Raw genomic sequence first — 277,136 nt, 5'->3', positions numbered from 1 at the left:
AATGCTAACCTGTGCTTATGCGATTACTAACAACGAAAGGTAGAGTGTTAAACCTTCTTGTTTATATTTTTAATATTAAACACCTGGCCATTTTTGATATGTGTGTATTTTGTATTTTGAATATTGTTCTGTTATTCTGCTTTGTCTACTGTCATTACTTCTTGTCTTGTGTCGCATACTGTTAACACAATATACTCGTTTTAACCCTGCTACTCTCGTTTCCTTCAATTGGTTATGGGCCCAGAGTCACAAAAATAAAACGAAGAAACAGTGCTAAAAATTAAAAAAAGTGCTATGAGTTTAAACATCTCATCGGCGAAACAAGCATCGTCGGCACCAATGGCAACGTCAACGTCATCAGGCTCTCCAAGTTTTACGAAACTCAACGGCAAGAACTTCAGCACGTGGATATTCAGTCTAGAGTGCATGCTCATCGATCTCGACCTTTGGGACGTCTCCTCAAAACCCATCGAGACGTCAGACCCAATCGTGAAGAAGAAGGATGCAAAAGCACGAGCGAAGATCTGCCTCGCCTGCGACGAATCGGTTTACCCGATCATCAGGTCAGCCACATCAGCGTATGAAACCCTAGAATCTTTAAAGAAAGCCTACGCTGACCACGGCTTGACAAGACGCCTTAGCCTAATCAAGAAATTGTTAGCACTGAAGTTCGACGGTAACATGCAACAATATGTCAACATATGCTAGCGACACAGCAAGAGCTGCAAGGAATCGGAGCCGCAGTTGAAGACGAGTTCCTTGCTATTATAATGCTGGCGGGACTCCAGAGTCGTTCAAGCCACTCGTCGTCACACTGGAGCACGCGAACATCAAGCTTACATCGGAGAATGTGGTGACAGCTCTTCTCAGGAAGGCCTTAGAGCTGAACCCACACATCCAGTACCCAAGGACCTGACTACACCGCGCTACACGTCAAGCCATCTAATAAATTATTTTGTAAAAATTGTAAAAAGTTAGGGCACGTAGTTCGCAGTGTAAGAGCATCAAAATTAACAAAAACAAGAATGTTTCGGCGTCAAATCATTCAATACATCCGAATTCACACTTTCATCTTGTTTTGCTAATATTCCTCCCACAGGTCAACAAGACTGGTTCATTGATTCTGGCGCAACTTCCCATATGAGTAACAGGAGCGAATGGTTTTCTGATCTATCATCCCATACGATCCCTATTACAGTTGCGAATAAAGAACAATTACTGAGTCATGGTAAAGGTACTGTAAATATGAATATATCTCCTAGTGTAAGTAAAATAAGCGATGTTTTATATATTCCTGGCCTAGCTACCAATTTGCTTTCTGTTAGCGAATTAAATCAAAATGGTTTCGATGTTTTGTTTACATCGAAAGGCGCGAGTATTTTCCCTAGCGGAGGTTGTCAAGTGACAACTAATGTCATTGCCACAGGCTCAAACCATAAAGGCATGTACAAACTAGATGTAAGTTCGAGTACCGCCTTGCTTACCAATAGTAAAGAGTCTGCTATGTTGTGGCATAGACGCCTTGGCCATATCAATGTCAAATGTTTAAACATTTTAAAAAATAAAAACGTTGGCATAGACTACGCAGGTAGTTTGAACGAAACTTGTGTTCCATGTTTACAAGGTAAACTTTCCAAGAGACCTTTCCCGAACTCTACTAGTAAGTCGAGTTGCGTATTGCAGCTTATTCATTCGGACTTATGTGGTCCTATGAGTACGCACTCGTGGGCGGAGCCCTTTACTTACTAACATTTACAGACGACTTTAGTCGCAAAACTTTTGGATATCTTTTAAAAACAAAAGACGAAGTTTTTAGTAAATTTGTAGAGTTTAAGCATTTAGTAGAGAATCAAACAGGGCATAGGATCAAGATTCTACGTTCGGACAACGGCCGTGAATACGTTAATCACGGGCTGTCAACCTTCTTAAAGGAGAACGGAATTATTCATCAGACCACAATTCCGTATACCCCTGAGCAGAATGGAATTTCAGAGCGCGCGAACCGATCCATAATGGAGAAAGCCAGATCTATGCTTCAGGACTCGCAGTTACAAAGGCATATTGGGGAGAAGCTGTCAACACAGCTATTTACTTAAAAAATCGTACGCCTACTCAAGCTCTTAAGAATCAGATTCCAGAAGAGATATGGACTGGCACGAAAGTTAACCTGTCTCATCTGAGAGTCTTCGGCTGCCAAGCTCACGTTCTCGTACCCAAAGAAAAACGTACGAAACTTGACGCAAAGACGCAAACGTGCATCTTCGTTGGTTACGCAACCGAGAGCAAAGGTTATCGACTCGTCAATCCCAAAATCCTCGAGTAATAATAATTGCAAGAGATGTTGTCTTCATTGAAGAAAAACCTTCACAGCAGTCCAATCAAAATTCACCTCAATCGACATGCCAGAATCCCAGCAAAAATCAACTCAAGTCCAAATACCGATCTTCGAAGAGCCAGTACCACCAATAAATGTTCATGCGCAGCCTGACATCCAGACACCACCTGTGTCATTACAGCTCGAACCGAACCTGTGCAAGTAGAACCTCAACCTGTTCCTGAACCTGAACCAGAAGCCATACAACCAGACCAAGCACCAGAACGGAGATACCCGTCAAGAGACAGGCATCCTCCTGCGCGGTATGTTTGTACAGTGCATATGACTTCAGAGGAACCTGAAACATATAAAGAGGTCACAGAGCATCCGCAAAAGGATCAATGGTTTGAAGCCATGCAGGCTGAATATAATTCATTAATGAAACATGGGACATGGACATTAGTGGACAGACCCAAAGATCGCAAGACCACAAAGTGCAAGTGGGTCTTCAAACTTAAAAAGGACACAAGCGGACAAGTTGTGAAATACAAAGCACGGCTTGTAGCCAAAGGATTCACACAAGTTGAAGGAGTTGACTACGGCGAACCTTCTCGCCAGTTGCAAGACTGTCTTCAGTGCGGATTTTGATGGCATTCGCAGTTGAATTAAATTGCCAAATTGACCACTTGGATGTGGAAACGGCATTTTTAAATGGTGATTTAGAGGAGGAAATTTACATGGAGCAACCTGAAGGCTTCTCAACTGACCCTAAACATAAAGTTTGTCTACTTAAAAAGTCTCTTTATGGCTTGAAACAAGCGCCACGTCAATGGAATAAAAAGGTATGCGACGCAATGTCCGCCTTATCATTGACACAAGCCACGAGTGAACACTGTCTCTACTACAGACGAGACGGAAACGACATACTAGTCGTAGCAGTATTCGTCGACGATTTTTTTCATACTGTGCAACAATGACCGGCTTAAAGCCGAGTTTAAAAACGGATTAAAACGTTTTTTACAGTAAAGACTTAGGTCCTCTCAAGGACTGTCTAGGTATGAGAGTCATCCAAAAGAATGGTTCACTTACTCTAGACCAAACAACTTATATCGATAAATTAATCGATAAATATAATATGCATGACGCTATATCCGTTACTACACCTATGGAACCTGGACTTAAACTTAACTTACCAGAGAAGGAAGATGAAGTTGAAGTGCCTTATCGGGAACTTATCGGCTCGTTAATGTACGTTTCGATTGGTACGAGACCCGACATTGCTCATACGGTCTCGTATCTATCACAATTCAACGCACATTACGGGGGGTACACTGGAAAGCCGCTAAGAGGGTCCTTCGTTACCTCAAAGGTACCAAAGACCTCAAACTACACTTCACTAAAGGCCAGAACTACCCAGTAGGTTACGTAGACGCAGACTATGGGAGCAACGTATTAGATAGGCGATCCTTTACCGGTTACTTATTCCTCATGAGTGGAGCACCTGTCTCCTGGGAAGCGCGAAAACAGCGCACTGTCGCGCTATCTACCACAGAGGCAGAGTACATGGCTCTCGCAGAAGCCTGCAAGGAAGCCATTTACTTAAAGTCACTCATATCGGAAGTATTCGCCATCACTCATCCCATAATCATACACACAGACAATCAAAGTTCCATTAAACTTGCACACAATAACACTTATCACGCACGCACAAACATATCGACATCAAACACCACTTCATACGAGACACACTGACACACCACGACCTACATCTCAAATACATTCATACGAATGACATGATCGCCGATATTCTTACTAAACCTTTGGCAAAGCTCAAGCACTGCAAGTGCGCCAATCAGTTAGGTTTAAGTTAGATTAGGCTTTCATAGTAGGTTTATTATTTTTGTGTGTACAGTTAGTCTTAAGTAGGTGTAATATATTGTATATATAGGGTGTTATTTTTCTTATGTTTGTGTTAGTGTTAAGTTAGTGTATAGTTTAGATTTTTGATATGTCTACTTGTATATATTGTATATATACAGGGTGTTTATATTACGGGGGGTGTTAAACCTTCTTGTTTATATTTTTAATATTAAACACCCTGGCCATTTTTGATATGTGTGTATTTTGTATTTTGAATATTGTTCTGTTATTCTGCTTTGTCTACTGTCATTACTTCTGTCTTGTGTCGCATACTGTTAACACAATATACTCGTTTTTACCCTGCTACTCTCGTTTACTTCAATTGTAAGTATAGAATAAAGTTTTCAGTCAATGTTTCATCATACTAAAATATTTTGATGATCTAACTTAGTTAGTTGATAAAATGAACCAACAAAATAACAAATAACACTACAAAATATTTACATATGTATGTAAAACAGTTGAGTTGGAGTTACATAATATACCTATTATTTATTTGTGACTTTACTTTAAGTGAATTGTGCCTACTTAATTAGGACAGGTCAAAGTATTTGAAACCGAGTTATTATTTTATGTATATATTGCGGTTTCTTCGAAATATAATAATGGCATAAACTTCCGGTGAGTTGAGCCTGATCCCAAGCGGGCTATATACCTACTGCCGACTAACAAAGCGCTAACTCAACGCATAGAGCACAAGGCTACAACTCAAACGAACTATATGACGACCCGGTACACTCACAATAATTTATGGCAAAGATCTAAAACTAAAAGCAAACGAGGCCTTTAAATAGTGTCAGTTGATTGTGCAAATATTATGTTGGTTCAGGCGTCGCGGCTGGGATAGGCTCGGGGCGTTTTTTTTATTATTTGTCACAAACCGGGAACTCCAACGGAAGAATGTAAAAACTTTGGGGTTGTTTACATAACCCAGAGTAAGGCTGTTTGTTGCCACGATAAATGTTATAAGCTCGCGAAAATTTAAGTGCGTAAAAATAAGTTTAGAAGATAAAGCACTTCAACCACCAGATATCTAAGAAAATAATTGTAAGAGAGAGACGCGTATGTGACAGTGATAATAGGTAATTGATGTGTAATGTCTGGTGGTTGACCACATGACGTCAGGTCTGGGTGGGTCGGCGGTGTCCGGTAGCACGCGTGGTCAGCATCGCACGTGAGAACTGGACCTTTATTGAATGAAAGCTGCTACAATAACAATATTTAATACCTGCATTCATTTCTGAGATGCGGCGTGGTGAATGACCTGCCCCATAATAGGTGTCTGATTTACCGCTGCAAGTTAGACTTGATGCAATTCTACATTTATAGTTATGCAATTAGTAAAGCTCTCAATGTTTTTTTAAACTTATCTCTCTGTACGTTATATTTATTCCCGGACCATTTACTATACTTGATTTTTGCAAACTGAAACGTTTAATAGTGTTCATATTTGAATCTACGAGTATACATGTTCACTCAAAACATGGATCTCACTGCGTGCTTATTAAAAAAATGTCCTGTAGCGGTACTTCATCTTGCAGTATTTTGCAAATTTAATTAGTTGAAGAATACTGTACTAATTATTACTTGAACAATATTGTTTTACATTTTCCTTTCCAGGTTATACCTACATTGTTTACTACAATAATAAGGAAAATTCCATTAAGTTTGCTACCTTAGGCACATAATAAACTTTTAAACAAAATAAGATCCACATAACACTTACTTAATAATAATGTACAATCGCGGAACAAAAAAGTTAGTCAGTTTTCGAATTTTTCAATTTAACACTTTGCAAGTACATGTTAGCTTTCTAAGCTATACGTAGGTATAACATGCCAGACTGTTACGTAAACAAATATGATTAACTGTTTGACAACAGGGCTATAACTTAGTCAACTCAATATTCCTCGTTTGTAAATAGTTGAGCTAAAAAATCTTTCTATTGTTTTAACCTGCCATTATGCTGTGATAAACAAAGTGATAAAACCTATTCGCTAACGACCCTTAAAACTAAATGCTAGCTCATCCGGTCAATATTATCAAGCAAAAGTACGAGTAATATGACGAACTTTTCATTCCGCGGCTGTAAGTTGTTGATGATACTTTTTATTTAACGTCTTCCATAATTGGGTACTTTCAAAACAAATCATTCATTATTTCCCAATTTCCCTGGTCTTGAAAACTTTTCAAGAATATCGTATCCAATGCTTATATTAGAAATAAAATTGAGAAGCAAACGTTTCTCTAGCCGCCCTTATGACAAGGCCTCGATACGATAACGCTAAATGCAAACAAAACCGCTAGCCTGCCTGCCCGCTACCTGAATAATAAAAATAATCTATTTACATAGCGACATAATAATTCAAGACCTCTGCGCTAGGGAGCTAAAATGAGGTTATTATGGCAGTCATTTAACGAAGATCTCTGTGGGAAGAGTAGATGATAGCTCTCAATGAGTAATGTCTAAAAGTGGCTCTACCGTTCATACGGTAGAGCCACTTTATGATGATCCTTGTATCGGTCACAGGAAAAACTGCATACTATCCAAATCTGCAACACTGCAATGACTTGTCACTTATGATACCATAAGCATTAGTATTTTACGATAGATTTTCCCTTATCCCCTACATGGAACAAAACTTAGTTTAGTTATCGCACCACCAGCGGGTTCACACGCGTAATCAGTTAGATTCGTAAGTAGAACTGAAATTTTGGGATCTCGCAAAAATTCTCGAGGGAATTCCCGAAACATAAATCGTGGATTTAAATAACGTTGCAAAAAAAACACCCACGTCTAATTGGGTACCTTAAGTAGTATTGACAGCTGTCAATTGTCAAATATTGCCGTACAACGACACATACGTACATACACACCTACACACACGTACATTTTAATCAAACAGACCAACGCACAAAACCTATTATTCTCACGAAACGTGTGGTTTGCCGAAATAAACATTCAATTTAATTTTACATGAAAACGGAAAGTGAAAATAAATATCGATCTACAAGAGTGAGCTACATTATAAGTTTACTATCGATTAAAAATATGATATGGACGCACATACTCTCACAAACTTTCGCTTTATAAAATTAGTAGAATTTATCTATTCCCTTAAAAAATTTTTTTTTCATCTTCGTGCAGACGTGCTTGCCATTTTACTGTCGTTACTGATAGTAATATTTATGCGTGCCCATTGTTCTGCTTGACCTAGGGCCAGGCAATCAGAGTGCGATAATCGCCACAGTGGTTTGTATTTTTTTTTGATTTCAGACGAATTGTATGACATTTTCTCTCCATTGTAGTACCGGGTGGTTTCAATAAGCTTTAGTCATGTCATCAACAAAAGCTTCAGGAAAATAATGAGCATCAATCAGCTTATATAAGTGTTAACTATTTGTGTATGGCTGTCGTAACGCCGCGCGACGCGAGCGCGACCTCAGCGCCGGCCGCGCTCGCGCCGGCGCTCGCTTGTTTGCCCGGGCCCCGCGCCGCACCCTCGCTCTCCTACACTTTTTCCTATATCCACACTTTTTGTTCTCATCTGGCTTTATCGCGCCATTTTACACGTTTTAAGAGCTCTTGGATCGTTTCAAAATTTGTACTCTTTATTTTTTGTCCGCGTCGAGTGACGGGTTGAGTGTCTCGAAATGATTTATTTGAATAGGCACTTAACGTTTCGGTGTGGATCCTTGGCTATGATGCGCAAATAATGCTCAATTTATAAGACAAACTGGCTAGTTCTCAATCCCTTACACCTCTGTCTCTATGGGTTTAAAATTCGTGTTAGCTTTACGAATCCTTTATTTGTGTAAAACTTAATGATGAGATAACGCTTAATCACTTCCTTGTAATATGTATAGTATAGTCTCTTGGGATGACGAAACATCAATGTATGACGGAGGCAGGGATAGTTCCGGGTAATTTGACCAGCCGATATTGTGTCCGGGGTGACAGGAGTTCTAGATGGATGGTCGTACGGGCGCGGGCCACGTGTGCTGCGGGCCACTCGCCACCACCTAGTATTGTCTTGTGCTGTCTTCTGCGGGCGACACTGTTCTGCACTGAGCATTGCGTTTAGAACACGAAACTCATTTAACGTGGTTACCGCGCACTGATGCGGGCTGGAATAACTTTAATTTTTATACTTGAGAATTCTTAATTACCTATACCTACCATCACTCTAGCATTACTTATTTAGCAGCAAGTTGAGTAATAAAACATTTAAATTTTAAACACAGCGTAAAACGTATCACAATTGCTATAATTTTATGGACTTGCTTCAAAGAACTCATGACGATTGGTACAGTCAACGTCATAAATAAGTGATAATTTCTGTACCTTGTCGCTTTCAGTCGTTACACAATTTCGTATGGCTTTTCAAACATGACGTTAAAGTGACAAGGTACAAAAGTGATCACTTATTAATGACGTTGACTGTACCTACTAACATGAGACTAGTACTTAGTTTAGTTACATTAAATATCCGGGTTTCCATGTTCTCGTTTCCTTATATGGTGCGCCGTGCGACAACCGTTACGGTTTATCTTTTCTAAATAAGCAATTACGCGACACATCTGTCTACTAGTAATACATTTCATTGCTTTGATTTTAATTAGTCATATGATGATTATATAACACAATTTAATTGCTTATTTTTTAACTGGGTAAAATGAACTATATTTACTTTATTCACTAACTAGCTGTTGCTTACAACTTTGTTTGCGTAAGTAGGTACCGCAGAAATTTTGCACGTGCCCGGGATAAAATATAGCTTTCCATAGGTGAAAGGTTTTTTATAATTTATCCATTATTAACTAACACAAGCAAATATTTTTTAGTTTAGATTACATAGGGCTGCTGAATCGTAACTACGAGTCTTCATACTTAGCTCACTCTGATAAAGAAGTGAAAATTGGGTGTTTCATGCATTACCCTAATATGTACCTATAATGCTTTAGCTAGGTAAAACTTTTGGGGGGTGAATATCAAATGTAGACATTAGTTGAATGTGTATTCGTTATCAGCTTCGGTACGGTACAAGGCCCCCTTGTGTTGGTGCAACGGTAGCGCGCCGTCACCATACGGCCATACGGTAATGAATGCAAACGGGTCGAGGGCGCGGGCGCGGGCGCGGGACGGGGGGCGGGAGCGATAAGGCGCAGGCGCAACATAGGGCACTTCCGAGACGTTCCAAGCCATTAGCCTCACCGACTGCGTTCCACTTTACTACCTACTGGTAGTTCAGACTAGTTTCACTCGACTCAATGCCGATTCCTTTAGCACCTTTATAAGAGCAACGAAAACATATTTTTTACTCAGGTTACCCTGCTGACCTATTGGATCGAAGATACATAATTGGTAATATTTACTAAGTTTTAATACACGTTATCAAGCTTAATTTGTTTTCATAGACTGGTGTGATAAATATTAAGGTTAGAAAACAAGAAAGAGATTAAGCAAAACTAGGCCCACTGCAAATCGCCTCGATAACAGAACCTCACTTACCTACTATAAATAACTAGCTGTGCCCGTAACGTAGTTTGCGTCCCGTGGGAATTTAAACATTTCTCGAATCAAAATCATCATCATCATAGCCTAAACATGTCCCATTGCTTAGCAAAGGCCTATTTTCTCCTCTCTGAATGAGAGGGCTTGGGCCATAAGGCGCGTTGGGCGTTAGGATAAAAGGTAGCCTTTTATAATCAGAACTTTCTATTGGTAAGCTAATACCTATTAAGAATCAGTTCAGTATTTTTAGAGAATTGCACACACTAGAGAACTCCTACAAACAAATTATTTTATTTTAATCGATTATGACATTTTATAAAAGTCCTAACGAACAAGCTGTCTGCACGATGTCTCTTTATAAATGGTTCCATTTTTGTGTTCAGGGGCGGCGGTGGCAGTGTGTACGCACGGTGTCCGTACACCACCAGTTCCCCCTACTTCGGCAACGGAGCAGAGCTCTCAGCGCAGCCGCAAATCTGGAACTCCAGTGCAGGTAAATATCCCATACTCATTTTTCTCAATGTAGCACTATGCGACCGAAAAATATTTGCAATGCATTTTCTTTATTTTTCTACTGCTAAGCGAATAATCCATACGCTATTATATCCTATAAGTAATAGACAATGCGATGCGATTGAAATTGTGCGTGTACCTACTACTAGTAACAGAAAAAGGTTTATACTTCATTGAAACTTGGCTCATAGTTGTTCAATTTGTAGCCTGACCCTTGAGTTGTTTATAGGCGGTTCACCCAGCTACGGCGGCTCGAGTGGAAGCGCGACAGGCGTGGTGATTTCTGAAGAATACGGCGAGAGCCCAGGTGGGGGCTCCGGTGCCGGCGGCGGGTCGCCCGGCGCCGGCGGCGGCGGCGGCTCCTTGCCGGCCTTCAACACCCGCTTTGGCGGTCCCTACGGTTGTGCTACTTCTCGACCATCCACTGTCTACGGACCGTCCACGTTGCCCAGCAACGCCTATGTCCAGGTAGTTAACTATTTCTAAACACCTCAATGGTCAATTAAACAATGTTTTTCTTATGTTGTTTCAAATATGAAAACCATTTTTCTTTAAGTTGTTTAAAAGTAACAGTATTTTTAAGTGACCTCTCCGTGACTTATGTTTTTGACATATTCATTCGAAGGAAAATTTACATAAATTTTTTATAACGATACTTTTCGTGGACTTCCAGGAGGTCTGGCTGGACGGCAGTCGGCGCGGTCCATTCTCGACCAACCTTTCAGCAAGTAAGTGATCTTGCAAATTTTGTTAAGGTTAAACTAAAATGTACCTACCTATTATGTAGTAAAAGTTTGATGCAATTAAGATGCCAATCTACTTTCATGATGCGTCAACAATATTGTGAGGTTACAAAAATATCAACTTTGTATAGATACTTACCTACTTTAAAATGAAAACAATACCAAAATTTAAATAAGAAGTAGGTTTTGCTAAAACTCAAAACATAAAGTGCACTTTTATATACATACTTGTACTTTACTACATATATATATTAAAAACACGTAATTCGAGTAATCGAAGCTTTTCTGTTTTAATTAGCTATTGACATACCTGCTCGTATAATCACCACACTCAATATACTCATTTTCGATACTAAATACCTTATACTCGATTATTTTTGCATTAGTATCTACCAGTACAAGTATAACTGTCGTATACTTGCTTACCGAATACAGTAAAACTAATCCCTAAATAAACATACTTACTTAGTTAATGTACCTATGTACTCCAAATTAATTAATTAGTTATAATACTTACTTAACTGGGTATTTGAGTTAAGTATATATTTAAAAAGTCGTTAATTTACACATCAGTATGTTCATCCATCAATAGATCGATGCTCAGCTCTCATTTACTAAAGCTCTAAAAAAATAAGGCATTGTTATTTTAAAATTTATCTGTGAGTGATAAAATAGTCATATTTATGGTGGTCCCAGGCAGGAAATACGAGATGGCCGTGTGCGCGCCGGGATGCGCGTCGGTCGTACAATATACTATACCACACTAATACACTATACTTAGTACATCATTGCATATGAGTATTGGTATTATTTTTTGCCGCGGGTGAGGCGGTTATCGCGATAACCCCAGTCGACTGTCAAAACTATAAAATACTCGTCTCTAAATAACTCCGGGGATGGATTGTCATTGTGATAAACAAAAATGCGATAAGGCTAGTGGCGAGGATTGTTTTTTTTTTCATAATTAAAATATTTTCGTTTTTGTGTTTTGGGCCTAAACTAAAAGAATTATGGACTACAGTAAAGTAGGTATTGTCTACAATTTAATTCTTGAATAATCTAGAAATCCTACCTTTATGTAAGGGAAGTGTTAAAACGAAATATTTTACTGCATACATATTCCTAGAAATAACTGCAAACTGCAGACCAAGGTGTCGAGAAGACATAAAAACAGAGCGTTGTAATAACACATTTTAGCAGTACTACGGTGGGCACTTACTTAATACTTAATAATATAACACGGAACTCAATCACCCTAAACCCCAATTTTATGAGCAAGAAAGGTGGCTTATGTATACAGCATACTCCAAAGCAAGAAATCACACTTGACATTTTTTATTCACATTAAACTTTTGACGACTGCCACTTAAACCTTCTTCAATCTTCGAAAGTGATACTTTTTAAATTTAATGTCAGTTTTCTGAACTAAAATGAAGGAAGTAATAGTTTTTTTTTTAAAGTTTCAACATTATGCTAAGGGTGAGCTTCTTTTCAGACAGAGAAAAAGTGTGCAGAATCAAGCAATCAAATTATCTCATTTCAAGGGGAACGGGATGAAGTATGAATTTAAACTAAAGTACCCGGGCGACAGATCTTTGATCGCGCTAAAACTCGGTAAAACGCGTTTTCCCAGAGATATGACCAAGCTAGATTGATTTTTCATCCCCGATATATATATACTACAAGAATTGCTCGTTTTTTAACCCGTCGAACGCCCTGCGCGCCACAGTGGCGCGTATCTAAGTACCTACCTACTCGTAATTAGTCAATTTTTGTTAGTAGTTTCGACACCCTTTAACATAGGGTACTAGTCCAAAATTACCCAAAAAAGTCGTTGGTCGCGCGATGGCTTACAGGTATAAGAATATAATAAGTAAGTATATATATACACAAGAGTTGCTCGTTTAAAGGTATTTAAGATATAGTTGTAAAATCCTGCAAGGCCCTGCTTCGCATCAATAAAAGTGCACCTTAAATACCTATTCAGTTCTAGGTTGATATGCACATTCATATGAGTTTAAAATAATGTTTGAGCTAGTATGTGCCACATCGGTCTAGTTATTTCGATAATTTAAGTAAGTAGAGTAATTTCATAGTCGTCCAAAATGTAAACAAAGTATTGTTGGTAAATCGTATCGGACAAGTGACGGACGAGTCGCGTGTTTGCGTAGGTCCCGACAAAAAACAATGTCTCCTTTTAAAATAAAGTCGTTCCCTTTTAAGCGCATTAAAATCGCATTCCGTAAATGGTATCGGATAAGGCACGTGCCGCGCGCAAACATTGGGTCGCGTCCGGCCGAGCGAGCGGCCGCTGTGTCGCTGTAAACAAAGCAGCCACGGCGAAAACAAACTAGCACACGATACACTTCGTCTCTCCGCATATTTGCCTACCAACACCGAAATGTCACGAATGTTGCCTTGTACTTCTTATCAGCAAGTAATGGGACCCTAGCTAGTTAGATTACTCACAATAACTTTTTTGGGATTTTCGGAAGCGAAACTCCATTAATTGCGCTTAGTGCATAGTTGGGGCATGACGCAATGCGCACGCGCCTCCTTCTGGCCGACGATGCACATCGCTTGTTCTGTAGGTACCTACTCGACAACACCTTTGTTCTACCTCACGTAGCTACACATGTAAAGTAAAATGCAACACGCGCGACCAGCAGGAACAGATGCAATTATTGTTTAACATATTCCTTAGAGTATTAGACTATTAACTAGGTTTTAATAGCTTGGCAAATTTCTAGGTTGTAAGAAATTTAATGTACCGACAGCTTTGTTTTCCTGAAAAACAGGAATTAGTATAACAATAGGGTGTGACACATATACCGACCAAATCTGGAGAGCATCAATATTGGGAAGTGACAACATGATGATCAGCGCGGCCGCGACACGCACATGGCCTGGGTTCCCATTACAACACTCAATAACATAATACGCCTAATGACAACCACGTTGGTCCAGCGCTCAACGGCCGGCGTTATTATGAGTAATCGGAAACGCCAGAACCCATTCCAGTTAAAATCTCTGCGACCAGTGTTCGGTGCTTTGCACTCGTGTAATTGAATCTCAGCAGTTAGCTATTAAAAGTATTCTGTTCTGAAATAAAGCAATGAATGAGAAATAAGAAAAACAGTATGAGTAAGAATAATAAAACAGCATGTTATAGTTACTGTTAAAATTATTAGTACGAGTATTTAAAGTAACTATATTCAAATGACACCATTGTTGATTCCCTAAGCTATAGATAGGGTGTAGCCTCACAATATTGTATACATTCATAATACAACCGTTGGTAGAAATACTCAGGGAATAAAGGTGATATCTGAACATGTTCTTACACCCATGACAGTAGGGTTGTTTTTTTAATATTCTTTGGTTTCTTACCGATGCGATAATTTTATGGTGACGGTGTCAATCAAAGTGCATTACAACTAAAATGTAAAGGGAATAGCATAAGATGCTGTTGAAACCTAAAGGTGTAGAAGCGAGAGTCACGCGCGCGCACGTTGAGGCAGGCGCGGCCTTGGCGCGACGTGCCGGGAGCGCGCGCCGCCGCCGCACGTGCGCGCGACCCGCCACTCAGCACTTTTGTGTCGATCAATGAATCAATTGAGGCAAACAAAGAGTCATTGCCAAGGACGATAAAGTTCGACGCTCTGAGCGTTTTATACATATAAGCAACTTTCATCAACTCAACACTCTCCGAATGTTCACTGACGTAATGATATAAACCTCCCAAAGCATACTGTTGATATCTTCATGATAGCCATTCATTTAACTGAATACTTTACAATGTTTCAAAATGGACGCTCGGCTGATGTGGATAAAGTAATAATCAAGTGCGCTGTGAGGGAGATTGGTGTGTGGTGAGCTAACGTACGGTGTGTTGGCGCAGTCGAGATGGCAGAGTTTTTCACGGAGGGGCGCGAGTGCGTGAACTGCGGCGCCATCGACACGCCGCTCTGGCGGCGAGACGGCACCGGCCACTACCTCTGCAATGCTTGCGGCCTCTACAACAAGATGAACGGCATGAACCGGCCGCTCAAGCAGCCCCGCCGGCTGGTACGTCAGCGGCACGCGGCGCACGCCATGGCCGCACCCGCCAACGACGTACGCAGACATTCCTCCGCTCGACACTGTTAACACTCGCCCCCCGCGCCACCCCCACACCGCTACCCCCACGCCCGCGAGAAATCCGCGCCCCGTCGAGCGTCCACATCCCCAGCTCGTAGTGACAGTTGTGTTAGTTGCAGTGGCCGCGGACGGGACCCCGCCGGGCGCGGATTTCTACAAAGGCTTCCTGTATAACGGCGTCGCGTCGCCGCATGCGCACCCTATGCCCGCGCCCGCGCCGCTCTGTGCGTCGTCGCACGCCGTCTCCACCCCCTCTGACTACAAAACGAAGAAAGGGGTACGTCCGCCCCCGATGTAGATCCGTCCTCACACAAATCCAATCCCGCGTCTGCATGCGCTTTTACTAACTAAAAACCATTGCTAATTCTTAACCGATCACGCTTCTCTTCGTATCATCATACACGTAAATATTTTGATATCTAACAATATAATGGGAAAAGTTACTTGAATTAAAAAAATACAATTTAACGTGCAGTTTGGTAGGATAAGAACAATAATAGCATATAGTTCCATGTGTGCTAACAGATGGGAACGAAGCGGCCAGGCATGTCGTGCACTAACTGCCACACGACGATGACGTCGCTGTGGCGGCGCAACGCACACGGGGAGACTGTGTGCAACGCCTGCGGCCTGTACTACAAATTGCACAGCATCAACCGCCCCTTGGCTATGAAGAAGGATTCTATTCAGGTAATTTAAGACCTTATTTAAGCTTCGGGTAGTTAGTGTGACCCTGGACGGATAGTGCAGAAGCACTTGATTAAAACCAGCCAAGTCCGTGTCGTATCACGTGCAGTGTAGGTTTCCGCTTGCGGTCAATAATTAAATTTTGATCGATTATTACTCGTTAATTAATAAAGCCAACTAAGTAAATTGTGATAGTTTTCCTTTTAGGGGGCTTAGCAGGCTAAGGAAGGACATGTGGCCCCTGTGAGGAATAGTTGAATTGGTAAATTTCAATTGTTTGTCGCCTCATAACTAGTAATCACTATCTTTACAGAGATAATGTCAAAAATTTATTTACGTATATTTTTTTTCAAGTTCGTTTTTCTCCTAATCCATAGCAGCTAAAGCATCGAAACCAAATCACAGCTACGTACTTTGAATGGGAGTACCCGACAATTTTATGAATATTTTACACGTCAAAAATAAAAAAAACTACAATTTATTTTTTGACAGCACTTTCTAACAAGTTTTTTGAAGGTACTATGAGAAAAAAACATATAAATTGCAAATAGTATTAGCTACTACTACCTATACGAAATAGTATTTTATACAAGAGTTGTATAATAGGGGTCAAAAAAGGTGAGTGGCGTGAGTTAGGTACGAATGTTACGATGTGAGCGTAGTGAACAGAACGCAGCTTTTATGTACTTACCTATTTATACAACGTTGCATACAATACTTTTTCTACTACCAAATACTTATTAGGTAAATAAAATACAAAATTAGAGAAAAAAGTAAACTTAAACTTTTTCATACTTTTGTATAAAGTAAGACAAATGTAAGTAAATGTTAAACCACAACAAACGAGTGGGAAATACGAAACGTACAAAATTTGTCAAAGATAACTTTTTTTTTAATTTACGTTTACTTGCCAGTGACGATGTTAAAAATACGTATTTTGCTTAGTTAATATGTTGGCAGCCATTAATTATGTTAGGAAAGTTTTTGTTCTGTATAAAAACCTTGTGACATAAGTAACCTGTCCGAACGAACGAATTAAAAAAAGTAGTAAGTGGTTGCACTGGGGATATTACGAAATTCGAAAATCGAAGTTCGTATCGTAGCATCCCTCTCACTCTCGTATAAAATAATAATAATTAGCGTCAGCGGGACGGCTAGATGCGAACTAAGATTTACAAATTTCGTAGTAGCCTCGCAGAATCGTTTTAGGCCCAGGCCGCACTACGGCTAAACCGCCGCAGTTTTTAACCGCGTGACTGTGAAACAAGTTAACTAATGCAAGCGGCCGAACTGGCGGTTTTAAGTTTACTTGTATAAAAAGTCTCGCGGTTAAAAACCGCGGCAGTTTAGCCGTAGTGCAGCCTCGGCCTTAGCAACATTATGATACAGTGCTGTTATTAGAGCAGGCGCCAAGGGAAGTTGCGTGTGCAAAATTAGGGTACCGGATTTTGTGAATACTTTGAACTCAGAAAAGCGTGCACATTATGATTCTGAATGTTGCCAGGAGATCCGGTGCTCCATTTTTTTTATACCCATCCCTTAAAACAGCATGTAAATGGACTGAAAAAATTGCCTATCCCAAATACAGACAAAAACAACAGAATTTGTTGGGTATACAGGCGTGATGTTTGTGTGAGTGTTTTATACATATACCGAGTCAGTTGATGATAACTTTTATTTTTAATAATAATAAAAAAGTATTTCATTAAAAAATATATATTAATACAAGCTGTTTTGCTTTTCGTTGATTGTCCTTTGTTGAATGCAAGCTTTTTGTTGATTGTCCTATTATCGTCATCTAAACTACATTTCCGTGCGAAATTTCAAGTCGATGCCATTAACCGTTGAAGAGTTCCGTCCTTCAGAGACGTTCCTAGTTGGACCACCAGCATGTCACTATCCGATTATTGTATTGTTATCAGATTTACATAAAAATGCCAAATTTCAAGTCAATCCGGCTACTAGAAGTGGGTCAAATTCAACTTGCTAGAATTGACCCGCACCTTAGATGAATGATTGGTCTCGCGCGCTCGCTCGACTAGATACCGCCGGCGTACTTGTCAAATGCGGCAACAAATAGTACGCCGAATCCGGCGTCCCGAGCCCGAGGCGAGTCAGTCGCGTTGCAAACTGTGCGTAAGGCATGTACCGAATTTTTTGTTAAATTTTGGTCATAAACCGTAGAAAAAAGCCAGTTTGCGCAGTGAAACTGTTTAAAAATAATACTACAAGAAATAAGAAGGACACTGGGATCACATACCATCAGTAAATATCATATAATTTCGAAATTACAAAATAAAATAACATGAACCCTAAACGCCATTCTGTGTTGCCGCGTACACAAGAATCAAATTCCCCGTGGTTGAGACTTTAATAAATTGAATTTTATTGTTATCATCATTAAATGATGATAAATTTTAATAACTTATTTTATTTAAGTATCTAACGTAATTATTATATATACATAACCTACTTCTATATTATTTAATGTTTATCTTTGTGATATATACCTACACTGAAGGTGTATAAATTGTTACCCGACACTATTTAATTTAGGGGTGAATGTGTCTTAAAATTAAAAATGTTTTTCGTCTTCCCATTCAAAAAGCCCAATAAGCTGATTTACTTAATTTTTTTTGCCGTATTTCTACCCATTTTTCTGAAATGTTAACTTTTTACCCGACTGCCCGAAGGAGGGTTATGTTTTTCAAGCGTATGTATGTAAGTATTTATGTATGCATGTATGTATGTATATTTTGTAAAAAAAAAAATATTTTAGTCTTAATTAACCTGTACATTATATTAGGTCTAACTATAGGTGCAACGTGTTATCTTAACTACGTAAAACTTCTTAGTTGGTGACTCAGTCCATGAAATTTTAGTAATAATTTGTAAATATTGAAAGTCCTTAAATATATATATTTTTTAATTAAAAGTGAGGCCTGATCATTGATATACCTACATCATACCTACCATTTTTTAAGAAGAAATCTACGCCTAACCTATACACAAACATATTAATACATTCACTCTTAATTACTTCTTAATTTCTAAGTATTTCCCAAGATACATTTTGTAACCAGTAACTTAATAGACCACAGAATCATTTATTTTCCCAATTATTCGGGTAACAGTGGAGCAGCTGGCAACACAATTCGTCACGCACACTAGCATCCTTGCAAATTGTCTTACACCGTTCTAACGCACACTACAATATTGAGTTGCCGCATTCACGAACCTTTTGTTTTTAGGTAGCGCGGTATCTAGTCGAGCGAGCGCGAGACCAATCATTTATCTACGACCCGCTAATTTTTTTTTATTCGACTGGATGGCAAACGAAGTGGATCTCGAGATGGTAAGAGATCACCACCGCCCATAAACATCTGCAACACTATGAGTATTGCAGATGCGTTGCCAACCTAGAGATTCCTAAGATTGGGATACCTCAAGTACCAGTAATTTCACCGTCTGTCTTACTCTCCACGCCAAAACAAGATACTTTTAACGTGATCTTATAGGTCATTTAAGAAAAAAACGCTCGCAGTGCCGGTTAAATTACAATCTTAGTTTAGATTTTTAATACAAAAACTTAAAAACTCCTCAACTGATTAAGTAGAAATAAATTTTTCTAGAAAGTTTTTAATAAGTTTAACTTCCAAGATTTTTTTCATATTTTTGAACGTGCGGTTTAAATGTAAGAGGGGGGAGGGCACATTTTTTTGAACTTTCGAAGTCCCCGCTTTACTTGTGGGAGCACTTCTGTATTACATAGGTATCTATCTATCATTAGTGCAGGTGCAGGATGCAGGTGGTAGGACCTTGTGCAAGGTCTGCCCGGATTGCTACCACCATCTTGCTCGCTAATCCTGCCGTGAAGCAGCAGTGCTTGCACTGTTGTGTTTCGGCGTGGAGAGTAAGCCGGTGAAATTACTGGCACTTGAGGTATCCCATCTTAGGCCTCTAGGTTGGCAACGCATATCTGCAATACCCCTGGTGTTGCAGATGTTTATGGGCGGTGGTGATCTCTTACCATCAGGAGACCCTCTTGCTCGTTTTCCATCCAGTCGAATAAAATAAAAAATAGTATTTGCAAGAAGAGCCTCTTTTATAGTATCTTATGCCACAATTGTATAACAGGGTTCAAAAAAGGTGAGTGGCGTGAGTAAAGATGTGAGCTTTAGCGAACATCGGAAGAAAAAGACGCCACGAGCTTTTTTTGACTTATACAACGTTGCATACAATACTTTTTCTTCGTCTGGGTACTTATTAATTACCATACAAAATTAGGGAAAAAGTAAACTTTAAATGTTTTCATACTTTAGTAAAAAGTATGGCAAACGCAAAGAGAAGGTAAACAACATAAACAAGTGAGAAATATGAAAATGTCAAAATTTTCTAAGTTAAATATTGTTTTTGATTAACGTTTACTGCCTTTGACGATGTTAAAAATACGCGTAATTAAATGTTGGCAGGCTATGGATTATGTTCGGAAAGTTTTTATTCTGTATAAAAACCATTATTATAAAATATGTAACGGGCTGCACCTTAGATTGTCCGAACGTACGAATTAAGAAAAAAAAGGAAGTGGTTGCAGTATCGTTTTAGCAACATTACGATACAGTGCTGTTATGGGGAATATACAATATAAGACTTTTCCAGAATCTTGTTATGTATGCTGTTATATTACACAGATTATAGTAGTATACAAAATATTTTACCTATACGCGTATATCCTTCCATTCAAAGTACTAAGTAAATAAAGTGAACATTTAAAACAAATACTAACCCGTTTCATTATATGTTATTGCAGTCAAGGAAACGAAAACCGAAAAATAGCCTGAAGGCAGAAAGAAACTTGAAGAGTTTGACACATAATTCGCACTCTACAGCAGTGAAAATGGAAAATCTCTGTAAGTTTTTAACCATTTATTAATTACTGTATTCATCTCTTGCCCGTAATATTTTTGGACAACCTTCCAAAGCCAACCCATGCTATAGAATAGACGAGATAAAAATATCCCAATTTGCCTGTAAACGAGATAATATAATGTCTGAACACTTACTTCGTTTACGCGGTTCACAGCATGCTCGTGTTCAAAAATATTTTTGAGCATCTAGATAGCTCCTACAATATTAATGAAATATACCTTTTTCAAGATTTTATTACCACTTTAATCAACATGCATTAATGAGCCGCCAAAAAACCACTTTCTAGTGGTAAGAGTCGCCCATCTAAGCTGCGAGCTGAGACGGTTTGATGTGGTGAAAGTATAAGGATTCCTAATTGACTCACCATCATCATGATGGTGGCCTTTTGGTTATCCAATCCTGGATGTAGACCTCTTCCCTCTTATTTCACTCTTACCGATCTTATGGTGATCCTAGTTTACTAAAAAATCTTTATACATAATTGGGCGTGGGCTGAGGGTCAAGCACCCTATTTTTAGGGTTCCGTACCTCAAAAGAAAAAAACGGAACCCTTATAGGATCAATTTTTGTCCGTCTGTTTGTCTGTCTGTCAAGACCCTTTTTCTCAGGAACGCGTGGAGGTATTAAGCTGAAATTCATATTAAATACTCAGGTCTACTGTCCCTTGGAGCTGTGAAAAAAACAAACTTCTAAGCCAACGCAATCAAAAGATACAGCCTTTATGCTGCAAAATGACACTCGCAAGGGAATCAAAACCTACAGGGTACTTCCCGCGAATACAGAATCTTGTAACGTGGTACGAAGCAACGTCTTATAGCACAGATATAGGAAAAATTGGGAAAAGCATACATTTTTAGTTAGATCATAATGATAAAAATATTTTTCATTTTTTTAATAATTTGTACGGGGCCCTCGGTGCGCGAGTCCGACTCGCACTTGGCCGGTTTTTGTATGTTGTTGTAGCGGCAATACAATTATGTTTAAACATCTGCTATCTATTTACTTATTACGATTCTTGAAATACAGCCCTAGTTACTGACAGACAGTCAAACGGGTGGACGGACTATACGGTTCCGTTTATCGCCCTATAGGTACAGAACCCTAAAAACGGCAATGTTGTGTTAACAGTGGACGCTGGCGCGACGGTGGCGACGAGCGTGGGCGAGACGCGGTCGTCTCTGGCGCTGGGCTACTACGTGCAGCAGCAGATGAAGCTAGAGGAGCCGCCGCCGGCGCACGCGCACGCTGGCTCTCTCCACCACGCGCACGCGCACGCGCATCACCACCAGCTCTATGACGACGAATACCGGCGCGCCGCCGCCGAATCCGCCGACCGCCTCGATCGCCCCACAGTCGTCTCCATAGGCAGCTGAGCCGCGCTCGCACCTGCCACCACCGACGCGCCACGCGAGCCGACGGATTCGGAAAACTACGTCTTTGACTTCACTATACCATACCGCGGCGGCGACCGCTACACCGGAGACACCGTAATTTCCGCACAGTTTCCAGTAACTATCCCAAAAGAATAGTGTCGCGACAACAATTAGCTCAAATCGGAGTTCACGAGTAGGTACTTTTAGAATGTCATAATATTTTTCTATTATTATACGTATAAGTAGCGATTCGCTAATGTGTCGTAAGTAATCGTCACTCACTACGGCGGAACAAACTGATGTTAGCTGTATAAAGCGCCAAACTCTCTGCGTAAAGTAATATAATATATAAAAATTTGAGAATAATAATGTAGAATCTCAGTTAATTAAGTAAACTACTTTATTTCGTAAGTAATTTAGATAAGAGAAGTGAGCGAGTTCGACCAAAGAGTCGTAGCTAGTTGACCAAATATCCAATGTGTACAGTCAGATATAATATTTTATTTTGTAAATATGATTTCCGCGGTTGCGAAATATTCACGGACACTATAGTACAATAAGTTAGTATATGTGTAGATGGAAACATTATTACCTATACTATAAACTGTGAAATAAAAATATAATGTCCAATTTTGAAAAAATAATTTCTTTGTTTATTTAAAGTTAGGCCCTGTTTCACAACTCATGGATAAATTTTATTTGACAGATGTGTGATGCAACCTCCGTTTATTCAAACAAAACAAACAGAGACGGCATCACAGATATACTTATCTGTTACATGAAATTAATCAATGAACGGTGAAACAGGGGGGTCAATACAATCACGAGCGTTAATTTGGGATCCAGTTAAGATCGAATGGGATTTCTTCACGAAATGAATCCCAAATTAACGCTCGTGACCGTATGAGCATAGTAGTTACATCATGACGATCAGACTACCTAGAGCTATAAGGGTTGGAACACCTGAGAAGTTTCTTATTTTTATCTAGGTATATTGTTTTAAACAAGAGGCCGGTACCATTTGGCACACGATAAACAAATTAGTGATATTGTCATCATAACTCTGATCGTACCGATGATATGTAGGTATTTAAATTATTTCAGAATCCTACAATGTGCTTGTCAATTGATGTTGACTAAACCTAATTATTTCTTATTTAAAGTCAAATACTTTTCTTCAATAACTGCTCTTTTTGATATAAAGCAACCTTCAAGTCAAGGTTAGCAAAATCAAAATTAGGTCAGCTTATTGCGCGTCATATTTAGTTTTAAATCTTCGGGTTAGTATGTTTTACAAATGCGAATTTAATTGTTACCAAATATATATAAAGACTATGAGACTGTGCCCAAAGCATTCCTATCATTATTTTATTCCTTAGTAGTCGTACGCGTTAACTAATAAAGTTAGAAACCAACCCGTGTCGTCGTGTTATAAGATACTTAAACAAGTGGCGACAAGGAGGCTATTTCAAGTCTATTCATTCAATATATTTCTTATTCGTTGAGTAAATATTAAAAAGTAGCAAATTAGTAACTAGCTGTTCTTGTTAAGAATATTGTAAACTCCATGACTTTGATAATCATTCCAGAGTTTTATTTATTAAGTTGCTGTAAAAGTATAAAATGAGAATAGTTTGAGTGATGTCAGAGTAACTTGAAAATATAGATGTGCTGTGAAATGCATATAGGTACAGCGGACGGTACGTTTTTATTAACATAGCTGTAGTACGTTACTTCTAGTACCTATTGATACCCACTATATTGTTTGGATAAAAATAGCTTGTGACATATATGTACGAGCTAATAACTCGCTTGATGCTCAATAGATTTCATTCCAGATTGTCTTGTAGGTACATAAGTAAGTGTTACAAAATAACTTATGCATTAGTTGTAGTGTAGACGTTATAGTTTATCGAAATGTAAATGAAGTGTAAGGATAAAAATATAAGGCGCCCTTCATTCACCGAACAAGTTGGAGGCGTGTCTTGAACTGCGATTGCATTTTAGATACCTGCTTGATTGGCTATACACGCTAACATTGATCGTGTATCAATCTGCAAATATCTTGGTGTCATCGGTCGTGACCGGGTATCAGGGTCTTTCACTATCATTAACTCCAATATATTTACATCTGATGCCTTTCTAGATAACTCAAATCTTCACTGTTGCAGGGCCTCACGCAATGTTCCTATGTGGAGGATCATGTAACAATAATTTAAGTATTTTTATTCCTGAAAATTGACTGCATGTTAAACAAAAATAATATTACATGAAAACATGTTATAATAGATAGCTTTTAGAATTATGATTTAAAGTTAATGTAATAACGTAGTGTTCAGTGCTGGGTGCTGCTGGTGTTAAAATATATTAACCTCAAGTGCTAAGTAGGTGCTGAAGATGCCTCATCGCGCGTTTACGGTTTAGTTAAACATTACAAAAATGTACAGCGCCTGCTTCCAGCAGTTGCCAGCATAGACATATTTTATATAATATTGTACTATGTAAATATTATATTAGCAGTCAAAAGTACACTTTTAATAAATCTGATATATACATAAGCATTTGGATTTATTTTTATCATAACTCATAAACTAGCGTTGCCCTAAAATGTACATCCAGAAAAGACTAGAATTTTTACAAAAAAGTAATAACTACTTTTCCTAACGTAAGCAAACGTTCTGTTTTTGAAGAAATTAGGTACTCTCCATATGCAAAAAAAAACGAGATTTACCTACGTTTTGTACGAGTATAGTCATTTTGCGTATCATAGTGTTACTACCTAGATGCTTAGATTCCTCAATACACGTCTCAATATACGTCTAATAAACATGCGTAAAGCTATGAAAAGGAAATACCGGATAGGTGCCAATATTAAATAATTTAACCTAATTTTGATGCGTCAGTTGAGAAAAAGTTAGCTTGATGTTGATGCACAGAAATGGTATTGCCAAACAGTAAGATTGTTTACAGGCATAATTATGTAGCTTCGTGTGGAAATTTTGAAGTGTCACGAACACTGCGCGTGATTCTACCGTAGAGCAACAAACAATACGTGTACGTGCTACATACTCATGCAGCAGCAAGGCTGGCGAGCAGGGGAGCGGCGCGGCGGAGGGGCTGCTGAAACAATATGGCGCTGCGTTATCAGCGGCCATCGCGCGTCACGTGCCCGCGCCCGCGCCCGCGCGTCCCGCAGCCGTCGACGACGCCACGTTTTATTAGCTTTTCACGGAAAACATTCGACAAAAAAACAACTGATAAGATCGCGATGAGGTCGAGCGGCGCCCATCAATAATCCGTCGATGTGTCGAGCTATCAGATCCGCGCTAGGGATTAGGTGCGTGTCGCCGCTGCCCGATGACGCAAACGAACACTCCACTGCCGCACCGCACTACAGCACTGCACTAACACTGCTCGGGAACGAATGATGCCAGCAAGCCACCCCTCGCGCAGCAAGCGAGACAATGCGCCGCTTCAACAACCACTGTTAGATTGGCCTGGACTGGACATAGATATGTTAACTTTTCTCAGATAGTTTATCTTAACAATGGGTGCGCGAGCGCCGTGTGTAGTGTAATGAGGCGGGCGGTACAGATACGAGTTTTCCTAATCAAATCTGTAGGCCTCTATCTGATAATTACTTCATATCGGGGATGCTATCGCGATATCTTGGGATACAGAGATAGGCGATGCGCAACCAGCTTTAGTCTATTCAGTTAGATGCGTTTATTTGTTGCACTACAGCTACGAGTACACAGGTGCAAGGAAGTATGATATTGTAAAAAGTTTTAGTAAGCAGGATCAAAGGTCCTGATGTCGAGGGAAGCCTAAGGGCATGAAAAGGGAGGTGCAGGACGCGGCGGGGGCGACGGCCCCTACAAATATTTGCCGTTGGCGCTGTTTGCTCGCCTTATCACGTCACTCGCGAACACACCCAACGCGAAGCGGCGCGGCCGCAGTTAAGACCCCTCGCTTGCACAACGCTCCATCATCACTTATACAATTACATCGTACAAACCTATCTTTTCGTAGATGGTTGGAAAAGGTTGAAAAGGCTGCTTAGTACTTACCTACTTCACATAGGTAGGTACTTTATTCCAGGTCTTCGTCAAATGGTAATGGCTCACCAAAGATTTAAGCGTGACAGCATTAAACGTAACAACATACTTTATGCCACTTGTTTTTCAGGGTTAAGAGTAATCAATTACGAGTACCTTCATAATGGTAAATCACCACAAATATCACAGGAGGCGCATGCGGAAGGGCGCGGCGAGCTGCGCGCGCCGCGGGTTGCTACAGCTGTTCGACTAGGCTGTATCTATTAGATACGATTATCAAAAGTTTAAGATAACCGGTCTCACATTAGCACCTAGTTAAGATAAACGAGATAACGTTTTGCATGTCTAAAGAAACCTGCGATACATCTATAGGGGTCATTGCACTACCCCCATGATGTAACGAACAATGTAGGTAAGCGCGGTATATCCCGTTGTTATTCATGACCCATTTTTAGCAAACGTATAAATAAACTATCATATAACGTATTAGCTCCAATTAATACAGGTAATATCAGGTAAGGTCCTTTAATAAAAAGTTTAAAAAATTCCTAATAGATAAATGTTACTACTCGATCTCGGAATTTATGGAGGATGGTTTGTAATAAGTGACCTCTCACGTCACACAAGCGCACGATGCATTATTTGCAACAAGTGGGAAAAATGTTTCTGATCTCAAGTGATATTTGATGTTCCTTTATTAAGTTAAGTTATTGTAGGATTCATTAATTAATATAGGTACAGAAATTAGTTATTGTAAAAGAAAAGATTTTAAAATAGTAAATACATAGATAATAACAATTATAACAACAAATGCTATATATACCCTACCAGGGTTCATTTTAACTTTAAGAGCTTATGTTACATGTATGCAATATATAAATAAAATAAAATAAAATAAAGGTTAGGCGTGAAACAGTACCTAACAACGAACAAAACAATGAAATTACTGGCAAGTAGGTATGTATTGTATGTAAGTTGGTATTTTTATTCGTCATACATGTGAGTACCAAATGCAATGTTATAATGTCAAGTGGCTAACTATTCACTATTGAAGGTACTGTAACATTTTAAGATACATTTATAATGTACTACGATTAGGTACGTTAACTAAGTAAATCAATCGTACCGACGATATCACTGTATCAGTCAGTTATGGTGTGATCCCAGTGAGTTAGTATAATTATAACTAGGTATATGATTTTCTAATCCTCAGAGCATTTATCTAATGTGTAGTGTAGGGCGTTCTCCTTCAGATCTGTAAATAATCAGATTTTCTTATTCGTCAAATCCTTTCAAATAACAAGAAACTTTATTAGAAGTTAATAACTAGACAATATTAAAAGCTTTGAGACAGTCATCAGAACAAAATATGAATATTTTTATCGGCGTCCGATGTACCTACCATTCCGTTAATATGTACAAAATGGGAATATTGATAGGTACCCTATGAGCAAGCACGTAAGGCTACATGATCGTAGGGACCGGGCGCGGCGCGCGGGGAGCGCGCACACAAGCCGCGATAACGCTGATAACAAATAAATATCTAATAAGTACGCTCCGCTATCGGATCTCCAGTTATTATTACAAAATTTCCACCAAAAATGCTGAACGATAAAATACAAGCCCGACTACTTTACAGAAACAGGCACGAAAAGTTACCTTGTTCTAGTGCGAATAAATGCACGCTGTCTTTGCGTTATGTACGAGTGTCATACAAAAGTCCATATCCAATAAAAAATGTACCTACGATATAGGAAAGGATTATTTTAATTCATATTAATTTTCATAGGAAAATCAGTACCTTCATATTAAATTTAGTTCATAGAACTGTTTCGCTTCTGGTAACCAAAAAAGTACACTTACCTAAATATTTCATGAAAGACATCCAGCCAGCTACGTGTCTACGGCGGTATTTTATCTCAGTATAGCTACCTAAGTGTAGCAGTTTCAGAGAGGATACATTAATATCGTCAGTTTAAAACTTTCATATTTTTCATATATTTTGTTTCTTCCTTTAAAAGTCATCTGTCAAAATACAAAGACTGCTTTAATTACTTTTCCATTCGAAAATTAAATGGCTTTATGTTATGACGTGGTTATGGCCATATAAAAATGTCTTCGGTGTTATTAGGTTGCGATTGACGATATCAAACCGAGGAGGTGAGGACATCAAGTGTTCTGTCATCTCGCAGATATGGACATCTGCGTTGGGGCTGTCATGCTAAGCTTACAGCCATTCTACTATCCTCCGTTAACTGGTATATCTAAAATGACATTTACTGCCCCAGATATAAAGTCTTAAGGTACTTATATTTTATTGACTGTATATAATCTTGAGTTTGTATTTGAACCACTATCATACATTATTTGTTATCTGATATCAACCTCTCTTCACTTCTCGACTGACAGTGATGTTTCACGGTTCTCATGTGATTTCCCATGAAACAGAATTGTCCTGACCGTCAAGAAACACGGCGGGTAGTTTCAATGTTCGGAATCATAGTTCACGTTGTAGGTTCACGTCTGTATCCCACCCACAGGCCAAATCAACAGAAAAATTACGTAATTATTTGTTTTTAGAGTATTATTCAACTGGTTAGCAAATTATTCCTCTTGTTGTGAGCAGAAAAACGTATTCTGTCTGCCAATATGTCTCAATAGTTGGTCAATAAACATTCCTAAATAGTTCAGCAGCTAATGGCAAACTGTAATGTTCTATTTTTCTTGCAAATTAAATGTTTAGGCTTTAAGAAGAAGGCGCTTTTGTTTAATCAAATTATAGCTCTTGAAGGGTAAGCAGAATTTTTACTGTTTATTTAATTTTAGTTAACATACAGAAAATACGCAAAACTCTTACAAATACCTCAATCAGCTAATCAATTATGAAATCTTACTGAACAAGTAAGTAATTATTTTGCAGCGCAACCGTTTATTAAGCAGACTTTAGTACATTGTGTCTTAAGGGCGGTAAATAAGGAATTGCGAGAGTCTATTAGAAACCCGAAGTCAAAGACTAAGTTTTGTAGTTAAATTACAAAAATAAATATTAATAGGGGGAGGGCACTCCATACACCTAACAGAAATTGTAATATTTTTTTTACTCGCATCAACGTGTGGCACATAGTTTGATAGCTCTTTTGAAAAGATAGTAAGGTTTCTCAAAAACTTTTTTGATTAAGTGAAGATTTCCGTTAATAATCGCTCCCAGAGTAGCAAAAATTTTGTCCACGGAACCCTATCTTGGGCGTGGCTGACACGCTTTTGGCTGGTTTTTTTATTTAGCCGTTAAAGTCAACAATCAAGGCATATACCTTAATAATTCGAATATGATTAAACATTTTGAAACTCTAAATAATGTACAGAATATTTCTTGAGTTAACAATAATATAAACATTCCGTTTCCTGCAGAATGTTCTTTACCTCTGCCTCTTTAGGTATTTTATAGGAATACGTTTCTGTTTTTAACAAAATAGGAAGTTTTTTTTATTGTTTTTAAATCATGATATGAAAAATACCAAAGTTAATTTCACTAATTTTAATTACAATCATGAAAGTCTGTGTCTTTTAACTTATTTGTTTGTTACCTACCTCTTCACGTCTTAACCGCTGAACCGGTTTAGGTGAAATTCGGTATACAGACATTACAAGTTCCGGGGAAGGACATATTATAGTTTCTATCCCGGAAAATTGGATAGTTCCCCGCGGAATAGCAATAAACGGATTCTACGTGAACGGAGTCGCGGGCAACAGTTAGTTAATTGAAACTAATATTGACGTCTTCGATATTTAAATTAATAGAATTAGGTTTAGACCGTATACAAAAAAATGCATTTAATTAAATGACTCCTTAAGCGTGCATTATAAAGAGCCTATTTGCCATCTGTCCATTCCTATATTGAACAGACTGTAGTGCGGTGAAAAAAACATTCCCACTTAAAGTAAAAATAGGTACCTACCTTATTTATTATTCAGTGTACATGCCTGTTCTAAACATATGTAAATTTTAGGAACTATTTCTCAGCGTGTTTTTAAAATGTGACTGTATGAATGTATTACTGTCAAGTTATATTTTAATATAAAGTACTCGTAAAACATACCGTATTTATTTACCTACCTATTTAGACTAAGAAAATTATTTTTCATAATTTGTGGAATTAAATTTACTTCTACGTAGTTCATATTTAAACGGCGTAGGCATTAACCTCTACGCCAGTTTAAAATCACAGTTTTGTAGCACTAACAATTTCTAAGCCGAGCCACACGGACTGATGGACGAACGGACATGATGAAACTATAAGAGTTATTTATGAAAAACCTAAAAAATGAGAAATACATTTGTCAATATTTTCCTGTCGTAAGGAAAAAGTAAAGCAAAACTTGTGATATTTTCAAAACTTTTCACTTTATAATGTACCAGATACATGAAGACCGGGTATCTAGTAACTACAAAGTTGTTTTGCTTAGTCTGAGCACCTTGTCGAAGACTTATCAATGATTCAAAATTTAGTAGCAACATCAGATAAACAATATTGTGAATCATTCCATGCGGTACTTGTACCTACCTACATGAATGTTAGAGGGATGGAGTAACTACAGTTATTCTGAAATAGGTATTCGCGAAGGCGTCAAGTGCGGTAAGATAAGACAAGCCGTGTTTATGCACATACTACTCGTAGTACTGGCGATCACTTGCTTTGCAAACGTAACATCAACTATCCCTTCCAGTTCGTAACATCAGGTGCTGTGCTCAAGCTACTTAAAAATACTTTCTTTGACCCGTATCATACACCAATTGTTTTAAATTATAAACAAGGCCAATGGCAGAGAGATACTTACATAATTATAAAGAAGATTAGATTATTTATTTTTTCTGATACCTGTTTTTGTTTGCAGATACTTAACTAGTCAGTTTTGTACCTACTCTTACATATTTCGGTCAAGCATAGGTACATTAATGTCACTTTGGACGCCTTTATTCGACATTTACACTGAGAGGTCTGATTAAAATCATCTAAAATCAAAATCATTTATTCATCAAATAGGCCGCAATGGGCACTTTTACACGTCATTTTTAGGGTTCCGGAGCCAAAATGGCAAAAACGGAACCCTTATAGTTTCGTCAAGTCCGTCTGTCTGTATGTCACAGGCATTTTACTCGAAAACTACAAGATGTATATCAATGAAATTTGGAGTAGGTACAGATGTCTTGTCAAAGCCGCTATTTAGTTTTGTAGTTAAATTACAAAAATAAATATTTATAAGGGGGGGGGCACTCCATACACGTAACAGAAAAATAATCTGTAATCTATCTATCTTGTAAGTCATTTGTCCAAAAAATATGCAAAAAATATTGAAAGGTAACGCTTAATAAATACTTTCAACGAAAATTGGTTTCAACATGACCGGATATACCGTTTTTGAGTTATTGACGAAAAACTGCGCTTTTTAACAAAAGGACGTAAGTGCCGTGAAGATACACTCTTTTTCTGGTAATAGATTTTAAGACTGTAGAAAGTGTTTTAATTGTGTTATAAGGCACATAATAGTACTTGATTTTTTTCGTAAGGGCTACTGAACCGTATCTTGGGCGTGTCCGACACGCTCTTGGCCGGTTTTATTTAAACTACCAGCGCATTCGGAAAGACCATCATTGCCAAGAAGAATGCACCGCAAGAAACTTGGCAGAAAGTCATCATGTATTTTATTCCAAAATTCGATAGGCTATCAATATAGTCGAATCGAGGCCACGCAGGAATAAATAACCCGGACACGGCTAGCCCATAGGTGTATAGTATAATATAGGAATGTCTAGATAGGAATATGTGTCATACGTTGTATTGCTGAAAGCTGTCATATGACTCATCCTTAGTGTGAACCATGACAACTACACTACCTATATTTGGTAGCGTGATGTCAATAGCCATGAACAGTTGGAACGATACTGACGTAGTCCAAGACTCCTGGACTCCTCATCTCGGGCTTAGTCCACTTATAATTAAAATTGAAGTAAAGCATTATTCCATTGCAATGCAAACCATACTTTCAAAGTTATCAGAAAGTACTGTTGATATAATACCTCATTATTTTTCAATACACACAATTGTTTCAATTTACATGTTTTTCCGTTTGATCCTTTAATTTCAAAGACTACTTTTAAGATGAACTATCAGTTATTACAACGAATATACCTACTACCTTTCCATTTGGAAGATGCGTGGCCCGAGTCGATAGAGGTAAAATAACGAAGTTTTGGGTACTAATATAAAAATACAACAAACCAGTAATAAACTGCGTTGTTATTATTTAATACTGGTAAAAATACTTATTAATTTATTTTAATTTTTGTATGTTAGGATAGGTGGGTATTCCTAACGTCGCTAACTTATCACACCTACTGAGTTTTATACTAGCGCTGTTTTGCAAATTAAGGTCAGGTTTGTTCGCCTAATTTTCACACTCAAAAATGGGGTATTAAATAGATATCTAAAAGAAGTGGTTATTTACTTATAGGGATTGCTGCAGGGAACTAGAGACAAACATCGCCCCGCGATTAACATTATCGACAGCAGGTCCGTAATTAGACCGATGATCGATGTCTCAAGTAAGCCTCTAATTGATAAGATAACGGTTTGAGCGCATTACCAGGTCTGCTATCAGCAATTTTTATTGTTAAGATACATATCATAAAATTATTACTATATGTATATATAGTTAATTGTTGTAAAAATTCACCGATAAATGAAAGGAAAGCTTACCAACCGTAAATTTCGAAAGCCTAAACTGTGAGAATTGATAGGTAATCGATCGATTATAAAATGGATTCGGTCGATTTTTTTTGGATCAAACGTTACTTTGCGAATGTCTCAGCTTCAGGGGTTCCTTGCTACAAACGTGGTACGGAGAAGCATATATTTAAATTAAATGGTTTTTAAGTGGATTGTCAATAATGAGTTTTTGTTGTAAAAATTACGAGCTTTTATAGTGACTACTTTTTTGGCAGTAGGCAATATACCTACTTAATTCCATTGCATTCCATAACACATATTGTAATAAGTTTCAAGTCAATGCCATGAACCATAATTTTTAACCTTTGATGAGTTCCGTCCTGCAGAGATCATCCTGGCCGGTCCACCAGAATTTCAGTAACATATAATAATAATTTTGTCAACGAGTACCTACAAACCTACATACGTAAATATGACAATAATATCCAGTTCAATTGGATACCAGGAAGTGGTTGAAGAATGGTTTGCGGAATTGGAAACCACAATATACCTTCTTACATACAAGTTATTTAATTTCCAGACGAACGTTACCAAGTAACAAAAAGCTTGTAAGAAGATAATTACTTTGTTTTAATAAAATATGGCTCTGTGTCTAGTGGGTTTTACTACCGTACGGTGAAAAAAACAGAAAACGATTATATGATAGATAATGGTGGATGAACGACGACAGCGTGAATCCTTGTAAGAAGATATTTATGCATTTTACGTACTGACAAGAAGTCAATAACTTTTTCTTAAAATTGGAACGGGCTCAAAATACGGGCAAGATAACATCAGTAAATTTTACTAAAAAAAATGAACAATGTTCAGTGTTTATAAACTTAAATACTAGAAAGGCAATTTAATCCTATGATTCTTTCTTGAAGAAAAAATTGACAAAATCTAATGGTCTGAAATCACTCAGCCACCAGTCATAATTTATTTTCTAATGAACAAAACCTGGTGTATTATGCAGTATTTAGTGAGTACCTACTCTGAACGCCTGCATACCTGCTAAGGGTACAGTAAACGGCAGTGCGTGACCCCGTAACGACCCGATTCGAATTGCCTAAATTTTGTCATTCGCTTACACCTCTGATTCGCCATCTTCATTCGCCGTTTAAAATAGTGACTTGTCTTCTCTTGCTCCGGGTCGTCAGCTGATAATTTTCAAGCGATACTACTGGTAGACGGCTAATTTACAGATATCAGATGGAAAGGGTGACTAAAAATAGGACCTTAACTTAAAATTGGCTGATTTTTATACATATTTTTAGTTTTCGTATTGCATAGAATATGATTGATTACCTACAAAACAGTATTCAACACTGCCAAACACTTTCGGCCGGCCATAACTTTGGCTTAATTCAATTTTACTACGATTCATCATCATCATCCCATCCTATATACGTCCCACTGCAGATCACAGGCCTCCCCTCAGAATGAGAGGGCTACGATTACTACGATTATTTTTACTACGATTGTCATGCATGATTTAGGACTAATCAGAAGTGCGAAGCTTTCTCCCACATTTTTAAATGGTACGTGCAAATTTAAGGGGAAATAAAAGAAAAAAAAACAATATGTTTGGATACATTTATTCAATCTAAATGGTGATAAAACGCACGAGTTTACCGACTGCATATTTAGAACCACTTGCTAAAAAACTAGTCAGCCGAAGGTGGACTTACAAAAATATTTAGTCCTAAATGAGAGAACTACAAATAAACACTTGGAGAAAACCATGTCATTCATCTCAATTCTCAATCGGAAATGAAAATCGGAATGAGACATATATAAGTATCTACAGGACATAGTGGAAATGTTCACGTAATTAATAATCATCAAGTCTGTTGTGGAAATGGTGAATAATATCTGGCAGTCGGATAGAAATAGTTTACTAATCTAGACAAGGATCATAAGCTATGAACGATGATATGGTTGGTACAAAAGTTCTTTGGAAAACGGTAATATCAGAATAATAATTCTATATTTTGTATCCTTTGCATAAAGTGGGTATCTTTTTATAAAAAAAAAAAAAAAATTAAGTGTGCAACATACAGTAAATGATATCTCTTATATATATAACTATGAAAAGAATTACTCATGAAAACCTTTAACCATTGCTACGCGCTACGTGCTGAAAAACGTTACGGTGACGTGAGGCGGGTGCGCTCAGCCAATCACGCGCACGCACACACACTGACGCAGCCAGTGCGTCCCCCGCCGCGCGCGCCCCGACGCGCCCCTTTGTCGCCTCATCACCTCGGAAAGCTCAGCACACCTGGAAAACTGACATAGATCACAGCGCCTGAGACCAGAGCAACGCCCGCGCCGCGACCACTCGTCGACTATCTCGGATAATAGATTCGACGATTTCGTGAAGTGATAGTGATATCGGGAAGATGTGCTAGTTCCAAAGTTACACCAAAGATTTATTTAAGTTTGTAGATAATTAAAAACTGCTGTGACTGATAAAGGTAGGTGTCACATTAATTTACTCCAGATTTTTTTAGTTTTTTCCGACTAATGTTGCATTATCAGGATCACATACTAATCATCTCTATAAAAATCGTGCAGTGTTCAGTGCAATATACTTAATGTAGCCAGTAAACATTTTTATCTACATTCAGCATTGGTTTTAACCACAAGCTGGTCGAAACAGATTGGTTATTAACCAACTACATTAGAAATAATCTGAATCGGCTCTCGTTAACAAGAAATAATTAAAATTCGGTCGATAAAACAAAACATTTACTTCCTAAAAATTCTGCATACAAATAAACTCTATAAGTAAAATAACATAATATTACAGACCTGAAAATCGGAAATTATATTTTCATTGTGTTTGCCATAAAGTGGTAGAGTCGTATTAAATCACTTCACTTGTTTATTCCACACATCAATTAACATCATTTAGGTTAAGGCTTAAAATCATTATTAACGTAGGTACTTAGGTACTATCTAATTAATATCTTTGAATCATTATTTTTTAACGAACTTTATACACTAACTTATATTATTATTGACTGTTAAGCTGAATATGCGAATTTGTGTATAACATAATTTAATGAGATAATCCGTTCAAACTTAAACGTGTGACATACGGAATACTTCACTTACGCTACTTTTTAATCTTATCTTATGTTTTTATGTAGATAAATTAAAAAATACTATTATTCGGCGACTTAAGATAAAATCAAAAAGTTTCATAGCTTAAAAAAAATATTAAGTATAACCGAAGGGATAATGGCAAAAACGGAATCCTTATACCTAGTTTCGCCATGTCTGTCTGTCTATCTGTCCGTCCGTCCGCCACTTCGTCAATGACTATCGGTGTTAGAAAACTGTAATTTTTCACGTATATTATGTAGAAACTCTACCGACAAAATGGTGTACCACCCGTAGACGTAAAGTGGAGGTAAGCAATTTTATTTATCGTCTAACCTTTAGTGTAGGATATCGTTGGATGGGTCTTTTAAAATCATTGCGGAGTTATGAAGGCGATTTTTCGAAACAGTTTTAGGTAGGTACTTTTGCGAAATATTCAACTATAAAGCGCATTTTTTTTGCTAGAATTGAGCGTCCAAACTCTAAAAGCTTAACAGTTGCTTTAAATTTTTTGAAAAAAAAACATTATGGTATGGTAAAATTATAACGGCTAAGTTTTGTCGAGAATTATTAGTAGTTTAAGAGTAAATAGCAGCCAAGTCATAAAATATACCTAAGGTTAGAAAATTCCGTACAAAACACAAAATCCGATAATATATTTTGTGATGTTCATAGAATTTTTAGCAATCATACAATACTCTACTCTACATTCTTAGATATATTTAATTATTTTAATTTTTTCTCTTCAAAATATCCAGAAAAAGTATCATTTATGACCTTCAAATGTCTTTTTCAGTTTAACACGCTCTGCGAATTATCCTTAAGCTATTTGTCAAGCGAAAGTGCCTTACTGCTCAGGCTAAATTTTGTGACTCTATGCGACATTTACATGACGTTGAAAGTTTTGTGCATTTTATCGAATCAGAGGTTTTCCGTCTTTTTATTTATTATTATTAAGAATTTATATTATATTTTAATAATTTTAATAAACACAATACAAAAAAAAAAACCAGTAAAAACGGCGAGTGTCTTATTCGAAATTTCCCATAACTATCAATTGCCCTTCATCTGCATTTATCGGCTTTTAAATAAACGGGTTCTACTCGTAATGTTGTAGCGAAAAACTGATTTTATGCAAACGTAGAACCTTTTGTAGGACCAAGATATTAAAATATAATTAAAGAAAAATTTGGCTTACCTACTCTATTTAAGAACTATAAAATGTGTTTTTCCACTGTTTTAAAATAAGCAAAATGGTGGAAATCGATGTCCATGAACACCCCCGGCACTGACTAAAATAACCAAGGTATAGTATAGATTAATATTGCATCTCAACACTTTTTCGCAATATAAGAATTGCTTTGAGAGACTTGCATTTTTTGCATGTAACCTTTTCGATGGGATATTGTTTTACTTCGTGAACACTGAGTGCTCCAGCCAAACATTAATAAGATATAAATACATATATCTCGAGCTCGACACGCTGATGCGCAATAGATAGCACCCTGATGTAACCTCTATTGCTAAATACATAAATTTAAGATGGCAACTATTGGGACGACAATGAAGGGCACTCGTAAGTTTACCTAACCTAATTGCGTATAACACGCCTGTCAGATTTTGAAAGAGTTAACGAATAATGGCGCCTAATATTATTATGAACGGATTCTGAGTTTGTTTATTTTTTCTTTCTTTCAAAAAAAAAAGCCGTGGTGGCCTAGCGGTTTGACCTATCGCCTCTCAAACAGAGGGTCTTGGGTTCAAACCCCGGCTCGCACCTCTGAGTTTTTCCAAATTCATGTGCGGGATTACATTTGAAATTTACCACGAGCTTTGCGGTGAAGGAAAACATCGTGAGGAAACCTGTACAAACCTGCGAAGCAATTCAATGGTGCGTGTGAAGTTCCCAATCCGCACTGGGCCCGCGTGGGAACTATAGCCCAAGCCCTCTTGTTCTGAGAGGAGGCCTGTGCCCAGCAGTGGGACGTATATAGGCTGGGATGATCATGATGGATGATCATGATCTTTCAATGATATCATTTTAGGGCTGCTTGCACGGTCTATGTTTAAAAAAATACACCATTAATCCTAGCTATTGATGATATTTCTTCAAGTTAAATGATGATATCACAACTCAAAGTAACGTTAATTCTAACTTAAGGTTCTACATAATGCAATGCAGCGTGCTTCGTGTTACATTCGTTTAGAAAAAAGAACGCATTTTATCACGGCGATGGTGTATGGCACAAAGGCTTTACGCCATGCTGTCACCTTTTTACACCTTATTCTAAACTGAACGCGAAATATTTTAAGGGAGTAGAACCGGGCTTTTTTTTAAATACCTACATTAGACAGTCATAGAACGACGATAGCTGACTATGAAACAACTGGCAAAAATCTTAAATAAATTATAAACTACTTCATACTCTACCGAGAACGCGAACGTAACTCGCTTGATAAAAAGAATCCTTCGAGTACGTGATTGTGTTGCAAAAATCCATATACCTGTCTTTAGACAAATGAGGACTAAAAAAAACTTAAACTGAAAAGAGAAAATAGTCTTGTTAGTTTTAGAAAATAAAAGTTATGGATAGCGATATGTATACATGTATTATTTAAAAGACAGCTTAGTAACGGCGCATCAGACTGTTACTATGATGAAGCACTAATAAACAGTTGTTATCAGAAGATGTAATTCCTGGTGTGGTTATCGCTTACCATCAGTGTGTCGAGCAAACACCGAGCTCGCCATAAACTGCCGGTGCAGGCGCAGGGTTTAGCCGGGGCGGAAATACCGCGACTAAATTTATCCAAAAATACACCTTAACTCATCATGTTTTACTCTAAGTTACAAAATACAAACCCCACCTTTTAAAACCAAAAATTGTCTCTATATTAAAGGTATAGAATTTAGTTTACCCAACACGCACTTATAGTGCGCTAAGCACACAGCGCCCGGACTTTTCGTCGTCGCCTCACGCCGCAGTTGCAACGGACTTGCGACGGTTTAGAAACGAAATGTAGACTAAAAACTGATTATAAATTAAACCTCTGATTTCAAAAGATCTCTTCAAAAAATGCAACTTTATAAAAACTAAAAATAACAATGAATATTAGGTACCTACATTACAGATTATACTATCCGATTGTTATACTTGGATCTAAGTAAAGTAATAATGAAAAAATAACAAATATATATAATTTATTGAATCAGGCGTTACTTTGCGGAGGTCCATATCAATGAACTAATATAATTAAAAAAAAATAAGTCGCGGGTGACCAAATAAATTATTTTAGTTCAACAAATATATAGTTTTAATCTACTTTTGTTAAAACTTAGATAGCTAACTACTCAGCTTAAAGTCAGTGACACGTTGGTGTCAACAAGGGTCCATAGACTGCGCTGGCGCCGGTTAGCCCCGTGCTGTTTGCATTTCCGCGCCGGCGGAATATCCGGCCCTAACGCCTTTAAAGAAATTTAAACACACAAGTCGTTATGTGACGTAAAACGACTACAAATTTTAAATAACAAAAAACCTTCTTACAGTATCAGCATGGAGACCGAAGTGAATGCCGCCGGAGGTAACAACGAGAACCAACAGGAATTACAAGCTGCGGCTGAAGCTCTGCAACTAGTCAAGCACGAAGAGCGCTTAGAGCAAGACCGCGCCGCGGACAAAAACATGGGCGCTGCCTCTGAACCACCGGTCCCAAATCAGCAGGACACTCCGCAGCCTCAATCGGTAATCACTTCCCGGCGCGCCGTACGCACTATCACTGCCGCTGGCCACATCACCACCGACGATGCGGAAATCAATCCTGAAGATGGCGTTAAAGATGAGCCACCTGAACCACCACCACTAGAACATGAACAAAATGCACAAATGCACCAATATGCACCAAAGCTGGAAGAGAACGAAGCGCGAAACGTAGCTCAACAACATTATGATGAGGAAAGACTGCGCTTAGTAGAAGCAGAAACGGCTCGATACTTAGCCTTTAAACAAGAACCTTATAGGACATTGCCATCTCCAGTAACGGACAAACGCATGCAAGTACAATACGCTCGGGCCCCACAACGCCCCGCATATAGCAGCAGACCTCTGTCTTTACGTTACGGTGCACCACATCACGTCATTGTAGCTCAAGATGGCGATCCAGACGATCACGGACACGATTCTTTTCTTGGAGCTAAAGACAAACCCGAGCAATTACAATATGCACAAAACGATGATATTGGTGCGCCCGGAACCAGTGATGGCAGACAATATGGGGCAGTTCTAAGCGACCAAGTATCCGCGTCATCATCACTCGAAATGATCCAAACTACTTCTTTAAATAGCCAACAAGCAGTAGGAGTTGCGTACCAACAGGTCAAATATGAAACCAGGGGTGAAAGTGAATTAAGGCCAACAACATATGCCAGTCTGCAACCGGTGACGTCTGTACACGGAGGGTATGCATATGCAGGGCAGAGCCCACAATATGGCGGGGCTGGAGGGTACAGTGCATATGGTGGCGGGGGCAAAGAGCTGCTGACATTGTATGGGGGTGCAGCAGGCGCTGCAGCCTCAGGAACAAGAGGAGACGAGTCCCCACCTAGCCAACTTCTTTACCGGAGTGATCCTACTCTTTCATCTTCATCCCTAACGACGCGCGGAGCACATGTCGTGTATGGATCTGTTGTACCGCCATCACAGACTGTCTACGAAGCTCCAGCGAGTCCTAATTCTCAGCAGGTTCATAATTTAAAATATATTAAATTAATAAAAAGCCTCCACTTTAAAATTTAAGCAATAATGTAATTAATGTATTTTATTTCCAGGTGACTCTATATACGCATGGGAATGCTGTGCAATATAAAGTTGCCGGAGAGCACTACCTTGGCCAAGGCGGCGGCGTGGAGTACGTACCGGTTTCGGGATACGAGGGCAGCCTACTGGTAGAAGGATACGCGGCCCAGGCACAACCGTGGCCCGCTCACAACATGCTTCCTATTGACGATGGTTTTGACCCCAGTAAATACAGTTTTTCGCTACAAAAACTTTCTTACCTTACAAACGATGCGTATCACAATATACAAAATAAATGTTGTAGGTATGGCTGGCATGGGAGAAGTCAAAGAATGTGTAAACTGCGCCGCGGCAACGACTCCACTTTGGCGACGCGACGGCACTGGCCACTACCTGTGCAATGCTTGTGGCCTTTACACACGCATAAATGGCGTCAACCGACCGCCGCTCAAAGGACAGAAAGCTAAACCACAACAAGCACTGGTATTTACAATATATACAAAACGCAATAAGTGTCTATAATAACCCTTTAGGATTTTTTTAGAGCATATACCTAAATGTGTATTACTTTTTCAGCCGACGAACGGCAACAGGCGCGTTGGCGTCACCTGCGCCAACTGTCGCACCTCCAACACTACGTTGTGGCGGCGCAACAACAACGGTGAGCCCGTCTGTAATGCATGTGGCCTCTACTATAAACTACACAACGTGAGTAACAGTTACTATTTATAAGTAATGCCAATTTAGTTACCACTGCTTTTCTATTAATGACTATATTTCTGGAATGTGGCAGAATTACCCGTACCTACTGTAAAACAAAAAAATCAACTAAATTTTTCATCGGTCATCAAGGTCACTTTTTAACATCCTTATATTATACATTTACCTGTAATACAATGTAAACTAATTTTGCATTTCGATTCTTACCCACTTTAAATGGTGATTGCTTAGCCATTTCATTAATGTATAGAACTTTGCTCTAGTGGCAATTTGGTGACGATCCAAGAATCAAGTACTTATTTACTTAAGTAGTTTAGCTACCGTTAAATATTATCAAAACGAAATTTTTCACAAATCTATTCTATATTTTCGTTACCAAAAACTTACACGAGCCGCATCGTAAAAATTAAAACTGTGAACGGATTAGCAATAGTGATTAGCGGCACCGCAACTGCGCGAGAGGCTCGCATCCATTGATTACGGCGCGCGATTACGCGCCCGCTGAGCTGTGTGGCAGGTATCTAATCGGAGCCCAGTGCAGTCGCAGTTATCAGGGAACTCCTCGGCAAATATTGGGTCTGTATAAAAAAATCAAAACACAGGGTGTCATCTAATCTCGCGAGATAAAACGGGGCTACCGACTGATAGAGAATTATCATCGCACGACCACGAATATTCATAATGAGATAAATAATCTTTTATCAATTATCTCTTCGTATGTAGATACGCTTGTTTAAAGGATGATAGGACCGCGTGGCGGCAGATTGCGAGGAGTTCCCCCGTCTGGGAATGACAGTTACACTGGCGATGTCGCGTGGGTAACAGTAACGTCCACGGCTTGCGCCGTTATCTTATAATTCCTGCTAAATACGATTAGTATCAAACGCGCGATTCCAGGTGAATCGTCCACTAAGTATGAAGAAAGACGGCATCCAGACCCGCAAGCGCAAGCCGAAGAGCATGGGCGGCGGCGCGCACGGCGTGTCGCGCCCCGGGCCGGGCGCGCTCCCTGGTACGTGGCGCTAGAGTACGTACCGAGGCTGTGCGAGGGCTGCGCAGTGCTACGCCGGCCCTCGTGCCATTTGTTTGTGGCTGGTATGGTAGACATAAGTGCTTGCCGGACAGCAGGTGACGCCGTTCAAGGCACAGCAGGCGAGAGAAGTAATAATACAAAGTAACACCCTCCGATGCCTTCAAGAACTGTGTCACCTATAGCCATAAACCATTATCTAAAATGTACAAATAATATTTGGTGTAAAATCGCGTTGCTGTAATTACTTATTTGCAGTGAACTTAACTTACTTTTGAATTGTTTGTCGATTGTACGGATTTGTACTCGTAAACGGAGCGACTTATATTATTTGTCCATGATCACATTATTTGTGCACGGTGATAGTAGTAAGGCTAACGGTGGTGTGTGGTGGTCCGCAGTGGAGGCACACTCGCACAAGGTGCTGCCTCCGCTGTACGCGGCGGTGGAGGCGGGCGCGCCCTTGCTGCTGCTGCCCGCGGCGCGCCACCAGACCGACATGTGAGTACTCCCCTCTGACTTGCCCTTCCCTTTGTCTAAAACACAAACATATCATATTAACCGTCATACACATAGCCTTGCAAAAATTACTACGCTTTACTTGCGGTGTCACATCTAATGGTATTTATGGTGTGTTTGAATGCAAGGACGTTTTCTTACTCTTTGCCGATCGACCTTGCATGTATGTACTTATACACACTATCTATACGATTTCCAGTGGCATTGTGAGCAGGGCCCAGTTCAAAAGCTGGGCACTTTATCATCTTTTCTGGCTTCTTTGGAATTCGCCCATTCATTTCATTTGATACTGAGATGTGATCAGCATAACCTTGTTAAGTACCTACCTATGTATTTTCATTATCATTTAAAAAGACCTCATCTCAGCCTAAAAATACTACACTAAATTTTTCATCAGCACTACAAATCATTTAACATCAGTTCTGGCTATTTCATTGAATCACACGTGATTCACGCTATACTAAATCTACGTGTTGGTGTCCCTTACTTTACAAACTATTATGTTGGAGATTTTATACATTGCAATATTTAAGTTGCTTTCTTATGGTGTGCCATAAATATTTTCAAAATTGCTTTCTTGGGGTTGGATATGAGGCTATTTCATATCATTTTTAGGTATAAGTATTTTACAAATAATGATTCAACCGTACCTGCCATATCTGGACTGGAGGAGCCCAAACTTGGTATGTTTTGAAAGTGATTTTTATTTTCATTTAAAACAAGTGACTGAAATATAATGATGTTGATATATTTTTAGAATTTGCTTATTAAGCCCTTTCATTAGATACCACACACGATAGGTTTCATTTTTCCCATACAAAAAAAAATGACGTCATAACTCCTCTCCTTTTTTAGAGTTCCCTAGCCAAATTGGCAAAAACGGAACCCTTATAGTTTCGCAATGTCTGTCTGTCTGTCCGCGGCTTTACTCAGGGACTATCAATGCTCGAAAGCTGTAATTATAAACGAATATATATGTAAAATATGCCGACAAATTCAAAAAAAATTTTTTTCAGAGTACTTCCCATAGACAAAATATTCAACTTTAAAGTGCAAATTTTCAATAAAATCGATCGTCCGTCCCACCCCCCCTCTAAAATCTAAGGATTTCGTATTTTGTACGGAATATTCCAAGTTTAGGTATATTTTATACCTTAGGCTGCTATTTACTCTTGAACTACTAATAATTCTCAAGGAAACTTAACCATTAGAGTTTTCTTTGTAAGTTTGGTATACTTACTACCATCCTGAATTTTCTCAAAATTTTCCACCTACCGGTTTATATTGCAGAGGGCGGACGCTCGATTTTAATGAAAATTTGCACTTTAAAGTTGAATATTTTGCAAACATATCACTAAATCGAAAAATCGTTTTCACAACCTAATGGCTTTAAAAGACCTATCCAACAATACCCCACATTACAAGGTTGGATGAGATAAAAAACATTCCCACTTTACGTCTATGGGAGGTAGGTACTCTAAAAAAAATGTTTTTTTGGGTTTTTATGTACCATTTTGTCGGCATAGCTTACATATATATTCGTGCAAAATTACAGCTTTCTAGCATTGATAGTCCCTGAGCAAAGCCGCGGACGGACAGACAGACAGACATGGCGAAACTATAAGGGTTCCGTTTTTGCCATTTTGGCTACGGAACCCTAAAAAAATACAAACAAAATGATCCCACTGTCAAATAAAACAAACAACCTTCCTATTTATAAGTTATAAGGCAAAACTCGACAATAATCAAAATACAATGTTTAACGAGGCACATTACGAATAGAAGCACCGTAATATATTCGTTGAAGTAGCAGAAACAAGTGTTATTCGCATGACGACTGTATCTATTTGATTATGTCTTACGTTATCTCAAGGTTCTTGGCTAGGTAGGTTATGATGCTGTGTGTTTCACTTCACCATGTTTTTTTTACTTTTTAGGTGTCGGTGTGTATAGTTGATGTACTTACTTATGGCAACTAAGCTGTAGCTGTATAATATGATCAAGATTAATTATCATCATGTGTGTTCTTGCAGGATACCACCGTTAGAGCGATCAGCGGCAACGGGCGCACCGCACTACCGCCCGCCCTAATAACTCACCCCGTGCTCTCAACTCAACAGTCGTCAAAATCAAACGTAATGGCGTGGCCAAGGTGACCAAAAACATCTGGACAACCACTAACGCTTTTGATAATGTAGTAGTGTTTAAATGAACTTAGACTACTCCTGTAACATCAATTGTACTGACTGTACAAAGCGTACCGTTAACATCAGCGTACATTTTATTAAAATTGTAAACAAATGTTGTGACCAACCAAATACCTATTGTAACACTTAAAAATAATCCGATAAGTATCAAAGTTTATTAAAACGATGTTTTGTAAGTCAACATTGTATTTATTCAATTTTCATCGTGTTAGTTTGTTATTTTTACAAAAGAAGTTTATAAAATCGATGTGGCTTATAAGTTATTATTATTATATTTATAAGTAGGCACCTATTGCCTCGAATTACACTAAACTTGTAAATTGCTTAAAATATTTAAGTAATACTTAGTGTATTATTAATTGTTTAGTATGGAGATGAACGTCGTGTTTACTCGCGAGTATGTCGGGTGTGTGTACAGAGTTTCATCTCCTTATCAAGCTGTTGGTACATTTTCAGAGCCAATGTTGACTTTAGAGCAATGTTACAACATCTCGCAATGTTACCCAAGTTCATCGCAATAAGTTCTTCTGTCAAAAAACGATTATAATTTAATCTTTTTACTGGTGGTACAAATACTACCCAAAAGAAAATAGGAACCATTTTTTATTGGTAAAGCAAAAATAATAATAAACATATTTTCTAGGTACAACATTCCTTGCCTTAAAAATGGTTTTATTGATACAATACAAATACTTTTCATTCCATTATTCAGGAAAAACGCAAACGTATTTTTTTTTCGATGAAATTCAAATGGCCCTTCTTTTCTTTTGACTAGTATTCATTAATCCCAAAATTAATTCATTTATCCATTTCTGAGGTTACATTGTCATCAGACCTCTATATCAATAGTTGTAAAAAACTGCATGTAATAATGCTGCTGTTCTTATGAAGTCGGTCAAAATTAACTTGAAAATTTTAAGTAAAGAGACAAATGGATATAAAAAGTGAAGTAAAGCGAAGTCTGTAAATAATTAAAAATAATAATACAATTCACCTATCTATGTACAAAAACAACGTTTTGAGCAAATTTTGTTGTATCTATATGTTATTATTTATCATGTATGAGGAAAAGTGAATTCGTCTGGGGCAAAGCGAACATAGATCATTCAAACTAAGCCTATAAGTTAATTAGACAAAATTTGGACTTGGAAACTGACAGACGATTTCCGCGGTTGCTTATTTTTTGCAAAATCTTAGCCGTACACTTTAAATGTGTTCTACACTAGTAATAATAATATTTATTACTTATGTACTTGCCTTTTGATGTTGTAGAAATTCGATTATATTTTTATGTAGACTTAAGTTATTAAATATAAAACTGTGACGAATTTATCACTAGGGACTTCAATTAATTTAAGGATCAAGAGTACATAAAATATCTACATTGCATTTTCTAAATACTTTATTTTAGAGTAATAGGCCCGGCACATGATGTGTTTGTAGGTGTCTATTGTTAAGGTGTACAGATATAATATGGTAAATTATGTATACTTACAATATATAACAAAATAAGTAATATTTTGCACTTGGAATGAATAAACCTCTTGAATCGTTAGGTACGGTAAGTTTTCCTAATGTTGCCTAAGTAGGTATACCTGCTTAGATAATACATTCCTACAATACATAGCTTGTTTTTTTTTCTATCCATCATTTCCAACACCGTACAATAAATAAATCAGTCAGGCATCTGCACCACCTAAGAGGTTAGTACTAAAACAATCTAAGTACAGTCGAGGAAACTAGGTACCAGGGTGGAACATTTTCATAATCAATTTTGCTATGAGTTCTTTAGCAAATGTATGGGATGTGACATACCAGTACCTAGTAGTACAAAGGTTCTACCTTGGTACGTTATTCAGTTTTCTCGACTGTACCAACTTATCTACAGACAGATTGAAAATTACTGAAAAGTAATATAGTATACCTAATCATAAGCATTACTTAGGCACCACCAGAAATTAACCCAAGCTAGATGGATTGTTTACTCCTGAAAACTTCCACATAGCAAATTTCATCGAAATCATTAGAACTATTTCTTACCTGAAATATATCAAATAAAATAATTATTTAAAATTGCTCGTCTAAGGGATATAACAATTACAATAGGTACATGGTAAAATGTTGAACGTGATACAATATTAGAGTTTCCATCTCAGTTTAAACTGGACAATATAATATATCTATCTATATATTGCGTTAACTTATTTTTTGAAATTAGCCTTAAAAAATATAGAATGTTCATCTTTTGTTTAAATTAAATCGCGATTTCAATGTCCGCAAGCCGAAAATTTAATCAAACTAATTTTAACATATGGAGTTGTTGCATTATATTATTCAACTGAGATTGAAACACTAATTTAGTATCAAAAAAAAAACATAATTCGTATAATATATAATATTAGATTTTGATACATAATGAAATTTTTAAACGAAAAAGTAAAACCGACTCCAAAAAAATAAAAAAATAACAATAAATGGAACCGTCTACAAAACCACTGAAAATATGTTACTAGGTACCTACTAGCTCGAAGTCTGTGACTCAGCACGAGCCAGCAGGAGTGGAATGGCACCACCTCAGAAGATTGCTCTTTCGAATAAAAAAATAATTTTGAAAATCGCTCCACAATTGACTGAGTGATCGGTGAACATACATTAAAAAATATATACAAACACTAGCTTTTGCCCGCGGCTCCGCCCGCGTGGTATTCGGTTATCGCGCGTCTGTTCTCTCAGGAATTGTGCATTTTTCCGGTATAACAAGTAGCCTATGTCACTTTCGGGCCCATAAACTATCTCTATACCAAAAATCACGTCGATTCGTCGCTCCGTTACGGCGTGAAAGACGGACAAACACACAAACATACAAACACACTTTCGCATTTATAATATTAATATGGATTGGAATATAGAACCTTCTTTTTTGAAGTCGGTTAAAAACCAAAACTTACCTACACTATTTTTGATTGCAGCGCCATCAATTATTTTCTGTTGAACTATTAGTTACCACGAAACCACATAGATGGCGTTAGCAGTTTAACTCGTGAACAAGTTTAGAACGAACAAAGCAACCCCGTATGCCGACAATGTTTCGTTGTACCGATCGGGCTTAACTATATTCGAGTATTGAACTCATAATAACCTGAATAACATGAACGATCTAGCACAGTGTGGAACTTAAATATACCACTGTTTATGTAGGAAGTGGTTGCATCACTGTGTGGCTTTTTGGTTGTGTTTGGTTTATTGAGTTACATGAAGAAACGCTAGATGTCACTTACCACAGTACGTGAGATTATGCTTCTACCACAGTGTAATACGTACTTATTACACTTACTCATTTATAATGAGATTAAAAGATTTAGAATTTTAGAGGCATTTAAACTTCAGTGCTGTCGACACCCTGTAGGTACAGTCAAGGAAACTGAAATACTAACAGGTAAAATCTTTTCATAATCAATTTCGCTATGATTTATTTTAGCAAATGTATGGGATTTTAACATGACATTAGTAGCACGAAGTACTGGTACTGCTACGTGATTCCGTTTATAAGTTCTCGATTACGATTGAAAATTATCTGTCTTGGTGAAATGGATAAAATTCCCCCCTAAAGGGGTAAAATGGAGGGGTAAAGTTTGTATGGTAATTTTCTCATTTCTGGACTTAGAAGTATGACAATAGGTGTATAAGTTCTTGATTACAATTAAGAATTATCTGTGTAAGTGAACTGGATAAAATTCCCCCTGAAAGGGTAAAATGGGGGGTAAAGTACGTATGGAAATTTTCTCATTTCTGGCCTTAGAGGTATTAAAATAGGTAGGTATATAAGTTCTCGATTAAAATGAAAAATTATCTGTGTAGGTGTAATGGATAAAATTCCCCCCTAACCGGGTAAAATGGGGGGTAAAGATTGTATGGAAATTTTCTCATTTCTGGACTTAGCATTATGAAAATTGGTATACTTACAAGGTCTTGATTAAAAATAAAAATGATCTGCGTAGGCAGATAAAAAAGGAAAAAGTAGCTTTCGATTTGTTAGGGGGGAGTTTCTATGAGACTTCCTTATTTCTAGACTAAAAATAGGCTGATCACAATTTAAATTGATCCGTATGGTGTTGGCGACTTCAATAGGGGACGGGGGTTTTTCATACAAAATGTACAACTAAAATGTGGAAATTAAATTGATATTTAAAATGATGTGTGAAATTAGTTTGCAAATTATTATGCAGTAGGTGTACCTAACTTAAAAATTAGTCATCGGGTTGTGCATAATAAAATCAATAATATTAATATAAGCGTACTTTTTGTGTGGTTATCCGTACTTAATTTAAAAAATATTATGTACAGTGCAATTTCGAATATATACTTACTGTGGGTTCTAGAGTAAGATTCGTTTCTCGCCGGAAGCACACGAGAAAACTAATTTTACGCTTTGCACACAGATACAAATGTCTCAATTATAACGGGGGTTAATTAAAACATATGCCCTGATAACTAAAGTACACGCGGACAAAGTCGCGGGCAAAAGCTAGTAATAAACTAAAACGTCGATAGTCACCATTCTGTTCACTTCGCCTCGTGGCCACTCGTGGGTGGGAGATACGGTTTGACCAACATTTTGGCGAAACAAATCGAAAAATAGCTTGAATCTTGTGTATTATTTTGTCTAGTGCAAATATTTTGTAAAGTGATCATACTTTACATGGTTACGGTGATACTATCTTAAATTAATGGTGATATTTATACTTGCATAGTTGGGAAGGACTATATTTTTGCGCCGTTTGGTGTTGAGACCCTAGGGTCGTGGGGGCCAGGCGCATGCGATATCGCGAAAGAGATATCCGCGCGCCTCATTGATGTTTTAGGTGACCAGAGGGCTGGCAGCTATTTTGGGCAAAGGATTAGCCTTGCGATACAACGCGGGAATGCTGCCAGCCTTCTGGGCACAATGAACAGCGACGGCGACCTAGGAGGGATTTTTTATTTATAGGTTAGGCTAGGTTATATATTTTTTGTACATAATCATATTTTAAAATGTTTAATGTATTGTGTTTTATTGCTTATTATAGGGTATTAGGGTATTATAGTAGGGTTATTTGCTTATTGCGGTTTAGCCGTTCTGGAAACACGAATCTTGATTCTTAATGGGAATCTTAATTAAACTATCCGCGTCGCATCCGAAGGTATAGCCTCGATGCCTTGTAAACTTGCTTTGAAAGGCTCAAAAATATCTCAAATTTTAAATGTGTATGTAATAACTCAATAAATTCTCAGACTAAAGAAGAGTGTTTTGAGCTTTTGTGACTACTAATATTATAAATACCAAAGTAACTCTCTCTGTTTGTCTGTTTTCTACCTCACGGTAAAACTGGTACACCGATCGTGATAAATAGTATTCGACATGAAGGTATTTTAATTCAAAATTGAATTGACCCAACATTGCATAATTCCTTCGGGATACCTACTGATAAACGAATTATTTGCAGGCAAAACCTTAGGAAACAGCAAGTATTTAAAAAGCTTAATGGAAAGTAAGCACAATATCATTACAGGTGATTAGGTACAAAATTCCCAATTCATCCTGATAGGAGGGCTGTGCCCAGCAGTGGGCCGTAAATAGGCTGGTATGATGATGATGAGGTCCAAAATTATTAATAAGGATTACAAAGATAAGGCTAGCAACGATAAAGCGAGTCCGGACTTCGGCCGGTAGGGTCGGGAATGCGTCTGAGATCGTCCTGCTCAGACGCCATGAGCTGCAATTAATGGCACGAAATTCATTAGCAGACGCGACAGCCGGACGGACGGACGGCAGCCGCAACAATTGATATATTACACGTATACACGTATCGGGTGAATTGTTCGATCGATAAGTGGGCGTCCGCCCGTTCCGCTAGTGACCACTCGCACGCGAACAGATATCGACCTTACTTACTTTGAACCCCGTCCAAATTGGTTGAGAATAAGTTTTTGATAGGACCTTGTGCAGCAACGAAACTTAAATGGCTGTTAAACTTTAACGTAAGAAGTTTCATCAAGAAGTTTTTAAAAATCAGCTTAGAGTATTAAGTGGTTCGGTCCAAAATAGTGTGTGGTTAAATGTTGGTTGTATTGTTTCGGGTGGGGCGCCTGGTCCGCGAGGGGCTAATGTGTAAGTGTTGTCGCGGCGAGCGGCCACTAATGCGGCCGGCGCCGGCGCCGCCTAAAACAAAATCTACAACATTCCTGCGTTTAGGCTGCGAGTCTTTATTCCTTTTTTATCGGATCATGAAATAATAGAATAGGTACAAAGCAGCCGCCGAACTGGCGGGACAACGGTCGATAGCGGCCGCAGTCCATGTTACTGTTCGTCTGTAATAACTTGTAACAAAATGAGTAGGTATTTAAAACATAGGTAATTATAATCATACAAAGTAATAAAGATTAATTCTAAATATTTTCTTTGCATTAGCATAACTTAATAATCCCAAGAAGAAGGTAGATGCGAAATGCGACTACATAAATGCATCCACTCTTGAATCTTTATAAAAATAAATTATTTGCATAATACTTGTAACATCGTCTTAGCAAGTTTCGCATGAATTAGGCACGTTAATTTAGTTGGGTAGAGTAAGTACTCTTTCGTATAATAGGAATATTGTTGAATTTTGGACCATTCATCAACTTCTCGAAATGTACAAAAAGGAATCTACTTCTGCTATATTGAATACATGCTTAACTTTTGGGTATCTCTTCAATTCAATAGACGCATTTTTCCTATTATCTATTATAGTAAAATGTGATTTTAAATAGTTTATTGAATCAGACGTTACTTTGCGGACTTTAAATCAATGAACTAAAAGAATTTCCTTGCTCACCCGCGACCTTATGGTAGTTAAGCTTATGCAAAATATGCGTGTCATGTGATTTTTCTATGAGTGTCTGGTGATGTGTACTAGATATACAGTATGTAGGGGCACATAGTACTTTATAGCAAATTGGTTTATTCAGTTGTTGTGGGGTAGGGATTTGCTCATTTTCTTATATTTTTATAACATTATTACAAAATTTATTTTTCGGCTTTCGACAGAGGTAGATGTCGAAATGACGGGAAATAAAAATACTTCATCGAAAATAACTTTACTGGTTGCTGGTTATATTTGTATAGTTACCGATTTCAATGCACTGGTCTTACAAATAGTAACTACTTATACTACAGACAGGTATAACAGGTGTCCATACAGAATGGATATTTGAGATGCGGCAGGCCAAGACAAAGGGAACTGGAAACAATGGGTAGTATTTTTTAAATTTCTGTTTTTTCTTAAATATTAGTTGATCCTGAAGAATTGTTTGTTTGCCCTAGGCACTCTAGATCCTAGACCCTAGACTCTAGAATATGGTATTTCTTATTTAGAAATAGGAAAATTCGCACAAAACAAAATTTTGGACAAATTAAATACATTATGAGTAATTAACTATTTTCAATAATTTTGTTCCTAATTAAAAATGTGCTGCCTACATTTATAAATAACTGTTGTAACAAAGATCATCGTCAGTCCGTTCGGCTGTCTACCTTTAACTTTTTATGCCGATTAAAGTAGCCAACCCAATTTTCGAACAATATGTATTAATTGGTGTAACTTTTTGCACCCTTCTAACATTAAATTAGATAACATGGCTAAAATACAGAATAAAATTTATAGGTAGATACCTAATTTATAATAATAATTATATAACGCACCTCTTAAATATATTCCAGCCGGCGCTTATGGCTGTTATGATGGATATCCAAACTGCACTAAACAAACCAAAACAATTGAATGAAAGTTATGTTACTGACAATTTTCAGAATTAAACTTACATACATTTTAAGTTACATGCAAGTGCCAATTTAATAACAAAAAATTGAACTGACTAAAAACCATGGAAATAATTTTCTACCACTCTGAAGTCGGTGCCTCAGCACGAGCCAGCAGAAGTGGACCTATCCTATAGTCGCCTACCTCACCTACGCACTACTTATGATATTGGGCTTCAATCACTCCTGCTGGCTCGTGTTGAGGCACCGACTTCAGACTGGTAGAAAATTATTTTCATGGTTTTTTGTAGTTGGTTCAATTTTTAGTTATAATTTTTTTCACGCCTTTTAGTGTAAATAATCTAAGATGAAATAGGTAGTTTAATGTCAACTACTCGTCACCTTTTACAAAAGATTGCTTTTTCCAATGCAGAGACGTTCATTATTGAGAAGTCCTGGTGCTTCACCACCCATTTCATTTCATGAATTACGAGAAGCATAAAATATTGCTTAGCAACTATGTTAAGTAATTAAAATTGTACCCGTGAAATACTTTTTATTGAGTACCTAGTAACTCCGATGGTCAACTGTGGTCTTCATGATCAGTTCCACTTCACCAAATGATGATTTTCAAGAGCAAATGCAAGAGCTACTACTAGGTAAATATCATATCAAAATTACCATAGGTGTCACTACAACGTTGGAAGAATTCTCTCGATTATCTTAGGATCCAATCATCAGATCTTGATTTGGTACTTATGGGACCTAATTGGAAGCATTCCTAGACGAACGCAAAAAAAAATTCAAAACGGTTCATAAATGACGGAGTTCTGAGGTAACAAATATAAAAAATACAACCGAATTGATAACCTCCTTTTTTGAAGTCGGTTGTGCCAGAACACTTGTGATATAAATCTGTTTAAGAAATATGTACTTCGTTGAGTTTCACGGCGGAGAAAAATCCTTCACAAGCTTTAGCTTGCCCATTGGCTTGAAAAAATTGAAAGAAATCATGATAGTAGATATTTATACTGCTAGTGTGTACATGACAATGAATTTAAAAGAAAAACTATTACAGCCCTGTGGGCCAAAGCCGAATATTAGTACGGAACCCCTACACAACATTTTGTCGGTTTTTTATATACTTTGCCTTAATACTAGTATGTTGTAGCGTTGATAGGAAAGAAATGGGTTTAATTGTGTAATTTTATTCATGTTCCATCTCCGTATTAAGGACTGGGGCAATTTTTTAAAGTATAACATAATAGTGAAAATACCATATCATTCTAGTTTTAATGCAATATTTACACAGATTTTCGAATTATATACTGGGACGACTCGTACATGAAGGGTTCCGTAAACAGTTCAGTAAAAGTTTTTCTTAAAACTTGTAATATAAGTTTTTTTTGCTGACTTTACGTACTTTATGCCCTTGGTTACCAAAGTACTTGTCAAAATAAATCAAATGAGTCAAAACTCGATGCAGTCGTGTCGTTTATCACAGAGTTTCTATGGTCGCCCTCTAGCTTTATCATCAGATTAATTGACGTAGTGATATTATGCCAAACGATACTCTGCCAAAAGAAACAATATCTACGAATCGTTTTAGTGTAGGTATTCATTATTATTTAAACAGGCAGGTACTCGCCTACATAGTACTTATGTACTATTTTACGCGTACAGTCTGACGCAGGTGACAAAGACCGGGGAAGAAGATACAACCCTATTTTTAAGACACTACTTGTATTGCTTTTCAATATTACTACTTAATAATGTGCATCATCTTCTGCTACTGACTATTTTTGTCCATTGTCAAAATATATCTACTTAATTAATAAATAATCATTATGTAAATAAAAGTGGACTGAAAAACGTTGGAACGAGAATTAGGGCAAACCTTGGCTTATCGGTGATAGGTACTTGGTAATTCGGCGATACCTACTTTGTTATTACCTTATTTTTAACTAGCAAAGGTAAAATGCAAGGAATTAAATCGCTGCCAACCCGATCATAACTTTTTTATTTTTTATTCGACTGAATGGCAAACGAGCAAGTGGGTCACCTGATGGTAAGAGATTACCACCGCCCATAGACACCTGCAACACCAGGGGAATTGCAAATGCGTTGCCTACCTAGAGGCCTAAGATGGGATACCTCAAGTGCCAGTAATTTCACCGGCTGCCTTAATCTCCACGCCGAAACACAACAATGCAAGCACTGCTATTTCACGGCAGGATTAGCGAGCAAGATGGTGGTAGCAATCCGGGCGGACCTTGCACAAGGTCCTACCACCTGCAAAACTGATACTGCCATCGATTTTATAGCTTGCATTTCCTCATAGTGATATCTGTGTAAGATACAGACAAGATCTGTACAAGTCCTTTAACGATACATTTGACCCCATTTTAGAATCGAAGATATCGCTTGGTGTAACAAAAACGCCTGTAACGTATTAATAACGACATGATATTTTCAAACCGTCTCAATCAACCTTTCTTAATGATGAGGTTATTGTTGCACATGCACCTGTTTCTACTATGTTCTCGTATTAACCTACGCATTATGATTTAATTTTTAGGATCTCGAGCTTACTGTTTAATTAATTGTGTGAAGAATTATTTTTAACCAAGTGAACACCACTGAGACTAAACAAAAAATAATAGCCAAAAAAATTACCTTCTAGTAATTTTAGTGTTTGAAACAAAATACAACCTTAAAATATAATTCTACCCATGAACAAAACAAAACCATTGTCAAAGTTCAACAAAAAAACTTAAGCTTTCTTCGTAGAGCGGATTAACTCAAAAAGAGGTCAGTATCATTAACAACGAGGCTTCCCTTGTAACTAAAATATTTGGGCATAAGGAAGGAGTCAACTTAGTCAGGGGTTTTCTAATAATCCCTTTATTCCTTTGTTCGTAGCTATTGTGTATTGTTACATGTAGTGCCTACTTTGTGGTCTTTTGCGGCTTCAAACAAAAGGTCTTGAATGAGGAGTAATTTTCGGAGTCATGTAATACTGATAACGATACCTAAGCCGGGAATGTTCCCATCGAGCACCAGTTGCGAGAACTAATTAGATACTTGTTCCACAAGTGATTGTTTTTAAGCGGGTGGAAGTTGGTGACAAATTTTTATTAGGAATACGGTAACCCCGAAACTGATTGTTCTGCCTACTTGTAATAAAATTAATGCTATGCATATTGACATTACCTACTGGGATCGTCTATGTACAATTGAACTTACTACACAAACCTCTAAGTATCTAGCCATAAATGGGTAATAATCAAAAAGTGTGACCATTGCATAATAAATAGCTAGTAATTTATTTCCAGATACTCGTAGTTGCCTACAACAAGCACGCGCGCCATTTTCTTTTTAATCACTCATTGCATCCATTCCTTTATGAGTCAGAATAGTGTAGGTATCTACATCTCATTTACATGCGACAGAAATAGACTTGGTCGATCATGCTAGGCCTTCTACTATGGTTGTGCTAAATGGATTTGGTAGATGCATACGGATAACAGCACAACACAGATTCAAGTATGAAAAAAATATCAACTTGCATTACTATCCCTTAAAGCTTCCGTTATAACCGAAAACATCAAAATTACAGTCGTACCTATTAATTTTATAACACATCATTACCTTATCGTCGAGCACATTAATACCTATTACATTCATTATATTTTTGTAATATACTTTCCTAATAGTGTTATAAACAAACATGTTTAATGTCATATTAATTGATTTAAGGTAAAATATTGTTATTTTACGCTAAATATTGAAATAAAATGAAGATATCCGAATCGATCTCGGAAATTACAGTACAATAGAAATTCCGATACAGCAGAGGTACTGTCTGCAAATTAGTGTGATTTACGAGTCGTCATGGTTTATGAATATCAGAAGATATCAAATGGAAGCAGGGTAAAGAAAACTTAGGTTTCATAGTCTTCAATCCTTCAGAAAATTAGGAGTACTTAATCCTGCACGTTAGGGTAGGTACTTATTTAGTACCTACAACGTTTACGAGTCTACTGATTTTTACCAACATAGAAGATTATCAAAACAGAGAAAGGGTCAGAAAATCTGCGTTTCCAACTCCTAAACCCTACAGCTGCATTGGGAATGCTCATTACCTACTGTATGCACGGGTTCCTACTTATTTAGATAGATTCTGCAAATCAGTGAAGTTTACAAACCTGATTATTTTTATCAATTAAGAATAGACTTATACGTACGTAAACAATTTTCTGAGGTGTGGTAAAAGGCGGGGAAAACAAAGAAATAAAAAATGCAATTTTAACGGTTTTACTATCCATACGAGTTGAGTATAACATAAATATTTTGTAGATGCCAAAAACTATAAATAAATATTTTGAGTGCAAAACTTGTTTAAGATGCTATCTTCTAGTTTAAGGTGCCAAAGGTACCTACCTAGGCACCTACCGTCTCTTTGACTAGAGCTTTTATATCAGGTCAAAATTAATACGTTTTTTATCAGATGAAAATTATACGTTTGGCGTAATGGATAACTAACCTTACATAGGTAAAATTTTTATAGAGCTTGTTAAATTGATACACGTTTTAACGATAAATTGGGTTTAATAATTGCTTAAGTACCTATACTTACGGGTTTATTAACGTCTCACATTTTTACTTTGATCTGATTATAAAAGCCACAACTATTACAACTTATTTCGCTGACAAGGTGACACAAAGCTGGCCATTGGCATCTTAAACGAGAAAAGCACTGATATCTTGCTAGATCCAGATTTGCATTCTCAATATGTGTTTTTCGGTTCTTGGTTTAGTTATTAGCTTAAAGTCAGCTTAGATAAATAAACTGATGAACTAAAAAGTTTTTCTTCACTCTTTCCTACTTATTTCATTGGCTATAAACAAAATGTTTATATTATTATTGAAAAACCGACACATTATTATTTTGTTGCAAGCAACTAGTATCGTGGTTTCCTGTTTTTTATCAATTAGCAACTATTTAAAGATTATTATAATAATAAATAAATAAAATTCATATAGATAATATAAATTTCTCATGGAGATGTAAACGAAAAATTAGACAAATTTCCTGCGTATAGCTGCTTAGCTTTGTAGCGAAGGCAAACGCGAGTTCAATACCTACCTAACTAATAAATAAAACTTTCCCTGTTGGAGTACTTTTTCTATATTTTGTTAAATACCTACGAGTACATACCTATAGGTACAACTTCGTTTTACAAAGTTACACTATGTATCTAAATACTAGCTTACACTATCTTTAGTAAATCGCCAAAAATATATCTACCGTCTTCACAAAATAGATACTTACGTACTAACGCGTTCTAAACGTACATAATTTATTGACCCCATTAAAATGGGGTCAATCAATTAGGTACGGACCCCTTAGAAGTTAGAGTTGTAGTCAAAGGCCGCAGTTCCTGCTTAATTCGGTAAAAGGTAAATTATGTTATCGAATTTGGGAATCATGGGCCCCACGAAAATCTACTGTCTTCATGGCAGGCGCGAAACCGTTGGATTAATGTGAATCGTCCATTACCGTCCGGATTGATTTAGAGCAATTGCGCTACTAATTAATTAGAAAACCAATACATCCGCCTCCGCCGCGGCGGTGGGGAGCGAGGATTAATTACAGCGCCGCAGCCGCGTGTCCATAAACAAAAAGCCAGCAATAATTCCATTAAGGCCTAAAACTAACCCCGCTGTAATAAATCTGTGTGCGGCGCCCATTACTCGCGGGCGATAACGCGCCGCCCATCGCGCCGCCTGCCCTGCGCCGCGTCACGTGACGACTTCTATTCTACCTTATACCGCCAAATTGGTCCTCGCAATCCATGGAAACAACTTTTCCTATTTTCCACGGGGTACCGTTATGACAGGGAGGCCGGATGCAGCGGCTGGCCCCGCCTCGGGGCGGCGTGTGGGCGCCGCCGCGCGCCGGCCCACGCCTCTCCGCCAGTGCTCCCGTACGCTTCGGCTCAGACGCACGCGTTCGTTATCTCATCTGTGCCACTATCTCATACATTCATCTCTCCCTACTTGCTTGAGCTTACTCCAGTGATCAGCACGCGTGTGAAATTAGTGACTTTATACCTTATTGATCTGATTATCTACATTCAAGCGATCCGGAAGCAATTAGGTGAGTTTCAGAAATACCATTTTTAGGGTTCCGCATTGTACGTAACCGCAAGTATGAAAACACAAGCATATAATTATTTATCACTACGTATCATTTCAGAATTGGATAACACGAATAGTTAAAACTACGATTAAAGAATGGTAAACTTACGGCAATTTTAATTTTATTCGCATGTAGGCCTAAAGTAGTATCGCGGAAGAGGCATTGAATCCGTTATGTTTGTACCTTGGCATGGTCCATTTTTATTTATTTCTAGTAGGCAGGTATGTTTTTACTCATTGTTTCTAATTGAATGAATAGTTATACCTACGAGAAGTTTGTTTAAGCCACACTCCTGAATCAAGATCAGCATCCTTGGCGCCCACTTGGATTCGGTATCTATCAAACGGAATATTTTTGATATAACACAGTGTAACAAATTATGCTTCTATGTCTTCGCCATTTAAACCACTAACTTTCGATCTGCCTGAAAGGTCTGTCTGGTATGATAGGTATGTACATCAGCTTCCTGGGGACGGAATAATACCTATGACCAGCTAAATGCAGAAGCTTTATTTCTACGAATCTTGAAATACCTTTAGATCACTCCGTCATATAAGGACCGTTTACACACTTCCTCGTTGTTAATATAAATGTGTTGTGCTAATTTTTATAAATACATCTTACAAATTCCTTACCTACATGAGAAAAAAATTAACAATACAGTTTTTTTTTTAATATAAACAGTAATGCAACGCATTTAGTTACATAACTAATGCATTCGTGCAAGGCGAAGCAAAATGATTGTCTGACTGTAAATTATCGAATTAATTAGAGATTCCTCATTTCTTGGTGAAAAACTGCCGAGTTCAAATAGGCTCGGTGCGTAGCTTACCCGGTTTTTAACCGACTTCAAAAAAGGAGGAGGTTATCAATTCAGTTGTATTTTTTTATGTTTGTTGCCTCAGAACTCCGTCATATATGAACCGATTTGAATTTTTTTTTTGCGTTCGTTTAGAATTGTCTTCAATTAGATCCCATAAGCACCAAATCAGGATCTGATGATTGTAAGTATCTTAAGAAAATCGAGGGAACTCTTCAAACGTTGTAGGGACACCTATAGTAAATTGGATATATTTAGTAGTAACTCGTGCATTTGCTCTTGAAAATCATTCATTTGGTTAAATGGAACTGATAATGAAGACCACAGTTGACCATCGGAGTTACTAATCAATAACAAGTATTTCACGGGTTGAATTTAAATTACTTTGACACAGTTGCTAAGCAATTTATGCTCCTCGTAATACATATGGTAGGTAAAACGGGTGGTGAAGCACCAGGACTCCTCAATAATGAACGTCTCTGCATCGGAAAAAGCAATCTTTCGTAAAAGGTGACGCACAGTTGATATTAAACTATTGTATCTTAGATTATTTACACTAAAAACAGTGATAAAAAAAAATTATAACAAAAAATTGAACCGACTACAAAAACCATGAAAATAATTTTCTACCAGTCTGAAGTCAGTCGGTGCCTCAGCACGACCCAGCAGGAGTGATTACAGCCCAATATAAAGTGCTTAGGTGAGGTAGATGACTATAGGTCCACTTCTGCTGGCTCGTGCTGAGGCACCGACCGACTTCAGACTTGTAGAAAAATATTTTCATGGTTTTTTGTAGTCGGTTCAACTTTTTGTTAAAAAAAATTGTATGACAATTCTAAGGATATTTTGACGAAGTGGGTCCCACATTAACGCTCGTGGCCGTACTTACTCACTTTATCTTATAAAGTACTTAGTTAATAGGTATAGGTATTGACAACCGATTATAGTTTCACAGTACTCTGTGGATAATGTCGTTGATTGTACATAGAGTAACACTTTATTGTAACTTACATTGTAATATATTATGTACAATTGTTTATTATCCCTAAAATAAATAAATATCCGGGAATACGAGTATTTTGCACAGTACGAGTAGGTAGTATTTTATTGGCACAGTACCTAACTGACTGCCCGATATAGGCGAGGAGAGCTTTTAATTATTTTTCAAGACTACAGCTGTACCAACCTACTCTATGAAAGAAAGAAAGAAAGAAAGAAAATATTTATTCGTGACAAACACGAGAACAATGGATAAAAGAAGTAAAAAAGAGAAAAAAAAATAAGTTATGCATGTCACGAAATGGTCCCAAATCAGCAATCTGCCGGTCTTGCGAACGGCGCTGGTCTTCCTTTGAGACCATCTGGTCATCATATATTTAAAAAAAACACAATAAAACAGTGAAACCGATTCAATTTTGAGTAAAAAAAAAAAGATCCATGTATTAAAATTAGAACGACAAAAAATTACAATATCATCAATTAATGTTACCTACCCTACCAAGAAGTAGAAATAGGCATAAGCCAGTCTCCTTTACCCATTGACATCTCGATGCATGGACCTTACGGCATAGATGTCGATGCCTTTACCCTTCCGGCTCCCAACAAAATGAAAAAATAATAGTCAAGAACAAACAACCACTGAGCAAGTAAAGTAATCACTCACACACAACAACATACAATTCGCCATCACCAGGCCAGTTCGTTTCTATTATAATCTAAAATATAAAAATGCAGGCTCGATTAATGAAATGACTGGCTGCTTCTTTTGATGGTCGTTAACGTAGATATACCTATACGTACGTAAAAGTTATGTAACCATTGTACATTTTTGTTTGTCAAATACAACACTTTGTTTATATCTTACGTTGTTATTGTATTGAGCACCAACTGTCTTAATTTATATCCTTATGCCGTTGTTTAAACAACAATTTAAAATATAATCGTTACAAAGGTATTATAATATATAACTACATTTTCGAGTAGATAGTTACTGACATTATAAAAAAAATTGTAACCAAAAGTGGTACAAGCTTTCACCCGAAATTAATATTCCTATTCAACTAAAAACAAAAATTTGCCAGCTGCGCGCTAAATGGCCAACAGCTAATGAAATGACAAGTAAAAATATTTTGTTGAATTTATGTTAAAATAAATCTTCAAAGTTTAATATAATAGCACGTTATCACGCTAGTACCTACTATAGTGTTTTCGGTTATAACGACATTAAATATTCTCATAATTTTTCAATGCTATCTTTAACTTCATCTAAGCTCAAAAAGGTACAATTTAAGTACCTACCGACCAATGAACTTATTCGACCCTTAACGATCAATTTATACAAATAATATAAATATAAATTTGCTAATTTAATTACGTTTTCACAGCGCATTTATGTATATTAAATCAATGTGAAATATAACTCACAGCCTTCGATACCTATAAATTATTTTATCTTCTATTCCATTTACTTAATCAAAAATCTATAGCTTAATATAGACTTTGAAACTTCCAGTTGGTGAAAGCTATATCGGAAAACGTCCGAGTGTTCGACACGCTAACATACGCTAACGCCCAATAGATGGCACCCTGCTGTGCACCTCTATTGCTAATGACATAAAATTAAAGGTGGCCACTATTGGATCACTCGTACATACCTTATCAAATACATGTAGAGTTCGTAACTTTCTATGCAAATGAAATAGCCCTCCGTCCTATTATTTAAGTAAACGTCGTCATGACAATTAAAGGTTATAAAGGAACTTTGGAAAGCTTCGATTTCAACTTGGGCTAGTAATGTAGATTTATGATGAACTGTGAGCACATAGTGCTACGCTGTGTGTAGACTCTAGACTAGATAATCGTGGAATACTTGCCCACTCCGCTTTCAATTAAAGCAGGGTTTCATGGACCTCTTAGGTGCCCTTAGCATGTCCACCAATAAATACATTTTGATATCGTTTAATTAATTATACCTATGTACGTGTAATTAAAAAGTAATGTTAATTTAACAACCTTATCTGAAAACAGTTCGATTGTATAAACATTTGGAACTACTCAACATTCGACACAACTCAAACGTAATTTCGTACCTACTTAATTTTATAATGTGTAATCCACCCATAAAAATTAAAAATCTTTAGCTTTTGTTTTAACACTGGATTCTCTGTTAGATCATACTTACTTATTTGTCAATGTCCATCTTTTGGAAAAACGGCTTGTTATCATGCTCTTTTTAGGGCTTCGTACCCAAAGGGTGCCAGCGGAACCCTATTACTGAGACTCCGCTGTCTGTCTGTCTGTCCGTCTGTCACAGGGTTCTATCTCTTGAGCCGTAATAGCTAGGCACTTGATATTTTCACAGATTATGTATTGTGGCCGCTACAACAACAAATACTAAAAATAAAATAAAGTTAAAAATTAAAGGGGGTCGTCATACAAGAAACGCGTTTCAATCAGCGGTTTTTGGTTGCTAGGCTGCCAAGATCATGGCCGTCAGTTGCTAGGGGCAACGCGAGTGACTCTATGTTGTTTTTACATGTTAATTTGCGATTTTATAAAACCTTCGATAGTATAATAATTAATAATTGTCTCTAAGACAGTGGTTTATTTTTTGTGCAGCATTAAGACTAAATAACAATTTATAATCCACAAACCTCCGACACACGCTACACACACTTCACAAAAGCCAACTTCAATAAAGCACTCACAGCCGCTGCATTTTATGTTTTTTACACTAAAAAATGACCGCTATTATTCATACTAAGTAACACTATTTATTTGCTTACCATGTCTTACGCGCCGTTCGGCCGAATTACCGCGTTCAGCCAATTTTTTCTGCCGTGGGCGCCGGGCGGCGGCGCATGGCAAAAGTCTAAAGCGCTATTCAGCCTCCGACAGGGCGACAGCCAAAGAGGATGAGAATTTAAAATTGTTCTTTATTCAAAATACTTGCACCTAGTGCTTACATTTTGGTGATATGTTTTTATTCTTGTAATGTAATGTAACTAGTTATGTTTGTTCGGATGGAATTAATATTTCAACTTAAATTTGAAGTGGATATCTTCAACCGATTGAGCTGAAATTTTGAATGAATGTATAAATCCGATGACAATGCAATATTATTATATGACGTAGAGCTGATCTGATGATGAAGTTAGATGTTGGCCATAGAAACTCTTTAATAAAACGACACCACCGCATCGATTTTGGTCTCATTTGATTCGTCTTGACGACTACCTACTTTGGTAACCAGGGGCAAAAAGTACCGCCAACAAAAAGGTGCGGAACCCTTCATGCGCTAGTCGCTCGCACTCGCACTTGACCGATTTTTATACCTACTGACTATGATTAACTGTTGCTCTACTTTTTTTACAAGTTTTTTTTTTTAGCTTGCCCTGTTTATTTATTTTTTTGTTTGGTTCTAATCTAGGAATGTAAATTTGGTGACAATACCGTGATCTGGTAGTGATATCTTCGTGGTCCTGCCAGGATCTTCTCCGCATTAAGGAACTCCTCAATGGTGAAGAATTCAAATTTGGCACGGATACCTATGCAGTTTAGATGACAATGGAAGTACAGTCAGCAAAAAAGCTTACTTGTATTAAAAATTAAACAGTTAACAGAAACATATTTAATGTTTGTATGCTCGATCGAATTTTCAAGTTTTGTAGGCCCAACAAAGTCCTGTCCCTCCGTCCGTCCGTCCAGACGTTTCAATGGTTAATTATGTAGGACTGGTTTAGTGTTGAAAGAATCCTCAGTCATTTGGTAACATAAGTAATTTATCCATTCCATATATACGAGTACAATTACTATAATAAGATATTTGAAAGTTGTCTCATAACCTGTAGTACAAGTTTCGTACACAGCTACATAGAGACAAACGTTTTCCTTTTTTTACGGCTATGATAGGTAATGTTTGAAAGGAGACTTATGGCGTAACCAAGTGACCCGTAGGCTCTGCCGGCGCGCCGGCCGCACAGGCGCCGCAGGTCCGTGCCGTACCCGACGCTCGAGCATTTGTCATAGCTCTCACGCACATTCCACGTTGCAATTGAGTCATGCACGTGTCTTTTAAAATACACTAACGAGCAAAAATAACGTGTCACTTTTCATACATCTTTGTATGGTAAACGGTCAGTTACTTTTGCTGTTCTATGTAATTAAAAGTCTACTATTATTGAATCTATTCTTGAACTTGAATGTAGGTACCTACACAAAAACTTTTAAATTACTTGCCTTTAAACGACAAAAAGCAAGGTACCTACCTACCTTCTCTTTGACTAGAGGTTTTATATCAAAAATATCTGTTATAGGTAGTTTGGCTAGATAGTCACCGTAAACGTGACCGACAAACAACGTACATTCTAAACCACTGGAGCTAGAGATTTGAGACATATTCCCCGAGGTTCCCCTTGTTTACGCGTATTTTATTGTCATAATTTTATTTTGCATAATCTGTTTACGTATATGAGTATTTATGCCGAAACTGTTTTCGCATAACAGTTTACGAAGAATTCTCTTACGCATAACCAATGTAAGCCGAATTGGCTTTACGCATAAATTGTGAATTCCGAATATTGTTTAGGCAGAAAATTACTTACGTATAAATTAGTAACGAAGAAAGTTACTTTCGCATACTTAATGTAACTTTGTCTATGCCTAACTATGATTATTAAATAAAAGTTTTTTATTACCTAAGCTTACTAACCTAATCCAATCTACTTCTCTGGAAAGTAGTAACTAGTAGATGGTAGTATTTTTATAAAGCGGGGACATGACTATGTCAAAGCCGACGAAGCCCGGCTTCGCGGGGCTTCTAATTTTAATCTAAGGAACATAAGGTAACTTACGAACCTATCCAGATTAAACATATTACACATAACATTGTTTTGTCGATTGTATTATAGGTATAAAATTGTTATTCCGAATATTGTTACCACCAATTTTATATCTGGAAAGCAAATATTCATATGAATTTAACGACTGAGGCAAAGTCGACGGAGCTGCGCTTCGCGGAGCTCCTATTCCGCCTAGTTAAGGCGCTTCGCGCCTTGACAAAATACTAACCTAACCTATGGTTGAGCAATCACGTTACCTGGGCTTTCTTTATTGCGGAAGGCTCTGCCCCGAGCCCCCTTGGGGGGGGGGCTTCGCCCCCCACCAACCCCCCTTTACTGTTTCGCCTATCTAAGTATCAATTTTTTTTTTCAAAAACCTTAGGATTATGTTTGTTTTTTACATGCGGGGGGCATGTATTAGTTATACATTAGGTAATTTATTTTCGGAAATAGATTTGGACAGGATTTCGGCCTATCAAAATTCGGCTAAATTACATGTATGCCAAACAAGATTATGCATAATAAAATTCGGCCATGTTAATATTATGCTAAAATAAATTCGGGTAAATCATTTTTCGGTGTGTACAGAATTATGCTGAACTAAACTTCGGCAAATTTAAGATTCGGCGTAAATCAATTATGCGAAACCTGTGATGCGTAATAAGTTTTCGGACATTAAAAAGTATGCCAAATAGATGTCACCCATACCTAAGAAGAATTTTTTTAGAAATTCCCACAGGATAAAGAGCTAGTCAGTTTTTTCTTCCACACTGAAGCGAAGCGTGAAATAAAGCTAGTATTTCATATTTTACTAGGAGAACAACTCAAGTCGATTAGGTTCCCCTTAGCTTCACCTTAAAAAAATAACATACGATGACTCCTAATACCTTTTTACTGTTTTCAATTTTCATTTGTGTTGATAAAGATGTAAAAAATTAAAAATACAAGTTACAAAAGCAGTAAAGCGGGCTACTCGGACGCAGCGCTGCCGGTGTCGGTGACGTGGCGGGCACGCCGGCGCCGCAACCCAGGTACGCGCACCGTACAAATAAATAACTCTACTTTTCACAAATTATTAGGACTACACTTTTCTGAATACATTTGTTTACGTCATCATGCAGTTTTAACTCTTATAATTTTGGTTTCCCAATTAATGAAGATTCCAAAATGTAGCGAGCATTATTTAGTTCAGATTAAATTTTTGCGACTAACGACAATAATCGTGGTATGAAATAGGTAGTGTATGTAAGAATAGGTTTCTCGTGTTGCTCAAGCTTGCTGATTTGCAAGATACTTGGTGATACCTGGTAAAATCCCCGGTTAAACCTTTGAATAGAAACATGTAAAAAAATATTGTGATGTGAATTCGAAAGAACAACTAGTCTACTTAAAAATAGCAAGGGACCCACTATTGAAATCACACCAAATGGTAAAAATGTAAAAATTGTGAAATTTCGATTTTTTAATGAGGTCATTAGATTATTATATATAGACCGGTAATTTTTTATTACATATACATATAGGTAGGTAGGTACTAGTTTAGTTACGAGTATATTTCAAGTTTAATGCAAGAATTAGTTTCGAATGGTATTTTTCAGTGACGTGATTTCAAAAATTGGCTCCCAGATCATCATCTTATCAGCGAAATTCGAAAAATTACAAAATACTAAATATCCGGGTGTAGGCAATATCAGTTTTTAATTTGAAGAACCGAGGCTTAGCATAACAATAGTGCCTGGCAATACATAAAGTTTAGCAAAATATTCACTTCAATCAACTCAACTTCATCACACTTCGATGTAAGCCTGTCCAAATACTTGTTATTTTAAATTATTTGTGTTGAATTGATGCTTCTTAGAAGTTAATTAAGCATGCTCAATGTGAGTGCGTTGAAATACCTAATCATTTAACAATTGGCGCATTATAATATAAGTTTTTTTTATATCAGCGCTGTGGGCATTTAGATTGTCTCAGATGCATATGAAGGGAAGCTAAGCTACTGATACTGATTAGTTTGTCATGACCATTCAACGCTATGCTCAGACATTAATACGAGTAAAATCGTCCATTCAGTCGTATTTCTTGTCTGAACTTCGGTATAAAATTGACAGAATGCATATAGTGACAAAGGTATTAAAATGGAAAAATATCTTTGTTCTCAACTGTACCCATATATCCCAATTTTATTTTTTTGTTTGGGTAAACATAATATTATGTTGTAATCGATAAAACATTCTTGATCATGTAAAGGTTCAAAACACGACAATAAGCTTCTATCGATCAAAAATAATACGAAAACTCGTAAATCGTTAATAAAATTGTTTTATTGGTTTTTCTTTAGGCTTGAAAGCCCCTTTTTGCGAAAAATATATAAAAAGGAATATTTCATAGTTATTTTTTCATAATCTCAAAATTACACATTTTTTTCTCATTCATATATTGGTGTGGGACGGTTGTCCCTGAATATTTTTCGGCGTATGTAGTGCTTGAGTAGTAGAGCTCCTATGTAGAACTAAATAAATCGAATGCTTATAAAAAATCCACAAAGAAAATTGCGTTATTTACTACAACCGAGACGAGCTAATAGTTGTAGCGGGGACATTGTGATGGACGGTGTCAATTAGCCGACATTTTCGTAGATGTGCTTCATTAGAAAACAATAAATATCTACGGGGAGATAACATCTCACGAAGCGAGAGGTCGGGTAGCTTGAGGCGCCACTATTCCGATACGTAAATATCGAAACATCAAATACTTTTAAAAGTTTTTGCTAAAAAACGCACAAACTTTATGAGCTTAGCTAAGTTCCGGCACGAGGTGGTCTGGTCCCATATTCTTTCGTTTAGAAACATCCTGAGCAATGCTGTTCCCTTTTTATTGTTATTATTTTTTAGAGCAGAATTGCGAATTATTACAAATGTCAATTTAGGCAGGTACCATCAGCCAAATAAGTGGTCTATCAATTTTTAAACAAGTTCCTATCAAAGGAATATGTCGCTAAAGTCGAACTTTCAAGTTGACAGACACGTCTATTGGCATTATTGATTATCAACTTTAGGGTGGTAGACCACATATTTGGCTGATGGTACATATGAAATTTAGGTACGACCAGACCAAACCGCTGCTTAAAAAACGGTGACGGCACGGGATCGTAGTGACGCACCGTATGCGCGCCGTTTTTATCGCATGCTCTACACACCGCTGCTTAAAATACGGAATCGCAGTGACGCATCGTATGCGCACCGTTTTTTTTGCATGCTTTCCACACCGCTGCTTAAAATACGCAAACGGTGCGGAATCGCAGTGACGTGCCATAAACGTCACGACTTTTGTTCGGTAAAGACCTGAAGTTTACGACACGCCACTGCGATTCCGTATTTTAAGCAGCGGTGTGGAGAGCATGCGCTAAAAACGATGCGCATACGGTGCGTCACTGCGATTCCGTGGCGTCACCGTTTTTACAAGCTTTTATTTAATTTCACCTGTCCCGTTGTCTGTCTGTCTGTAGTCAAATTTTGCAATTTAAATTAGACCAACTTTCAGTAGTCATATTGACTTGAAATTTGGGTTACTTATGTAAATCGCGTGACAATACAATAATCTAGTAGTGACATCCTGGTAGTCCAGCCAGGATCGTCTCCGCAGGGTGGAACTTTTCAACGATTTATAGCATCGACTTAAAATTTGGTATGCATATGTAGTTTGGGTGATAATGCAAGTACAATCAAGAAAAAGTGCAGTCAGCAAAAAAAGCTTGCATTAAAAATGTTTTGAATGATTTGATGAAACGGTTTGGTCACACCTTTATGATTAATCATTTATTTATACAACTACATTTAAAAATCTTGAGCATAGTACCTTTACCGCTGTAAAATATTCTAGCAAAAATTTCATAATGCCTTTAAAATCTGCCAAGCCACGGGACAGCAGCTATGAAAAATTAAATGCCGCAAAAAAATCCCAGCGGTACACGGTAACGTTTATTCTACTTTACAATACTATGTAGGTAGGTACCTGGATCCGTACTTGCACAAAACTAAGTAGGTACACTTACCTTATCACTTATCTGCTTACTTTTTTCCTAAGCATTTGATGCACAGCTTTGTACACATTAAGCATTACCGAGTACCTAACTGAGATGATTTAGTAAAAGCTGAAATCATTTTGTTTATCGCTCTGATTTAGGATAAAAAATTATAAACTCGAAATATATTATTCATCTCTTCGTCTTTCTCTTATATTCTGTTCATTAGAGGTACATTCTGCAAAAATAAAATCACGTCTCATAATCATGATAATTGCTGTGCAGCAACGTCAAAGACCGACCGACACCCAAATTACTATATTATCCTGATATAATGGCAAAGTAACTGTCTGTCTGTCTGTTACATCTTCAAACTTAAACCGCTAAACCGATTTAGATGAAATTTGGTACAGACATAGTTTGAGACATAGTTTCAACAAACATATTCATAGTTTCATAGTTTGAACAAGCGAGACGGACGGATGACGTGGTTAAAGCCGCGGGTTCACGGTGGATGCAGGCCGCTGCCAACAGAAGCAACTGGTGGTCTATGGAGGAGACCTACTCGTATGTCCAACAGAGGATGTCCAGCGGCTGAGATATAAGATAGTTTTTTCTCTTGGGAAATTGCATTGTTCGCGCAGGCTAACGATAAATTAATTCGTATCAGACGAAGTCGCGGACAAAAGCTATGTATTAGTATTATTGACAAATTATCAAGGGCTCGAAATTGTATTATGTTGTAATTATAGGTACCATTCGCATAAAAATAAAAGTTATTAAAAGCTTTTTTCTTAATAATAATGGGGTATTTATCCTAAAAAAGTGGAATAAGTTCTGTAGTTTTTGCTTCTAGTTGCTATCATTTAACTATGTATATCTTCATCTAAGCTGTCACAAGTACTACCAATATTTTCTATGTTTTTTTCAGTTTAATGAAAGGTTTTTTTTTCGCTACGTAATATTCAGAATACAATAAAATCAGACGTATATTTTGACGTAATATAAAGAGTATGTAGAATTTGCCACAAACATAATTTTTAAGGTTCTGTACAGTTTATTCTCAGGGACGCGTGGATCAAGCTGAAATGAAATATCAAATACTCAGATCTGCTACGCCTTGAAGCAGTGGAACAATCAAACTTCTATCTAAGTAAACGCAATCAAAAGCTACAGTCATTAAAAAAGGTGTTTCCGTACCTACAAATTGCCGTAATCGCAAAACCTATTTTGGTATGAACTTGGTAAGAAATTTTTAATATGTCTGTCTGTCTATGTCAGTGTCCATTTCAAATGACCCCACACTGCGTAGGTAGGCTTATAAATGCGGGTTCTGGGGGGAGTTGTGTATGCAAAATTAGAGGACCGCATTCTGTGAATAGTTTTGAACCCAGAAAAGTTTGCAAATTTATGATTCTGAATGTTGCCAGGAGGTCCGGTGGTCCATTTTTTTTAATACCTGAACCCCTAAGACATCATGTAAATGAACTGAAAAAATGCTTTTAAAACATTTTAATAATTATTTTCCTAACAATATCCCATTTTTACAAGCTTTCATTTAACTTGCAATGTATGTATGTATGTCTGTATGTACAAATGTGCGGGTCAAATCTTGCAAGTTGAATTTGACCCACTTCCAGTAGCCGGATTGACTTGAAATTTGGCAAACTTATGTAAATCTGATGACAATACAATAATCGGATAGTGACATCCTGGTGGCCCAACTAGGAACGTCTCTGAAGGACGGAACTCTTCAACGGTTAATGGCATCGACCTGAAATTTCGCACGGAAATGTAGTTTAGATGACGATAAAAGGACAATCAACAAAAGTACAGTCTGCAAAAAGCTTGTATTTGAAATAAAAAACTTAATGAAATACTTTTTCTTATTATTAAAAATAAAAGTTATCAACCGACTCGGTACATATTTATGAATAAAACCTTGTAAAAATGAATATTATCACGAAATTAGTTATTAAAATGTTTTAAAAGCATTTTTTATGTCCATTTACATGATGTTTTAAGGGATGGGGTATATAAAAATGGACCACCGGATCTCCTGGCATCATTCAGAAACATAATTTGCAAGCTTTTCTGAGTTCAAAACTATTCACAGAATGCAGTCCCCTAATTTTGCACACGCAACTTCCCTTGGCGCCTGCTCTATTAGGAAACGAGCTCTGCCAACACTTGATTATCATAAATACCTGCGGTACGCGTGCCCGACTCGTACTTGGTCAGTTTTTTGTCTTTACTTCTTTAAAATAAACAAACCTCTTCTGATGATGATAGTACAAAAGAAAAAAACAGTCAAATTTTTTATACCTGTAAGTACCATAAATGATATATAATACTACTAACTCATTATTACGAAGGAGGTGGGGAATTGCCAATATTAGCGGGTTGGTGAGCGCAGGATACGATGTAAAAGTTGCCATGGAGACGCTGCTGCCATCTTCTGGTCTTACATGTAATTCCGGGCTCTCGTTTATTTATTTCTTCAATTTACTTACCTATTTAATTTGATATAAGTACTTAGGTGGTTCTGCTATTGTAGGTAAACAACTGGTCTGTAAGTTTCATATTTTTGAATGCAAGCATCTCTACATTCTAATTTAAAATGTATGTAATACTTCAGATTGTATGAACATAGACGGTCATGTTACATAAAATAGATTATACTTTTATACAAATACTTAATGTGTGATGACTGCGAAAGTAAGAACGTCCTGTCCCATATTTGTTTGTTCGTCGTTTAACTGTCTTACAACCGCTCTCAATGAAACTTCGCCAAGGATGTTTTAGATTGGCATAAAATTAAAAGTGTAATCAACCGATTTTGATGACATGAACCGGTTCTCAATAAATTATTTGGTATATGTTCACAAACTAAATACTCGCAGGTACCGTAGTGGACACAGACAAAGTAGCATAAAAAAATACTCCTTGATAAAAACTATGTAAGTAATTAATAGCCAAAGTACTTAACGAGGATAGAAAGTATATACCTACTCGTACATTTTAGTAGAAACTACGAATAAAACACGTTTTAGTTTTTTTCAATTGCAAATTTGTGTTGACAGAAAGTTGTGTTAAACATACATAATTAAATCGCGTTAAAGAATTTTACACTTATAAAATGCACTGTCATAGTGCTACCTGCGTTTGTGTATCAAAGTAAGCACCCGCCCTGCCCGCCTTCGCCCGCAAGTAATCGATACATCACATCACGGCAACCCATTAACTTTTTTGTTCGATCCGTCATCATTCAGCTAAGTACTCGTAAAATCGCCACAAAAAATGAGACGGAGAAGTTTTTGGAAATATTTCGCACTTAACGCGAGCCCCGTGACGAGAAGGCGACCCAAACGTCTTGATACGTGATCATAAATTTAGCTCAATATAATTAATACGCCTATTTATACATTACAGTAAACTAGAATATTTGCCTGTGTCACACTAAGCATGATTGCAATTGTGTGTCATAAGGCGTTAGACACAGTTAAAGTATGCATAACTATGAAATTGTAATAATATTATTTTGTAACTTGTTTTTGTGGTTTTGTGCACTTGCTCTGGATGATTCAAGGCGAGCTAAGTATTAAAACTCAATCCCACCGCACCTGATGGGAGGTGATTACGTGGCCTACAAATAAGGATGGTTTCCTCGTTAACGTCTTTTCGCCTTTGTCATGGTCATAAAGCCAAATTATAAGATTTAGGAAAAAAGAGTCATCTCTTACTGCTTATCTGTTTTCTAAAACACTTCAAAGACACAAAATATAGTCGATTGTTTACTTGTGGCCGGCGCCGTCGGAGCGCGGTTGGCTTTCGTTTATCCGTACTTAGGTTACGTTAAAATATAACATAAACATTGTTAGTATAGGTATGTGTTGTATAAGGCAATATTGTAAGTAACTGACAATTGATATATTCGTAATACAGTCGCTAAGACAAGTGTATTTCTTTCTGCGTCAATGTTGGTCTGTATGTCTGAAAGCGGCGCAATCATTATTTAACGTTTAAAAATATGTAGGTGGGCCAATCAACTATTTTACCGACACTTTGGACGTCTCCTGCGTTACCAAAATTGTCTCTGGCGTTACCAAAAAATCGTACTTCCAACAAGATATTTCACGGTTTAATAGCTTGAACTTACGTAGGATGGCATGTAGTCATCTATTAAATTACAGAAAAAAACATGTTTACTTACAAAAATCAGCATTTTTTTGAAAAATGTCGCGGACAGATTAGAGTCGGTAAAAAAGTTGATTGGCCCAGGTACTAACTGAAAATAAAATACATACGTTGTATTTTAGTTCATTAGTGTATTTTCTTTTTATTTACATGTTTTTTTTAAATTGATAAATAGTTGACCATTATTACCAAATACCTAAAAACCTCCTAAATTGAAATGCATTACGCATTATTTTTATCAAGTATCAAGGTTGAACCACGACAGTTAAGAACAAAGGTAAAAACGCGTGGCGCCTGCGCATTAGGAGCCTGGTTTATTTATAGTGGGATTATTAGGGTTGTTTTTCGTCTCTGTCTGGCTTAGCGCAGGTGAGTAGGGTGGTCCTGCTCTCCCAGACAATTAGTTGTTGGCCGGCCCCGCCCGTGCTGTCATGGATAGCTCAATATTTGTGCGGATGACAATATGTCACTTTTTGCTGCGTGGTATCCCTTGTGCAATACTATGCGTTGGCTCGTGCCTTCCGCCTTATTTATGGCATTCTTCACATTCTTGTTTAGAACCCTCAATACAATCAAATCACGACGTACTTTTTTTGATCTCGATATGCTTCTGTTGTGTTTTCTCGTTTCTTGAATACTCATTCTCAAAGACAGGCAGGTATATATCCATCCAAATCATTCCGGTTACATCTAGTTTTGTTACGGACGCTTTATCCAAAACTATCTACATTATGTTTCACATAGATAAAGACATCATCGACATTTAATTAGTGTTTCTACTGTCCTTGTAATGCGTACAATAAGAGCTTCATAGTTATACATTTTCAAAGGATCTATGAATGATTATTCTTTATACATAACGACAAATTTACCTATGCCGAGTGAGCTGGCTGACTATAAAATAGACGGGAAACAAAAAAACACAGTTTTATGAAACTCATATCATTAGGCTAAAGTTAAATATAAACTATTATCCCAAGAGGATTCCCAAAAATGACTTTCGTAGCATGAAGAACATCTGTGCAAAATATCATCGGTCTAGACTTAGGCCACTTGCGCGGTCTAGGGTTCAAAAATATTATCGTTAACCCCAGATTAGGGGTGCCCATTCCATACATTTTGACTCTACGAGTACTTTACTTAGATTAGTAGCAAACTGTGATTACGTATTTAGTCCTCTGGTCCGCGCAAGCCTGCTTTAGAGCCACTTTTATGAAATAGGGTCAATAAATTAAAACGTAAACTTGAGTTGGGAATGACAGTCCATCTAGTTTGACCCTACTTAACCCTTTGAGTAGCAGTTAACTCGAACTTGTAAACGATAATTTTTAAATCAGTAATCAGGGGTTGAAAAAAAAATAACCTGCCAAAATTGAAAACAATTTGTGTAATTAATGACATTGACAAAATTACTGGATTCAAGATCATCCTATATTAATTATTGAAGTAAAGTAGATAGTTATGGGAAATTCCCCATAAGTCATATGATATTACATCCACCTTAAGTTCAAATTCACGTCTTTATTTCTTTATGTACTTGACAATGACAATTTATCCTTACTTACTTAAAATAACAAACTGTCTGTCACCTACCTCTTCACACTTAACCACAGAACCGATTTTGATGAAATTTGGTATGGAGATACATATTTTGAGACTCGAGAAGGACAGAGTTTTTATACCGTAAAACTGTATAGTTAGCGCGGCATAGCGATAAACTAGCTACTCATAAGTAAAAGCGTAAGGCGAAAGCTAGTTACTCATAAGTTTAAAAAGTTATTTTAACAAAAATTATTACAGAAAAATAGGGTTGGTTTCATGCATCAACGTGACTGCCATCAATAACTGAATTAGAAAAAAACCGGCCAAGAGCGTGTCGGGCACGCCCAAAATAGAGTTCCGTAGCCATTACGAAAAAAATAAGTAATATTTTTCTAAGGATTTCGTATTTTGTACGGAATATTGCAAGTTTAGGTATATTTTATACCTTGGCTGCTATTTACTCTCAACTACTAATAATTCTCAAGAAAAATTAACCGTTATAGTTTTCTTTCTAAGTTTCTTCTACCATCCTGAATTTTTTCGTATTTTGCCACCCACCGGTTTAGATTTTAGAGGGGGGGACGCTCGATTTTATTGAAAATTTGCACTTTAAAGCTGAATATTTTGCAATGAAATCACTGAATCGAAAAATCGTTTTAGCAACCCCCTAAAGTTTTTAAAAGACCTATCCAACAATACCACACACTGCATAATTGGATGAGAATTTTAAACTTTGTTATTTGATTTTTTTGTAATTAGTACCAGTGTGAACTAAGGCATCGACATTATCTTGTTTTATTTTTCTTAAAATATAATCCTCAGAAACACTATTAGTAGCACAAAGGTTCCACCCTGGTAAGTCAGTTTCCTCGACTGTACGGTTACCTACACACATTTTATTTTGACATTAGTTTGAGAAAAGAAAAAAAAACTTTTAATAGCCGTTCTGAATTTTTGTTGTCTCGATTCAGTTTTGAACGCAATTTAATACTTAACTAGTGTCAAAATACAAAAGCACAATTCTGAATCTTTAATTCACAAAGAAAATTTAAGTCCCAAAATTCGAACAGTACGTATACAGACCGACATTATGTAGCAGTATACCTACTACCTGTTTACAACATACCTACAAGCCTACCTGTAATATATCCTTTCGCTTTTTGTTTCTGTTCATGGTCATGCACTTTTAACAGGTTCCCTGTCCCGGAGCAATGTGCAGCGCTCTTTTGACACGTCCCCATAGTAGGAATAATAAAGTAATGTAATATCCTCAATGTAATGTCCCCATAGTAATTTATATTGGTTATCTAAATGTGGTTCAAGAATAATAATAATCTATATCTATATATCTATCTAATGCCTTTAAACGAGCAATTTGTGTGTGTGTGTGTGTGTGTATATATATATATATATATATATATATATATATATATATATATATATATATATGTTTATGGACCAAGTGATTAATGCGGGCATTACTATTATTATTATTATATATTGGGCAGTGATCATTATTATTTAAACTTCATTATTTATCACATTGTCCGGTCATTTATGAATAATGCTACATGATCGTTGGGCAATTTGATTACAACTGATTCTTGGCTAGCTAAAGTCTGATTCATTCAATCGGAAAGTTAGGTGCGATGACGAGCGCAGCGAGGAGAAGCGTGTTAGCTTCAACTGTGACCAAAACAAGCACGAGCCGAGCGAGCGAAGCGAGCATGCCGCGGTAGCGGCCCGCGATTGCCAGAATAAAATTCTGCCAATAACTTCACAGATTTTGATAGATGCTTATAGATTCATTCATTTTTACGTAAAAATAAAATAAATATTATTTATCGAAAGAATAACTGCATCATTTACATCAAAGACCATCAGGCTCATGTGCCATGTACCAGTAAAGTCACGCATGAGGGACATGTGCCTCATGGGACAGGGAACCTGTTAAATAAAACCTTACACTCAATCAATCGTGTTTCACTACAATACATAAATAAATAGAAAAGCGATAAAAACCCTTTACGGTTATTAATCCTTATCATTTTTTTTTTCAATATGTATTTGAATTTTTATTTTTTAAGCGACTCATGAGAGAATGTCTCTAATGCAGGCATTTCGGTGACCCTGAAATATTTTGAATTTAGATTTGTTAAGAGCTTTTATACCTGCTGAGCTGGCAACGTTGCATTTTTGTTAGTTTTTCTCAATTATTCCATAAAAATTGAATGAAAATTAAAAATGTGGTCTGATAGAACTGTTCTTAATATATAAGTTAATGTGTCTACTCCAATAATTATTTTATTTTAATTTTTATGGAATAATCGCGAAGAACTAACAAAAATGCAACGTGGCCAGCTCAGCAGGTATAAACGCTCTTAAGCCAACAGTTTAGCTGATAGAGGTAGCCCCTCTTTTCTAACAAAAATTTACATAACGCTTTTAAGTTATACAACTTTGAATAGCATTTAGTCCTTACTTTCCTTCAATTTTATAAGACTTTTCCACACTATGGGATCGACGAGAAGAAAATATCTCCATTTGAGTAAGCAGTTAGAGGGCACCCTTAAAAATCATTTTTCAAGATTTCGTTTCATTATCGTTCGTGATTATTATATTATACACTTATACAAGATTACACCTTTCTAGCACTAACAGGGTCCGTAGGGGCGGTGCACCGCTACTTTACCTCCCTGGCATATACAAATAATGCATTTTACTCCCGCTGTGTGAAGCTACATCAATAGAGGTTTTAACGAATGCTTAATTACTCTATGGGATATAATTATTGACGTACATACATCTAGAGCATGAGAGGTGAAAAAAATTAACAACACTTATTCATATCCATTTGCCCATAGCGGTATGTGTGCGCACATCATTCAGCGGTACACGCAGACGCCGTTACCGCTTATCCGTTGAGATCAGCGCTATCTAATCTGGCCCTTGTAAATCGCGCGTCGCATCTGTTTCGGCATGGCCTTCTATTTTTAACAGGTCATGCCTGTCAAATTATAATACAAACTGTCTGTGAGCTTCACAAAACAACCGGCCAAGTGCGAGTCAGACTCGTGCGCCGAGGGTTTCTTACAAATTGACATGCAAGCAAAAAATTACTTTATTAACTACTTTCAAATAAATTCGTTGTGAAATAAATCAAATTGCGGATCACTGAATTTTCAACAATTAGCGATCAACGAAAAGTAAGTTACTTTAAACCACGAATTGGTAATTATTATTCGTAGACATTCAAACTCATAAATAGGTTAACGACTTAGTAATTTTGTCACTGACTCACTGTCGCTAATTTGAAACATTTATTTATGTCAGGAAGTATTAATGTGGATACTTTTCAATTAAACTACCAAATACAACCTACCACATAAGTTTTTATACTCTACGTGTTGTGTCACAATATACTTTCAAATCGTTTTACTATTTGATGACGTGAAAATTAAAGCTTGTTATTTTTCGCTTGCCTTACATTATGTCTAATTAATCTCAACCTGACAACTCTACAGTGATAGACAGACGCACAGAATAACGAAGTGAACCTATAATATAATGGTACCATTTGTCTTTTTGCGGTTCAGAACGGATTCCTAAAGATAACCAACAAGTACCTAAAACACAAAATTCTTACCTTGAAATATTTTTCTATTTCATTCAGTACGTTATGTGTATACGTGTTATTTTGTCCATAGTGTCTACATGCACTATAATGACTAACAACGAGTTATTCACTGAAAGGCGCAGAAGTTACTGGTGATACAATAGGTAATTCTTTATAAGCCTTTTATCTTTCTACATTTTAAGGCGTATGTGTGAAGAGGTCTCACTTCAAAAATCTGTCGTGAAAACGATAATGTATTAGAGTTATAAAATAGACTTATCCATGCATTGTGGCTAAATCTAGATGGCTATTGAAGGAGCTTGAACTCGCAAATTAGTGGATTTACAAAACATCGAATCAAATCGCTTAGCTAATTTTGATAACTCCATCTGTAACGTAACGAAGCACTGCAATGCTCAAGTTTTTCGATCGAAAATGAGGATATCATTTCACACGTGGGTAGGTACCTGTAATCCACTAATTCTATGAAAACGAGACAAATGTGTGCCCAACAGGATAAGCGTAAAGGTTTGACATCCACTGAAAGGAAATACAGATCTAGTGTATTTTGTCGTATACTTAAGTTCTTGCTTTCACAATAGCGTCAGTAAACTTAAGTAAGCTAGTTAAGAAATCAAAATTAATACGAACTTTTCCGATAAAATACCAAGGCAAAACATTATTCACCAAAACTGTACACTTGATACCTTATTATTAGTTTCGTGATTTTATCCGTTGAAACTTATAAGTTGGGATAACTCACATTCGCTTAGTAGATACTTGTAATTTGAAAGTGAGTAATAATAATAATGTGCCTATTTAATCGTAATGTAATAACTAAGAGCCAAAGAAGATTCCAGAATAATTATTTACGGCGATGTTTAAGGTATTTCGAGTGTCGGTTATTAGGTATACAAGCGCCGAACGTAAAGCTGCGTAGCGTATCAAATATTCGAAATGCATTGTGAATCGATGAATTTGGGGCGCCGGCGGCGCTATCGACCCGGGCAGGGCAGTGGACACACTGGTGCCTCTGTTCAGTATTGGTCTAAAAGCTGTACTGTAACTATTGAAATCTTTAAGTTTTTGTAGAACATTACATTCGTAGGTACTTGGTAAACACAACAGCAGCGTTAAAGTTGATTTTGAATTTTTCACGTAGTATTTTATGTACAGTCAAGGGCAAAGTTACAAAAATATGTATACACGACTTTATGCACTTAACATTAAGACCGTGTATACATATTTTTGCAACTTTGGCCGTGTCGATATCTTTGCCCTTTACTGTACTTAGTATTTTATTATCCCTTTTACTTATAAACTTATTAATAGAGAATCAATTCATGTTTTCTTATGATAATATAATATAAACGTGTCTCCTTACTATTATAAATTATTGTTTGAACGGTCTGTACTCGTACTATATAAAGTAAAAATTGTTTAATGAATATAGTACAATAACGTTTATGTTATTTCCAAAATAACAAAACTGCTGATTCTCGTCTAGGTCTTTAATACTCGTAGGTACGTCATCTGTAAAAAAACGGGATTCAGGAGTAAGAGCAGTGTGGCCGTAGCCTGCGCCTGAGAGGCGGCGGCGAGGTCTGTAAAGCGCCGCCGCGAAAGCCTTTTCGTGTCGCGTCCCGCGCCCCGCGCGCCCCGCGCGTCCCGCGCCTGACGGCATTAGGCCTCCGCCGCCGCCACAATTAAAACGATCCAATGAATGTGGAAGTCGACTTACCGATATTTGTTGTATCTACTTAATTTGCTTTTAATTCGTTTCGTATTATTCGAAATTATTAACGACTTTCAAACGCTGAGTACAAGTTGAAGTAGAAAGCTAATGTCGCTTTCTATGTTTTCACTGGAAACGACCAGCTTAAACAAGAACTGAAGTTCTTGTAAATATAATAGTGTAAGTTTACCAGTATACTTAAGTAAATAAACACAATAATGGATTATGAGCTTCGGCTCTGACGCACTACAGGTTACCTACTAAAACTAAAAGTATTAAAAATATTAAAGTTTTATTTTCGACAACCAGTGGTCAATGTTACTCGCCAGAGTACGGAGTCTACCTGCCTCTGAGGACCGAGCACGCGCAAAAGAACCATTTATTCGCAATATCTGAATTTACCTTGATTGAACCTTAACAACCTAACTAAACAAAAGTAATTTTAGGCTGCTGTCTCATAGTTACTATAACACATTATAACAATACATAGTTCTAACGTAAAATGTACAACAACATTATAGGTTTTCCTCTGCCTGAACTGAGTATACGCATTGTTTAATTGACATCACTAATCAATGGCTTATTTAAAATGACTAAGAGTTTTAATATCTTGCACCAACTAAAGACGTCACAATGCAAAATAATTGACTTGAAGGGAAATAATAACTAAAGACATATAAGGTAAAGTGTATCAGTTTCAGCTAACTTTTCCTTAAATCTTTTGTCGACTATTAACTTCGAAGTAACCGTCTGACGTGATTCAGATATTTAATTAGAATAACATCATACTTAAGTAAACACATTGACGTGACCCAGTTATAAAAACCGCTCCGAAAAACCTAACTCTGGAATTTTATGGATGGGATTGGATAAATTTCTTCTGAAATAATTGTTATTGTGTTAAGTACCTAAACTTAGTCACCAAATCGACAAAAAGAGAAGTTCGCATTAATATTCGCATTATGTTACCTACCTAATTACTTATACATACTAATATTACAAATGCGAAAGAGTGTTTGTATTTTTGTGTGATTGTCCGTCTTTCACGCCGTAACGGAGCGACGGATCGACGTGATTTTTGGCATAGAGATAGTTTATGGGCCCGAGAGTGACATAGGCTACTTTTTATCCCGGAAAAATGCAAAGTTCCCGAGGAGGCGCGAATAACCAATAACGCGCGGGAATACCACGCGGGCGGAGCCGCGGGCAAAAGCTAGTGTATATATAATTCTTAATTTTTTCCTTGCTCGTGTTAGGTTAGGTAATTTAAAATATATCTGATGCTATGTAATTTATCATTAGCTTTAAGAGAAGTTTCCCTGCCGGCCGCGCGGCCGTGTAGGTATTCGTTTGGGATATTGCTGTCTTTATCGCTCGTGACATAAGAGCTCGCAGCCGTCCCCCCCATGCCTTTGCATGCAACGACGTCCGTAATTTATATCGAGATAGCCTGTAGGCTTTTCAAGATTTGGGCAGTTGAATTTTGGGTTTCGTTGTCCTCATATTATACGAAAAGTATAGCACAGAAATCAATGATATTTTACAATCAAGATATTCATTATATTTTCTATGCCTATGGTTTTTTCGATTTTTGTAAAAATACTTTATTAGTCTGTAATTCTCGTGCAAAGTTGACATCTTTTTTTTGTCGACTTTTGGGCTCCTGTAATTCTGATACTTATTACACATTATATGAAAATCTGGAAAACCTCAAGCATAGATAATTACGTCTAAGTAGTCCATACTTACAAAATTTCATCTATTTCTGTTGCCTAGTTTTCAAATGTGACCGGGACTACGTTTGTACGGAGAATGGAACGAAGAGACTTCTCTTAATAGCGAAGCACTTTTTTAGTTTGATTGATGGCAAAACAATATCATCGTAGGTAGTGTCAAGTGTGTGTGTATATATTTCAATGGATTTAAGAGCAAATCGTATTTAAATGAAATATTATTAATCTGTGTCAATTTAAATGAATCAGAAACTTATTGTTGTACCTAAAGTTCGGTCATTTGCGATAAAACGGACATCTGCCTGTTGTGTTGTGACCGCAGACAAAAGTGACGCTAAAGCTATATCTGTAACTAAAAGACCGTAACTAACAAAGGATAGTGTTAGAGTCTAACAGATAGAAAATTTACACTGATTTATTATTGCGAACTAAGGGCGTAGAGAAAATTCTGTTTAGAGGGGGGCAGCGACCCTGCCCTGCCCGTACCTCGGCTGTGTACCCTCGTATCAAACGAACGAATTACCACAGCTGCACTAGGTACCTACTTACACTAATTTGTAAAAAAAAACATCTGACTTATACTTACGATGAATGCCATCAACTAAAAACATTTTTATCAATATAACCGTACTTGTGATCGTGGCCGAATGCCGAAAGCACCGCGGTGTGGCGGGTGCGCTGGCGCCCGCTGCCTGTTACAACTTACAAGCCTACTAATTGATACCCTCTTCTCTTACCCCTCGGCGAGCTCCGACTTCGACACCAAATTTTTTCGTCTGAGACTCCCGACACATCGGAAATTCTTTTATTCTGGTGACAACGAACCTGTTAATGTGTTAATCCACTTTGATCGGCTTGTTTTTCTGTTATTAATAGCTAACAAACAAAAGCGGCGAGTCCCTCTCTCGCCGGCTCATCCCGCCGCTGGTGTAAAAGGGTCCGCGTCTTGATCGGTTCCACATGAGCGCGATATAAAAATTAGGATTTTATTAATAAGTGGACTACGGCAGGCTCCGCGGTAGTCGTAGATCGCGATCCGAAGCTCATCTTAATGACTCGCCCTGCTGCCATTTAACGCTTTTATCATCACATCTCGTTTTTTGTGGTGACTCATTTGTAAAAGGATCGTTTAGCAATGGGTCAGCACCTTAGGCTCTCAGACAATAAAAGAACACACGCAATAATGTTTCAAAGAGCTTTGTGACCAAACTCAACAAGCAATGACTTTTTTGCTCAAATTGCGTTTTAGGCTGGGATGAGTTTTCACATTTTTATGAGTCACATTTGCCGTGTATACGTCGTATTATATACCTACTCATACATTTTTTTAAATTAGTACATTTGCACATTTGATCTGTCTAATCTATACTGATAGGTAACCGACTCCGAATCCGTTTCGTTGTTTCTTTGCATCCAGGTGGTATCTGGAAGTAGGTTTCTTTCACTAATTAAAAGCTGTACCTACCTACTATTCCAGTTTAATATACTGACATATTACAGCATTTATTTCCTTACATATACTAAGCGGCAAAAAATTTGGCCCTCAAATGTATGCAGAATCGGTAATTTTGTATGAAGGATGGGCCAAATTTTGTGCCGCTGAGTAGATTATCCCTTGGCCTAAGAAAAAGGAATGGTCCAAATTCGTATACCAAATAGGCATAAACAACTTGAAGTAAAAATGTAAAAATGTTGAAGTCAAAACGAGACCTTAGAATGCAAGCATTAGTATTTAGGTAAGATCACCAATGAAACAAGTGCTCGAGTAAACGCTGCAGGTTTGAATCAAGCGGAAAGCCTCCGCGCGATCGCGAATCAGTCTGCATTTTGAAGTCAAGTGCCTGCTTTCTCACAGCGGGTCCGCGGCCTCATTAATTACCTTCTACATCGAGAGCTGACAAAAAAGACTAAAAATTGTTGTCGCGGCTTAAGAGCGGCGGCGCCGGCGCCGGGCCGGGAGGGGGGGCGGCTGGGGCTGCGAGCCCACTAATGCAGGCGCCACGCGATAAGGCAACTCCCAGCTGACGTATGGGAAAGTGTCCCCACGAACCTCCAATATCTGAATCGGGCTCAGCATTACCATAATAATTCGACCGGGCCTATTTCGTATAGGTACCAACAGACGTATTTCTGTTTTTGGTCGGTATCTAATAGCATATTTATCGAATGAGGTTTTGAATATTAAAATAGTTATCGCCGAGGTCGCTTTTTCAATCTTCAACATTCGAGTACCTAAAAGCTATAGTTACGTCACAATTATGATATGTACCTACTTTTAGACGGCTACGTACCTACTTTTTTTTAATTGTAACCACCATGTTAGTAGAATGTAAGACTAAAAAATAAATTTAAAGGATACCATTTACGTTTAAATAACAAAATAAATAACGCGATAGGTGTAAGTAGGTTAGGTACATGACCAGGTCCAGTCCAGCTGACTCGTGCTGATAGCAACTACTTCAACAAGAGCAGTCGGAGGCGAAGGTACAGTCAAACAATTTGATTCCTGACCCATTGTAGAATGTTTTCACAGTAAGTTTCATAATAAATTCCCTTGTCAAGCAAATCTACTATTTTTGTTATTTTTCGCTTTTTTTAATTAATTGCATGGTATCATATCATCAAGTGCAAAGATATCGACACAGTGACACAATATGTATACACGACCTTAATGTTAAGTGCATAAAGTCGTGTATACATATTTTAACTTTGGCCGTGTCGATATCTTTGCACTTGACTGTATTTTTGGAGTTGATTATTTTTCTTATAAATTCTTAATTTTTCCACACTTAAACTCACTTTTATTATATGTATTAGCAAAAGAAGTTTAAGTGAGAAAGGTTTTTACACATCAAAGTCTTTAAATGATATTGACAAAGATTGATTTTTAGGTATTTGGCCTGTGTAAAAACTTTTGTTCACTACATTTATAGGATAGGTATACAATACACAGTCACACAGCTGCTAAGCATACAGCCATACTTGGCTGCTTTAGTACCTAAGTTGAAAATCATCGACGTGGTTGATGCGATGATGTGGCCCATGTAATACTTAGTATGACCGTCGCAACACGTCAACGTTATACAAACTACATAAATAAATTAGAATTGGAGTTACCTGTGAATTCTATTATCGTCATCCCGCAGGAATTACGCAATTTTTCAGTGATAAATTACTTCCTATACATTAAACTACGTGGGTGATTTTTTTGTTACAATTTATTTATAACGTAGACTTAGTCCTTAACCTTATCCTCGGAATGAGATAATAAGCTATAAACTTTATTTTGGCATTCTTAAAGACTATTTGTCTCAAAAAAGACAAATTAAACGAACCTAAACTCAATATGGCTGGGTAGTACAAGGCTTCGTTGACGACCTTTTGACTCCATCATCAGACCTTGAATACGACCTAGGATCAAAGTAGGTACACATCAAGACAAATCAAACAAACCTAAACTCGATATAGCTGGTTTGTTTTAGTACAGAGCTCCGTTGACCACATACTGACTCTGTCCTCAGACCCTGAATATATACCATCTATGATCAAAATACTCGTCAAGATGAATTAAACGAAACTAAACTTGATACGGCTGGGTTGTTTTAGTACAGAGCTCCGTTGGCCACCTTTTGAATCCATCATCAGACCCGGAATACCATCTAGCATCAAAGTTCTCGTCAAGACAAATTAAACGAACCTGAACTCGACGGGGTTGCGTCATTTTACTGCTGAGTTCCTATTGCCACCTTCCAGCTTCATCATCAGATCAGCTCCATGTCATAATAAAATTGCATTGTCATCCAATTTACACATGTATGCAAATTTTCAGCTTCATCGGAAATCGGTAAGTGGGTCAAATTTAACTTGCAAGATTTGACCCGCACGTACCTACATATAGATCCGTACATTAAACATACAGTGCAAGTTATAAATAAAAAATAAAAGCTTTTAATTACTTAATTACAACCTAACCAACAAAAAAGTTGGAAAACCCCTGACTTTGTCACTTCAAAGTTCAATACGAAACGAAACGAAAACGGCTAAACCAATTTTGATAAAAATATCTAAGAACCATCGCTTGAAAACCTGATTTCAAATAAAAAAAATCCACATTCAAATCGGTCCACCCGTTTAAGAGCTACGGTGTCACAGCGGTCAAACTTATAACAACCCTCTTTTTGCGTCGGGGGTTAAAAAATGATCGTGTTCATGGTGTTTCATTGAAGAACATTCCAGTGGATAAATTAGCCCTACAACGGTTTCAAAGTGCGTCAGCTGTCATGGTATGGATGGGGTGCGATAGGTATCGCCCAGAGGCCAGCTTCGAGTACCACTGCTGTTCATTAATTGCAATGGAGAGTCAAAACCAATCAAGACTACTATATTCAGAACGTGCTGCATGCAGGATCATAAGCTGGAAAATGTCCGAAAACTATACGGGAACGACTTATTATTGCTTTCAACAGGACAGTGCCCCATCTCACAAAGCTAAACGTAGGTATATTCAAGACTGGTGTCGAACAAATCTTCGTGATCCTATTAGCAATAGGAATAAGAGGAAAAAAAACATTAGTTGAAAACCCGGCTTACAGATAAATATATAAATTATTTTCTTTTTAATTTAACGTTAGTAATAGTCATATATATAAATAACTACAGCAAAATTCGAATAAAACTACTTAAATTTTTGTAGTAGGAAAGCCTACCAGGCTATAAGTAAGTACCTAGTTAGTTGTGAATTATCTGCTGCTCTAATCCAATTCACATTTTGTTTTTGATATACATAAATAAAACACTATGAAACATTACCAATATATTATATACATTGAAATACTATGAAATATAAATTTATTTTAGGCTCGTTTTTAAGTAAATATGAACGAAACCCTCAGTTACCGAATCTCACTAGCTAAGTGTTTTTTTTTTATTTATCTCCATTACTAAATTTTATTCTTCTTCGTTACGCCATTCGTACCAATAATATTAGATTATATATAACATATTATATTAGTTAATTTTTTATGGTAAATTATTATTATTATTTTGTTTATATGGGACCAACTTCGAGGAAATTTACTGAGATAAAAATTAAACAAAAAGCAGAAATAATACTAAATATTAAAAACTAAATTAAAATCTATATTAAAACCGAACGGGTTCCGTAGCCATTACGAAAAATTGGTGGCAGCTTTATTGATTTATGTAAATTGTAATTTGTTTATTTTTAAGAACCATGTACCGTTTGTGCCCAAATATACATTAAAACATCAAATAACATTTTTCTAAGGATTTCGTATTGTGTACTGAATCTTCCAAGTTTAGGTATATTTTATACCTTAGGCTGCTATTTACTCTTAAACTACTAATAATTCTCAAGCAATCTTAGCCGCTACATTAGTTATCCTTGTAAATTTGATATATTTATTACCATTCTGTTTTTTATTTTTTTTTCAAATTTTTCCACCCAACAGTTTAGATTTTAGAGGGGGAGGGACGCTCGATTTCAATTAAAATTTGCACTAAGTTCAATATTTCGCAAACAGATCACTGAATACAAAAATTGTCTTAGCAACCCCCAATGGTTTTCAAAGATCTATCCAACGACATCCCACAATATAGGGTTAGACGAGAAAAACAAATCACCCCCAATTTACGTCTATAGGAGGTACCCTAAAAATCCTTTAACTTTTTTTTATTGTACCACTTTGTCGGCGTGACTGATATGTATATTCATGTCAAATTACAGATTTCTAGTACTAACGGTCTCTGAGCTTACCCGCGGACAGACAGACGGACAGACATGGCGAAACTATAAGGGTTCCTAGTTGACTACGGAACCCTAAAAAGTGGTTTAGTTTCAGAAGGTTTTATTTAATAATAATAAATAATAATAAATATCACGGGACAATTCACACCAATTGACCTAGTCCCAAAGTAATCTTAGCAAAGCTTGTGTTATGAGTAGGTACTAAGCAACGGATAAATATAATAATACATATTTAGTTAGTAGCATTTTAGGTAGCTGCTGATATACTCGTAGTTACGACTGAATGACGTTGACGGTAGCCACGAACGCTATCGCGCCGGATCGGCGCGCCGCGCCGTGTCCGACGCGCGCGACATCTGTTTGCCGACACATTTGCATTTAAGGTAGCTGTGTACGTGTTTAACCTTAGTAAGGCGTTCGATTGTGTAGACCACGAAATATTATTACGCAGATTAGAATACTACGGTATACGGGGCTCTGTTCATTCGCTATTGTCTTCATATTTGAGTAATCGTCGTCAATATGTTGAACTTAAGCATAATGATGATAATGGAAATGAAACTATCACAAATTCAAGCGATAGCGTCATTAGACGTGGAGTTCCGCAGGGTTCTGTACTTGGTCCACTCTTATTTACTATTTTCATCAACGATCTACCAGAAAGTTTATCAGGCGGAACTCCATACTTATATGCTGATGATACCAGTATAATATTCAAATCTCAGTCATACAATTCACTACAAGAGTTGACAAAACGTAATTGGAATAATATTATGTGTAATTGGTTTGATGCAAATGGTTTAAAGTTAAATTATGATAAAAGTTTTTATATGATTTTCAGAAGAGCGGAGAGCTCTGGTGATGTTATCTTGGATTTACCAATAAATAAAACATATTCCACTCGGTTTCTGGGCATCGAGTTAGATACATACACACTTGAAATGGCATAATCACCTAGACTACATCTCCAAAAAACTCGCAAAAGCCTGTTACGCTAATATAATACTATGGCAAAAGTTGTTGATGTAAATACACTTAAAATGATTTATTTTTCATACGTAGAAAGCCTTATCAAATATGCTATTGAAGTGTGGGGAAATAGCACTAGTGTAAACAAAATACTACTTCTACAAAAAAAGTGCATTAGAATTACCTATAGAAAAATGTTTTCCTACTACACACAGACATCTATCTATTCACGAAGCACGGTATTAGTACTGTCATTGGATTGTACGTTTACCAAATTGCCAGACATGTTTATAAAAATAAAAGCTCATACAAATTGGTTGGTCAAAGTCAAAGTTACTCGTTAAGACGAAATCATTATATTACACTACCACGGTCGAATTTTGTTCTGTTCCGAAAAAGCATCAATTATATTATAGCAATTAAAGTATTTAACCACCTACCAGATAATATTAAAGAGTCTGAAGACCTGAGAGTATTCTCGAAGAATCTTAAAAGTTATTTGGCTACGAGACCCTTTTACAGTCTCGATGAGTATTTTGGTAAATTATATGACTAATTATTGCTTTTGACATTGAATGAAATATAATAATATATCTATAAAATCACTTCACTTTATTATTACTTCGTCTATTCGCTGTTTGAAAGTGTATTGTATCTATACGTTTTTCCAATCTCTCAGTGTTGTTAAAATAATTATGTATTACTTATCTTAAAATGTGACATCTTCATAGAATATTTATCAGTCTTTTGTGAAATGTTATTCTGAATTTAATTTTGAATGGTATATGCATGATTTAGGCTAACTTTTATTTTCATTGTACACAATTTTGCATGATACTTGTATCTGTTGAAAGCAAAAATAAAGAAACTGAAACTGAAACTAACATACTACGTACTACCGTACTAACTAATGTAAGAAATTAGACTTAGGACTTAAAACAACAGTGGTATGTTTACAATTTCAAACAGTAAAGATAATTATAAGGAACCGAAATTATTCTTATTATGTTTGGCCGAAAATACTTCAAAAGATAGGACATGCAAATATTTACATAGTGCTAGGTACCATCAGCCAAATAAGTGGTCTACTAATTTTTAAACAAGTTCCTATCAAATAATAAGTCGCTAAAGTCAAACTTTCAAGTTGACAAACACGTCTATATTGGCATTATTGTGTTATGACATGCAAACGATTATCAGCTTTAGGGTGGTAGACCACATATTTGGCTGATGGTACATAGTAGCGTTTGTATTCTAAAGGAACTATGCAATTTTCTGTCCTATGTCCTCCCCAAGTCAACCTATCTCCATACCTAATTTCACCTAAATAGGTTCAGCGGTTTATAAGTGTAACAGACAGACAGACAGACAGAGTTACCTTCTTAATAAGTTACCTTTATAATAAGGAATCAAAGTGTATTTCTATACAAAATCATTTAAAGCTGGGTACTATTTATTTGTAGGCACATTTTTATGCAACTGGGCCCTGCCTGGTTTACCTGTGTATAAGACGGGCTTGTGTGGAACGGATTTAAATGCGAACCCCAGGTGAAGCTTTATCAAATATGGAACATACTTACCTCAGGTTTAACTATTTTTTATCTCTAGATCGTGCAAATGATCCTTAGGCAAATAAATGAAGAGAAATTCCTAATGTGTGCGCGGGACTCCTCGAGAGACTGCGATTTCCTCTTCTTGAAATAAAATATATATACTATCCTATCCAATAAAATAAAACTACTATCCTATCTAATAAAAATATACTTATACTATACTATCGCGAATATAATCATTGCACCTGTCTAGGTGCTCAAAATTAAATATCTAAACACAACCATATTGTCAATTGAGTAAATTTATGCGTGCTACTGCAGTGCGTGTTGCTCAGTTGTTTTTGATGGTGACTGTGCATATCAAGATATCGAGGAAAAATTGTTATGCTCATAGATCTTCATATTTTGACTCTTTTTTTTTTGAAAGGAGCCGTGCGCTAATTATAAAATTACTCGGTTTACTAATTGAAACGGAACAGTTCCTGGGCTTAACTGGGGCCACCAAATGAATGCTTTTTATTGGATATATATAAGCTCAGCTGTTCGGCAAAATATGGCGACACATTAAAATAAGTTCCGTGTCGGTCGATATCTTTGCATACTGTAATACGCACAGACTTATCATTTCTCATGACCAAATTGACGAATGTGGTCATATTTCTAGCCAATGAGAAAGAGTATGTGAAAATCTGGGCATATCTAGGAGATTTTCACGGACTCCTAATACCTACGTTCTGTAAGTAGGTATTAGGTATCTTCCCACCCTTTAGGTGTGTTTATATAAGTCAATTGATTTGACACAAAAATATCTACTTACCTACCTACCTACCGCTAATTCTTTATCTACTTGGTGGTTACTGTTTAAAAAAACTAAACCTGTTACCCAGGACGTTGATTCAAATGACAATCTTATATGTAATGAATAGAATTAGTTAATGAATACCATTCCTGCGTGTATTTTACTACGTATGCGTATATTTCAGCCACCATCAAAGCATTCCCAGCGTATATTGTAGTTTTATGAGAATGAGTGGCAGCATGGCACTAGTGGATCGAAGTGGAACGTGCGGGTAGCCGGGGGACCGCGGGGGAGAGCGGGGTGCGGGGCGCGGGCGGGGCGTGGCCGGGGCGGGCACCGAAGGCTCCGTGTCGGGCAAAGCACACCCAAAACTACACCTTAGCAAAACCAACTTAAAACTTCGAATCAAGCTCTCCATCCCTAATTGTGTATTTCCACATCCTTTGTTAAAAATTGTACAATTCTAAAACGATTCCGAAATATATATTTAATTAATACAAATACTAACTCCGCAGAACTATAAATCAGCGACTCAAACGACATGTCATAAACAAATAATCTAGCAATTTAATTAACACTTACAGCCAAAGTATTCGAATGTACGTTTGTTTTAATGTGCATTTTATTGGCGCCGGCGACCGCCCAATTAGAGGGCACTCATTGTTAAAGCTTCCGAAACTTTTATGCGAGGAAACTCGTATCTACTTACTCGATAAATAATTAGATGCTTAGTTATGACTGAGAGTTCATTTACTTACCAAGCCATCTCGAGTACAATAAAATGGTTTATGACTCGTGGTTTATGTGACTTGTCTGATTCCTTTCTTTTTATTAATTAGGTACTTCAAATAGAAGGTTGTGGGTAATTAACCGAAAGATAAGCTGGCAGCTCAAGGTTTGGCTAATGGAGCCGGTGCGGTGTGAGCGGAAAAAACGGCGAGTTTGGATGCCCGCATGCGCCCGCGCAGGGCGGCGGTAATTTAATGGTGTCGGCGGCAATATTTCAGCGGTTATCTAATCGCGTGGGGCTCGCCGCACGCGCCACTACGGTTTTTGCACTAGCTGTAAACAATTATCACCCCCTTAATTACTTAATTATCCAAGCAACGTGAAATCAAAAGTGTGCCCATAGTACAGGATCCGTTGTAGGTGTCGACATGATCCGATCAAGTAACCAAGCTAAGCTAGGTACATATATCTTCTATTACTTAGTTTATTTTGTTACAAAATCGGTGAAGATACATATACTCAGCGGCACAAAATTTGGTCCACTCTACATACAAAATTACCTATTACTGCATACATTTGAGGGCCAGATTTTTTACCGCTCAGTATATATAAAAAAATTAAAATAAGCAAAACCTTGAACATATTTCTTTAAGTAACTCGTCAACGTAGTAAATTTGGATACATATTTTATTCAATAATAATAAATTTCATTTGGTTACTCAATCTGTTCAGGTGTGCTACAAGGGATGTTAGACCGCTATGCTACCTCAACTACTAAAACTTGAAATGCGACAAATATCCCTATACTACTTACCCGTAGATACATAGGTAACGTAGAAAGATAACTTACCTAAATAGTTACATAAATTACTTTTCTGTATCTATCTATGTAAACCCATGTTACGCATGATACGTCCTTCGTAAGTACCGACCTGTGGCGTTGGACCGTAACAATTTAACTCTATTCCACCAGTTTGCCTAAATTTTTACGTGGCATCAGTAATGATATGAACCGCACCTACGGCAAAGCTTCTAGTACATGACTTATACCTGCGGCGTTTTGCAGCCGAAAATATACTTTCATTCTTCGCTCACTACCGGGATACTTAACCTAACCAAAATATTCAGTCCACGCTACTGGTAGGTATCTAGTACTTATTTATTTCCTTTGTCATCGTAGGTGTAGCTGGTAGGTACCTATGGTATAAAAACCAGTCAGGGCCCAGTTGCATAACAAGTTACAAGCTAACCCCCTTATTCATAAAACTTAACAAGCCTATGTTAACTAACCAATGCTTTGTCCCTTTTTAATTTTTTTTTTTTTATTTTATTGGATGGCGAACGAGCAAGTGGGTCTCCTGATGGTAAGAGATCACCACCGCCCATAGACACCTGCAACACCAGGGGGATTGCAGATGCGTTGCCAACCTAGAGGCCTAAGATGGGATACCTCAAGTGCCAGTAATTTCACCGGCTGTCTTACTCTCCACGCCGAAACACAACAGTGCAAGCACTGCTGCTTCACGGCAGGAATAACGAGCAAGATGGTGGTAGCAATCCGGGCGGACCTTGCACAAGGTCCTACCACCTGCGAAAACCCTTTCTAACAAATACAAATGTCGAAGTGACAGATAAGGACAAACGAATTTTAGCGGCATTTTAACTAAAATAGGTTTGATTGTCGTTTATGAATAAGGGGGTAATAGTATTAGCGATTTTGTATTGAAATTCTCCAATACTATTTGCTTGTAATTTATTATGCAGTTGGGCCCTGGTAGTGCAAGACAATAAATTTTATTTTTTACCTTAAGTAAAAACTAAGTAGAAACACAGTAGTAAGAACACTTTTCAATACGTAACGCGCCCTTTTTTGTGTAGCGCAGTTCTCTGAGCTAAACCTGTCGTCGACATACACAACTCCTCTGTAATCAGTCACAAGAAGTCTTTGCCCTTAATTTACATTAGGTTTGACCTTCACCGGTGTCAGTCATGCCTTGTCGTGTTCAGTTATAACATGCATTCAAAATGAAACTGGCAAACGGAATTAATTTCAAAAAAAGTAATTTGAAGTGGTTCTGGAGGTCACATGGCTGCGAGGCTGGAGTGGCTGCACCTGCGCCACTTGACACCACATGCCAGCACCGCTATAATGTGGGAACTGCCTGTCTTGTGCGTTTTTATGACCTTTGTTATAATAATATTCCTCATGATCGTTCTATTAGCTAGTGTTAAACCGCATGACTGGCAATTTCAACGCTGTCATTAAGGTAGGTAACCACTGCGTTACGTGCGTTATTTAATGCCTAACCTCCTTATTCATTAGTGCTCGTTGAGCTTGTTTAACTAAACATTTGTTGGTTTTGCCAGAGACAAATCAAACATATATTTTCCTGTAACTGGTTTGTAACTTAAAAATATTGAAGCATAATGACTCCATTGTTATTTGTGTAAAATTATGCTTTGTCAGCGATCATTGGTGATCGTAACCTATTAATTACTCGTAGCTTAAATATAGTACATAAATGGCTACCACCTACAAGGTAGGTTATTTCAGCTAGAATTGTTGGGTTGTAGATACTTCTAGGTACTTTTTTGCTTCACCAACATCAATAACAGAATAGTAACATTTGGGATAGAATACTGACATAATTTGCCAGTTTTTAAAAAAAAACTTAAAAAAGGTACAGCCAATGTCGGATACCGTATTTGAGGGTGATCAAGTTGGACGTAGCAGATACAAAAAAAGGTACGTAAAATACCTAAAAGGAATTTTAATTGAAAGTTATTTTTACTTCACCGATATTTAACATATATTAGCTTACTCTTAGTAACACAGGCAAATTTTGATTGCGAGCGAATAACATTTCTACCTCTGCGCCATAACCACTGATTGATCATCGATATAAGATAAGCCAGATACAGGATCACGTCACCTCTACGCAGGGATGTTCATCAACTTACTGATAAAGTTTTAAACTGTACTTTTTTAATTGATAAATTTCCACTTCTTGGACTAGACTAGATTTTTGAAAACCACAACTCTACCACTTCTTTCGTGCTCTACGTTCGTAATATTTCAGATGCATCGTGAGTGTCCTTTACGAGTACATACGTCGAGCATTACGTTAAACAAACTGCCGCGATGACATTTGACAAAATAAATACTTAATGGTAACATCACCAATAAATGAACATAATTTTTCCAAAAACTGTCAAAAAACATGAATGCCCTTTATATTTGTATGTTAATACACTAGGTCACTTGTGAGTTAACTCAATTGATAAACTATTTATTTACATCGCACTTTTTATTTACTTTGACTAAAATAATATTTTAATTTTAAATGTTCGTGTTAGAGCATATTTAAGATTAATGGTGTCAAATACTCTTTTGTTACTGGTCTTAGAAATTATCTCCGATGGAATTCTCTAACATAACACCTCCCATAGTAATAATCAAACTTTACCTAAATTACTGACAAATTGTAGGTATTAGCTTATACGAGGGGCGTCTAAAAATGTATAAGCCTAAGGAAGCTCGAGGTCGTATATGCTTTCGTGGTGCTAGTCACTAGAAAAATAATTTAAAAATAAATGATTAAAAACTAAATATATCTCTTGATTGTATAAAAACGTCTCAATATATTCAACACCAAACTTCATCATGTGTAAATTTTCAACGCATCTTACGAAAATCGAGCACCAGGCTGAAATTAAGCTCCTCGCGAAAAGCGACAAACCGCCGAATTTTATTTTAAGGAAATGACTAGGTACTATTTATGGTGCCTCTGGTCCATCCAATGTCACCGTTAAAAATTGGAATTCCTTATTTAAAATAAGACGAGAGTCTATCGAAGACGACCGCCGCTCAGGGTGGCCAATATCGGTTGCGACAGGAAAAAACGTAGAAAAGGTCAAGAAATTGGTATCAGAAGATCAAAAAATTAATATGTGGCAAGTAGCTGAGAACCTAGGCATCAGGTTAGAAAGGGTCGAAGAAATCTTACATGAACATTTGCACATGAGTAAGGTCAGTGCTCGCTGGGTACCGAAAATGCTGACGACGTTTAACAAGGAGCATCGTGTTGAAACTTTACAGGCGTTTTTACACTTATGCGAAGATGATTTCGTTAAAGTGTGTTCCCTAATAATGACTGTTATGACATGGGTGACAAGCCACCGAAGAAATTTAAAGTGCAAAAATCGGCCTTCAAGCTAATGGCCACTGCGTTTTGGGATTCGGATGGAATTATTTAAATTCATTATTTAGCCAAAATCTCCACAATAAACGCACTTAATTCTTTTGATCTTTTAAAATAGGTGCGTTAAACCATAGTCGAGAAAATAAGGGGTAAACTCAGCAAAGGCATTTTGATTTTGCAAGACAACGCACGCGTTTGCACCGCATGTGTTTAGTGAGCCTTGCTCTTAAATAAATCGGCTTCGAAAACATAAACCACCCTCCAGTCCAGATTTAGTCCCTAGTGATTATTTTTTATTTAGTAATTTGAAAAAAGACCAAAGGAGAAAGCGATTTGGAAGCGACGAAGAGATGAAGGTACAGCTGTACAGGAGCATTTTGAAGTCCAAAATGAAGATTATGTTAAAAATAATTATATTATTTTAAAAATATAAAAGATGCATTTAATTAGTAGGGTGGGGCATTATATCGAAGAATAAATACAAAACATTTCTTTCAGATGTTTGTTTTTCTACCTTAGGCTTAGAACTTTTCATTTCTTACTCTTAAGTACTAACTCTACATTATTTTTATTTCGAAGAAATTTAAAACAATCTACCTAATACGTCTTCCTACCCCGGAAAAAAAAGTCAGGTAACTAAACAGATTTCTTTATAATTTCGTAACTCTACTTTAAGTCAAATAAAATTTAACGATCCTACGGCAGTTCCATATACTTTTAGAAAAGATTATAATAAATATTAAATGAGGCCCTATTTATCGCCTTTATTTTGGCAACATAACATTATTTGAATGCTGTCTATATTTTTAATACCTATATAGAAATGTGGCGGCAGCCCTGGCGGGCTAATAGTATTATTATTAGGAGTTGCATAGTGTCGGCTAAGTGGCGGCGCCTGGCGGTCGCAACAGACGCTGCGCAGAGATCTCAAGTGCGGCTAAAAGCGCCGCCGCCAGCCCCGACCTCCCCGCACATTGGCCTAGGTCGGAGTGCCTGAACTACTCTAATTTTAATCTGAAAACTGCAACGGCTTTACTAAATTCAGTTTTTAAGAAAATCAACGGAATCACTGATTTGCGTTAGCCACTGAAAAATATTTCATTATAAGCACTAAAACGTAAAGAACTAATTATGTTTGTATGTATGTAATGTACAGATGAGTTCGTAAACTTCTGAGCAAAAATATATTATGTTCAAAAATATTTGAACACAACGATAGAGTCGTGCTCACATATTTTTGATCAAATGTTTGCTCAGAAGAGGAAAAATCAGTTAAGAGTAAGAAAGATTATCGCGTGTATTTTGTTCCACAATCTATGTCGCCACTTTTCTGCTCTCCTGCTACAATAATCTCGTAATTACCAACTTTGCGTTAACCCATTTTTACAGTCTGAAACGGAGAACATTATATAGTCTGCCTCCGATGAACGGTCTTTCTGCGCTCAACCCTTCCAAATTTTTTAAAATAGTTTTAGTAGCCTGTGGTGTTGTCCCACTGCTGGACAAAGACCTCTCCCCTGGATTTTCAACTCGCCCTGGCTGCAGTTATATCTGGCCAGTCGCTAGAGAAAACGTTTAGGTCATCCGCCTTGGCCTAACGCGGCGCCGATACCCGCCGTGGAGCATCCACTAAAATGGTAACCTGTGCCCACCTCTCTGAATGCATGCGGCAAACGTGGCCGGTTCAGCCCCATTTGAGCCTCACGATAGCATAGCCTACTTCCACAATGCAAGTTTTGGACCGCAGTGTGGTATTTCGGAGTCATCCGTCCTTTTAACACCTAAAATGCTGCGTTCCGTAGCTTTGACTTGGAATTCTAAATCTTGGTCAAGGACCATGTTTTGGCATCGTAGGTTAGGATAGATAGTAGGTATACCTCTAATGTCGACGAGTTTCCGCTTGAGTAACAATGCAAGGTCACCCTTCAATAGCTCCTTCATGGTCCAGAGCTCTTCCAGGCATTGTCAATGCATGTGGGACGTGCCTATCTACTTCAACCCTACGTTTCGTTCTGGTTATAAGTACCGTTTTTGTTCAGTTTTTAATATATTTTTTTAATAATATTTATCTACAGTAAAATTAAAGTCCGGGCTCCAATCCAATACTCTTACTCTAAGCTTTACATCAAATGAATATAAGAATATAACGTGGATACCTGATATTGATAGCTATAGTTACTCTTTTGTTATGTGTAAGTGGCAGGAACCTAATGTGTACATGTGCTTCGCGTGTATCTATAGCAGTATTCGTTTGGCAATAAGCATTTAACATCGTTCACCATGAGAAACTTGTTCTACATTAACGTTAGACTTTCTGCCCGTCGTCTGTCGGTATTACCTATGCTTGGATATTTTAAACTACGCGACGGATTTTAATGTGGTCTCCATCAGTTACATAATTTTTCGCGAAAGTTTTATGATGTGTGTAAGTAGGTATTGGATATGATTATACTTTTAGATTAGAGTCATTTTTTATAAATTGTACCCGTGAAAATTCGGGGCGGGTAGCCAAGTAAAGTATAATATAAGGCATTAACAAAAACCGTTCAATCAATAACTAGTTCGCAAACGATCGGCTCGCGTTCCTATTGAATAAAAGTACATAACCTAATAGAATTACGCTCCACAAGTGAAAATTACAAAATAAAATGTAATGCATAATTTTTCGGTTCGCGGCCATAAATCGACGAGAGTGGAGTGCGCATGCGCCGCTCGCTAATGTATCGCATAAATCAGATACGTGCCACGGCGCCGGCTTGCGGACAACCCCTCCATATATCTGAACGCTAAGGCGCAACTTGCTCCAACCCCACGTTGTATCAGCTAATAACACAGAGTAGAGATGTAGGAGTGACGTCTACGGGGTATTGATTCTTAGATAGGACAGGACGGTGTTCTTAATTCAATTGGATTGTCGCATTTGTCACTAATAATAATAAAGCAGTAACTCTCTGTCAAAAGTGAGTTTTAGCACGCAGCGACGCGGAGGCCGACTAATCAAAACTAACTACATTAAATTTGCCGTTGCTTTTTGAACTAAACAGCATTGAATACCGACTTACCTGCGTTTATATCAAACTATTCATAAGTGATACTATTATTTAAATAATTTGTATTAGGTATAAGAGTTAATAGGTACCTATAATTATTTAAAACCCACCTCGATTTCTCGACTTTAAACTTCCAATGCGCCGAAACCAAATTTTTTCGTATGTTACATTTTTATGTAGGTACGTGTCATACCCCCTTAAAATATAAATCTTGTTCATTTAAATGTCGAATAAGACACTTACGGCAGTGCGAGTCACCTGGAGCTGTTGGAATGTCGTTAGGGCTCCGGTAGGAAGGGTTCCGAGATTTCAGAGGTGTTCTGTGTCAACGCGTAATGATTTACAAGCTTTCTCGTCACGTGTTGTGTCCTGGCTATGAAACAGAAACACTGAATTGTTTTAACATTGAATGATAGGCCGAAGTATCCACACAGAATGGCTTTTACAATAGATTTCGCATTGCCTACCTATCAATAATGGATGAGTAGGTATTTATGTTTAGACCGCTGAAACGCTTAATTCAAAGTCTAAGTCAAAGTCAAAATATCTTTATTCAATTTAGGCTATAACAAGCACTTATGAATGTCAAAAAAAATCTACCACCGGTTCGGAAAAACCTCTGCTGATAAGAATCCGGCAAGAAACTCAACGAGGTATATATTTTTAAACAGATTTACAATATTATTAAATGATATGTATATAAGTACATCACAAGTATTTAACACAACTTTTATTTTTAACACAGTAGGTTCGCTATTTGAAGGGATCGCTAATGCGGATCGGAATTATTTCCAAATATCCCTGTCCATAATATAATCATTAACTTTATAATACGCCTTTGATATTACCTAATGTCTTCTTGACAATAGATCTGAATTTTGTATCCGTTTCATTTATAATATTTTTTGGAATTTTATTTTAAAAACGTATGCAATTTCCCAGAAAAGACTTTTTGGTTTTAGCCAGTCTGTAAGATGGAACTTTAAGCTTCCCTGTGTTTCTAGTAGCCTTTGGCTTATCGACGTTAGTGGGAAAATCACATATGTTCTTCCTAACATACATGATTATTTCAAAAACATAAAGCGACGGCAGGGTTAGGATATCTGTTTCCTTAAAAAAAGATCTTAAAGATTCACGCGTCTTCAAATAATAAATTGCTCTAATTGCTCTCTTTTGTAAGATAAAAATTGACTCAATGTCTGCAGCTGATCCCCATAAAATAAGGCCGTACGAAATAATGCTATTAAAGTAAGCAAAATACACCAACCGTGCCGTCGCCACATCGGTTAGCTGCCGTATTTTCCAAACTGCAAAAGCAGCAGAGCTCAATTTACCCGCAATTGCTGTGACGTGAGGTCCCCACTGTAGTTTAGAATCGAGCGTTATTCCTAAAAATACTGTTGATTTTAAAATTCAATAGTTTGACCATTTAACTTTATATTAGAAACTGAATTCGAGTTAGATGAATTTATCAACGAGAATTTAATACGTTTAGTTTTCTTAGGGTTTAGTAACAAATTATTGGCAGCAAACCATGCGAATATCACGGACAGGGTTTCATTGGGCTCAATGAAGTCGGTATCTTTTCTACTAACCTTGAACAGTAAAGACGTGTCGTCAGCAAACATAACTATACCCAACTTTTGGCTTACCATATAAGTAAGGTCATTTACATAAATAAGATACAGGAATGGGGCAAGAATGGATCCTTGAGGCACTCCCATTTCGACCACAGATCCCTTCGATACCGTTCCGTTAATCGCTACCTTTTGCTTTCTTTGTGTGAGGTAAGATTTAATGAGTTAACTTCTAATTAACTTCAGTTTCGGTTGAGAAGGAAGAAAACTGTGGAAACTGGTCGTTTGAATTTATTTCACTATTGACTGAACTGGATACGTGTCAAAAATCACTTATACTTACTACGATCTGATTTTTGAATTAATTGTCATGTCTCATGAGCATGACACAACATTTAGGGGCTGTTTCACCATCCATTGATTACTGTTAACTGGCGGTTAAATGTGATGCCGTCTCTATTTGTTTTGTTCGAATAGACGGAGAGGACATCACATTTAACCGCCAGTTAACACTAATCAATGGATGGTGACACAGCCCCTAAATGTAACTATTCTGCTTAACAATTGATGGAGAAATGCAATAGGTACCAGGAGCCCATGAATATTAAAATTCAAAATGCTTCTTTTAGAGTTATGGCACTGTTCACCTAAAGTTTTCGGAAGTATCTTTTGGTTAAAGTCAGGGAGGTTCTCTTAGTAGGTAGGTAACCTTGGTTCTATCACAGCTCCATGGCGGTAACAATGTATGACATAATTATGTGTATGCGAATAGAGGCTTCTTAGCAAAACGGAAACATGTATACAGCACGTGCAAAATTCATGCAAACGCTTCTGTTATTATGATAGGTTAACATGGCCAACGGAAGACACTAGCACTTGTGATGTGTATTTGTTTCGAACACAGAAACAAACGCGCGCGACTGTCATTCGGCCATATTGACATTGAGTAATAAATTAGCTTCCAAGTAAGTCGGTTGTATCATTTGCTCCATAGCTGCATACTTCTCATTGGCGACGATTTGTGTCTTACCCGCGTGTGTGTGTTGTGTGTGTGTCTTACGTGTCTTTAAAAAATTTAAAAAAAGTCATGTCTTATTTGGGGAGCCTCAATTCTTTCGATCATAATTCCCAAGAGTGGGAGATTTTCCACAGTCGTTTGCAGCAGTTTCTTATTCTAAATAAGATTGTGGAAGCAGGGACAAAGAGTGCGCTGTTACTAACGCATTTGTCCGACGAGACATACCGACTATTGAAGAACTTGGTGCATCCGCGGGACGTTGCCGCCGTCGGATACGACGAGCTGCTAAAAGTACTCAACGAGCATTTTTCACCGAAGAGATGTACGTTTGCCGATAGATGTAAGTTTTACGAGGCGAGGCGTGACGTAGGAGAGAGCGTCGAACAGTGGGCGGCTCGGATCAGGGGATTAGCTGTTCACTGTGAGTTCGGGAGCGCGTTGGACTTGTTGCTGACGGACAAGTTCGTGCTGGGGCTGCGCGCCGGCAAGGAACGCGAACGACTGTTCGAACAGGACGCCGCCACGCTCACGCTCGCGAAGGCCATGCAGCTGGCGCAGCAGATGGAGTGCGCGCAGCAGGCGCGCGCCTCTGGAGTGGACGGGACCGTCAAGCAGGAGCCGGTGTACCGAGCGGGCAGCGAGCGCTGGGGCGCCGGCGCCGCCGCCGCCGCCGGCAACCGCGACGCCAGGCCGAGGCTCTGCTCGGTGTGCGGTATGAAGAGCCACGACGCTAGCAAGTGCCGCTACAAAACCTACCGGTGTCAAGTGTGTGGTGTAAAGGGACACCTTAAGAAAGTATGCGTTTCTAAGAAACCTGACTGCCCTGTGCATAACGTCGAAGCCGAATTTTTGGCGCCAGAGGTTAATGAGTGCGTTGATTGTAAGGATTGCGAACTTCTGAGCTTGAGGTATGTTAATTATAAACCAATATCACTTAATGTATCTGTTAATCATACGAAACTGGATATGGAACTCGACTCAGGTTCGGGTACTACTGTTATATGTGACAAATTGTACAAAAAGCATTTTGCTAGTCTGCCATTGTCGAAAAGCGATCTGAAAATGTGTCTATACAATGGCCATAAAATCATGCCATTGGGTTTTTTCTCAGCTAAAGTTGTTTATCTGAATAAACAACAAGAAATTAAAATTTACGTAATAGAAAATGGTGGACCCCCACTGTTAGGACGTGATTTTATGGCCAAGTTTAATTTGTCTATTGCTGTAGATAATAAATTTGTCGAACCAGAGCAGAACTCGAGTGAGGTATCCAAGTTATTGGCACGTTTCAGCAACTTATTTAAAGAGGAATTGGGTACATTTAATAAGTTCGAAGTCCAACTACAATTAAAAGAGAACGCGAAACCTAAGTATTTCAAGCCACGTTCAGTTCCTTTTGCCCTTAAAAATAGGGTAGAGGAAGAAATCGACAGGCTCGTTAGCTTAGGCATACTCGTGCCTGTTAATTTTTCGGAGTACGCAACGCCGATTGTACCTGTTTTAAAAGAAAACGGAAAGATTAAAATAGCCGGTGATTTTTCGGTAACATTAAACAAGGACATGGTTATCGATAAGTATCCTATGCCGCGCATAGAAGAGGTATTTGCTAAATTAGGTGGTGGGCAGAGTTATTCAAAACTGGATCTTAGCAATGCGTATAATCAGTTCGTTTTGTCTGAGAGTTCGCAGGCTCTTACGACTATCAGCACTACGAAAGGTCTATACAAATATACGCGACTTGTGTACGGACTCGCTAACGCACCGGCTATTTTCCAGCGCGCTATGGAGTCTCTGTTGCTGGGCATCGAGGGCGTCAGCTGTTGGTTGGATGACGTGTGCGTCACGGGGCCGACTGACGAGTTGCATTTAGCTCGTTTGCGTGAGGTTTTAACCAGACTTAGCGACGCAGGTTTAAGGTTGCAAAAAGAAAAATGTGTTTTCTTTAGCAGTAATGTAACCTATTTAGGTTACGTAATAAGTAAAAACGGTCTGCAAAAATGCACGAAAAAAGTCGAAGCCATTAAAGACGCGCCGACACCTACAAATGTAACTGAGGTGAGGAGGTTTCTGGGATTAGTAAATTATTACCGTAGTTTCGTACCGAACGCTTCAAGCTTATTGAGCCCCCTGCACGAATTACTACGTTCAGGGTGCGAGTGGCAGTGGGGCCGGCGGCAGCAGGACGCGTTCGAGGCGGTCAAGCGGGAGCTGTGCTCGGAGCGCGTGCTGGCGCACTTCGACCCCGCGGCGCAGCTGGTGCTGAGCGTGGACGCGGGCCCCGCCGGGCTCGGCGCGCTGCTCGCACAACGTGACCCGCACACCGGAGTTGAGCGCCCGCTCGCGTTCGCTTCGCGCTCGCTTAATTCCAGCGAACGAAACTACAGCCAGATACAAAAAGAAGCCACCGCAATTATATTTGGTGTAAAAAGGTTTCACCAGTATCTATATGGTAGGCAAGAACCTTTTATTTTAAAAACGGATCACCGACCTCTGTTGTCAATTTTCAAAAAAAATAACGGGATATCGGTTATGGCTGCGTCGCGATTGCAGCGATACGCTATCATTTTGTCGGCGTATAACTACGAGGTGCAGTATATTAGAAGCGCAGATAACATCGTGGCGGATTTCTTTTCTCGTGCACCGTTGTCAGATTCGGAAAATACAGGGGAGGATGATATGTCCTTCTTGAAATTTTTAGATGCCAATGTAGCTCCAGTAACGTTACGGAAATTAAGGGAAGCGACGGCTAATGATTCGACTTTGAAAAAAGTGATTCAGTATATGAATCAAGGGTGGCCGCGAAAAATGAATTGTCCCTCAGTCTTGCCTTATTTCCAGTGCAAGGCAGATCTGGAAGTGGAGCATGGTTGCATTTTTCGAGGTCATCGAGTAGTTGTACCGTCGGCATTTCGAAATCAGCTGCTCCAAGATTTACACTCTGGTCATTTAGGCATAGTAAAGACCAAAAGTATTGCACGAAGTAAAATGTGGTGGCCCAAAATCGATGCCGACATCGAGCGGTGGATTGGTTCATGCGCCGCATGCGTGGCCGTGCGGCCCGCGCCGCCCGTCGCCGCGCCCGCGCCTTGGCCGCAGCCTCCCGCGCCGTGGCATCGGATACATATCGACTACATGTCCATTTACCAGAAGGTGTACTTAGTTGTCATTGACGCGTATAGTAAATGGTTGGAATGTTTGTTCATGAGTAATGGCACCACCACTCGAGCGCTGATCTTGAAGTTGAAGGAACTGTTTTCTAGATATGGCATACCGCAGGTTATTGTATCAGACAATGACGTTAAAAATAAATTCAGTTGAATTTATACACTTTTGTTCAATGAATGGAATTCAATACGTCACGTCTCCCGTGTATCACGCGTGCAGTAACGGACTTGCTGAAAATGCGGTGCGCACATCTAAAAAGATGATTAAATGTATTGTAGAAACGACTGGGTCACAGGGTGAGGTCCATGACAAATTATTAGGTTTTCTGTTTGAATATCGTAATACGCCCCATTGCTCGACAGGTCAAACACCTGCGTATCTTATGATGGGTCGCAATTTGAGATCACGATTGGACCTTATTCTGCCTCAGGGTCAAAGCAAAGAAAACTGCGATGGAGCAAGTACTGTTCAGCATAAGAGTAGAATTTTTAATGTGGGAGAAAATGTCTGGGTAAAATGGTTTACTGATAGAAGGGAGACGTGGACTTTAGGTCAGATACGTAGCAAGATAGGCAACAGAATGTTCGAAATATACGCACATGACTATAAAACTGTGTGTAGGCGTCATCTCGACCAGATGATGAAATATAAAGGGATTCATTTAAGTTTAAGCAACGAGGGTGAAGGTTTTGATGGCGATATATATCTGCCACCGGCCGACGAGCCGTCATCGGTACAACCACCGGCGTTGCCGCCTCAATCCCAGGCGACGCCCGCGTCTCAGCCGTCACCACCATCGACTTCCCGAAGGTGAAACCGCTGCAGTCAGATACACTGCCTGTTGACGTTATGAGTGACGAGTACGACACAGCCCTGTCGGGGGAGGACGAGACCAGCGCTGAGCCGCGCGCGCCGGCAGCAGAGGCGGCCGCACCAGTCGCCACTGTTAGCGACGCATTGCCTTCACCGCCGCTGCCTCAGGTCGGTAGGCCTACTCTTAGACCAAGGTCCAAAAAAATAGATTATAAGGTTTAGTGTTATCATTATGTTGTGTGTGATGTTTATTTGTGTTTTTCTTGTCAGGTCTTAAAATTGACGGTGGCGAAATGATGTGTATTTGTTTCGAACACAGAAACAAACGCGCGCGACTGTCATTCGGCCATATTTACGTTGAGTAATAAATTAGCTTCCAAGTAAGTCGGTTGTATCATTTGCTCCATAGCTGCATACTTCTCAACTTGACATTCGTGATTCGAAATGTACCTACTATGTAGTAGAATTCCAAACTCTTAGGTATGTATATTATGAGGAACTAAAGTGGGTTAAAAACATGCGTACAAGATAAATAGAATAGAAAAAAAAAGATAGAGAAACCAAACTCTAGGCACTATAACACCAAACTGCGTTATTGAAAAGGGTTTTCTAAAATAAATGCTATATATGCTATCACCAATTACGGGAGCCCTTAGCTTTGTTGACGTTCAATAAAAGTCAAGGCTTACCTTTTGGAAATACAATGGCAAGGGACATATTATCCTCATAATCATAATTAACTAAAGATTTCCTAACGTAGAAGTAAGCTGTTTAACTATTTAACCCCCACAGAGCGTGCACGTAGGTACCATCAGCCAAATATATGGTCTATCACCCTAAAGTTGATAATCGTTTGCATTTCGTAAAACAATAATGCCAATAGACGTGTCTGTCAACTAGAAAGTTCGACTTTAGCGACATATTCATTTGATAGGAACTTGTTTAAAAATTGCATGATAGACCACTTATTTGGCTGATAGTATACACATAATACGGTATTTGACTATTTTGTATATGTTTTACAAATTAATACTACACAATGCCTGTTATCGAATAAAGAAAAAAATTTAAGCTACCTTTACAAATAACAAAGTTATGAGGGTTTGAAATTCAAGATTAAGCAGAGAAAGACATACTGGCATGTGACGCCACACGCCAGTACCACCATACTTGCTGCATAGAGAAAAGCGTTTGAGAAAGAGACAGGTATATAGATTTTTCAAAAATTCACTATAAATCCTATTTTCAACCGATTTAAGTTTTCTCTTCGCTAAACACTGTCTGTATATCTATATTTTCATAATAATATTAAGATGTGGAAAATTCAGGAGTTGTGAAATACCGTATTGACACAAGAACGTAATTTCGCACACACATACATATTGTATTAAAATAGATTACACAATGGAGACACATCTCATTAGGTTTTTATTTTTATTTTTAAGTATTAGTTACGGCTACCTTTGCTAAAGGGGCTGGGCTGAAAACCAACGCTAGAAATCAAAATAAAACCATGCAGCATTTGCTGAGACTAGCACCCATTGTCAAAGTCAAGATCTATTTTGTGCCTAATTATTTGCGCATTGCTTAATTATATGTGCAAAAAATGTACTGAAAGCGTTCGCGTTATAATGACAAATACTATGAGCTTTTTTTGCCGACACGCGCCGCCGCCGCAGACTCTGCCAATTTGCTCTGAGTAATTAAGAGATAAGACGTTACACCAGAACGCGTCTGAAACGTATTTCAGTTAAAATAATTACACTAGAAGCCTGTTAGCACTGGCTACTGCTAGCTGGTTGAGTGAACATTTACTTTAGGCAACCCAGACAGAGAGTCAGAGAAGCATGAGTTAGTGTCTTGGGTTGCAATAGGTTTGCAATACTATTGTTATCAACTGACGTTAATTTAGGCAGCCCGGTGGGATTCGAGTTGTTACGGAGCCACGCCACTGCTAGAGGCTTATGCCGTGCCAGGAAATGTATATCATGCTCACGTGTATCACCTGCTTTATTCTGACAGCAACAAGCAAGGCAAATGAGGGCTATTAGATAACAAACTTATAAAAATACAGCAACATCGCTGTCGACACTAGCTGTGTGGATGACTTAAGGTTGATACAGTATACTGTGAGTAAATAAACTCTTTTAGTTATAAATAACTACCAATATATCACAGTGAAAGGCAAAAATGGTTGTAGGTGCATAAATTATTCATACCTACATACCATTCCAACGTATCGGATGAGAGATCGTAAATATAGTGCGTGACAAAAATACCACGAAACTGAAAAAGAGTAAGATTAAATTACAAATTAGTATTTCGAGACATCGTTTGATAAATCTTTGAAAAAACTGGCTGAGTGCAGTATAGGGTTCCGTACCAACATGTGGCAAATTTTCAATATTACTGCTATAGTTGTGACAGTGATCTTTTTAAATTCTCCAACTATAAGTAGCTACATTATTATATTATTATAAATTATTTCAGATTTTTCAAGCCAACGCTATAGCTTGTGGTACGAGGGGGGGCTTAAATCTAACAAAAAAAATCAGCACTATAAAACTTAATATTTTGCTCACGGATCCCTAAATCGAAAATAAATCTTATAAACCCCATTTTGTTTTTGAAAACTATTCAAAGATATCCCACGCTAGGGGTTTAGACGAAAAAAATCGTCCCGGCTTAACGTGTAGAGAAAAAATTACCTGTTTTTAGCACTTTATTGACGTTGTTAACGTGTAGGTAAGTATACTCATACAAATTAACAACCTTCTTGTACTAACAGTATCCAAGCGAAGCCACGGGTAGACGGACGGACATAGCGAAACTATTAAGGGTTCCTGTAGCACTACGGAACCTTAAAATGGTGGTGAATATTAAGTAAATATGCAAATAAATTACTGAATACATATTCACGTAAAACAGATAAATTTAGTTAAGATCGCTCATATAAAGTAGATTAGGTAGATATAATGTAGCCCAGCTAATACAGGATATGAATCGACGGTTGAAAGGAAGTGTGCACCTCTTCGACTCGTGTAATAACAATTATATTGCTAACCAACTGCTTATATATACAATGTAATCGCCTATATCTGATAACGATCCGCAACAAGCTTTTTGCATAAACATAAGCAGACAAAAATATGAGCTCTTCACAGATGTGGGCCAAAGTAGGTAGAGATATGAAGAGGTGCTACTAGCTAAGCTATACTTTATCAGAATAAATGAAAGGAATATCAAGAACACAATAAGTGCATTCCAATGTATTCTCAATAAGCCAAGATCATTATTTTATTTATCGTTAGTTGTATTGTAGCTACTTGTACCTATAGTATTGAGTTTGTAAACGGGCACGCCGTGTTTACCGATTTATCCTTATATGCTATTTACCGCAAAATGCTCTTTTTTACCCTTAATTAATAGTACAACCCGATAATTTTTACCTCGTTCATACTTATCCAAGTGTTTCATGCATGAAAAGGGAAACTATAATCAAATTGTACGTAGACGAGGATTATAATTACCAATGTTTTGATATTAGGTAATGGAGTCACTGTGGCAAGCTATTTACAAGGATATTGTATGCGGTTCTTTAAAAAAAAAAATGCATTTTGAACTTTAAAACGAATACTTAAACAACCTTGGCCGAGACATGTCTATTAGAGGTGTAAAGTAAGTAAGTCAAAGAGTGCGTGCTATATCATCAGTTGCCCACACGCCGGGCCTATCTGTGCGTTGCATGCCGCGTGTATGATATGTGCACTTGTTATTGCCAAGTATAATCATACCTATGCTCTGATTTACTAAGTACTGCCGGTTCATATTACTATCGCGACTGCATTACGTTATCTGTATAACCCAAAATTTAACCAAGAGATAAGAGATGCAGACTGACTTTGGAACAGAAAACGTGACAGTAGTTTGTCGCAGCCATCAATTACTTGTATGTATCATGTTTGATATTAAGTACTTGGCTATTTTATTACCAGGAAGTTTTTTTATTAGATATTAGGCTGCTCACAGATTTTGATCAAGTAATACGAGGCAATTCTCGGCTCTTTTAAATTAAAAACGTGCCTGCATATCTTGAATTCGTTTAAAAAAATATTTATACAATAATTAAATCCGTCGCATATTTAATCGTCGCTTCTGTCAGTATCAGAAGCAAAAGAGATGAAGGTAAAAAAAAACATATTTATAGTATGCGACTACTGTTAAATAATATAAGTACCCAATATTTATGCTCTATATATACAAAATCTACAATTAACTACCCAATTCGATATGACCTCCCTATTTATGACCTCTATTATAACAACGAATAATGAACTTTTTACGTACCTAACTATAAATATTTGGTTTAATCCTATGAAATGGGAAGGAAATATGAAACGTAATCAATCATGTTGATTGTCGGTTTTTTGTTCATTGGATATTTCATGTACCTACCTACTGATATTCGTTATGAACTGAAACCGAAGCTGGAAAAGGCAATATTAAAATAAATTACCTACTAAAATAACACATCTGTATCCTGATGAATAAATAATATTGAAATTTTCATTGTTTCAGTGCGTGTCACAAAAGGATGGTAATAGGTTGACCTTTGGGAGCGTCAGCAAGAATGTTCGGCGGCAACGGCGGCGGGTACGCGGGCAGCGGCGACTGCGCCGAGGGCTATGGGCTGGGCTATGTGGCGGGCGGCGGCCGGCTGCAGCAATACGCGCACTTCGCGCCCCATCAGAACGTATGGCACCACCACCACACGCCGCACCACGATTCGTATGGTTTGTATCAACACAACATACAACGCTCTCGAAACCTCTGGCAAGATGCTACCCGCCCCAGGTGAAACAAAGAGGGGTAGGTAAGACAAAAACAATAGCCGAAATATACGAGCGAAAAATTCAACACTTCCTCTCTCTTTTACGCTCAAGCAAGCCCTTTCTTATCCAGCTTTGTCTACGGGCACTGCTAAATGTGCATATTGACTGATTTATGAATGTAATCATCCTTTTCGACACGATCTAAGTTAAAAGTATGTAAAAGACGAAATTACAATAAATTACATAAACTACATTTAGAGACTTTGCCTCCAGGGTCATACACAGAATTTTATTCGTATCTTTTCTGTCGGCATAAGAAAAATTACCGCTGATATTTATAGATTTTTTTTAAGCCCACTTAGAGCGGCTAATAAAATTTTAATCAATTTAAAGAAAACATAAAGGTACCTATGTTTATTTATAACTTCAAGTTGTAAACATTATGTCTAGACGAAAGACGAATCTTGTTTCTTATTCAGTAAATTACCCTACTGTAACATGCATAACTTAAACCATGTCGAAAAGGCTTCTAGAACGCCATTAAGCGAATTTTATAACAAAGATGGCTGCTCTTGCGATTTTATGCGAATAATACTTATAATATTGGTTAAACTTTCGTGAGACATGATATATACCTTTACAAAAAAAAAAACGATTTAGCTGACCGTCAGTTCAATCGTTTAATTTTTTAGTTTTCATAGTGCGTGTTTTTCATGTTAGACATTTACGGGATGTTTACAAACTAAACTCACGGGGATAATCTTACACAATTATCCCGGTGCGTACCTACTATATATGAGTAGTGGGTAATTTCTTAACGTTAGAAGAACAGGAAGAGTCATAGGAAAATCTCTGAGATTCGTATTGAACCAGATTACCTACATTATGCATTTACATGCTCAAAGATTCCAGTTACCTATGTCTACCCTGCACTCGTAGAATTATTTAGTGATCATTCACATCCTTTCTTTTCGCAATTTTAAGTACTCTGTTTTATTTTCCCGGTAATTAAAACCATCAAGTTATTTTTGTATTTAATATGTGTTCATAACATGTCAGAGGTTTTCATACTAAATAGTTATAAGAGTAAGATTAAGTTCACAACTATACCTAACAACGAAAAATAATTTATGAACTAAGATGGGGTTTACCCGCAGGAGGACTCGGTCCGGGTCCGGTAGACTCGGTGTACCTAGGTAGTACGCTAATAGTAACCACATCATCTTCACATCATGAATGAATTTATGAATATAATTAAGACCTTTCTTAATTCTTTATTTAGATCTTTTTTCTTTAGAAGACATGCTGCCCTTAATGATATTATCCGTCGGTCTCTTGCTACGATCAATGTGCCGGCTATTTTAGAGCCAACAGGCATATCTAGAAATGACGGCAAGAGACCGGACGGAATGTCGCTGATTCCGTGGAGTATGGGACGTGTGCTAGTGTGGGATGCAACTTGTGTTGACACACTGGCCCCGTCTCATCTCCACCGAACATCAATAAGGGCAGCAGCAGCAGCAGAAATGGCAGAAACTGCCAAAGCAGGAAAATACAGTGGTCTCGGTGCCGAATATGATTTTGTACCTTTCGGCGTCGAGACCCTTGGTCCGTGGGGCCCTGGCGCTCTGAGTCTCATCAAAGATCTATCAAAGAGACTCAGAGATACCACAGGAGACCGAAGAGCTGGCAGTTTCCTCGCTCAACGCATCAGTCTTGCGATCCAGCGGGGAAATGCTGCCAGCATCTTTGGTACCATGCCGCAGGGTCCATTTTTATATTTATTATAGTTTTAGTTTATTTAATTTTATTGTACCTAATATACCTTTTTTATAGTTGGACCTGTATTGTTCTGGAAATAAAGTAAACAAATGATTATAAATAATATTCTTAATTTGATATTTTTATTTTCGTACCTAAACCAAGTAATCTGGTGCCTTCGAATCGTATAGGTACGATTGCTTATTTATTTTTTCGTTAGGTATTAGACAATAATTGAATTAGGTCGATTGAAACTTGGACAGGAAGGTTTGGAAAATGTAAAGCTTTGAACAGACCGAAGTCTGATTAATTTAATGCTAATAAGAATAACATACCGGGCAGTAGCTGATTTGCCGAGGCGTGAATCAGAGAGATAAGCGGCTTGCGTGGCGCCCACACCGCGGCAGTGTCAGTCCGCGCCCTGACCTCTGACCGCCGAGTCGCGCTATCGGTGACCGAACCCTTCCTGCGTATCCAACGGCTTCACTAATCCAAGATGAACCCAATTATGGAATCGATTCCACTATTACATTCGAACTGGTTAAAAAATATCATAATGGCAGGTTAGTGATGGGGTACGAAATTCATTAATTCATTTATTTATTTTATCGTTATTTCATTTATTTTATCGTTATTTCATTTTTTTTATCGTCTTTAATTTTATATATTAATTTATAGAATCTTTATTTATTGAAGAGGTGTTTGCCCTGCAGGCAGCAGACTTGTCGGGGCTAAATAATACCTAACTATATATACCTTAAGCTATAATTTCCCAGTCAACCAAGCAAATCAGAATATTGCAGTTAATTAATTAATTATAATGTTATATAGAATGATGCTTAAAATTATAATTTAAATAATAAGCACATCATAATCATACTTACGTACGATTAAGGTTCTTATTTGATTCGCTTGAAAAGTTACTGTGGCCTGAAAGTGAGTGCGTTCGAGAATCAGAGAATCTGATCTAATTTATCTCTCAACCAAAAGTAAAGTTACTGGGAATTATGATTTAAGTAAATGTGATTATTGATGTTTCCTGCAGGTAGCGGAGGTGTGGGCGGCGTAGCCAGCGTGGGCGGAATGGCCGGCGGGCTGTACGGCCAAAACATGGTGATGGGCTCGTGGTGCCCGCCCTACGACGCTCTGCAACGTCCTCCTGCTTACGGTAAGATTACCATTTTTTTAGTTATTTAATACATATAAATAAAATAAGTCATTCGATATAATTATTTAATTACGACACACTAAGTGCAAGTTCTTGTACATAAAAAATGACGATTACTTTGATACCAGTGTATCAAAAAATAAGGTTGCTTTTTGAAACTTCCACCGTCGTTTGTTTCTACTGCTTTGCCTAACACTTGCAAGCTAGTCCGCTAATAACAGAATGGACAAACTATAAACCTGACTGGTATATTGTGAATAATGCACTCGTAATCATGAACGTTGGTATTCTACAGTTCTGTCTGATGTTGAGTAAGTCTCAGACCCCCAATATTAATATTAATTTTGTGGTTGCCTTATTTTATGAAAGAAAAAGAAATGAAACCAAGACGCTTACAAAAACATAACGTAAGACCTGTTTTATCTAACTTGCTGTTCATTTTGTATACCAAATATTTCATTAGAAACCTCAGAACAATATCCGCTTATCGGTTTTTTTTTGGTTTGGAATAGAATAGGTAGGTACATCTTTGAACTATTCCAATTTAACTACAATTCGTCATGAAATTAACGGTAATTCTTTATGTAAACAGTATTAAACATTCCTTTTAGTAAGTAGGTATGTGTACACCTAATCATATGTAAACATAACAAAATTCACCCTTGTCACTAATTGAAATTCTGCTTACATTCTGTGGGGAAGCACATAGTTCATAATATTTTGTTGCGGTCAGATTTGTAGCTGTAAATGAATCAATTTACGGTTTTCCCGTAATATTTTTCAATTGTTTGCTTTATTATCTACTAACCTATCCTTTATCGTTTCTGTAACTAAATTTTCTTGTAGTTTTCCCTTATACTGTTCAGATTGCCATAACATAACAATAGCTCAAATTAGTTTGCTTAGGGTTTGATGACAGACGTTCTGCATAATGTAATTCTATCATCATGTTGGTACCTATCTTATCCGGCCATTCCAACCACACAGTAACAATGTCATTATCATTAAGCCAAGTACCTACCTGCTATACAACACGATTACAATTTGATAAGACTTCCTTTATATTTCCATTACGATTGTGTTCTTTTTAAAATATCGACTGGTTTTGATTATTTAGCTTGCACTCTTCAGAAGGTTTCATGCTTGATATTCACAAAGGTATCTACCTAGACTAATGAGTACAACTATCAGAAATATTAGCATTTTTTTACTTAACATTGATATTGATAAAATTATATACCTAACAATAATTATTGAATTATTGTATTTATTAAACATAACTTTCTGACAATAACTTAAAAAGATTTAAATAAAAAAAGAACTATATACAAATGATTATTGAATTGCATTAAAGCCTAGGTACCTACCTACATAAAATCACTGATGATGAATCAGTTATAGAGTTATCAGCATTTTACTGTAAATGTGACATCAACTTTAATTATAGGTGCTTGTTATTCATTTACAAGTTCATAAACAATGAATCATAATATAATCGCTGGATATTGTTGACAGTGAAAACTACCATAGTCCACGCCTTTGTTTTTTTTTAAACTTAATTAAATATACATTTTTCCAATTAACAGAGCTATCCCATTTGTAGTGTGCAAGCCCCAATAGATTGCAGACGAAAGTCGTCTTATACTACCGTGTCCTGTACACTTTGGCGGGCGCCGCATGCTGCATGCGGCGAACGACTTACTTAGTGTACCTACCTAATTGCCGCTTAAGCGTGCAGAGGTTTATGACTGTACACCTACTTATGTATACATTAGTGGCATGCTAGATTATATGAAAACAAAATAAAAAAAACTAGAAGTTTATGCACCTAGGTCGACCTCTTTTTGGTTGGGTAAAAATATTTAAAGTAATTTACGAAGCATTCTTGATTATTTAATTTTAACGGTTCAAAACACTTACTTATCTTCACTCGACCACAGTATAACAAGTTTTCCCTACAGTAGGCCGACGCCTTTGAAGTTAAGCGATACCGCAGCCTGTATAGGTATTTACGCAAGTAAGGAAGGGTTGTCACAAATTTAAAATTTGGAAGGTAGATGTCTTTTACGAATCGGTACATATTGGTATTGCGAAATTATATAAAACAAAATGAATTAGGTGTGGCATACTTACTAGGGGTAAGAAGTATCAAAATATAAACTATTTTTGAAATAAAAACATTTTTTTCTACCAAATATACTTTCCTAGATTAGTAACCGACAAATACTTTCGGTTTCTAGACTTAACGGACTTAAAGTTCCTGTTATTGAATTTAAAAATACAAAAAATAAATAAATATTATTATATAAATAGATGAAATCTTAGTTCCTCATTAATGCGAGATGAAGATTTGCACGCACTCACAGTACATGTCGTTTGCACCATAATATATTTTATTATAAATTTAAATGTAAAAAAAAACGCGATAGCCCTATAGAAGACTTGTCCCAAGTTACTAAGAACGGCGAAGTATGCAGCTGGGGCTCCTCCCATCCGCGTCTCAGCCCTCACGTCCCGCACGATTGCTCTGTCTAGAGTCTAGACTCTAGAGATCTCCGTCGGATTACTGTAGGGAAACTTGTTATACCCTGACTCGACTAAGAATATCAAACCCTTACTCGCAAAGAACATATTCAAAATAAATGCCATTTGTTTCAAAGAACATTTAACGATTAAGTGCTACCTTTTTCACCATTAAAAAAAGAAACAAAAAAATATATTAAAAAAGTATCTTAAAATTCCGTGTTTGACAAAATTTGTGCTACGTTCGCCCGGGAGTGATAGGTTCAACAGTTTCCCTTGTAGTTATTTTTCTACGTCCGAGTTCGAATAACCTAGAAATTATTATCTATCGCACTCTAAATCACAATCCTTTTTCACTTCTTCTTCCTGTCCCACGGTACCTATAAGCGAGCGAACGAGCTTCCGCGCGTTGGATATAATACGGCCCATGGTCTTAAGAAACATAACCAGATTCATCCGGTTACTACGAGTACATAAGTACACAATACTGTATATACAGTTTATTAACAAAATAATTAAAATCAATTGTTTTTTCCTTAATTACTGGAATCTGTGCTTCCCCAGCCACATACACCAATAATCTTTTAAAGCTAAACTTTATATAAGTTATCAATAAATTAACTTTGCTTGCAATAACAAGGAAACAATTACTGAAACAAATAGTGCTTATAAAGTAGATTTTCAGTGGTTCATCATTAGACTCATTTTAGAGTATGCTAACTTAATTGTAATACTTACATTATTGAATTGTCATCAGATCAAATTTTATGTCAGTAGGTAAAACAAAGATTACGAATATTTTACACTATTTCACTTTCTAAAACCGGCCAAGAGCGAGTCGGACACGCCCATAATAGGGTTCCGTAGCCATTACGAAAAAAATAAGTAATATTTTTCTCGAGATTTCGTATTTTATACCTACGCAATCTTCGCAGTTTAGGTATATTTTATACTTTGGCTGCTATTTACTCTTAAACTACTAATAATTCTCAAGCAAACTTAGCCGTTATAGTTTTCCTTGAAAGTTTGATACAAGTTATATAAGTGATATAAGTTGGAAAGTTTGATTTGATATATTTAAAATGATTAGTTACTACCATCTTGAATTATATCAAATTTTTCCACCCACCGGTTTAGACTTTAGAGGGGGGGGGACGCTCGATTTTCATGAAAATTTGCACTTTAAAGTTAAATATTTCGCAAAGAAATCACTGAATCGAAAAATCGTCTGAGCAAACCCCTAATGGGTTTAAAGTACCTATCCAACGTTACCCCACACTATAGGGTTGGATGATAAAAGAAAATCACCCCCACTACGTCTATGGGAGGTACCCTAAAAAAATTTTTTTTAGAATTTTTTATTGTACCATTTTGTCGGCACAGGTTACACATATATCCGTGCAAAATTACAGCTTTCTAGCATTGATAGTCCCTGAGCAAAGCCGCGGACGGACAGACCGACAGACAGACATGGCGAAACTATAAGGGTTCCGTTTTTGCCATTTTGGCTCCGGAACCCTAAAAATGGCTTTGATTATTGTTTATCCAATGTGTACCGACATATTATGCATTATAAACCGCGTGGCCCTGTCGGGGGGCGCAAGTGAGATCCTCTTGACAAACAGTAACGGAAACAAAAGGGAAAAAACATGTATTATATTAGCATAAAAAAGTTTAATAAGGAATTAAGGGGGTTTGTGTTTAAATAACAATTGGCGAACAGATGGCGGACTGGAAGCGTACGAAGAAGGGCGCGAGTGTGTTAACTGCGGTGCCAATAACACCCCTCTGTGGCGGAGGGATTCGACCGGCCACTACCTCTGCAACGCCTGTGGGCTGTACCACAAGATCAACGGCGTCAACCGGCCGCTGGTGAAGCCCAGCAAGCGGCTGGTAAGTTTATCAACATGTAGTAACGCGCTCTGTTTTGAACAGGTGCGGACGCGGAACTACTGACGCGCTTCTATAAGGACGGCTCCGTGCAGAGATGGATGAGTGTGGAGGGCATGGCCAGGGGCATGAAGAAGGTGAGTCGGTGGCGTGTAGACTAGTGCATGCTCCCTCGCCGTATTCCCTCAACGACACCCAGTCACTCTAGCACGCACGCGCTATCTATCCAGTTGGTTTTTAATTATTTTGGCTTTAGCGAGTGATAGGAAACTACACGCTACCGCTCTCCCTTCCGACAACCAAAGTCGCGCTAAGATCTCGTAGGCGGGGCGGTTCTGTATGTGAACTGTACGAAATTTTTAATCTACGGTGCACTTCTCAATTTTCAAGACCTTCTGCTTTTTCAAGGAGGAAGTTAATATTTTAATCTATACATAGCTCTCATTAATTACATATTTAAATAAAAATTATTACTCGCATGAAACTTGAGACATGTTCCGAAGTATCAAGGCACGCTCCACATCACCCACGAGCTCGGCACGGCTGATAGCAAAGTGCTTCGTTTTGCACTCTCGCGATCATAAACATAAACAACACAGTTCAACACGTGCCAAGTTAATCTGCCTAAGGTCGTTCCTTTAGTCTAGTTCCCAATCTTTTTATGCCTAGGTACCGCAACTCCCACCACAGGTTATATACAAGTAGTTATTTATCAGCTTGTTCCTAGTTTACATCCTTTTGACATAGCATAAAAATTACTACGTCTTACCAATGCAGAAAAAAGACTGTGGTTAGCAAGCACATTATCATCAAGTAAATTCATAACCTAGTCCATAAAATAGAAGTTAAATTATTTGCTTAAACTAATAGTAAACATGCACCGACGCCGGCAAAGCGGGCCCAGTCAGAAGTCGTAACTTATCATTACATTAACCAACACCTAATCACAACTGGACGAATGCGATTACTGCGACGGTTAAAGATAACTGCAATGATAATGCGGCTGAGCTGGGAGCACTTTACCAGGAGACACATTCGCCGATTGCAGGACATATCAGCGTTGGATATTGAACCATGACTATGTATTAACTATCGATGAGTTATCTCGATGTTAACGACGCTTACAATGCGACGTAGAGATAACTGCGGTCGGCACACAGTGAGGATATAATCAGGTAGCGTCGCCCAATCGCAAGCGGCTCCGCCCGCGCGCCGGTATCTTAAATGCGCGGTAGCTGCATGCAGAACCATTACCGCGGCTCGCCTTGGGATATTGCTTGTGTGTAGGCGCACCTCCCTCCCTCAGCTGGTATCTTGGGTGATCAAGTGGTGATGGTTAACAAACTTAGGTAGGTATGTGTTGTACCTATCTGTCATAAACGTACCTACACGTACGGTAGTTTCTTTGTTTTCAACCGATACCTACCAGACGAAGCATAACTTCAACTTATAAGTATACAAGCTGATTTTTTGTCAACATCCAAATTATTGATAGAAAACACTATACAATTTTTCATAAACTTTTAAAATTTGAAAATTGTTACTTTGAATTTATCAAATCATGTGCTCGGTTTATATGACCAACCAAATATTCAAAATTTGATGTAAAATCAGCTTGTACATTCACTTACATTTTAGTAGGTACCTACTATGTTTAATGTTCGGACCAACGAAAGGTTAACTGAACAGAAAGGAACTTTTTACTAACCATTGGTGTTTGGGTTGATTTCATGGAGATAGAGGCCGTCCCAAATAAAATATATTTTACTAATAAATGACGATTATTAATAAAATATATTCGTTTGGCTTAACATGAACGCAGAATCAATGCAATCTAGGCCGGTAATAAGGTGCGCGAATTGTAAATAGATAATTATTTATTGCTAATTGTGCTATTTACATTCAGTCGCCCGCGGCCTGTCAAAATACAATCACAGTCACTAGATTTGAATAAGTAATACTAAACAACTTTACTGGTGGCAGCGTCCAGTATCTCGAACTTATCCCGAGGTGTGATGACCAGTAACTGCCATCCAGACCGTATACTACAAAGTGCAAAATTCGAAGTTCGTGTCATGCCGTCCCGCTGACGCAAGGTAATTTTACTTAATACGACAGTGAGAGGGACGGTACGATACTAACTTCGATTTTCGAATTTCGGAGCAGCCCCGCTGGGCCAGATTAAACATTAGACATTTGCAGGTGGTAGGACCTTGTGCAAGGTCCGCCCGGATTGCTACCACCATCTTGCTCGCTAATCCTGCCGTGAAGCAGCAGTGCTTGCACTGTTGTGTTTCGGCGTGGAGAGTAAGACAGCCGGTGAAATTACTGGCACTTGAGGTATATCCCATCTTAGGCCTCTAGGTTGGCAATGCATCTTCAATACCTGTAGTGATCTCTTACCATCAAGAGACCCACTTGCTCGCTTGCCATCCAGTAGAATAAAAAAAAGACAGAGTAGGCAATTACCCTCCACGCGCAATCAATTGATTTGACATATGAACTTGAAAAGAGCTGATCTGAGGAGCTGATGCTCTTCAAACGGCTGAAAAAGGGCCCGATAATTGCATTGCCTTGGGGAAGCAGCATGGTTAATTCGGCCCTGCTACTAGCAAATAAAGCAGTGTGAGTGAGGCATTTCTAAGGATAAGTGACGGAAAATGCGGTGATATGTGGTGAGTGTAACTTAAAGTTGCGCGTTGCAGTCTGCTGCGCGGCGGCATGGCCAGTGCTGCACCAACTGCGGCTCGCGCAACACCACGCTGTGGCGGCGCAACAACGAAGGCGAGCCAGTGTGCAACGCTTGTGGACTATACTACAAGCTACACGGAATCAACCGGTATATGACCCATTTGCTCCTGTATTTCCCTTAGACTACATGCATGCCTACAAAGCGCTAACTCTAGGCGACTTACTTAACTCCCATTTATAAGAGACTTCGAAAGTTTTACGTACTTCCCTAATAAAGGTGCTTGTGTTTTTACAAGGTTTTTACCTATTACGGCAAAAAAGTCCAAAAAATCTATTAATGAATCTAGGTAAGAACACCTTCATACTCGGCATTTATTATTCGGCTCAGCATAGGTAGATAGGTACATTATCTCCAGCCTAAATATCTGCCCCGTTGCTATGAAATAGAGTCTGATATATTAAGGGGCTGTTTCACCATCCATTATTTATCGTTAACCGACGGTTAAATGTGATGCCGTCTTCGTCTATTCGAAAAAAACAAATAGAGACGGCATCACATCTAACCGCCAGTTAACACTAATCAATGGATGGTGAAACAGCCCCTAAATAGACATAATATACGAGTCGAATAGATCCAGGCCGCTCAGAACAAGAACTGGGCAACCGGTAGTTTCCACGCCGTCCCAATGCGAATTCAGAAACTAACACCAGTGATCTGCTTCGGAGGTCTGTGCGATTTTTCTTTCCTCCGCCAATATCTAAGGTCAAACAAGAGCTGCGACCCCGGATTCGAATCCGGGCGAAGGGTTGCCAACTTTTTGTACAAGAAATACAGTATAAATTTAGGTCAGACCAATAAAATGAACAGTATTTCAGAAAAAGAAACAGAATTTAATTTTTTTAACGTTACATATTTTGTTTGAACTTTTTGCATAGTTTAACAATTTATAGTTAGATTTAAAATATTCGTTAGTCTCTTCGCAATTTAAATTAATATTGAAGTAAATAAGAAGCTCATTTTTTATTAAATCGATAGAAGCTTTATATCTGTCATCCCGCCACTTGCATTCATCACGGAAAACACTCGTTCTGTGAAGGCTGAAGTGGCAGGAATAGTAGAGTACTATGTATGAGACAATTCTACGAATGTTTTTAAATTCTTGTTAAGTGTTGACTAACAAATGACTCCATTTTTGCCCTGTATTCAAACTAAGGAAACCTTTATCCTCAGATATTTTTGTGCGTTTGCTTATTTTAGGTTTTAATATAGCTTACTTTACTTAGAATACCAGTGGTTATGAAAATAATATTTTGTATACTTTTTTTTCATTGAACAGTATAAAGTAGTAACGAGCGGAAAAAAGTTTAATAATGTTTTTAACAGTATCTATGGTTGGCAACCCTAAGCGAACACAACGTTTCCAGTAATATTAGAAACAACAGATAAGTAGGTAACAATGCTACAGATTGTGGTATTTCTTGCTCCCTACTCTCCGAAATTAAATGTAGCTTACGCAAATCAATTGGAGTAGCTTATATTTCTTTTACTATCGCAGACCACTAGCAATGAGAAAAGACGGCATTCAAACAAGAAAACGGAAGCCTAAAAAGTCTGCCAATGGTGCTAAATCCACACAAGAAGCTTCGAAGAAAGATGGACAATGTTCTCCTGGCGTAGATGGTAAGTTTCTACTTTGCACTAAACACACTATGAAGATTGTTTTATTTCCGTAAAAAACATTTACATATCTCAATGAAATTTTGTTTTGAGATTCTCGCATAGCGTTAAATAGCCTCATAAATTATGCTCAAATCATTGCTCTTCAAATTTTCAATATTTTCACTTCTAGTTTCATTACTCAGTGCTATGCAGTTTGTATTGAAGTCGCCAGATAAACAAAATTAAATCATACTCTGGAGGATTAAGTACTAGTCATCAAAAATCGTTTTAATTAACAAATAGTTTAAGATAATCATCCTTAATTTTACTGCACAATTTGCAGAAAGTAAGCCGAGCGTCTCCGAAGTACCTCTGCCTTTGACAGCATCGATGTCTAGTCACGGAGCGGTAACGAAGCCGCGCACGGAATCTCACGCGTCAGAGACGTCGCCGCACGCGCACGCACACAGCCAGAGCCACGCGCACGCGCAGTACCCATTGGGATTGCCGACCACGCCCTTCTTATCCAACCCTTCGCTCTTCAACATAAAGAGTGAACCGAACGCACCCAACAGCTATGAAGGATATGCCCACACTGGAGGCCATTATCACTCGCAGCAACATTATTTGCATGCGCTACAGGTAAAATCCAGTTTCTTACTAGGTACAGTTTATTTAGAAAAACAAATCGGAAATCAACTGAAAATCTAATCTAATATATAAAATTCTCGAGTCAAAATGTTTGTAACCAAACTCCGCTGCAACTTCATAACCGGCTTTTATGTTTTTTTTTTTGTGTAATGCTCGGTAGGTCGAGAATAGGACGTAAGCTATTTGTCACACTTCGACGCGGGCAACAGCTAGTATATACGACGTTTCTTTAAACAAGGAATACTCACCTTGTCTATACATACTGGAAGTGGGTTTGTTTGTAAAAAAACAAACATTTTCCGGTTTGTTAAAAGTGAGCGACGAAAAAATAAATTGGAACTCCCTTCAATATTTATAAACGCGGTCCATAAAAATTTACAATAAAATACCGGGAGTCATTAAAAAAGAAGCAAAAAATCATATTTATCGTAATAGGCTTAAATCACTTTTGATTAAAAAATCTTACTATTCCATTGAATAGTTTATGTATGTCTGACACAACCCTTGAATGAAACTCACGCGCGTGCATACTATACATATTATTATACCCGACACACCCCCCCAACTAGAATTATTGTCTTAATAGTTATTTAAGTAATGTTATTATTGTCTTTTAAAGTCTTTTAATTTTCAACTGACATGCTTGTATTCTTTTCTTTTTTGCGGAAAATCAAATTGATAGATATACTTTCAATGAAAATTAATTTTTTTTTGTTCGGAGTAATCAAATTGATAGATATACTTTTTAATGAAATTCAAATAATGGAGTTATACTCACAGATTACTAATATGTAGCTAGCTAGTTATACTGTTCAATCTGTTTTAACTTGACATTTATTTATTTTTTACTGACATTTTGTTTTATCATGTAACTGCTATTATTATTTCTATTTAGGTACCTGATGTGCATGAATTTTTAGTACATTGTCTTAAGGGCGGTAAATAAGGAATTACGAACGAGAGTCTATTGGAAGCCCTTTAGGGCTTTAATGAGTCGATGTTCGTAATTCTAGTACGGCCCGTGCGACATAAAATGTTTTTCATCACATTTGCGAGTAAAATATTATATTTGTAAAAGAAAAAATATAATTGTTCCAAATATTGGCGATACCTTAGGCTGCGCTCTTGGCAGCGCCGCTCTCCCCCTACCCCTACCTCAGCATGCGCTGCACAGTGCGTGCAGCACCACTAGGACTGACGGCACGACTCAAATACGAAAATTAGTACGGGCAATGACTCATTTACCGACCACGGGTTTAATGACAAGAACATTAAGGTCGAGGGTTTTATGTGGGGAGTTGCAACCAAGGTAGCGGTTTCGACACTGTTTACGAGCAAGTGTGATGAAAAGTTATAACCTACTCATGTTTTTAGTTAAGTTTGGATAAGCGCAATATACGTATGTCAATACTAATACATGTTGCTGATATTGCTATGCCCTTAAACAGGACGTAAACTAGTTTTCATACTTCTACGCGGACGGAGTGGCGGGTAAAAGCTAGTAAATATCGAAATAATCTAATGCTCGTTTGCCATCCAGTTGAATAAAAAAAACTGTCTTTTTGAAACTTCTAGGTTAGTCAAAAAGCATGTTTGCGACAAATCTTAGCAATTGAATTTAAATAATTTATTGAATGAGTTAGGCGTTAGGTACTATGCGGAGGCCCATATCAAAGCAATGAGGGCTATCGTTTTTTGTCTCACTAGATGGCGCACTGTTGCGTGAGGTTTTTAAGTATGGCTTTCAAAGTCTGTTATTACGGGCGTGAAAACAAAGTTTAGACTAAAATCATATTTAATACACCTTAAAACCGTACCATAAAAATATCGAGCTTGCCACAGTGTTCCATAGTCCCCGTTTTGTTCGGAAAAAAGGGAGGACAAAGGTTTCCGACAAAACTGTCTCAAAACACAGACATTCATTGCCCCGGAACGCATATTTGCCATAATTAATTTCAGATATTGCAAAATATTCACAAAATTATTCTAATTATAAATAAACCCGCGTAGCTCACCCAAAAACTATGAGATTTGACATTTAGGAGACCTCACGCTACACTAGCGCCTCTAGTGGCGAATTCATACGCGATAGCCCTCATTTTTTTTAGTTTATTAACTAGATTTAACTAATCCATATCCTCGAAATTCTGAGGTATGACCTGAATAGGTAGCTACTTCCGGTTAAAATATTAAAAAATAATTATTTTAATACTTAAATAACGTTTCCTTTCGTTTTCAACAGTACGGACTAGGCAATGGTGAAGAAGAAGAGGGCAGCGGGTTCCTGCACCAACGCAACGTGACCGCGCACGCCAAACTCATGGCCTCAACGTAGCGCGCCGCAGCCGCCCGCGCCCCGGGTCCGCACGCTTACCCCAATCCAAAATAGCATGAGAATACTATGTAATTTAGGTATGTCGAATTCATAAAACTCCAAGCGAATTCGTATTCGAATAGCCTAGGTCCAAAAGTTTTGCAAAACGCGACGTACTTTCCATTTACCACTGTTGATTTTCTACCGGGTTTAAACCCGCATGTTAAACCGTGCATGACGACTCAGCTAGCCGCATCGCCTTTCAAAGAAGGAAAAGCCCTAAAACTTGTACCAACGAAAGCTTTAGGACCACCTCTAATATTTATAAAAATAGTATTCTTTATGTATTTGTCTCATTATATCGCTTGAAACGCGTACTGTTTAACCTAAGTTATATAATTATCACTTATATATAATACTTTCACATTGGTTGAATTTGATACGAATTCTAACGTTGAAGCGTTGATCGCAGGTGAAAAATTAATGCAAGGTTTTGTGAATCAGTTAGTAACAGACCAGCGCAGAATGTTTTCACGGTTTACAGCTTTAGAATTGATGTTTAGAACCGATCCAAGAAGTTCTATGATTTCTCTATGCGATAAATAATTATAAAGTGTAAATAAAATCGGTTATGAGTTATTAAAGTAGGTGCCTACGAGTATAAACAAATCAACCAGTACACTTAGACCTGAAGTACAATAGTTTGATTTTAAATTAAAAAAAATTCTATTTTAACTTCTTATCTGTGAGATAAAGTAAGGTTCAAATTATTTTATTGGTATAGGAGTTGACGAGAAGCCAAGAACATCTCATCGATCCTTGAAAGAAAGGTCTTTGCAGTACCTAAGACTTTTACTAATACGACTGAATTAAGTCTTAGTGTGTATTTAGGTATACATACATATACTTATTGAGGTACTTGTCTTGTCTCTCTTAATAAGTTATTTGATGTTACGAAACTGTTCTTTAAGTACACTAATTTCACAACGCGTACTCTAACCATTTCTCTATTAATTAACTATAAGTCTAATAGGCCCTAGCAGAAAACATTTGTTTTGAAAGACTAGAATTAAATATAATTTAAGGAACAACAGCTTAGAATAGTGGATACGTATTCGATAGTCTCAGTTAAGTTAATGTCTTAATTTACCTACACCATAAATAAAGTTTAGTAGGTACTTAGTAAAATTAATAATTTTTCATAAGTATATGCTCAGCGGCACAAAATTTGGCCCACTCTCATACAAAACTACCGGTTACTGCACACATTTGAGGGCCAGATTTTTTGCTGCTCAGTATACAAGATGTTAATTAAATAACAGAAAACCCGAAAGTAGTTTGCTCCGAATCGAGAGTAGAATCGATTACACTATGTTTTAAATTCCCAAATTACCAATCCGCACTGGGCCCGCGTGGGAACTATGGCCCAAGCCCTCTTGTTCTGAGAGGAGGCCTGTGCCCAGCAGTGGGACGTATATAGGCTGGAATAATGATGATGATGTTTTAAATTAGGTTATGTTTGTGTTCATAAAACCTTTTTTTATTGTGCCCAGACTAAAAGTTCTGCAACAGGCGCCAATTAAAAATTTTAGCGAGGTTGCATACTATTTCAATAATTTAATACAGGCCGTTTTGCTGTCAATGTGTGATTTTCCTCTAAAAACGTCAAAGCGCAGTTGACAAATACAAATTAAAGATAAAGTGTAGAGTAAGAAATTAAGCAGAATTACTGACTTAGCAAAGATATACAACCAGATGGCCAGTGGTTAGAGAACCTGACTACGAAGCTTGAGGTCCCGGGTTCGATTCCCGTGTCGGGGCAGATATTTGTATGAAAAATACGAATGTTTGTTCTCGGGTCTTGGGTGTTTAATATGTATTTAAGTATGTATCTATCTATATAATTATCTTTATCCGTTGCTTAGTACCCATAACAAGCTTTGCTAAGCTTACTTTGGGACTAGGTCAATTGGTGTGAATTATTTATTATTTATATATAAAATAATGAAGGTATTCAAAAATAAATGCAATCAACTACCATCAGGAGACCCACTTGCTCGTGTGCCATCCAGTCGAATAAAAAAAAACTAACTTAAAATGAGAAAATACTTTTGGGGTATATGCCGTTTTCAGTTATTTAATTAACACCTGAAACTTTTATTAAGAAAATACGAAATATCCATAGGGCTAAAACTACTATTAAATTAAAATAACTAAAACTAAAACTTTAATTAAAAAAGAGAGGTGGGCCTCTTGGCATGGTGCCCATCACGCAGGCAGCATTCCCGCGTTGAACTGCGATTGAGATTCTTTGCGCGAGAAAGCTGCCGGCGCGAGGGTTGCCTGTTGCCTCCCTTAACCTATTGCTGAGCTCCCTGTGTAGCTCCAGCGCACCCTTACCCCAAGGACCTAGAGTCTCGACGCCGAAAGCAAAGAAATGATATTATATATATATTAACACCTTGTATATTAATTCATTTTATTCTCTTGAGACAGTTAAACAATAAAATTAATGTAATCTGCCATTCCAACTACTTTACTGTTCAGAAACAATGTGGGACTTTTTTGACTCAAGACGCTACGTTTACGCAGTAAAGTTATAATATATATGTCTATCCCTTTCGAACACGCCACTGGTGAAGATGATTTAAATGGTTTGCGTCTGCGTCATAAACTAGTGTGCCTTTATGTAACAAAAAGTCATCTAATTTCATAATTTGATATGTTACACTAAACATGTCAAATTTTCAAAGCGCATTTCTTCCAAATGGAAGATATATGTGCTACGAAAAGTTTTCAATGCATTGCGAAATTATATCCAAAAGGGTTCGTTATTTTACTATTCTGCTTTGCGATTGTACCTATCTATAAAAAAAAAGGATTTCGTACCTATTAGTTTTAGCCGAAAGTCCACACTGATTTCTTCACTAAATCTCATGTATAAGTCAAAAAATTGCGATCTGCTCGAAAACAAATTGTACTTGTGATAGTAAGTTCCAGTCGAATTCGTAAACTTGTGAGCAAAAATTTGACCAAAAATATCTGAACACGCTTCTATGTCGTTAACAATAGAGTCGTGTTCACATATTTTTGATCAAATGTTTGCTCAGAAGTTTATGAACTCGACTGTACAAGCATACTTTGGTAACCGTTTGATCTGTGACAATAACGAGACCGTGTAGGCCTTTAAGTTTTAGTTTGGAATCCCTTTTTGCAGACCATTTTTTAGGTATGCAAACTGTATCGATAATATATTCTTGTGCAAAAGCGAAGTAAGTGGTTAAACTTAATAAAAAACAGTGTTTTTTTATCTAAAGGTAAACATGAAAGTGGATGGTGAGGCGACCAACAGATGTTGAGCAGTGTCGAGCCAGCCAAACCAGTAACTACTAAAAACAAAAAAATAACTATTATTTTAAAACTTCCACTTTTGCACCCAGTATCTGTGTATGAAAAAAGACGGCGGCGTCACATTCATAATATCTTTATCCGATGAGTAAATAAAATTATATTTGACTGATATTACGTAGTTATTATATTATTTATTACGAGTGTGTTTCAACATAAATGTAGCGGCAAATAGTTCAGAAACCATTTTGTAACTTGTCTTAGCTATTATTTGGTTAAAAAATACCCCACCTTTGCATTCCAGATAGTTAAGTGAAATTAAAAAAATAAATGCCAAGAAAACATTCTTAGCTCTATTAAGGTAAATATGTAAATGTGTAATCAAATAGTTTATATCTGTGACATTTAGGGACAAAGTCAATGGAACTAGAAATATCTTTACCAAATGCAATGGTATTTATATAATTAAAAAACTTAGCTCACAATAGAGTTTGAACTAATTACGAAAAGTTGGTCCCAGTGAAATCAAATCACTGACTGGAGGAATAACACAAAGGCGTATAAAATATACAAGCTAATCTGAAGTGTAGTTAGATGACCCATGTATATAGATCATAAACTAAATATCATAGATTACATACAGTGTAAAGTTATAGTATATTTGACTGACTAGACTACTTTATTATATTTGAGACAACTTAATGTTTTAACTCAGAAACAAATGAGCTGCACCAGTATTTTAAAGTATGAAATTTGATGCTGTTTATTAGTCTCTCAGTATAAGTTTCTGAACAAAGTCAAAAAACTTGTGTTCTTTTATTTTAATCAAGGAGTTTGTAACAGTTTGCAGTTACTGACATTAAAAATGTGAAGCGGTACAGTAGTACTATTACTTGGAGTTAACACTTGACAGATGGGCGACCCTTGAGTCAATTTTCATCTTTGAGGTCATACAAATAAAATAGTTTTTACATAATCTGTAAACGTGGGTAAATCTGTAAGCTTTATTTGTATGACATCAAAGTTGAAAATTGACTGAAGGCACGCCCATCTGTCAAGAGTTAACTAGAATTAATCAAACTATAAGGAAGTTTTAGCCAACAAGGGTAATCATTGTGAATTAACTATAGTATTATTTTATAGACTGTAAGTAAAATAAATTGCATTTATTATTAGTTGTACATATACTGTTAATCTATGTTACTAGTTTTAACTAGAATTTATGAAATCTACATTTTAGTAACAAATAACAAAGGGATTTATCACAGCATTGCCGTATGTAAGTTAACTACAGAACAAAGTTGTATGTACAAAAAAATGTTCTGCTGTAAGTGATATAACTTTATAAAATATACCCTTATATGTTGGAGCACACTGAGTCTTTTATTTTCACATCAAGACTAATGCTGGCCTGCAGCCTTAGTTAGGGCATCCCCGGTGAGACGGTAGAAGCACCACTGCTCCAGCTGGGTCAGGTTGACAGCTCCTTTAGCATTGTAAAATGACCTAGCTGGATTCCATTCCAGAACATGAAAGTCGAGCCGTGAACACTTGCTATCAGTTGCTTCCTGAAATGTGGTAACAATTCATCATCTGTAAGTATGTGTGTAATTATTAAAAAATGAAATGTAACTACTTTAGTTGAGAGACTACTGTAAATGCAGGAAACCATAGCCCACAGTTTTTACCAATGAAGAAGTTTTTATGAAGGTTGGATCAGACAAATTACATTAATTAAATACATCATTATTTCTTTAACTGCTTAATCCATTTGCTGCAACCTTTTTCAGATGCTCAGATGCTGGACCAGAAGTTTATAACCATATTATCTTCTGATATACACAAGACAAAAAGCCATATCTTATACATTTTTTAAGCAAATCACAAAATGGGCTTTTCTCAAAAAAATCTTAAATGTGATTCAATCAGTTAAAATTCTGCTTAAACAAGAAATGTAAATACTTATATATTTAGATGACAGAGTTATGTGACCGATTGACTGACGGCAACATGCAGCCTGTAGGAGTCCAGTAAGAAATGCTTTTTTCAAAATTCCCACAAGAGCTAGCCAGGTTTCTATATATAATATAAATAAATAAATAATAAATATCATGGGACACTTGACACCAATTGACCTATATTAATAAAATATAAATAATAATAATAATAAACATTTATTGCCCATAGAAAATACATATTTGTGAGAACGTACATACATGCTTAGCTACATATGTGGCAAAAGGTTCAGGCTCAGCATGTGCGGTGAGGACTATGCATCACCATGCTGATTTTCAGCCTGCACCTTTACACAGCGTACACCTATGGGTATGTTTACCTTTGCAACAGCATTAAAGATTTTATCTCCAATCCCACGGCGCCTGTGGCTTTGCTTGACACACAAGTCTTCCAGCATCATAGACCGGCCCTCCCAGGTGGAAAATGTTGGGAAGTATATGGCATACCCAACAATGTCATCTGTGCCATTATTATTTTTCTCGACTGCTACTAAGCACCTAAATACAGGTGGATTGGATTCAAATCCATCTCGTTGCAGATCTAAAAGCGGAAAAATTATCTTTATTCGTGACAAATGTTTATAAAGATGTTTACTGAAACAGGAACTGTCTGCTAATCTATTTAGATTATCGCGGCGAAATAAACAAACCGGCAACTGATAGTTTTGGTCCCTCGGGCATTTTTTCGTATTCCGCCAATTCCTGGAATGTTACCATAATTTTAGTTAAAACATAGATCAAAATTGTATGTTAATTAAACAGTAAGTACTTAAATAAAATTAATAAATTCTCACTTGAATTAAAACTGCTACAGCTTCCATATCCTCTATTTTGGCCGGCCTTATTTGAATGCAATTATCCTTATATTGTCTACTCATTTTGTAGTTATAATGTTTTTATTTATTTTTGGACTACAGTCAAATATACCCTTCGATTCAGTGCCTTCGATCTTACTAATTATGAATGATGTTATACGTGCGGTTCAATTAATTTTGGGTTAGATTCCCTCACTGTTTTTGCTATGCATACATGCTGATTAGAGGTGGGTAAATCCGGATCTGAAGATTCAAAAGAGTCAGATCCTCAAGCGGATCCGAATCCCTTAATGACTTCTTGATGACTCCTTTCAAATGATCAAATCTTATTGACTCCGGAGTTACCAACTCAAAGAGTAGTATAATATACGGGGAAAAGAGAGCCCTCTCTCGTCTCATTCATGCAGACCGTTTTGAAGCGCCGTCTGCATTTCGTAACTAGTACCATTGATGTATATATCCATCCATACGTATAGCTATTAATAGTCACAGGTACTCTTTTACTTTACTGGATTTGCTTCCCAGCTCAAACCACATAAAAACTAAAAACAGGGCTGCAAAGAGAAGTGAGACCGCTTGAATTCAGTCTTCTTAAGTTTAAACCAGCCTCAATTTTCCGTTTGCAGCACTGTCTTTACTTTTTATGTGGTCTGAGCACTTGAGTTTCGATTGTAACGTAGCCATCTTGTTCCTTGTTGAGCGCGAATAGACGCCTGGCCTGACATAGAGGGTTGCTACACAAAAAATATTTGTAACGACTGAGCGGATACAATTATGTGACTTTTATATTAGAAATTACAATACGATTGTCAATTTCGAAAATAAAGTTCATTTTTGCGGTAATTATCAACGACAAAATATTTTTTAATAAATAAAATTTTGTGATCTCAAGCTTTCAGTGACATCTATCTGAAACAAACGACAACAATCTGTTTTATTTTAGGTTAGATAAAGGAGATGGCGGCGCTATCGACATGAATTAGTACGGTATAGGCGACTGTACCAACTCCGACTGGATCGAGCGGCTCGCCTCGCTCGTGATCGCCGTCACGCTCACTCACACTGACTCGCTCCGTCCACCTGCTTTCACTCTCGCTCGGCTCGGATCGGATCGGCAGGGCTACTACGAAACTCGAAGTTCGTATCGTACCGTCCCTCTCGCTCTCGTATTAAATAGTATAAGTGTCAGAGGGACCGCGCTGATACTGATAGTGAGATATAGATAGTGGTGTTAGTTAGTGTGACAGTGACGACAGTGAGTGAAGTGAAGTGATAAGGTGATAATGATAACATCACATCCAGTCAGTTCACATCACTGTCAATTTTAGTGTTGTCCACTGTCACAAAAGTATTTATCTACCTAAGTAAGTACACCACTAAAGTCTACGCCTCATTATCATGTCACAGAGGGGCTACTATGCAACTCGAAAATTTAAAAGTTCGTATTTCACCGTCCCTTTCACTCGCGTATTAAATGATATTATTATAACGTCAGTAAGACGCCAACAAACGAAGTTCGAGTAATTTTCACTTCGTAGTATAGGGCAGCAGGGCTACTACGAAACTCGAAGTTCGTGTCGTGCGGTCCCTCTGACACTTATACTGTTTAATACGAGAGCGAGAGGGAGAGGCTGGAATCGAGCGTCGAGCGACTAGTATGTGGCCGCACCTTTTCAAATTTGCAACAGAAAATCAAATGGGCTTCTATTCTGGTATCCATAGATACAACATTTTCTCGATACGCAATGTCACTGGTATGTATTTAAGCATAAATCGCACGACAATTTGATCTCGAGCGTCATAATATAGGACTTAATAAGGGCTATCGTTTTTTGTCTCACTAGATGGCGCACTGTTGCGTGAGGTTTTTAAGTATGGCTTTCAGAGTCTGTTATTACGGGCGTTAAAACAAAATTAAGATTAAAATTATATTTAAAACACCTTAAAACCGTACCATAAAAATATCCAGCAACCACAGTGTTGCTTAGTCCCGTTTTGTTCGGAAAAAAAGGGAGGACAAAAGTTTCCGAAAGACAAAACTGTCTCAAAACACAGACATTAATTGCCCAGTAACGCATAATTGCCATAATTAATTTCAGGTTATGCAAAATATTCACAAAAAAAATCTTATTATAAATAAACCCGCGTAGCTCACCCAAAAACTATGAGATTTGACATTTTGGAGACCTCACGCTACACTAGCGCCTCTAGCGGCGAATTCATTCGCGATAGCCCTCATTGATTTGTCTGTATTAAAAAAAAACATTCGTGAAAGAGATTTATCTTGCCGCCATTACTGTTTCTGAGTACTGATAGCATTTTGTTACTTTTATTTTGCTGAGTTGTTGCTAATGTTTACAAAAAATAATTTCTTTATCTGTTACAAGCACATAGTTACATCGTTGTTGAGTAGAGCTAATAGCATTAACAAAAGTTCCGATTCAGCAGAATGATGGCAGGAATATGGCGTCTGCGAAAAAAAATATGGCGTAGGATTAAAAAAATATATTTGTATTTAACAATATGGGCATAAAATGAAAGCTAATAATTAGCCCATTCGAAATATATAGGTTATAATACTTTTAATCTACTATTTTCACAGATATATCAAAAAAGTATAAAATAAAAACATTAAATTTAAAAAATCAAAAAAACCGACTGCCTAAAAAACTCAAAGGAAGAAAATAAGTCTAGTGATCTAGAACTCTGTCAAGAAGCTCATTTAAGGTTCAACAGTCGGGACCTATTCAAATCGTAACCAGCTCAAAAAATCTTGGTAATGGGTCCCGACTGTTGAACCTTAAATGAGCTTCTTGACAAGAGTTCTAGACCACTTGACTTATTTTCTTCCTTTTAGTTTTTAAGGCAGTCGGGTTTTTTGATTTTTTAAATTTACATAATGTTTTTTATTACCTATACCTACCTCGTCTTTTTAGGGTTCCGGAGCCAAAATAGCAAAAACGGAACCCTTATAGTTTCGCCATGTCTGTCTGTCTGTCCGTTCGCGGCTTTGCTCAGGGACTATCAATCCTAGAAAGCTGTAATTTCGCACGAATATAAATGTAAACTATGCCGACAAAATGGTACAATAAATTAAATCAAAAACCCGACTGCCAAAACGAAAAGGAAGAAAATAAGTCTAGTAGTCTAGAACTCATTTAAGTAGCTAATTTAAAGTTCAACAGTCGGGACCCATTACTAAGAGTTTTTGAGCGTCACGATTTAAATAGGTCCCCGACTGTTGAACTTTAAATTAGCTACTTAACTGAGTTCTAGACCACTAGACTTATTTTCTTCCTTTTAGTTTTGGCAGTCGGGTTTTCTGTTTTTTTTTATTTAATTTTTTTTTTACACTTTTTTGATATTTGTGTGAAAACGGTACATTAAAAGTAAACCCATACCCACAATAAGAAACACACCCATACCCATATTGTTACAATACAAAATATTTTTTTTTTCATTCCTCCGCCATATTTTTTTTGCAGACGCTTTATTTAAATATTATATAGCCTATGTCACTCCGACAGTTATGACGAATCCAATGATACCTCATGTTAAAATCCGTCTAGCCGTTTAGGCTGCAGCGAGGACCAAAGAAATGGACATACATACGCTCGAAAAACATAACCTTCCTTCGGTTAGTCGGGTAAAAAGGTATCCTATGTCACCCGGCGCTTAATAACGAATCGATTGAAACCTTATTTATTAAAATCGGACGAGTAGTCTTGATGCTACGGTGGAACATACGTAAATACAAACATACAACTGCTAAAATCATTACTTCTTTTGGCTTTGCCATAGTCGAATAAAAATAATACGGGGTGCAAATATGCGCTATACTTAACGCGATCGATATGTATACGATAGCTATCAAGGACAGCACCACACTAAAGGCGGCTGAGGTGAGGCGTGTGGATAGCGGGGGGAGAGGAGAAGAGGCTCCCGCTCTTTACCTCAGGGCCCGACTCCATTCAACTCGCGCTATCTGTACGTGTAAACGTATACCCTAAAGGTCAGAGTGACATAGGCACTTTTATCTCTTAAAAATGCAAAGTTCCTGAGAGAACAACGCGCGATAACCGAATAACACGCGGGCGAAGCCGCGGGCAAAAGCTAGTACTACAAATAATTCCGATCCACATTAGCGATCCCTTCGAATAGCGAACCTACTGTGTTAAATACTTGTGATGTATAGATATAATAATACTGTAAATCTGTTTAAAAAATATATACCTCGTCGAGTTTCTTGCCGGATTCTTCTCAACAGAGGTTTTTCCGAACCGGTGGTAGATTTTTTTGACATTCTCATAAGTGTTTGTTATAACCTAAATTGAATTAAGATATTTTGACTGACTTTGATACCGTAATTCGCCCCTACCTAGAAGTAGAGAAGGTAGAGAGCAGACAACATAATACATTAAAATGCCAAAGATGATTACTATTTATTTATAGTTTATAATTAAGTAATATAGTATGATACAGATTAACTTATTTGTTTTTCATATCATCATAAAGAAGAATACAAAATAATGTTTTTACACAAAACTGTTTCTATGTTTGACAGTATTTCTATTAAACATTTACTATCTAATTTATACCAAGATGAAACATACTGAAAATAATAGCAGCTAAAATTTTTTTTTGTTTTAGTGCTGTTTGTGCATTATACTAGTATTTGTCCTCCAATCTGCAAATTATTTCACGTAGTCGTGTAACGCTAAAGGCGGATACGTACTATTCAAACTCGACGCCACGCCACGTCGTCCGACGCGTTTCTTTCTGCACTTGAATATAATAAATTATTATATGAGATAATCAGACTGATTAGTACTGACATGCGTTGGATGACGCGTGCAAGCGTGGTGTGACGTCGGGTTTTAAATATACTGAGCAGCAAAAAATATGGCCCACTCTACATACAAAATTACCTATTATTGCATACGGGCCTGATTTTTTTCCGCTCAGTATAGTATTCCACACCTTAAGTCATATAATAGAAGAACCAGTTCATTTGACTGAACGTGAGTGATGGAGAGGTATTTTTTTGTTAAAAATATATCGTTCGGATCCTAAAACATTACAACGCGTTGATTGATAAATTTAATCCAAAATCCGTAATCCGTAGCGTAAAAAATGTTTTTTTTTTCAGAAAACATTTCATGACTAATATATCTTACTTACGTAAAAAGGCATTAGGTACATAGTCAAAATGATGAATACATCTAAAAAATTTACATATTGCTTCTTATGATAAAATAAGAAAAATATCGAACTAAAATAGGTACATATAAATTGTAATTAATTAGTCATTTGTTCAAAAGAAATCACTATAGTGTCATCAATACTCGTGCATGCAAAATTTCTATTTATCGTAAAATTCTTTACTGTAGTTACATTAACCACCGTTTTTAGGGTCCCTTCATGTCCGTCGGTCCGCGGCTTAGCTTGAATAATGTTAGTGTCAGAGAACTTTAATTATGCATGTGTATGTTAACCACGCCGACAAAGAGGTAAAAATAAATTTTAGAAATAATATATTTAGGGTATCCCCTACACGTAAAATGGGGATGTTTTTATTTTTCCCCTAAGCCCATAGTCTGGGATATCGCTGGATAACTTCCAAAAGCATAATATAATTCTGCTTAGACTATTTTTCGATTTAAGGATCATTTGCAAAAAATATGCTTTAAAAGTACTAATTTTTGTTTTGTTAGCGGCAAGAGCCCCCTCCCTCGCCCTTCTAACTATCACAGCCTTGTGGGCTTTACAAGTTAACGAGTAATAGTTGATTAAAACTTAATATTGAACGTTTTCCGCATATTAGTACGGAACCCGGACGGACAACGAACTAAGCGTGGCCCGACAAGCACTTGGCCAGTTATTAATAAAGAGTTCCAAAATGATTATAACAGGATTCAAAAAAGGTGAGTGGCGTGAGTTACGATGTGAGCTTTAGCGAACATCGTAAGAAAAAGACGCCACGAGCTTTTTTTGACTTACTTATACAACGTTGCATACAATACTTCGACTTGGGTACTTATTAATTAAAATACAAAATTAGAGAAAAAGTAAACTTGAAATGTTTTCATACTTTAGTAAAAAGTATCGCAACCGCAAAGAGAAGGTAAACAACAATAAACAAGTGAGAAATATGAAAACGTCAAAATATGTCTAAGTTAAATTTTGTTTTTCATTAACGTTTATTTGCCTGTGTCGATGTTAAAAATACGCATTACTTAAAATATGGTGGCAGGCTATGGATTAGTAGGTTCGGATAGTTTTTTTCTGTTTAAAAACCATAATATAAAATATGTAACTGGCACCTTAGCGTGTCCGAACGTACGAATTAAGAAAAATAAAGTAAGTGATTGCAGCAGGGCTACTACGAAACTCCAGACTCGAAGTTCGCGTCGTGCGGTCCGTCTGACACTTATACTATTTAATATGAGAGCGAGAGGGACGGTACGATACGAACTTCAATTTTTGAACTTCATAGTAGGCCCTCAGTATCGTTTTAGCAACATTACGATACAGTGCTGTTATGGGGAATAGACAATATAGACTTTTCCAGAACCTTGTTATGTATGTTGTTATATTACTGTTCGTGATTAAGTAAATCACATATTACAGTATAGGAGTAGAAAAACTTTTAAATATTCTTATTACATGTAGTGAGTTTCCTCCCCTATGACTCGTGTCATTGGAAATGTTATAAAACCACGTTTGTGAAATGTTTTTTATACCACTTCGTATCGCTAAAATGAATAAAACTATAAATTTGAAATCGAGGGACGAGGGTTTAGTTCGAGGACCTTTAGCTTATAATAAACATGATTTCAACTTTCCATTATAACGTAGTGCTGGTAGACAGGCGGGAAAAATACACCTAAATGCTTCCAGAAAAAGTTAATATAACAGCGCTAAATTGACAGAGGTACTTCTGTGCCCAAAAATAACATGCTTTTATGAATAACTAAAGTGATGAATCTCATAGCCGCGACCGCGACGAATATTCACGTTTTATGTAACCAAATTACTGGCTCGCTTTCATTAAACATTTACAAATAGTGGCAATAGTACAATCGAATCCGCGCTGTCAGTTTATACGCGAACGATCGTGGTGAATATCAACTCTACGCACACGCAGAAATACATTGCTTGTTGAACCAAAGTGAATGCTCTTATTATGTACAATTATATATAGCATAAGTATACATATTGTATTTCAACCACTGCACAGAGATTTGGTATTCAAATTCATGATTTATAATATAAAATTAGCCAGCTGCTTATGTTACTAGGGTTGCCAGACGAAACAAAATGCACAACATCAAGTTTACGTTATCGACAACTTTAGATGAAATATCTTCAGAAGTAACTCGTAGCATCGGGTTGTTCGCACAACTTTGTTTGCGTTGCATGCAAACTACCGTAACAAGGATTTTTACCGCGCACCCACAGCAGCAGCTATAAGTGCGGACTAATAGAACTAGCCCGTGACGTCTGCACCACAGCAAAATTTCTATATTTTTGGCTTACATTAGAAGTGATGACAATATACAATATAATTCTAAAATAAACCTAATACTTAGCAGCGCAAGACAGTCGAAGAGCGGCTGAGATGACTGAATGATAAATGAGATGACAAAATTCAAATAATTTTATATAGGAAATATAACTCCAAAAAATCAACGTAAAGAAAGAAGTCAGCCACAGCACTTATTATAACAACGTAGTGCCATTCAACAGTATAAAAATATAACTTCAATTAACATACATTACAGTGAATTAGAATAATTTAAAACTAGATAAAACAAATATTACTATTCACATTTCACAATCTACTACAGGCTCAGTATTTTCATAGCCATCATATCATATTCATCTATTTTGCATATTTACATGTAATATTAGATATTTTCTCTAGGCAACTTGTGCATTTAATTTATAGTAGGTAGGCAAAATGTTACAGTACCCGGCCATAAAGATTGCACATCAATTATTGGAATAAGAGTCGGCTAATTGCGGCTTCGTAGAGCGTCGTCACACACTACTTATATCAATCGTTGTACAGGTGCAGTAGAGTACAGACGCATTTAGATAAAAATATATAATAAGAGCTGTTGAAACCCTTCAACTTTAAATTGTAGGATGGCATCTCTAGGAAAGAGTTAAACCATTAGACGGTCAACCAAGCGAAATTATTTGCAATGTTTATAATTGTTTTTGTCGAGGATGACAATGTAAGTCATTATTCAGGAAGGTTCAAGAGCGAGTTGCAAATGCCACTGGAATTTTAAAGAGAACTTTGAACAATACAGGGTTGGGCAGATTAAGTGTCCTAGTTTTGTATCGGTATTTTACTTAAATATTAACGGTTTTTTTTTGAATTATTGTTTTTTTTTTTAGTATGTATTCGTCTTCATGATTTTTAGATATCAGCTTGGTATATTTTTTCTCCATAATGTTCTCAATCATGGACGCGAAACGCCAGCCAGGCCAAAACGTGGTCGAAAAAAAAAGATGAAAATCGTCCATGAGCGTATTAGGTAAAATCCAGCCCAAAGTGCAAGTAAACTAGGGAATGCAAACCGGTTAACCGGTTTACCGGTAAACCGGCATGTTTAATGGGCCGGTAAATTACCGGTAAATCAAACCTAAAACCGGTTTTTTACCGAAATAGGAATATATCAAAAATTAATTGAAATATGTCGATTTTTCATACTGCTGTCTAGAAATACTCCTTACACATATAAGTAAATTAATAATAAAACATAAATACACCCTAAAATGGCCCATAAACAGCTTAAGAACAACAAGGTGCCAGGAGAGGTCGGAATTACGTCAGAGCTTTTGAAGGCGAGTGGATTACCGGTTCTTAAAGGTTCTAGGCTTTAGAGGCCCCTAGTCCGCCAGAACCATGGAACTAGAGCGTGGTGGTGTTGTTTATCAAGAAGGGTGATAACATAGACCACATGCATACATAACATAGCGGCTAAGTCAGACAAGGAAGAATATGTATAACCTGCCGCTATGCCTAGCACTGTGGACGAAGAGAAAATTCGGTCGAAGCATGAGCGGTGCTTGAGTCTCTCCTGCGGTTCCGTAGCCTCCAGCCCTATACTAAGAAGTGCGAAATTCGAACTTCATATCTTGCCGTCCCGCTGACGCTTATATTATTTAATATGAGAGTGAGAGTGACGGTCCGATACGAACTTCGATTTCCGAACTTTGTAGTAGCCCCCAGGAACAGAGTTTGAAGGCAAATCCTTCTAAAAGAGTCGTTAGACTAGACAGGGAGATGTCATATCTCCGAAACTGTTTACTGCCGCTTTGGAAGACACCTTGAGCTTCTGGAATAGAAAGGAATAGGCATCAATGTGAACAGCGAAAACATCACTTAACTTCGGTTTGCCGACCATATCGTGGTAATGACAAAGTCGATGGAGGAACTCAGCACGAGGCTCGAAGCCCTCAACCGAGTCCCCTAACGGGTGGGCCTCAATATGAACTTGAACAAGATGAAGGTCATGTCGAATGTCAGTGTGGTGCCTGACCCTGTTATGGTTGAGAATTCAGTTCTTGAAGTTGTTGACGCAAATGTATACTTAGGACAAACCGTCCAATTAGATAAGTCCAACTTCAAGAAGGAGGTGGATCGTCGAATCCAACTAACAATAAGATGGGTAGCGTTTGGGATACTCCGCAATGTCTTTAACCAGCATATGTTGCCATTGATGACATATCGATGCGAGACTTGGTGCTTCATATTATAGGCCTTATAAATAGACTCTGGGTTACTCAGCGAGCTATGTATGGAGAGAGAGCTATGCTTGGGGTTTATCTACGGCATCGAATCAGAAATGAAAAGATACTTAGAAGAACGAGGGTCACCAAAGTACGTAGCCAAGCAAATTAGCTTGTTGAAGTGTCAATATGGGAACATATATCATGGAGAACAGATGGCCCTTGGAGCCGAAAAGTTCACGAGTAAAGACTGCGTAGTCCTGACTCGGCAAGCACAGCATAGGACGACCACCAACGTGATGGATGACCTGATTAAAGCCACGGATACACGTTGGATGCAGACCGCTTCCAACCGAAGCAACTCTAGGTCTATAGGTCTATGTGGGAGGCCTATGTCCAACAGTATAATGATGATGATGAGTTGTTGATTATTAAAAACAATTAAAATGTTAAAATAAGGGCAATTCCTTGTGTTATTTATTACACAATATGTAATTAATACCTAACTAATAAAAGAATCTTACTGGAGACCATAAATTGCAGAAGGGGAAATAAGATAGGACACTTGATATGACACGACAATTTCTTTTTGAGCCTGCTGGAAGGAAAAGTAGAAGGAAGACGAAGCAGAGGAAGACCAAGATTGACCTATTTTGACTAGGTGAAGGAGAAACTGGGTGCTGTGTCGTATCAGGAAGTCAAACAGCTGGCCGAAGACCGTGCGGAGTGGCGATTACTCCACCGACAAGAGCGTAGCTCTTAATTTAAGAAGAAGAAGAATTAATAACTAGAATTAACACTTTCTCACACACAACTTTGAGCGAGTTTAGTGTGATTTTGATCTTATTATTGTGTTGTTAGTCTTGTAACTTTTAAATTCTTAACTATTTTTCAAATTATTCTTCATTTAATTGATTAGCAGAGCATAGTCTTAGCATATTACTTAAAAATGTTAACAATTTCACAAAATTTACAAGTTTTAGAATAAATAAACCTAAAACCGGTAATTTACCGGTTAACCGGTACAGGCTTACTTTAGTCGGTAATTTACCGGTAATCAGATTTGGCCGGTAATTGCATTCCCTAAAGTAAACTCGCTAAGATTGGAAACTATCCCTACGATTAATGAATCTTATTTTACGACATGATCTTGGATTGAAGGCCTACAAAAAAACACATTAACAGTTGCCCGGAAAACAGAGTGAAAAAATGCAGGGACTTGCTAGCTTGGCTGGCATGAGGGCGATAAAATTATTTATTCCGATGAAAAGATGGTCGAATTGTAAGACAGCCAGAATCAACAAAATAACGTGTTTATGGTGTTGATGGAATGTCGCCAGAATTCGGAAATCGTCGTAAATAGCCAATTGTATTTTTCCAAAGACCGATGTGCAATCTTTATCGCTGGGGACTGTAACTCATTTAGTACTTACTAAGGGTCTATGACTGTACATTGCGAAAATATATCACTTTCTCGTTGGCAGTTAACTGTAACTAAATCCGATTAAGTGATCTACACCAGTTGTTTCGCAATCCCGGGATGAAATTAAAATTACATAGAGTAACCGATCGCTGCATTTTCAGGATATCTTACTGGAAGATAGAATTACCTAGCCACAAAGTTCTGATTGGATAAAATGATACAAATTATACCTGTTACATAAGCAACAACGAGTGACCCGGCTCTAGTGTAGCAGGCAGCGTGACCAACTCTGCCCGCTCACAGAGCAACAAAAGTCAATGTTGGTACTCCGGTCTAAGGCCGAATTCTTGGACATAGGCGTTGGTCCACGCATTGCTGGAGGATGGGAGTTTATCGGTAGAATCGTTGGTGGGTTCTTCTTTAGTGGTGGTTTCGTTGGAGTGAGTAGGGGACCGGCGGGCCTGTGCTTGGGCTTTAAGCATTTTGCTCATGGTGTTGCGGGGGGTGGGAGGAGGTCGCTCGAGCGTGCGGCCGTGGACGACGGAGACGTGCCGCTCGAGCATGTAGCGCCGCTCAAAGCGCTCCTGGCAGAAGTTGCAGCGGAAGAGGCGGCGGCGCGGCGGCGGGGGCGTCGCGGGCGTCGCTGGCGTGCTCGGCGGTGCGCCGTCCGATGAGTGGGACTTGCTGTGCGCTACCAGGTTGTACCTGCAAACGTTTATCATAAATAACTCACACCTTGAACTACAACTATATCTAAAGAAAGGACAACGACACGAGACGACGATTAGTAAACCTTTCAGATCTGGCCTGTGTAAACGTAGGTGTTACAGTCCGCGGCACAAGTATAAAAACATGCATGTAACGCATAAGCATAAGCGTTTACGCTTGTCAGTCCCGCCCGCCCCGCGCATCGCTCAGTAGGGACGCTCTTTAAGACACCTTATTTTGTGCTTCTGCGCATTAACGGACACCACTATAGTTACGTGCTGAGAGCTGTAGGTACGGTTGTATTCAAAATGTGCCGTGCTAAGTCTTAAAACAAAAAAATTAACCAACTACAAAAAACCATGAAAATAATTTGCTACTAGTCTGAAGTCGGTCGGTGCCTCAGCACGAGCCAGCAGGAGTGGACCTATAGTCATCTACCTCACCTACGCACTATATATTGGGCTTCAATCATTCCTGCTGGCTCGTGCTGAGGCACCGACCGACTTCAGACTAGAAGAAAATTATTTTCATGGTTTTTAGTAAGTCTGTTAAATTTTTTGTTATAAAATATTTTTTTCACGCTTTTTAATGTAAATAATCTAAGATACAATAGTTTAATATAAACTGCTCGTCACCTTTTACAAAAGATTGCTTTTTCCGAAGCAGAAACGTTGCGTTCATTATTGAGGAGTCCAGAGGCCGTATTGCCTAACGTCTCTGACGTTCGCGATCGCAATCAAATGACAGTTTTTGTATGCTATCTCTATCTATTTTGTATCTCTGGTGCTTCACCACCCGTTTTACCATATGCATTACGAGGAGCATAATTGCTTAGCAACTGTGTTAAAGTAATTAAAATTCAACCCGCGAAATACTTGTTATTGAGTAGTAACTCCGATGGTCAACTGTGACGCCCTTACGAATAAATAATAAGTCAGGAAGCGTAACTGCGTTAAAGAAATGGAAACTGTGTGCTAAGTGTGTCCTGCGCTAAGGTCGCATGCGCGTCATTTAATTTTGACTGACATTTATTTTGAAAGTTTAGTGATCTCACGTCAAATTTTCGAATTTTTGATTGTGAACAGCTTTAAATTATCATGCCAACGTCTGTTATGAAATAGTGCGGGAAATGTCCAGGGATCACTTTCCTCCCACTAGTAAGCAGTCGTAAAATTAGATTTATGTTAAAAAATGTTCAAATACATTATTACTTGGAAATGGTCAGTATCATGCAAAATCATGTCTGTGTTATATGGCTCACATAATGTAAATGACAGTTCCCTCACCCCTCTTCATACTTTCTTCTTTCCTGTATCGCCCAAAAAATAGGTACAAACAATCTTTGTTTTTCTGGCAGCTAAACTCAAATAAACCACCATTATTGAAAGTTTTTCGTTGATTTGTTATATTTTTTTTTCACGATTTTAGTGTGAATAATATTTTTTTTTTCATAGCTTATAAGGTGCCCACTGCAGGGTATAAGTTAAAGTGAATAATAATATAAGATACAAAAGTTAACCACCTTTTACAAAAGATTGCTTTTTCCGATGCAGAGCAGAGACGTTCATTATTGAAGACTCCTGGTGCTTCACCCGTTCCATTTCACCATATGCATTACGAGGAGCATTTATTTCTTAGCAACTGTGTTAAAGTACTTGCAATTAAACCCATGAAATACTTGTTATTGAGTAGTAACTCCGGTGGTCAACTATGGTCTTCACTTGTCTTTATCATTAGGTCCACTTCACCAATGATGATGTTCAAGAGCAAATGCACGTGTTAATACTAAATATATCGAAAATACCATAGGTGTCCCTACAATATTTGAAGAGTTCCTTCGATTTCCTTAGGATCCAATCATCCGATCCTGATTTCGTACCTATGGGAACTAATGGCAGTATTCCTGTACAAACTACTTTTTTTTTCAAATCGATTCATAAGTAAATGACGGAGTTCTGAGGTAACAACCAAAAAAATATAACCGAATTGATAACCTCCTTTTCCTTAAAAAACAAGCTGTCTTTATCAATATAACACGTCATTGAAACGTTAGATGTAAGAAGTGATCAGTCTGAACGTCAGGTTTTCATCTGACATTGCATCACGCGAGCCAACCAATCCCTGTATTCTTTCTGAATTTTAACCAATCAACAAGCACGTCTATTTGCAACCTCGAAATTGATTCGTATTTGAATCATAAGTCGTTTTGGTTTTAGGTAGGTATGGCCACTTTTTGTGTGGAATTCGTTCTGAGTTACGCTTCCTGATATTATTTGTTCGTAGACACGCCCATACAAACTGGTGTCAAACTTAAAAGAGTTTCTATGGGCGTGTACACGAAAGATCATGTCGGTATTGTTAGTCCGGTAAATAGTGTCACCCGTTTCTTAAGATATTTCACAACTCTGTTTGTCAAACAATAACGATAGGAAAGGTGATTTGATTCTCGAATATTCTACTTTTATTTTAAAATCATCCATCATACAGTTTCACTAGGGTACATATTATTTTCACATGCATTATTTCAAAAGCAAACCAACAATCAACGGACCACACTACACAATTGGCGTAGCAAACTATGTCGACACTGACGTGATGATTAGTAGAACAATATGATAACTCTTTATTGCACATAAAAAGATACAGTACATTCACAGAAAAAGTACATAGACGAATTTATCCCTAATAAAGGATCTCTTTCAGTACTAATTTAGTTAAGAGAAGACAATTTATAAATATAGGCAAACAGTCAAAATTACACAAAAAGGAACCTTAAATCAAATAAACTCGCATCGCCAACGATCTTCAGTGCATAGCTATGAATTAAAAGCTCTTTAAGCCATCTAAAATGACATCTGTAATATTGTAGTCAGGTTGTTTTTTTGGGACTGTTTTGATAACTAATTAAACTAGTGACTCTGTGACCTCGCGGTATGTCTGAATATAATATGTTCACCATGCACCCTCAAACCATCAAGCTCGGCCATTTAAAAAAAAAACGAAACCATAAAATTTATATTAATTGCTTTCAAAATTTCATGAAAACCGGTTGAGAAAGCGAGCCCGTAGAGGAGAACAAACAACCGGACAGACGTACACACATACAAGCATTTTTATCCAAGCTGAAGTGGAGAAGCTTCGCTCGCGCTTTTTGTTCATTCTGTCAACTAAATTGTCACATGTCGTAAAAAGAGTAGGCATATCAAGGTATCTGCAAGTCATTTCACTTTCTATTACCAGATGAATTTTAAAGTTATCAGAAATAACACGAAGTGTCGACACTTGAAAAAACATGAAAAATAAGGAGCACAAAAAATTTAGAAATAAGCGGTTTATTTTGCAAATCACATTAAAGTCAGGCCATTGGCAGCAAAGAGCATAGACATTGTTCTTAATGCATTCACCTCAGATACAAATTTTCAAAAAACCCAGGGGATAGAGTGAACTAGCCCACCAAAGGAATTTTACAATACGGTGAAACCGCTCGCTGCCATAAAATAATTTGGTCCCAGTTTTATTATAATTTCGCTGATTATATAATAAGGTAACGAAGACAAAAAAATACTGATATGTCTAGGATATCTCAGTCAGATCGAAGTCAAACAAATAAAAAAAAAATTATAACTTGATTTTAGTAGCAGTGCTTAGCTAAAAGATAGACAATTCGCGAAGCAATCAAGGTAAGATAAAATTTAAAATATTGTCAATTTTTAGTTTAATTTTTATTTTCTGGTTATACACAGTATCTGCCTCGTCAAGCTTCTCCTTTCAACTGACATTATGCAATCAGCTAACAACCATTAATTACACCCTTTACTTTACAAGTACGTCACGCAGACGAACCGTGTAGCTAGAAACAACAATAACAAAGAAGCGAAATTTTTTTGTTTAAAATAATCTGTGCTGCTACTAAGGCACTTCTTTCTTTTAGTAGTGTACGCAACTAAAATAGAACTCTAATTTGTTTTATATAGCAGATAAGTTGCATGTGGATACAAGAAGTAACTTGCTTATGTTTTTACTTATAATGACATGTCTGAAAATCGCTAAGCAGGGTAACAATTTCCTTGGCAAAAATTCAAATATCCATTTACATTTTCATAATACAGTAATCACATTCCGGCTAGCGCCTTATACCTGCGATGGGAGCTCTTTACCTAATGCCCGGTTCACATTATTCCAGTAAAATCGTGCCAGTAGCGATACATTGCGGGGTCACAATCCAAACGAGTTACACAAGATTGATCGAGCACCGCAGTGTCATGCTACTGGGACAATTTTACTGGAACAATGTGAACCGGGCATAAGGCATTCGATTGACTAATGAATGTGGCAGTTACCTTTCAGAGAACCGTTTCCCGCAGATGGGGCACTCGTGCCGCTTTTCCCCGCTGTGGACGCGCTTGTGCCGTTTGAGATGCGAGCGCGTCATAAGCGCCAGTCCGCACACGTCGCATGCATGAGGCTTCACGCCCGAATGAGACAACTTATGCATCTTGAAAGAGGACGTGTGGATGAACGACTTGCCGCAAAGGTCGCACTGAAATAACACAAAAGCTTAGCTTTAGATGTGGATTATGGCGGCAAAGCAAGCAACAAAGTGCCATCACAGTTTTTCGGATCAAAACCTTTACAGATACAGTGCATAATGTATTTTTATAGGGAAAAGTCAGATCACGACTGCAGTCGAAGTGACGAAGTTTCATATCCATCAACATGGAGCTTTTTTTTTTAATCAATAGGTACATTGCAATATGACCTCCTCACGAGCATGAGCTTGAGGATTATGTGATATTCATAAAAAAAAGATTACATTAAGATAATAGCACTTAATGTACTTACGCATAAACTAATTGGTCTCCATGATAATTAACGCACATTTATTTTAATTCTAACTGACATTCTCTTGTAATGATTTCTTTTTTTTTCAAAAAAATATCAATTTGCGCAGGTTTGTACAGGTTTCCTCACGATGTTTTCCTTCACCGTAAAGTTCGTGGTAAATTTCAAATGTAAGGGAGAGCCTTTGCCCAGCAGTGGGACAGAAAATAAAAATTACGCACATGAATTTCGAAAAACTCAGAGGTGCGAGCTGGGCTTTGAACCACGATCCTCTGCTTCAAAGGCGATAGGTCAAACCACTAGGCCACCACAGCTTCAATAATCAAATATTAACTATTAAATATTACCTGATAATTGGGTTTTCCAGTGTGAATATTGTTGTGTCTATGCAAAGCACCCTTGGATGGGAACAGTTTGTTGCACTCCTCGCATTTCCAATCGCTAATACCTGGGAAACACATTTTATCAGTACACCATTTTGCTCGCCTGTGATACTATCTACTATTTTACACAACTGCATAAAGAAAGAAAACAGTGTATTACTTTCACAGATTGACTTATTCATAGCCCAGTACGAAGATCAAATTAAAAATATAATATTCTCGCTTACTCACTCGCTCATAAAAATTTGGTACTTCCCATAGATCTAGAACTTTAAAACCTGGCATCAAGGTATACTAATGATTAGTTCATTTTACAGTCCTAGTTCTGACGCTTACTTATCTTGAATGTTGAGCCATGAAATGTCTAAGTAGTTCTTTAATCTGAATTGTCACCGTTAATATTAAGAGGAAATTTGGCCTATTGTTTAATTTTATATTTTGGTAGATCACACCTTCCACTTCTTTAAAATGGCATTACACCTAATGAATATTATATGATACATGTACAAACCTACTTCTAGTCATTCAAAGGGACACGAAATTCTTAAGTTAATTTCTGAGACAATAAAAAAGATGATAGCAAGATAAATAAAATTGACTAGCAGCAGATTACATGAATAGAAAAGATTGAAACAAAGCTAAAAAAAAACAGAACCTTTGTGCAGCGCAACATGAATATCGCAGGCTCGCTTGTGCTTATAGTGCGCCCCACACACTTCACAGATGTAAGGCGGCTTGGAGTCGTCATGCTTCCTCTTATGCTGCTGCAACCGAACTGAATAACAAATATTTAATTACAACACAGTTTAATACGATTTTTTTGTATTGTAATATGGTTGATGTCAAAGATATGGTTAAAGGAAAAAAAAACAGCATATTCTATCATAGTGAATACATGTAATATTAAATAAGTAACGATAATTTGCTTAAACCAGGGTTTCTCAAAGTGGGGTACGCGAACCCCTAGGGGTTCGCTATTCGACGGTAGGGGGTTCGCGACGAGGTTTACGTGATGGTGGCTGCAAGACTGGCAGGATGATTAAGATTTGTTTTTGGAGTCTTTATGTATTTTTTATTTCAACTCCAAATTTGTTACTTATTTCTTTGATATTTGTTGTTGTTTGTTTCAGTTTGTACCTATTTTCGTTGTCAAGACGATTCTTACCTATATTTGTTACCTTTTATTGAAATAAATAATATACATTATATTATCATGATGATTGAAATAAAAACTTAGTTTCTCCAACAGCCAGTTTTATTACTTTCTTTTGGGGGGGGGGGGGGGTCGCTGTCGTCTAGAAACTTTAACTGGGGTAAACTATTCACAAATGAGCATACAAAAGCAAGTTGAGGGTATTCTTAAACTAAGACAACTAGCCGGGCAATCATAACAGGTATATGGTATTGGATCTCCAGTGTGCAATGCAACACAATATTGATCATCAATCACAAAAATATTGAATAATGTCACTCTTCAGATTATGATTATGCAACTACTAAACTTTGTTATATATTATTATATAACCTACCCAATGAAGAATATTTCACATCACACTGGTCACACTGATGCATAACTTTGTCTTCTCGCCTTTTCCGTTTTTTCGATGACACAATTCTAGACCGTTTACGTGTTACTTCACTGGTGCTTTCATCATCTGGTATATAGTTGTCACTGTCCTCATCTTCATCAAAATCACCAAGTTCAATCTTGAATAGACTGTCACTAGCTGTATCAAAGCCATTGCTATAGTCAGGAGTTTGTGTTCTGTAACATACAATGAAGAAACATTTATAATAAATATTTATTTAAATAAAACTAAAGCTAATGTTGCAAGGAAACCTGCAACACATGCAAACAAATTCAATGGAGTATAAATCCGCACTGGGCCTGCATGAACTACAGCTCAAGCAATCTCATTCATGTGCCCTTCGCTGCAGTGCTTTAATTCTAGCATGTTGCGGGTGACATCTGTCAATATCACAGACTAGACTAGAGAGTGAAAGTGTCAAAACTTGAGTCTATAAAACTAAATAATAATTGAAAATCTTAATCATAATTAATGTCATCATTAATCAGACTATTATGCTAATTTCGATGAGAATATTAGTGAAATTCTGGGTTGGAATATTATTTGCCACATTTGGAGTTTGCAAGAATGTTTGTTACTTACCAATTAATAAGTACCAATTTACTTCAGATCCATTAGGTTTTATCACTACACAAGTCTCTGATGCAACGTTACATGCATATTATGTTTTTTCACTATTAATTACTTTGAATTTTATTAATTGATTATACAAATCTCATAGGTTAAGTTTGAAAAATGAAAATGAATAATAGTTTATTCAGTATCTTACTCAATTTAGCAGGTTTACAGGTTGGTGCCTCCTTTTAAGTATTAAGATACCTGTGTCAAGTTTATATCATATAACATAGTTTTTTTATGTTTAAATATTTTACGCCAGTGATATTCAGGCTACAACTGAAATATACTTCCATATATTTAGACCACAGCAACTTTTTGAGTAAAACGAAACAGTGCATCAAGTGTCACCCGCACCATGCTAGAATGAATGCAGTCAATGCATAGAGTCTTATGAGCAGTTTTTACCCATCAGTAGAATCTTCGGTTTTTACGTTTTGAAGAACAGGTGCTGGCACCAGTGTGTGAACAGTGAGCTTGTGGGCAGCTTCTGCCACGGCCCCACCGGAACCGCCTTGCTTACCGCACACATTACACTGCCAACTAAAAATAACACTTGGTACAGTCTCAGTTACATAATAAAATATTCAAGCTGTAGAACAGTGACCTTTTGAATAAATCAAAAACTAAAAATAAAAACACCCCTTTGTTAATGGCAAGTAGGTAGGTAATTTGTTTTTTAAATACATTTTTGACATTATCTCTGTGACAGTTCAAGATAGAGGGCAGAAATTTGGAGTAATTACTAGTTATGAGGCGACAAACAATTGCCATTTACCAATTCAACTATTCCTCATAGGGGCCACATGTCCTTCCTTAGCCTGCTCAACCCTTTTTAAAGTCTTGTTTACGATTTGATCAGGGGGGAGGCATTTGGGGGCCCCCCAAGACCAGTTTAATACTGATCATTGCCAATGGTTTTTTGAACACATTATAGAGGACTTAGGATATGGGTGTAGATAAAGCTCTTTGTGTGACAATGTGTGTATATTGCTAATCTTTAATTGGACCAAATGTATAGAATGAAATAAAACAATAATGAGTGAATGATCAACAAAATCATTTTCATAGTTTTCTCACAACCATATGGATGAACATACTTATCTACTTAAGAATGCATATTGCAAAAATGACCAAGCCAGATATAGTTTTCACAGTTTGTATTTTTACTAATGAAATATGCCAACTAGAGATCAGGAGCTGGACTAGCGACATTTAACAGCATTTAGACACAAATCTGGGAGCCAATTTTGTGGCACTCGGTGGGTGGGTGACCGGGAGTCGGTCTCAGGATACCCGAAGAGGTAATGAGGATTTAACTAAAGTAAGTTCAAAATAATTATTTGCAGTCACCACATACCTGTCATTATTCTCAGTGTTTCTTGGCTGACGTTTGGTTGCAGACTTAGTAACAGATTTCTTCTTTGTTTTTTCTGGTTTGCGGTGCCTCTTCTTTTTTGTGATGGCAAGAGGTTCATCCTCAGAGTCAGCTCCATTATCTCTAGCTCTAGAGTTGTAGATTTCATCAAAAACTTCAGTTTTTACAGAACTGAGCTCAATTGGTTGACGCAACTGATCAAATAGAGGATTTCTACTAATTATCTCCTCAAAAGTTTGTTTGAGCTTGATATACTCCTGTTCAGCTGCTTCTAGAACATTGATGAGTTCAAAACAAGTTTTGCACATATATTTTGGACAGTTCTCAGTCGAGGAGATGTCGACGCGTGTGAACTTATAAAGGAAATCGTGTAACGAGGCGCCGGATGCCGTGTTAGTGCTGTAAATATCGTGTCCATCGCGGCCCCTGTTCGAGCACGTCACGCACTCTTGCGGCTCCGGCTTAATACGAACCTCAATCTCCTTTTTTATATCTAATTCCACATCGATCTTACTAATAAATTCAATGGTTTCAACCTGAACGTCGGGGTTCAATGTTTCGAGCTCTGCCATCACGATTACTTTTTCGACAGATCAGTAAAAGAAGATTTTGAATTTAATACTACACACGACTACCGAAACCAGCAAAGAGAAAATAGCTTCATACTCTCACGTAAGTCTTCTAAACTGCACCCATTCACAAGTAAAAAAAAAAACAAGTAACAACCACCAAGCGAAGTTGAAAATTAATCAGTGACATATTGATGACGGGGTTGCCCTTACGATACACGTAGATTCTTGATTATTTTAGAGTGGCAACTTTTCATTTATAAAGAATATCGTCCACGCCGTCCACGTCCACCCCGTCCACCCTTCTGAATTTAGAAAAAAGGGATGAATGTCTTTTGTTTCAAATTGTACCACATTTTTCGGTATTTCAAACACAAATGGACTAAAAATACCTACATGTACATTTATTAGTGGTATTTATTATAGAAGTTAACAAAATTTTAAATAAGTTCGTTGTTTCATTTATAAACATGTACAAATATTACCGTTTCGACACAGTACAAAAAAGGAGCAGTACCATAATACAAGTAACATATATTACTTGTATTGTGACAATACACCTTCTTCATACAAACGGCTGCAGGGCTACTACGAAACGTACTATTACTTATTCTGTGACGAAACTCGAAGTCAAGAGCGCAGCCAGCGGTATCGGCAATTTTTGATAAAATATTAGTTTTTCTTTTACAAATATTCAATTTTACTCGCAAATGTGATGAAAAACATTTTATGTCTCACGGGCGGTACTAGAATTACGAACATCGACTCATTAAAGCCCTCAGTCTTCGACTTCGGGCTTCTAATATTCTCTCGTTCGTAATTCCTTATTTACCGCCCTTAAGACAAAATGTACTATAATGAAAATATTTTACCGGAGAAGTCTAAGGAGCGGGATACAACTGCATACGATCAATTCATAAAATGGAGAAACAAAAAGAAAACAAGTTCGTGTTCTAAAAATGTTTTACTGGCGTATTTTGGAGAATTGAATAAATACAAACCGTCTTCACTGTGGTTACTCTATGCTGAAAACCACACTCCAATGTAAGGATTGTATCAACATTAAAGAATATGCAAAGTTGACGGAATTTTTAAAAAGACAGTCAGGTGGATATGTGTGTAAAAAATCAAAGGACTGGAGATAACGTCGAAAAATTTATAAATGAAGCACCCGATGAAAAGTATTTCGCGACAAAGGTAACTTGATGTACTTACCTACCCTTTCCACTTGGCAACAAATATTTTGCTGTTGTGTTTTAGCGTGTACTATTAGAGGACATAAATAATCGAGGATTTATTTGATTGTCATTATATAGGTATACATTTAACATTTATTTCAGGTCGCTCTTATCTTTGGAGTCGTTGGAGCTTGTAGGAGACAAGAACTATCTGAAATAACTACCAATGACATCGAAAACCATGGTGATGGTACTGCTCATAAAAATTCCAAACACCGAAAATAAGATTCCTAGATCTTTCGTAGGTACTTAGTACATGGAAAATATTACAAAATTGTACAGAAGTACGAAAGTTTACGTACTTAATAAAAAAGGAAACAGAAACCGATTTTTTCAACAATTCAGAAACGGTAAAGGTACGGTTCAGGTTATTGGTAGAAACAAATAGCTTGGTAAAAGAAATAGCTGAATATTTAAACCTCCCAGACTCAAACTCTTACACGGGTCACACATTTCGTCGAACCTCAGCAACATTGCTCGCCGACTCCGGAGCCGACATTATGACACTAAAAAGACATGGAGGTTGGAAGTCCAGTAATTTTGCTGAAGGGTATATTGAAGACTCCTTAAACAGCAAGAAAAAAATTAATGATAATATAGCAAAATCGATCATGAAGTAGTGTGACCCAAAAACTGAGCACATCATTTGCAGACTTTGAACCAGAGCCGTGTGCGTCCACTTCGTCTACTACTGGTGAGAAACAACAATGTCCCTCGACAGCAACATTTAAGTTAGTGCCACCAGACCCGTGTTTGTCAGATACACCGAAAAATATCACAATTTCTAATAATGAAGAAAATACTTATTACTAATAATTTGTCTCAAACAATAAGACTCCTGGAAAAAAACGTTTGTCTTAATTTTACTAATTGTACAGTAACTGTAAATTTTAATAAATAAGTTTTCTCTGCCCTACAATTTTATTTATTTACTCGCAAATGTGATGAAAAACATTGTGTTTCACGGGCGGTACGGGAATTACGAACCTCGGCTCAAAAAGCCCTCAGTCTTCGACTTCGGGCTTCTACTAGACTACTAGAGCCTCGACCGTAATTCCTTACTTACCGCTCTTAATACACAATGTACTAATAAAATGCTGACTTTTAGCGAAGTCTGGCTCCAGTAGTGTTCGGGAGCGGTTGCAGTTGCTGCAGGGCTACTACGAAACTCGGAACTCGAAGTTCATGTCATGCGGCCCCTCTGACACTTATACTATTTAATAGGAGAGCGAGAAAGACGGAACGATACGAACTTCGAGTTTCGAGTTTCGTAGTAGCAGTAGCCCTGCAGGCGCGGACAACGGCCCGTCGCGACCCCAGACCCCACCCTCGCCTGCTCGCCCTCGCTCCAGCCAACAGCCAAGCTAAGCCTCCAGTCCAGAGGACAGTCAGTCTCGCACCGGCCCGCTTACGATGTACCGAACGTAGCCGCGCGGAACGCATTGCTAACATTTCCCGCCGTAAATATATATTTGAAATAACGGACTTCTTTGTGGAAGATATTGTTCAGATTGGTATAACTACCTGTGGGTATTTGTGACACAATTTGGACTTGGACACTGAAGTATTGCGTGTTTGAAAACAATAAGGTAAGCTGTGTTTCTTATGGTTATTAATTTATTTTTTTATTATTAATTTAAAATTATTTACGAATTAGTAAGTATATTTATTGTTAAACTTTATTATAGATTTAGTTAAAAACTATAGTTTTAACATTTTCTTCTCTACTTAAATATTAGACATGCAAGAGCGAATTATGTGTGCCAAAATCTATCCGTGTACCTACAAACAAATGTAAGTATTCAAATTCAATTATCCAGTTTCAGCGTACAGTCGAGTTCACTTCGAAACTTATGAGCAAAAATTTGATCAAAAATATCTGAACACGACTCTATTGTTAACGGCGTATAGGATTTTAAACTTACCCTGTGCCCCAGTGGCGAAGCGTCCATAGATCCCTATTCCCACCGGCTTGCCCAATACTTTTTACAAAATAGGACTTCAGTATTTATTCAATTCAGTATTTATGAAAAATGTAAGCGACCTTTGCTTCGGCTTTACCACGACATTATCTGACGCTACGCCACTGTGCCCCTAATACCTACTTAGCCTCAGAAAAATATAGGTATCTACTGAGCGGCAAAAAATCTGGCCCTCAGATGTATCACAGAATAAGTAATAGTACAGATGTATGCAGAAATAGGTAATTTTGTATGTAGAGTGGGCCAAATTTTGTGCCGCTGAGTATATTTTTAATAGGTATAGTCGACCAAGAAAGTGCTTTACCAATTTTAATGACAGTTCTTACTTCAGAAATAAAACATGGTTGAGTGATTTGAGTATTCAACTAGGCTGATTGTCATATTGACTTGTGTGTGAAAATAGGCTTTGACGTTTTAAGCTCTACAAATGACATTAACCTTTGGTTCGCCGTAGGTATTCACAAATTTCCGGTAAGGGTTCAGAAAGTTGGGTTAAAAAAATAGTTATTGTTAAGTACACATTACAAGTTTATATTCTATCGGAAGCCTGATAAATATCCATTATATCATAAGTATCTTATTGTCGATACCCGTTTCATTTATTTTTTACAATTTTTTAAGTAATATTCGCAGCCGAGGGGGCCCGTGACTGATCACCTTAATAGGGTGGTAAATCATTTTCTTGGTCGACTATACCGGTCTATACCTACCTAACTATCAGAATGTACTTATCAATATCACTGAATCTTTTGGACCTATTCTCATTTATCATAATTATCAATAAAGAAAACAGATCAAGTACCTACCAAATTTTTAGGGTTCCGTAATCAACTAGCAAACCTTATAGTTTCGCCATGTCTGTCCGTCTGTCTGTCCTCGGGTAAGCTCAGAGACCGTTAGTACTAGAAAGATGTAATTTGACATGAATATACATATCAGTCACGCCGACAAAGTGGTACAATAAAAATGTACAAAAAAATGTTTAGGGTACCTCCCATAGATGTAGTGGGGGTGATTTTTTTTCTCGACTAACCCTATGTTGTGGGGTATCTCGTTGGATAGGTCTTTAAAAACATTGGGGGTTTACTAAGACGATTTTTGAGATGAGATATGTCTTTCTGCGCAGCAACTATTCGAACATATAAATAATATTCTCAACGATATTATATTATGTGATGTTAATATTCTGCTTTACAAAATTATGAGAAATGATAGTATGAGAAAAAATATATGCGAAAAATAATTCGGTGATATGATGATTCTGCTCATGGTTGTTATGAGAAACGAAATTATGAGATTCGATTTTATGCAACATATTAGTGAAACCGGTGATAAACATTAGTTCGTTTTTAAAGAATATGAAAAAATAATTATTATTGGAGTAGACACATTAACTTATATGTACTTATACTTAATAAGAAGAGCTCTATCAAATAATCGAGAAAAACTAACAAAAATGCAACGTTGCCAGCTCAGGAGGTATAAACGCTCTTAAAAGATATAGGTTTATATACCTACTAGGTACGGTTTACTTTTAATTTTTACTAGTGCGTACTTGAAACTCTTCCCCCATCCCCGTCACCTCGACTAAAACCCGCTTTGTTAAATACTTAGTAAGTACCTACCTATTACGTCATAATATTAGTACATTAGGTACACTAAAATCATGACACGTTCACGTTCGAGTACGAATAAGTCGGGCTCAATTACTTATAGTATTTTTAAGGAAAACGCATAAAAAAAGCTAAAATTAATATATAAACTTGGTTTCGTCACCAATGAGGTACCTACCACACGTCTTGACAAATTGCTCTAGAGCCATGATCGTGCACCCGTAGCATAGCGTAGTAAAAAATTGCTGCACCATGACGAGCCAACGGGGAGGCCCAGTTAGGCACGCGCCAATACATGCCTAATGGATGCGGATGAGAGAGACGCTATCTTGTCTCAATTTAACATTGTAACTACCTGCAGTCTGTTCTTGGGAACAATCCAAGACCCACTTCACGAAAAAACAATTGAAAATAGAATATACCTACCACGAAATCGACATAAGTAAGTTACCTACCTATCCCTATTAATAATAGAAAATTTATATCAGTTCCATCTACCTATTAAGTACCTATTACACTGAAGTATGGCTTACTGTGCTTATAGGTACCTAGCTACTTATCTACATTTGTCTAGGCAGGGGTCGCCAAACTACGGCCCGCGGGCCAAGTCCGGCCCGCGAGCCCCTCTTATCCGGCCCACGGAAAGAAAGCGGGAGAGCCCACGATACGGACCGCGATAGGGTCCGATTTTATAAAGCTAGAAGTAACTAGTAATTAGTTTTTCACCTCAGCACCTCAAACAGGCAGTTTTTAGGCTATGAGAAATCAGTGAGCAAAATCGCATTTTGCTCACTCCGTGAGACAAAGTAACTTTTTAATTATTTTTTTTAAAGCTGAAGATAGTGTTGGGTCCACTCACGTAATTACAAATATTTGAACTTCACTTTGATCTGTCACTTTCACTTCAACACGAAAAAAGCGAGAGATAGGATCAAATGTTGTGATTACAATTTTAAATTAAATTTATGGTATTAAAAATACACCGATACCTAATAAATTACATGACAAGGAAATATTTCCAAAATGTAAATTTTCCCGCTCTTTTAATAAAGTATGCAACCTCGTTGCACGAAAGCAGCTTCTCTTGTGTTTTTTTTTATAAAAGAATTCCGTATACTGCCTCTACAGTTGGAATAAATATTTGTCAAATTGAATGAATTTGTAACAAATCTATTTGTTTATGGAACGGAACCCTTAAAAAATTTTTATAGGTTTAACAACATTTATAATACATAAGTAATACGTTTATTGTGCAACATTTTTACTGAACCAAAGATAAGGCTTTTTCAGTAGGTAAGTACCTATTAAAAAATAAGTATGACATAATTATGTTACAAAAAGTTCTAAGTTCAAATTACAATGCATGTTGAGTTATGAGATTTGTATTGTACCTACTTACTGGACACTTTTTCGTTTCGAATTCAAAACCTCTCTATTTACCGCTTTTCAACAATGTTTTCAAAGATACTTGATTACTTCAAAGGTAATCGCGACTGTTCGTATAATTTTTGAGTAATGGTTTTAAATGTGATTATTATATTTGTTTCTTAATAATCGGATTATATTTAAAAATTGTGTTTGTTTTGTAAACAGGTAGGTTTATGTGGTTTTATTCTTATGTCAAATTTAAACTATGTTCTCGCTGCTGAGGTGAAAAATTGTATACACACGAGACCAAAGTTTTTTGCATCTCGTATGTTTGAATCCCTTGCTGCTCTCAGGATCCTAACCTAGAACCACTCGCTGATGCTCGTAATTCAGTTATATAATCCTTCGCTTACTCGGGATTCAAAATCAACACTAAACAAAAAACAACTTTGCTCACTTGTTGCACAAATAACTATTATAAGACCCGCCACTGACGGTAATTGGTCATAATCATAGATAGCCACTCAACGCATAATCAACACCAAGTGCGTTCCTTATGCGTTACTAGTATCTAGGTACCCCCTGAAGACTGTCTACTTAACTAATGTACCTATTAGCCCCATGACCAGCCAAAGTCTTGGCCCGCACGAATTTACATTAAGTGCAGTGTGGCCCTTGAGTCAAAAAGTTTGAAGACCCCTGGTCTAGAGGGACCGAAAATTGAACCGAAATTTTTTAACTGTCAAGCTGCTTGACTCGAGCACATTACTTTGGCAAATTGGCACGGACAATTCACTTACAGACATGCAGCAATTATTAATATTAATTAAATGTGTCTCTAAGAAAGCGTTAGCATCTCCTTCTTATTATTATTAAAATCTGATATGAGGTAATTGTCTTCATTAGCGTGTCTCTAATAATAATTGGATACTTCGTCGCGTCGCGTTGTTTATTGAAAAACGCTTTTTAGATACTAATAAGTTATCTATAGGTAAGTTACTCAAACTCATTTAATCAATTTATGATTACCTAGATGTAACCTAGGTATCCAAATTAAAAATGAAATACGTTTGTTTGTCAAACATAGGTGAAAACAGGTGGATATAAATGACAGGTAATTTTCAGTAACACTATGTTGCGCCATAAAAGGCCATAAGGCATACGAACAATTAACAATTCATAAACTAATATTCTACAACACATAATACTAATATTCTAATTAAAATTATGTCACTAACCAAAAGTACTTAACAAACTAGGTTACCGCAACCCTAACATACTCATTGACATTGTAATAATTATTATCGTACCTAATATGTTCTTAGTTCGATGGTATCTCTCCGAAATAGCACTATACAAGTATTGAAAACTATAGTAAGTAGGTACTTCTCATCTGCAACTCGGCTACGATCAGAAGTGCCTACTTACTATAGTGACTGTGGCTTTGTATCTACATAACCTTAAGGTTACGTTACGTTAAACTCAATGTTCATCTAGATACAAAGCCACAGTCACTGACAATGTATGTACTTACCTGCAAATCTGATAGCAAAAAGAAATCAAAAAATAAACTCTTTGTTTTAAGTGCTCTGCAGCCCCGGATGTAGAGGGGGGGGGGAGGGCAAACCGGGGCGCTTGCCCCGGGCGGCAGTTTCACGGGGCCGCCAAATCCTTGAGAGAAGAAATGAAGAGAAGGAGAAAATGCTACTCATTGGCAGTTTTAACAGTTTTTCTCAAACACTGAAGGGAGGGGGCGCCACCATCAAGGTTTTGCCCCGGTTCGAAAAAATCGTAGATCCGGGGCTGGTGTTCTGTCCTATCAAACGCTTAGGCTTGGGCACAGTACCTTCCTGTATCAGGTAAAATTTCTACGGCTAAGGACTTAAATTCTGTAGCAAGCGATATTCCTAATGGGACCACCTAACCTAAATGTATCTACATGCATGAAGCACCAAGTAACAGTTGTTCCAAGCAGCGCCAACCACGACCAGCGGTGCGAAACTTGCTATGTGCCACTGGTGGTGCCAACTAAATACTACTCAGTACCTACAAGCCTTAAATATTGTGATTTAATTTAGCATGTCCTTAAACGCTTTGTGTAATTAAACGTTAAGTATGAGTCAAATGTTTGCTGTCATGAACATAATTTGTTTTACAAAATTCATGAAAAGTTTGATAACATGTACACCTACGAAGCGAGTTATGTATAGAAGAAGGTAATTTCAAACTTTTAATGGGTTTACTTCTTGGATTTGAAAAAGCTTTCATTCAATACCTATGACAGACGGGTCGGAAGATTTTGATTACGTTAATGTAGAAGGTTTATTTTTTTACAGCTTCAAGGGGCCGCAGGCAAGTATTAGGTGTTATTTTCAACTTGATACCTCCACGTGTTCCCGAGCAAAAGGTCTTGACAGACAGGCGGACAACAAAGTGATCCTATAAGGGTTCCGTTTTCCTTTTTTAGGTACAGAATACTAAAAATTCTTTTTCAGAAAAAAAATTAAATTTACGAACGCCGATAGGTACACATTACCATTCACTGCATGTGCCTACTACAAAACTGTGTGCAATAGAAGTATCTTGCACCAATTTACGTTCTGTGCCCTTAGTGTAAGTTTTCGGTTACAAAAAACGTCTCGATTGCGTTCGCGTTAAAATCTCAATTTGTATGGAAACGCGAACATCACAAACGTTCCGCTAGAGGCGCTGTTCGTGTTTCCATATAAATTGAGATTTTAACGCGAACGCGATCGAGACATATTTTGTAACCGAAAACTTACACTAAGGGTACTGTATAATCGGTCCGTTGAAAACTTAGCATCCGTGACGCCCCTCGGCGTTACCTGATCGCGGTCTCCGCTCCGCGTCCAGTCATGTGCAACAGTCGTAAGGGCAGGTTTTACTTCCCGTCCACTGCCGACAATAATGCTGTCTTTTCTTTACTGTAGTTCTGGTAGAGTTCAAAATTCCTATTAAGTAAATATTTCAGAATTGGTATCTTATCTTATACCATTATAAGTCTTAATTTAGTGTTAAGCTAATTTTAATTTACTGTCTCGGTTCGCACATTTCAGGATGACACATAAAAGGGAGGTAAATCCGACTATTATCTTATCGTCATACTAACTCAGAGCAAGTTACATCTCATGTGATCAAAGAAACCTTAGGGAGTTATAAAGCTGCGTTAGCAGGTTAGGTTAGGTAGGTAGGTAGGTAAGTATTTATAATTAAATTAACTACTTACTATTTTTTTCCATGGAAAAAGTTAATGGTAACTTTAACTAACTGCTAACGCAGCTTTAACAGGTGTGTAAACTTTTTGGTCTTCACCCTTATCATTATCACGCCCCCGCACAATAACTACTTACATTTACATAGAATCACGTTCACCTCTTATCTTTTCCCCAACTTCAGGAAAACTTACATACCCCGATCTCGCTTAATAGTCAGCAGTTTACGTTTCAAACAACGGTTTAGTAAAAGTGTATCAATTACGGCAGTCCAATCACGTCGATTTACCCGCTCTCGATAGCGGCAACGTAACGAATATTCGGAAACAATGCTGCTTCTAATGGTTTAATACATGTAAATGAATCGCGATTCGCAGCGCAAGAAAGCGAAATCAGCCTGCGATGGTTGCAGCGATTTTGATGTTTTTTTTCCGCTTTCTAAATACAGAGCCCGGTGCTATACCTCTATATGACTTAGACCAACGGCATGCGGTGCGGCTTTATGTGAACATACCCGCTTACCTAATACTGACAGAGAAGGTGCACAAAAACAAAGCGTATTCGTATCATTTAATTAACCCAGATTGATTGATTGATTGTTGGTGTTGCAGATGTTTATGGGCGGTGGTGATCTCTTACCATCAGGAGACCCACTTGCTCGTTTGCCATCCAGTCAAATAAAAAAAATAAAAAAAAACCCTTGCATCAGGTGTCCACTTCCAGCAAACTGACGTTATTCTACTGGCCGGCGAACGGGCAAAAAAAATAAAATATTTAGTAGCGAACGTACCCGCTCACCTACCTGTCCTGTCGTCAGCTTTATATGAGTAGATATTGTTTCGCTGTTGTGGTTTTTCGCAACGTGTCTATTGGATATTGACCACGCAGATGTGTTTTAAAATAGATATACTTACGTTTTATGCTGATTGCAAACTTTCGTAGTTACTCACAGTAATAGCACATGAAGCAATTTATTTGGTTTTCATTTCGGCCCGATGTCCAGCTATCGTGTATCGTATCACGCAAACTCTATTACCGTTGGTGTTCAACATTACTGCTGATCCCGTGACCTCTTATGCATCAAAATGTCCATTCTCATCTCACGCCATCTTTGTTAATCTTCCAATTTTGACCAATAATTCACGCTCTCCATGTCAGTGAAATGTACCAAGGTATATTTAGTAGGAAAAAAGAATCGTGCGTAATTACTTTTGCATGTGCGATGTGTATCTGAAAGCTTTCACCGGAGTGTGAAGAACTGCTCGTCGTAGAGAATTTACTAGATGTACAGAATACCTACTGTTAATTATACATATAACAATTGTGACAGATATCAATTGAGTAGATACCTGTCCTTGTTTTTACTAGACCGTAGCAGAAAAACTGTGTACATCTATGTAAGTACATGTCCGCGAGTGCAGTCGAAAGAAAATATTGTGAACGTTTTATTTAAACACGTAAGTAAGTAAGCGATATTTTTGTAAGTTGATCCACTTACAAGAAAAGCCTCAATGACAAACGTTATAACTTTGGCGTGACGCCGTAACTCGATTCCCGCCAGAATGCCTAAATTTTAGACGTCAGTTATGACAAGTGTATTATAGGTACTACCTCTGGGAAAAGTTGTACGTATATCACTAACCGCGAGATTTTAACGAAGACGGGCCAATCAACTATTTTACCGACACTTTGGGCGTCTCCTGCGTTACCAAAATTGTCTCTGGCGTTACCAAAAAATCGTACTTCCAACAAGATATTTCACGGTTTAATGGGTTGAACTTACGTAGGATGGCATGTATTCATGTACACCATCTATTAAATTACAGAAAAAACATGTTTACAAAAATCTGCAATTGTTTGAAAAGTGTCGCGGACAGATTAGTGTCGGTAAAAAAGTTGATTGGCCCAGACACCAAAACCAAAACCACGCTTTTCTCAGTTTGTACCCGGATTGCCTAACGAAAATGTTCAGGTATTAAACATGGTGCACGTTGTTCCAGCTCCTGCGCCCGCGCCTGCGCAGGGCTCCGTTATGCGGCTGAGGCGGTAGCGGCAGCATGGCCGCTGTAGCACTGCCCCTGGCGCTGCTGGCACTGGCCGTGCCCTCGACATACGCTCAGGGTAAACACTTTTAACACAACCATCTAGTTATGATTTAAATGGTAAACGACTGTATACACAGCGCTTTAATAGGTAGGTAGGCGGCTTGGCCCAGACGCTGCTAGCACTGTACGCACCCTCGGTATGCGACGTCTGTAGCCACTCTCAAGGTAAACATTCGCAATAGCCTCGTGGCTACATCCTTTCTTTGGGAAGGACATAAGAAATAATTATAATTGGACACTGATGGCATTTGTAAAATACATAGTGAAAAATTAGTAGGAACAGCCGGAGATTTTTTCCTCTATTTTTCCTGAACATCTTAAGCTCTAAGCAATATAATTTGAAAGTTACAAAAAATATTCCAAAAAGTACCTTTGGTAGGCAGGAGGATAAAAGATTCAGTTTGGGGAGGAGCTACAAAAATTAAGTTTCCTGGAACTGGAGAGGGCACAGAGGGTTTTAATAAAAGTCATGTATTCTAAAACACGCTTATTCCCCACTAAATGCCTATACGAACTGTGTGGCTTGCTATCGGTTAGAAAACTGTATATACTAAACGTGATTTTGAGAAGACATAAAACCACTATGTATAGGGTGAAGGGTGAATAAAGTTGAAAAAAGAAGGAGAAAAGTAAATGTTGTAACAACTCCAGTAGTGAATAGGTACTGCCTTACACAGCTACACCTCTGCTAACCTCTATAATAAAATAAATAAAGAAATTGACATTTATCCACATTTTTACCTTACATGAGTGTAAAGCTAAAATAACTAAATGGCTAAAAACAAAAACTTATGGCGACACTGAGAGCTTGATAAATAACAAAATTAATGATACACACACACTAAGAGAGAGAAAAAAAATCACACAAAACTTCTGATTATTATGTACTTACCTAAATGTTTTAAAAATTAGTATATCCACAAAGTAGATAACAAGTTACTTTTATAATAATTTAACTTTATAACTTGTTTTATTGAAAATAATAAATAACCACTAATGTAAAAACAGATACCCACTTTGGAAGAGCAGTGCCTCTTAGCACAGGCATCAGTATCACGTATACTTAAAAATACTAGCTCGAAGTCGGTGCCTCAGCACGAGCCAGCAGGAGTGGAACAATAGTCGTCTACCTCACCTACATACTATGAGTTTCAATCACTCCTGCTGGGTCGTGCTGAGTCACCGACTTCGAGCTAGTAGGTACCTATCTAGAAAAATATTTTCAAGGGTTTTGTAGTCGATTCCATTTATTGTTATTTTTTAATTTTTTTTTTTGGAGTCGGTTTTACTTTTTTGTGAAAAACTTTCTTTATTTCACACTTTTTAGTGATTTGTAGCCAAAGTACATCTCACAACGATTCCATTAAATCCAAACACGGCTCAGTTACGTTGTTTTATAACAGAGTTCCGTTGCCTACCTTGCGGCTTTAGCATCAAATCAGTTCGAAAAAATCATTAACTTAAAGCTTCTTCTTAGTCGTTAATCTAAGTTTATTAATCATGATCGTTTATAGCCGCGCGCGCAGTACTTAGCTTTGACGAGTTCCATTGGCCATCTACGGTCTTCTTCATCAGGTCCAGTTTACCAAATGATACTTTCTGAAAGTAAATGCTTATCTTATGTAATGCTAAAAATGCCAAAATCGCCATAGGTTTACCTATAATTATTGAGGTTTGCCCTCGATTTCCCTAGGATCCCATCATCAAATCTTGACTTTGTACCTTACCCTACTCCCTATACCCTTTCGAATAAAAAAATAATTTTGAAAATCGGTCCACAATTGACTGAGTAATCAGCGAACATACATAAAAAAATACAAACATTGGAACATAGAACCTCCTCCTTTTTTGAAGTCGGTTAAAAAGAGGCCACCAACCTAATGTTACAATGTAATTTTAGCAAACGAATAAACGATTTTTTATTTTTATTATTATTTGTTTTTGACTTTACGTTATCTCTCCTATTAGGAGGTAAAATATTGCACGGGCCTAAGCCAAGTGCTTTAAAATATGTACCAAACTAATTTCTAATTGTAACTGTGTATTATATAGAAAGGAATTTGCGTATTATGCGGCAAGTGTTTAAGATTACTGCTTTTTGTAAAAGATGTAAGTTTTTGTAGATTTTCTTCAGCCTGTTAATGTCCCTTTGTTGGCTTCAGTCATGCATGACGCAGGTCTTCCTCTTAAACAGAAGACAAATTGGGATTCAAAACTAACATTTTATTTTTTGGTCTGGAATGGAAATTACATTTGAAATTTACAAATAGGTGGTTAGGTTCAGCAAAACAGATGTTATATGAGCAAAGTTTCTAATTCGCAGGCAAAAAAACACTGTAGCATTTAAAAATGCAATGAAATCGTAGAAATAGAGGCAGGAGGCAATCCAATGTAAAAATTGTGTAAAGTGATAATTAACTATCGTGTACAATTTTAACGGTCAGTTACTAAATTGACAGACCAAAATAGAGCATGGTAATCAAAGTGTCCGTTTTATTGTGTTCCATTAATCGATATTATTACTTCGCGTGCTGAAGTACTTCACAAAGGTTTTTTAGCTACAACACGTTGGTGAGTGAACGGACGGCCTATAACTCGTAGTAAAATGAACTGGATTTGAATACAAGATATAGATACAAACCGACCAAGTACGAATTGGACTCGCGCACATAGGGTTCAACGCGAAGTGGCGAAGTGGATAAGAATACTTGCAGACCAAGGAACAGCTAGATACAGGCACCTATCAGTTGCTTCCAACTGCCTGCCAGATAATTTAAATGATAATAATATCTATGAATATCTAGTGTTAGCGGAGCTTTATCCGAGGCAAAATGTACGCAGTGCGGGGTCATTTTAGATTGGTTATGTTACTTACATAGACAGTCCCATTCCATGCTAATCTCGGATTAGCTAACTTTTACTACCTACCTAATATAAGTAAAGTACTTACAACATAGAAAGCAAAATGGGGATTTTCTGTGCATCTTAGTTGATTCATACAACCCAGAAGGCACAGAAGGCTAGTCAATAAAAAATAAATTGTCCATACAATTATAGTGGTAGGTCAACAACCTGCATTGCATGGCACGATGTGCAGTGCAGCTTGTAGTGGTTCATTAATGGCCTGGGCGGTGGGCAGTGCAGAATGGCTCTAACAACACGACACGCCATGTCATTTGCATAGCGTACCGACGTACCTACTGCAATAGTTCCTAAATAGGTAGGTACACAATCGCACTAGTAATTAATGTGATCAAATTGCACTATTTACGCTTTGAGTAAAAACTATCGTGAGACACAGACATATATTTGTGGCCTTATCAGCGTGAAGGGATCTTGTTTTCGGTATTGAGTAATTGATTTCCCCATAATCTACATACATTTAGCTATCGAACCTTGTAAGAAACATGCATGTAGGTTTAAAAGATATAAAAAAAAAATGTTGAACCCTATAAGCCAGAAAAGGTGATTAAAGAAAATTGAATTGAACTTATACACCCAATAAAAGTATGTTGTTGTTAGAAGTTACATAGATAACATGCTATTTGAGGAGTAGATTGTACGGGCTTTCAGGTTTCAAGTAGGTACAATTTTGTACTTGGACAACTGTTTTCCTATGTTTACCTTGCCAAAGTGCTAAAAGTAAAAAAAAAGGTTGATGGATTTTTTACTTAATTTTCTATTTATAGTACATATATGGATTTCCATTGGATTTTATCGAAGGCATAGTTATTTGTGTCACAAGGGAGCAAAATGGTGTATTTACGGCGAGGGCATACATTGAATCTAGAATTTAGCGAAGGATTCTACAATAGAATCCTGAGCGTAGTGACGGATTCTAAAGTAGAATCCTGAGCGTAATGAGGGATTCAAGTGTTAACGCCCAAGTTGAAAATAAATTTGCTCCCGAGTGGCTCATACACCTTTTCACACCGAGCATTAAGAAACTTGAAAAAAACAAATGCTAAATATTATTAAAGAACAACCAGCATCGAAAAACGGCGTGGCTTTACAATTATCAACTTCAAAAAAATGGCACTTGCAATAAAACGCTTAGAAAAACCTTGAACAGGAAAGTTGCACTTTGCTCCTTCTCGTCAGGAAGGAAAAGTTAATTTCTGAAAGAGAGGTGTGAAAAAATCATTATGCGTAATTGGACACTAAATAAGAAGTACTACGATTTGAATCAACGTTGTTTATTATATAAGAAAATACTTTAACAAAAATAACTTTGTGGTTTACAAATGTAATAAACAGTGAAAATCAACAAACGTTTATATTTACTAGCTAGCCAAATGAGATTTAATGACCTCAACAAATCTTAAAAAAGTAGTTTTTTCAGTCTCAAGATTCATTTATGTATATTTTCGAAAGGGACCTTATCGTCGGTGGTAAAATATTTTGTGATATGAAGTGATATCATTTGAAAACGACTAATAACTTACGATTAATTTTAATAGTCTTAATTTAAGAACACTGCAGTATTAAAACTCTTAGCAAAAACTTATAATTTTATCTTAACAAACAGTCCCCTTGGCATAGCCTTATGGAGTCGCAAGCAACTCAACAGCTAGTGTAATATGGCAGAGGTGCAAAAATAGAGAAGTTGCTGTGTAGGTATTATTCTGGCAGAAGCAAAGAATACGCCGGTTACAGTAGCCGCTCCATCTGTTACGTTGCCCATTGTTGCGGCCACCGGCAGGGTCGCAACTTCCTTCCATTTAAAATTGGTGCCTCCAGCCAGTTAACACTCAACGCAATAACACCAAATAACGGTGTAGGTACAACCGTGCAAATTATTGACAACCTACGGATTTCTAATAGGTAAAATATTAGTTACTAGGTTACACAGCAGGGCTACTACGAAACTCGAAGCTCGAAGTTCGTATCGTACCGTCCCTCTCGCTCTCGTATTAAATAGTACCTGTGAGTATCAGAGGGAGCGCAGATTATTCTTCTGAGGTGGTCCCATTATCACCAAGTCAAGATCTGCTGATGGGATCCTAGGGAAATCGAGGGCAAACCTCAAATTGTATAGGCACACCTATGGCGATTTTGACATTTTTAGCACTAAGATGAGCATTTACATTCAGAAAGTATCATTTGGTAACCTGGACCTGATGAAGAAGACCGTAGACGACCAATGTAACTCATCAAAGCTAAGTAATGCTCGCTCGTATATAAACGATCATGATTAATATACCTAAGCGACCAAGAAGAAGCTTTAAGTTAATGATTCTTTCGAACTGATCTGATGCTGAAGCCAGAAGGTTGGCAACGGATTACTTATAATTAATTTTAGGAAGCCAGTTCTATATTGTTTGGTGATTCAGTTTTAGTGACACATCTATTATTTTGGAACCCAATATAATTATTTGATGATCAATATTATTTCCGAGTAATTTTTAAATAATATTTAGGTAACCGTTTTAATATTATTTGGTGATTCAACGAAAACGCATTTATTAGGTGATCAATAAAATCTTAACTTTTTTTTAGTGTCTGTCGCGACAGCTAAACCTACGGCATGCACGTGCAGGTTTTTCAGGGTTCCGTAGTCAACTAGGAACCCTTATAGTTTCACCATGTCTGTCCGTCTGTCTGTCTGTCTGTCCGGGGGTAAGCTCAGAGACCGTTAGGACTGTACTAGCTGTAATTTGGCATGAATATACATAATATCAATCACGCCAACAGTGGTAAAATAAAAAAATAAAAAAAATTAGGTTAGGTTAGGTTAGGTACCTCTCATAGGCGTAAAGAGGGGGTGAATTTTTTTCTCGACTAACCCTATAATGTGATGTAACGTTGGATAGGTCTTTTAAAACTAATTGGGGGGTTGCCAGGAGAATTTTTCGATTCAGTGATCTTTTTATTAAAATCTAAACTTTTCCTGGGTGGAAAATTAAAGAAAATTCAGAATGGTAGTTAGTATATAAATTTACAAGGACAATTATAACGGCTAAGATTGCTTGAGAATAAATAGTAGTTTAAGAGTAAATAGCAGCCTAAGGTATTAAATATACCTACCTAAACTTGGAAGACTCCGTACACAATACGAAATCCTTAGAAAAATATTAGGTAAGTACTTGATTTTTTCGTAATGGCTAAGGAACCCTATCTTGAACGTGTCCGACACGCCCTTGGCTGGTTTTATTAGATGAAACTTTTAAAAGATGTGATATTTTGCTAATATGGCGCTGTTGGGCGCTATAGCTTTTATTTACATCAGAAATAATGGAACGCATCAAACCTACCTATTTAGGTAAGTACTTATTTGGCCAGTGAGTTGCCCTCGCTGTAAGTGATATGATAAAACACATACTTAGCAAAGAATTACAAAAAAAAATTGGTGCTGGTCGTAAGTAGTTTGTAAGTTACTGACACAAGTTTCCCTTCATTTAAGCGTCCATTACCTCAACGCAGTGTCTGTTAAATCAAAACGTCGGAACTACATTGTTTGCTAAACGGTCAGCATTAATGTTTTTCATAGTGTGTTTTCTGATACTTCCTTTTACCTATTATTATTATTATTTTTTGACTTTCACTTTATGTATTTGACTTACCTTCGAATTCGCGTAAATAATTATTACCTAGTTTACTTTTAAAGATGCAACCACAGAGAACTCCTTTTCCATTATTTAACAGCTTTACTGTTGTACACGGGAAAAATTTTTTTGCTCAATCTCAGAATAACGAAAAGTTAAACTACTCTATTTCGTTGTTTTAGTTTAAGTTTTATCCGTAATCGAATCCGTCAACCTTGATCAAACAAAATAAATACTTTTATAGTAACCATCACCCTGATCACCCTAAATAAAATCATTCTTAGTTTCCTAGTCAAATAAACGGTGTTCTACCAAAGTGCCCTAGCCCTAGGTTGAATTTTCATATTTCTGACTTTAAACGGATTTGAAACACGTGAGGGTTATTTTTATTATTTTTACTAAATTTAATACTTAGAAGGTTATGAAACCAGGTACCATTTAATTGAATAAATCATTTACAGAACAACTAATTAACAATTAATACGTTTTTGTTAAAAGTGTCATTTTTAATGTAAGCTTTTTTGCTGACTGTACTGCATTGTCATTCAAACTACATTTCTGTACCACAAGTCGATGCTATACGAATATACATACTTAATGTTACGGTAGGCAACGTATTTCTATTTAATCATTGATACAATAACTGAAACTGTTGAGACCATACTTTGCTGTAATTATGCAACACTTAGTCCATCGATCAGGATGGTACAAGTATAGATATTTATAGCCGATCAACGATGACTGATTCGATTACTGTACTGATCAATTTCTGGACGATGACCCTAAGTAAGTAAATAAGTTTCGAAAAATATCATGGTTTCGAATTAAACGGAAACAATTAACTATATTTATTGACGCAATCGTATCTAATTTTGCGGACATTAAAATTATCATTGATAAGATCGAATTTATTGTTTGTTGGGCCATCGGTCACACTCTCTCCGTATCAGAAGATATGCTACGGATCAAGACAATTTATACGGATAGTGTAATTGAAGACAGCCTGGCTTCATAGCGAAGTCACGCCTCATTGTTGACACTAATTGCTCTTCGAGTATATAGAGCAGAAACATTTTGTAATACGAAGGTAACAATAATTGACGCTTTGTCTTCATTTAAATCAGTGTTATTCGAAACAACTTTTATGCACTTATGGATCTTTTTTGATATTATCATGTAGCAAACGGGACTTGGCTGATGGAAAGCGAAAGGGCTCACCACGCCCCGTCTGCCACTTCAATTTACGGATTGACTATTTGCTGACGCGGTCGAGTAGATTACAACCGGAAATTATATGCTCGATCCATAATTAGCTAGAGGAAGTTTAAATGTAGTTAGATACACATTAAATTTACATACAATTACATTGCACGTTGTAGTTATCATTTAAGTACTTTTTATTAACTTTAAATGATGCGAGTACGTCGAAGTGAGATAAAAGGTTTTAAAAAATTCTAGAATTGACCTGTTAATCTAACTTACATTTACCGGATCTATGTATGAGTTGGTCAATAATACCTATACTTGTAGATTTGCATAATGCTTTAAAAATGGTCTTGGGCCGAGTGTGCAGGAAGCGAGGTGAGGCGCGGCTGTCGCCGGAATCACGCATGGCGGCCCCCGACCTGTGGACCCCATCGCCCGGCCACCACTTGCCACTTCTTACTTCACACTTCAAGTATCAAACTCAATAACACGCTGTCATATTTTGATTCATTCGTCGTTACGATTCGACTGTCGTATATCCTTGTGCTCTGTACTTAGAGGTATTCCAGATAAAAAATCTAATAAACGGAAAATGCTAGTCTTCTATATTTTTCTTTTTTTTAATAATCTATAATAATCCCCCGTCTATCCTTCGGCAGGTAAGTAAGAACTTAAAAATATTTACCTATTGTGATAATAAAAGACAAGTACCTACTTAGATGAAGATTTATATTTTATATGTAGGTACTGTTATGTATTTAATTTACCCACTAGCTAACGTTTAAACGCATTAGATTTTTAATTTATCATTATCACTTTGGTGCGATTTACATTTTAATTTTAACCTTTATCACGTGTTGCCAAACAAATTATATTTAAGCTCTATAAAATAATGTACATCGTGTATTGGAAAGTAACTTACCTACCTGTGCGTAGCGTAAGTAGTTTCTATTTGCGCGGTTTTATTAGTTTACTCCTACTTATTTGTGAATTAATTTAATTTATGAATATCGAAAGCAAAGATCGAAAGTAACGCCAACCGACACTCTTGCGTTGTGATCTTGCGATACTTACTTTTGAAAATAAAAATATGCAGGTAATATATGCCAAATGTTCTTGTCGTTCTTAAAATGAAAGTTACTATACTTACGTTATAATTATTTAATGCTGATAAATTAGATCGGAAATGACTGTCTTCTAATATATTATTTTCTTACGTATGTAACAACTATCATTCGAACTACCTACTTAATGGAGTGACAGTTGATCACTTAATCAGGTGAGGTAAGTAATCTATCTAACCACAATCGAGATTAAGATCTAGATAAGAGTAACGACAGATTGAATTAAATACGTTACCATCAGCCAAATATGTGGTCTACCACCCTAAAGTTGATAATCATTTGCATGTCACAAAACAATAATGTCAATAGACGTGACTGACAACTTTAAAATTCGACTTTAGTGACATATTCATTTGATAGGAACTTGTTTAAAAATTGATAGACCACTTATTTGGCTGATGGTACCTACATAATTAATGAGTGGCTGATTTTCTATAGAAAATGACGATAATGGTTATATCTAATTTAAAAATAGTTGTTTCAAATAAATACTATGTTCGTACGCAACTTTGCCCCCATAAACTTCCTGTCACGACACTGGCTCAATTTGCAGAAAGTCAAACTTTCACTGACCTGCGTCCATCTCCAAGATAAGTGTCAGTTACAGTACCGAATAAACTTGCTGCATAATAAAATACTACTCTTATAATAATTTCGATCTTCATTAGGTACTGGCTTCGAAATCATGTTTTGTATTAGGTATTGATGAAATACCTAGTTTAGGCTACCGTGTATAAGTGTGGTCTGATCCATTTGAAGACTAATTAAAAGGTTAACGTCCTGCGCCTGACGGATTCTGCCTGTCGTGGGAAGGGAAAAATTTGGATCTAAGTTGAAAATGAAAGTATTTTTCTAGTGGTGGCGGAGTACCCGCCCCACATCAGTGAGTACGAAGCCGTCGCCATATTGAATTTCAAATGCGCCGGAAGTGGCGAGGGGGATTTATTGCGAGTCCGCCTTCCGGTGCTCCACTTGTCTCCGAGCACCTGTTATAGAATAGATAGAAATAACATAGGTATTGAAAATGCTCTATTTCGACTGATTTACATATTTAGGGTTCCGAGAATACCTTATTACTTACTACAATATCGACTTCGAATGATAATCGAACCCTGAACCACAATGCTTGGTCAGGGCGGAAGTGAAGTTCATGCGCGGACCAAGTCCACAATTATGGAAATCCTACTGCGCAAAACACCCTTCTAACTTGTTTGACGCGTTTCACTCCTTTAGCGACAGATACGAGAAGTCATACGCCCTATGATTAGTACCTATCTGCTGTAGATAGATGGACTTAAAGTTTTGTGGTGTCCAGAAAGCGTCGCTCGCGCCGATTCTCAAGCAGTGACACCGCCGCGGCCTGCCACCATTGCGGCCATAGCGCTATCAATCAAGTCGCGGGGTGAGTTACCCTACCCCTTTAAATAACTTCCTGTGTAGTTATTGAGCTATTGCACGGTTAGTTATTAAATGAGATCTTCACTATTTCGCTTGACGTAGTTTTATATTTTGCTGTATCTTTGTTTGACAATTAAATAACATGATTTAATTTAACTTAGTCGTAGCGTAGTGTAAAAGTAGATGCTAAATCATTTTCTTAAACCGATATTCAGACTTCATGCTAGTTAATTCAACTTTTAAAATAATGCATTTAAATTATTATAAATACTTTATTCTTCTAGAAATTATAATGAAATTTACTCAGTTTCACTAAATAAGTATAGGTGCATATGCAGCTATAATACAATGATCTTAAAATGCCTGAATAACAGGTTTACCAATTCTCCTGACTACTTTTCCATTAGGTATTTACCTAGGTCCCTACCTACCTAAAAGAATAAAGTTTGAATTGAACCAACTAATTTAAATAGTTAAATAATTAATTTCTAACCCCCTTATTCATAAAACGTAACAAGCCTATGTTAACTAACAAATGCTTTGTCCCTTTCTAACAAATACAAATGTCGAAGTGACAGATAAGGACAAACGAATTTTAGCGGCATTTTAACTAAAATAGGTTTAATTGTCGTTTATGAATAAGGGGGTAAAGCTATAAAACTCCGTATATACTTTACACTCTGTTATTGCATATTATAGCACAACTGTACCTACTGTAGAATATGTCAGCATCATTCAATATTGTGCACATTCAAGTTGTAGGTAGCGTCGATACAATACAAGTTTAAGTATTACATGAATGATGAATTAATCATGCTGGTATGAATGGACACGGCGTATATACGTAGCGTACTTAGTACTTACCCATCGTTCAGTCGCAGTAGGAAGTGGTCCTATCCTACCAATGCTGACGTGTAATTTATGGTAATTTTAATCTTATTCTGCTATAATATAAAGTATAATCAGCGAAGTGGAGACTTACTTATGGGTCATCTTATTGGAATTTCACCACAACAAAATGAGATAATTTAGTTCAAATAAGATACCTATCGTAAATAAAATAAAGATAAATACAATCTTGAATTGGAAGTGGTAGGTGTAAAGTATAACGCCTGAAAATACTTAGGCTAAAAGCCTAAAGAAACCTCGAATTCTACGAATGTATCTGTTACTACGCTTTTTCCACCATTAACTACAAAAAAAATTGAAAATATTGTAAAAGATATAATAATTAAATTATCAAATATCAATGACCTAGGTAATCACTTCATCAGTGCCGGTCCTGGAGTAGAGCAAGCAGAGCGGTTGCTTTAGGCGCCAGACGGCAAGAGGCTGAATTTTCCAGATTTAAGTGCAAAATAAAATTTTCATGGCGCCTTTTGAAAGGCGCGGAGCGGTGTAGACTTCAATCTCGCTCTAACTTAGGGCTAGAGCCGATGCGGCACATAATACTTAAAAAATGCAAATATGAACCACCCGATACAACAAAAGCTGAGAAAGTACATACAAAGTAGACTAAATAGGTACGACTTTTGCCCTATTCCAATACTTATCTAATATATTCTTGCTAAAAAACACTCAGCAAAAAAGATTGTAATAAATAATACAGAATGTAATAATAATAAAATACTTCTTTACTTACGAAAAATACGTAAACGTATTTTTAATCACACTTGCTCGTAAGCAGTGTCGTAACATGCAGGCTACCTTGGTTGCAAACCCCCAAATAAAACCCTCGATTTGTTCTTGTCATGAAACCCAAGGTCGGTAAATGAGTCATTGCGCATAAAAATTTTCTTGTCATGAAACCCATGGTCGGTAAATAAGTCATGCTAATACCGTACTAAACTGCTGCGCGCGCTGCGGCTGCGCAAGGCGCTGCACACGCACACCCTCCCGCAGCTCGGGCGCGCTGTGCATGGGAGGGTGCTGGGGCTGTCCAACTGCCCAAGAGCGCAGCCTAAAGTATCGGCAATTTGGGATAAATAGTTATTTGTGCAACAAGAGAGCAAAGTTGTTTTTTGTTGCGAGTGTTGATTTTGAATCCCGAGTAAGCGAAGGATTCTATAGCTGAATCACGAGCGTTAGCGAGTGATTCTAGAATAGAATCCTGAAATCAGCAAGGGATTAAAACACACGAGATGCAAAAAAAACTTTGGTCTCGTGTGACACATACAATTTTTCACCTCAGCAGCGAGAACATAATTTAAATATAACATAACAATAAAACCACATATAACTACCTACCTGTTAACAAAACAAACACAACTTTTTAAATATAATCCGATTATTAAGAAACAAATATAATAATCACATTTAAAAAATAGTACGTACAGTCGCGACAGTCACCAGAAAGTTAAGAATGCCAAACATTGTTGAAAAGCGGTAAGTTTTTGCATTCGGAACGAAAAAGTGTCCAGTAGGTACAATACAAATCTCATACTCATAACATCCATTGTAATTTGAACTTAGAACTCTCAGATTTAGAACTTCTTGTAAAATAGTCATACTTATTTTTTAATAAGTACTGCAAAAAAGTCTCATCTTTGGGTCATTAAAAAGGTTGAACAATAAACGTATGGTTTATTATAAATATTATTTAACCTTTAAATATGATTTTATTAAGATTTCTTTTACATAAACATAAATAGATTTGTTACAAATTCATTCAATTTGACAAATATTTATTCCAACTGTACAGGCAGTATACGGAATTCTTTTATATAAAAAAAAAACAAGAGAAGCGGCTTTCGTGCAACAAGGTTGCATACTTTATGTAAAGATCGCGAAAATTTACATTTTGGAAATATTTCGTTAACGAAGGATGTAACACATTACTTATCACTGATGCAGATTAACTAAACGGACTTCAAAAAGAAGGAGGTTATCCAATTTCGTTCATTTATAGGTACAAGGTGTTACTTAAATAACTGAATACCTGACACCCCAAATATATTTTTTAATTTTAAGTTAGTTGATTGAATTTATTTTTGAATACCTTCATTATTTTAAAAGATATTCCAGTGTTTTGCTAAGTCAGCAATTCTACTTCATTTCTAACTCTACACTCATAATCTTTATTTGTCAAATCACTGATTTTTTCATAGCAAAACCTGCCTGTTGAGCTGCTGAGGTGAAAAATAGATTTATGGTATTAAAATGTTATGTAATTTATTATGATCGATATATTTTTAATACCATTAATTTAATTTTCACCTCAGCAGCTCAACAGGCAGGTTTTGCTATGAAAAATCAATGATTTGACAAATAAAAATTATGAGTGTAGAGTTAGAAATGAAGTAGAATTACTGACAGCAAAACACTGGAATATCTTTTAAAATAATGAAGATATTCAAAAATAAATGCAATCAACTAACTTAAAATAAAAAAATATATTCGGGGTGTCAGGTATTCAGTTATTTAATTAATACCTTGTACCTATAAATGAACGAAATTTGATAACCTCCTTCTTTTTGAAGTCCGTTTAGTTAATCTAGGCATCAGTGATAAGTAATGTGTTACATCCTTGGACAAATAATAGCGCTTTTCGTGATAAACTACCATAAGTAAAATACAAATGAAGCTTAACAAGCAATCTCCGCCACTATTTCTAACACCACCCAGAGGGTAAAAACGTAAAAACTCAGTCACAAACAGAGCAGAAAATGTTTCATTTCCCATAGCAAGCATGGAGTGGAGGAAATGACCCCGGCATTACGCGCCCACCACCCCGCGTCCTGGATAGATCAGTGCCGGACTATACTCATAGCAGGCCCGCGACCTCTTTACCACGCTATTAAACATATTGACGGCATCGAACTGCCTAAGCTTCTAATGGAATAGGTATTACAATTTTTGTGTGAGTCATGCCATGCACGATTCACAATTTGATTGAAATCTGGTCAGTAAGTACCTAGTTTAGTGTAATTAATCTAAGATACAATATTTTAATTTCAAATGCTCGACACTTTTTACGAAAGATTGCTTTTTCTGATGCAGAGACGTTCCCTATTGAGGAGTTCTGGTGCTTCACCACCCGTTCCATTGTACCATATGCATTACGACGAGCATAAATTGCTTAGCAACTGTGTACTTGAAATAAACTTAGTAACTGAAATTCATCAGTTCTACTTCACCAAATTATGATTTTCAAGAGCAAATGCACGAGTTACTGCTAAATATATCCAAATTAGCATAGGTGTCCCTACAATATTGAAGAGTTCCCTCGATTTCCTTAAGATCCGATCATCAGATCCTAATTTGGTGCTTACGGGACCTAATTGAAGGCATTCCTAGAAAACGCAAAAAAAATAATTTCAAATCGATTCATAAATGACGGAGTTCTGAGGTAACAAACATAAAAAAAATACAACCGAATAGATAACCACCTCTTTTTTTAGTCTATTTTTTTAAAGTTCTTAACTCGATTTTTTTATATTTTTTCAAGAGACAATTCAATATAATTTTTTTTAGAAACATATAAAAGTACAACATATCCAAATTACAAAGAAATCGAGTTAGTACTTTGGCTAAAATAAAATAAAAATGTTATTTCTTTTTATGCGGTTTTTTTAAACCTGAAGGATTTGAGGCTTAATTTTTGGTGAAAGCACTACATATATGTAAAGGTTAATAACCCAGTAAAAGGTAATTATTTTTTTCGCCAAGGGCAGTTTCGCCATGCTTACCCGGCTATACCCTTTGACACCTGAAATGGAATAACAACACATTGGCTACTTTTTAAGGCTACCTCAGTTTTGTTCGGAAAAAAGGAGGACAAAGGTTTCCGAAAGACAAAACTATCTCAAAACACAGACATTCATTGCCCGGAACGCATATTTGCCATAATTAATTTCAGATATTGCAAAATATTCACAAAATTATTCTAATTATAAATAAACCCGCGTAGCTCACCCAAAAACTATGAGATTTGTCATTTCGGAGACCTCACGCTACACTAGCGCCACTAGCGGCGAATCCATACGCGATAGCCCTCATTATGTCATACTTATTTTTTAATAGGTACTGCAAAAGCCTCATCTTTGGGTCATTAAAAATGTTGCACATTAAACGTATTACTTATGTATTATAAATATAGATACCTATATATATATTTTTTTTTTAAGATTTCCGTTACATAAACAAATAGATTTGTTACAAATTCATTCAATTTGACAAATATTTATTCCAACTGTAGAGGCAGTATACGGAATTCTTTTATAAAAAAAAACACAAGAGAAGCTGCTTTCGTGCAACGAGGTTGCATACTTTATTAAAAGGGCGGGAAAATTTACATTTTGGAAATATTTCGTTGTCATGTAATTTATTAGAAATCGACGTATTTTAATACCATAAATTTAATTTAAAATTGTAATCACAACATTTGATCCTATCTCTCGCTTTTTTCGTGTTGAAGTGAAAGTGACAGATCAAAGTGAAGTTCAAATATTTGTAATTCCGTGAATTTCCGCTATCGCGTATGAATTCGTAGATCTATAGTAGATGCCATTGTGGCCCTGTGGCCGCCATGTTTACCATAGCTTTCCATACGTAATTTATTGTTGTCAATATTTATATGTGTATCAAAAATATTTTTCTCAAAAATGTCCGTAAAAGTTGACATTATTCTTTACATATCAGAAGGTGAAGTGCATAGCTTATGGTCAGCGAAAAATTAAAAAGTTAAAAAGATTTCAGGCGCTCTAGCTCGACAATAATAAATTAGCGCGCCAGCAGGGCTACTCCGAAACTCGAAGTTCGTGTCGTGCGGTCTCTCTCGCTCTCGTATCAAACAGTGTAAGTGTCAGAGGGACCGCACGACACGAACCTCGAGTTTCGAGTTTCGGAGTAGCCCAGCTGCTGGCTACTCAAGATGTGAAAAATGGCGTATTATGTTCCGAGTTGTTGGCAGCACTAATTTAGAGTTGTCAATCAAACTAACTTGTAACTTGATCCCTTCTACTTCTTGCCTCCTCTAACAAAAAAATCCTGACCTTAATGATTAAATACATCACAATAGAAAAAAAATAACTTTAGACGCTTTTCTTCGCTTTTGTCTCTCCCTTGGATCCAACCTGTATTGTCTCAATGTTTTGTACTGTCTTACAGCCTTATTCATAAAAAAACCTTAATTGAGGTTTGATCGGTCTGTTACTTAGCAGACTGATTAAGCTTAATAGACGGTTGTCAAGAAGTATGATTCATAAACACTTGCTAGCAGTCTGCTAGTTGTTGAGCTGCTGATAGACGGATTAGACGCGTTATGTTGGCCACATTGACAAATCAAAGACAAAAAAATGGCCTAATCGATAATTAAAAAAAAAATTGACAGCAGTGACAGCATATTAGCAGAAAAAAAATAAAAAGCGAGATGTTTGTTTTTCCGCGCATTTCCGATCCGCATGTTTATGTTGTGCAAAAAGTCATAATTATGTTAATCATCCTATTTTTTTTAATATTTATTGTTTATTTATTGTTGCTAATTTAGAGGATTTTTAAATACAAATTCCTGAAATAAATTTTCCAGTTTTTTTTTTTTAATCTTTACGTAGCCCTGCCTTCACTATAAAATCTTCGGTATGGTTTTTTGCTCTTGTCAAAGTCAGCTGTTCAAACTTGTGGCGGCCATTTTGTGACTTAGCAGGGAGATAAAGGAGGGTCTACGGTCCTCTAACTTTAGCAGAGCCTTGATCGACTGATTAGCGCTAACAGACGTTTATGAATCATGTTTTTTTAGCATCGGGCCTTCAAGGAGCCTTCAAGGTGGCTCTAACTTTTTATGAATAAGGCTGTTAATGTTTTGTACCGTCTAAATGTTTTGTATTGTCTCAATGTCTGTGTATGTCCATTTTAGGTACACAACAAGCACTTCCAAGCACCCAATGTTTAGAAACTGTTTTTTAAAAACTGGTCAAACACAATATACACTTTTGCTGCTGTCAGGAGTCATTGGCAGTAGTGGTTGCTAACCTAAGGCGACCGGTTGCCAAAAACAAAAAAGTTGAAATTGAAGTCATGTTGAAGTTGAACTTGTCAAACTTTGTTATTCAAAACAAGATTTTATTTTTTATGTTTATGAACTTTCTATAAATAACGAATACTCACGTCAATGTGTTAAGCCAAATGGTGGCAAATATTTGTCAGATGAAGTTTCCTAACATGTGTCGACATTTTTACAGCTATTCAAGACAGTCGCTGTTACCTAATGAACGGCGGCGCTGTAGAGAGTTTCTTTATCAGCGAAGATACGCCGATTGGCAGCGTTATAGGTACGAAATGTTCACAGAAGTTCATGTTTTTACTTGTACCTACTATGTTTAATATTTTAAACCAAATCTTAACTGACTTAGCCCTCCTGAAACCTGTCTAATCAAATTTTATGTATGCTCTAGGTACCCTTAGTGTAAATGGAGATCCTAGTGAAGAAGATGGAAATATATCACTTAAATTACAAGAGAAAGATGCAGCATTGGGCATTGCACCAGGCACTAAAAACTTAACATTGTTGAGAGCCCTTGATCGAGAGGAAAAAAGGGGCCCCTCAAATGTTTATGTGAATGTCCGTTGTGATCGTCGCCGAACAACAGACCCGGTGGGAAATTTATCTCTTCTTCTTTCAAAAATTAGGTGCTTTTAAACTAACAAGTTATATTACTTTTTAATTTTCAGAGTTTCATTATACCAGTATCAGTGCGTGTTTGGGATGTCAATGACAATGCCCCTGTGTGGGTGGGCTCCCCATACCGAGTAAGGCTATCGGAATTGACTGCAGTGGGCTCTCGAGTTTTGCCTGCTCTGAGAGCCACAGATGCAGACCAGGCTGGGCCTCATGCTACTATCCATTATGCTGTGATGCCTGGACCAAATTCTGTTTGTATACATTCTATATTATTAGCTTTATTTTTAGATATTTTCTTTGGTGACAGACAAGCTATGTTTGCCACATGATCTTAGTGTTTGTGTATTTCTTTGTCTGTCTAATTATTTTGCTATATGACTGCCTTGCTATGCTTCATGAATCACTTGCACAAGCGATATTGTTACTTTGTATATGTTGTGCTGTTCTTGAGCGAATGTTATTTATTATTAATGATTTGTTTCATAACTTGTTTCATATTTATAATGAAATTTAAATTGTAAATTTCTCCTTTTTTGACTCACATTTTTCTTCTACAGGAATATTTTGGCTTTGCAAATGAGCTTGATAGCATACTAGTGGTAAAACAACCTTTAGACTATGAAACTCTCAGCAACTTTACTGTGATATTAAGGGCTCAGGACCAGGGTCGACCTCCCTTGCATAATGACACCAGTCTGTATGTAGAAGTGCTAGATGCAGATGATCAAAATCCAAAATTTAGTCATGACCATTATACTGCGCTTTTACCTGATGATGCTGTTGAGGTAATACCATTAAACATCACTTAAAAAATATAAAAATTAAACTTATAATGTATATAAAATAAGAATTAGTATAAAATGTAGATGAATTGTTCAGAAAGAAAAAAAATTGACATTTCAGGGGACAATCCTTGACACAGCACCTGGTCCCATAACAGCCATGGACCAAGACATTGGTATTAACGCTCCTCTATATTACACTGTCACTGGTGACAAAAGAGAAATGGTGATTGTTGACAGAGAAACTGGCAGAGTTGCTGTCACTAAACAATTACTGCAAGCTAATGCGCCAGTCACTGTTGTTATAAGAGTAAGTATTACAGATGACACATTACAGTATTATTGATAATAAATATCTATATATATATTTATAATGATGACCCAAACCCCCAAAAACTTTTGAAGTCTGAGTTCCAAACACATTTCAACAACAAATAGGACAAGTGTTCTATCTTCTGGCAAATCTCACATAGTTATGATGGTTTAACTCAAAAATATGCCAAAGTTTGTTTGTTTGTGGGGATGTGTCGGAATAAACCTTTAAAGAAGAGACAACACATTTCTTGTAAGGTTGGCAGAGTCAAACCAAGGTGTCCATAAAAGACGAGCTTAGATGGGCGGGTCTGTACCAGATCCGTACACCCCTGGATGGTGAAAGCACTGCTCACGAAAATGGTATTCCCACTTCTGTAAATTCCTTTTGATTTTGGGAATAAGTTCACTAGAAAAAAGAACAGAGCCATCAATTATAAATAGGATCTGTATTGCAAATTGCTTGCTCCACTCCATAAACAGCAACTCTACTAAGCTCTACGCTGGGTGGCTCCATTTACTAGAATTAATATGATTGTACAATTAAGAGGACCTTTACTAACTCTGTAATTCATTTTCATTTCCAAGGCAACCCAAGTGGACAATTCGGACCGTTATGCGCTTGCGACTGTATCAATCAGCAAGCGGTCTGGAGCACTTAGTCGCCGCGCGGTCCGGTTCACGCGACGTGCCTTCGCAACTCGTGTTCCCGAACACGCGCCGCCCGGGACCGTGCTCATCACACTCAACACTGAACCCCACGCATCAAGAGATAGTGTGAGTACCTAGCACCGTAAAAAAATACAAACTTCATTCTTTGTGATATTATTTTGTTTGGACCTGTACACACCTATTTTTATGATACTTACTCCTTTTGGGAGATTTACTTATTAGTCAGCCTGGTGGAAGATAAGAGGTCTAGAGGGCCATCAACTACCCAATAGACAGACCTTATAAAATGACAAAAACATCTCTGGTGACATGATCTCGGAACGCTTTATTATGAATTTCGACAATTTTATTTTGTTTTGATCGTCGAACAGACCACGCCAACTTCATACATTTTACTCTGTACCTGTCTGTCATTTAAATATGGTTGTTTTTTATCGACAGCCTCCTCTTCAGTTCTACGTATCCGATCGCAGTTTCTTGGATAAGTTTGCAATCAACAGCGCGGGTGAAGTGTTACTTCGCCGAGCACTGGACTACGAGGCTACCCCAGAGTACAATTACCAAGTTATGGTTACGGATGGTATTGACGTAAGTATACGATGCTCTATACTATGCATGCGGTACGCTTGACCAAATTGGAATTCAAGTTCAGATTTAAAGCTAAAATTCCACACACATAGAGCTTTTCCCGATGTTGATAGAAGTATAAATCAAGAAAAACTGTTGATGTGTATTTTTACTTTACTCCGTGGTGGTCAATTTCAGAACGACACCGCGTCAATAAACATAACTGTGCTGAACGTGAATGAGTGGGAGCCGCGTTTCAAGTACCCGCAGTACGAGTTTCGGGTGGAGGCGGAAGGCGACGGCGGGGGAGGGGGGTTGCTGCCCGTCGGCCGGCTGGAGGTGTTCGATGGAGATGCGGGGGATAATGTTACCCTCACGCTTAGGGGGTCCGATGCCAGGTAGGAAGCTGGGAATAATACACTTCGTTCTGACTAGATAGTACAGTAGTACGTTATTGCAAAAGCCGGCACCTAGCTTATTATCGGAAAAATAATAATGTTGCAATTTCGAGCGTACGCAAAATTTACAAGAAACGCAGAAAATAAGCACTCCAAGATCATAATTCCTGTAATTTTGATAACTGTAATTGCCTTGACAGTATGTTCTACATAAACGACGCCGGTGAAATGTTCATGCGGCAGAACGCTCTTGCTGCGCTCAACTCTTCGGTGTTACATGTCGTGGCCACCGCTGTTGACTCGGGTTCCCCACCGAGACAGGTAAGTCTATTGGTTTAATCTTAGTCAAACTGGCAGCAAAAATCTGTACCCATGGTGATATACAGCGGGATCTCGCCACAATCCACAATAAAGTTATTTTTTAATAAAACAGGCCGAGAACCGTTGCCAAGTAAAATCTAGTACAAAATGGTCCGTTTTTGGAAAATATTAAGCGCATGCTAGTCAGAAAAATATCTTATGGTGCCTTTCCATTTAGTGAAGATTGACAGACAGCTCGATTCGAGCAGATTCGATTTGTAGCATTCGAACATGGCGGATGTAGACAGTATCTAATTTTGCTATTTCTGTTTCTTTGGCTAGTTGAAGTATAATTTTGATAGTGTTTTATGCAGTGATTAACCTTACCAGTGAACAGTGATCACAAAATTCTATATTGTTCTCGTGACTGACCTTTTTTAATGCGCAAGTTGTCTCCATGTGGTTTCTGGAATTTTACAATTAAGTTCCAAAAACTACAATCACCGTACAACGTCCCTCTCAAAATTGTCCTATTAATTAGGACAGAAAAGCCATATTTTGAAAGAGAAGAAGAAGATGTGTATTGTATAGCCCGCGAGAAACTTCTAGCTCGCTCTGAACACGAGGCGATTCGCGTCGCAATAGTATCTGCGGGGCGTAAGCGGGTACGGACGGGAGAGCGCACCCCCGCTCGCTCCTGCGCTGTACAGTCGAGTTCATAAACTTGTGAGCAAATGACTGTACCGCGCTCGTCATGTTTATTACGCGTAGGTCTGTGTGGACCGAGTACTTCTACGCAATACGTGTTTCGTTTAGCAGTTGCCGCGTGTATATTTGGTTTGTTCGCGTCGCGAGTATATTTTTTTGTTATTGTTCGTCGTTACGTTACTGTTTTAAGTTGTTGGCTTTTGTTATTTGTTATTGTTATTGCTACATACATATATGATTGTTAAGCCTATTGAAATGTGATAGTTACTTATTATCAGTTACACACAAGTTGTCAATCGCTAATGAAAAATAAATGATACACTTAAATTATTATTATATACTAGCTTTTGCCCGTGACTTCGTCTACGTATGATTCGGATATCGCTATCTCGCAGGAACGGTATAATTTTCCGGGATAAAAAGTAGCATAGATACTGTTAATCCAGGTAATATAATAACGGCAATTTTTGCGTGATTGAGTAACAAACATCCAAACATACAAACTTTCCCATTTATACTATTACCTAGTAGGATTATATTAGAATGTTGCTGACACTGTATACACCTGCGCGTTGCAACTTCAGAGAGCTAGAAGTTTGGCGCGCGCCGCGCTGTACCGTAATTGAGAGCACGATAAATACAAACTTTTCGATGAAATAGGATGGTAAACCATTACGCTCTACATCTAGTACCCTGTATCTGGAAAGTCAGTGTGACTTTGTCCGCAGACGTCGGTGCCGGTGATCGTGCACGTGAGTTCGCGGCTGTTGGCGGCGCGGGAGCCGCGCGCGGGCGGCGTGCTCGTGTTCGCGGGCGCGCTCGCGCTCGCTGCACTCGTCGTGCTCGCGTTGATTGCGCTCGCGCTCGCCTACATATACCGGACGTGAGTATCCGGCGGGTGACACTCTTTCCCGGCCCGGATAATACCGACATGGAAATACCAACCCTATTTTTTGTGTACACGCCCATAGAACGTGCTTCTATGGGCGTTTACACGAAAAACAGGGTCGATATTTCCATGTTGGTACTATTATCCGGGCCGAGAAAGTGTCACGCTATCCCGCTAATATACTTTGTCAACTACTGTTTACCCGTGGCTCCGCACACGTAAAAGATTAGACACAGCAGTTGAATTGAAATTCAGGGATTTTACAAAATTCCCGTGGGAATTACATCGTGCTTTTCATTGCCGTTGCATTAAAAACAACCATGCCAAATTTCATAACTCTAAGCCCAGCGGTTGTTATTTCGAGATTTTATCTCTATCCCTATCCTATATTCGAGATGTCCAGTTATCTACATACCAAATTTTATCCAAATCCGTCCAGCCGTTTAAGCGTGAAGGAGTAACAAACATACACACAAACACACATACAAACTTTCGCATTTATAATATTAGTACGATAATAAGCTGTCGCACTGTTGTTGTTCTCAGCGAAACCGGGACGCGTTGCTGCTGGTTACATGTATTAGGTACACGTAATGTACAGATATAGTACATAGTGTCTCTAGCGGGGAAAAGTCGGATCTCAATCGGAATACGACGGCACCCGAAGTATCAATCAATTATTGTATTAACCGTATGACATTTTCATATCCATTAATATTGATCTTTATTATTTAGTGTCAAAACGGCTGTACGGTGGGTACAGTCAAGGGCAAAGATATCGACGCAGCCAAAGTTACAAAAATATGTATACACGACTTTATGCACTTAACATTAAGGCCGTGTGTTCATATTTTTGCAACTTTGCCAGTGTCGATATCTTTGCCCTTGACTGTACTGAAGTTAATTGAGTGAGCACGATAAATACGAACTTTTCCGATAAAATGCGATGGAAAACCATTATGAACTAGGTAGGTACATCTGTAGGAAGGTAGATGATCCTGGCCGTTCTACCAGGATTTCACTACCAAATTATTGTACTGTCACCAGACTTACATAAGTATGCCAAATTTCAAATTTCAACTCAATCGAATCAGTGGAAGTGGGTCAAATTTAGCTTTCAAGATTTGACTTGGCTTGTTAAAAGATGGTAGCATCTATCTTCTATCTACCTGTCTGTTTTGATTACAGGAAACGTTCGAAGTCGTCCCCCACGGCGGCGCTGCCGGCGGAGAAACCGGGCGCGGCACTGGGCGCGGCCAGCTCCGGCTCGCTGCTCAGCGTCAGCGCGGGTGCCAGCACCATCCTCGCCAACTCCACCAGCAGCCTCGACCTGCGGGACGCGCACGCCGCGCCGCCCCGGAGTCAGTATTGCTTTTTGGATCTAAGACTATGGATAAGGTTGTCTCTATCTCCTAAGTATAAAAAAAAATTAAAACATTTTGATGTGGAAATTGCATCTCTCGAGAGTAGGCGCACGTTCAGAGATCAGGTCATGTTATTAAAAATATTATTAAATGAGATTGACTCCCCGTATCTTTTGAGTAAATTAGGTTTGAGAGTACCTCGTCTGAATTCGAGAAATCTTAATTGTATGCTTCATGTACCCTTTACTCATCGCAAATATGCTGCGAACTCATTCATTAAACGAGTTTGTAAAATGTATAACAGCAAATTCTCTGATATTGATATATTTAGCATTTCTCTTAGTAAATATAAGACTGTCATTAGTAGTAGCTAAGTAATGTTATGCCATTTTTTTGAGAATGGGTTATATGCACGTTCTCTCTTTTGCAAGTCGTAGCCTTTTTCTTTTCTTTGTGTGTTTGTTATTTCTTTACCCGTTTTATACTTTATTATTGGGAATTAATAACCTGTGGCAACTTTGTTGGTCAATGTTTGATGTCATTGTTTACAATGTAAGTTTTATTGTACCGTTTGTGCCCAAATACATAAATAAATAAATAAATAATTTTTAAACCTATAAAGACAACTAAGGAACCTTGTTTTTTTTAATGAATTACTATTTATTAGGTAAATTTCAAAGAAATCGAACTATTAGTTTAGCTAAAAAAAAATACAACGATTTTTTTTATCCAAATGAATAGGATTCTGGGCTTGAAATTTTGTAAAATGATATCTTACAAAATATATAAGACAAAAAACAACCCTAAGAAAGCTGTACATTTCAGTCATTGGCAGTTCCACTAAAGGATTGCGGCGAGCGACACAGAATAACTAATAGTACTACCGTACAGAAGGGACTCTCTCGAACAAAAGTCAAGTTTAGGTATAAATCGTTGCCTACTCCTACGACTTGCACGCGAAATTGAAACTTATCATGTTACACGAGCGTTCATATTCCGTTGGGCACCGTTGACTCGAAACCGGTTTGGCGAGCAGAGCACAGGGTTCCCACTCGCCGATGAATAAAGATAACAGTGGGTACTAATTATGAATTCAATAATACCTTTAATAAATAAGTAAATAAACTTTTCTCAAACATGCTCGGAAATCGGCCAGAACAGGGATTGCTGGACTCGTTACTTCATGGCCTCTGCAGTAATGTATACTAATTAATAATTTCGTACCGGTCTACGGTAGACTCGAACGAAATGCACATCAAATTGAAGAGCGTAAAAAATTTGTCAATCCGAGTCGACAACTTGTAGGGGGAAAATTCGGATTATCGAGTATTTTCAATATAAACTTGAATAAATTACTAAGTATTATAATGTCGTTGCGAAGTAAACACGTCAAAGTCATCACATCAAAGTGGCGTTAGTGTCACGTCATCACGTGTCACAGGTGTCACAGGTTTGCATTTCGTTCTCCATTGTGACCTCTTAAGGGCCCCACACACGGTACGATTCATCGATTTTCATCAGATCGATCGCACAGACGAATCGTACCGTATATGGGGCCCTTTAGGTCTAATTTTTTTGATTATGAGACAGAGACATCATAGTTACTTAGGCAAATAAGATTTAGGAGAATTATCTACTGGTGAAATACCGATACGTAGGTTAGCCGTTAAAGTGTTTGTGATAATAATTAAGGCTGGGAATATACGTCAGATTTTTCGATAAGTACGACAGTCTTTACTGGCAAAATTTTTTTCAAACATTATTACGAGTCTACATTTTACCCGAGCGCAGCCGGGTTTTCATCTAGTGTACTATTAATGGCTAAAGCTACAAAACAACAATATTTTATCAGCAACAGCAACCATTTGGTAGTAGGTACCTCTTTGTTCAATCTTTAGTGATATTTTTGTTTACTTTGTTTTAAGTTGGCTTGACAAAGTGCCAACTTACTTAAAAACAAAAATTTGAGCAAACTTAGTTACTTAGGCAATTGTAATTTGTTTTAAAGTGGGTCTAAAGTGTTTACTTTTAGGTGAATTAAACGGTATTCAATCAATAAGGAATCTACTTTGATTGTAAACCATACGAAAATCTACTAAATAAGTAGGTACCTACCTGTCGCAAAACTATATACCTAACAATCTTGTTCTCATTATACACCTACTACTCTTACAGAGTATTTTACTATATGATGGTTTAAATTAAATGCAAGAAAATGGAACCTTTCAAAACCTATCTTTCGGAAGGTTGAAAAATGATAATTCCGATTCTTTCATCTTCTTTTTATTTATACAGCCGTAAACAATTTCGAAGTCATAGTTTGCAAAAAAATAAGTTGGTAGGCACCTACACAAATCACGCGCGCCGCGTCCAGCATGCGAGCTAAGCGGCAACCCACTGCCGTGCACCCAATGGTTGGGTGCGCCGGCCGAACGTACCTTAACTGCGGAGTGTCCAACCCCTGCTAGCGACCCTTTTCACTACTTTATTTCGTTGTGGATCCATAAAAAAACATTTTAAATCTTGTTCAAATTACCTACTTACTTTCAAATAGGTACCAATATATTGAAGTCCTATTTTTTTGAACTTCAATCATTCTTTTTAAGTCGGTTCATATGACCCTACCCTTCGTACATTTTGCTTAGAAGCCGGGCTCGGCTAGCTCTATAAAAATAAATATTTGTACACGTAGATACGGCCGTCTAAAGTCCGTTTAAAAACCTGTAGGGCTGTAGGCCTCATCTAGACCTCCGTGTTTTAACCGGACAACGGACCGTTTTTTTTTGCCGGACTTGCGGTGTTGTATGGTTACAATGGATGTGTGTACATGCACCGGACTCTTGTCCGACGACAAAGCCATACAACACCGTAAAAAACGATCCATTGTCCGGTGAAAACAACGGACGTCTACAAGCGGCCGTAGGGTATCCTCGGTGCTCCAGCCCGACTCACATTTGGTTGCTTTATTCTATTTTTTTCTTTTAATTTATAGATGCGACAGTGGGGCGGCAATCGCAGCGTCTGCCGAAGGGTAAGGTGGCGCCCGCGCCGCCCGAGGCGCCGCCCGTTGCGCTCATGAGCGATCACTTACAACGCGCGGGCGGAAGGTCTGGAGTGGCCTGGCCTAGTGCCACCATACCCGCACGCGTCAAGAAACTCAGCTGGGACGACGGCGATCAGGTAAACATACATTGTCATAATATGGGTGATTCCCTTTTGACCTTTGACATTTGAAACTTTCTACCAAAAAAGTACCAAATATTTGAAATATTTTAGAAAGAGTAAATTCTTTGAAGGATTACATTTTAGTCAATTCTCAGCTGATTTGTTTAGAGAAATTAAATGAAAAGCTACCAGAATGGTTTAAAGTGCTATTGCGGATGCAAGAAAATCGGCCCTACTGCTAAGATCATTGGAAAAAAACTGTCTGTTAATTATATAAAATTGACTATTCGACACAGTATATAGGTCATAGGTACTTTATTATATTAGCATCAAAAAATACCAGATACTGTGAATCAAAATCGATATTGAAAAACTTCTACAGCGGAATCTCTCATACATAATACATAACCAATGTCAAACAATCCGTCCACTACTGAACGTATTATGTTACGCTTCAATTTTCTATACTTGGCTTCCATCCAGCCGCCTGACATACATTGAAGTCATTTAAAGGTGATCTATCACTGCAACGAGTTGCATCACACGCTGATATGCTTTCCCAAACGCGCAAGCTATCACTAGTTGTTTCTCGCGACCATGTCAAATGTATACAAGGCAGGCGGGTAGCGATACCGTCAATAAACAGTACCTAACATAGTCGTTGCATAGATACGGTCAAGGACATTCATTCATGAGCCACCATGGAACCATTTCACAGAAAACGTCATAGTGACGTGACGATAGTTAGTGGTTAAGGTCCGTTTATATCTACAGACATTGAGCGTGCCAGACACGTTCTGGGGCAGACAACGCCAGACACCGTTTATCAACATCTAAGCGTGCCAGACACGTGCTAGGGTAGACAACGACAAGACACCGTCGTCTGCGTCAAACAAAAGACGTCTGCACGGTTCCGTTGCCCTATTCACTTCACACTGCCGCCGGGTAGCCACAGACATGAACCGCACAGGGAAAATATTCTTTCCGCGAATACTGGCCGCGTACGGCCCGTGTCTGTCGGCGTTTGCGCGGCCGTGTAACGATAGATATAAATACGTTAATAGACACTCTGTATAGGAGAATATTATTTTGTCTACCACGCCACGTGTCTGGCACGCTCAATGTCTGTAGATATAAACGGATCTTTAATTAACAAGGAAAGTCGTCATGACTTTTCGTTTGAAAAGGTTCCATAGTGGCTCATGAATTTACAGTCCTTGACCGTGCAGTCAGCAACAAAGATATGAATACATCCAAAATGCAAAAAATATGTATACACGACCTTAATGTTCAGGCAATAAAGTCCAGTATATTTTTGGCACTTTAAACGTATGTATATATTTTTTTGCTGACTGTACCTATGTAAAATCACTGCGTACGAAAGTTTCCATTTGTCCCATCTGTTACCAGGTTTAATTGATATTTTTTGTTGACAGGGAAGTGGTGAGGGCGAGGTGAACGAAGCAACGAATCCGACCGTGGCGGAACATATGAATCTCACCGTTTACTTCTGACCCGCTCGCGTCTGTCAAATAATGAAATTGCATTTCAAAATTTGTGTTGCCAATAAGATCAAAAAAATCCTACTTTTTCTTCTTTAATTGAATTCAAGTATTCAGACAAAACTGTAAAAGTAGTTGGTCATAGGAAGTTAACTAAACTATACTATTTAGCTGTCACGCAACTGTGAATTCAATGGAGTATATTCTTGAAATTACAATATAAAATACGAGTCCAAGCTCTTTTATCTTCTAAAAGGCTTGTTGTTAAAACAAAAAGCAAGCATGCCTGGCGCTGTGGATAATACTGTCTTCCAAATCGTACAAATGAAAGCCTGTACAGTGACCGTCTACAAATATTTTAAAAAAGCTCAAAATGATTTACGCTAGCACATATTCTCTTTGCAGTAGAGTCGCGTGTATATGTTTTTTAGATCTTCAACCGTGTCAATTAAAATAGCTGCTACTTTACAGCCGCCATCATAATAAACATAGGAGATGTCCAGATTATTAAAAATGTCCAGACGCAGCCGTGTTGTCAATCACGTAAGTGGGTGTTTGTATGTTTTTAAGAGACGGTTTTGATTTTTACGTGACGACGACTGTACCTACAAACCCAAACCATCACTAGTAAGGAATGTTCACTTTCAGAATACTTATTTTTAATAAAACCTGAAAGTGCGCTTCTGAGGTTGTGCTTTATACGAGTATGTTTATAAAAATTGGGAAGAAAGTATTTCTATCGATTCTAGCATTTTGAAGATTTTGGTCGTTGTATGTTAAACTATTGAAGAAAAATGTAAGAAGTATTGTAGAAATAAGTAAGATTTTTAGCTATTAGTGTAAGTATCTGCAGATTACCTTTTACCAAATCATACATAACATAAGGTTCAATTTTGTGCAGTGTATAAAGGTGATTTATATGTAAGCAACAGAGGCAGAGATACCATTAATATAATTTATGTTGTTGGCGTAGATAATACAGTGAAATAACTATAAGTTTTAATTAAAATATTGTTATATTATTACTTGCCGAGTTTCTTAAGGGTGATATATGCGGCCATTACACTGAATCGTTCACCTAACGCGGTCGCCGAACTTATGTCAAACTACTTGGGGGAAGGAACGTCGTCTTTACATTAGTCTGTCCGCCTACTGCGGCGGCCATATTAAGGCGGTGACAGCTGTCGCTCGCCGAATGCAGCCGACTACCGTGTTCTATACACTTTTGCGGTCACCGCATGCAGCATGCGGCGAGCGACTCGGTGTAATTGCCGCATTACGTGTTACTTAATTTCTAAGGTTTCTTCATCATCATACCAGCCATAGGACGTCCACTGTTGGACATAGGCCTCCAGTAGCTTCGGTTGGAAGCGACTTGCATCCACCGTGAACGCGCGAATTTAACCAGGTCATCCGTCCATCTCGTTGGTGGACGTCCCACGCTGCGCTTCTAAGGTTTATTACTCCTAAAAGTTGAAGAAAATTGTTGCTGTAGCATTGACCAATATAACACCTATTATGTATATTGATTTAAATCTTACCGAAAACGATCACTTGTTTAATTAATTTACTCAAAGCTTCGTTACGTGATTATTAAGAAATTTTAAAATTAATGTTGGTATCCATAAGACAAAAGTAATTTGTATTTGAGTTATGTCTCTAGAATTTTTAAACATACAAACCTCGAACTCAGGGTTAAAAATATATTGAATATGGTCAAGCGTGAGTTTATCTTTGAGAAAAATAAAAAACTTTGTAAATTGTCTGTCAGCAGCTGAACTTTATATACTTTAATAGGTAGTCAGTTTGATTTTTAATTAACTTTGTTTTTCATAGAAATATTATAAAATACAAACTTTGATAGCTTCCTTTCAAAATTATGCAGAAGCCTCGGTACGTGAGTCTGACTCGCACTTGACCGGTTTTTCTTAAAGATTTTTCTTATTTTGATGGTGAATCATATCGTCACTACTTTGAAAAAATCTCGTATCTAAAATCAATATGTCAACAAAATTGAACCTTGATGTAATGTCTATAACGTTCACTCAGAAAAATTATCTATTTTAAGCTACAAGTTTAATAAAAGTAGTGACGATATTATGTATCAATAACGCATTTGATTTAAATATATTATACATATAAAACGTCACCTGGCTTCTTTAAGATAATTTAACAAAAACATCGATTATTAAGACTGTTTATTATTTGTATTTAAGATTTGTATGACTTTTTACTACCTTATTATTTAAATACAAACCACAGAGATCGCTAATATTGTGTGCTCTCTTGTAATTTGTTATAATGCATTTGAAAATGAATGATTAAATCGCTGGGTGAGTGCAAAAGTGGCACTAGTAAAAATATTTTTCATCACACTTGCTCGTAAACAGTGTCATAACATGCAGGCTACCTTCGTTGCAACCCCCCAAATAAAACCCTCGACCTTAATGTTCTTGTCATTAAACCCGTGGTCGGTTAATGAGTCATTCCGCGTACACATTTTCTTGCCATGAAGCCCAAGGTCGGTAAATGAGTCCGTGCCCGTACTGATGGCGCTGCGCGCGCTGCTGCAGGACTACATGGTCTACATGCACACGCACGTTGCGGCGCATGCTGAGGGAGGGGGAGGTAGAGGGCGGCGCTGCCAAGAGCACAGCCTAAGGTATCGCCAATATTTGGAACAATTATATTTTTTCTTTTACAAATATAAAATTTTACTCGCAAATGTGATGAAAAACATTGTATGTCGCACGGGCGGTACTAGAATTACGAACATCAACTCATTAAAGCCCTCAGTCTTCGACTTCGGGCTCGTTCGTAATTCCTTATTTACCGCCCTTAAGACACAATGTACTAAAAACAACTGCTAATTAACTGTAACAATCGCTGGTAAAAATACAATAATTACAGCCCATTATTAGTTGTTTTTATATTTTGGCTTGTGCCACTGTTGCACTCACCCAGAAAACATATTAGTATTTGTATAATGTTAATCCGAAATGAGACGCCTCTGTTTGTAAGACTAACTCCCTGTTCAGTGATAAATTTTATGTGACATATATTTGTGATGCTGTTTCTGTTTGTTTTTTCTGGATTAAAAGAGACAGCATCACATTTATCTGTCACCTAAAATTTATCAAAAAGTGGTGAAACAGGCACTAAATTTTTCATGTAAATCAAGTATTATTACAGTAGAACACGTTGTTACGGTACGCACATTTATGATGACACCCAAAAAAAATGTTCTTGCAAACATGCAATAATCAATATGAACAAGCTTGACTTCAGCTTTTGCTAAACTCGTTCTTGTTCAATGACGTCTAACTCGTAATTTAAGGGGCTGTTTCACTACCCATTGAATAATTTTGTTTGACGGATAAATGTGATGCCGTTTCTGTCTTTTCGAACAAAACAAACAAAGACGGCATCACATATCCGTCAAATTAATTTAATCAATGGATGGTGAAACAGGGGGTCAATGTAAAACCACAGAATACCTAATTTAGTTTTTATTTTATGTAGTGCAGTGGCGGAATAAACAGGGTGACCAGTTTTCAAATAAATTCATTTAGACGTTGCAAGCACATGACGTCACCTTTTTGAATAACATTACATTATGACGGAATATGTCATACTCGGCTGGTAAAGCAGATACTGATAACTTTTACTGAGCAAGCAAAAACAGACCTTAAGGAGGTCAATCTTTTCATTCCGCGACTGTAGTGGGAAGGACTTTAATTCATGAGCCACCTTAGAACCTTTTCACAGTAAACGTCTTAGTCGCAATTATTAACAAGGAAAATCGTAATTACTTTTCTTTTGAAATGGTTCCATGGTGGCTCATGAATAATGTCCTTAACCGTGCAAGGGAAAACTGCAAACTAATAAACAGTACCCATTTTAGGTAAATTTGCAAAATAAAACAGTGCCTTCACAATGATGTTATATATTACATTAAAAGAGGTAGATATATTATTAGCGCATCGAAAACGAAGCTTAAAAGGCATCAAATTGGAGTATCCAGCCCCATATCACTTCGAAGAATGACAAGCGTATGCTTTTCATAACACAACGGGGCAACCGAGACATAAAGCTTGTATATCGACGACCGGATGGCCAAGTGGTTAGAGAATCTGACTACGAAGTCTGAGGTCCCGGCATATATTTGTATGAATAATACGAATATTTTTCTCCTGTCTTGGATGTTTAATGTGTATGTATATATATATACATAAGTACTATGTTTATCCGTTGCCTAGTATCCATAGTACAAGCTTTGCTCAATTTGGGACTAGGTCAATTGGTGTCAAGTTGCCCATGATATTATTATACGTAAGCTGCAGCCGCGCTAGGAGCATGTTTTTCGGTTGTTTTGCGAGCATATGACGTATCTTTACTTATAAAATCATTGTGCCTTCAAATAAAAAAAAAACAACGCTCCTGGCAAGATACCATTTTCTGTCCCTCTAGAATTGCATATTTTAATTCGTCGTTACATGGAAAAGCCTACTTTATGTAGTATTACTATCATTGCATTCATAGTGAACTTAACAAAGAAGCCTTTATACCATCGTAGGTACCTATCATCAGCCAAATAAGTGGTCTATCAATTTGTAATCAAGTAAAGAACTATCAAATGAATGTTATTATGTCGCTAAAGTCGAACTATCAAGTTGAGTTGACAGAAACGTCTATTGGCATTATTGTTTTATGTATGACATGCAAACGATTATCAAATTTAGGGTGGTAAACCAGATATTTGGCTGATGGTCCATGTATCTAAAATGTGCATAAATAATAATAATTAGATTAGATATGTAATGTTTGTAATTGTTATTAAAATGTTTCGTTAACCACCGTCGTTTTACCTAACCTTAGTAGTGTATAAGTGGGATGAGACAAGCACGATGCTTTTAAATAAGTTAGTAAGTAAGTTCAACTTGCAGCTTGCAGTGTGATGTTTAAATTCCTTTACAATCTTTTCTTTCTTTTAGCTTATCAAAAATTCGCATCGATATCAGTTTATTACAAAATGTAACGGACATTGTAACGGACAAACATCCAAATCTGTCTCACTTGACAAACTTGCAACTTCTTATCTAAACGTAAGAAGAACAGAGAACCTATACAGGATGTAATCGTTAAGTGTAGGTAGGCGATTATTCTGTGAATATAATATAACAGATATCTGAAAACTTTAAACTGGCATCGAAAGTAGGTTACCTAGCACATTAATAACTTTTTTAAATTAAATTAACAATATTAAAAAATAATAAGTTTAAACGCTCCCATACATTGAGTACATACGACGTTCCTTGTGGCTGTTTGCCTGCCGTAAGAGATAAAACTGTTTCAAGATTCATTATTTGCACGAATATACTGTAATCCATACTACCTATATTAATATCATAAATGCGAAAGTAACTCTGTCTGTCTGTCTGTCTATAACGCTTTCACGCCAAAACCGCTGATCCGATTTTGATGAAATTTGGTACAGAGATAGAATAGACCTTGGGATAGAATATAGGCTATCTTTTATCGCGAAAAAGAGGCTTTAAGGGGTTGAAATAGGGGATGAAAGTTTATATGGTGGAAGTTCGTCACTGTTAAAGATAAAACCATGAAACTTGCCATTTAAGCACTTAATAAGAAATGTCGGTATTTGTTTGAGCTTTTTTGAAAATTTGACCTGTGAGGGGATGAAATAGGGGATGAAAGTTTATATGGAAGGTCGTCATTATCGAAGATAAATCGATTAATCTTTATTAAACTTGCCATTTCGGCACGTGAATAAGAGATAAATAGACATTTGTTCGCACATTTTTTTTTTATATTCCTGTGAGGGGGTGAAATAGGGGATGAAAGTTTATATGGTGGAAGTTCGTCACTGTTAAAGATAAAACCATGAAACTTGTCAATTAAGGACTTAATAAGAAATAAGTCGATATTTGTTTGAGCTTTTTTGAAAATTTGACCTGTGAGGGGATGAAATAGGGGATGAAAGTTTAAAGGTAAGGTCGTCATTATCGAAGATAAATCGATGAATCTTTATTAAACTTGCCATTTCGGCACGTGATTAAGAGATAAATAGACATTTGTTCGCACATTTTTTTTAAAAATCTTCCTGTGAGGGGGTGAAATAGGGGATGAAAGTTTATATGGAAGATCGTCATTGTCGAAGATAAATCGATGGTTCTTTATGAAACTTGGCATTTGGGTACGTGATAAGAGATAAATAGATATTTGTTCGCGCGTTTAATAAAAATCTTCCTGTGAGGGGGTGAAATAGGGGATGAAAGTTTATATGGAAGATCGTTATTGTCGAAGATAAATCGATGGTTCTTTATGAAACTTGGCATTTGGGCACTTATCAAAAATTCATAGATATTTGTTCAAGCGTTTTTGAAAATTTTACCTGCGAGGGGATGAAATAGGGGATGAATATTTATATGGAACGTCGTCATTATCACAGATAAATCGATGAATCTTTGTTTAAGTATTCGATAAGAACTAAAATAAAACGGTTAAATTCGACTCGGACTCGCGCATCAAGGGTTTCTTTACGTAGGTATTTATGAATATCCCGTGTAAGCAGAGCCTGTTCTAAGCTCAAAAGCAAAATGCACGCAATGTGGGGTCATTTTAGATGGCTTATTGACATAGACAGTCAGACATGAAAAATTATGATTTTCAGATTTTTCTTATGTATAAAAATTCGCTATAAGAGCTACTTTTATACAAAATTCCAAGTTTATAGGACAGCCGGAAGTACCCCATAACTTTTTCTGTTAAGGCGATTTGTATGGAAACACCTTTATAATGACTGTAGCTCTTGATTGCGTTGACTTAAAAGTTCGGTTTTTTCACAGCTTCCGGGACTATTGACCTGAGTTTAGGGTTTTAATTTCAACTCGATATATACTCCGCGCGTTTACGGGATAAAGGGTCTTGACAGACAGACGGACGGACGGACAGCAAAGTGATCCTATAAGGGTTCAATTTTTTTCCTTTTGAGGTACGGAACACTAAAAAACATTTGTTCTGGCTCTTTTCACATTTCGACATGTTTCATACTTGAAAATATGGGGATGAAAGTTCGTAAGGAATTCCAAACAAATTTATTATGTATATTCATCGGAAATATGTGTAGCTATGCTTAGTAAGAATGCCGTCTTAATGATAATCCTACCCTCCTAACTTACAATAAAGGACGTACCTAAGAGTTCACTATAGATGAAGAATTAGTCCTTTTGTGTTGGCGGGGTACACGTCGTATTGCTAAAATGTGGCTATCCGCAATATATTTATGTTTTAACAAAGAATGTAAGAACAAAAAAAATAGTTTAGATATAAAGCGATGTATTAAAATAGGTTATTTTCAGTAAACCGTAGAAGTTTCTATGTGCTATGCTATTATTGGCAGAATAATAGCAAAGAAGAACCCTAAATAAATTAAATACTTTCCAAAGTTACTATTCCACGCGGACGAAGTCGCGGGCAAAAGCTAGTAAAATAATAAAACTATCTTTTATGTAAATAATAAATCTAACATTTATTTTTTAAGGAAATACATTTTTGTTTATAGCAGTTGCTCGAAGTGACACTTTTGTTTTGCGATACATTGATGGGCCCTTTTCAATGTTTCTAACGGAACTTGCCTTAAAATTTGAAAATGATGATTGATATGGATAAGTGGATAAAATAAAATAATTCATGAACCATATCATAATGGTGAAATGACTAAGCCTTTTAAACTAAAGCCTTTCAATTAACGGCGTACTAAATGTATGGGAGGGTTTGCAGTTAATTTTTGTTTTTTTTTTTTTAAACTTCTACTTTCGATATCAGTTCAAACTTTTCTGATATCTGTTATACCGGGTGAGTCCTGTAACAGGAGTAAAAAATTTAAACCCAGATTCTGCTACTCCAATGGAACTACTTTAGTACTGAAACTTTCCAAAAATAATTAATTTTACCATCAAATTTATTAAAAATAAATATAATGACAGCCTAAATTACATCGCATGTCACGTAACAAAACAACGAATTTCGCAATAAATGGTTGTCCAATAAAACTTTAAACTATGATAAAAATCACAATACAAGTTACCTATTTTCAAAAGTAGTGGAACTAAATTAGCTCAGGATAAAGAGCGGAAACTGTGGTTTATTTTTTTGCTCCTGTTACAGGGCCCACCTATTTATGGAATAATCGCCTGGCTACAGTTAACGATTACCTACACCCTGTAGGTTCTCCATCATTGAAAAATCTAAGAACACGCTTTTTTTGTTACCGTGTTTTCTCAAACTGGCCCATTTAAATCTTAAACCTGTATAATTTAGTCTGACAACTTTTGACAGAAACTTTTGAGCATCACAACAAAAACTTGAAGCGAAAGTTGGTAGGCCAAACCTACCATGGGCGCTTAGAACAGTCAACATTAAATAAAGTAAGAGAGAGAGACAAAAGTACCCAAGTCAGTTCCTACAGACTAATCGTCATCCATTCGTCATCCTATTAATCGTAGTAGGCACCTCTGCCCGTGGTATTGTCATCTCGGCCTATATACGTCGCACTACCGAGGACAAGTCTCAGAGTGTGCGGGCTTAGTTCCACACCATTGAATTTCTTCTCAAATGAATTCAGGTTTCCCCATGATGTTGTATATAATCATATTTTAACATATATACATGCATAATTATAAATAATTCACAGCTTGAGAGCCCATAGTCAAACACCATGCCTTTTTATACGGCCTGTGGTAAAGTAGACTAAAATATAAATATGTAGGACAGAAGTACGACGTACGTACGGCACTGTACCGTTTATGGCCATTTATTGTTTAAATATTCGTTGGAAATAAATTTATAGTATAAAACGTATAAAACATTACAAACTTTATTCGTTTCAGTATAAACTTTTGAAAACTCGCTAAACATATTGTTTTAATAAATGTCAGACAGACTACAGTAGTCTCTAGGGCATTTCCCGCACAAAAAAGTTAGGGACTAATGTAGTCTCTAGGACGCGTGACGGGTTATAAGGCCATTTATTGTTTAAATATTCGTTGGAAATAAATTTATAGTATAAAACGTATAAAACATTACAAACTTTATTCGTTTCAGTATAAACTTTTGAAAACTCGCTAAACATATTGTTTTAATAAATGTCAGACAGACTACAGTAGTCTCTAGGGCATTTCCCGCACAAAAAAGTTAGGGACTAATGTAGTATCTAGGACGCGTGACGGGTTATAAAATCAACTAGAGTGTATTTGGAGTGTATTCAGGTGGAACTTTCGGGCTATTCATGATTGGTCACTTTTTTCCTACTACTTATAGTTTGATTTTAGTTCACGTTTAATACCTACCTATACTGATGAATATGCCTACTATATGCGTGGAATCTTACGTGTTTGTAAAATGAAGACAATTCCAGGAACCACCTACCCCTCCTCACCTCATAAGATAAGACTGACATTCAACTTTCAAAATATTTCATTGTTAATAAGTGGCAGCCCCCACTTCCAACAATGCCAGGGCCCCACGCTATGATATGTCTTCAAATATAACGAGAGAGTGGTGCGCGCCTCACGGTTATCCACGTGTTGTGACTTTTCTCCGATTCACAGTAAAAGTGGCCTGTGATCGCACGCTCGCCTGTGGTCTGAGGAGAGATCCGTTTATTGGAATAAATTATAGGTAAGCGATACTTTCTAATTTTTGATTTGGTAATAATAACTCTCAATCAGCTTCTAGTTTACGTAATTTAAGTTAAATTAAGTCTACTAGTTTACTATAAAGTCAGACTACTAGTCTGACTTTACAAAACTTTTATATGTTATCTAGCAGACCACGAACCTGCGACTTCTGCATTCGTACCGTGCTGGTTCCAATGGAGTTACAGGCGAAGTAAAATGCTGCGAATTTTATAATGTTTTATTTTCTACTATCGTCAGCTGTCATTGGCGTACCTATTTGCACCTTCACTCTCCTCTGTAGTCTCATCGTTGTAGTGTCTAATAAAAAAAAAAAATTTTTTAACAAAAAAGTAAAAAATAACGGAAAATGGAACCGACTACAAAACCACTGAAAATATTTTTCTAGGTACCTACTAGCTCGAAGTCGGTGCCTCAGCACGAGCCAGCAGGAATGGAACAATAGTCGTCTACCTCACCTATATACTATGGGTTTCAATCTATCCTGCTGGGTCGTGCTCACACCGGTTGCGGTGTCAAAAGGTAGAGCTACCATTTTAACTAGCTAGAGCTAACTTTTCATTTATAAATATCTAGGGATCAAAATCTCATGAGAACTCATAACATACTCGTAAGTACCTATTTGAGTGGAGTTCCAAAAACCATTTTCATGTTATTTTTAATTAACGGAGACCTTACCGTACCGTACCTAGTTGATCGGAGGATCACTAGGTACTTTTTGAACTCCATCATTTATTGATTGACTCACACACATTTTTAACCGACTTCAGAAAAGGAGGAGGATCTATGTTCGACTATGTATTTTGACATGGATTTTTATATTCCACTGTAGCTACAATTAAGTAATAGCACTTTGGGTAATAAAATATATAGATAGTGCCCATCTGCTACATTAGAGTCATAAATTATTCTTTTGATCTTAATGTCTGCGTTTTGAAGCAACGCAAAGTAGCGTTCCCCTACCCTCTATGCATTACCGCAACTCACCCACTCATTGATGAGATTCCTATTTATGGAGTTATTGCATTTAATATTATTATTATTACGTACCTACCACTACAACTGCTACACAATAAATATTTCCCAAACTTATAGATAGATAAATAAATATCCACATCTCGTCCGCTAAGACCGGCAACGCATCTGTAGTTCTGATGGTGCTGCGGATGTCTATTGGCGACGGTAATCACTTAACATCAGGTGAAACGTCTGCCCGTTTGTCTGCATTTACTTAAAAAAAATAAACACAGATATCAGTGCGTGTTCACCACATTTCGCCCCACTTTGTAATCAGGGTGTGTTCAATTCAATTTGCCTGCGTTATTAGCTCACCACTTGCACAATGTCCCACCGACTGGGGAAATACCAGTAAGTAACACGGATTACCACGAAACGGATATCGTGAAACCGCCTCGGAGTCCTTGTTTACACCGGCGCTAGCGGATGCCGTCCCGGCCACTTTCACCGGCGTTACGTAACGTTACGCCACGCAGACGTGACCGTTCGCCGTGACCCCGACGTGACGCTACCGCACCAATGGGGCAACAACAACAATGTGTCGTCAAATTACTAGTACTAGTTCATTACAACGAAGAAAAAACACAACACGAGCTATTCTTTGTTTTCAACTGACTTCAAAAAAGGAGGAGGTTCTCAAATCGTCTGTGTTTTTTTGTGTGTTTATTACGCGATAACTCCGCCTTCTTTTTTTGTTTAAAAAGACTTACTTCCGAGGTGGTTCCATTGACACCAAGTAAGGATCTGATGATGGGATCTCAGAAAAATCGAGAGCAACCCTCGAATTTTTAAAGCATTCCTTTAACGATTTTGGCATTTTTAACACCAAGTCAAATATTTACATTCAGAAAGTATCATTTGGTGAACTGGCCCTGATAAAGAAGACCGTAGGTACCGGTACTCTGTTATAAAATAATATAACTATGCCGTGTTTGAGCTCAATGGAATCGATGTGAGGGAGGATGCACTTTCGCTACTTATCACTAAAAATCATGTAATTTTTTTTTACAAAAAATGTAAAAAATAAATATTTTTCTACTAGTTTGAAGTCGGAGCCTCAGCATGAGCCAGCAAGAGTGATTTAAGCCCAATATATACTTAGTATGTTGGTGAGGTAGACGTCTCGTGCTGAGGCACCGACTTCAAACAAGTAGAAAATTATTTTCAAGGTTTTTGAAGTCGGTTCCATATTTTGTTAAAAAAAAATGTACTTTTGCTTTACTCCTCAATATGTACCTACAGGGTCGACCGGCATCAATTATTATTCTTACAACTCTTATTGTATGGACGTAACTTTATGCAACTTGCATCCATGATATATACCGATATGTATCTACTTAATATACACGTAGGTAGGTATCTGTATAGAATACCTAGTCCTATGCATTCTGCGGTAGGCATCTGCAGCTTTATCCGCAATGTTCTGGGTCTCAATACCTCTGTAGTAACGTAACTGTAGGCTGCATTTCAGCGCTGTACATATGATGTAGCGTTATATAAAAACCACGCACTTTTCTATTTACAGGCAAAATGAAGAACCTTTTAGTAGCAATCGTCACTGTGTTCTTAATAAACTCCGTAAATTCATCGAACTCAACCGACTCGAACGACTCTTGTGATGTCCACGACACAGGGCCATGGAGCACATTGTTAGAAGATTGGGCAACCTCTGCTAGTATGGAACGCTCTGGCAGACAAGGTAAAATTACCCACTCGGTTAAATATTTAAACAATCATTATCATTAATGCCACTTGCATTTCAATTTGATACTTAAAATTGACTCCATTTTTTTGTGTCTCGTTGAATAGGGAGAATAATGGCGCTTCCGCCATCTTCTGGCTATTACATCACGGATCGCATTGACGGTCCTTTAATGCCGCCGCCGCTGCCGCCCACGCAGCCGCGGCCCTACGAGGAATGGGCGCCCGCGCCGCCCGTGCCGCCAGGCCCCGGAAAGATTGTCAATCGACCGCCAAACCCTTACAAGGATAAGTTCAAACCCAGTTATGTAAGTAAGACGGCCCGCATAACAATCATGGTAAATGTATAAGCACGGAAGCAGCATAACATGCTTTATATACTTAGGCAAGATATCGTGATACTTCGTAGTAGGTACTTAGTGCCATCGGTGCCTATATTGATATATATATGGATTAACCTCATTATTTTCTTTCGCTTGCCCTTTCTCTAATGAGTGTTAAAATTAGTTGATCAGTACCTAACTATATCCCCTACATATAGGATTATACCTAAAAATTTGTAAATTTAATTCGACAGCCGCCGCCTCAGCAGAATAAACCGGTACCTCCCTATCCACAACAACAACAACAACAACAACAACAACCGCAGAGACCCAATTCAATAGACCGAGTAGACGACCCGCCGCGCAAGCAGGTCACCGAAACCGACTTATACTTGCTCTCGGCCATTGAAAAGCTGGTATATCGCGCTGATCTAATGGAGAAACGGCTACGAAAATTAGAAGAGTCCATGCACATATTAGTCGCAGGAACTACTCATCAAGCGGGTAAATATAACTATGTGATTTTCACCTGCTTTAGAATAGTAGTTGCATGGGTAGAGCCACGTAGAGCTCAAACAAGTTGGATTGGACCATAACATGTTAAACGATAGTTGACCGTCTAAAACAGCTGACTGAAAAAAGTTCCGTTGTGATACAGAATACGGAAATCGGATACGGAATACGGAAGGTAATATACGAATTTTGAGTGAGATTGTTTGCTTGCACAAATCGAAATAAATTGAAAAATGTCCAACTTCTTGAGGTCCTCTCATACACGCATACTTGCGTTGTATACCGTATACTTACCTCTGCTAGTTGTAATCACCTCAGGAGGCGGCTCGCTTGACACATTAAGGACCTACTTAGTTAGTTTCAGGCTTATGAGCCGCTTGAGGTACGATTTTGATTCCATCGAGTCTCTCAGTGGCCAAATAAAGTGAACAAGTCGGTTAGCCATACGAGTACGGTATTTATATATTTTTAAGTAACTTAATGATCACTTTACAGAGCCCTGCGTAGCGAACTTCAGCCGCGTGGGCGACACATGCTACCACTTCTCGCCGGAGCCCGCAGACTGGAAGACTGCGAACCTGGCATGTCGCCGCTTGCGCAGCAACCTGATCGAGCTCGAGGGAGAAAAGGAACGCCGGAAAGTGCTCGCACACCTGCTCTCTGACAAGAAGCAAAAAGGTTCGTTAAATTTTCCAGATCGCACCATTTACGTGTTTAAGTAGGTAGGTACCATCAGCCAAATAAGTGGTCTATACATTTTTAAACAAGTTCCTATCAAGTGAATATGTCGCTAAAGTCGAACTTTCAAGTTGACAGATACGTCTATTCGCGTTATTGTTTTGTGAAATGCAAACAATAAAATTATCAACTTTAGAGCGTTTTCAGATTATCCGATCCGATATCGGTATCGGACGCCGACACGATATCGGGGCAAGCAAAATGTATGAAATATGATCCGATATTGGATCGGATAATCTGAAAGACAGGTACCTAAGTACATATTTCATACATTTTACTTGCCCCGATATCGGTATCTGACGCCGATACGATATCGGGGCAAGTAAAATGTATGTAATATGTACTTGTCTTTCATATCAACTTAAATTTACGACGAGTCATTACATATTTATTTACTTATAAATACTTATTCCAGAAAATGACCAAAAATCAAAATTAATAAAACACTAAAAAAAACAATTATACAATAAAAAAAACACCACACTTGGCTGATGGTACATTCTCGAGCTTAAAATAATTGGCAGATTCCATCTGGTTTAAAGTATTCTTCGGGCATAAAACATGAATTATTGACAGAGACAACGAATTTTCTGATGCAAGTGAAAGTCTAATGTGAGTCAAAATTGGCTTGTATCGCTCTTAACGCGTTAAATGTCTCAAATAAAAAGGGTGTAAAACCGAAACCCCCCACATAGCAATTTTCATCGAAATCGTTAGAGCCGTTGCCGAGATCCCCGAAATAAATAAAGAAATATACAGCAATTACCTGATTAAAGGTATTACGTTGATAGATTAAATTAACTTTCGATTGTAAACAGCGCTGGACTGGTGGACCGGCGGTCTTAACCCCGGACTTCTCTGGATCTGGTCCAACTCAGCACGGCCCGTAGCGGGCAACTCCACTGCTGAAACTTCCGGCAATTCCACGACAGCCATTACCATTGTCGGCGAGGGCCGCTGCCTCGCACTAGTTTACGACCCTGCCGCCCGCGCCTACGTCTACAGAGGTCAGGACTGTGGCCTCAAGCACAGATACCTCTGCGAAAAAGCGGAGGACAAAGCCAAACTGAGCAACGAAATCGAAAGGATCGCGAGAAAACTAAGAAATGGAAATGCGTCCATCACAAAATATTTATCTCCCTCGTAATAACACACATGTTATAAGAGATATCTCAAGTATTTAAAAAGACTGAGTTTAATTTAAATATTGTAACGAAGACAAGCATATTTAATGTGTATCGTAAATCTTAATATAAAACAAAGTCTAGTTTCGAACACTTATAACTCGAAAACGGCTAGACCGAATTGCATGGTTTTTGATTTGTTGTATTTGTTTCCCTCCCGAATAGCAGAATAACTATTAAAAACATTGGAAAATTGTCGAAAAATAAAATAAAATAAAAACATTTTCCCACTATTTTCCCATACAAAATATTCATAGGTTTCGAAACTGTCAAACATTTGATGTTCGTCCCGTCGATACGGTTAATTCTCCCCTCAAATTAAAGAATTGAAAGAATTGAAATAAAGGTTTGGAACCGACAATATATACCCACAATATTCGGATAACGGCGTATTTTAGATTTTGAAATAAAAATCGATTGGTCTCAATAATTCTACATCATTCTGTCAATTTTAGTACCATCCATCAAAATCTGTCGAGCCATTCATGAGTTATAATTTATAATAATGGTGCCCTAACCTGAGTTTGTTTTATTTAAACCTTATTATTCTAATAAACTATTAACTTAATATTAATTTGCACTCATTTTTATTAATTAGCTAAAAGTTAACACGAAATTCATTGTCAGTTAAGTCGGCGGTACGAAGTTCGCTGGGACAGTAGTAAATATAAAACAACGTTTCTATCGTAATGACTTATTATTATAGAATATTTACAAAGATACAAGAATCACAACAAAATAACCTATGTAAAATAAATTATTACTCTGTAAATTAATGTTAGGACCGCATTTCATTTTTACATGAATGGACACAGTTAATTTCTGGTAGTGCAGGAGGCACTCTGGCAGGAGGTTAAAGTGTCAGTCAACCCACATGTATAAGTTGAGGGAAATTATTATTTTACCATGCGGCCCTAACGTCCGGCTAACCATGTGGTCATTATCTATCAAAATTGAGCAAGCTTATTTTACCCACTATGAATGAGTAAGTCTAGCGTTTCAATTCTGATAAATATACACCTGGCTGTATTAAACTAAGAGATCTCAAACGTTTATTATCAACGCATAAGCTGAGTCCTTCGGAAGAATCGGAAATGTACCTTTGAAGTAATTAACACGCTGTGCATTTCAAATCGGATTTCGTAGATATTTACCCCTTTATTCAAAAAAAAAATACAAACTTGTTATAACATAATGTATGTTTTGCCTGTGTCTGGCAAAGCCAAATGTCAATGTTAAGTCGACAATGAGTTATCATACGCTAACAAAAGCTAAGCTTAATAAGCTTTTATGAATAATGAGGTTAGTCTTTGTATTGCCCCAGGCGCTAGCTGACTATAGTAGTTATAAGAATAAGGCATTACAAAAACTTCACACTGATTTTTGCTGTTATCGTTTCATTATTGTATACTTGTAAATAACTGTATTTATACTGTTTAGAGCTGGTTTCAAATGCGTTTTTGTACTTTGTTTTGAAATCCGCGCGTTGTCATATAATACGATAAATCCTGTAATATAAATTCGAACATTATAATTCCATAATTAGGGCCTCTATAGAGCAGGACAAATATATATTTTTGTGTAATAAATTAGTTACACACTGGGTTCAACAACCGACGCCCCGTTTATATTCAACTTAAAAAAAAAACAGTCCATTCGGTTTACCAGCAATGCAGCAGATTAATTTGTATGAGACGGTATGATTAAGTGACAAATACGGCGTTAAGCCAAGGGTTTTCTTAAAACAAGCGTGACATGAGCAAGTCAAACTCATAGATAAATAAACTAAACTCGATGACCTAGCTCGAAAGGCGGTCAACCATAGCTATAAATAAAATTGTGCTTAGCAAGAATACAAGCGAGTAAAAAAATCTTATTCATAGAAGTAAAAGTACATTACTTTTTCGCGTTAAAATTAAATAACGAGTGTGTCTTTTATACTCATCATACTTTATTTTATTTGGAGCTTGCATCATTACTCGTTACACCAAGGACTAGTTTTGAAAAAGCGGCTTATTTTCTTGCATTTAAAGCCAATCAAATTTAACTTAAACCGCAGGTGGTGTATTAAAAGATAATAATATATAGTGAATTTATGACACATAAAGTAAAATTCCAAAGATATGCCATTAATGATATATTGAGGCAGATGCCTTCTGCTAGAAATAGTTCTTACATTCAGAAGCATACGCATTTACGCGCATGTGTGAAAGCGATAATTCTGAATTTTAACATAATCGCTTGTAAAATAAAATTGTACTAGAATAAAAAATAGCTTGACTTAACTTTAAGAAGTTATAATGGCAAAAAAATAAATCTCTTTCGGGCCTCGAAAGCTTGAATGCTTACTACTTCAGTCATGTCGTCAATTCACTTTTTTAGGAAATCAGTACATGAATGTTTTCTATGTAACTTGAAAAATTATATCATAGAAGCATGATGCATTGGAATAATGCTTTGAATGGAGTTTGGTATAATCAGTTAAATAGTGAAGCGCACAATGAGGAACGGATGATTTTTTTTAGCATCAATAAATTTTAAAAAATTAAAGTGTTTTGTTTACCGCCAAATTACGACAGTCCGGTCGGTTACGGGTTGTTCCATAGCCCATTTTCATCCATTCCCCATTAACGGAACATTTGTAATGAGCATTGGCAGACCGCATACATCGTAGTTGGCTTCACTCGCTTGGTGGGTACTGGGTATCAGGGCGTTATTACACGGTATGTATAATATTGATATGTTAGTTAAAGTGGAACTTGAACTGGAAGGGCGAGCCGCCCTGTTGGAAGTGATGGAAGGGATTGTTGAAGGGGCCGCCACCGCCACGCTGCGCCTCGGGGTCAAGGGGGTCGACCCCTGCGTCGAACTGCGCACGCTTCTCTGGGTCCGTCAGCACCTGCGCCAACACCATAACTCTTAAGTCTAAATCCCATAAGGTTACAAGAACACCTCATACTCTACCCCACTCACGTTCATAGGTGGTCTAAAGAGTACACCACAAAAAAAAGCATGTTGAGTACCTACCTAAATATCTGTATTTAATGTAATCGGTTGATGCAAAAAAAGCAAGCTTTATTTCAAACAATGAATGATCGAGATAGTGATGTTAGTGAGCCGCACCCTAACACCATCTCGGTGGTATCGACTATGGACCGAACGAGTTCCAATGCCCCCTGTCACATGCGTTCGTAGATTACTTGATGGCATTTGATAGTTTAACATATTCTGCAATTGTCACACATCTCTAACCAAGATATGGTAACCAATTACCCTTCGGCCACTTTGGAAACCAAAGGTTCGAAACCAGTTTAGAAAACAGAGTTATTTTTCTTTTACGGAAACCTGGTTTCGAATGAAGAAAACTAATTCTGTTTCCTAAACTGGTTACCCATACAGAACATAGAATCTTCTTTAGAAACTCATTCACAAATTTAAATTACCCAATTTTAATCGACACAGAAACATAAGTAGGTTTAGGTTATGTTAAGTTTAAATGTTTAAGTTTACTCCGCGTTAGCGGAGCTCCGTCAACACTGCCTGTGTCGATTATGATTGAAAAAAAAAAACACTACTGTGAAAATAATTTTCAGTAAAAAACCAGAAGTGATCCTAGTTTCGTGCAAGAACAAAAAGTGTTCGTTCGTAACTGGTTTCGTATAAGAACAAAATAGTTTTCATTCGAAACCAGGTTTCCCAAAAAGAAAAAAAAAACTGTTTTCTAAGCTGGTTTCGAACCTTTGGTTTCCAAAGTGTCCGAAGGGACCAATTTATCAATCTTCTTCAATCCATCTTAACAATTGGATTTGAACATTAGGAATTTGGGACATAGAAGATATGTATTATGCCGAACATCATCATCATTTCGGTGGTGGAAAACCTAGGGCAGAAGTCGGCCTGCTCCATTGGCTAGTTCTTGTCCTTGTTTTTGTATTTTTTATAAATGCTTTAGAAAGATGGAAAAATAGGTTTATCGGGTTATTACCAATGTCTCTTTTAACGCCTTTCTTGTGCAGCACTACTATATTAGAATGACAAAACATGGGTGGCTATTATTGTTATACTAGCTGTTTCCCGCGACTCCGTCCGCTTAGACTTCGTTAATCACTATCCCGCGGCAACTATGCAATTTCCCGGGATAAAACTATCCTATATCCTACCCAGGACTCAAACTAACTGTAGTTATACCTACCGAATTTCATCTGAATCGACATGATGAGGTAACAAACAAAAGTCAAACTTTCGCATTTATAATATTATAGTCTGATAACTAAATATGATACTAGTATTGGTAATGGTATTAGAACCGATACCTCTTTGGCTGCAGCGATGTCTATGAATTTCTTCTCTGCGACCTTCTTCTCATCTCCTTGGTAATTGTCAGGGTGCCATTTCTGCGCGGCCTTACGATACGCCTTAGTAATCTCCTGCTTATTAGCAGTCCTGTACCAAAAATAAATGTATTTAAAAAACAGGTTAAGTACGTGTCAGACTTCGCACATTTAGGTTTCTGCGCCAAATGTAGCGTAAGTATAAGCCGTCCAAATGGCACTTTTGTGATACTTTAAAAATATTTTTTTGATAATTTATATGGCTTTGGGTCAATAAGATGCCTGGTGAAAAATTTAAAACTGTGGCTCCGAACGTTTGGCTGTAAAACCCGTATTTGACCATTCAGCTTCAGCTTCAGATTCAGCTTAGTGACAACGATAACGCAGCCCGTTTGGACCATTCAGGTACGTTGCCCTAAAAACTATTCAAAGTGCATCAAGACCAAGCAGCCAATGAGCATAACATCCATAACTCACCTCTTAACTCCTAAAATCTTATAGTAATCCCTTTGTTCCGATTGTTTCTGTAATTTCTGCGCTCGACTAAGTCCATCTTTAGCTCTCTGGAAGCCTTCATCTAATTCTAAAGCGTCTTTGTACATGTGTATGGCTGAAATAAATAATGCATTATTATGTTAAAACATTTATCATTATCAATGTTTTATTGTATGTTATTTTCACCTCATTACAAAGATAACGCAAGCAAAGGAAAGATAGTGAGATTAGCGGTAAGCTTTGGAAAAGAGCTAAGTCCTTTAAATATATATTTTTTTATTAATGCATTATTGCCGGCAATGAATACACCTCTCACTTCTTCAACCATAAAGGGGTAATGCTAAATTATACTATAGCTTACCATCATCGAACATGTCGAGTCCGACTAAAGCGTCGGCGCGGTCGCAGAGTACGCCTGCGTCTTGCTTTATCGCCAGCGCGCCAGCGCAGTGGCCCAGCGCTTCGGTGTATTGTTCGTCCTATAATAAAATCGTAAGCATGTTGAAATCACTGATAGGTTTAATCATATTTAAAATCAAAACGACCTATCAGATTCGGCAAACAACTTAAAAATTAATAGCTTTATTTTTCTATTCAAGTCTAAGATAAATTAAGGCGACTAGTGGGTATGCGACAATGCACTAATAAACCATATGTAAACACATGAATGATTTTGGCATTTAGTATCCAGTAGAGTATTTTAATTTAGCTATCTTCGGAGTGCTTCGGATAAGTCACAATATTATCATCATAATCATGGTCTGATGTTGGGAAGATTGGGAAACCAATGACTTAAGACGTACATACATATCTCAAATATCGCGATGACGTTCAAAAATCCCTAATTCGTTTTTTTTATGTCTTCCTTGTGTTTTTTATGTTTTTTTTTGTGTGTTTTTTGTGTATAATTTGAATTTTACAGCGCATTGGTTTTTTACTTTTTATTGACAAATAAATAAATATCCATTCGTTAGCCTTCTAAATGCAAAAACTTACCTTAGTTGCACAGCTGCAAAGCCATCGTTTCGCCTCAAACACGACCAAAGAGACTTCGTCTTCAATTTTAAGGACCTTCTCTGCACTACTCATACACTTAGTATAGTCTCTGGCTTCACTTAGCTCTTCACAGTCCAGCAGCAACTTGTCAACTTTCTTAATTTTCTTATAAAAAGGGAAACACTTCTTGTGTTCAGGGTCCAGTTTAAGGCACTCGCGGACTTCCTGTTATGTAAAGAACAAAACATTGTATAACATCTGATTTCCAAAATCAGTCACTTATTTATGTAAACAACGAAAACTTCGAATATATAATATGCTTACCTTGAGAGCATCACTGACGTGGCCCAGCTGATACAATAAAGTGGCTAGTCTATAATAGCCATCCGTAGAATCTTGCTGTAGTCGATTCACAGATCTTATGTCAGAAACAGCCGAGAAGAGATCATTCTGAAAAGAACACAAAGAAAAATGTAAATTACTTACTTTTAAAATACTTTACACTGACACAAACAGATTTGGAGTTTTTTTTATTTTATTAAAACAACACATCACAAATACTCGTGCACACCCACAACATCAGATTGCAGAAGCTTTCTAGAGGGCCAGGATAGTCTTACAAACATATGGTACATATTACCATTGCAATATAGCATTCAGCCCGGAGCTGTCTCAGCTGCGCAGACCAGGGAGACACCTCGAGCAGACGCGTGGCGAGCTCCGCGGCCGCGCGGTGGTCGCCGCCGCGGTAGTACGCTTCCACTAGCATCATCTCCTCTATGTACTCGTCGATCTTGTGGTACTGTGCTATAGCCTCTTCGTTGTATGGATCCGCGTATGTCTGTTCAAAACACATGGTACATGGTACTACAATGCTCTCATACCACATGTACTCGTAATGCAAGGACGTACCAAACTAGGTCACCAGTGCATTACTTGTACAGTCAAGGGCAAAGATATCGACACAGCCAAAGTTGCAATAGTAGATTGATAACCAAGGGTGGAAATAAGTGACCCATTCCAGCCGAGATATTTCTGGCGCTCGAACGAAGTGAGAGCGCCAATAGTTCGAGGAGAAATGGGTAATTTCACCCGAGTTAGACACTCTACTTTTCATTTCGACTGTGAGGAAAGTAAAAAACTACAAAAAATGAGAATCATAATAAATTGAATTTACTTATATCCAACCTCCAACGGTACCTTTTCGACTGGCCACTTGCCACGGCCGACTACAAAAAAAGATCGAGTTGGTCACGACCAAGGAGTTTATACACAAAAGTGTACGTTGAACGCCGAATGAAGAAGTTTGACCTTTATTACTTATTTATATATTTCATCTCTTTCTTTCATATTTCTCGAATCACTTCCATCTCTTTCTTAACCTAACTAAAGAAAGAGATGGAATATGTTCGTGACGTAATAAAGATCAAATTTCTTGTTTCAAACGGATGTTCAGTGTTCAACCTCCACGAGTATAAACTCCTTGGTCACGACGTGCATCTAGGTGGCCATGCCGAAACGTGAAAAAAAAGTGTCATTGACGTAATACAATTATCTTCGACTCCATGGCGAATCGAAATTTTATTAAAAAAATATTTTCCACCCGGCTATCTACCCATGAAAATTAAACTTTCCGAACAGGAGAGATGAAACAATATGTATACACGGCCTTAACGTTAAGTGCATAAAGTCGTGTATACATATTTGTGTAACTTGGGCCTTGTCGATATCTTTGCCCTTGACTGTACACCTGACCTGATGTAATGCGTGGACAGTGAAAGTGTAAAACTAGGTACAAATAAATATCCAAAGTAGCTGTCGTATGGCTATTTTTTTAACATGGAAATTGAACTGACCATTTGTGTTAGCAGTTTAAAGACTTGTTTCTCTCTTAAATTATTTTGTGATATTTTTTTTACATAAAACTGACCGCCAAACACAGGCCAAAGGTGTATCTCACTGGTTCAGTAACAGCCTATTCACCTCTAGCCTTCAAGACCAATTTGATTTTTTAGGAGACCGATATCTCTGTGATTCCGTCTCTGTTTTTTTTTATCCCAATAAAGAGAGCACTACATTTATCTGTCACAAAAAATACATCAATGAGTTGTGAAATAGGCCTTAAATGAGCTGGCGATTGTTCTGCCTAAACAATGAGAAAAATGTGGACATAAAATAATAACTTGCAAAACCTGGCGCATCTTATGCCTTTTTAGGGTTCCGGAGCCAAAATGGCAAAAACGGAACCCTTATAGTTTCGCCATGTCTGTATGTCTGTCTGTCTGTCTGTCTGTCTGTCTGCCTGCCTGCCTGTCTGTCTGTCTGTCTGTCCGCGGCTTTGCTCAGTGACTATCAGTGCTAGAAAGCTGTAATTTTGCACGAATATATAAGTAAACTATGCCGACTAAACGGTACAATTAAAAATTCAATAAGGTCACCTTCAATAGACGTAGTGGGGATGTTTTTTTTTCTCACCCACCCCTATAGTGTGGGGTATCGTTGGATAGGTCTTTTAAAACCATTAGGGGTTTGCTAATATAATTTTTCGATTCAGTGATTTGTTTGAGAAATATTCAACTTTAAAATGCAAATTTTCATTAAAATCGAGCGTCCCCCCCCCCTTTAAAATCTAAAGCAATGGGCGGAAAAATTTTAAAAAATTCAGGATGGTATTAAGTATATCAAACTTTCAAGGAAAACTATAACGGCTAAGTTTGCTTGAGAATTATTAGTAGTTTATGAGTAAATAGCAGCCTAAGGTATAAAATATACCTAAACTTGGAAGATTCCGTATAAAATACGAAATCCTTAGAAAAATATTACTTAATGGCTTAACTTATTTTTCGTAATGGCTACGGAACCCTATTTTGGGCGTGTCCGACACGCTCTTGGCCGGTTTTTATTCTTCTATGATTTAGGAATCATATCAGTGATAGGTCACTATCATCTGTTTTATTGTACATTATCTTGACAATTAAAATCGGTAATATATGTAAAGTTTTAAACACGTGTTATTAATTATATAACTTGATATGTAATTTGTTTTTTTTTAAATACAATACCATAAATATACGCATTCGGGTAAAAGAACAAGCACATTTTTGACTTTCGTATTGCGTTTTGTATTTCGTATTTCGTATTGTAGTATAAATTATTTTTGCAACATCCATATATGCAGAACAATGTTATCATCTGAACATGCTTCCATCGTAACGTAATCAAAATTATTCCGCTGCAACCAGTAGATATGTTTACTTGTGCCGCGCGTTATACCCTCCTAACGCCCAGTGTCCTTTATAAAGGACTTATTGTAATTTGAACTTCAAACTCTATCATAATAAATTACATAAAGTTTGATGTTCATATATCAAAAATTTGACTTGGGCGTTCGGAGGATAAAGCATGCATTAAGTACCTACTTTAACATCAATATAGACAGAGTTCTGTTTAATAAGGCTGTAGGTACAAAAATGTAATTAAATTGAGTGTTAAATAGTAACGTAAATTGACCTAATAATTCTAAAATGACAGTTTAATTTTTTTTTATCTGGAATTTATTAAAAAATCTTTTGTTCTTCTTGGCTTAAAGTCCAAAAATTTATGGAAAGACTTAATTTCTCAATGAAGAAATTTCAATCAGTGTAAGTACAAAATTATTAAAATTTGTGCATTGATTAAAATAATTAGGTACCTAATATAACCAAAATCCTTAATTAAAAATATTGCTTATAATTACGCTACGAGAAAACCTAAATCATATAATATTTTAAAATCATACTCTTGAACTTTTTATCTAGTGTAGGTAGGTACAGTAAATTTTGATTCAAATAAAATGTATTATACTAAAAATTATTGGTACTTTAGACACCATGCTGCATAATACAATTGAATTTCGTAGATAAGCGATGTCGCGGCACGTAATAGAATAATAAAACATGTTTAGAAATATTCATGCTTTATCAGTGTGAAATTACTTAAGTATGCGCAATACAAATAAAATTCAAGTTTTATATTTCAGTAGGCATGTAAATACAAAATATTATCAATGCATGATGATAATCAACGATGTGTAGGCACACAAGTGATTTATACAACGATTTCTTTGACGGTACGGAACAATGTTTCGAAAAAAAAACCTTCCCCACTTTACGTGTACTTAGGGGAGAACATTTATAAAAAAACGCTTCCAAACGCAGCAAGCGGAGGTCAATGGGGGGGCCTATGTCCAACAGAGGACTTTCTATTGCTGATATGACGATGATGATGATGATGATAATGATACATAAAAAAATATCACTTTGGCTGTGTGCATAGTTAACATATATACTTATGCGAATTTACAGCTTTCTAATACAACAGTCTCTAAATGGCACCACAGATAAACTGCTCTTCGGATGATATCAGTCTGTCAGAATCGCAAAAGGTCACACACTCACAGTTCTGTTAAAGGTTTTGGCCTGACTACTAATACAAACGGAAAGTGTGTGACCGCATGCCGATCCTGGCCAGTATTAGTAGATTCGTTCTTACAGTCCGCAATCTCCCAGCGAAATCAACATACTTACAGGTACTTGTACTTGTAGCTTGTAAGTAATTTATTACAACCTGCTAATAATAATAACAATATCTTGGGACAAATTACACTAATTGACCTAGACCCAAACTAAGCAAAGCTACTAAGCTAAGCTAGTACTATGGATGTGGCTTTTATTACTTGTTAATGTCCTACATTTTAAACCCATCTGCCTTCCTTTATCACATTATCATCTGGCAACCCAATGCAGGATGCAGACAAAGTTGTGGGCAATGTATAATATACTATACAACATCTTATAAAGTAAATTCAAAATATTTCAGCAACTGATTGGATTAGTCTCACAGAACACCTCTGTAATTGGTTTGATACAACATTTTTTTATAGTTGACAAATGTTTTCTTATGATGACTGATGTACAAAGTGTATCACATTAAAGGCGTAAAGCGAATTACACTTTAAAAATCTTTACAGGGGTGTTCTGTCAAATCCCTTTAGATGCTGGAGGTTGATGACAGTTATAATCATAAAATTAAATGTAATTATTTTATACTTGCCTCCTTATTCAATCGCAAAAGCAACTACCATTACTACTGCTATACCAATTATAATTTAAATTCAAAAAGTTTTACACATGATACCCAATAGCAAATATTATAGAAAATGTACTTACAACTTGGCGAAAATCATCCTTGGCTTCTCTATATTGTGCTAGTTTGAGGTAGACATTGGCTCGTTGCAGCTGCGCTGATGTGAAATCTGATTTCAATTCTAATACCTAATGACAAACAATGTCAAGATGCTAGATAAATAAAACACAGAAAGGTAAAACTGTTGAGGGAGGTAAACCATAGGTTACTTATTTAAAAGAAGTTTCATACAGTATATACGTGGTGTGCAAATGCCAGCAAAGGATTTAATACTAGATAATGAAATGTCACATAATGAAATGACACAGACTTTTGAGATGTGTGGGTGTGAATTGACATGTCTTAAAAGTGTATCCAGAGTAGGTATAAGTATACCCGACTGTTTAGCATTGGTGAAATTAAGAAAAACCTAAAGCAGAAATTTCACTCAAAACTGTTGAATCACATCACACTAGATGAAGATTGAAGGCAAACTGCAATGTAACAAATCTTACACCATTAAACCACTAATTCTTGTTTATCTATCTTCAGAAGAAATGTGTGTTCACTAGTTTTAACCTGAGCAAGGCTAGGTAAAGGTTAAAAGCCGTGGTGGCATAGTGGTTTGACCTATCGCCTCTCAAGCTGAGGGTCGTAGGTTCAAACCCCGGCTTGCACCTCTGAGTTTTTCGAAATTCATGTGCGGAATTACATTTGAAATTTACCACGAGCTTTGCGGTGAAGGAAAACATCGTGAGGAAACCTGCACAAATCTGCAAAGCAATTCAATGGTGTGTGTGAAGTTCCCAATCCGCACTGGGCCCGCGTGGGAACTATGGCCCAAGCCTTCTTATTCTGAGAGGAGGCCTGTGCTCAGCAGTGGGACGTATATAGGCTGGGATGATGATGATGATGAAGGCTAGGTTATCAGTATTGGGTATTAATTGATTGTATTTTACATCTAATGAAAGTGTACTTTCTCAAGGTACTATTTAAAGAAAACTAGTATTTGGTGAATAATACTATAAAAGATTGTACTAACATAACAGACTAATATACAAAATATACTGATCGGCAAAAAATCTGGCCCTCAAATTTATGAAGAATCAGTAATTTTGTATGAAAGGTGGGCCAAATTTTGTGCTGCTGAGTATATTTATTGTGTTACAATAGGTAATAACATGTCAATACAACATACAATTTATCTTAACAACTATGTAGGATCTAAAGTAGGTAATTATAATCATTCTCATACATAATTCTGCCCTCATAAGCCAAAAGGCGCTATCTCAATAAACAAAAAAAACTAGTTATTTATACCATGTCATGCAGAATGTCTTGAGCTACACAATAGTGCTAATAACTAATGTGTTTCTTATTTGAGATACAGGTTTTTGGTGTAGTAGAGCAGAATTTATAGCTAAAAAAACTCATACCTTAGTAAAATCTTGCAGAGCAAATTTGGCTTTCCCAAGTGCATAGTAGACGGTACCGCGCTTGAAGTACGTGAGGTAGTTGTGTGGGTCCCCCTCTAAGAAACAAAAAAAGGTTTATGCTTAGTAAAGTACCAGTAGGAAGATTCTTAAAAAAAGTTTTAGAAACTGTGCCAGTACCATATGAAATTACGTAGTAGAGGAGTAGAAACGAGGAATAAGCTATGCTGGGCACTTACCGACTGCTGCGTGGTAATGTGTGAGCGCGTCAGAGAGCTGCCCTCGGGCCAGGAAGTCTCGTCCCAGCTCCAGGTGCTTGTTCACCTCCGCCGGAGTCGCACAATCTGAAACTATTCAACGCACAAAAATATAAAAATCCCACAGCAATATCTACAGTAAAAATCAGGCCAATAGCGGTCACTGGTAAACTCACATTCTAACACTATTTCTAGCACTAATAAAACAAGGCATGGTGTTATTTTGTTCCAGTTTATATTCACTAGGTAGTCCATTATTAATTTTAATTCTCAATGTCGCTGATCTTATTGTGAATTACATGTAATTTCAATACAAACTAATTAGTTGACAGAGCCGCAATCCATCTTTCCTTCGGCACTTTTCGTGGTCTGTCCTGATTGGTCCAAATCAGACATTTCAAAACGATAAGCACGGTAGTTATTTGGCAAAGTTTGAGAAGTGATCAATCTTTCACATGGTATGTTACGCTTGACTAAATGAAGGATCTTAAATCACAGTAAAAGAGAGTTCTCTTATTCTATGCCGAAATGATGTCCAAATGTCAGAAAGTTCAGGTGTCACATTGTCCATGGTCGGTCAACTTAGAGCAACGCGAGCTTCCTAGTCTTCCTACCTACCGTAGAACTATCTGACATTAGGGCATTATAACTTGAACTTTTTGACAATGAACAATGTGACACCTGGACTCTCGGACATATGGACTATTCGACATTAGGGCATATAACTTGAACTTATTGTCAATGATAAATGTGACACCTGGACTCTCGGACATATTTTACAAACTACCTTCAACATAGCTGGAGCCTATTTCTGTTTTTTCCTTCCATTCCAGTTCTCGCATTTCCTACCCCTCGTACTATCATTCCGCACCCTATATCTTTCTTACATACTTCACCTTTCTTTCTTTGTGGGTTAAACTACCTACCTACACGGTCATATGACTACTACCTACTATTTGTGTTTTATCTTATTATTACATTTTTCATTCTGTTCTCTTTGTCATTCCATTCTATCTTTTAAGCTGTCCTCTGTGTCATTCATCTTTTCTTTCACGCCTTTATTTCTATTTTGACCATCATATGGGGAGCAGGTTGGGGAGATTTTATTTATTTATTTATTTCTCTTATGTATATTTTACAAGGTCCCTTATTTCTACTTTCTTAACGTACATCTTAACACATATTCTAGGGTATGGGTAGCAGTGGCCAGCGGCTAGCGGCGAGCACCAGTTAGCCGCGGCGAGCGGCCAGCGGTGAGCACCGGCTAGCCGCGGGGAGCGGCCAGCGGCGAGTACCGGCTAGCCGCGGCAAGCGGCCAGCAGCCAGCACTGGCCAGACGCCAGCGGCAGGGAATGGCGTGCGGTCAGCGTACTATTGGGAAACTGGGGGCATGGCTGGCGACCGGCAAAATGGCGAGCAGCTCGCCACCGGTGACTGGCGAGCGGCGAACGGCTCGCCACCGGCTTAAACATTTTATTTGCTAGTTTACAATTTTAACTGGCTAGAGCCAGCGGCGAGCAACGGTGAGCGGCCAGCGGCGAACATTTATTTCCGAAATTAGGGCATTATAACTTTGAACTTTTTGACAATGGACAATGTGACACCTGGACTCTCGGACATATGGACAGTCCGACATTAGGGCATTATAACCTTCGAACTTTTTGACAATGGACAATGTGACACCTGGACTTTCTGCCATTTGGACATGTATGTCCCTAAACTAAAGGCACAAGCATATACATACTTGGCTCATTTTTAGCACAAGTGAAGAAGGAACGCTCCTCTGAAATAAATGGTCTTAGTTTAGGTTATAGTTTAGTTAAGATTTTGCGTTAAATCTTTTCGCAGAAATATTATATTTGAACACTGTCATATCAGTTCATTTCCAATAAATAATAATACTTTATGTTATCGCCATATTATGATGCCCCTTTTCGTTTCTGTGCGTGAAATGAAATACAAAACAGTGCTGCCAATGTGAAATAATTAACAAACAGTTGGTAAATTAAAATTACTTCAATTTTTATATTTGTATTTCGTAAGTCTGTAAGTCATTTAGGTTTTTTTCATCTTTATACGTAATTAATATTCCTATTCACGTGTTTTTGATTTTGTAACAAATTTGAAATAAAATACCTCTTCTATCGCAAAGGATGATAAGGCCGAATATATAGTTATTTACCACAAAAACTTTTGAATTGTATAACCAAGCTAATAAAAAAAATTGAATTTGAATTTGAAGTTTAAATACAGTTATAAATTAGGAATGTAATGAAATATTTTGTCAACAATTAAATAGGGCAAAAATAGGGTAATTTATTATTATTATCTTACCATACTCTTTCTGTTAATGTGTTTGCTCATACTTGGCAACACCGGCTCTCTTTCTTTCCACAAATAGTTTCCGGTTAGTGTGCCAATCTTTTCAAGTTATTTTAGATAAAATAAGGTTCGGAAACGAAATAACTCCCTTTTCTTACGTTAGAAATAATATTTAATCGTGTTGTATCATTGGCCGCATAGGATTACCAATTTTCGTTGAGATATTTTGTGATTAATTTAGTATTGAATGTCAGTCAACATAACCCTACAAGCATACTTCAAACCGTGAGTAGAAGTGTGGTCGTATCGACTCTAATAGTACAGTGGTGTTCTAGGAATGGCTGACACGCCGGGACCTGCGCCGAAGGCGAAAGCGCCTAAATCCAAGGCTCCCAAGGAGAAGGTCGCCAAGGCAGCGCCTGCGGCACCTGCTGAACCCCCGAAGGCAATCCGTAAAGTGTCGTCGAAAGCGCGACATGGCCGGCTCTACGCTAAGGCAGTATTTACTGGTTACAAACGTGGTCTGAGAAATCAACACGAGAACACAGCGTTGCTGAAGGTACGTTGTAGATTCAATTTTATTGCTGATGCGAGATACAAATATGTAAATAAGGTTAGGTTATAATGGACTTTACCTGTAATCATAACCTTAACAATAACTTGATTAAGAGCATTGAAACAGCGAGGCGAATTTGATTTATAGGGAGTAAACAGATTTGCGATTCACCATTTAGGTTAGATTATTTACAGACTTGCACCATGCATTGAGATTGTTGTCGATTAAAGTAGAGAAGAGTAGGATACCTAAATGATGCCTTCAGACATTTGAAACCTGAATAATACATGTGGTTTTACTTATACTGATAAACATGATTGTTAATTAAATGTTTAGAATATACTGGCATTGTTATTGACTTGGTTAAACGTTTTCAGATTGAAGGCGCTCGTGGCCGGGAAGACGCCATGTTCTATGCTGGCAAACGTTGTGTATATGTGTATCGTGCCAAGAAGAGGACTCCCATTGCTGGAGGCCCCCGTGGCAAGAAGACCAAGCTGCGTGCAATCTGGGGCAAGGTGACCCGTCCCCATGGTAACTCCGGTGGAGTGCGTGCGCGCTTCAAGTCCAACCTCCCAGCCCATGCCATGGGACATAGGATAAGAGTGGTAAGCATTAATGCTTATATTTTGAAACTTACTTTACTATGAGAATATCTATCTACATAAAAGTTTATTCTAGGACTATTATTTCTGTTATGAAATAAGGAGCTGTTAACCATTCAATGTGACAGTTGAAAGTTCAATGCTTTTTGAATATTCTCTTTTCCATTGTGATTAATTTTATATTAGGCCATTCCACATTTGACAGAATCTTCGAGACATCGAGCTTGTTAGTTCAGAAAAAAAGTGAAGAAATTACAAGTCAAACCCGACTTCTAATTTCTTCAATCACTTATAACTCAAGAACGGCTGGACTGATCTTCATGGTTTTTGATTTGTTGTATTTGTCTCTGTCCCATATAGGAGAATAAGTATTAAAAAAACCATTGGAAAATTTACGAAAAAATAAAATAAAAGAAAAAACATTTTCTTTCCTATACAAAATGTTCATGGTTTTCCTGTTCATTGGTCTGCCAAGACCCTTTATCTCGGGAACGGGTGGAGATATTGAGTTGAAATTAAAACCATATACAGAAATATATTTTATAGTCCCTTGAAGTTGTGAAAAAATCAAATTTCTAAGTTAACCTAAAAAAAAAAGATACAGCCGTTAATGCCACAAAAACTTATATTTCAACATTCTAAAAGGAATCAAAATTTATAGGGTACTATAAGCAGTACTTTTTATTGACCTTAACATATCTTAATACATATAATTCTTCTGTATGTATGTTTGTCACTTCTCCTAAACAGCTGGACAGATTTAGATGAAATTTTGTGTTTAAGTTTCAATAGGTACCTGGATGGTTTGAAAACATAATTGGACTCGTTAGATGTGGTGCTGCTTTTCTGGGCAGGATGTCTGCTGGGTCTGCTACTTTATTGATATATATCAAGTTTCCTGTCTATACTCTGCTCATATCAAGTTATCACTTGGTCACTAAAACCCCTACCACTCCTGTTGTGAGAAAAGGGTCTTGCCCAGCACAAAAAGTTTTAGGCGGGCTTGCATGGAGTAGCTAGGGCTAACTATGTAACTCAAGAGTTAACTGCTAACCCTGGCTTAGTGATTTAATTATTTAACCCTAGTTACTACCAAGTTTAACTACTGCTCAGTGCTACACTGCACTAGACAGTTGAGTAAAAATCTTTTGATACCAATCACTTGTATTGACTGCAATGTGGTATATCAGTCCAGTATCAATCCAGGGCAAAACTTACAATTTGCTGTTGATGTTGTAGTTCTTTTGTTTCGAGGGTTTAACACGTTCACTGCCACCAATGCATATATGCGTTTTCGGAACTTCACCCAGTGCTGCTGTCATAATTATTCATACATCTTGAACACACATGTGCGTCGGTGGCACCTGTGGAAGTCAGGAGGCAGTGAATGCGTTAATGTGTATTTTGATAAAACTAATAATATGTGACAATAGTGATCTCATATAAAGTTGCTCACATTTATTAAGATTATTGTTGCACTGCAGCTTTGATGGGACAGAATTGTCTCAGTTCTTGTTGTTCAGCTAATAATTAATTTTGTGATAGTTAGGTATTTATTCGTATTATATTAACAATTAATTATTACAATCTGGTAAATAAATCTCTTGTAATATCCTCACATAATATTTTTCCTTGTTTCAGATGCTGTATCCTTCCAGGATCTAAGAGCCTGTTATTGTAAGCGTAATAAAATCCAAAAAAAGTCATTCTATTCTTTTATTTCTCAACTGTAGATGCTTGATAATGTGTTGTAATGTAACAGTAGCTCTTACATTGTTCCCATCATCCAGTTAATGTAAAGTTTTTTGTGAAGTTGGAGTTGCCCTATAATGGGAATGCGCTTTCGTTGCTTAAATACAAAAGAGCCACAAATAAAAAAAAAATGTTTTTTTTTTCAATCGCAATAATTGCATTTTAAATGCTATTTAACATGCAACTTTTTTTTTTGATTTCTGGCCCTTTTGTATTTAAGCAGCGATTTATACAATACACAGTGGTTTCTAATTGGTGATCAATTCAGTAATTGATAGCGGTCACAATGAGGGCTATCGTTTTTGGTCTCACTAGATGGCGCACTGTTGCGTGAGGTTTTTAAGTATGGCTTTCAAAGTCTGGTATTACGGGCGTGAAAACAAAGTTTAGATTAAAATCATATTTAATACACCTTAAAACCATACCATAAAAATATCGAGCATGCCAGTGATGCATAGTCCCCGTTTTGTTCGGAAAAAGGGAGGACAAAGGTTTCCGAAAGACAAAACTGTCTCAAAACACAGACATTCATTGCCCCGGAACGCATATTTGCCATAATTCATTTCAGATATTGCAAAATATTCACAAAATTATTCTAATTATAAATAAAATCGCGTAGCTCACCCAAAAACTGAGATTTGACATTTCGGAGACCTCACGCTACACTAGCGCATCTAGTGACGAATTCATACGCGATAGCCCTCTTTGAGCCACACTGCACAGAACCACATTTCCCTTGTTAGTTAATTTTTATTTTGAAAAGTAACAAATTCTTTATTACCCTACTAATTTTGTTGTCTATTATAGTGTAGTCGAAAAAACGATTCTGTCGATGTCTCTTTTCGTCCAATAGTAAATAGTATCGATATGATGGCATTTTAAGCAAGATTGCAAAATATCAAGGTAAATGGCAGAATATCATTTTTTATCCAGTTATCCAGTGATATTTTTAACGAATTTGCATTATGGGTAAGTTCAGCTCAACGTCAGATCAACGTAGATGCAACCGATACTATTGAAATAACGGTAAGAATCGATTATCCAAAACTATCGATAGTATCGATAAAGCAATAGGTACTATCGATGATAGTTCATTCGTCGTCAAGACAGATATTATCAATAACTATCGCCTCTAAACTATCGATAGTATATTGAAACACTCGATAGTGGACTATCTAACGGCAACACTAGACATAATGGAATCGTGAGATGCACTTTGATTACAAATCACTAAAAAGCGAGAAATAAAGAATGAAGATTGTTTTTTGCAAAAAAAAATCCCTGTTTATATTTAATTTTATTCATCACTAGAATTATCTAACCACATTAGAGTTCATGTTTCGATATCTTTGATCACGTTGGCTGCTCCGAAATATCTGATGGTGATGGCGACTGTACAATATTTTATTAAGCTTAGCAAAATAATTGAAAATCCGTCCCATCCTCACGTGCCAATGGGAACAATAGGTCTATGGAATAGCCCAGCTTTAGAGTATAATAACAGCCCAAAAGTTGCAGAGTTACAGTTACGTGTAGCTTCACAATTCTAGAGAAGGGGGAGTCACGGGTCGATAGCTAGAAACGCATCGATCGGTGAAAAATATATTAACCGTCGACTGGATATCAATGTGGTGTGTGGTGGAGTGTTGTGGCGCTGTAGCAACGCGATTCCCACCGGGCTGACAAGTTGTTTACGTGACGTCTGTGACACAGTACAAGTAATAGGAGAGTATAAAGCGGCAATTTACACTGCGTCGTTCACCTAATGCGGTCATATTATAAGGCGGTGGCAGCTGTCGCTCGCCGAATGCGGCCGACTACCGTGTTCTTTACACTTTTGCGGTCGCCGCATGCAGCATGCGGCGGACGACTCAGTGTAATTGCCGCTTTATAGGCAGTTGATGATACTTAACTGATAAGTACGGCAAAGCTTGCGTGTATGCTAGCTGTGAGATGTCACCTCTGGAGATACGCCTAACACATGCTTCTCACACTGTCCAGAAAAATATATCCACGCCACTGTTACCTACACCGGTTTATAGCACAGGGTATAAATACGACGGTTTGGCGGCAAAACATGTACACCAATGAAATTTTGTTTATAACTTTTATTTTGGCACTAGAAATGAGGATCTGCCGAGTCCTACCAAAATTTAGGCGTCCTACCCCCTCCCAGGGGGTATGGTCAGGGGCCCAACGTGTAAAAAATGTAATTTTACAAACTAGGCGAGTGAGGTGTCATTTTTTATACTTACGAGGGGAGGTACATACAAAAATTCGCGGAACGAAGTGGTTGTGAATTAAATAAAACAATTGAATTATTTTTCTTGTTTAGTTTGATTACCCTCGAGTTAAATACATTTTTTGGATCTATAAATTAATTTGTATAAGCCATTAAAATAAATTTTTTTTCTTTGCCCTCGAACTAGCCGAAATTACCTCCCTCACTTTTTCGTCAGTATTGATTTTTTTTTACTCGTAATTCTTTTTTCAAATTTGCGAACAAATATTACTTGCTAGAGGTCAGATCCGGGCTGTAGGGGGTTGGACCAGCGATCCGAAGCTCCAGTTTTGTATATTTATAAGCTCCTTGGTCGCGACCAACTCGATTTTTTTATAGTGTTGTACCGTTGGAGGTTGGATATAAGTAAATTCAATTTATTATTATTCTCATTTTTTTTGTAGTATTTTACTTTCCTTACAGTCGCAATGAAAAGTAGTGTCTAACTCGGGTGAAATTACCCATTTCCCCTAGAACTGAAATGGGTCACTTTCAACCCTTGGTTATCAATCTACTATTTATGCCTAAGCAAGTACTGGCTGTTTGAGTTTATCTAAGTTACTTGAAGTAAATTAAAAATTAATTACTTTTACTCCCTCCCTAGGGACTAAAGTACTCACTTTACTCCCGTTTCGTAAGGCAATATTGACCTACTTATAGAGCATGAGAAGTGAAAAGTAAGATTTTACACTATAGGGTTGAGCGTAATACTAAATCCAGATTTATTTTTATCCATCAAGTGGATTGAAAAAATAGCGGGATAGGGAATAAATATAGCTAGGATTTTTTCAATACTAAATAACTAGGTAGCTGATTTATAAACCTTTTTTTTCGTTCAATGTGACTGACGAAACTAAATAAGAGCAAAAGCTAGTACATGATGTTAGCTTTGTGCCTTCCCATCGTTTCCCGGAACTATACTATACAATACATACCTATAGATAAGTAAGTGGCCAATACGAGTACAACCAGTTTCGTGTAATCGGGCCATGCACAGGTACCAGTAAGTATAGCCAATACTTCGTTCTGTGTCACCGTTGTGTGAAATGGGACGACAGCCGTGACATGGATACCCAGTTCTATTCATATCGATCGGGAATCAATGGTTATTATTTTATTGATGATGCCGCCGTATTTCATTCAATAATCATGATGAATATTGAGTAATTTCTCATTACAGCTCATTTACATGAGTAAAGTTGGGATTTGTTTTGTATGATCGATCGGATTGGACGTTTTATGAATTTGTACTAAGTACATACCTACCTACTGGTTATTTTCCGTGACATGAAATAGCCACATTATAGCTACATTATAGCCACTTTATATTAAGTTTTCAGAGCTCCACTTATATTATAAGGACGCAGAACCATCTCAGTCAGCTCAGCCACGCAGAGCCACTCAGCATCGAAAACAATCTCTGTTCTGTGTGAGAGTGCATGAAATGTCCACCTTATCTCTCAGTTAACAAGATTCCTTTGAGATATAAGTTCACTGAGAATTGCCAGTTCTCCAAGTTTTGTAATTTCATCATTCATACAAAGTTTTGTGATTTTAAATATCAACAAAAGCGTATCGGACAAGCCCAATATAGGGTTCCGTATCCATTACGAAAAAATCAAGTAACATTTTCCCAAGGATTTCGTATTGTGTACGGAATCTACCAAGTTTAGGTATATTTAATACCTTAGGCTGCTATTTACTCTTAAACTACTATTTATTCTCACGCAATCTTAGCCGTTATAATTGTCTTTGTAAATTTGATATACTAACTACCATCCTGAATTTTTTCAAATTTTTCCACCCAACAGTTTACAAAAGTTTATAAAGGTGGTTTTAGATTGACGATTGACAATTTGCTCTTTAACGTTGAATATTTCGCAAACAGATCACTGAATCGAAAAATCGTTTTGGAAACCCCCATGGTTTTAAAAGACCTATCCAACGACACCGCACACTAGGAAAAGTCGAGAAAAAAAACACCCTCACTTTACGTCTATGGGAGGTACCGTAATTTTTATTTTTTATTTTACCACTTTGTCAGCGTGACTGATATTTTATGTATATTCATGCCAAATTACAGCTTTCTAGTACTAACGGTCTCTGAGTATCCGCGGACAGACAGACAGACAGACAGACAGACGGACAGACATGGCGAAACTATAAGGATTCCTAATTGACTACGGAACCCTAAAAACGATATTATGGACAACTAGCTCTTGCCCACGGCTTCGCACTCGTAAACCATTAGGCCTAGTAGTTTAATCAAAACACCGGGCGGGATGTCTCAAAAATTCCCGTGTGAATTCACAAAAGTTAGATTATGGATTTCATTAATGTTTTAATGTTTCAAATTTCATGTCTCTAAATATACTTTAGGTATATACTTGAAATTTAGATATTTGATCCCGATCCCGTAGGTATATCGGGATACAAAGTAATCTTTATGTTATTCTGGATGTTCATTTGTCTACATGCCCATCCAAATCCGTCCAGCCGTTTTAGCGTGGAGTACGTACGCACGCACATACAAAATTTGACATTTATTATATAAAAATTCGTAATACAGATTTAGTAATTAACACTAACAGAACTGTTCTACGTCTGAAGAACTTTAACTGTGGTTTAACTCTTTCTAAGCATTGATTACAGCCTGACTGACTTGTATAGTGTAAGTAAGCTTCAGTAGGATTTGATTTGCTCCATTTATCCCACTTTCACCTTACCACAAAACAATAATTTACGCAGTTTACACAGCTAGAGGTCATAAGTATGTACTCGCATGAAATACAGGGAATAGAAAATATTTTTTGCTTCTAATTGATCATAATACATAGACTATCTTGATATTGGCACATATTCTTTGAGGGCCATAGAGTAGAGGTGCGTAAAAAGGTATTCTTTTTGAATTCCCGCCGGATATGGATAAGACATTTTTATTAGAATTACTCCTGGTACCGACACGCACTATGCTATGCCGGTTTTTATTAGAGTTGTGTCCTAGGATAATTGGTTAATGGTATCAAATCCCACTATTATTATTATGCGAAAGTTTGTAAGTCTATTTGTTTGTTTGTTTCTTCAAATCTTAACCGCTAAACCGATTCAGATGAAATTCGTTATATAGATAGTTTGGGTCCCGGGGAAAGACATAGGATAGTTTATCCCGGAAAATTGCATAGTTCTCGCGTACGGACGGAGTCGCGGGCAACAGCTAGTAATTTAACATACCTAATCGTTCATTTTACTACCTTCGCGTATGAAGTTGCGGGCAGATATTATTCACTCTACCCTGATGTTTATCTATATTAACCTAAGTAAGCAGAGTATTTCAGCAAACAACATGCCCATTATGCCTCTTTGTAACAGAGTCATAATGCATTTTGTTATTGTTAAACAAATATATTGTATGAAACTACATAAACTCTGTAATTGGATAGTCATCAAGATGATATATGAATATGAATAAAACCAAGCTTGTCACACGCAAGGTCGCTGAATAAGTAGCTAAGCTAGGAAATGTTCGTCATTCATTTTATTATGGGTATTTTATTTGCAACAATAAATAGGTAATCTCTAGGCTAGGAAAAGCTAAAACCACTTGTGAAAAATTCCATTGAGCTTTGTACGGGTGTAACGGCTGTTATTAGAAAATGTGTATCAACTTTTAAGAGAGATCTGCGATTTACCATGTTTTCGAACTCGATTTTCGTAGTATCTTTAACAGTTTCTGCAAAAAAAATATTTTAGTTGATTTCACGAATTTTCTCGTTTTTTAATACAATTTAGAGCACTTTATTAATCAACATTTTTGAAATTTACTGAAGTTTAGAGAGTTTTACTAAGAATTTACTGTAAAGCAAGAAAAAAAAATGTTTTTAAGGTTTGAAAAATACAATGCTTTCAAGTGTCACCCCTCCCCTCAAAAATAAGTTACTAAGGCTTTATTACGTCGGAATAAGAATCCGTGAAACATATTTTGAAGCGTGGCGTACCTAAGCTTATTATCTTACATTCGACTGAGTTTGGGAAAATCATTTTTCGATACATATTTTTTAGTTTCGATTGTCAAGTTAAATATTTCTCGAATAGCACTAAAAATGTTATTACTTTTACTAAACCTTCACGATAGGGTATATCCTCTGGTCAAAGATTATCCCAACTCTCTGTTTGTATGTAGTACGCAGTACCTATTATGCGTGGTAGATATAGACAAGCCTACAAGCTAATGTACCTTTTTGTGTTGTTGAGAAACTAAAGAGCTGTTAGCCTGTAAGCAGAACGTTCTGCTACGTAATACGTAAACACAGGAAACGCTTTGTCGCTCAAATCCGTTCAGTCAACTCGGAATATTGGGCCGTGATCGGCCCACTCCAGAAATGTATTGAATGTATTTAAAGAAATTTCTCATAGTCCAAAAAATCTTTAACATCAACTAATAGGTTGGCAAAAAAAAAACTACGTTTTAGCAACATCCAGTAGGTACCATAATTGTAAAGTCGCAAGAAATATTGGATAATTGCGTGTGTCAGCGGGAGAACAAGAATATCTGCGCAGGCGCGCGCCAAATTGCGGAGTTCCTGTCCCGGTAGCTGGTACTTAGTACAACTGTGCTTCACAATATTGTTCTATTTTAGGCATGCGTAGGATAAACGGACAGTTGGTGATTCTATATTTGGTTCGATTGCAATAACATCATGATATGAAAGTTTTTAAGGTTACGAGTACTTATCCCAAGAGTGCTAACTTATTATTAAGGCTCGGTTACCTATCCGTCCATCTGCCACTAGACAATATCTGTGGGAACATAATAGGTAGGCAACTAAAATACCCGCAGTGTATGTGTTTACTACTCGTTATAGGCAGTGCCACGAGAGTTGAAGTGAATGATTACACACACAGCTACAAAAAGAACTGATTGCATAAAAGAAGATTGAATGAAATGAATGAGTAGGTAAATGTCGAAATCCTGCTGACACGACATGTTCTTGTGTGCGTGACTTCAAAACTGTGGTGGCACTAAGTATACTCGTTCACAGGTAGGTTCCTACTATGGGTCATATGGGTGCTAACAAAATAGTTGAAAAATAAAGGGTAGTAGCTACTCACTGAAAAGGCACAATAATCCACATTTGCAGAGTAACTACGTAACTACGATTATATCAGTAAACTAAAGAAAGAGGTCTGGATAAAAACACTCCGTATTTAGCTTGACGTCATATCATACGTCTGTCATCGGTACCAAAGTTACGCTCCCTCATTAGAACTAATTTGAACCTAAATCTCGACTGCTCGAGCAAAGGTATGTAAAGTGTGTACACACACGTTAAAATGTGGCCATGCATGATCTGGTGTTACTTTGCAATGAATTCTAATTTTCAAGTAGCACTTTTTTTAAGAAATAAGTCGTTATTAAACTACATCGTAAAAATATAATCATAATAAAAAGTTAGGGCGTCTGTGATTTTTAGCTTTATGTATTCCACAGAGCCAAAATTATTTTGAACAACGTCTTCTGACGATCTTTGCTAGGTTTTTATGTAAAAAAATATATGTATTTCAATTGGACAATCTGCTTTATATTAGTACATTGTCTTTTCACAATAGCTAACATTTTTCGAATTGACTACAGATTTAGGTAGTTTGGAAATGTTTTAACTTTGGTAAATTAGCCTTATTGACAGAAAAATGCCTCCCATATAAAACTACTTTTGGTGCTTGGATTAGAAAGTTTTCCTGACTCCCCCAAGTAGAAAACAGTTACATCATGTTTTTTTTTGGAAAGATGATATCCTGATGAGCAGAGAGCACAACATAAGTATTTACTAAAGAACATTAAAGGTAGAGGTTAACAAAAGGCGGCCTTATGTTAAAGAGCGATCTCTTCCAATTAACTTTCGAGCAGTTGAAAATATGAAATGACAAATGCAATGAAAACAAGAGTTAACAATTTCTAAGTTAATAATTGATAAAACACTGATTTGAAATTATTAAATTAGATATTATTTCAGGTTGAAAGTCTGTTGTAGTGTTAATACTTAAGTGTTTCATTGATTTCTGTATAAAAGAAAAAGATATTTTTTTTCCTATTTTCCGGTCAAATAACCTTTTGTGTGCTCTACATAACACAATAAGCTTAAGGCAATCCAATATAAACTAATATAATCTCTAATATATCGACATCATTTAGGTAGAGTCGATAAGTGAGAAGTCACTATGACAGAACAAAAGTGCCATGAAAATTGCGCTCTGCAGATGAGCCAGCTGACCAGCTTGTGAAAATATAAATACAATTGTGGCATTAAAGTTGGAAACGAGTGAAAGTTTAAAAAAAAGTTGTTCAAAGTAATTTAGGCACAGTTAAATACATAAAGCTAAAACTCACACATGCTCTAACATTTTATTATAATTGTATTTTTAACTATGTAGTTTCATACCACTAATTACTTAAAAAAAGTGCTGCTTGAAAATAAGCATTCATTATATCGTGTACATACCTACCCTTTAAGTACTTGTAAGAATTTAGCTATTTACTTAGGTCATGGTAATCATCTGAGCGGACACAAAATGATGAATAGAATTCATCTCTATATATTCTCTTGGATCCAACTGGACTTTCATCAAACGAAACGTGTACAATAAGTAAGCATAACATCAGGTAGGTACTTACTCATGCATCAAAACATAATCATAATTTGCATGCATAATTCCAAATCCACGTAAACATTATTACCGTTAGGTTTGTTGGTTTTATTTAGCTCTAACTTGTAGATCAGTGGCCTTGAATCTGTTCGTTGCTGGGAGTGAATATGTACGAGTAACTTTGAAATCAGGGAAAACACACCACGCCAAAGAAAATTACCATAATTTTGCTATTGACGATTTGTAACGGATTTTAATTTTGCTCGTGTGTAGTTATGTAAATAGCTACAGTCAACCGAGTCTATGAGTGAGCTGCCATGGGATGTAAGTACCTAGCTGCCAATTTGCTCGCCCTGTTTGTGTCGTAGTAGCAAATTAGTGTACTTGAGGAAATTACTGTGTTCTTTGGATGAGTACTGTGACGTGCTTTCCCGCCGGCATCTGCCCCAGCGTTGTTCAGTTTCTGTTTCTTTGTACAAGTGCGATAAATCCCAATTTATTAAGTAGAAAAAATATAAAAGAAAATCGCACGTATGGTTATTCAGTAATAAGACGAATTTGTCTGAGACAACGGTGGGGTAAATCTTTGATTTGTTTTCACAGAGCATTACCGTTGTTATTTCCATTACTAAGGATTATCCATCTTGCACTCGCGTGCTGAATATGATTGTTTGTTAAGGTACCTAATTAAAGATCAAGAAGTCACGCGGGCCCATATGAATCACACATCGCAGACACGTGATGTGGAGTTGGATATTGTGTATCAGGCAGGAGGCGTGTTGCGGTCTTTGTGTACACGTGACATAGTACTGAGTTTACTCTCATGTTTGTTCAAATCCGTGAAAAGGGGAGTATTAGGCTACATTTCCTACAAAGATGTGCGATGATGTATTGCAAGGGATGTATTCTTATGAACCAATAGAAACGTTTCATTTACTAATCCTCGCACAGCACATCTCTAGTGGAAACAGCTGAGCGGAGCAAGGCTAGGTAAATGAAGCGTTTCCATTGGTTTATGAAAACATGTTCCTGGATAGAAAGATACATTGATTGGCAGATGTCGATACCGAGCAGTCACAACCGCGTGCTTGCAGTGCAACTTTACATATCGATTTGTTCAAAGCGGATTATCCTGCAATAAAGCCAAGAAATATTTTTTTCACCTCAGCACCTCAAACAGCCAGGTTTTGCTATGATAATCCAGTGAGCAAAATCGCATTTTACTCACTCCGTGAGACAAAGTAACTATTTAATTATTATTTTAAAATTCTAGACAGTACTGGATCTACCTACTCGCTTAATTATCTTCTCGGATTGCTAGACATTTTGTATGAAAAGTATGTTTTTTTAATGTTGTGCGTTTAGGAATTGCCGCTTAAACTAAAAGTAAAAATGTATAACATTTATATATTTACTAATCCTATAAGTTTTCTTATAATAATTTATTTTGTTTACTATATTATATATGTGAAACCAAATATACGATTCGGAGCCAAATCGAAATTGAGGCGGAAACGTGAATTTCATTTTGTCAAAGTTTTTCTGACGGGTTATTTTTACGAAAATAAAATAAGTTCTACAAGTAGTGACGAAAATATCCTTTTCATCTCTCCTGTTCTGTGTGAAAATTGTATGTTCATCTCTAGGGTGGAAAGTATTTATTTTTATTTTTATGATTAGCCACGTAGTCGAAGATAATGAGGGCTATTGTTTTTTGTCTCACTAGATGGCGCACTGTTGCGTGAGGTTTTTAAGTATGGCTTTTAAAGTCTGTTATTACGGGCGTGAAAACAAAGTTTAGATTAGAATCATATTTAATACACCTTAAAACCGTACCATAAAAATATCGAGCATGCCACAGTGTTGCATAGTCCCCGTTTTGTTCGGAAAAAAGGGAGGACAAAGGTTTCCGAAAGACAAAACTGTCTCAAAACACAGACATTCATTGCCCCGGAACGCATATTTGCCATAATTAATTTCAGATATTGCAAAATATTCACAAAATTATTCTAATCCTACTAATATTATAAATGTGAAAGTTTGTGAGTGAGTGAGTGAGTGAGTGAGTGAGTGAGTGAGTGAGTGAGTATGTTTGTTACTCTTTCACGCTGAAACGGCTGGACAGATTTGGATGAAATTTGGCGGAAAGTTAGTTTATAACCTGGATTAAAACATAGGATACTTTTTATCCCGATATTCCCACGGGATAGGGATAAAATCTCGAAATAACAACCGCTAGGCTTAGAGTCATGAAATTTGGTATGTAGGTAGTTGGACGTCTGGAATAGAACATAGGTGACTTTTTGACCCGGTATTCCCACGGGATACCTAGGGATAAAATCTTGAAATAACAACCGCTGGGCTTTGAGCAATGAAATTTAGTATGTAGGTAGCTGGACCTCTGGAATAACACATAGGCTACTTTTTATTCCGATATTCCCACGGGATAGGGATAAAATCTTGAAATAACAACCGCTGGTTTAGAGTCATGAAATTTGGTATGTAGGTAGTTGGATGTCTGAAATAACACATAGGCAACTTTTTTGACTCGATATTCCCACGGGATACCTAGGGATAGAATTTTGAAATAACAACCGCTGGGCTTAGAGCCATGAAATTTAGTGTGTAGGTAGCTGAACCTCTGAAATAACACATAGGCTACTATTTATTCCGATATTCCCACAGGATAGGGATAAAATCTCGAAATAATAACCGCTGGGCTTAGAGTCATGAAATTTGGTATGTAGGTAACTGGACATCTGGAATAACACTTAAGTTACTTTTTGACCCGATATTCCTACGGGATAACTAGGGATAAAATCTCAAAATAACAACCACTGGGCTTAGAGCCATGACATTTGGTATGTAGGTAGCTGGACCTCTGGAATAACACATAGGCTACTATTTATTCCGATATTCCCACGGGATAGGGATAAAATCTCGAAATAATAACCGCTGGGCTTAGAGTCATGAAATTTGGTATGTAGGTAACTGGACATCTGGAATAACACTTAAGTGACTTTTTGACCCGATATTCCCACGGGATAGCAAGGGATAAAATCTCGAAATAACAACCACTGGGCTTAGAGCCATGAAATTTGGTATGTAGGTAGCTGGACCTCTGGAATAACACATAGGCTACTTTTTATTCCGATATTCCTACGGGATAGGGATAAAATCTCGAAATAACAACCGCTGGGCTTAGAGGCATGAAATTTGGTATGTAGATAGCCGGACTTCTGGAATAACACATACGCTACTTTTTATCCCGATATTTCCACGGGATAGTTTTGTAACTAAGGGACCCCATACATCCGTGTATTATTGTTATTATTATTTTGTAATTTTTTCTTTAATTGTATACTTACTGTAGTTTTTAAGTATTTTATTTGTACTTATTTTATTTTGAAAAAATGACTTTCTGCCAAGCTTCTTGCGGCGCATTCTTCTTGGCAATGATGGTCTTTCCGAAAGTGCTGGTATTTAAAAAAATGACGTGAAAAAGTGCCCATTGCGGCCTATTTACTGAATAAATGATATGAATTTGAATTTGGATAGGGAAAAATTTTGAAATTTTAGCACTGGGTTTAGAGTCTTGAATTTTGTACAGTTATTCACAACACAACCTCAATGAAGACCACGATATAAATTTGGAAATTTCCAGGGGAATTTTGTAAAATCCCGAAAATTTCAATTGCAACTACCAGACCGAATAGTTTACGCGTGCGAAGCCGCGGGTAAAAGCTAGTTATAAATAAACCCGCGTAGCTCACCCAAAAACTATGAGATTTGACATTTCGGAGACCTCACGCTACACTAGCGCCTCTAGTGGCGAATTCATACGCGATAGCCCCCATTGAGTTACGTCATTGACACTTTTTTTTCACGTTTCGGCCTGGCCATCTAGATACACGTCGTGACCAAGGAGCTTATATACCTACAACACTGGAGATTGAACGCCGAACATCCGTTTGAAACCAGAAATTTGACTTTTATTATGTCACGAATATATTCCATCTCTTTCTTTAGTTAGGTTAAGAAAGAGATGGAAGTCATTCTTGAAATGTGAAAAAGAGAGATGGAATATATTAATAACCGTCCAACTTCTTCGTTCGGCGTTCAACCTCTAGTTTTGTAAATAAGCTGCTTGGTCGCATCGCAACCAACTCGTTTTTTTTTATAGTCGGCCGTGGCATGTGGCCACTGCGAAAAGGTTGGAGGTTTTATTTTAGTAAATCTAATTTATTATTATTCTCATTTTCTGTAGTATTTTATTTTCCTCACAGTCGAAATGAAAAGTAGTGTCTAACTCGGGTGAAATTACCCATTTCCCCTCGAACTATTGGCACTCTCACTTCGTTCGAGGGCCAGAAATATCTCGGGTGAAATGGGTCACTTTCCACCCTTGGTTATCGATCTACTAAATGGGCACACCACAAACTCCTATCTCGTAGCGTAACATTTTTTATCAGTAAGGTTTATTTTTATTATTATTAAAGTGTAAATTTTCTTTAGATTGTAGGAAGATTGTTATATAAACATATTGTTTTATTTCCTCGCATATTCGGAGAACTCCTACGCCTCGTCCTTGAAGGATCATACCACCATCCACGAAATGACTTTTCCCGCCCTATGCAGTAATATACTATTTTATCAAGCTTTACAGTAAAAAATTGAGTCTCAAAGGTTAGCGGGCGTACCTACTAAAGAGTCTCAAGCTAAGGGTATACCTAACATTATTGTAATTACTGGCAGAAAACTAGGTTAGTTGATCTCAGCCTAGATTGCGCTCGACTACGGCTGTATCCGCGGCTGAGTACATCATCCGGACCAGGAACTTCTTGTTTACTAGTGCCACTAGTCGTGTTATACATATTATGTAGTAGTACTCGCATAGAAGTCGTTAATTTATCGGTATCACATGGGAACTTAACAGCTACCGGAGAAATGCTAATGAGGTATATATACCGTAATTGTATCCTCGATTACGTTTTATTTAGGCGTCAAGTTATACTCGAAAATGTCCCGTAATTTTTGTACAAATTAGCGATTTATCTATATGTACACAGACATTTGCATTTATGTAAAATTCGTATTGATAAAGATGTGTGTGGTACAGTTATGATTGATACTGATACGAGTTAAAGATTAATAATTAGCAACATTTTTGATAATGACAACCTAATTTACCATACAATTTACTCTCAATAAAAGTCTAGGTACTGTAGGAACTAGGCTGTATACCGCTGGCAGGTGGTAAAACTGACCACTTGGCAGGTTAGATTGACAGCGGGTATTACATGCCGGAGAGCAGATTGCTCCCGATAGCCTAAGCGGCTGGTGCTATGCTATGTAAATGTATTTTTAAGTTCTGAAATAAATCCAAATGATTGAAGAAGTTGTTTATTTTGAACTGAGTTTAAAGTCACGCGCGTTGATCCCCAGTACCTAAGCTCTTACCTAGTTACAGTCCCCACAAGTGGTGGAGTTAGGCGCGGTCGGTGTACTTTTTATGTTTTAGCTATCGCTTCAGAGGACGACGGAGTACCGCAGCGATTCCAGCGGTCTATGGACAATTGTTAAGAAAAGACGAGCTTTGATGACAAAAAGCGCATGAAAAGTGAAGCAAGTTGGTAAATGTATCGATTTTTGAGGAAGCAACTGTGAGTTATTTTATTTTTTCCTCTATCGCAGTGTTTAATAGAATTTGCGGGCAGATAAATTTTATTACGCAGAAGAAAAGAAGATGGCGGAAAAATTCGCAGGATATTCGGATGTGGACGATTTTATCCACCAGTTTGAAACTATTGCGATCATAAAGAATTGGTCCGCAGATCAGAAGCGAGTAGCGATCGCACTCTACTTAGAAGGGCCTGCGTTGTCCTGGTACAAGGCCAATTTCACGACGTTGGAGTCGTATGATTTGATAAAGAAGGGATTAGTAGAACAATTCCCGTCGCAAGAAGACTATGCACAGTCTTTTTATTATAGAAAGCAGAAACCGAAAGAACCGCTACTATCATTTTATTATGAGCTAGAAAGGTTAGCTTTAAAAGCAGGAATCACTGAAGACGGCAGATTTATCAAGCATTTTATTAAGTCTATTAATTCGCAATGGCAATTACATTTAGCGTCTAGATTGTTCGCGTCAAAGGAGGAGCTAAGAAAAACGATTCTGCAATTGTGTGATGTATTTAATACAGAATTACACATGAAAACACATAAAGTAGAACTGCCGATTAATATTACAAAAGATTATCAACACTCGTGGGAGCAAGGAGATGCTCCACCTCTTCGATTCACGCCGCGTTCGGAGTATGACACGTCCCAAACGCCGCCAACAATGGTATTTCCGCAAGTAATACACCAGGGAACATCACGTGTGCCATATGGAAGGTATAATTTGAGGCCGCGGCAGCTACAGCCGGTGCCGCAGCAGCATCAGGGGGATCAAGGCAATAATGATGGTTTCCAAATTAATACGATTTTTTCTAGTGAATTTCCCGATGTTTGTACTGTTGAGAAAAATAGTCTGAACACGTTTGTGCCCGTAGAGCTCAGTGGCAGGATTTGCAAAGCCCTCATAGATAGTGGTGCCAATGTGTCACTGATATCTGTTTCCCTTGCAGAGGAAATTGATTTAAAATATGAGCACAAGCTCAGTGATCCTTTGCGCGTAGCAGGAGGCTCCATGATTCAGCCTATAGGAATTGTAAATACATATATTTTGATAGATAATTATTATTGTAGAATTAGACTGTTAGTAATTAATGATGGCACAAATTTTTGCATTCTAGGGCAAGATTTTTTGACTGCAAATAATGCAATGATTGATTTTAGTACTCATACTTTGACTCTGAATAAAAAATTCCGTGTCAATTTTATTCGAAAATTGAGTGACACGAGCAACATTTCTTTATTGACTGAAAAGGTTTGTGCAAATGATGTTGCCATGAAAGAGGTTGAGTGCGAGCAAATTAACTCCTTGACCGTGGAAAGTAAAGTGCAATCAGTAAAAAAATGTTAGGGTTCCGTGGTTTAAATTCTTTTGCTTCAGGTTCGAGTGAAGGAAAGTTGGAGATGTCGAAGTCGATTGGGAAAGCAGCGAGGATCGATAGAAAGATGGAGCAAAAGGATGGCGAAAAAGGCGAGTTGAGCTCGAAGCCTGAAAGGGTACGAAAGTCGGAAAATTTGCAGATGGGTTCGGCAGGTCTGATGAAGGAGCGAGAGGAACCTTCTGGTTGTTATGTAAGAGTGGCAATGCAACGACGTGAGAACGGAAACGGACCTGATAGATTCCATAGAAAAGGTAATAAAAAGTCACGTCAGTGTCTAATTTATGTTAATAAAAAGTTTTTCCCACAGCAAGGATCGCTAAATGAACGAAACATAAAATTTAAAAACGTACATTTAGGAGTGAAAGGGACGGAAAGTGATGGCTGTCTCAAGCCGAATGAACTTTATGGTTTGACTGAAAACTTTTTACAAGTTCACCCGAGAAGTTCTGTGTCAGCGGTTAGAAAAAAATTGACACGTCCAATGATTGACAACGTCATTCAAATGTAAACATTGTAAATTTAGTTTTTCGATTGTATTTTATAATATTAGGTAATTGAATTGGAAGTTTTTTTTAAGTAGGTAGGAAATTAATGATATAATGAAATTGTATGACTAATGTGTGTTGTAATATTATTATGTGACTAATATATGTTTTTTTTGTGTGTTTTCATATTGGGAGATCAATTAATTAAATGCAGAAATGAGATGGCAATCTGCAGCAGCCATGCAGTGGCTGATGAAAACTGATGGCAGTTCCCAGCTGCTCTTGTCAAAACTGATGTCTGACGACATCGCTGGAAAACCAAACAGATAACTTTTATTTACATAGTGAACTTAATATAATTGTTTACATATTCAACTTCACGAATATGAGATTGCCTGTTCATACATCTCCCAATGTGAACTGTAATCATATATGAGGTGAATTTCTATATATAAAGAATGAGTAGTTTTAGTCTATCTCAGCATGTGGGAGTACTTCATACCTTCATGTGTTCAATATGCCCAGAAATATGTGGTGTTAATTGATGGTGTATTTAATGATTGATTTTCTGTGCCTTTCAATAGTTTTCAAGCAACAGAAGTTCACACAGCCAACTGGGATCGCCGATGAAGCGTGCCCAGGGGTCCACACTTGGATCCATGGCTGTGAAGTAATAAAAAGATGGAAACCCAGCGGCCATTGCTGTCGTTGTGGAACGGCAACTCCGCTAGGGGGTGCTGAGGAACCTTCATCACCTGATGAAGGATGATGGGCATGAAGCAAGAATGACGTGCCGGGTTGCACAGGCAATGTCACGCGTCTTTAGTAGCTAGGCTTTTTACTGAAAAGGCGCCGTACCTTTTTTGTTTCGGGGTTTTTGGGCGGCGAAGCCCCATCCTTGATTTGAAAATTTTGAAATATATAAACCTATTTATGATTGTAGTAACATAGACTAGAGTTTCATGAAAAGGATGTGACTAGTCTTTAGCAAGACCCTTTTCTGTCTGTAATGTCCCCGTTAGGTAGGGCCGTAGAATAGGTCCCCACCTCTGTGAGGAAGGAGGGATATGTAGGAACTAGGCTGTATACCGCTGGCAGGTGGTAAAACTGACCACTTGGCAGGTTAGATTGACAGCGGGTATTACATGCCGGAGAGCAGATTGCTCCCGATAGCCTAAGCGGCTGGTGCTATGCTATGTAAATGTAAGTTCTGAAATAAATCCAAATGATTGAAGAAGTTGTTTATTTTGAACTGAGTTTAAAGTCACGCGCGTTGATCCCCAGTACCTAAGCTCTTACCTAGTTACAGTCCCCACAGTACCTACTTATATAATTACTACGCAATACCTACATTAATAACGTTACGTATGTACATTCTACCGAACCAACTGAATCAATCAACCAATTTTAAAAACAAGCTGGTCTGATTCTTATGTGACTATAGGTACGGGTGTGGCCTGTAATATGAGCAAATAATTAAAACATAGATCATACTCCTCAAAATCAACAACATTAGTTCAGCGACTTAAAAAAAAAATACACTTTTAAGTTTATTCGAAGAAGCAATGTAAAGCAAAATGTTTGATTTTTGTGGCATGACAGGCGAAGTCAGTTGTGTTTTATCTAGGATGAAAAAAGGAAAATTCAAAGACTCCATTACTCCATTATTTTTAAAAATCGCTGAACTAATGTTGTTTAGTTTGACGAGGACGATCTATGTTTTAATTTTTTTCTCGAATTACAGGCCACACCCGGTCCCGGTATTTAGAGCTGGCTTTTTACTCGGACTATGTGTTAGCATTGTCATACAACGAACAAACGCAGTCAGCCTAATGGGCACCCATGTAGCGATCCAAGCGGCACAAGTGTACCTAACTATAGATTTTTAGAATCAGAATGACATAGTTTTGGTTTTCTTTTTTTACTAATTGATTTATACATTTAATATATGTATAATGTATGTTGTCAATAAATAGGTTTTTTTACTGTATTAGGAGTCTGTGGAACCTTTTCATAGAAAATGTCACATTGGCAACGCATTTCTTGACAAGGAAAATTTTTAGTTATGAAACTTACTGCGGTAACGTTCTACGGTAGATCAGAATTTACTCCAGATGATCCCGGTGGTAGCCATGCTGGGTCTGATGGTTCTCCTATTCCTTTGAACCCGGCAACAAATGAGCCTCAACCCTCCCAGCCATGTAAAAGACCTTCAAACGTAAATGATGTTCTTCCTTCTAAAAGTCCGAATTTCCTGCCGTTTTTATCCAAACGACATTCACTGATCTAGACTTTGACAAGAGTATACTAAAGAAGTCGCTAACCTTTTTAACCGACTTCAAAAAAGGAGGAGGTTATCAATTCGGTTGTATGATTTTTTTACGTTTGTTACCTCAGAACTCTGTGATTTATGAACCGATATGATTTTTTTTTGCGTTCATCTAACAATGTCTTCAATTAGGTCCCATAAGCACCAAATCAGGATCTGATGATTGGATCCTAAGAGAATCGAGGGAACTCTTCAAATGTTGTAGGGACACCTATAGTAAATTCGTTATATTTAGTAGTAACTCGTGCATTTGCACTTGAAAATTATAATTTGGTGAAGTGGAGCTGATGATGAAGACCACATTTGACCATCGGAGTTACTACTCAATAACAAGTATTTTACGGGTTGAATTTTAATTACTTTAACATAGTTGCTAAGCAATTTATGCTCCTCGTAATGCATATGGTAAAACGGGTGGTGAAGCACCAGGAATCCTCAATAATGAACGTCTCTGCATCGGAAAAAGCAATCTTTCGTAAAAGGTGACGAGCAGTTGATATTAAATTATTGTATCTTAGATTATTTACACTAAAAAGCGTGATTTTTTTTTTAACAAAAAATTCAACCGAGTACAAAAAACCATGAAAATAATTTTCTACCAGTCTGAAGTCGTTCGGAGCCTCAGCACGAGCCAACAGGAGTGATTGAAGCCAAACATATAGTGCGTAGGTGAGGTAGATGACTATAGGTCCACTCCTGCTGGCTCGTGCTGAGGCACCGACCGACTTCAGACTGGTAGAATTTTATTTTCATGGTTTTTTGTAGTTGGTTAAATTTTGTGTTATATTTTTTTTGTATTAATGCTCAACGAGTGGAAAGAGACCCAGCTTCAGAAATTGCTAACGAGCTACGAGTATCAATTCCGGGCATACCTTGTACATACAAAAAACAAGTTTTTATACATGCTCTAACAAAAAATAGGAAAAACATTATGTAGATACACCAGTCTAGTCTGAGTTTTCTAGAGAGGTTATTTAACTTCGTGATTAACTTTCTTTTTACCCGACTGCAAGGAGAGGTATTGTTAGGGTTCCGTAGCCAAAATGGCAAAAACGGAACCCTTATAGTTTCGCCGCTCAAAGACTATCAATGCTAGGAAACTGTTATTTTTTTTAGGGTACCTCCCATAGACGTAAAGTGGGGGTGATTTTTTTTTCTCATCCAACCTTGTACTGTGGGGTATCGTTGGATAGGTCTTTTAAAACCATTACGGGGTTGCTAAAACGATTTGTTTGCAAAATATTCAACTTTAAAGTGCAAATTTTCATTACAATCGAGCGCCCCCCCTCTATAATCTAAACCGGTGGGTTGCGTGGCGGCCTAGTGGTTTGACCTATCGCCTCTCAAACAGAGGGTCGTGGGTTCAAACCCCGGCTCGCACCTATGAGTTTTTCGAAATTCATGTGCGGAATTACATTTGAAATTTACCACGAGCTTTGCGGTGAAGGAAAATATCGTGAAGAAACCTGCACCAACCTGCGAAGCAATTCAATGGTGCGTGTGAAGTTCCCAATCCGCACTGGGCCCGCGTTGGAACTATAGCCCAAGCCCTCTTGTTCTAAGAGGCCTGTGCCCAGCAGTGGGACGTATATAGGCTGGAATGATGATGATATCAAACTTACAAGAAAAACTATAACGGTATACAATATACCTAAACTTGGAATATTCCGTACAAAATACGAAAACCATAAATAAATATTACTTACTTAATTTTTATTTCGGGTGTGTACTTTAGCTATTGTGTGTTTTCTTTAGCTATATCACTTCTTATCTCCTCCAACAATGTTCTCTCCCCGGCAGACTGATTTATAAAGTCCTGCTGTATTTTAAATGAGGGACTGTTTAATAAAAAAACTATTGCATAAAGTCTAACCAACCCTGTTTACACTGCACCCCGATGATATACCGCTGGTGTAAGCTGGCTGAAGTTTCAGTACAGGTTCAGTCTGAAAGGGGACGCCGTCGCGCCCGCCTGCCACGACACGAAACTGGTTATTCGTACCAGTGAAATATTTCCTGATTCGTGACGAACTTTCTGTATATTTTATGTAAGTCCTTCACTTATATTAATACTTATTCTATTTAAATGGTAAATTGTATCTCCGGTAGGCTACTTAAGTTACTTACACATTTAAAAGTTTTGGTAGATTTTATTAACTATATAAACATTAGAAAATGTTTTTATTTAAGAAATGTAATTTTCTTTTTATCAATTAATGTAGGTAGTCTTCTACTTTCCTCATAGTTAGGTAGTTACTCGAAATACACCACGACATGAAACAACCTAAACTATTCTCAGATACACCTAAAATAAATGTTTTCGATAATGTGACTTGTGTTAATCATACGAGTATGATCAGCGCTCTAACTGCCGCCTCTCGTGTGAAATTTGTGCTTTTCCTCCCTCGTCGATGTCTACTACTCTTTTGCTGTCTACCTATTTATGATACCTCGCCGTGCACAACCGTGCAAAGAGTAATAGAATAGCCAACCGGCTAGTGTTACGAGCGTAATTCTCGTCGTACTATAATTGTTTACTTACCACTCACTAGGTGAGCCGCACGTTTTATCACGACATATATAAAAACGTAGGTAATACCATTGTATTCCCCCTTTCTGGAATGTGTTCTCTGGAATCTGACTGGAAACTAATGTTCGTCTCACGGTTTTCGTATCTTAAAGCAAACTTGAATAAGGCTTTTTTCGACTCTAAGCCTCATGACTCTAAGCTCAGCGGTTGTCATTTCGAGATTTTATCCATGTACCGTGGGAATACCGGGATAAAAAGTAGCCTATGTGTTATTCCGGAGGTCCAGCTACCTACATACCTAATTTCATGACTCTAAGCTCAGCGGTTGTTATTTCGAGATTTTTTCTCTATCCCGTGGGAATATCGGAATAAAAAGTATTCTATATTTTAATCCAAAATATAAACAAACTTTTTGACAAATTTCATCCAAATCCGTTTAGCCCATTCAGCTCGAAAAAGTGACAAACATACTCACAAACTTTGGCATTTATAATAAGTTAGTGTTTGCCCGCGGCTTCGCATACGTAAATCATTATTGATCCAGCAGCTGAATTGAAATATCGGGTTTTTTAAAAATACTCGTAGGAACCCCGAAAATTAAATCGTGGTTTTGATTGGTGTTACGAGGGCTGTTTGATAAATACCTACCCATTTATGGAAAAAAATAATCGACCCAAAGCCCGAGAATTAAAAGGTTATTCTATAGGTACATTTGTTCCACCGATATTCCACCTTCAAAAAGCCATCAAAAAAGTACGATTTATGAAAGTCATTAAAATAGGCCTCTGTGGTGGCAATGTGTTCGTCATTTGATCCAGGTTTTTTCACCGAGCCATTTTTTCAGGTTGCGAAACAAAAAGAAATCGCATGCATGGAGAAAAGGGGGGGGGGGAGGTGCAGCAGTTCGTAGCGCAACTGCGTTTATTTTGGCACCACAACTCTGAACGAATGAGCTGGTGCATTGTCGTGATGAAACTGAACTTTTTAGGGTTCCGAAGCCAAAATGGCAAAAATGGAACCCTTATAGTTTCGCCTTGCACTGCGGCTTTGCTCAGGGACTATTAATGCTAGAAAGCTGTAACGGATTTATATGTAAACTATGCCGACAAAATGGTACAATAAAAATAAAAAAACAATTTTTAAGGTACCTCCCATAGAAGTAAAGTGGGGGTGATTTTTATTTTCTCATTCAACCCTACAGTGCGGGGTGTCGTTGGATAGGTTTTTTATAACCATTAGGGGTTTGCTAAGACGATTTTTCAATTCAGTGATGTGTTTGCGAAATATTCAACTTTAAAGTGCAGTTTCATTAAAATTAGCGCCCCCCCCCCTCTAAAATCTAAACCGGTGGATAGAAAATTTAAAAAAAAATCATGATGGTATTAAGTACCTATATCAAACTTTCAAGTAAAACTATAACGGCTAAGTTTTCTTGAGAATTATTAGTAGTTTAAGAGTAAATAGCAGCCTATGGTATACAATATACCTAAACTTGGAGTATTCCGTATAAAATACGAAATTAATTATTTTTTTCGTAATGGCTACGGAACCCTATTTCGGGCGTGTCCGACACACTCTTGGCCGTTTTTGTTCCTCCGTGAGTAAATGCGGCACCCATCTCGCCAATACTTTCTTCATACCCAATTTCCCTTCCAATATGTTTTGTACCCGCTCGAGTGAAACGTTTAAAGTCGGCGGTTGGCTAAATAGTTATTTGTGCAACAAGAGAGCAAAGTTGTTTTTTGTTGCGAGTGTTGATTTTGAATCCCGAGTAAGCGAAGGATTCTATAATTGAATCACGAGCGTTAGCGAGTGATTCTAGGTTAGAATCCTGAGATCAGCAAGGGATTGAAATACACGAGATGCAAAAAAACTTTGGTCTCGTGTGACACATACAATTTTTCACCTCAGCAGCGAGAACATAATTTAAATGTAACATAAGAATAAAACCACATATGCCTACCTGTTTACAAAACAAACACATTTTTTTAAAATTGAATCCGATTATTATCAAATATAATAATTACATTTAAAACCATAAAAAGAGTCCAGTAGCTACAATACAAATCGCATACTCATAACATGCAATCTTAACTTCTTGTACTAATGTCACACTTATTTTTTAATACTGCAAAAAGCCTCATCTCGGGGTAATTGAAAAGGTTGAACAATTAAACCTTTAAATATGATTTTTATTAAGATTTCTATTACACAAACATAAATAGATTTGTTAAAAAATCATTGAATTTAATAAATAATAATTATACTGTAGAGGCAGTATACGGAATTCGTGCAACGAGGTTGCATACTTTATTAAAAGATCGGGAAAATTTACATTTTGGAAATATTTCGATATATTTTTAATACCAAAAACTTAATTTAAGTTTGTAATCGACAAATTTGATCCTATCTCTTGTTTTTTTCGAGTTGAAGTGAAATGATAGATCAAAGTAAAGTTCAAATATTTGGAATTCAGTGAGTAGACCCAACACTGTACTCAGCATTTAAAAAAAAGAATTAAAAAGATACTTTGTCTCACGGAGTGAGCAAAATGCGATTTTGCTCACTGATTTCTCATAGCAAAACCTGCCTGTTTGAGGTGCTGAGGTGAAAACGATATTTTCAATTTTTTTAACCATATCGTTTGTAGTCACCTCAATCAGGCGACCTGGGCGTCAAAGAGGGTTGTTCTCTCCCGCTTAATTTCGTTAAACCAATATCCTGATAGTTGTCATACAAGGTGCACAGTCACGGTAAACCGCGTGCATTCTTACTTTTATTTCATCAAACGTTTTTCCTTCCCGATACCGATACTGTTCTTTCTCCATTTTAACAACTTAAAGTTTTCGCTTTCACTGAATCGCAGTCGAATGTGAAAAAAAAAACAAAAAATGCTGTTTTTTATTTTTTCGCCTACGCCTATGAATAATGGCTTCAAACGGTGGTATAAATATTTTCGCCCAGTAATAATATTAATAAATTTAGAAAACGGTTACTTGTCAAACAGCCTTCGTACCTACATTAAAAACAATCATGTCAAATTTGATGACTCTAACTCCAGCGGTTGTTATTTCGAGATTTTATCCCTATCCCGTGGGAATATCGGAATAAAAATTAGCCTATGTTTTATTCCAGATGTTCAGCTATCTACATATCAAATTTCATCCAAATCCGTCCAGCCGTTTCAACGTAAAGGAGTAATATACATACTCACTCACAGACAAACTTTCGCATTTATTTATTTTTTAGTAGGATTAGTAGGATTAAATAGAATTGTGTAGTATATATAGGGTTACTCATTTAGATCGGTCATTATGGAAAAGTCTGAGTCCTAGGAACCAGTCATCGATTTTAATAACAAGAAAAACTACATTCATGCATTAAAAAAAAACTGTACTCAGCTGGAGAATCGAGCCCGGACGTTTTGAAAAATAAAACTTACATTATTAAAGAATATGAAATACAGTGCATTTAATTCATTCTAGACACCGTATTTCATAGTAACATTTATTGCTTATGACCTGCACTACGATATCCAAATAGAAATAATGTACGTGTTATTTTACAAAACGACCAGGTTCGATTCCCGAACTGAGTACAAGTGTTTTTTTTATATGTATGAATGCAGTTTTTCTTGTTACTAAAATCGATGACATATGGTTCCTAAGAACAGATCTTCGTATGTCTTATAGATTCAGACTTTCCCATACTGACCGATCTAAATGAGCCACCTTGTGTACCTACAATTTGGAAAAAGAATTTCGTTTCAATAGACGCTGTGCTGTAAATGAAGGTATAGTCACACGGATTGAGAAAGGGATGCTTGGATGGTTTGGGCATGTTGAGAGAATGAATGAAAACAGATTGACTAGGCACTTAGGCAGATCTATAAAACGAGCGTGAATGGGAAAGTTGGAAGAGGAAGGCCTAGACGAATGTACCACAATCAAATCGAGGACGTGCTGAAGAAAGGTCGAGTCAGGAATAGTACATTGTGTCTTAAGAGCGGTAAATAAGGAATTACGAACGAGAGTCTATTAGAAGCCCGAAGTCGAAGACTGAGGGCTTTAATGAATCGATGTTCGTAATTCTAGTACCGCCCGTGCGACATACAATGTTTTTCATCACATTTGCGAGTAAAATTTTATATTTGTAAAAGAAAAACTTTGTTTATATGTATTGTATTAATTGTATTATGTATTGTTATAAAATGTTCATTCGTTTTTCAATAACCTAACCAGCAATTGACCTCTTATCTCACCTGATCGACAGAAGAGATGAGGTCGACGGTATAACTTCTTGGTTTATGACCTTATTCATTGTATACGCATCTTCTTGACTTAACAACAGCATATTAAAATGCATAAAATTATAACACATGAAAAAAGGAAAAATGATGAAAATATTCTACTGTTTGCCGATATACGTAATGTTATTGTTTGCATAAGTTTTAAGCGTCATGTCATTGTTTGCCATATTCTGTTACATTATACGTTGTTAACTTTGTGTGATATAACGTGTAATATCCACAACGCATCGTAAGGATTTTTGTAACTCCTTAATATTCTATACTCAGTATGTGACAGCAAAAAGCAATTGGCATATGAGTGTTAGATGGCTGTATAATCATTGTCATTAAAATAAAATGTATGTTTTGAGGATAACACGTGGAAAAGGTGTAAAAATATGAAAACAAACTGGTTTTGTGTCACTTTTTAGTACCTAGTTCTAATACTTCTAATGCACTCAAAGTTTTTATTTGCTTACGAAATATGACGGCAACGACACTTTGGACAAAAAGTGCTCTCTAGAAACGCACGTTTGAGGAATCGAGTCGTCTGGAATAGCTTTAAGTGCATAGTAAAAAGTGCGTATCGATCGGTATGTAGGTGTAATGTATAATTATATATATTCGAATCTCTTATAGTTCTTAAAACGCGTGTATCCAAAGCGCGTGCTTCGATACGTTAAATGTGTATCAGGTCTAAACGTCGATAGTGCTGACGTTACTGACACACCTGATGATAGGTATAGGTACATATTTAAGCGAATACGAATAATCTTGTGAATCGTCAGTATATTTTATTTATCGTTTATCGTCACAAAAGTAGATGAGTGCGTATTAATCGTTGTGGTTACATCATCTGTAGGGCGGTATCTTCATCACGTAACTGTAAGACTAGCATTTTTAGACTAATAAACTGCAATCAAAAAATTATTGCCTACATACTTAATACTTTAAGTAGGTGCCTGCTCCTATTCGCCGAAATGTTGTGAAAGCACTTGTCTAGATGCATGCATGCGCTATCACGTGGGCGACGGAAACGCAACGAATAGGTATGCCCGAATAAAAATAGCGAATTGTGTTGCTAGCATTACATTCTCCCTTCGTTTCTGGTCGCGACAGTGGAAGTAACACAATGGGATGTACGAGTACGCCGCAGCTGCGTATATAAATACCTAACTAGGTACGAGTAGATCTACGGGCGACCGCGACCGGCAACCTTCCGCCAGGGTCACTGCCAGGCTGTTTTACATTTCGTTGGCAAATTATACTTAATTAACTTCAGAAAAAATATTTCATCATCTGCCAAACAACTGCTTACTAATTTTTCACAAGGAAAAGTCATAAGGACACATCTACTATTGGATTGATGCTTGGGAGCTTGCTCCTAATGTGTACAGTCAAACGAACGGAATCATGTATCAGGGTGGAACTTTTGCGCGACTGATCTAATTTTTCAAGGAAATCATAGTAAAATTGATTATTAAAAGGTTCCACCTGGTACATAAATCTTGTTCGATTGTACCTACTATGCACAAAAGCCAGTTCTAACGTGCAAATGTCTGTTGTCTCGAGTAGAGTAGAGTAAAGTACTTTTATTAGTTGTATTATTATATCATTATTTTTCAGTTGTCAGCATTAGTGCTGTAAAGCGTTCTATAGCCTCGTGATGTTTCTGTTATTATCGCGTAAATGTTTTCAAGACAGGCGGGGCTCTATCCATCATTGTGATATTATTATGTCAGTGTGAAGCGTAGAAGCGGACTCCTTCCACCCAATATATTACATCACAATCACATTGTGGTATAAAATTGATTGAATAAAATATATAAATAACAGCAGTTTTGAATTTATATAGATGTAGTGAACAAAAGTTTTTATTCAAATTTAAATTCAAATTATTTATTCAGTAAATAGGCCGCAATGGGCACTTTTATACATCATTTTTAAACTACCAGCGCTTTCGGAAAGACCATCATTCCTCTTCATCATTCAAGAAACTTGGCAGAGTCATTTTTAGGGTTCCGGAGCCAAAATGGCAAAAACGGAACCCTTATAGCTTCGCCATGTCTGTCTGTCTGTCCATCCGCGGCTTTGCTCAGGGACTATCAATGCTAGAAAAGAAAGCTGTAATTTTGCACGGATATATAAGTAAACTAAATAATACTATAAGTAAAATTTTTTTGTAGGGTACGTCCCATAAACGTAAAGTGCGGGTGATTTTTTTTCTCATCCAACCTTATAGTGTGGGGTATCGTTGGATAGGTCTTTTAAAGTCATTAGGGGGTTGCTAAAACGATTTTTCGATTCAGTGATTTGTTTGCAAAATATTCAACTTTAAAATGCTAATTTTCATTAAAATCGAGCGTCGCCCCCCCTCTAAAATCTAAACCGGTAGGTGGAAAGATTAAAAAAAAATCAGGATGGTAGTAGGTATTACAAACTTTCAAGGAAAACTATAACGGCTACGTTTGCTTGAGAATTATTAGTAGTTTATGAGTAAATAGCAGCCTAAGTTATAAAATATACCTAAACTTGGAAGATTCCGTATAAAATACGAAATCCTTAGAAAAATATTACTTATTTTTTTCGTAATGGCTACGGAACCCTATTTTGGGTGTGTCTGGCACGCTCTTGGCCGGTTTTTTTATTTCAAAATAAAATAATTACAAATAAAATACTTAAAAACTAGAGTATAAAATTAAAGAAAAAAATTACAAAAATAATAATACAGGGATGTACCTATGGGGTCCCTTACATAGTTACAAAACTAAACACTTACTATTTCTACGTTCAGTGGAAGTGTAGAATGCTTCCGCCGTTATAAATTAAAAAATAAGAATAATTTGATGATTGATGAATGAATATACATTTCAGGTCAAGTATTTCAGGTCATTTCAGCTTTTGGATTCCGAAGGCAAGCTCACTCCTGCCGTCCCCAAAGTTAGCTCACACGCACTGATGTTATGCTCTGAAAGCAGAACGGTACTGAGGGCATGGTATTACTTCCGTTCCCATAAGCCCTATGGGATCGTCTTGGGAACTTCGATGTCGCAGGCCTGTGACTAGAACTTAAACTATAAATATACAAGTTTAAAATCCATAAGCTTAACAATATACAGCCTTAAATATAGCTAGGGGATGTATAAAGTCCCTGAGTTAATAATAAAATTCCTAATCTAAATAATTCAGAGATGTATAGCTTCTAAATGTCAAAGTAAACTAATTAAATTATACAATCTTCAGAGGTGTAAAAAGCCTCCAAGGTCAAAATTAATAATAATTATTAAAATAAAGAGATAGAGATGTATAAGGTTTCCAAATGTCAAACAAATAAATCTTTTTAAATTAAATTCTGCAGCGCGGACAACGGCAACAGAAACAGAAACTAGACACGAATTGCGCCGGGACGGGATACTGCCAACACAGGCCAAGTGAAAATCAATCAATCTTATGCCAATGTTAACATGTGACTTTGACATGGAAAAGTTTTTTACACTTTAACTAGGTATACTAAATCTTTTAAATAATTACAAACTTAATTATTATTTTTTTGTAAAAAAACTATATCTACCTGCACAAATTATCCAAATCACCATACCTGTGCCTACAATATTTGAAGAGTTCCTTCGATTTCCTTAGGATCCACTAATCTAATCCTGACTTGTTGACAGCACGAACCTTAGACGAACTTAGGTACTCTTTTGTTTAAAAAAATAATTTTGAAAACAGATCAACAATTGACGGAGAAATCGGTGATCATACGAGTACATAAATATAACACACGTATCTACGTTATATCTATAACGGAACAAATAACATCCTTTTCTAAAGTCGGTTAAAAACGGTTCTCCAATTTTAGAACTTTGATCGATCTTTGTGTTAAAACCTATTGCTTACTCTTAATTTCCAAGTAGGTACAATCTGAAATAGAAGAACAGAACTTAGAGCGACGGACCTCTTTTTCTAGTTTTAGCATAAATTATGCACTCGCCTGCCCACTACGGATTGGAGGAGGAAAATCACAGATAAAAAAATCGGTACATAAGTATCGATTTTTTTATCTGTGATTTTCCTCCTCAGCTATAAAGCTGGAACAAAGAATACCTACATTCGAGCGATCTGTTTGAAGGACCACGAGCGAGAAGTCCTTATTCGAAAAGCTTGGATAGTCAAATGAAATATTATCTCAGTTGAAGTTGGGAGCGTTTAAAATTAAGTACATCATGGCTTCTAAAAAAATAAAAATAAAAACGCTGCTTGAAAAGACAATTAAAAAGCAAAAAATAATTATGCGCTACCAAGCTGTTGCCCGCGACTTCATCTGCGAAGATAGATAAGAGATTAATACTTTAAAAAATACAACATATTTAGTTTCATGTTAACCTTAGCGGTCCCCCGACACCGACGACGCTTAGATAAAAAAATATTACTAGATACTTTATACTAAATTAACTTAGGCTAACTTTGCGGGAAATCAGCATAGTCCCCGCGGGAAAGAGATAAACGAATTCTTCGCAGATGAAGTCGCGGGCAACAGCTAGGTAGCGCATAATTATTTTTTACCTTTTAATTGTCTTTTCAAGCAGCGTTTTTTTTCGGGCGTTTTTATTTTTATTTTTGCTGGCGTTTTTTTTAAGTCGGGGGTTGTTTAAATTTTAAATTTAAGTTTTTATTTCATTTTTTTTAAACTTTGATATATATATTTTTAAAGTGTACTAGTGTGTTGGATATCCTGGCTGCAGCATCAGCTCATCTTGTTGCCACCATTGCATTGTATGCAGAATCAAATACTGATCAAAAGGAATTAAACACGACATATCTGCTATTATTTTTTCAAGATTATACTGGTGTGCTGAATATCCTGGCTGCAGCATCAGCTCGTCGTGTTGCCACCACTGCATTGTCAATTACTGATGAAAACGAATCCAAACACGACAATGTGCTATTATTTTTTATAGAGTGTACTATTGTGCTGGATATCCTGGCTGCAGCATCAACTCATCCTGTTGCTACCATTGCATTGTTTGTAGAATCAAATACTGATCAAAACGAACCCAAGACGATATATCTGCTATAGTTTTATTAAGAGTGTACCTACTAGTGTTCTGGATATCTTGGCTGCAGCATCAGGCCGAGAATTCGGTAATCTTGCATAGTTATATAGCTTACATGGGTGATTCAAATTTAAGGCCCCAAATATGTTTGAAAGTAAAGTAAATATCCATTATGCGTCTAAGATTCCTACCGCAGCGAACAAGAGCTGATGATCTTGAAACGGCTGAACCGATTTTGATAAATCATGTTTAAGATCCATCGCTAGAAAACCAGCTTTCAAATAAAAAAAACCGCATTCAAATCGGTCCACCCGTTTAAGAGCTCGGTGCCACAGACAGACAGACAGACATAGCGGTCAAACTTATCACACCCCTCTTTTTCGTCGGGGGTTTAAAACACTCGATATTACTTTGCTCACAACTCGATACTCGATCGGTCGATATTTACTCGATATTGTCCGAAGTATGATTTGGCTCGACTTGCCCGGGCCAAATTCGGAGACAAATACAAAAGACGATGACCTCAAATGATTTTCGCCAGAACAAACTTATCAAGGCAAACGTTGTGTGGCGATATCTATCTATTACCTACTCGTATGAATGATAATTTGCTACGAGACACATGTCATGTGTAATTAAAAGAACTACAATTAAAGTATGTAAATTACTCTTACATTTGACCTTGCACATGTCAAATGTGTAGTTGCTATAAACACATCACGACAGTAATTGCATTAAGGTTAGCACAACTCGGCGGAAAACCTTCTGGTATTTGAAACTTTTCCACGAAGATCCATTGAAGTAAATTCAATACTTACCTAACTTCAGGTAGATTCTGGCTTTGCCATATTTGTAACTAGCTCCCGCCCCGGCTCCGCACGGGTACAATATTCAAAATAACCCTCCTTTGGACAGTCGGGTAAAAAAGTCTCCGTGCCGGTAGCCCGTAGTTTGCACGGGCCAAAGTAACTCGCGCACGAAGGGTTGCGTACCGTTATCTATACAACATCAGACATTAGCAAAAAACGGTAAAAAAAATGTATAAGAGGTCTCCTTAAATATATAGATATTGATATATTCTTTAATATTTCGAACATTTTAATAGTTTCCGCAGCGCACGCGATGAATGAAATTTTATGACTATTGATTTTACACCTTTACTCGTAGTACGCATCCCTAATTTGTTTTAAATATTATATAGCCTATGTCACTCGAATATAGTGTAGCTTCCCAACGGTGAAAGAAGTTTTTTAATCGGTACAGTAGTTTAGGAGCCAATTCAATGCAAACAAACAAATAAATAATCGAATCTTTCCTCTTTATAATATTGGTATAGATAACTATCTCATAATCATAATATAATGGTACTTTCAATTAAAAATATTATTGTTTAAGTTGACAGGGTCATACCTACTCAACTAACTCACCTAGATGGTAATAGGTAGGTAAATGAAATGTTTCATTAAACTGTATTACATGTGTCGATTTTTGAAATCACCGCTATAAAATACGGTTTAAAATGTATTTTAAAATTTATTTTACATGTAGTTGCAGCACGATTAAAAGGTTGGGCTTTTTTTGTAATTTTGCTATGCCTTTTGTTAAAACAAAGTAGATATGAACTAGCACAGCTATAATTACAAAATATTTACAGACGAATTAAGAACATAGGTAGTTACTTCTTTTAAGATGTTGAGCCAAGTAAATTCTTTGGACTATAATGATCTATTCTAATCTGGACTGATCAAGGCCGCCCAAAAATACGTACACCTGCTTTCATATAAAAATAGAGTACAGAAACCGATCGCTGTGTAACAATACCAATGCATAAGTGATAGTACAATCAATACGAAATATTGTTTCATAAATTATTGTTATTTTAATACAATGTTGAAACTATAATAATTTCCGTATTTCGTACAGACCTACACATTTAGATTCAAAGGAATTCACCAATTGTCATTTGTTTGTTTCATCAGTGCACGATTAAGATACATAATAATAAGAAGTAGCTATTGTTAATAAATAAAATGCTATTAGATTATTTTCTCATGGGATAACCAAAGGACTTTTCAGTCCTCTTAAACAATCTGTATTATTTGGTCGGTACGGAACTCTTAAAGTTCGAATACCTACAATAAAAACGTTTCAGCGTTTACTTAATAGATTATGTGAAGTGCGCCGTGCCAGTAGGGTCGAGTAATGATATAAACGATATAAATTTACGGGACAATAATAGCTAGTTACCTACTTGATGCTAGAAATATTACAACAAAAATAGGTTTGTATTATTGCCATTAGATTATGAAGAGTGGAAAGTTACACAAAGTATTAAAAAATACATGTACTTAGAGCCAAGTCCAACAGTTTGGACAAGCATTATTTAGCGAAAGATTATAACTATTTACGTACCTAACCTAGCGCAATAATGATTTCCCGCCCGCCCGGCTTGCAACGGGTATACTAATGACGAAAATAACAGAAAATGGAAATCAAAACCCTTGAAAATATTTTTCTAGCACTAGGTACCTACTAGCTCGAAGTCTGTGTCTCAGCACGACCCAGCAGCGTGGTCCCAGAGCAGGTGCTGGGTTCCTGACTTTGGCAGCTTGTCACACCAAGCTGACAGCACCTGTGGAGCACAAACTGTCACATACCATTCTGAGTTGACAGTTCTTTGATCCTCTAGCACCACAGTCGCAATATGGCCTGTCTTGCAAAAAATTAGGCAACCATTTGCTTCTGTGTGCTTCGTGCTCGGCGACATTTTGTTGCAGTCGGTTCATCTTCAAAGCACCATACCGTTGACTGCCGCTTTGTTTCAGGATCGTAGTTATACAACCATGGTTCGTTACCTGTCAGTATATCATACACAGTTTTCTTCTCGCCAGCATTGAATTTATTTATCACTAGTGTTTACCCGTGGCTTCGCACACGTAAATCATTAGATCCAGCAGCTGAATTGAAATTTTGGGATTTTTGAAAAATTCCCGTGGGAATTCCCGAAAATTAAATCGTGGTTTTCATTGAGGTTACATTAAAAACAATCATGTCGAATTTCATGACTCTAAGCCCAGCGGTTGTTATTTCGAGGTTTTATCCCTATCCCGTGGGAATATCGGGATAAAAAGTATCCTATGTCTTAATCCAGGTTATAAACTAACTTTTTGCCAAATTTCATCCAAATCCGTCCATCTGTTTCAGCGTGAAGAAGTAACAGACATACTCACTCACTCACTCACTCACTCACAAACTTTCACATTTATAATATTAGTAGGATAAATTTACACCAATCCACGCGGCGTTCTTTCTGCAAATCGTTGAGTTTATGCGGCACCCATCTCGAACAACGCTTATGGAGGGATAGTTGTCCATGAATTATGGTTTGCAGTGCTGCTAATCCAATGCCTAGATCACGCTCAAGCTCTACGTATGTAATTCGTCGGTTCTCACGGGAATTTTTTTCGACGGCTTGCACATTTTCTTGAGTAACTGCGGTTGGCGGTCGCCTCGACTTAGCCTTATCTTCAAAGCTCTCCCGCCCTCTTTTAAATTCAGCAAACCAATTAAAGACAGTTGCTCGAGAACAAGCAGACTCACCAAAAGTCGTGGCTAAAAGTTTAAAACATTCTTGGGGCTTTAAACCGTTTTTAAAGTCATAATAAATCATAACTGGAAAGTCACGTCGACTAAGTTCCATTGTAACCGTAAATTCCCGCAAGAATCAATCAGAAAAAAATATTTAAAAAAATATTACGCAGATTTCCGGAGCATTCCATTGTTAAATTTATAGCTATTTAATCAGCCTTCGCGGTAGTGTATAACTGGCCAGTATCAATCCAACTAGCATGGAGTATCTAATTGGTTTTGGCATGACACTCGTATTTAGTTGAGGTACACGACTATTGCTCGATTCCTGCTGGCTCGTGCTGAGGCACCGACTTCGAGCTAGTAGGTGCCCAGTGCTAGAAAAATATTTTCAAGGGTTTTGCAGTCGGTTCCATTTTCCGTTTTTTTTTTTTTTGGAGTCAGTTTACTTTTCGTTTTTGTTAAAATTTTTCTTTATTTCTCAATTTTTAGTGATTCGTGGCCAAAGAACATCTCACAACGATTCCATTAAGCCCAAACACGGCTTAGATACGTTGTTTTAAAAACAGAGTTCCGTTGCCTACCTTCCGGCTTCAGGATCAGATCAGTTCGAAAGAATCATTAACTCAAAGCTCCTTCTTAGTCGCTTATCTAGGTATATTAATCATGATCGTTTCTAGACGAGCGAGCATTACTTAGCTTTGATGAGTTCCATTGGTCATCTACGGTCTTCTTCATCAGGTCCAGTTTACTAAATGATACTTTCTGAATATAAATGCTTCATCATCCCAGCCTATATACGTCCCACTGCAGGGCACAGGCCTCCCCTCAGAATGGGAGGGCTTGGGCCATAGTTCCAACGCGGGCCCAGTGCGGATTGGGAACTTCACACACACCATTGAATTGCTTCGCAGGTTTGTGCAGGTTTCCTCACGATGTTTTCCTTCACCGCAAAGCTCGTGGTAAATTTCAAATGTAACTCCGCACATGAATTTCGAAAAACTCAGAGGTGCGAGCCGGGGTTTGAACCCACTTAAATAATTACTTTAATACTTAAATTAATATAAATGCTTATTTCAATGCTAAATATGCCAAAATCGCCATAGGTGTACCTATAAAATTTGAGGTTTGCCCTCGATTTCCCTAGGATCCCATCACCAGATCTTGACTTGGTGACAATGGGACCACCTCAAAAGAGTACCCTTTCAAATAAAAAAAGAATTTTGATAATCTGTCCACAATTGACTGAGTAATCGGCGAACATACACAAAAAAAATACAAACATTGGAACATAGAACCTCCTCCTTTTTTGAAGTCGGTTAATGAGACTAAATCTACCCTGTAAGCATTTTCTGTCTTACTCAGTCAGTCACTTTTTAGGGTTCCGGAGCCCAAAATGGCAAAAACGGATTCCTTATAGTTTCGCCATATCTGTCTGTCTGTCTGTCTGCCTGTCCGTCCGCAGCTTTGCTCAGGGACTATCAATGTTAAATAGCTGTAATTTTGCAAGGATATATATGTAAACTATGCCGACAAAATGGTACAATAAAAAAAAATTTTTTAGGGTACCTCCCATAGACGTAAAGTGGGGGTGATTTTTTTTTCTACTAAATATTCAACTTTAAAGTGCAAATTTTTATTAAAATCGTACGTCCCCCCTCCCTAAAATCTAAACCGGTGGGTGGAAAAAATTTAAAAAATTCAGGATGGTAGTAGGTATATCAAACTTTAAACGGCTAAGTTTGCTTGAGAATTATTTGTAGTTTATGAGTAAATAGCATCCTAAGATATAAAATATACCAAACTTGGAAGATTCCGTATAAAACACGAAATTCTTAGAAAAATGTTACTAAATTTTTTTTGTAATGGCTACAGAACCCTATTTTGGCCGTGTTTGACACGCTCTTGGCCGATTTTTTAATACTGCAAAAAACCTCATCTTTGGGTTATTAAAAAGATTGAACAATAAACGTATAACTTATTATAAATGTTAGTAAACCTTGAAATATGTTTTTTTTAAGATTTCCATTACATAAACATAAATAGATTAGTTACAAATTCATTCAATTTGACAAATATTTATTCCAACTGTAGACAGTATACGGAGTTCTGGTTTTAAAAGACCAATCCAACGATACCCCACACTATAGGGTTTGATGAGAAAAAAAATCACCCCCACTTTACGTCTACGGGAGGTACTCTCAAAACAATTTTATTTAAATTATTTATTGTACTATTTTGTCGGCATAGTTTACATATATATTCGTGCAAAATTACAGGTTTGTAGCATTGACAGCCCCTGAGCAACGCCGCAGCCGCGGACGGACAGACTGACAGACAGACATGGCGAAACTATAAGGGTTCCGTTTTTGCCATTTTGGCTACGGAATCCTAAAAATGTAGTATTAAAATCTTCTAACTATGCGTTATTATTATGGGCACATAAAATATGAAAGACAAAAATAAACGATAATGTTTATAGCTAAATTCAATCCACAGAATTATTCTGCCTGGCCACTAACTTATAAAAGCAAAGCCAGTCAATTCACTCGCCTAAGAAAAAATCGTAAACTAGTGATATTCTGGTAATGGTAAAGTATACAATTCTATATAGTACTTACGAACATATATTTTTATCCTTTATATAGCTTTGTAGGCTTTATAGGCTTTAGCTTTAAAATATAAATCTTGTTAACTAATAAATAATTGACTAGGCAATATGCAAGGGTGGGGCGCATTTTTTTGCATTTTGAATGCTGAATAGTGCTAAAAAGTTGCGATTTGTTTAAAGGTTTATAAAAAAAAAAAATATTTAGACCTCTACTATCCACTGCCATTTGTTATGGGTTGACCTACAGATCCAAGAAAACAAATACACTTTATTTAAAAAACACACTACGCGTATATTACAGTGACAATTATTTAAATCTTAACACTAACTTAAACCTAGGTACTTATCGCTAAAGCAGTTGAGCGCCAGGAGGGGTTTTGATCGTGTCGGGAATCCCAGCCTATCCAAGCACCACGGCTAGCGTTTTACATCCACTCAGTGCCAAACAAAATTATGTCCGAATCCCAAAGGGCATGTCTTAATGCTAAAACAAACGAGCGTAGGTTACTCACAAACTAAAGGCAATTGAGACCAAAGATTGTAAATCGTATAACTTACCCCTTTGTCACAAACACCAAAAACGATAAAACTTATTACATTTAAATTAACTTAATTACTTGAATGTGTTCATTTAATATGTCGGGTACATTTCCAATACAAGGTACACCGTGCGACACGCGTCCGCCTTTAGCCTGAGACGAGAAACGCAACGATCGTTTTTAAACTAGTTACATTATTATCTTAATAATTATTTTCGGCTACCCAATTTACCTTACTATTAATGATTTCACTTGTAAATAGAAAAGATTGATCTCATTCAAAGAGTTGAAAAAAAAACCGTTAAGTTAAATTCCGTGAAATATTGTGTTTTTTTACCTCAAAGTATGTTGTTATCTTATTCGAAATATATCTTAGTTTAAGTAAAACTCCTTTGTAACGCACTAAAATGTACCAAAATTTGAAATTAAATCGACCGCCAAAACTACCAATACCTACTACCAATTTTCGTTTCAGTGTTTATGTAACTTGTAACACGAAACTGTATGTATTGATTACATTTTTGATTCAAGTTGATGCCCCGTCACTTTTCAGCATAAAACATATTTATAAATTTTTCACTTCTCATACTCATAAAAATGTCACTTTAGTCTCTGCATATCTGGACTAAAGCTCCTTTTTATTCTCTAGGGAATAAAGTTTTTTTTAAATTTACGCTGGAAATCCCTAAACATCCAACACGGTGTTTGTGAATGTTGGATTTTTAGGGCGTGGAAATAACCTCAAAATGAGAACTGTGCAATAATATTTTAAAAAAACACGATTTAATTTCGTGAAACACAATTAATGATTACGAATATGAATCTATTCAATTATATTAATGATTAATTCGTTTTATTGCATACCTAGTCCAATTACTTTTAAACTAGTTGTCAATTTTGAAACTGCTAGCCAAATATGCAAGCATTTAAAGCGTCACAACATAACCAATAAAAGAAAAGAAAAAACCGCGCAACCAATTTTTTTGCTATTTGAATTTTGAACAGGATGTCCTGTCCATTAGTCGAGCGTACGTTTTTAAAAAATAATATTGTAATTTTGAACAGTACATTTTTTTTCCTCGCATTCAAGGTGAAAAGTAGAGTGTTTAACGCGAGACTAAACAACCATAACGCCACTCGAGCTATATATAGAGCTTATTTTTACCGCCAAATGTTAGTTGGAGCCAACAACATCTCATGTCATTGTGGATTGTTTTAGTACCTATTTGAACAATCTACTACTTTGCGAAATTAAGAAATTTCAATTAAAAAATAAATTGCTTGAGGTAAAGTAGAGGGCTAAAACATACGACAAAAAAATAATACAAAAATATTTATTTAAAAAACTAATTCATTATGCAAGTTTTTATAGGTATTCCAGACTGATTAAGTAAACGACTTTTTTTTTCTCCGTAGGCACATACATAGACGCTCCACCCTAAAAAGCAAATTAACGTGATATGAAGCTGGCAAATAAAACAAATTACATAAAAATCATCAAATAGTTGAATTAAAAATCGGCCAAGAGAGTGTAGTACACGCCCAGGATAGGGCCCGTCCCGTTGCCATTACGAAAAAATCAAATAATATTTTTCTAAGGATTTCGTATTGTGTAATGAATCGTCCAAGTTTATGTATATTTTATACCTTAGGCTGCTATTTACTCTTAAACTACTAATAATTCTCAGCAATCTTAGCCGCTATAATTTTCCTTGTAACTTTGATATAATTACTACCATTCTGATTTTTTTCAAAATTTTCCACCCAACAGTTTAGATTTTAGAGGGGGGGGACGCTCGATTTTAATGAAAATTTGCACTTTAAAGTTGAATATTTCGCAAACAGATCACTGAACAGAAAAATTGTCTTAGCAACTCCCCAATGGTTTTAAAAGACCTGTCCGATGATACCCCACAATATAGAGTTAGTCAAAAAAAATCAACTCCCACTTTACGTCTATGAGGTGTACCCTAAAAAATTTTTTTTTACTTAGTTTTTATTGTACCACTGTCGGCGTGACTGATATGTAAATTCATGTCAAATTACAGCTTTCTAGTACTAACGGTCTCTGAGCTTACCCGCGGACAGACAGGCAGACAGATAGACAGACATGGCGAAACTATAAGGGTTGCTAGTTGACTGTGGAACCCTAAAAAATATATAATATATTATTACTATATATTTTTATATATATATTTTTTAAAGATTATTTGTGATTTTACTACAACATGAATGACTTATATTATAAAACTCTGTTAAAAAATATGTAAGATTACGAGCGAATAAAGTTTGTATTCCGTTTCTTGCTAGAAAAAATAAATTTTGTACATACTTTCTATGGTCATTGTGTCATATGACCTCATAGTATAGGTAATGCCAACAGAGTTGAGGTCACGCAGACAAGAACATGTCATGTAATGACAGCGGGATTTTGACATTCACTCATTCATTTCATGCGTTCTCCTTTTATGCAATCAGTTATTCATGTAGCTGTGTGTATAATCATTCACTTCAACTTTTTGGTCTTCAACTATATACACGTCGGATTTCTCTGAACAATTAATTGCCAATGTAAAATCGTTACAATTTTCATGTTTTTCAAGATATTAAAAAAATATATAATTCAGATTGTCAAACAATAAAGATTTAGAGACCAAATCAAACTGCGTGCATATTGAGATCGTGGAAACATCGCGGACACTCAAAATGTACATACTTACTTGATATTTTGTAGATTGAGGGAAGAACGACAGAAAATGTATATTTCACCGAGACTCGCTCGGCACCACAGACGGCACCTAAGTACAACGTGAAAATTAGATTCGTGGTCCGCCGTCCGATGCACTCAGCGCCCCACTGCTGCTGCCATTTACTGGAATTACACTTCGCTTCTGTATTGGAATCGAATTGGAACAGTATAGTTGAAACCTTGTTGCATGTTGCGAATTAATTTCTGACGAAATTAAGTGTTCGACTTAACTATTATTTAAGCGCTCGTTATTCCAATAAGATCCCAATCGATTGTAATCTTTATTTGTTCTGCGGTTCCGTAAACGACAGTCACAGAACAGTTTATTTATTATGCGGTGCCGTAAACGACAGTCACAGAACAGTTTATTTATTATGCGGTGCCGTAAACGATAATCACAGAACAGTTTCTAATCACTACAAGATTCCTAAGTCATGTGAAAGATATGAGTAAAGTTTCAGCACAAATCCTTCATTGCAATTATTAGGTGCCATGTGGGGGAAGGGGAAAACATCCAAGAAGTATATAGTGCAATGTCGGATTATTTATACCTAATTTATTATTCGTCTTGATGAAAAATATCAATTATTTCAAAGTTGTTCAGAATCGAAAGTTTAAAAATCTTGCTTGGAAAGAAAATCAATACCTACCCTAGGATTTCTAGTGAGTTCCTTCCTAGTATTTATAGGCGGACAGAGCCCGGCATCGGCACCATATTTTTACAGTCGATTGCGTTTATAAATGATACCTCGCGTGTCGCGCCCTCTTTCGTGAAAAGTTGGAAAACAGCTTTCTTTTTTACGGTTCCGTGGTCAAAATAAGACCTCTCATAATAAGTATGTTATGTACGTATGTTAATACCTACAGACCGTAATTGAAAATGCAACTAACTTTGCTATAATTTATGTTAAAATAACCATTGCTAATGCAATTTTGATAAAACGTAGGTAATGAGAAATCCGCCCAAAATTAATGTTTGTATCGTGTAAGTACATATATTGTATCTCTCTCTACTTATAAAAAGTGTTTTTAAATTAATTCTGAATGTTTAGCTGGTGGTTGCGTAAGGTTGGGTGATCATGATCACCGATGTATGTAAATATTTTACAGAATTTTAAATTACGCTTACATAATGGAATCAAAAATTATTTTTTTTGTCACAATAAAGCCAGTTAATTAAAAGAAAAAAGTATATAAATTCAGCGGCACAAAATTTGTCCCACACTACATAAAAAAATTCTATTGCTACATATTATTTATTATATTTGACGGCCAGAATTTTAGCCGCTCAGTATATTATGTAAATAAGCTGGTAGTTTTCATAGACTGAGGCACATTCAAAGTAAACAATTTGGCAACGCGCAAATTACAAAATTTCACATGGAACATAATATATTTTTACCAACTGAACAAAAAATTAAATCATAGCACGTAACATTAAATGATACAATACAAGCTACTGTTCTAGATCGCAATTGTTACCAAATCAATAAGTATGCATGTTGCGCGACATACCTTATAAGTTAGTGTAGTTAACAAAGATAGGCACGACTGCGTTCTATGTGTTTCCGCCGTCTTCTAACTAGACCGGTATGAATAGACGCGCTTAGTCTGAAACGAATAAATTTCATTTTTAATACAAACTTTTTTGCTGACTGTACTTGCATTGTCATCCAAACTACATTTCTGTATATACCAAAATTCAAGTCGACGCCGTTAAGCGTTGAGGAGTCCCGTCCTGCGGAGACGATTCTGGCCGTTCTACCAGGATATAGTATTGTCATGCAATTTCCATAAGTATGCCAAATTTCAAGTCAATCCAACCAGTGCAAGTTGGTCGAATTTAATTTGCAAGATTTGACCCGCACAACACATATGTACGTACATAGATACGAGTACATGGCAAGTTAAATAAAAGCATGTAAAAATAGTCGGTCATGTGTGCGCCTTTGTGCGTGTTTTTTTATGGTATAGGGGGCAAACGAGCAGGCGGATCGCCTGATGGTAAGCGATTACCGTCGCTCCTGGACACCTGCAACACCAGAAGAGTCACAAGTGCGTTGCCTTGCGTGTGTGTGTTTGTTGCTCTTTCATGCTAAAACGTTGGATTAAGATGACATTTTGAATTTACTGTCATTTAGTAGAAATGGAAAACCGTCCACCCGAATTGACTATTTTGAGTTTGGATCAAAGTTAATACCATCCAAACTGAATTGGGTACCTTAAGTTTTTTGGGATGATCCATATTATATTTCTTATCGATAGTAGACTTATAATAAAGCTCACTCCTGTAGATAGATATTTTTTTTCACTTGCCGTTTTTTTGTAAAAATAAATTGAAACTTTATTTTGGCAAACGGTTTTGTGCCTTGGTCAGTTTGATTTAAAAAAAAGAAGTCGGACTGACAGCTGTCCATTGTCAAATGTCGCCATACGTACGTAAGCTGTGTACGTAGGTGTGTACGTATCTGTCGTTGTACGGCTACATTTGACAACTGACAGCTGTCAATGCGACCTGTGCATTATTTGAAGCAGGTATTCTGGAGATTACACTATTCTCTAAAAATGTAACCGCAATCAGTAATCTGTATTTAGGTTACATATTGCCCAAATACTGCCTGATATAATTTTTTCCTTTTATACCTAAAATAGGAGCGAAATTATTTATATATGCAATAAGTGGATGTGGTCTAAATTAAGGCCAAAACATATGTAGAATTAAAACGAATGATTTCAGGTGGAACACATGTACGTGCATTTACAAGCATTGAAACAATTAATAATTTTTCTGCGTTTGCGTTAACAAAAATGGTTTTTATTATTTCTCACGGGCCATATCGAATTTGTCAGTTTTACCATGAGACGAATCCATTTAGAATCCATTTTACACGATATTCAAGATGAACAGTTTTCTTCGTGGATGTTGGCATTTTTCTCCTTAGGCGTATAATTTTGAGTAAGTAGTAGTAGAGTTTCTATTTGCACTCAATGACATCTAGGTAAACATATATCGAAAATTGAATGCTCATAGCTAGATCTCGGGAATTACGTACAGCCTAGGTACTATTTAATTAATCCGATATTCTCACGGGGTCGGAAAGTACGAGTGCAAAAAATATATGGTCTGTTTCTTAATTCGAGATACTAAAATGGCGTTTCATGTGTTACCTGTTTTTTGCGTCCCATAAATAGATGATGATGTGCCGCAACAGGTTGTCACCGAAAGATTTTGTACACCTATGTACCAATGTATGTATGTCGTAAAATATTAAGATATGAACGGATCCGTGATGTACTAACATGTAGGACAGTTAGGACATTATAGAAAAGGTAAAATAGGTCTAATAAAAATGCGACCGTTTTGGAGATATTTCTACTTTTTATAGATGTTGATGTTTAAGTTTCAATTTCATTCTAAGTAAGATCTGCCGGCCGATCGGCCTCTGTGTATACATATTTGTATGTCTTTACAACCATACACCTCGTTGAGTTTCTTGCCGGATTCTTCTAAACAGAGGTTTTTCCTAACCAGTGGTAGATTTTTTTTGACATTCATAAGTGCTTGTTATAGCCAAAATTGGATAAAGATATTTTGACTTTGACTTTGAAAGGAAAGTCCGATATTTGGTTAGAGATCCGCAAAAATAGTACATTACTGCAGAGGTAGGGAAAGAAAAGCTTGCAGGCCGAGTGGACAGGTACTCGTATACGAGGCTGGTATGTTCTTTCACGCCGAGGTATAGTGCTTTTCTCAAACGTGCAGCGAAATAAGTAAAATTAAAAAATTCCATTGTTTTTCATAGAAACACTAAAAATCCAGTGCGTGAGTTCGACTTGCATCGACATAGGTACTCGGTTGGTTTTGGTTAAAGGCAGTATCAGTGGTTAAAGGTAATTAAAACGAATTCATAGGGTATCTACTAAGTTCTACAAATTTTTCACACAATCGTATCCATTTCATCAAAGTAATTATGTTCCTCAGGTTTATCAATTAAAGCTTGTTTGATGGATGTTTCGCAGCACACCTTCAATTACTTAAGTTTAACAATCTGCATCTGCGATCAAAGCTCAACCGAAGTAAATACGATTCATAATTCGACAAAACCAGTAGGTATATTGACGCTTTCCGGTTTTGCTACAACACGCATTTATATATCTAATCGAGAATTCCAAATCGGTCTCTGTGGCTTCTCCGTAAAATCCTTTGTTTCGACATTGTATGTGACGTCCCTTAGAATGCTGATGCTCGTGTAGGTACTGACATTGTTTTCTGAACAAAACAAAACACTTAGATACGTACCTGAATAGTAGTAAGTAAATATACACATAGGTTGCGTTAGTTGCAAGGGGCAATTACTTTGCAATTTGTTTACAGACATTTGCCTACATACAAGTAGGAATCGAAAATTCGAAATGTATTCTGATATAAAGATTTCCGATTTCATCTTTGCAGGATTAGAAGACTTATTGCTTAACGATGTTCGTTTAGTGTGTATGTGTGTTCTTCTCTGTCCACGACGACGTATGAATAAGTGAGCGTCGTCTTACTACGACATAACTACCTACTACTTAAGAACTTAATTATGCAGAATCGTTTCATGGAATTTAAAAATAATTGAATGTTCTCTCCTTTTGTTTTCCTAACAGTTAGGCACGGCCTTGTCACCGGATTACATTTATATTTGTTAACTTGTCGTTAATTTCTTCTTTATTTACTTTCTAAAAAACACAATCTACGCGTAGTAAGATTGTGTTTACAAATACATACGAGTACGAGTACACTTAAAAACCTTGTTACGGCGAGGCAGTGTGAAATGAGAAGATCCATGCATGATCAAAAAGAAAAAAAATCCTTTAAAGCTTGTACATGAACGCAATTCACCTTTGCCTCATCGAATTCACAATTATCATAGATGCAAAAAAAAACAAAAAGACTACCACAGCTTCCTAAATCTACTACATCGAAATGAAATTGAAATGGGTCCTCTAAAATATTATTTAAAATTTTGGATTGAAGATACGTTTTTCATACGTACGGTCACGATCGTTAATTTGGAACCCATTTCGTGAAAAAGTCCTTTGAATTGTCATACAAAATGACAGATATTCGATCTTAAGTGGGTCCCAAATTAACGATCGTGACTGTACATGTTTCTTTTTCGATAAAACCTATTGGAACTGGATCTTGCAAAACACAAATATGGTCCAAGTTGGACAATACCAGTAGACCAGTACTAGTATGTCTCGTCAAGATGGCAGCGTTGCGTATGAATAATATTGAATTAGTAAGCTCTGGAGTATCGGCAAGATCCACGCCACGCGCGTGATTCACATTTCGATGACTAGAGCGGGCGAGTCGACGGAATTGCGGAACTCATGCGGTCATGTCTATTACTGGTACAAGCAAATATTGGACTGCAAATATTTTTGTGTCGAAGAAGATCGCAATTGGCATCATAATGCTTGTTCACAAATGACGATAAATCATCGAAATAAAATAAAGCACGCTTAGGAGCTAGTGTAGCTTACTTTGCAGCATAAATTTTGATTTGATGTAGTCAAATGGATGCGACGGTTTTTCCAGTTGAGTAAAAAGCTACGGTATCAAAAACGCGTGGAGTTTCCAGATGCTATATTACCGCGCTACTGCATATTATTTATACGACCATGAACATTATCAAATGAAGACACAAAGTTTTAAGGTTTTGTATCACTAACATAACAATGCTTGTATGAACAATAATTATTTTCCTATGTGGTCTGAAATAGATGATTTTTTATACTGATCAGGCTATAAATTAATTGTCTCATAAGTCAAGTTCTTCCTAGTTCATTCTTACTGTTGAAGTGTTTTTGAATAATAACACTCTTATTATAAGCTGACATTAATGGTATATTACTGCAGAGGGCGGGAAAAGTCATTTCGTGTATGAGGATATTTTTGTCACTACATGTAGAACTCATTTTATTTTCGTAAAAATAACACAGCAGAAAATCTTTGACAAAATGAAATTCACGTCCCCGCCTTAATTTCGATATGGATGAATAAGATTAAGGTCCGAATCGTATATTTGGTTCCACATAAAGTACAGTAATCAGAATAAATTAAAATAAAACTTACAAGATTAGTAAATATAAATATTATACATTTTTACTTTTAGTTAAAGCGGCAATTCCTTAACGCACAACATTCAAAAAACATACTTTTGTTACAAAATATTTAGCAGTCCGAAAAGATAATTAAGTCTAATACACCTTATTATGATTTGGACACAATCATTATTGGTATTAGATAAACGCACAGATTACTAGCTAAACGTAGAAAACAAAGTTTTTTTTCAATCTCGGTTTTTGTACGTGACTATTAGACAATTGGTTGGCTGTTTGGTGAATTTTCGGTCTTGGATGAAATTAAAAGTAAAAAACCTGCACATGCAATAATAAACACTTCCCGGACATGTACGGGAAGTAATGCCACTTTTTTAGGGTTCCGGAGCCAAAATGGCAAAAACGGAACCCTTATAGTTTCGCCATGTCTGTCTGTATGTCTGTCCGTCTGCGGCTTTGCTCAGGGACTATAATGCTAGAAACCTGTAATTTTGCACGGATATATATGTAAACTATGCCGACAAAATCGTACAATAAAAAATTGTAAAAAAAAATTTTTACGGTACGGGAGGTAAAGTGGGGGTGTTTTTTTTTTCTCATCCAATCCTATAGTGTGGGGTATCGTTGGATAAGTCTGTTAAAACCATTAGGGGTTTCTAAGACATTTCAGTCATTTGTTTGCGAAATATTCAACTTTAAAGAGCAAATTTTCATGAAAATCGAGCATCCCCCTCTAGTATCTAAACCGGTGGGTGGAAAAATTTGAAAAAATTCAGGATGGTAGTAAGTATATCAAACTTTCAAGAAAAACTATAACGGCTAAGTTTGCTAGAGAATTATTAGTAGTTTAAGAGTAAATAGCAGCCTAAGGTATAAAATCTACCTAAACTAGGAAGATTCCGTATAAAAATTAAAAATTTAAAAAACCCCCGCCACAAAACAACGCCAGCAAAAATAATAAAAAAACGCCTGAAAAAAAAAGCCGCCAAAAAGACACTTAACAACCCCCGACACCGACGACGCTTATTTTGAGCGTGTCCGACACGCTCTTGGCCGGTTTTTTATCTAGATAGTTCCTCGGGATCGATTAGTTTTCGTAATGTATAAAAAGTACAATCTCAAAAAAGGTGAAATACAGGGTTTAGACATTCTTTAATTTATCAATTGTTATCGTTATCGTATCATTTTATATATGTATTCTAATGTCAATAAAAATCTCAAAATTTCAACCGTTTACTTACAAACAAGAAATTTCACATGGATGTTTTAATGCAACATAAAATGATGACCTAGGTCATCACTATGTAATTTATGAGGATTCCCATAAAAGTTTAGTAAAATCCAGGGATCTCAGTTCAACTGCCAAATTGCAACTATTGCAAGTAAAGCCAGCGTAAGGACTAGTTCTAGACTGTAGAAACAAAGCTTCATACTGGGTTTCCAACGTAGGATGCTTTGTTTGTGGCTGTTTACCACCAAAGCATGGTATTAGACGAAAATTTTACTTTATGCACTAGAGCATAAAAAGTCATTTTATGTCGCCTAGATCCAGCATAAATACGAACTTTACGAACATGAGAAGTGAAGATCTATTATTAAAATATACCTAAAAAACGTAAAAAAGTATTTTTCTATCAACTGGGACTAAAAGGAAAATCCCATACAAAGTATAGTCAAGTAGTCCATTGTTTGTTTCAGTGAAGTGTTTGTCTACAAATTTTGTCTCAGGCTTCTTCACTGCCCCTATCGCCAAATGGCGTCATAGTGTGAGATATTGTTGAACAGGTCTTTTAAAAACAATATAAGTTTGCTATAATTTCATTTCGATTTTGGGATCCGTTTGCAAATTAAAAATCTGGAAACAATCATGATGGTAGTCTATATACCTACTTGTTCCAATCGTTTATTTAACTTTTGACAGCTCGAGTACTTATTAAAATAGTGATGCCCTGATGCGTTACCGATTCGATTTCTTTTAACAATCGATTTTATTCATGAAGAAGTTTTAATCGATTTATCACATTCATATTTTATTTTTGCTCAACATTTTGCATTGTTTTATAAACATTCACAGGTGTTAAAGTTACTTTATCTTATATAATATTAAAATAAACCATGGTATGTTCTGATGATATGGTAAGTTCATATGTTTATCACTTCCGACGGTAGGTAATTTAGTAATTTTGTCAATTATGAAGCGGCAAAACTGGACGCGGCAGCGACGCCAGCAGGGCTACTACAAAACTCGAAACTCGAAGTTCGTGTCGTGCGGTCCCTCTGACACTTATACTATTTAATACGAGAGCGAGAGGGACGGTACGATACGAACTTCGAGTTTCGAGTTTCGTAGGTAGGTCTTCTCGTCCGAAATTCCGCAGTACCTGAAGACTAGAGTCTTCAACTAGTGTACGTGTCGGACGTGTACATCAGACCACGATAAAGTGATTATGGGAGAAAAGTCCTCGAGTGGCGACCACGAACCATAAGACGAAGCGTTCGCATAGGTGGACTGACGACATCACGGGTTCTGCGGGCAACCGGTGAATGCAAGTGGCGAGTTGTCATTCATTATAGCGTTCTAGCGGGGAAGCCTCTGTTCAAAGTAGTTGACACGCACTTGGCGGGTTTTTTTTTGCGCAAAGAGTATTTATTTGAATTTATCCATTCGAAAGTAAATATGCGCTTATATTGGGGAAAGCTAAAGTACCTACATAGATAGTCTTTTGTTAATCGCATCTCATGTTCATCTCGTATAACAAAGGTGTAGAGAAGGGAAGTTGAAAAAGTTGACAAGTTTTTCTATGAAAGAAATAAGAACTAAGTACAGAGACAACTAACTAGGTATTACCTACATTATACCTATTACCTACATTATTACTAAGTATTATACCTACACTACTTCTTCCAGTTAAAGATAATCCTCGGTGCTTAATCTACACTTCCGTTCCATTTAATTCTAGCTAGATTAACAGACTTCTTTTCTCACTAAGTACCTGGTTAGCTGTTGGCAGTTATATGTATTTAGTAGTATTCGTAATTTGTGCATTTGCTCTTAGAAATGACCATTTGGTGAAGTGGAATGAGGAAAATCAAGTTGAAAAGAAAGAAGAAAGAAAAAAAGAGCGGATTATACGGATTTTAGATTCTATTACTTTAACACAGTTGTTGAGCAATTTTTGCGCATCGCAATGTATATTACGAGTGGTGAAGTGGAACGGATGGTGAAGCACCAGAAGGACTTGTCAACAATTAACGGAAGTCGGAAAAAGCAATCTTTTCTAAAAGGTGATGAGATGAGCAGTTGACCTTAAGCTATTATAACTTGGGTTAACTACATTACATAATGGAAGAAAAAAAATTTTTTTTCACGAATATTGAACAAACTCAAAAATACAACAAAACAACTATCTTTTTAATTGGTATATTTTTTTGTTATACTTAACATTTTTCTTATTCAATACAAGCAGCTAATATGGTAACTAGCTGAAAAATTAATTGCTCAGTAAAAATTAAAATCGATGTAGGCACTTAATTAGTTTAGTAAGTAATAGTCTCATTCCAACGTGTTAATTATCGCAAAACATCAGAATATTAAAAGGTCGTCTTTCTCTAACAACACAATGAAATTATTGCACAACAAATATTTGGCTTGATTATGCAATTACTTTTTTTTACTTGGTTTAGCTACCATCATAGTAACCTAATAGATGTATGTATTATTTTGTTCGGGTATTACCCATAGTATGTAGGTATGTACTTATTCAACGCAATTTGAGTATTTAATATGCACGACGGTGTCGCACCTCACCTAAGTGTAGGTAGGTTACTATAAGTACCTTACTATTCGCATACCTACCTAAGGGACTTGCCAAAACTTAATGTATTAAAATGTCAAGTTTCTGGGTGCCAACTGTAAATGAGTCATTTTATGAAATACATATACGATATTTACAGCTCATTTTCTTTTTTTCAAAGATTTTCTTATCTTAGGCACAGCACAGAATAAGTATAGTACTACCGTATAGGTATATCTTAGGTCAAGAACGTGAATATGGCGAATATCTGAGCACTGTAGAAGAGTTGAAATAAAAGACAAAACTTTTTTTTTATTCGACTGGATGGCAAACGAGCAAGTGGGGTTTTATTTATGTTATAGCGCAGATGTTCTTCTCGGGCTACATTGTGCTCACTGCAGGGTAAACAGATCTCATTTCACAGATTAAGGGGATTTGAGCCCTAGTTCCCACGCGGACCCAGTGTAGGTACATAGATTAGGAATTTCATACATAGC

The 277,136-nt window shown here is 37.1% G+C and overlaps 10 protein-coding genes across 32 annotated transcripts in view; 7 read left to right on the top strand and 3 right to left on the bottom strand.

The window, feature by feature from the left end:
• Nucleotides 1-24,692, top strand: part of LOC141432034 (transcription factor BCFI-like) — a 70,544-nt gene extending 45,852 nt beyond the window's left edge. For 7 of the 10 annotated variants that reach the window (XM_074093465.1, XM_074093426.1, XM_074093418.1 and 4 more), the window contains 7 exons: nt 10,133-10,242; nt 10,492-10,730; nt 10,936-10,990; nt 14,907-15,121; nt 15,671-15,835; nt 20,643-20,742; nt 21,890-24,692. In XM_074093465.1, coding sequence (XP_073949566.1) covers nt 10,133-10,242; nt 10,492-10,730; nt 10,936-10,990; nt 14,907-15,121; nt 15,671-15,835; nt 20,643-20,742; nt 21,890-22,134 — 1,129 coding nt within the window. In that variant the 3' untranslated portion in view covers nt 22,135-24,692. Of the gene's footprint in view, nt 1-10,132; nt 10,243-10,491; nt 10,731-10,935; nt 10,991-14,906; nt 15,122-15,258; nt 15,423-15,670; nt 15,836-20,642; nt 20,743-21,889 lie in introns of all 10 variants that reach the window. The other 3 variants (XM_074093442.1, XM_074093457.1, XM_074093450.1) reach the window with 3 other exon arrangements.
• Nucleotides 24,693-35,211: 10,519 nt separating this feature from the next.
• On the top strand, nt 35,212-162,215 carry LOC141431855 (uncharacterized). Of its 5 annotated transcripts, XM_074093121.1 has the most exons (9): nt 35,212-35,436; nt 39,615-40,806; nt 40,893-41,085; nt 41,165-41,343; nt 41,437-41,568; nt 42,478-42,592; nt 43,012-43,111; nt 45,163-45,239; nt 162,194-162,215. In XM_074093121.1, exons 2-8 carry the CDS (start codon nt 39,622-39,624, stop codon nt 45,218-45,220), a joined length of 1,962 nt encoding a protein of 653 aa, XP_073949222.1. In that variant the 5' UTR covers nt 35,212-35,436; nt 39,615-39,621; the 3' UTR covers nt 45,221-45,239; nt 162,194-162,215. The 5 variants fall into 5 exon arrangements, with proteins under 5 accessions (XP_073949222.1, XP_073949211.1, XP_073949240.1 ...); XM_074093110.1 differs by lacking the exon at nt 162,194-162,215 and having other exon boundaries at nt 45,163-46,960; XM_074093139.1 differs by lacking the exons at nt 43,012-43,111; nt 162,194-162,215 and having other exon boundaries at nt 35,217-35,436; nt 45,163-46,960.
• On the top strand, nt 59,100-130,677 carry LOC141431906 (uncharacterized). Of its 4 annotated transcripts, none has more exons than XR_012451771.1 (9): nt 59,100-59,276; nt 111,046-111,260; nt 114,106-114,228; nt 118,687-118,778; nt 121,347-121,480; nt 122,889-123,013; nt 123,336-123,634; nt 125,886-126,055; nt 129,275-130,677. XR_012451771.1 is itself a non-coding variant. In XM_074093204.1 (8 exons), the coding sequence occupies exons 2-8, from the start codon at nt 111,098-111,100 to the stop codon at nt 125,976-125,978; spliced, it is 1,107 nt and encodes a 368-aa protein (XP_073949305.1). In that variant the 5' UTR covers nt 59,100-59,276; nt 111,046-111,097; the 3' UTR covers nt 125,979-130,677. The 4 variants fall into 4 exon arrangements, 1 of the variants encoding a protein (XP_073949305.1); XR_012451770.1 differs by lacking the exon at nt 118,687-118,778 and adding an exon at nt 118,475-118,644; XM_074093204.1 differs by lacking the exon at nt 118,687-118,778 and adding an exon at nt 118,475-118,644 and having other exon boundaries at nt 125,886-130,677.
• On the bottom strand, nt 130,457-133,262 carry LOC141431921 (thialysine N-epsilon-acetyltransferase-like). Its single transcript, XM_074093217.1, has 4 exons — nt 132,115-133,262; nt 131,971-132,022; nt 131,641-131,861; nt 130,457-130,873 (listed from the first exon to the last, which is right to left on the bottom strand). The coding sequence occupies exons 1-4, from the start codon at nt 132,196-132,198 to the stop codon at nt 130,706-130,708; spliced, it is 525 nt and encodes a 174-aa protein (XP_073949318.1). The 5' UTR covers nt 132,199-133,262; the 3' UTR covers nt 130,457-130,705.
• LOC141431873 (uncharacterized) lies at nt 138,164-153,558 on the bottom strand. The gene is made up of 7 exons (XM_074093158.1): nt 152,803-153,558; nt 151,851-151,985; nt 150,768-151,003; nt 149,894-150,013; nt 149,203-149,303; nt 148,354-148,553; nt 138,164-144,010 (listed from the first exon to the last, which is right to left on the bottom strand). The coding sequence occupies exons 1-7, from the start codon at nt 153,390-153,392 to the stop codon at nt 143,620-143,622; spliced, it is 1,773 nt and encodes a 590-aa protein (XP_073949259.1). The 5' UTR covers nt 153,393-153,558; the 3' UTR covers nt 138,164-143,619.
• LOC141431854 (protocadherin beta-12-like) lies at nt 156,021-198,312 on the top strand. Its single transcript, XM_074093094.1, has 15 exons — nt 156,021-156,216; nt 164,824-164,944; nt 182,380-182,469; nt 182,593-182,792; nt 182,870-183,070; nt 183,377-183,604; nt 183,723-183,911; nt 184,502-184,690; nt 185,027-185,173; nt 185,351-185,550; nt 185,751-185,871; nt 187,287-187,441; nt 188,636-188,808; nt 191,804-191,991; nt 193,413-198,312. Exons 2-15 carry the CDS (start codon nt 164,881-164,883, stop codon nt 193,488-193,490), a joined length of 2,223 nt encoding a protein of 740 aa, XP_073949195.1. The 5' UTR covers nt 156,021-156,216; nt 164,824-164,880; the 3' UTR covers nt 193,491-198,312.
• A 4,729-nt stretch (nt 198,313-203,041) lies between these two features.
• Nucleotides 203,042-211,000, top strand: LOC141431892 (uncharacterized). 2 transcript variants are annotated; one of them, XM_074093189.1, is made up of 6 exons: nt 203,042-203,180; nt 205,740-205,913; nt 206,024-206,223; nt 206,493-206,742; nt 207,247-207,429; nt 208,308-211,000. In XM_074093189.1, exons 2-6 carry the CDS (start codon nt 205,745-205,747, stop codon nt 208,634-208,636), a joined length of 1,131 nt encoding a protein of 376 aa, XP_073949290.1. In that variant the 5' UTR covers nt 203,042-203,180; nt 205,740-205,744; the 3' UTR covers nt 208,637-211,000. The 2 variants fall into 2 exon arrangements, with proteins under 2 accessions (XP_073949290.1, XP_073949283.1); XM_074093182.1 differs by lacking the exon at nt 203,042-203,180 and adding an exon at nt 203,631-203,719.
• On the bottom strand, nt 209,796-221,738 carry P58IPK (dnaJ homolog subfamily C member P58IPK). The gene is made up of 11 exons (XM_074093170.1): nt 221,525-221,738; nt 221,331-221,441; nt 221,095-221,189; nt 219,703-219,807; nt 215,136-215,336; nt 214,820-214,945; nt 214,496-214,720; nt 213,861-213,978; nt 213,482-213,614; nt 212,987-213,116; nt 209,796-211,572 (listed from the first exon to the last, which is right to left on the bottom strand). Exons 1-11 carry the CDS (start codon nt 221,601-221,603, stop codon nt 211,417-211,419), a joined length of 1,479 nt encoding a protein of 492 aa, XP_073949271.1. The 5' UTR covers nt 221,604-221,738; the 3' UTR covers nt 209,796-211,416.
• Nucleotides 221,739-223,683: 1,945 nt separating this feature from the next.
• Nucleotides 223,684-226,537, top strand: RpL35A (ribosomal protein L35A). Of its 2 annotated transcripts, none has more exons than XM_074092994.1 (4): nt 223,684-223,755; nt 224,006-224,229; nt 224,604-224,834; nt 226,473-226,537. In XM_074092994.1, the coding sequence occupies exons 2-4, from the start codon at nt 224,008-224,010 to the stop codon at nt 226,494-226,496; spliced, it is 477 nt and encodes a 158-aa protein (XP_073949095.1). In that variant the 5' UTR covers nt 223,684-223,755; nt 224,006-224,007; the 3' UTR covers nt 226,497-226,537. The 2 variants fall into 2 exon arrangements, with proteins under 2 accessions (XP_073949095.1, XP_073949085.1); XM_074092984.1 differs by having other exon boundaries at nt 223,695-223,797.
• Nucleotides 226,538-240,725: 14,188 nt separating this feature from the next.
• LOC141431785 (uncharacterized) lies at nt 240,726-244,247 on the top strand. 5 transcript variants are annotated; one of them, XR_012451748.1, is made up of 2 exons: nt 240,726-243,114; nt 243,264-244,247. XR_012451748.1 is itself a non-coding variant. In XM_074092971.1 (2 exons), the coding sequence occupies exons 1-2, from the start codon at nt 241,253-241,255 to the stop codon at nt 243,251-243,253; spliced, it is 975 nt and encodes a 324-aa protein (XP_073949072.1). In that variant the 5' UTR covers nt 240,726-241,252; the 3' UTR covers nt 243,254-244,247. The 5 variants fall into 5 exon arrangements, 1 of the variants encoding a protein (XP_073949072.1); XR_012451745.1 differs by having other exon boundaries at nt 243,245-244,247; XR_012451747.1 differs by having other exon boundaries at nt 240,726-243,144.
• Nucleotides 244,248-277,136: the final 32,889 nt, after the last annotated feature.

The sequence above is a fragment of the Choristoneura fumiferana genome, chromosome Z (assembly GCF_025370935.1).
Source record: "Choristoneura fumiferana chromosome Z, NRCan_CFum_1, whole genome shotgun sequence".
NCBI lineage: Eukaryota > Metazoa > Arthropoda > Insecta > Lepidoptera > Tortricidae > Choristoneura > Choristoneura fumiferana.
The sequence above is the reverse complement of the archived record's forward strand: the minus strand, read 5'-3'. Positions and strand labels throughout refer to the sequence as shown.

Coding starts and splice junctions, on each gene's coding strand:
- LOC141431785 (XM_074092971.1), top strand. CDS start 241,253: ATGGCGGAAAAATTCGCAGGATATTCGGATGTGGACGATTTTATCCAC.
- LOC141431854 (XM_074093094.1), top strand. CDS start 164,881: ATGGCCGCTGTAGCACTGCCCCTGGCGCTGCTGGCACTGGCCGTGCCC. Junction 164,945..182,379: donor GCCCTCGACATACGCTCAGG/GTAAACACTTTT, acceptor ACATTTTTACAG/CTATTCAAGACAGTCGCTGT. Junction 188,809..191,803: donor GCACGCCGCGCCGCCCCGGA/GTCAGTATTGCT, acceptor TTTAATTTATAG/ATGCGACAGTGGGGCGGCAA.
- P58IPK (XM_074093170.1), bottom strand. CDS start 221,603: ATGGACTACCTAGTGAATATAAACTGGAACAAAATAACACCATGCCTT. Junction 221,442..221,524: donor GCTAGAAATAGTGTTAGAAT/GTGAGTTTACCA, acceptor TGCGTTGAATAG/TTTCAGATTGTGCGACTCCG. Junction 213,117..213,481: donor AAGATTTTAGGAGTTAAGAG/GTGAGTTATGGA, acceptor TTTTTGGTACAG/GACTGCTAATAAGCAGGAGA.
- RpL35A (XM_074092994.1), top strand. CDS start 224,008: ATGGCTGACACGCCGGGACCTGCGCCGAAGGCGAAAGCGCCTAAATCC. Junction 224,230..224,603: donor AGAACACAGCGTTGCTGAAG/GTACGTTGTAGA, acceptor AAACGTTTTCAG/ATTGAAGGCGCTCGTGGCCG. Junction 224,835..226,472: donor TGGGACATAGGATAAGAGTG/GTAAGCATTAAT, acceptor TCCTTGTTTCAG/ATGCTGTATCCTTCCAGGAT.
- LOC141431855 (XM_074093121.1), top strand. CDS start 39,622: ATGGAGACCGAAGTGAATGCCGCCGGAGGTAACAACGAGAACCAACAG. Junction 41,344..41,436: donor CTAAACCACAACAAGCACTG/GTATTTACAATA, acceptor TTACTTTTTCAG/CCGACGAACGGCAACAGGCG. Junction 42,593..43,011: donor CGGGCCGGGCGCGCTCCCTG/GTACGTGGCGCT, acceptor GGTGGTCCGCAG/TGGAGGCACACTCGCACAAG.
- LOC141431921 (XM_074093217.1), bottom strand. CDS start 132,198: ATGAGTAGACAATATAAGGATAATTGCATTCAAATAAGGCCGGCCAAA. Junction 132,023..132,114: donor CTGTAGCAGTTTTAATTCAA/GTGAGAATTTAT, acceptor GTAACATTCCAG/GAATTGGCGGAATACGAAAA. Junction 130,874..131,640: donor TCTTTAATGCTGTTGCAAAG/GTAAACATACCC, acceptor ACCACATTTCAG/GAAGCAACTGATAGCAAGTG.
- LOC141431873 (XM_074093158.1), bottom strand. CDS start 153,392: ATGGCAGAGCTCGAAACATTGAACCCCGACGTTCAGGTTGAAACCATT. Junction 150,014..150,767: donor TGTGAAATATTCTTCATTGG/GTAGGTTATATA, acceptor TTTGTTATTCAG/TTCGGTTGCAGCAGCATAAG. Junction 148,554..149,202: donor CTGGAAAACCCAATTATCAG/GTAATATTTAAT, acceptor GTGTTATTTCAG/TGCGACCTTTGCGGCAAGTC.
- LOC141431906 (XM_074093204.1), top strand. CDS start 111,098: ATGTTCGGCGGCAACGGCGGCGGGTACGCGGGCAGCGGCGACTGCGCC. Junction 111,261..114,105: donor GCCGCACCACGATTCGTATG/GTTTGTATCAAC, acceptor TGTTTCCTGCAG/GTAGCGGAGGTGTGGGCGGC. Junction 123,635..125,885: donor ATTATTTGCATGCGCTACAG/GTAAAATCCAGT, acceptor CGTTTTCAACAG/TACGGACTAGGCAATGGTGA.
- LOC141431892 (XM_074093182.1), top strand. CDS start 203,665: ATGGGTTTCAATCTATCCTGCTGGGTCGTGCTCACACCGGTTGCGGTG. Junction 203,720..205,739: donor ACCGGTTGCGGTGTCAAAAG/GTAGAGCTACCA, acceptor TTCTATTTACAG/GCAAAATGAAGAACCTTTTA. Junction 206,224..206,492: donor ATAAGTTCAAACCCAGTTAT/GTAAGTAAGACG, acceptor TTAATTCGACAG/CCGCCGCCTCAGCAGAATAA.